Genomic DNA, 288,358 nt, shown 5'->3' on the forward strand with positions numbered 1-288,358 from the left:
CCCAGGCCCAAGGCCTGAGAACCAGGCACTCCCATGTTCAAGGGCGGGAGAAAATGGTTGTCCCAGTGGAGGGACAGAGGATGAAAATTTGCCCTTTTCTCACTTCTTTGTTCTATAAGGTCCTCAACAGACAGGAAGATGTTCATTCACATTGGTGAAAGTAGATCTTCACTCAGTCCACCACTTCAAATGCTAATCTCTTCTAGAAGAACTCACAGACACACCCAGAAATGATGTGTTACCAGACATCAGGGCAACCTTTAGGCCAGTCAAGTTGACACATAAAATTAGCCATCATTGTGTACTTTTCCTGCCCTGGTCTTTGATTTGGCCTAGTGGTGATATGGAATTTAGAACCTCAGATCCAGTCTCTAGCTGTGCACATTGCTCCTGGAGCACCATGCTTCTGGCCATTTCAGAACGGAGGTAGGAAATATATGAGTTTTTCATTTGTTTGCTTTTTAAATCTCTTTATCCTGTTCCCTCAAATTCTAATCAACACCACAGGACTCTTCTGATCTTAGAGCTTCAAATTTATATTTGTTTTATCTGAGTTCCTTCCTCGGGAAAGGACCCTTAGGCCTGTCAACAAAAGTATCAAAGAACTGAAACTCACAAAATCACCACATCCTCATAATGAGATGCCAGAGCCCTCATTCATCATGATTGCTTCCTTAACCTCTCTAGTTCCTGTTTTCTTATACATTGTTACATTTCTTCCCTGCCATATAAACCTTTAATTTTAGTGGGCTGGGCAGAAGAATTTGAGACTGAACTCCCATTTCCTTGGCTGCCTCAGTGATTGGCTGTGCAGCAAACAGCAGGACCTAACTGAACCCCTGGTGTTTCAGTAACATAATCACATCATATTTCTCTTTCAATTTATTGGGTTAAATTACATTAATAGATTTTATGATGTAGAACCATCCTTACATTCTTGCAATAAACTGTATTAGTTTTGGATTGGTGTTATTTGACTAATATTTCATTCAGGTTTATAAATAAAATGTCTGTAATTATCACTTCTGATATTCTTAACTGGTTTTGGAATCAAAATTATGTCCGCCTCATAGAATGAACTTTTGATATATTTTGGAACAACTTGCTTTACTTGAACATTTTTATATAATTTGAAAATTTTGTAAAATTTACCTTCAAAACCATTTTGGCCTGGGATTGTTTGTTTGAGGGGTTGATGGAAAGCAGACTTCAGACTATTACAATTTTATTGTTTCCTGGTTTACCTGTTCCAATTCTTTTTCTTCTTTTGCAGTTTTTGTTTTCTATATTTTTATAAGATTTTATTCATCTAATTGAGGGCTTTAATTTTTTCATGTATAGTAAAATATTCCTTTATGATTTTTAAAAATCTCCACTGTATTTGCAGTTATTACCTCTTTTTGTTCTGTATTTCCTTTCATAGTTTACTTTTATGCTCATCTTTTTTCCTTGGTGAGTCTTGTGAGACATGTCTATCTTATTAATTTTTTCAATGACTTTATTTCTGCCTTTGTTAATCTTCTCCATTGTTTTATTTGATTGATTTCTGCCCTGATGGTTATTATCTCCTTTTGTGTTTGTTTTTTTTTTTTTTTTTTGGTTTTACTTTGTTGCTCTTATTCCAACTCTTGAGTTGAATGCTAGTTTGTTTTTAAAAATTTTATTTTCTGAAAAATGCTCTGAAAGCTATGATTTTCCTATTAACAATTGCTTTATTGGCAGTCTGTATTTTTATTATCATTTAGTTTTAAATATTCCTCAACTTCCTTTTAAATCCAAGAGTGATTTTGTAAAATGCTATTTATTTAAAAGAAAATTGGATTAAAAAATCTTTTTTGGGCCAGGCACAGTGGCGTATGCCTGTAATCCCAGCACTTTCAGAGGCCAAGGTGGGCGGATCACGAGGTCAAGAGATCAAGACCATCCTAGCCAACATGGTGAAACCCTGTCTCTACTAAAAATATAAAAATTAGCTGAATGTGGTGGAGTGCACCTGTAGTCCCAGCTACTCAGGAGGCTGAGGCAGGAGAATTGCTTGAACCCAGGAGGCAGAGGTTGCAGTGAGCTGAGATAGTGGCACTGCACTCCAGCCTGGAAACAGAGTGAGACCCCATCTCAAAAAAAAAAAAGTATCTTTTGTTGCTTTAGTTGTATTATATTTAGGAAATGTGCTTTGTGTGAAATTCATCCTTTGGAATTTAGGAGAGCTTTGCCTATATTCTAATGCATGGTGAATTTTTGTACATGTTCCTTGATTGCCCTAATTTAACATGTATTACCTATTTTGGGAGGTTTAGAGTTCTTTATATATCTATTAATTATAGTGATCAGACCTTAATATGCATGCTAATTTTTTGGTCTGTTTTATCCATAAGTTTCTAAAGTAGTATGTTAAAATAGCCTACTACAATTATTGATTCTCTATTTATATCTACAATATTTTCAGCTGTCATCTTATATATTTTGATGCTGTAATAGTGGGGACACAATTTCATGATGTTGATATATGTGTTTTGTATTTCTTTTAAGTAGTTTAAATATCATTATTCTGGAAATTTTATCCTAAATTATTTTAGAAACATATTTCATTGTTTCTAAGTCAAGATTTTTAAACATTTTGGCATCTCAGTTTAAAACTGAGTTGCTAAGTTGCTAATTAATGAGCATAAAGTTCTAGTTAAACAAAATGAATGTCTGCCATACAACATTGTAACCTATCCTTAACTATACCCTATTGAGCCATAATCCAGCCACTGTACTCCAGCCTGGCCCACAGAGCAAGACCCTGTCTCTAAAAACCAACAATAGCTACAACAACAACATTGTATTGTACAATTGTACAAACATGTACAGTTTACATGTATTAAGATGGTGATTTCATGTTAAGTGTTCTTATCACAGTAAAATAAAATTTTAAAATAAAATTGAGTTGCTTCTTTTACCTGCTGTCTGGGAGGCAGTAGATGTGACCTAGTTGTTATTGCCTGTGTTTGTGTGAACATAATGAACTATTCTTTTTGGCATTACTTCAATTGAGTTATGTGCATTTTTTGGTACTGGATGTGTTGAATTTAATTACTGTTTATAACTTCTTTAAAAGCTTATGATTTGGCATTGAAGTGAAAAGTTATGTTGTAGGCAGAAAATTAACTACAAGAGGCTAGTGTGACCTGTTTATATGTCATGCAGGACTACAGTCAAGGTATCAAATATTAATTTGTCAGAAACTTGCTGCTGACTTTAATCTGAAGCTATTTAACTTCTAATAACATATGATTCCATTGAGAAAGGAAATGAAGCTATGAATGAAATAAAAAATGAAATACTAATAAAACCCTGAGTTTTTACAGAACCATTGCTAACGGTGCTTATTATGAACACAGGTTAGAAAAGTATTACATCACTCTGATGCTATGCGTAATCACCAAAAGTCAAATGTTGCCACCATATTTAATTTTAAGCCACAAACAGTAACAGCGTAAGCTATTTCCCCAAATAATGTGCTTGTACTAAAAAGGAAAATAAGGCATCAGATAAACTGATGACAGAATAACTAAAAGAGGCTGGGCATGGTGGCTCATGCCTGTAATTGCAGCACTTTGAGAGGCCAAGCTGGTGGATTACCTGAGGTCAGGAGTTCGAGACCAGCCTGGCCAACATGGTGAAACTCTGTCTCTACTAATAACACAAAAATTAACTGGGCGTGGTGGCGGGTGCCTGTAATCCCAACTACTTGGGAGGCTGAGGCAGCAGAATCACTTGAACCCAGGAGGCAGAGGTTGCAGTGAGCCAAGTTCGCACCATTGCATTCCAGCAGGGGCAACAGAGTGAGACTCTGTCTCAAAAAAAAAAAAGAATAACTCAAAGAATCTGGAATGGATGTCTAGGAGACTAACTAAGCATATTTGTTTTGATGCATCTGATCAGCTAAAGAATAAGTTCACTAAGAAGTGAATTAAGTTGGTTGTTGTTCCATAACATATGACCCCTTGAAGATTCCATCAGCAAGCCATTTAACAGTTATTTGAAGATGGAACATGATTTCTGTTTGTTGTCTGAAAACCTTGCACTGATTGCAAGTTCTGGTAAGATCACTAAAGCACTGGCATCAACTTACAAATGGCATCCATGTCTTGAAAGAGAAAAATTCCCAGACAACACTGAAGCACTCTTAAACTGTGCTTCATCACAAATTCTATCTTTATCACAGAGGACATTTGAGTATGCCCAAAAGCTTGGATAACTGACTGTGAGTGAAAAAGTAATTCGGGAGAATTATATTCTGATTTGGAAAAGTTTTTGTTTTGCTTTATTAGGGCTATTTCCAGAATTTTAAATTTTATTTTATTTTAATTTTTTGAGACAGAGTCTCACTCTGTCACCCAGGCTAGAGTGCAGTGGCACAATCTCGGCTCACTGCAACCTCTGTCTTCCAGGTTCAAACGATTCTTGTGCCTCAGCCTCCTGAGTAGATGGGAGTACAGGCACCCACAATCATGCCTGGCTAATTTTTGTATTTTTAATAGAGACAGGGTTTCACCATGTTTGCCAGGCTGGTCTTGAACTCCTGGCCTCAAGCAATTCACCTGCCTTCACCTCCCAAAGTGCTGAGATTACAGGCTAGAATTTTATTTTTAATTCTATTGTCTCTTTAAATTTCTCCTGGAGACCACATATTGTTAGATACTGTTTTTGTTTCAAACTCTGAGAGTCCCAGCCTTTTAATTGTTGGATTTAACCCATTTATATTTTGTAATTACTGTTATATTAGTGATTATTTCTGCCAACTTCATATTTACATTTACTTTTTTCCCTTTAAATATATTATCTTTCATTGATTTAAAAGTTATAACTATATGTTCTATGACAATTGCCTTAATTTAATATCCAAATATATGTTTATTTGCCTCTTTTCTTTTTTTTTTTTTTTTTTTGAGACGGAGTCTCACTCTTTCACCCAGGCTAGAGTGCAGTGGCGCGATCTTGGCTCACTGCAGGCTCCGCCCCCCGGGGTTCACGCCATTCTTCTGCCTCAGCCTCCCGAGTAGCTGGGACTACAGGCGCCCACCACCTCGCCTGGCTAATTTTTTGTATTTTTTAGTAGAGACGGAGTTTCACCGTGTTAGCCAGGATGGTCTCAATCTCCTGACCTCGTGATCCACCCGCCTTGGCCTCCCAAAGTGTTGGGATTACAGGCGTGAGCCACCGCGCCCGGCTGCCTCTTTTATTTTCTTAAGCATATCAACATATACATCTTTCCCTTAACAATAAAAGTAATTTTGATGTTCATGTTACCATTGGTCTCTATTTCCTGCTCTCCTAATCCTTGTCATGTTGATATTATTTAAAATTTTAGTTCTTGGTTGCCATATATGTGTTTTTCTTTTCTTTTCTTTGGTGTTAGAGTGAGTGTATTTGTACTTTTCTTCCTTCCTAAGGCAAGGATAACACTTGCTGATTCATTTGAGGATGCTTTCTGCCTATTTCTCCTGTATCATCCTTCTGAATCTGTAGCTCTTCTTTTTTACATACTTTCTCTGAAAGTATTTTCAATGGGAGTCTTTGTTGATCTTTGTGTGGCAAGCCTGATACTCTAAATGCCTGAACACATTTTAAATATATACTTAGGTTTAATGAAAAATTGGAGATAAAAATTTGTTTCAAAATTTTTTATTTTCAATACTTTAAAATATTTCTCAGTTTTTCTATTGCTTCCAACGTTGTGTTTGAGAAGTTTGATGCCAATTTGATTCTTATTCCTTTGTAAGTGCTCTCTGCAAGCATTTAGAATTTTCTCTGTCTCCTAAATGTTTTAAGTTCACTGTAACGTATCTGGGTGTGTCTTTTTCTTTTGTTGTCTGTTTGGCACTTTATGAGCCCTTTCCATTTGTCTTTATGTCTGGGAAATTCATCTTTGCTTTCATTCAAATATTTCTTTTTCTCCCTCTTTCTCTCTTTCTTTTGGGACTCGATTTACCCCTACACTTTGGATATTGGCACTTCTATATCTATCTTCCATATCTTTTATCATGTTTCACAGTTTTAATCTCTTTATTTTTTCCTGCCTTCTGAAGTGTTATCAGCCTTCACTCTCAATTCCCTAACCTGCTCCTCAGCTCTGGCTGCCACTCTAGAAGGCCCATGCCAATAGACCTGTCGGTGGTTTTCTAACTTTTACCATCACACATAACACTGTAGTGAATAACCTGCACATGTGAAAGGATCTCTATAGGATAAATGCCCAAAATTTGAATTGTGAGTCAAATGAATTTCTAATTTCTGATAGTTAAATTTTTCTCCATAGTAGTGGACCGATTTACACTCCACCCGGTGATGTGTAAGAGTACCTGTTAAAAATCTCAAATTTTAAAGAGATTTTGTCAATCTGATAGTTAAAAATAATTCTTAAGCTACTTTTAATTTTTATTTCTCTCAATATGAGCAAGGTTGAACATCTTTTCAGATTTCTTTATATTTTTAATGAACTTTCAATTCAACATCTTTTTTGTAGTTTATGTAAAAATTTATTTGACCAAAATGTAGAAAATATGATATACGATATCATATTACATATAATACACTTGCAAGAATCTAAAGAGAAGTGTGGATTTTATTCAACTGCACAGTTTGCTAGTGTATTTCCTGGGTAGTGTGATGCTGAATAAATAGGAGTGGAGTGGTGGGGTGGGGTGGGTAGGGGACTCAGATAAGTCAGAAGCAGGGTGATGTAGTCGGATCAATTCAACATCTTTAGATATTTTTTAAAAATTGAATTCTGGCCTTATTTATGACAATTTCTAGGAGCCCTTTGTTAGGGAGTTTACTCTTTGTCTAATATGAGACACAGTGTTTCCTGCAGATTGTCTTTCATTTTCTAATATTGCTTATAGTTTTTTTTTTATTTTTTGCAATGCAGATTTTCTAAACTTTCATTATAGTCATGTTCATCAATCTTTTCTTTCATGGATTTTATATTTTGAGCATGTTTTTTTAAAAAAAGGCTTTCCCTACTTCAAAGTCTGAAAAATAATCTTATACTTTCTTTTAGAACTTTTAGAACTTTTTATATTCAATTTTTAATATTGTAACCTTTGATGTATTTGGAATTTCTCCTGATTTAAAGGGTCGGGTATAGATGTACTATTTTTTTAAGATGGCTATCAAGTTGTTGCCAGATCATTTATCAAAAAAACCATCTTTCTCTGGGCGTGGTGTCTCATGCCTGTAATCCCAGCACTTTGGGAGGCCGAGGCGGGTGGATCACGAGGTCAGGAGATCAAGACCATCCTGGCTAAAACAGTGAAACCCCGTCTCTACTAAAAATACAAAAAAATTAGCAGGGCGCGGTGGCGGCACATGTAGTCCCACCTACTTGGGAGGCTGAGGCAGGAGAATGGCATGAACCCAGGAGGCAGAGTTTGCAGTGAGCCCAGATTGCTGCCACCACGCTCCAGCCTGGGGAACAGAGTGAGACTCTGTCTCCAAAACAAAACAAAACAAAACAAAAACAAAAACAAAAATCTTTCCTCTACTGTTTGAAATGCCACCTTTATTGCACACTAATTTACTCTATATGTTTGAATATGTTACTTGGTTTTTAAATCTCTCCTATTGGTCTGACTGTCTATAAAATCAATGCCACACCATTCTATTTATCAAAGCTTTATAAAGCACTTTAATAACCAGCAGTGTTGCTCTATCACCATTACTTTTCTTCTTCTGAGTTTTACCGGACATTCTTGGCTCTTTAACTTTCCAATGTATACTTAAGAATGTTTGTCCAATTTAAAAAAGGTCTAATGATATTTTCACTGGATTCATATTAAATTATGAAGCAAGTTAGAGAAAATTCCCATTTTTGTTATTTACTTTTCATGTCTAATATCATGGTATGTCTTCCCGTTTGTTCAAGACTTCTTTTTTGTTTCTTCACTGCTATTTGACTACTTTGAAGTTTTCTTCATTTAAGTTTAACATACTGATCTTGCATATTTCTTGAGTTTATCCCTAAGTATTTTAACTTAATAATGCTGTACTGAATTTGAGTCTTTTATTTTTAGTTTTTCTTAAGACAGAGTCTTGTTCTGTCTCCCAGGTTGGAGTGCAGTGCTGCGATCATAGCTCACTCCAGCTTCTAACTCCTGAGCTCAAGTGATCCTCCTGTCTCAGCCTCCCAAGTAGCTAGGACTTCAGGTGCATGACACGACATCTGGCTGATCTGTTTCTTTTTAATTTTTTTTAAAGATCAAGATCTTGCTATATTGCCCAGGCTGGTCTCAAACTGGTGGCCTCAAGTGATCCTCCCACCTCAGCCTCCCAAAGTTGTGAGATTACAGGTATAAACTACCATGCCTGGAAGGGTATTTTCTTAATTCATACATTCTTTTTCTTTTCAGAGCTTTATTGATATATACTTCACATACTGTAATATTTACAGAGTTTTGCAAATCTAATTTTAAAATATCTTCAAAACTCCAGAAAGAAATCACACACACATTAACAGTCATTCCAATTCCCACTCCTCCCCCTGCCCCACCTTGCCCTGGTTCCAGCCAACCATGAACCTACTTTTTGTCTCTGTGGATTTGCCTATTCTGGACATTTTACATAAATGAATCCTAGAATATGTGGTCTTTTTGACTGGCTTCTTCCATGTAGTACAGTGTTTTCAAGGTTCATTCATGTTTTTGCATGCATCAGCATTTCACATTTTTATTGACAAATAACATTTCATTATATGGACATACCACACTTTATCCATTTATCAGTTGATAAACATTTCGGTCATTTCCACTTTTGGACTATTATGAATAATGATACTACAAACATTTGTGTACAAGTTTTTGTGTGAACATACGTTTTTAATTTTCTTGCATATATACCAAAAGTGAAGCTGCTGGATCATAAGGTAACTATGTTTAACTTTTATAGAAACTTCCAAACTGTTTTCTTAGTGGCTGCAACATTTTGCATTGCCATCAGTAGTTCATGAGAGTTTCAATTTCTCCATAACCTCACCAATACTTGCTACTGTCTGTCTTTTTTATTATAGCCATCCTACAGAGTATGAAGTGGTATCTATTGTGTTTTTTTTACATTTACCTAATGACAAATTGTGTTGAACATTGTTTCATGTGTTTATTGACCATCTGCATATCTTCTTTGGTGATATCTATTCCAGTCCTTTGCCCATTAAAAAAATTAAGTTGTCATTTTATTATTGGGTTGTTAATTCGTATTTTCTACTTGATTTTTGCTTTTTTATACGTGAAAAGCTGTGGGTCTCAATATTAATTTTGTTCACTGATACTTTAGTAAATTTTCTTATTATTTGTTGTACTTTTTCATTATGTTGGATTTTTCAGGCACGCAATCATGTGATCTGAAAATAGGCTAGTTCCTCTTTCCTGCTGTTTCTCTTGTCTATAATACTCTCATTGGCTGATACCTCTAATGCAATGTCAAATAATAATGGTTACAGGAGACATTCTCGTTTTGTTTCTGACACTCTCAGGAATCCTTCTAATGACGTGAATTTGGGGGCTGGAATAGATTTATATTGATAATGTTATGAAGTATTAACCTATTATTGGTTTATTTAAAATATTAAAATCAGACTAGATTTAAATTTTCCATGGTCTATGGAACTGATTATATGATTTATCTCTTTAGAGCCAAAGATTTTGTGAATTATATTAATTTCCTGATATTCAGTCATCCTCTTATTACTAGAATAAATTCTGCATATTCATAAGGAATATATTCTTATTCTAAGGCATTGTTATATTCTGTTTCCTAATATTTTATTTAAGATTTTTAAATTGGAATTAATAAGTAAAATTGGTGTGTAGCTTCCTTTTTTGTGGCTATAATCCCTGCCAAATTTCAATGTTACATTTACGTCATAGAAAACATTTAGAAGTTTTTTCATTTTTCAATGTTTTGTAGCAGTTTAAAAAACACTGAAAATGCCTGTTATTTATTAAGGACTATGTAAATTCCCTTATAACATTATCAAAGGCTATCCTGGAGAATAGCTTATTGACAACTATATTAGTCTGCTGGGATTGCCATAACAAAGTATCACAAACTAAGTGGCTTAAACAACAGAAATTTATTGTCTCACAGTTCTGTAGGCCGGAAGTTGAGATCAAGGTGTCAGCAGGGCTGTGCCCTGTGGAGAATGCTGGGGAAGGATCCGTCCAGGCCTCTCTCCACTTCTGGTGCTTCCTTGGTATGTGGCAGCATCACTCCAATCAGCACGTGGCATCCTTCCTGTGTGACTGGGTCTGTGTCCAGACTTCGCCTTTTTAGAAGGACACCAGCTGTGTTGAATGACAGCCCACCCAGCTCCAATGTGACCTCATTCTAACTTAACTAACATCTGCAATGACCCTGTTTCCAAATGAGGTCACAATTCGAGGGACTGGGGCTTAGGACTTCAACGCAGGAATTCGGGGGCATACAATTCAACCCTGAACAACAACCTTATCCATTTCTTCTCACAAATCACTCTATTTAAACTTCCTAACTTTTTTGGAGTTCGTTGTGATGTTATATTTTTCTAGGAAATTATCCATTTCTTAAATGTTTTCAAATATATCTGAATAATATGGACCAAGTTAATCTTTATGATTTTGTTAATTTTCTGTTTCTTTTTTCTCGACAAAAATAAATAATTTTGGTTTCTGGTTATTTCTCCTTTATTGTTTGTTCTTTGTGGTGTTTAAAAAGCTATTTTACTTATGTTATTTAGTGGTTTACACATTCCACTCCACCCCATCCCCCAACCATGAACATTTGTATTTATTTCTCAATTGTGCTGTTTTTTCCCAAAATCACTAATTTATATTTTCTTTGTTAATGCTTTCTTTATGCTTTTTCAGTTTATTTTTCTTTAAATGACTAAATGTACTCATTTTAAAATAATTATACAGTAAAATTGACATTTTTTACTATGGTAAAGTCCATGAATTATAACATATATACGTTCATGTGACTACTGCCATCACCACAGTACACAGCTGTTCTATGATCTAAAAAGAAATCCCCCAAACAGGAAAATCTCGTGTGCTGTTGACACCCTCCCCCTGTCCCAGCCCCATCCCCACTGATCTCCCTTGCATTCTGTTATCCCCCACTGTAGTTTTGTGTTTTAGGCAATTCCATGCTAAATTATCCAGTATATAAACTTTGGAGACCACTATTCTCACAAGAACAGTGCATTTTTCATTCAGATTGTTCTGGGTGTCCATACAGGCCAGTCTCTGTGGGGCTGCTACACACCACACCCCTCCCCACCGGCCCACCTCTGACTGGGCTGAGTGCCCAGGGTCTGTTTCCTGATAGAAACCTCAAGCAACAACAAGAGTAATTCCTGACAAGTGCCCATTCCCTTCCCTCATGACAAGATGCACAATTTATCTTCCGGGAAGGAACACCCAGCCTTTGGCATTACTTTCTTAAGACTCCCAATTTGCTAACTGATTTCAAGAGTAAGGAAAAATCCTTTGTTTCCAGGTGAGTGCTGGGAGTGTGGTATGATGGGGATTCTTCAGACCCAGGAAGTGACCTGGCCAAGGGTCCCCTAGTCCTCTCCATCCTCCCTTCCCTGGGTTGCCCCCCTACTCTCTGACCCCCTTCACCTGACTCCAGCTGTGTTTCTAGTGCTTCCTGATGTTTCTGCATCCTGAGACCCTCAGCCACCCTGCGGTCCAACAGCTCCTGACAAACCCTGCAGGGCTTTTCCATTTTAGGTGGCTCAACCCTGCTGCAGCTTTTAACTCTACTGGCCAGCCTATCTAGTTTTGTTTTTTTTTTTTTTTTTTACTACAAATGTCATACAGACTGCTTGCAAGAAAATGCAATTAGCACATAAATATATTAAGTAAAATACAAAATGTGCTTTCATTGCCTGCCTCCAACACCAAGGTCTTTTTCAGAGGTGACCACTCTTTATGGACAGCTTGGGATATGTGCTTCCAGACTGTTTTCTGTGCATCTGCAAAGACACACACACACACACACAAAACACACACACACATCCTTACACACATGCTCACACACACCCCTGTACTTCTGCAGTAGATTCTGTTGGTGCTGTGCAGATTTTCTTCATCTGGCTGGTGCATCCTTCCCAGCTGCACCCTACTCTGGAGACTCACCCGGGGCAGAAGCAATCTGTCTCATCCAGAAATGTCTGGAAGTGGTGCCCAACCCACAGGGCAGCCCCCAGTCAGTCACTAAGTAATACAGGTACAAAATCCCAGCCCTTTTGCTTGGAGGTGGGGACCCTCTGTGGTACCTTTCACACTCCAGAGCTCCCTGGGACCAGGCGAGGCTTCCACTGGATCCCTTGCCTGGCTTCTCCCCTGCCATTCCAGGCTTCCCCTGAGAGCACTCTCTCAGCAAATCTCTTGCACATAGGCCTGTGTAATAGGTATGCATAGGCACACATAGCTGTTCTCAGAGAGGAGCTCCTGCTCACTGAAGCAGAGGGTGGTGTCTTTCTTCACATGACAGCACCCCATGGCCACCTCTGAATGTGAGTCTACTTCACTTTCTTATGGCAGCAGAGCTCCCCCTGGAATTGATTAATAGCCCTGTTAGTGAGATTGAGCACATTCGTTCATTAGACACGTGATTTATGAAGTGCTACTCTATGCCAAGTGCTGCTTTAAGCACTGGGGCTGTCTCCAACTTTTCTCTTTTACAGAAAATCAGAACATTTTTAAAGCATATTTGAGCATTTGTGTAAGTGGTTCTGAAGCACAGAATCCTGGAAATGGAATTGTGGTTCAGAGGAAAACTGCGTTTGCAACTGGGATGCGTGTCTCTTGGGGAAGTGTTCCTCCTTCAGCTCCAGCGACAGATCCTTGCTTCGTGTCTACTTTTCTCCCACATCTTCCTCTTTGCAACTGCTCCTCCACAGCCCATCCCACCTGCCCAGGGAACACCTGAAACACTGTCGGGACTGCTGCTGAGCCCTCCCCCACACTGCTGTTCTGGGCATCTGCCCTTCCTGCTGCCTCAGGCCCTCGGACACTAAGGCCTCCCAACCTGTCTTCTCCCTGGTCTCTGTTTTACGGAGGAGGATGTTGGGACTCAGAGAAGTTAACTTTCTTAAGACTCCCAATTTGCTAATTCATTTCCACTTTTCTAGACCCATTTGTCCAAGTTCCTCCCAAACATCTCCACCAGCCTGTCCCAGACACTTCAAATTCAGCATCCTGGATTATTCTCTTCGTGTCTGCCCTAAAACTTGCCTTTTCTGTTTCCTATAATAAATGCCCAAGGGAAAATGTCCTGTGACTTCTGCCTCTCCCATCCCTCCTTGTCAGGCACAGGTCTCCTGAGCTCTCCTGAGCCTGCCTCCTGGGTCTACCATTGTGACTGTCCCCTGCAGCCCTGGTCTGGATTTGTGGCCGCCAGCTGCTTTACTGCCTTCTCCAGCAGGACATCCCTGGTCCTCACAGGCCCTGGAGAGTACAACTTCCAGGGTGACTGTCAGCACCCCCCTTGGCTCAAGCAGCCTGCTGGGGACTCAGGAGGGCTGGTGGCACCAGAAGCCAGTGCAGTCGGACTCAGGTCATTCCATGCAGGCACCTTTCAGATCCTCAGGACCTGGGAACCAGCAACACACATAGCTGTGGGTCCTCTTGAGCCGATGCCATGGCTCAGCTACTGCAGCCCACCCCGTGCTGCCCCCCTCTTACCTCGCAGGGCCTCCTCTCTTGGCCCCCTGGACAGCTGCCTCTCCCCTCCCAGGACAGCCTGGGACTCTGGGATTTGCCAATATATGCGTGGAGCATCAGAGGACCCAAGTGCTGCCTTTGAAGGGCACTGACCACGTGTCAGGGAAAGGGGAGAGGACAGGAGGGTAGACATCTGGGCTGGTGTCTTAGAGATCCAAGACCCACAGCTCACCATGCTGCTTGCCTTCAGGTGCCTCACTGGCAAGTCAAAGGCTCCCAGAAGGCCTTTCCCGGAGAGCAACCCTTTAGAGATCCAAGCATCTTCAGAGAAAATTTGGGAGCATGGATGGTTTGTATCAGGCCTCTGTTCTTTCCTGGACTCTTTTGGGTATCTTCATGCCCCTCGAGCACATATCAGGATACCACACGGCACAGCAGGTTGTGGATAAATGTGTCATAAGTGAGCGAGAAGCAAGGCTTTTCAACAGGGAAGGTATGACTTCTCTGATGGAGCAATGTCACTCCATTTTACTTACCTGCAGGAATGTTTAACACGAGCATGACTGGGACACTGCAGGTGGCTGTGTTAGTTGGTAAACCTTTTCAGAGGACAGTTTAGTAATCGATACAGAAAGTTTTAAAATTATACAATGGCTTCAGTTTTACTTATTGAAATTCTAAAGAAATAATTAAGGATGTATGTAAGATTTAGCTGGAAGGTTGATTTTGCAAGGGCTATTTATAATAGAAAAACAGTTGAAAACAACCTATGTCCAATAACAGGAGATTGGTTAACTAAGTTCTGGAACTTAGCTACAATGGAATGCTGAGGAGCCACTAAAAATTGTATTATTGAAGTATATTTTGGGTGTGGGAAAGGAATCAAAATAAGTTACCAAATTGAGTCATGTTATAAAATAGTATATACTTAATAGAAACATTTTAGAACAAAAATGTATATGCTATACATTTTTAAACATCGGTTAGGGTCTTGCTACTCAAGGTGTGGTCCCCGGACCAGCCGCATCTGCATCACTGGGAGCTTGTCGGAAACACAGAAATGCAGCCCAGCACAGCCATAGGTGATTCCTATGCAGTGAGGTCCCAACACTGGGTTGGGGCACCCACACAAACACCACATGTGTGTGTGGGGCTACTAGGAGTCTATTATTTCTCCTTTTTGCTTATTTATTTGTGGCAACTGTATATTACTGACATAATAAAAAAAAAGAAAGATGGGCATTCTCTGAAAAACACAGTGGGCTTCATTGTCATGGAAGATTTCCTGGCTCTTTCCTGTCTGGGACCCCCTCACTGAGCTCACTTTAAATCTCGCTCCTTCTTGGGTGCATTTGACTCTGGCAGGAGGGGCTCTTGGCTTGAAGAGTGGCACTTTCAGAACCACTGCTCCTTTCAAAAGGGGCTCTGCTCCTGCCAGACGGGGTGTGAGGCTGAAGGTGCAAGGGCCTTCTGTCCCCTGGACCCTACCAGGGCATGTGCCAGGCCCCTGGCTGGCCCTCCCACTCTGCAGCATGGTCTGCCCATTAAGATGCAGGCCGCTTGGCAGATTAGGTAATTTCTTTTCCAGTAAGTGAATTGGCTACTTATGCATTCTCCTGCAGCACCAATGCCAGACACATTTCTCAATCCTCCTCCCCTGGTAGGACAAGGCCAGAAACCGACTGTTTCCACCTTCCTTATATCAATCTGTTGGGCTGCGGCAGGTGGCTCTCCTGGATGGCCACTGCCCTCATCCCTGGCTGTCGAGGAGAGGGTCTTTCCCCAGCTCCAGTGATGTCAGGCGGATGCTGCTCCTGCAGACAAGAGCAGCTGTCTCTGAAGCTGGCCCTCGGGTCACATCCCCACAGGCAATGGTGAGAGCGAATGACACTTGTGGCTCTCAGAGTGCGGATTACATGTGGCAGGCCATGGTCTCTGAAGCCTCTGAAACAAGCAAGATGTTTCCCTGCCAGGCAAAGTATAGAGTAAGCCCTGCTGTTTCTTCCAGTTGAGCAAGGAGGATCCAGAAGCTGGGGATGGGTGCCCATCTGACTTGGTTCTGAAGCCCATACCCTGGCAGTAGAGTTGCCAACATGGTGCCTGAATATGGCGTATGCTTTCCCATGATAGAGGGTGACCAAAGTTTTAAAGGCCCAAGAAAGTGCTGAGTCCAGTGCCTGATTTCACTTGCTTTATTTTTTGCTGAGTACTGACCTTTCTTCAGGATGTAGGGCCAACTTGTGTGGGTAGGGTATGGGGCAGTCTGCACCTCAAGGAGCCTGGCATGGGCAGGAGGGGCTCATGCCGGCTCATTGCATCTGTGCCTGAGCTTGGCCTTCTCACACCTTTGCCCATGAATACCATCCCCCACCCCTGCACCCTCATTTTCAGAAGGTTCCACCCAGGAAAGGGGAGGCACCAACAGCTATGGTTTGGGACAAGCTGCACCCTGCAACCAGTGCTTATAGTGGGGAGCATAGGGGAAGGCATGGGTGACAGCATACATCCCACCTACCTTGCCCTCTCCTCCTTCACCTTTGTCACCCCACCCTGTAGTTGGCACCTGTTTCCACAGTGTCTCCCACGTGGCCCCTGTCAGCCTAGGGATCAGCCTGCTATGAGTACCTGCCACCTTGTCCTAGCTGCCCACTCCAGGGGCCTCCCACTGCACTTACCCTTCTCAGAGCAGCCATTACCCTGCAGACCTGGCCAGGGCAGTGCATGTGGAGCCTGAACCATGTGAAGACCTGGTGAGGCTCAAGCTGAATTATTCTACATGCTTTCCTATACGTTCCAAAAATGTCTGAAGAACACATCGAGAGTCTTCAGTCACTCCTGTCTCCTCCTTGTATGCATTTATTTCAGTCTTTTCTTTCCTTCCTGTCTCTGTTTCTCACGGAGGACACTGTGCCGGCTCTCAATGCTGGGGGCTCTGCTGACCTTCTTCCTCCAGCCTCATTCATTCCTCAGATGAGCGGTCCTATCTCAGGGCTGTACTCCCCACTCCATTAAATTCCTGCTTCTAAGGTGCCCCCAGACTGGATCAGGGGCTACCACATTCAGCCACCTCTGGCAGAGTTTACACATGGTTGCAATAATCCCAGGAGTTCCCAAGAAGGAACCCCCTACTGCGTGTTCTCCCAGGCCTCCTGGGGTGCTTCCCAGAGCAGGTGGGAGGAGCAGGAAAAGTGGCTTCACCAGTATCTCTTCATGGCTATTGACAGAAATGCTATGTGGAGGGGTGGGAGTGGGGAGGGATACACAGCCAAGGAGGCCCAGCTCTCTCCCAAGGGCTAATCTTTGAAGTCCCTGGCAAGAGGTAGGGAGTGGGTAATGAAGGAGCAATGCCGAGCAGGAGTGAGTCATCGGACTGGGGACCAAGAAAGGTCCAAGGAGGCACTGAAGTGCTGAAGGAATAAATGGTGGGCTCTGGACTTTAGTTAGTGTTACTCACAATGTGTTAGTGAGAAAAGGTCTGGGTTCAAATAGGCTAGGAAGTGCTGCTCACCCGCAGTTAAATATGTTCATCCGCTGGACAGCCTCTCAGAGCCTCTCTGTTCATCTTCGTCAGAACTGAGAGGAAAAGTTGGCAGTGAGTAAAGGGAGCTGGGAAGCGACACGAGGAAACGACTTGTGGGTCATTGATCCATTGACCCCTCTCTTGTAAACTCTGCCCTCAGGGACATCACTCAAGGACAGCTGAAGCGTGGCCTGGAAGGGCCTGGAGGAGAGATAGTCATTGGGGTGGGACCCAGGCCAGTGGCCGTGGGGATGTGGGAGGCAGGAGGCCAGTGGTCAAGACAGAGTTCTCCCTGGGGTGAAGCATGGGCCCTGCGTGGTCACCATGATCAGGGCGGGCCATGGCACATTGAAGTAAGGCAGGACAAGGAGGCCTGGAGGCCATAAGCTGTGGGTGGGACCTGCGCTCATCCAGAGCTTGCACAGCACTGTCCCGGCGAACGTGGCTGAGGCCTCACTGTGGCCCTGTCCTTTCTTTCTGGGCATCTCTGTCTTTTCCCAGGAGGGAGAAGCAGCAGCAGATTGTCCTACCTTGGCCATAGCAGGATCCTTACTTCCAGGGGCCTGACTGACCCCGTGGCACTCAGGGCAGCCTGCTGGGCGTTGGCTCTTTTTGACCCCTAGCCCTGGTCTCCTGGGGCAAACCCCTGCACCTAAAGAAGAAAGGCCCCCGCCAGCTCCATCCTAATCTCAACCCACTTCTCTCCAAGAAGCTAAAGGAGCCTGCTCGGCTCTCCTTCTCTGGTTCTTTATCCTCCCCCTAAGACCTCAGGCTCATCCCTGGCCCCAAGCCCTTCGTCTTCTGCCCTTATTGCCTCCCAGCAGCCCAGGATTTGCGGCTGTCTAACGCCCTCCGCAGCCTGCCAATTCTCTATCAGCGAAGGCTGAAGAACTGCGTTTGCGAAGAGGGAGTGCCTGGGGCCGCGGCGGGGCTTTGGCGGAGAGGGCAGGGCCTCCCACGAAGGGCGTGGCCTGAGTGTGGGGGCGGGACCTGTGGGCGGGGCGAGATCTGAGGGCCCTGCTAAGGAAAGCCAGTTCCTCCTGCTCCCCAGTTCTGTGCTCTTGTGCCCCCGTCTCAGCGGGTCCCTGCTTAGTCCAGCACCCTGGGGAATGCTGCCCCTGGCTGGCAGCACACCCTGCCCGCGTTCCTCCTGTCTTTGCTCCTGGTCACCGTGCGTCCTGCACAGTTGCCATCCGTGCCCACACGCTGTCCCCGGGGCCCTGGTCTCCCGGTGTGGTTCGGTCTTGGTGTCGCCACTGCGGTCGTCCTGTTTGCCACCGCCGTTTCCATGTGGGCCTTTCCACCAAGAAGCACGCGCCCAGGGCAGGGCCAGCGCGCTGCGGGCACCCTAAGGCCCAAAGCACGTGAGCCTCTCTGCCTCTCTGTCCAGTCTGGCCTGGGACAGACACCTGTGGACACCTGAGGCAAAGGGAAGTCGGGGGCCAGGGACATCTCAGCGTAATAGGGTCTCAGGAAAGCAGGGGAGGCCGGGGCTTGCGAGGCGGAGCTGGGGCAGGCAGGGGAGCCTAGCCCTGCAGGAGGGCAGAATGAGCCGAGGGCAGGCCCCCCGGGGCGGTGCGCGGGGCTACGGAGACCACGCTCCTCGGTCCCCTCCTGTCTGTCTCAAGGGACGCGGCAGGGCACAGGCGCCTGCCTGCTCCTGGCTCCTCCGGCTTTCCCAGGCCCCAGAAGCCAGGACTGTCTGAGTGGGGTGATACGCCTGGACATTTGTTCGGAGATCCCTGCGTGGAGGGCGACCTAGAGGGGAGAGGCTGGAAACAGGCGAGGAGGAGCAGGGCCGCTAGGGGACTGGACGACTGGAACCGGGTCCTCCCTCCCTAAGAAAGGGAAGGGCCTCACCCTTACTGAGAGGAGCGCCTGCGGAGGACGCGGCCCTGCACCTGCGGCTTTCCCGCACCCCGCACGCCCGGCGTAGGTATCTCCTCCCCAACACAAGCAGGGGCAGCCCAGCTGCAGCCGGATCCTGCTTGAGCGCAGCGCTGGGGTCACAGCTTCCGACAGCTACCCAAGGCTTGTCCTCCCTGGGCCCCCTCAGCGGCCTTCCAGAGTTCAGCATCAGCACTCCTGGCACAGACCCCACTGCTGACTCCTTTTGTGTACGGAATTGGTGGGTTCTTGGTCTCACTGACTTCAAGAATGAAGCCGCAGACCCTCGCGGTGAGTGTTACAGCTCTTAAAGTGGCGCATCTGGAGTTTGTTCCTTCTGATATTCTGATGTGTTCAGAGTTTCTTCCTTCTGGTGGGTTCGTGGTCTCGCTGGCTTTAGGAGTGAAGCTGCAGACCTTCGCGGTGAGTGTTACAGCTCATAAAAGCAGTGTGGACCCAAAGAGTGAGCAGTAGCAAGATTTATTGCAAAGAGTAAAAGAACAAAGCTTCCACAGTGTGGAAGGGGACCCGAGTGGGTTGCCGAAGCTGGCTCCCGCAGCCTGCTTTTATTCTCTTATCTGGCCCCACCCACGTCCTCCTGATTGGTAGAGCTGAGTGGTCTGTTCTGACAGGGCGCTGATTGGTGCGTTTACCATCCCTGAGCTAGACATAAAAGTTCTCCACGTCCCCATCAGATCAGTTAGATACAGAGTATCGACAAAAATGGTTCTCCAAGGCCCCACCAGAGCACCTAGATACGGAGTGTCGATTGGTGCACTCACCAACCCTGAGCTAGACACAGGGTGCTGATTGGTGTGTATGCAAACCTTGAGCTAGATACAGAGTGCCAATTGGTGCATTTACAATCCTTGAGCTAGACATAAAGGTTCTCCAAGGCCCCACCAGAGCAGCTAGATACAGAGTGTCAATTGGTGCATTCACAAACCCTGAGCTAGACACAGGGTGCTGATTGGTGTATTTACAATCCCTGAGCTAGACATAAAGGTTCTCCACATCTCCACCAGACTCAGGAGCCCAGCTGGCTTCACCCAGTGGATCCTGCACCAGGGCTGCAGGTGGAGCTGCCTGCCAGTCCTGTGCCGTGCACTCGCACTCCTCAGCCCTTGGGTGGTCGATGGGACTGGGCGCCATGGAGCAGGGGGTGGCGCTTGTCGGGGAGGCTCGGGCCGCACAGGAGCCCGTGGAGGGGGTGGGAGGCTCAGGCATGGCAGGCTACAGGTCCCGAACCCTGCCCCGAAGGAAGGCAGCTAAGGCCTGGTGAGAAATCGAGTGCAGTGCAGGTGGGGCGGCACTGCTGGGGGACGCAGTACACCCTCCACAGCCACTGGCCTGGGTGCTAAGCCCCTCATTGCCCAGGCCGGCAGGGCCAGCCGGCTGCTCCGAGTGGGGGGCCCGCCAAGCCCACGCCCACCTGGAACGCCAGCTGGCCCACAAGCACCGCTCGCAGCCTCGGTTCCCGCTTGCACCCCTCCCTCCACACCTCCCTGCAAGCCGAGGGAGCTGGCTCCTGCCTTGGCCAGCCCAGAAAGGGGCTCCCACAGTGCAGCGGTGGGCTGAAGGGCTCCTCAAGTGCCACCAAAGTGGGAGCCCAGGCAGAGGAGGTGCTGAGAGCAAGCGAGGGCTGTGAGGACTGCCAGCACATTGTCACCTCTCACTTTCACTCCCCCGCCACTCCTTGAGCTATTTGAAATTCTCAAGCCCTCCACCTACAGGGCCCAGTGATGTCACTGGCTGACGTCACCAGCTGTAGAGAAACAGGAGCAGGTTTCTGTTTCCCCTCCTGGCACCTGGCCAAATACCCAGGTATGCACCCAGCCAAATACCCAGGTATGCACCCACCCCCTGCTGCTGTCTCCGTGGGGCTGCCCACCAGACCCCAAGGAGATCGAATGGGGAGTCTGTAGATCCTGATGTTACCAAGCCTCAGAGGGCCAGGAGAAGCTCTGAGCCAGGCCCTCAAACCCGGTAGGGTCCACGGCTGGGAGAAGATCGGGGTCCAACCTGCTCTCCCGCTGTGTGCTGTGGCTGGCTCCAAGGAGGTTGGTGGTCACACTCCACACACCTCTGTCCCCCAGCAGGCTTTCTGGCCTCAGCTCCCACTAGGTTCGGATAAGGGCACAGAGCCACCTGGGAGCAGCTCTTTTCCCACGTCCTGCCCTGGCTGCCGTGGGGGTGGCCTGCTCTACCAAACCCTGCTCTTGGCTCCTGCCAGGGCCGTCTCCAGGGCGACAGCCACACCTGCTGTTATCAGGTCAGGGCTCAAAGAGGTCACAGTTCCCTGTCCTTTCCAGTCTCCTCAGCCCCACCCATGCCTCTAAAACAGACTCTACCAGTGCCCCTAGGGCAGTGCTGGGGTCCTGGCTGGTGGGTGTTTGTTCTTCTTGAACTCATTCCAGTCTTTGATAAGCATTCATTGAACACCTGTTGTGTACACTAGGCCTGTTTAGGTGGTAGGACTGGAAGAACATGACTTGGGTCCTGGCCTCTGACAAGCAAGATCAAAAGCAGGGGGGAAGAGGAAGTGGTGGGGAGATTTAGGACCCCATGTGATCCCCAGCTTCCCAATTCATGTCCCAGAAAGAAAAAAATGGTAACTCTTGGCCATGTTGTTCAATAGTCCCTAATCAGCTATGTCAGCTGAGAACACATCCAGTCCACATAATATTTTAATGATGGTCTAGCACTGTCATTACCTATTTTTTAACAAGATGTCCAAGAAAGCCACCCGTGAGGATGTGAGATTGTCCTCTTGATGTTTTTGTCATGCTCTGCTTCTGCACACAGGAGACACACTCACAGGCAACATGCAAACACACATACATGTGAGAGACACACACACATGTGAGAGACACACACACACAGAGGAGAGTAGCAGGAACTAGAGGCTGGCCAGCTTTTCCTCTTTTTCACTCCACCAACATGTTTTGAGTTCCCTCAGACAGATCAGTCCCCACCAGGTGTGGGGTTGCCCTTCCCTGGCGGAGGTCACCCAGGTAGTTCAGTCAGAGCTCCCAGTGGTGGCCAGGCCGAGAGCAGAGAGGCTTCTCTTGGTCCCTGTCACTCCTCCCTCCTACACCTCCTTTCCCTCTTGGCCCCAATGGCCAAACCATCTCTTGGACTCAGAGGCCTGTGAGGTCTTCTCAGGGTCTCGGGGCCTGGACACACCCCGCCGCTTTTCCTGGCCAAGAAGCTTGATGAGTTGGACATGCAGTGGTAGGTTGGAAGCTGAGGCAAGAGTGGGGCTAGAAAGAGTGGACCTGCTCTGTAATGAAGTATGGGAACATCAGGCATCTCTTGGAACACTGCAGGAAGGTGGGGGAAGGAATGGCACAGAGCGGCAGCCTGAGCAGGGACAGGAGGCCACTCTCCACTGAGCACCTTCAGGTGTTTGCCAAAGTGCAACATGAACCCCTCCCTGAGGGCTGCCTCGCACTAGGCCTTGGTGCTCCCCAGTGGGATCTGAGGATCACAGAGATGCCCATGGTGAAGGAGCTCTACGAACTCAGCTGGCATCAATAGGAGCTTCAGATCACAAGTGACCAGGAGAATATGTGCCCCTCAAGTACTATAGAAACCTGGAGGAGGTGCTGGGTTTTCCACAATTCCACCCGACCTGCACCCTGGGACAACATAGGGAAGCAGGTGCTGGTAAGGCTGCCGTTGCTGCCCCCCAGGCCTGTGGTGGGGGCAGGGTGCACCATAACAGCCATTGGCCCCATTGGCAGAGCACACTCATATCACCCCCTGCTGCTCACACTAGCCCTGTGTGTACTCAGGGATAGGGACAGAAATCATTCCCATTTCATAGATGGAAAAACTGCGTCACACAGAAAGGACATAATTGACCATACCTAGTAAGTGGTGCTATTAGGGCTGTTACTCGAGCCCCTGCCTGGAACCTGGACTTCCTCCTGCTGAGTTTGGAGAGCCCCATCAGCCCACCCCTGCAGGAACCACCAGCTCCACACTGGCTTCCTAACCCACAAGCATCGCCAACTGTCCATCCCCCTGGAAAACATTCAGTTGCATCTCTATCTTATACCCTTCACAAAATACATTTTGGGTGGACTATTTCCCACATGCAAAATCCACAGTTGCCTTTATTTAAGTCTTAGAGTCAAAAACAGGAGAATAAGTTTATAAACTTAGGTTAAAAATCTTCTCAATTAGCACACAAAAAGCAATAAATGAAAATAGTGATAAACTTGACTTCACCAAAATGAAAATTTTCCATGTGATAAAAGATTCCACAGACAAGCTTGAAAGTCTTTCTACCAAATGGAGAAAGAATTTGCTATGTGTATAAGTGGCCAGAAAATATAAACAAGTCCTGCAAACCAACAGGAAAAGACTAACAATGCAGCGTGAGGCACAGGCCAAGGAGACGAACAAGGGCAAGTGCAAATGCAAGGTGGGAGGTGGGCAAGCCCACCACAGCCATGGCCATGGCCACTGAGGGAGCCTGAGCCACACCTAGGTCAGCATTGAGTTTCCATCAGCTGGCAAATGTTTTGAGCTCATAACACACAGGAAGGGTGCAGGAGTGGGGAGCAGGTGTCTTCTGCATTGCCAGGGATTGTAAAGGGGCGGAGCTGCCCTGGGGCCTCCAGGCAGTGCTACTGATGTGCCACCTGTGCACCCGGGAGCTGGAATTTCCATCCTCAGACTCTCCCAAGACTCCCCCAATATATATGCGGGCAGGTACACAGAAGCCCCAGCAGCACTGCCTGTGACTGAAAACTGAAAGGTCTGGAAAGAATTGAAAATACCATTTGTAAGAAACTGGTAAAAGGAAACTGTGTGTCTGTGTGTGCATGTGTGCATTTGTGTGTGTGCATCCATGTGTGTACACCCATGCCATGGAATGCAATGCTGCAATGAGGTGGACAACGTCTCCAGTGAGGTAGACACCGTCTCCAGTGAGGTAGACACCATCTCCAGTGAGGTAGACACAGGGTGATCTCCAAGGTCAGTGAAAATATTACGTGCACACCAGACCCATTGCTCTTGGAATCAAGACAAACCCACTCCCTGCCTTCCAGGCCCTCCCTGGCCCCTACTTCACTGCCTGCCCTTGCTCGCAGCCCAGCTCCCAGGCCCTCTGCTCCCTTGTGGCCTTTCTCTGACCTCTCATCAACGTCAAGGCTGGCACGCATCCTTCACTCTGTTCTCCCCACTGGAGCCGGCCCTGAGGCTGCTTCCTAAGGCAGCCTTTGCTTAGCCCCTCAAGGTGCACCGTGTTCCTCACTGAGGTAAGACAGGTGCCCAGGGGCCCTGTCTGACTGCACGCTGCACAGAGGCTGGCGGCAGCATTGGCGGCTCAAGGCCAGGCCAAGGTGGCAAGAGAGCAGCCTGTCGAAGGGCAGCCCTTATGAACGGGCTCTCACCTGACTGTAATTGGAATTTGTATGAAGGCTCTACTTCCAGGAACGTCCCTAGCAGATGAATCTGGGCTGGAATCTGTTAGGAAAAAGGCTTATGGGGTGCCTGTATAAACTGGCTATAAAAATATGGGACAATAAGCTGTGGAAATCCACAAGAGGCCTCTGAGGAGGAAAGCCTTCTTATCGCCATTATGTTCCCATGCTCTGAGTGTGACTTGCTGTCTTATCCATAAACATTGTGTTCAAGGAAAAAGACAATCCTTTGAAGCACTGGAATGTGGCTGGACGTGCAGGCTCCTAGTTAAGCCCGCTCCCACTAGCTGCCCTCCAATAAGTTAAAGATACACTGTTTGAGGCCAAAGGACATCCATTTAAGCTGCCACTGCTATAGATTACATGTATGATGCACTGCCTCCCTTTCACCATTTCGCCCTGAACATCTGTTTCTTAGATCTAAGTGACTGTACTCAATAAATAGTGTGGAGATCAGAGCTCTGAGTCGTTTGCAACTTCCATTTTGCTATTGACCCCCTAGCCCCTACTCTGTATGCACTCTTAACCTGTCTCTTCTCATTCCTTCATTGCCACTGGACTTTGGGTACCCTACACGTGGTGTTGAGGCTGGTCCCCAGCAGAATCCCCTGGGAGCCAGCCATAAATCTTCCCAAAATGAGGGTGTGCCGTCTCATTGCTCTGGAGGCACGCTGCTTGCCCCTGGAGCCGACCTGTCATTCTGCGTCCTCCAGGCTCTGCCTGGAGCCAGGAGCCAGGCCAGGGACAGGTGGACAGGAGTTGGCAGTCACTTTGAAGGAAAACAATTTTATCATTTAATTAAGAGCCTCTCAGAAAAGTGAGCTTTGTTTCTTCTTGGGCTGGTCAAAGGAAATGAGAAGTGACATTTTCCCACCCTACCTTTCCCTTGGCCCAGGACGCTCAGGCTGGAGGCACAGGATGTAGGCAGCCTCAGGCTGTGTGCATCCAGGGCTGGGCCTAGGGGCAGTGGCAGAGCGTGCAGCCTTTGCTGGGCTCCGGCTGTGCCCAGTGCTCTCACTCCCTCATTTGCTCTCATAAATGCCATCTGCATTATCGATCACCTTCTGGGACCCTCCACAATGCAGGGGCTTCAGGCTGCACCCACTCTTTGAGAGTGCTGCACTCTTATACTCTCTGCCTCTCCTAAGCATGTGTGTGACAGCAAGATGGCTGCAGATACGCGACTACCAATGATCAATCAACTCTTAAATGATCCTCAATAAACACTGAGGTAATCACCAGGAGCCCCTCACCAGTGTGTCTGTACCCATCTGTTGCTCTATCCACCCTGATGCATGACTGACAAGTGTTCACGCATGCACCACTGGCAGGCTCCACTCCTGCTTTGGAGAATGTAGACAGGGCGTCACTCTCCGGGCTCCCGTCTCCGGGGGAGATGGAGTGTGGGAGGGGAACTCACGAAGCACCTCCCAAGCCAGTTTCTGACCCTGCAATTGCCCAGACTCTAAGGGGACTGACCCACAAACTCACTGAGCTCCACAGAGCTGAACCTGGGGGCCCAGAAGGGGCTGGCCTGGCCTGGTGCAAAGACCCCCGGCAGAAGAGCTCAAATATCCTCAATTCTCTCCCAGTACGGGGCACCCAAAACATGCAGCTCCATTTTAATGAGCAGCTGCTGTCTTTTTTTGGCTGCTATGGGTTGGCTTTGTCCAGGATACAACCTCTGGGCAGCCTGAATCCAGCCAGCACGTGAGGCATGTGCCTGGAGAACTGTAAGAACATTGGGGCTTCATACCTCACTTTACAAGGCAGCAAATGGAGGCCACAGAGGGCAAGACACACGGCCAAGGATGCACAGGGGCAGGATGAGGAATGGGGCCTTGCTCCCACCCTGCACTAGGAGACCCAGGCCCACCTATTCCAGACAAGGAGTCCGTGGGCCAGGGGTGGGACTCATCTGTGCGTGGAGGGCCCAGGCTGGTTCTTCCCAGAAGGGGCAGGTGGTCAACACTGCGTCAGGGAGGGACAAATGGCATCTACTCAGCAGAGGGTTTTGGCACGTCCTTAGTTCTTGGGCTTCACTGGGCCTTCCTGCCAACAAGCATGGCCCCTGGCCCCATGTGGACACTCTCCCAGGGTACAGTCCATGGCTGGCCAGCCTGAGCTGCTCCAGACAGGCCAGCAGAAGTATCCAAGTGACTAGAGCCACCTAGACCTGAGCACACGTCCATTTGTTCTTGCAGCAACTACTTACTGAGCCTGGGCAGAGACAAGATGACCCATCCTGGATGCAGGCTATGAAGAATATAAAGCAGGGCTGGTGGGGTAGGGACATCACGCAAATGTAGTGGGTTGGTGGAGAAGCCTCTCTGCCAAGGTAGCCAACAAGGAGAAGCCAGATGTGCTGACAGCTGTCTAGGGCGGAGAGCCCCAGAGCAAAGGCCTTGTGGCAGGAATGGGCTTGGAGTGTTCCAGGCAGGAGAAAGACCAGCGTGATGGAGCCAAGTGAACCAGGAAAGTGCAAAGGCCAGAGAAGCACGCAGCCTGGGGCATGGGTTCCATTCCCAGTGCAGGAAACTGGGATTTGAAGCAAGGGTTGGCATGGTTGATATTTTCAGAAGACTCAGTCTGAGAGAGGCCCCGGATGCCGGGCTGAGGAGGTGGAACTTCCTTCTGGAGGAGAAAGGAAGCCCAAAGAGGCTCTTCAGCAGGGAGCTGGCAGGTCACTCGCCAGCTGTGGGAGCCAGCCTATTCTCCAGGAGCTGTGCAGGTGCTGGGTGCCATCAAGACAGCACCACTCCTCCTAGCTGTGAGACTTGGGACAGGGTCACCTTCTCAAATTCTGTTTTCTTCTCTGTAAAATAGAGATGAAATTTTAGACAATAACCAGCTATTCCCGCCAAACACCATGCAAAAAGTAGTGGCTTGTTCCCACTCACACCATCAAAGACTGAGCGGGGAGCCTGGACTTCCACCCTGGCCAGGCTATAATGAAGTGCCCAATCTCCCTGTCTTCCTGTTGAGCAGTATCAGAGAGGGCTCAGTGAGGGTCCAGGACCTTCATCCCCACCAGGCAGTAACCAGCCCCGTCCACCTCATGGTGTCAGTAGAGGCTGCACAGGGAGCCAGAGCCCTCAGGGGAACCTGGACCCCTATGCCCACCTTCCACACTGTGCCTGCCAGAATGGTGTCAGAAGCCGTCAGCTAAACCAGAAGATTTAAACTCAGATTCAGAATGTCATTATATACTGCACAAATAACAGAATACAGGAGCTCAGCAGCAGCATGGGAGGACAAAGGAACACATCCGTGAACTCCAAGAGAAACTACATAAATTATTTAATCTGAACCACAAAGCTACAATAGATTGAAAATGAAAACAAAAAGAACAATCCCTCAGGAACCTGTGAGACTGTAACAAAAGATCTATTTCATATTACTGAGTCTCAGAAGGAGAGGAGAAAGAGGTGGGCCTTAAAAAGGACTCAAAGATACAATGGTTGAAACCCTAAATCTGGCAAAAGACATACACTTACGAATTCAAGAAGCTGAGTTACTCAAATAGGATAAACCAAAAAAAATCCACACCACAACACTTCACGGTTAAGCTCCTGAAAAATAAAAACAAAGAAAAAATCTTAAAAGCAATTGGGAGAGAAAGGACCCCTTCCTACCTATAAGGGAAAAAAAAAAAGAATGACAACATATTTCTCATTAGAAAGCACAGAGGTCAAAAGTGGCACATTTTTCAAGTGCTGAAAGAAAATAACTATCAACTGAGAATTCTATTTCCAGTAAAATATTCTTTGGGAACAAAGGAAATTAAGATATTCTCAGATGAAGGAAAAATAACAGAATTTGACAATAGCTGACCTACCCTAGAATGATTAAAAGAAGTTCTCTAAAAGAAAGAAAATATTAAAATAAGGACTCTCGAAGCATCAGAAAGGAAGAGAAAAACAGTAAGAGTAAAAAATACTGGTAAACATTTCCTTCTCATTTTCAGTTTTTCTAAATTATGTTTGCAGTTGTCACAAAAATTATACTGTCTGATGTATTTCTGTATGCATATTGAGAAAATATTTAAGACAATTGTATTATAAATATAGGAGGATAAAGTAGCTTGAAAGGGCATGAGTTTTCTATACTTAAACTTGTAAAATATTAACATCAGTACACTAAATTATGTATATATAATGTAATACATCAAATAGCCATTTAAAAAGCTATACAAAAAGATACACTCAAAACACACTATAGACAAATCAAGATAGAATTCTAAAAAACTTTAAATAACCCACTGGAAGGAGAAAAAAGCTCAGATAAACTAAAAATAGTGAGAACAAACAAAATCAAAATAAAAAATAAAATGGACAACTTAAGCCCTAACATGTCAATAATTACATAAAAATGCAAATGGTCTAAATATACCAATTAAAAGACAGAGACTGGCAGAATAAATTAAAAATATGACCCACCTATATGCTGTCTTATTATAAGAAACTCACTTCAAATATAATGATATGGGTAGGCTGGAAGTAAAATGATGGAAAAAGATATCTCAGGCAAACATCAATAAAAAGAAAGAAAGCAGGAAAAAGTATATTAAGTATGAGATAAAGTACATTTTAGAGCAAATAAAATTACTGGAGACAGAAAGAGACATTATATAAGGATGAATGGGTCACCCACCAAGAAGACATAGCAATTCTAAACATGTATGCACCAAACAACAGAGCTGAAAAATATGTGAAGCAAAATCTGATAAAACTAAAAATGAGAAATATATAAATCCACACCTCTTTCAAAAATTCATAGAACTACTATCTCAACACAGAATTATTTTCAACAATTCATAGAACTACTAACAGAAAATTAGCAAAGATCTGGAAGAACTCAACAACACCATCAAAGAACAGTGTCTATTCAACAGATGGAGAAAGCCACATGTGGTAACAGTAGAATACACATTCTTTTCAAATGCCCATGGAACACATTCCAAAAGAGACTATATGTAGGCCTTAAAATAAACCTCAAAAATTTAAAAATAATTGAAGTTATGTAGAGCGTGTTCTCTGACTGCAATGGAATTCAACTAGAAATCAATGATGGAAAGATAATAGGAAAATCTCTAAAGAGTTGAAAACAAAACAACACATGTCTAAATAATCCATTACTCAAAGAGGAAACCTCAAGGGATATATAAACGTATATTGGACTAAATGAAAATGAAAATGCAATATACCAAAATTGTAGGACACAGCTAATATAGTGCTGAAAAGATGGTGGATAGCACTAAATGCCTATATCACAGAAGAGGAAACATCTTAAGTCATTAATCTATGTTTACATCTCAAGAATCTAGAAGAGAAGAGCAAAATAAATCCAAAGCAAGTAAGAGGGAACAATAAAAATAAAAGCAGACATCAGTGAAATTTAAAACAGAAAAACTATAGATAAAATAAATGAAACAAAAAGATTCTTTTAAAAGATCGATAAAATTGACAAACCTTTAGCAAGACTGATGAAGAAGAAAGAGAAAACACAAATCATCAGTATCGTGAATGAAACAGGATATCACTGCAGACCCTGAAGACTGAAGGAAATCAAGGAAATATTATGAACAACTTTACACATGTAAATTTGACAACTTACAGAAAATGGATGAGTCCCTCCAAAACCAACTACACCTCACTGAATGTAAAATAGATACGTCAAATAGCCTATATCCATTAGTAAAATTGAATTCATAATTTAAAACCTCCCCAGAAAGAAATCTTCAGGTCCAGATGGCATCACTGCAAAATTGTACCAAATGTTTAAAGAAGAATTAACACCAATTCAGCACAGCCTTTTCCAGAAAATAGAACAGAAGCAAATGCTTCCCAATACTATTACTAGTATTACCCTGATATAAAACTAAGTCTGTCTTAGTCTGTACCCAAATAAGAAATAAAAGGCATTCAGACTGGGAAGGAAGTAATAAAACTGCCCCTGTTGCTAATGACATGATTCATCTGTAACAGACTAAGAGAGTATTAAAATAGAAAACCATAGACCAATATTCCTCATAAATATAGATCTAAATATTTCTAACAAAATATTGGCAAATAAAACTTAGCAATCTATAAAAATAATAATATGCCATGACCAAGTGGGGTTTACTCCAAGGATGCAAAAGTAGTTTCAATATGTGAAAATCAATCAGTGTAATCCGCTTGATAAACAGGCTAAAGAAGAAAAATCACATAATCATATTAATTGAGGAAGAAAATGTATTTGACAAAATTCAGCACCCTTGAGGGATAGGGGTATGGGGAATGACTGGCTGTTTAACAGGCTGGGCTTTCCTCCGGGATGGTGAAAATATTCTGGAGCTAGATAGTGGTGATAATTGCACAATATTGTAACTGTCCTAAAGTCACTGAATGTACAGTTTATACTGCTTAGAATGGTAAATTTTAAGTTATGTGTATTTTATGAAAATAAAAATTTAAATTCAACACCTATTCGTAAAGAAACACATAAAAATAAGAACAGAGGGGAATGTTCTCAACTTAATAAAGAATATTGACAAAAACCTAACATTTAACATTATACCTACTGGTGAAAGTCTGGATAATTTCCCCAAAGATCAGGAGAAAGGCAAGGGTACTTCTTTTGCCACTTCGGTTCAGCAGCATCCTAGAGTTTCTAGATAATGCAATAAAGCAAGAAAAAGAAATAAAAGTCATTCAAGCTAGGGAGGAAGAAATAAAACTTCCCATGTTTGCTAATGACATGATTGTCTATATAGGAAATTTTAAGAAATTTACCCAAAAAAGCAAAAAATAAAGCAAAAAACCAAAACCAAAACAAAACTGTCACAAATAAATGAGTTAAGCAAAGTCTCAGGTTATGAGGTAAACATACAAAGAAACTGATGAGCTTCTATACACTAGCATGAACACAGGGACACTGGAATTAAAAATTACAGTAACTAAAAATAATGAAATACTTAGGTATAAATCTAACAAAACATGTTCAGGACTTCTATGCCAAAAACCACAAAATGCTGATGAAAGAAATTTTTTAAAAATCTAAATAAATGGAGAGACATACTGTGTTCATGGATTGGAAGTCTCCACATGGGAAGACATCAATTCTCTTTAAGTTGATTTTCAGGTTTAACACAATTTCTATCAAAATTTCAGCAAGACTTTTTGAAGATACAGATGTTGTTCTAAAATTTACATGGAAATGCAAAGGAACTGGGATAGCTAAAACAATTTTGAAAAAGAATAGAGTAGGAGGAATCAATCTATGTGATTTTAAGATATTATTTAGCTACAGTTATCAAGACTGTGAAGCATTGGTAGAGAGTTAGTTACATAGATTAATGGAACAGAGTAGAGAACCCAGAAATAAACCCACAGCAATATGTCCAGCTGATTTTTGACAAAGGTGCAAAAATAATTCAATGGAGCAAAGATGGTGCCAGAGAAATCAGACATTCGTAGGCAAAAACCAACCAAACAGAAACCTGAACCTCGACCCAAATCTCACATCTGATTTTTAAAAATTAACTTAAAAAGGATAATAGATTTAAATGTAAAATTTAAAACTATAAAACTTTTAGCAAAAAGTAATAGAAAGTTTTCAGGATTTAGGACTAGGCAAAGTGTTCTTAAATTTGATGCAAGACACAAAATTCATAAAAAGAAAAATTGATACATTGGATTCAGCAGGATGAACAATTTTTGCTCTGCAAAATATCACTCTGGAAGGCCAAGGTAGGTAGATCATGAGGTCAGGAGTTCGAGACCAGCCTGGCCAACATAGTGAAACCCCGTCTTTACTAAAAATACAAAAAATTAGCCAGGGGTGGTGGCAGGCACCTGTAATCCTAGCTACTCAGGAGGCTGAAGCAGGAGGATCACTTGAACTCAGTAGGTGGAGGTTGCAGTGAGCTGAGATCATGCTATTGCACTCCCGCCCTAGTGACAGTGTGAGACTCTGCTTCAAAGAAAAAAAAAAGAGGATAAAAAGACAATCTACAGACTGGGAGAAAGTATTTGCAAACCACATATCTGACAAAAAATAGTCTAAAATATTCAAAGAATTCTCAGAACACAACAAAAATCCAATTAGCAAACAGGCAGAAGTAAAGAGATCTTTCACCAAAGAGATGGCAAATAAGCACATAAAACTGACTGTCAGTGATGTGTAAATTAAAACCACTACACACTTATCAGAATGACTAAAATAAAAATAAAAAAATAGCCACACTAGCAAATGCTGGCAAGGATACAGATAAAGTGGATCACTCATTCATTGCTGTTGAGAATGTAAAATGATAAAGACACTCTGGAAAACAGTCTATCAGTTTCTTTAAAAACTAAATATGATGAAACATCCCTGTCTGACAGTTTTGAAGAGAGTAGTGGCTCTCCCAGCACAGAGTTTGAGATCTGAGAATGGACAGACGGCCTCCTCAAGTGGGTCCTTGATCCCCGAGTAGCCTAACTGGGAGACACCTCCCAGTATGGGCTAACACCTCATATAGCTGGGTGCCCCTCTGAGACGAAGCTTCCAGAGGAAGGATCAGGCAATAACATTTGCCATTCTGCAATATTTGCTGTTCTGCAGCCTCCACTGGTGATACCCAGACAAACAGAGTTTGGAGTGGACCTCTAGCAAACTCCACAGACCTGCAGCTGAGGGTCCTGACTGTTAGAAGGAAAACTAACAAACAGAAAGGTAATCCACACCAAAATCCCATCTGTACATCACCATCATCAAAGACCAAAAGTAGATAAAACCACAAAGATGGGGAAAAAACAGAGCAGAAAAACTGGAAACTCTAAAAATCAGAGCGCCTCTCCTCCTCCAAAGGAATGCAGCTCCTCGCCAGCAATGGAACAAAGCTGGATGGAGAATGACTTTGATGAGTTGAGAGAAGAAGGCTTCAGACAATTGGTAATAACAAACTTCTCTGAGCTAAAGGAAGATATTCGAATCCATCGTGAAGAAGCTAAAAACCTTGAAAAAAGATTAGACGAATGGCTAACTAGAATAAACAGTGTAGAGAAGACATTTAAGAAGTGCTCCTTAAATGATCTGATGGAGCTGAAAGCCATGGCACAAGAACTACGTGATGCATGCACAAGCTTCAGAAGCCAACTTGATCAAGTGGAAGAAAGGATATCAGTGACTGAAGATCAAATAAATGAAATGAAGCAAGAAGAGAAGTTTAGAGAAAAAAGAGTAGAAAGAAATGAACAAAGCCTCCAAGAAATATGGGACTATGTGAAAAGACCAAATCTACGTCTGGTTGGTGTACTTGAAACTGACGGGGAGAATGGAACCAAGTTGGAAAACACTCTGCAGGATATTATCCAGGAGAACTTCCCCAACCTAGCAAGGCAGGCTAGCATTCAAGTTCAGGAAATACAGAGAATGCCACAAAGATACTCCTCGAGAAGAGCAACTCCAAGACGCATAATTGTCAGATTCACCAAAGTTGAAATGAAGGAAAAAATGTTAAGAGCAGCTAGAAAGAAAGGCTGGGTTACCCACAAAGAGAAGCCCTTCAGACTAACAGCTGATCTCTCGGCAGAAACTCTACAAGCCAGAAGAGTTGGGGCCAATATTCAACATTCTTAAAGAAAAGAATTTTCAACCCAGAATTTCATATCCAGCCAAACTAAACTTCATAAGTGAAGGAGAAATAAAATCCTTTACAGACAAGCAAATGCTGAGAGATTTTGTCACCACCTGGCCTGCCTTACAAGAGATCCTGAAGGAAGCACTAAACATGGAAAGCAACAACTGGTACTAGCCACTGCAAAAACATGCCAAATTGTAAAGACCATCAAGGCTAGGAAGAAACTGCATCAACTAATGAGCAAAACAACCAGCTAACATCATAATGACAGGATCAAATTCACACATAACAATATTAACCTTAAACATAAATGGGCTAAATACTCCAATTAAAAGACACAGACTGGCAAATTGGATAAAGAGTCAAGACCCATCATTGTGCTGTATTCAAGAGACCCATCTCGTGCAGACACACACATAGGCTCAAAATAAAGGGATAGAGGAAGATCTACCAAGCAAATGGAAAAAAAAAAAAAAGCAGGGGTTGCAATCCTAGTCTCTGATAAAACAGACTTTAAACCAACAAGATCAAAAGAGACAAAGAAAGCCATTACATAATGGTAAAGGGAGCAATTCAACAAGAAGAGCTAACTAACCTAACTATATATGCACCAGTACAGGAGCACCCAGATTCATAAAGCAAGCCCTTAGAGACGTACAAAGAGACTTAGACACCCACACAATAATAATGGGAGACTTTAACACCCCACTGTCAATATTAGACAGATGAATGAGACAGAATGTTAACAAGGATATCCAGGAATTTGAACTCAGCTCTGCACCAAGTGGACCTAGCAGACATCTACAGAACTCTCCACCCTAAATCAACAGAATATACATTCTTCTCAGCACCACATTGCACTTATTCCAAAATTGACCACATATTTGGAAGTAAAGCACTCCTCAGCAAATGTAAAAGAACAGAAATTATAACAAACTGTCTCTCAGACCACAGTGCAATCAAACTAGAACTCAGGGTTAAGAAACTCACTCAAAACCACTCAACTACATGGAAACTGAACAACCTGCTCCTGAACGACTACTGGGTACATAACGAAATGAAGGCAGAAATAAAGATGTTCTTTGAAACCAACGAGAACAAAGACACAACATACCAGAATCTCTGGGACACATTCAAAGCAGTTTGTAGAGGGAAATTTATAGCACTAAATGCCCACAAGAGAAAGCAAGAAAGATCCAAAATTGACACCCTAACATCACAATTAAAAGAACTAGAAAAGCAAGAACAAACACATTCAAAAGCTAGCAGAAGGCAAGAAATAACTAAAATCAGAGCAGAACTGAAGGAAATAGAGACACAAAAAACTCTTCAAAAAATTAATGAATGCAGGAGCTGGTTTTTTGAAAAGATCAACAAAATCAATAGACTGCTAACAAGACTAATAAAGAAGAAAAGAGAGAAGAATCAAATAGACGCAAGAAAAAATGATAAAGGGGACATCATCACTGATCCCACAGAAATACAAACTACCATCAGAGAACACTACAAACACCTCTACACAAATAAACTAGAAAATCTAGAAGAAATGGATAAATTCCTTGACACATACACCCTCCCAAGACTAAACCAGGAAGAAGTTGAATCTCTGAATAGACCAATAACGGGCTGCAAAATTATGGCAATAATCAATAGCTTACCCACCAAAAAAAATCCAGGACCAGATGGATTCACAGCTGAATTCTACCAGAGGTACAAGGAGGAGCTATACCATTCCTTCTGAAACTATTCCAATCAATAGAAAAAGAGGGAATCCTCCCTAACTCATTTTATGAGGCCAGCATCATCCTGATACCAAGGCCTGGCAGAGGCACAACCAAAAAAGAGAATTGTAGACCGATATCCTTGATGAACATTGATGCAAAAATCCTCAATAAAATACTGGCAAACCGAATCCAGCAGCATATCAAAAAGCTTATCCACCATGATCAAGTGGGCTTCATCCCTGGGAAGCAAGGCTGAAATGAAAATCAATAAATGTAATCCAGCATATAAACAGAACCAAAGACAAAAACCACATGATTATCTCAATAGATGCAGAAAACGCCTTTGACAAAATTCAACAAAGCTTCATGCTAAAAACTCTCAATAAATTAGGTATTGATAGGACGTATCTCAAAATAATAAGAGCTATCTATGACAAACCCACAGCCAATATCATACTGAATGGGCAAAAATTGCCCTTTGAAAACTGGCACAAGACAGGGATGCCCTCTCTCACCACTCCTATTCAACATAGTGTTGGAAGTTCTGGCCAGGGCAATTAGGCAGGAGAAGGAAATAAAAGGTATTCAATTAGGAAAAGAGGATGTCAAAGTGTCCCTGTTTGCAGATGACATGATTGTATATCTAGAAAACCCCATTGTCTCAGCCCAAAGTCTTCTTAAGCTGATAAGCAACTTCAGCAAAGTCTCAGGATACAAAATCAATGTATGAAAATCACAAGCATTCTTATACACCAATCACAGACAAACAGAGAGCCAAATCATGAGTGAACTCCCATTCACAATTGCTTCAAAGAGAATAAAATATCTAGGAATCCAACTTACAAGGGATATGAAGGACCTCTTCAAGGAGAGCTACAAACCACTGCTCAATGAAATAAAGGAGGATACAAACAAATGGAAGAACATTCCATGCTCATAGGTAGGAAGAATCAATATTGTGAAAATGGCCATACTGCCCAAGGTAATTTATAGATTCAACGCCATCCCCATCAAGCTACCAATGACTTTCTTCACAGAATTAGAAAAAACTACTTTAAAGTTCATATGGAACCAAAAAAGAGTCCGCATCACCAAGTCAATCCTAAGCCAAAAGAACAAAGCCAGAGGCATCACGCTATCTGACTTCAAACTATACTACAAGCCTACAGTAACCAAAACAGCATGGTACTGGTACCAAAACAGAGATATAGATCAATGGAACAGAACAGAGCCCTCAGAAATAATGCCGCATATCTACACCCATCTGATCTTTGACAAACCTGACAAAAACAAGCAATGGGGAAAGGATTCCCTATTTAATAAATGGTGCTGGGAAAACTGGCTAGCCATAGGTAGAAAGCTGAAACTGGATCCCTTCCTTACACCTTATACAAAAATTAATTCAAGATGGATTAAAGACTTACATGTTAGACCTAAAACCATTAAAATCCTACAAGAAAACCTAGGCAATACCATTCAGGACATAGGCGTGGGCAAGGACTTCATGTCTAAAACACGAAAAGCAATGGCAACAAAAGCCAAAATTGACAAATGGGATCTAATTAAACTAAAGAGCTTCTGCACAGCAAAAGAAACTACCATCAGAGTGAACAGGCAACCTACAAAATGGGATAAAATTTTCGCAACCTACTCATCTGACAAAGGGCTAATATTCAGAATCTACAATGAACTCAAACAAATTTACAAGAAAAAAACAAACAACCCCATCAAAAAGTGGGCAAAGGATATGAACAGACACTTCTCAAAAGAAGACAGTTAAGCAGCCAAAAAACACATTAAAAAAATGCTCATCATCACTGGCCATCAGAGAAATGCAAATCAAAACCACAATGAGATACCATCTCACACCAATTAGAATGGTGATCATTAAAAAGTCAGGAAACAACAGGTGCTGGAGAGGATGTGGAGAAATAGGAACACTTTTACACTGTTGGTGGGACTGTAAACGAGTTCAACCATTGTGAAAGTCAGTGTGGCGATTCCTCAGGGATCTAGAGCTAGAAATACCATTTGACACAACCATCCCATATACCCAAAGGATTATAAATACCCAAAGGATTATATATCATGCTGCTATAAAGACACATGCACACGTATGTTTATTGCAGCACTATTCAGAATAGCAAAGACTTGGAACCAACCCAAATGTCCAAAAACGATAGACTGGATTAAGAAAATGTGGCACATATACACCATGGAATACTATGCAGCCATAAAAAATGACGAGTTCATGTCCTTTGTAGGGACATGGATGAAACTGGAAACCATCATTCTCAGCAAACTATCGCAAGGACAAAAAAACAAACACTGCATGTTCTCACTCATAGGTGGGAATTGAACAATGAGAACACATGGACACAGGAAGGGGAACATCACATTCTGGGGACTGTTGTGGGGTGGGGGGAGCAGGGAGGGACAGCATTAGGAGATATACCTAATGCTAAATGAGGGGTTAATGGGTGCAGCACACCAACATGGCACATGTATACATACGTAACAAACCTGCACATTGCGCACATGTACCCTAAAACTTAAAGTATAACAATAATAATAATAAATAAATAAACTACCTGTGTGCTGTATTTTTTAAATAATTGGCCCATTACTATGTTTTTAGAGATGAGAAAAAATAGTTCCATAGTTATTTAGTTATCTGAATAGCTATGGTTTCATGATCCTGTAATGTGTTTTAAGTAGTTATTCAAGGAAACAAGGAACCATCAAATCAAATATTGGTAGCAAACAGCCATTTCATTTCTCTCACATAGTAGTCTGGAGATATCCAAGTGTCATGGAAGTATTAAGTTCCAATTTTTGAGATCATTAAGTGAACCATAATCCCTTCATTTTATTTTTCTGCCACCATTTTCAAGAGTATTGTCATCTGCATGGTGAACCTGGTTCGTCACCACATCTTTGCAACAGGAAAAGGAAGGGGAAGATCATGTGTATAATGTTTTCAGGCCAACATTCGCAACCAAAAACAAGGCTTTATTAACTTTTGCCTTTAAGAGCCTGCAGTGTTGAGCCCTCTTTTATTCCTAGTATTACTACCTTTGGTATGAACTTTTTTTAGTGATTACTCTAGAAGTTTATGCATGTTATTGACTAAAGAAACAAATAATCTGTATTGTATCACTTTTCAAGCCCACAGAAATGCATAAGGCTTATAATTTAGACACTTTTTAATTATTTTTAAGGCTGTGAGCCTGTAAAATACTGTCGATATATATAAAAATGTGTATAAATACCACTAGATAGCTTATATTGAAGAGATACTGTCTAGATTTTTGTCCAGAGTAGATTGGTTGCTGTTTCTTAGGTGTGTTTCTCAATACATTGTCTCAATATTTTAAAGCACATAGAAATTTGAATATTGTTTAACCTCATATAGTCCTTTGTTTATAGGTTGTTTAATATTTCTAAAGACTAATAACATCACAGCCCCCTTTAAGATTCAGTAATATTAATAAAATTTGAGGTATATAGAGTTATAATCCAACAAAGCCAGAGGAAAATTGTTAAATTATATAGCTGTAGAGCAGGAAATGAAACCCAGGTTCCAAGCTCTAAGGGGTCCATGAGCTACCACAGAAGTGTATCAGTGATGGGCATAAAGTTGGCAGAATTACAAGATTTTTAAGAGAGGGAGCTGTGGAGCCTAACTCTATGTGAACATAAATTTTTAAACTGCATTGGTGCCTCAGTTTATCCATCTTTCCAATGGAGATAGTACTAAGTTTTTCTTTTTCTTCTCAGTTGACTGAATTATTTCCCTAGTCTGTCTTGTTGCCACTCTTGATGCCCACATGAGAGGACCTGAGGTAATTTCTGACAGCCTGGGACAGGTTAGGAGAAATCAAAGGTGTCACAAACCCCATTTTAGGAGAAACCTATTTTCCTCATGGAACCCCAAGAACTATAAGCAGACAGGTCCCTCTCAATATCTAAGGCTCTTGTGTTAGCTGACCTTTTTGATTTGGGTGAGCATCAGAAATTAGTAGGGAAGAGAGATACAAAGAAAATTATGGATTTAAACATGTATTTATGGCAAGAAAGGTTATGAAGAAAATAAATTTTATATGAGAGAGGATCTTGTGTGGCAAATTATTTTCCTGAAGTAGAATGACTAGCAAAGAGGGGAATATAGGACAAGTCAGAAAGTGCAAATTTGTCATAGTCGGTCTTTGAAAGGTGTGATGGGAGAGAAAAACTTACAACTGCTAGATGTTCTCCTGTCTAGAAGTGCTATGTGTGTGATGTTTGTATAAATGAGCTCTAATTAATTGGCTTGAAAGAACATGAAAGCTCTTAAATATTATGTAAAAACAATAGAAACTCTAATGCCTTTTATTTCACGACTTCAGTAATTTTTGGGAAATGAAGACAGTTTCAAAATCATTGGTAAAATAAAAAAGTCTTCAAAATTTAGACATTTGGTCTAAATTAAGTCAGGTTAAATTTGCTTAGTGCTTTAATGTCATAAACTGCTTTGACTTTGGACAATTGTTCAGTGTACCTGGTTTAGAGCCATTTGATTTCTAGGTAAGGCTTGGGGACAGGTGGAGTTAGCCATGTGTCCTAGCTATGCCAGAAAGAGTCAGACTTTATCTGCAGTTCTGTCTTGTATCCTAGACTCTTCACCTTGTGATTAAACCTGCTTACACTGAAAAGAAAAATTTGTGTTTTTTTATTTTTAAAAGGCATGGGAATATGTTTTTTTATAAAACCAAGTTTTGTGTGACTTAGAAAGTTTAAGAATTATTTTAGTTGAAAGAAAACAAAGTTTAAGCAGGCTAGAGAAGGTTTATGAAAGTTAACTTTGTAAAGAATTCTGTGTGAGCAAGTTGACTAAAATTAAAAGGACAGTGATGTTAGATATAATAAATGCAGGTACCCTTCCACTTTATCATCTATTTCTTCAGTTATAAATATTTACATCTAAAATTTCCAAAAACCCCTTCACTATCATATTAAAACACAACTGTGTTCTCCTTGCACTGCATTCCTTTTTCAGAGTATCCTGAAATTTCATCAGTAGACTCAGATTCAGAAGATGGTGGAGAAGAACCTTATGAAAGTGTTCATAAGTGCATTTACTTTAAAGTAAGGCAAGGGTTTTCTGTACATGGTGGTCATCACAGCATCATTTGTTGCAGCAAAACACTGGTAAAAACATCAATGTTTATCAATGAGGAATTGTTCAGATAAATGATGATTTGTGTCTTTCTTTTTTTATTTCTTTTTTTATTAATTTTTTTTGCACACAAAACAATAAACATTTTCTAAAAATACATACAAACAAAAAGATGCATATCAAACATATTAGGAAGGTTGCACATGGGAAGACGAATTGTGTCTTTCAAGTCTCAGCTATTAAAAAGCACCCTCTTTTCATCACATTTGGTTCTGGGCCTGAAGTCTTTCAGAGGTTACTCAGAACAGTGGAATCCTGTCTCCTGTGACTAATCCAGACAGCAGCTTCCTATTTCATCCTTCATCATTTTCCAAAAGTTTGTGAAGATAATTTCTTGATGACCCATCCTCTTGGTTTACTTTGCAGTTAACAATTTCATTCCTTCATTAGATTATCTGTTTGAAGCTGAGGGTTGTATGTGTTATACTCTGGAGGGAGCAGAGGCAAACAGCTACACCCAAATGAGTTATCTTGCACTAAATGTTCATTATAAGAATGTGAATACATTCATAGATCATAAATCTGTCAGTAATGTTTACTTGCATGATTCTTAGTTAGAACTTCACTCACTGGTGATACTGTGCTGGTTGGATCATGCGTGCAATTCTTATGCATTGGAATTGCATTCAAACCACCATTGCCTACCTACTCAATTTTTATTGCCTTTTGATTAAAAACACTTGTGAATGTTTCCCCTGCATGCAAATATGGGAACTGCAGTTTCATTCTAAGTAGAAACTCTTTGGCATTGAAATGCCATAATAAGATACACAGCTATCAGTGGGCAACAATTCACTGTTAGTTAGGAATTTACATTGGTAATTTTCATATCCTTCATTATCCAGACTTTGTGGCAAGAAAATGAAATTCTTTAATTTTTTTTCTAGAGGAATTACACAATATTGCTATTATCAAACCCAACACTGTGATTAGTAGAAAAGGTCTAGAAATTAAAAACAAAAGTAGGTAATATTTTCCAACTATGATTAAATTAATTGCAAAATAACAACCTCTTAATTGTCAATTTGGAGACAAGGTTATCATTTAGAGTGAAATAGAACATAATGCATTGCTGGCGCTAGTTACCACTAAAGCCTTTGAGCACTTTATATGTTTACAAAGGCTCAGTCTACTCATGTGTCCTTCTGTAAATAATCCTACTCTACCAGCATCCCATGTAAATTTTAAAAATTATAATTCTTACCTTAGATTGTAACAAGTGTTCTTATTTAATTATATGTAAAGCAATCTTGCTATAAACTCACATTAGCTTGCCTCATTCCCTGTATGTTTGTTATAAAATGTATGGTCCTTTTCAATATATGATAGTTTAAAGATGCATTTAATAGTTTGTTTTAGAACCAAAATAAATCTTTTATTTTATATACAGGAAAATTACAGTCAAATTCAGAGGTCAGAAAACTTCTCCTGTAAAGGGCGAAATAGTAACTATTTTCAGGTTTGCTCAGCATGTGGTCTCTGTCAACTGAACTCTGAAGTCATACCAAGACAGCAGCAATAAACAATGTGTCAATGAATGAGTGGAGCTATGCTCCAATAAACTTCATTTACAAAAAACAAGTGGTGGGCCAAATTTTGACTGGAGGCTGTAGTTTGCTGACCCCTGAACAATTACTTTTTCATGAAACAACAAAGTTGGATTGAAATTTGAAAGAATGTTGAAGCGGCATCATTCTTCTGGGGTAATAACCAACAGAGGTTCGTCCTCTCACACCAGGGAAATCAGGGGCGGGGACGCACAAGAAGTGAGTTTGAGTGGAGGATTAATAGACAAAAGAAAGAAAAGAGAATAGCTCTCTCTCCTCCAGAGAGAGAGGGGCACCTGAGTGTGTCTTCCGGTTTCATGGTGAAATGCACAGGGTTTTATAGAAGAGCTCAAGGAGGTGGTATCTAATTTACACAGGGCTGGAGAGATTGATTGGACCAGGTGTGATGTTTGCATAGCATGCAAAGAAGCTGGCCATCCCACCCCAATCCTGTATTATGCAGATGAGGTCTTTGCCTGACTGGCACCATATTGTTCGTTCCTTACTGTATGTGTGGCTGACAAAGAAAAGGGAAGATGGAGCCACTGCGTTGAACATTCATTGGCCGTGTTGAACATGACTGGCTCCCAGGTAGCATTTCCCTGTTGGCACAGCTGCTGGCATTCACCTGAGTAAGCTTATCTATGTCTATAGCTTGATTTCACAGGATGCTGTTTGTTAGAAAAGAAATTATTTCGGGGCTGCTTTTTATTAAAAGGAAAACCTTACCAAGGACTTCCTTACCTTCACTATCTGCCTAAATTTCTTTTGTTTTTTCTTTTTGTGAGATGGAGTCTCACTCTGTCAACCATACTGGAGTGCAGTGGCACAATCTTGGCTCACTGCAACCTCCGCCTCCCGGGTTGAAGCGATTCTGCTGCCTCAGCCTCCTGAGTAGCTGGGACTACAGGCGCATACCACCACGCCTGGCTAATTGTGTTTTTTTTTTTTTGTATTTTATTAGAGATGGAGTTTCACCATGTTGCCCAGGTTGGTTGCAAACTCCTGAGCTGAGGCAATCCACCCACCTAGGCCTCCCAAAGTGCTGGGCTTACAGGCATGAGCCACTGCACCCAGGCAAGAGATATTCTTCTGTTTGTGGATTTCTTAGGGTTGAGTCACTGTGACTAACAAGGCTTGTCAGGGACAGGGATCAGTGCTTCGGTGGCACTGGTAAAACGAAGCTCATAAAATGGCTTTCAAGATTAGCTAGTTCTCAGCTGGGCACGGTGGCTACACCTGTAATCCCAGCACTTCAGGAGGCCAAGGCAGGTGGATCACTTGAGGTCAGGAGTTCAAGACCAGCCTGGCCAACATGGCAAAGCTCTGTGTCTATGGAAAATACAAAAATTAGGGTAGGTGAGGCCGAGGTGGGTGGATCATGAGGTCAGGAGTTCAAGGCCAGCCTGGCCAGCATGGTGAAACCCCATCTCTGCTAAAAATACAAAAATTAGCCAGGCATGGTGGCTCGCGCCTGTAGTCCCAGCTGCTCAGGAGGGTGAAGCAGGAGAATTGCTTGAATCCAGAAGGCAGAGGTTGCAGTGAGCCAATATCATGCCACTGCACTCCAGCCTGGGAAACAGAGTGAGACTCCATCTCAAAAAAAAAAAAAAAATTAGCCAGGCATGGTGGAATGCGCCTATAATCCCAGATACTTGGAGGCAGAGGCAGGAGAATCACTTGAACTTGGGACATGGAGGTTGCGGTGAGCTGAAATCACACCACTGCATTCTGGCCTGGGAAACAGAGCGAGACTCAGTCTCAAAAACACTAAGAATTAAAAAATAAGGATGAGCTTGTTCTCATGTCATTGTGACTGTGGCAAACCACACTGCCGCCAGTACAGTGATATTGTTTAATTATGTGACACATTCTCTAAAACAAGGTGTTGTTAAAAAGATCTTGTAAAATTGTCTTATATACAACTCCCCAAATATTAGGAATATAGTTCCATTGGGTGCATATGCAGTAAACATTTATTTGAAAATGTAAAAATCTAGCTAATTGGATATACGTGAGTTATTAAAATCAAACTTTAATTTCTTTTTGAATATTGTATTTTCTTGTTTGTTCTTTGGCAATTAAACACAATCTGAAGCTCAGTTGATTCTCATTATTTGGGATTGGAATCACCAATGTTTCAGGTGAATCATGTTAGGGTTAATTGGGGCTCTGAGAAGGGCTCATTTTCTCTGTGGCAATCGTTACTTAAGAGGTACTCAGCTGGTTTGGTCAGCTTGGGCTACCATGACAAAATATCAACAACAACGTGGATTTCTCACAGTTCTGGAGGCTGAGGTCCAAGGTCAAGGCACTGGCAGATTCGGTTCCTGATGAGGGCCCCTTCCCGGTTTAGAGAGGGCACTTTCTCAGTGTGTCCTCTCATGGCAGAGGGAGAGGAAGAGAGAGGGGGGTGGGGGGAGAGACAGTGTCAGGGAGAGAGAGAGTGTCAGAGGGAGAGAGAGAGTGTTAGGGGGAGAGAGAGAGAGTGTCAGGGGGAGAGAGAGAGTGTTAGGGGGAGAGAGAGAGTGTCAGGGGGAGAGAGAGAGAGGAGGGAGAGAGAGGGGGGTGTGAGGGGAGAGAGAGAGTGTTGAGGGGAGAGTGAGGGGAGGGGGGAGAGAGTTCAGGGGAGAGAGGGACAGAGAAAGAGGGAGAGTGGCAAGGGGAGAGAGTAAGAGAGAGAGTGAGGGAGGTGGGAGAGAGAGGGACAGAGAGGATGAGTGAGGGCTCTACCCCCTTCCTCTTCCTTTTAGAGCACTGATCCCACCATGAGGCCCCACCTTATGAGGTTAGCCTCATCTAACTCTCATTTTCTCCCCAAGGCCCCTCCTCTAAATACCATCACATTAGGGGTTTAGGCTTTGACATGAATTTTGGGGGGATGCAAACATTTAATCCATGTCAAAGGCAACACTGAAGGGTCATTTGACAGCTGAATTGTGTCTCCCAGGAAATCCTACTTTGAAGCCCTAACCCCTGGGACCTCAGATGATGACTGTTATTTGGAGATATGGTCTTTACAAAGGTAATTAGTGTAAAATGAGGCCATCTGGCTGGTCCCTAATCCATAAGACTGATGTACTGATAAGAAGAGGAGATTCAGACCCAGACACACACAGGGACGATCCTGTGAGGATGCAGGGAGAAGATGCCATCTGCAAGCCATGGGGATAGGCCTCAGGAGGAACTGAGAGGTGACAGTGTGCCGGCAGCCCTCGCTCACTCTTGGTGACTCCTTGGCCTTGGCGCCCACTCTGGCCACGCTTGAGGAGCTCTTCAGCCTGCCACTGCACTGTGGGAGCCCCTTTCTGGGCTGGCCAAGGCCGCAGCTGGCTCCCTCAGCTTATGGGGAGGTGTGGAGGGAAAGGCAGTGCAGGCAGGAACCAGGGATGCACGCGTGCTTGCAGGCCAGCATGAGTTTCAAGTGGGCATGGGCTCAGCAGACCCTGCACTCAGAGCAGCCAGCCGGCCCTGCTGGCCCCAGGCAGTGAGGGGCTTAGCACCTGGGCCAGCAGCTGCTGTGCTCAACTTCTCGTGGGCCTTAGCTGCCTCCCCCCAGGGCAGGGCTCGGGACCTGCAGCCCACCATGCCTGAGCCTCCCCCTGCGCCCTGGGCTCCTGCACAGCCTGAGCCTCCCCAATGAGCACCTCCCCCTGTTCCACAGTGCCCAGTCCCATCAACCACCCAAGGGCTGAGGACTGCAGGTGCACAGCGTGGGACTGGCAGGCAGCTCCACCTGCGGCCCCTGTGCAGGATCCACTGGGTGAAGCCAGCTGGGCTTCTGAGTGTGGTGGGGACTTGGAGAACTTTTATGTCTAACTAAGGGATTGTAAATACACCAACTGGCACTCTGTATCTAGCTCAAGGTTTGTAAACACACCAATCAGCACCCTGTGTCTAGCTCAGGGTTTGTGAATGCACCAATAGACACTGTATCTAGCTACTCTGGTGGGGACTTGGAGAACCTTTGTGTCGACACTTTGTATATAGCTAATCTAGTGGGGAGGTGGAGAACTTTTGTGTCTAGCTCAGGGATTGTAAACGCACCAATCAGCATGCTGTCAAAATGGACCAATCAGCTCTCTGTAAAATGGACCAATTGGTTCTCTGTAAAATAGACCAATCGGCTCTCTGTAAAATGGACCAATCAGCAGGACGTGGGTGGGAGCAGATAAGAGAATAAAAGCAGACTGCCTGAGCCAGCAGTAGCAACCCGTTCGGGTCCCCTTCCACACTGTGGAGTTTTGTTCTTTTGCTCTTTGCAATAAATCTTGCTGCTGCTCACTCTTTGGGTCCACACTGCCTTTATGAGCTGTAACACTCACCGCGAAGGTCTGCAGCTTCACTCCTGAAGCCAGTGAGACCATGAACCCACCAGAAGGAAGAAACTGAACACATCCGAGCATCAGAGGGAACAAACTCTGGATATGCCACCTTTAAGAACTGTGACACTCACTGCGAGGGTCCATGGCTTCATTCTGGAAGTCAGGGAGACCAAGAACCACCAATTCCAGACACAGAACCAGCCCTTCCCACACCATGATCTCAGACTTGCAGCCTCTAGGACTGTGAGAAAGACATTTCTGCAGTTTCAACCTCCTGTCTGTGGTGCTTTGTGATGGCAGCCCTCACGTACAGCTATACCAGGCTGGGGAAGCATGGCTCGGCCTTGAAGCAGCAGCAGAGAGACCACAGAGGTGAAGGCAGATGTGGGGTGGGCATGAAGCCAGTTCCCTCAGCTTTTCTGTGCCCCCTTAGCTTCTGCCAAACCTGGAGGCCTCTCCCAGCCTGATGGGAAATTGGCTGGGTTTAGCTCTAGTAGAAACTGGGGCAACTTTCTCACAGACATGCAGGCAGCAAACACACAGAATAGACAGTCGCCTGCATCAATGTCAAGGGGCAAAATGAAGCACGAACACACATGCGGGCCTAGCCTGCCCAGTGCGGCTGCAGGATCCCCACTGCAGCCAGGGAAGGTCAGGCCTGTGTGTGTGTTTGGGCTGGGACTGGAGTGGGGATTAAGGTTGCAGTGGTCAGCAGGTGGGCAGGGAGGTGAGGGCAGTTTGCAGGGACCAGCAGGTAAGGCAGACAGAGAACTGCAGACACAGAGAAGTAAATGGGGCTGCAAATCGCAGTGCACAGAGGCATCTGTGGGGCTTGTTTTTGGAAGGCTGAGGATGACTGAGTCATGCCCTGTGGTCTCAACTATGCTTCAGGACACCCACTGAGTCAGAGATGCTCACTCTGGCCCAGGTGGCTAGCTGCTTCTGGCTGCCTTATAACCTTCTAAGATCCCACTGGAAACTCTCTGGGCCTAGTGGCAAGTGGTCCCCAGTTGTCAGGACTCATGGCTGCAGGCTCATTCCCTAGGCTCAAGGCTACCATCCTGCTAATGAGGCACTGATTAATTGGAGTCTTGTCCCATCTGATCATAAACTGATGCTTGCAAGTCTTAAAAAACAAAATAAAGACCAGGCACAGTGGCTCATGCCTGTAATCCCAGCACTTTGGGAGACCGAGATGGGTGAATCACATGAGGTCAAGAGTTCAAGACCACCCTGGCCAACATGGTGAAAGCCCATCTCTACTAAAAGTAGAAAAATTAGCCAGGCGTGGTGGCAGGAACCTGTAATCCCAGCTACTCAGGAGGCTGAGGCAGGAGAATCGCTTGAACCTGGGAGGCGGAAGTGGCGGTGAATTGAGATCGCACCACTGCACTCCAGCCTGGGCAACAAGAGCGAGAATCCATCTCAAATAAATAAATAAATAATAACAAGCACTTACTGTGTGCCGGGTGGCTTGTTTGGGGTTGAAAGCATAGACGTGAATAAGACATCTTAATCAACCAGAAGAGTTGATTCTTTTGGAGGGAAGGGGCCCCAGGTAGCTGGTTGTGCAGGGGATCCTTGCAGCTTGCCAAGGCATAAAGCCCACTTTCCAGGAAGCCAGATGCACTGGGTAGTGCCTGGCCCCAGCTGTCCATTGGCCCTGTGCATTACAGGGGGTCTGACTGAGGGAGGGCTTTTATTTAGCACTTAGCACTGCCTGTGAACTTGCCAGCTTCCCTGCCTGTTTACCCTCACTGGATTGAATGTTCCTTAAAGTTTAACATAGAAGAGTTTATGTTAAATAAGACAGAGGTCTTGTTCACTTCTAGTGCCTTGCGTGGAATAGCATATTTATTAAAAAATGAAAGAGAAATTTCAAGAACTTCATTAACTAAAAATCACACAACCTACACATTTAAAAAGGAAATTTTCCTCAAAGATTTATGGGCTGCAAGGTGGCCATCCCCACAGGCTGGGAAGCATAGCCCACCCCAGAGCCTTCGAGGCAGAACTGTGAGGGAGGGGAGTGTGGGACAGGGATCCATGCTGAATGGATTCAAGCATACATATTCAACAGGTTACAGGAGGAGCTATGAATACTCAGGAAGGGGGTCCTGGCACATGCATGATGGTCAAACATGCATGTTACATATAAACCAAGTTCACCTTGGGGTGGAAACCTAACATTTAAATGTGTTACAGTTGGGCTATATACATCAAAAGGTCTCAGGACACCAAAGCACTCAAGGGCACAGCCTCTGCAAAGCAGCTGGAGCCAGTCCATGGTTGGGGGTCTTTTTATCGGGAGAAAGTCACTCAGTGTCTTGGCTAATCAAAGCTGTAGTCATGGCTGGTGGAATGGGGTTCAGTTAGGCCATGTCTGATGGTTGGTGAGCTGTAACTGCTGCAACACTGTTTATCTCAAGGCCAGGGCTTGTTTAGCTGCCAGAGAAATAGAAAAATCTTGCACAGTGTAGGGTGCATGTCTTAACCCTTGCCTGGCGCAGCCTTAGGTCCTGTGTATAATTTTGGTATCTTATTGCCACAGAGTCTCCTCCATCAATCTTGTCTTTGTTCTGACATTACTGCTGGTCAGTTGTGTCTAAACCCCAAAAGGGTGAGGTATAATGAGGCGTGTCCCACCTTCCATCCCATCATGGCTGGAAAGTCAGTTTTAAGGTTTCCCTGCGGTACCCTTGGCCAAGAGGGGATCTGCCCGGTCAGTTGAGGAGCTTAGAATTTTATTTTTTTTAGTTTACACCTCTTGGTGGAGAAATCTGCAGAGGGAGCACCTGTTAGGCCCTGGGGCCAGGGGTCCTGGGTTGGGCCTGCGGGAAGTTCACAGTGATTCTGAGTGACCACGCACCATGCTGGGATGGAATCCTGGCATGGTGAGCCATGCCGCATGGAACGTGTTTGCATCAAGAAGCATCATTTGCCTGGCGCGGTGGCTCACGCTTGTAATCCCAGCACTTTGGGAGGCCGAGGCGGGCGGATCACGAGGTCAGGAGATCGAGACCACGGTGAAACCCCGTCTCTACTAAAAATACAAAAAAAAAAAAAATTAGCCGGGCGTGGTGGCGGGCGTCTGTAGTCCCAGCTACTCGGAGAGGCTGAGGCAGGAGAATGGCGTGAACCCGGGAGGCGGAGCTTGCAGTGAGCTGAGATCGTGCCACTGCACTCCAGCCTGGGTGACAGAGCGAGGCTCCGTCTCCAAAAAAAAAAAAAAAAAAAAAGAAGCATCATTTAGGGATTTTCTTTCTGCCACGAGCCACAGTCCCTTCACTTCATCAGCGGAACTTTCTTTCCGAGAGCCTGGGGAGAGCAAATGCGACCTCGGAGCAAGGTCGGGGGGTGGGGGACAGCAGCTGCAGACTCAGGGTCAAAAGGCAGGTGGCCCCCGTCATGATTTGTGTGGCAGGCAAATACCTGGAGCCCCCACGGCCACGTAGACAACACTGGAATCACTCGGGGTGAAGATCAGGTCTGCAGGACACAGCTCAGTCTGAGTTCTCTACTCGATTTCCCCAGCACAACTTGGAAGACAGTGCTGTGCCGGGACCCCGGGGACTGGGGAGGGAAAGCCAGTGGGGGCGGGGAGGGCAGGGACCATGAGGGAGACACAGCATCCCAGAAACATTCAAATGAACAACCAGAAAATCAGAGCAACACCAGGTGAGAAGAGGATCCAAGGGCAGGCAGGCTGCTGTGGATGCCAGCCTGATCTGTGGCACAGTTTGCAAGAGGAGGCTCACACCAGTGAGTGGCCCTAGAGGATGTGCGGACCTCCCATGCTTAACTAACAGACATGGGGCAGGTGTGGTTTTGAACCACAGGAAGACAGCTTACATTTCATTTATTTGTTCATTCTTCCAATAATTGTTTTCATGATAACCTTTTGTTCCTGGGAACTTTCTCTGCTTCTGTCAAGAATGATATGTTTGAGGATTTTTATGCTTCAGAATATTTGTTTATTTATTTTTGAGACAGGGTCTCACTCTGTTGCCCAGGCTGGCATGCAGTGGCACAATCTCAGTTCACTGCAGCCTCCACCTCCTGTGCGCAGTGCCTCAGCCTCCCGAGTAGCTGGGATTACAGGCGTGCACCACCATGTCAGGCTAATTTTTGTATTTTTAGAGACTGGGTTCCACCATGTTGGCCAGGCTGGTCTCAAACTAGACTCGTGATCCTCCCACCTCGGCCTCTCAAAGTGCTGGGATTACAGGCGTGAGCCACTGTGCTCATCCTAGAATATGTTTTTTTTTTTAATAATTTTTTTTTTTTGAGATGGAGTCTAATTCTGTTGCCCAGGCTGGAGTGCAGTGGTGCAATCTTGGCTCACTGCAACTTCCACCCCCAGGGTTCCAGTGATTCTCCTGCCTCAGCCTCCAGAGTAGCTGGGATTACAGGCACCCGTCACCACACCCAGCTAATTTTTGTATTTTTAGTAGAGACGGGATTTTACCATGTTGGCCAGGCTGGTCTCAAACTCCTGACCTCAGGTGATCCGCCCGTCTCGGCCTCCCAAAGTGCTGGGATTACAGGCTTGAGCCACCACGCCCGGCCATATAAATTTTTAAAATGTATTAATTTAATTAAAAAATATTTTTATTTTAGATTCAGGAGATCCATGTGCAGGTTTGTTTCAAGCATGTATTTTGTGATGCTGGGGTTTGGGTTTCTATTGATCCCATCCTCATACACTGAGCACAGTACCTGATAGGAAGTCTTTCAAGCCTCACCCCTCCATCCCTCCTCTCTTTTGGAGTCCCCAATGTCTACTGTTGCCCTATTTATGTCCTGTGTACTCAGTGCTTAGCTCCCACATATAAATGAGAACATGTGATATTTGGTTTTCCGTTTCTGTGTTAATTCATTACGTAAACATTTACTGAGGACATGGAATGGGGGGGCCATGCCATGTGTTGAGCTCTGAAAATGCAGACATAAATAAGTTAGTTTCTGCCCTGCAGTAGCTTTCATTCCAGCAGGAGAGCGAGAGAGTCGCTGTGTAAAAAATGATAACCACTAAGAAACTGTTAACCGTTGCAGTATTAGTATGTGTGTCAAGTGCTGTGAAAGCCCAGAGAAGGTTGTGATTAATGCAGAGAAAAGAGCTCAAAGCTGAATCTCCTACAGAAAGCGCATGTGCTTATGAACTTCCTGGTTGTAGCAATGGCTGATATTCACACAGGCATGGTAATACCTACATGCTGTTTCATAGAAAGCCACATCTACACTGTCCTGCATAAAAAGTCAGGAGTGGCCTTTTATTAGACAGCAGCAGAGCAAGCTTCTCAAGTACCCTGAATATATCCCTCATGTAATTCATATTTAACGTAGTACACAAGCTCTCAACCCATATGTGAATAAAGTGTCAGATACATAAGCACAGATGAACCTACACATTTGCTTTCAAAAATATTTGCCATGAAGTCTACAATGCAATAATGCTCTGTTCTTCAAAAGATTCCAAGTGAATAGCCCATGTGTGACAACCTTGATCCTTGCAAATAATTACGTGACATCCAAATGGATCCAGAAGGATGCAAGAGTCCTGTTGTGACACATTGCAAAGCATGACTGAAGACACACAGTGGCTAACCTTTCAGTGCCCCAAAGACTCTGTGTCTGTTTTTCGGGGTTTTTTTTTTTTTTCCTTTGCATTCCTGTCACCTAGGTAGATGCCTTTTCTCAGGATGCAAAGTAAAAAGATACAAGAGCTGAATATCTGCTAGATTCCTTCCTTTCTAAAAATTATTCATTGTTCTGTGTCCCAAGTTAGGTCCAATAATGACAATGGTTTCTTTTTCATAATAATATTGGAGTATCTGGAAACCTCTGACCACAGTAAAAACCCTGAAAAATACAACTGCAGGATTGATAACAGGAGTCAGGTGTGATTAGCAGAGCAGTCATTAAAGAAGATAAACAGAGGAAAGAATGCTGTCCTCACAGGGCAGGCCAGTCTGACTTACAGAACCTCCAGGAAGGCAGGGATTATCTGTCTTATTTTCTCTCTGCTAATAAAAGAGTTTTTTTGTTGTTGTTCTTCTGGACAATAAGAAGAATATTTAGAATCCAAATGCGGCAAACTATAAAATAATATCCTCCGGAGATGCTAATATATTTATTGAGTTTTATTAAAAACAAATATATCATTAAGTGAGACTGTAGTCTTAAAAACACACCAAGGCCTAATCTCTATCAGGATGCAAGCATGTAAACTGTTCTAGAATAGTATTTATAATCATGCTTTCTTAGGTTGGGAGAACTGTTTTCAAAACTCCTGCTAGTTAATGACCTAACTATCCCCCACAAGCTTTTTGGCTCTCAGCCTGAGACTCTCTTAAGGATATAAGCAGAGGCCTGAAAACCCTATGGCCATGGAGGTTTGGCTGCAGAAAGCCAAAGCCAAAGGAGGCATAGACCAGTTCCCTGAGACACAAACATGTTCCAAAGTCAAATCAATGTTGTGAGCAATGTAACACGTATGACGGCAACCACAGTCAATATTTCAATAGTTGTGCATTGCTCACAGATGTAATCCTTAACCGAAGGTGGTTCTAACACCCCCAAGACAATGTTGGGCATGAAGATGGACACATAAGTAGCAACCAGCTTATTGAAATCTGTTAGTACAAATCAAACACCTTAGCAAAAAATTTCCAAAAGTTTTTGTAGGAGGTTAAATTTTATTTACCCAAATTTTTCCAGTGCAGAAATCTTTAGAATCATTCAAGCTTCAGTGGCTTTTAAACCTCCTAACATTAGCTGCAAATTTTTATTGCACATGTATATATCCACATGGATTTTTTCTGAGAAGACAGTCAAATAGAGTTAATCACATTATTATATTGTCAGAAACCAGTGCTCTAAGGACCCACCAGGGTGTGTAGCTAACAATAGACAAGGGATTCTGGTGAGAATTTCAGACAGTGAGAGAAAAACAAACTTCGTAAATAGATTGCTGCTCACCCCAGGTGAAGCACAGCAAAGACAATGGGGACAGCAGCAGCAGCAGCAAGTGATGTTTCACCTGCTGGTTTCTGGTCCTGAGAAGGTGTTAGTGGTGTTTGCTAGAAGCACTTCACTGCCCTGGAAACCTTGCTGCTTGTTGGAGAGGCAGTGAAGAGTGGCCCATAAACACAGGGCACTGCCACAGAATCAAAGGCTCCATGGGAGAGGGTGAGCATGTTCTCCAGGTGGACCCCTTCTATAGAAATTCTAGCACAGGGAAATCCAGTCATTCCTCCCTAGGACAGATGTTGACCGACTCTTTACTGCTTTCAACTCTGGGATCATGTTCTGCTGAAAGTATTATGAAAACAACCAAGAAAATATTAGAACTTCTTTAAGAGAAAAAGGAATGTACAACCCAAGGATGAATGAAGAGAGTGAGAGAAGATCACTGTAGAAGAAAAAAGATTATGGAAGAAGTATTTTGTAAATCCCCAATCGATCATAAATCTACATCTGTGTGACCACCATATGTGTCAGTGATGAATTAGAAGCTGGTTCTTTGAATCCTGTCTTGCACATGGGATTATGCAATTTACATACCGTTTTGTTTCTAACACTTTGGCCACATCTTACTGTAGAATTGGATATAATGCCCAGTTAAAGTAGTTTGTTTTCTGCTGTGATGCTAAGGGGGCCTGGGGATGTCATGGCAACCAAAGGGTAGTCTAGTCCAGAACAGAAAGCTCTGAGCTATGATGGGGTTATGTCCTGATAAACCCATTGCAGATTGAAAATATGGTACATTGAAGGCTGGGCTTACTCACTTATGCCTGTAATCCCAGCACCTTGGGAGGCCGAGGCAGGCTGATCACCTGAGGTCAGGAGTTCAAGACCAGCCCAGCCAACGTGGTGAAACCCTATCTCTACTAAAATACAAAAATTAGCTGGGCATGAAGGCCTGTAATCCCAGTTACTCAGGAGGCTGATGGGGGAGAATCATTTGAACCCAGAAGGTGGGGGTTGCAGAGAGTCAGATTGCGCCATTGCACTCCAACCTGAGCAACAGAGCAAGACTCTGTTTCAAAAAAATGAAAGACAAAGAAAAATAAAATATGGTAAGTTGAAAATGCACTTAATACACCTAATCTATAGAACTTCATGGGTTAGCCTAACTTGCCTTAGACGTGCTCAAGACACTTAAATTAGCATACAGTTGGGCACAGTCATGTAACACAGAGTCTATTTTATAATAAGGTGTTAAACATCTCAAGTCATTTATTGATGTAGTTGCTAGTTGAACCAGCATAAATCAAGAACTGTCTGTATTGATTACATTTTTTCTCCTAAATTTCCGAAATCCTAAACACTGTCATGAGAATCTGTTGTGGAGTAACCTTGCATTATTTTATACAAACACACTTTAAGAACATCTGTACTTTTAGCTTATAGCTGTAATAATGAACTTTACCATTTTTCTATGGCATAGAAAGTTATTTCCCCACCTCGCTTTTAAATCTAAAATTCCCACCTTCACCAAATTTACACTCTGAACAATTCAGAGACTTCTTTTGAATGCTTTTCCATCATTTATCTTTCCAATGGATGGGTCCTAACCATGTCCCTGTCCCTGGGAAGTCCATACCTCCCCTTGGTCAGTTCACCCGGGCCTTGGCCCCTGCTGATGCGCTCTGCCTGCCATGAGACAGATCCTGCAGGGGCACTTGGGATTCCCTGACATTTCACTGGGTCTTGTGCCAGAGTGGGAGCCTGTTTGGTGTTGTTATCACTTGCTGCCTCTTAAGGCCTGACGCCCATCACTTTGTTGACTTGTTTTGCCATTCAACTTCAGTTTGCCATAAAACACTACTCTAAGTCAGCCTGTTAGAGAAAACACTGTCAAGGTCTGCAGTCAAGGATAGGCATAGCTTCTGAAGCCTGTTTTTCTGCCTATTATGATTTTGCCCAAGCCTTGCTCTTTCCCTGAGTCCCTTACCTTTGTGAGCAGCATCAGTGTCGTGAAGTCTGTAACAAACGTGTTGCCGTGGCTCATAAACTGACCTCAGGTCCCCTCCAAGTGCGTCTGTGCATGCCCAGCATTTTCACTGTAAAGTAGATCCTTGCTGAATCAATTTCCATCTGTCATTGTTCTTATTGCCCCACTTAACAGGATTGAATTACCAGGCTGAGATGGGGTTTCTGTATTCCAACAAAACTGCTCACATAATCCTATGTGACCAGGGAGGTCAGTAACACATATGGTAAAACCGTGTGTGACGCCACTGCAATGTGCCCATCTGGTTGCTGAATATAAGACCAAATCTGAAAGCTTTCTGAAGGTCCTGAAGTTACTCTTTTTTTTCTTTGCTTTTCTATTTCTTTTGAGACAGTGCCTCACTCTGTCAACCAGGCTGAAGTGTAATGGCACAATCATCCTCACTGCAGCCTTCAATTCCCAACCTCAAGTGATCCTCCTGCTTCAGCCTCCTGAGTAGCTGGGACCACAGACACACACCACCACGTCCAGTTAATTTTTAAACTTTTTTTTTTTTTGTAGAGATGAGGTCTTGCTATGTGGTTGAGGCAGGTCTCTAACTCCTGGCCTCAAGGGATCCTCCCATCTCAGCCTCCCAAAATGCTGGGATTACAGGTGTGAGCCACCATGCCTGGCCTGAATTTATTCGTTTAGAAATAACATTGCTGCTCTACACTGCCCTGTTATGGGTCTTCTTTTTGCCTTGTGAGAGGGGCCTGACTAGTGAGTCCAAGCCTTGGCGCTTTGGCCCTGTTCCCGTGGGTACGCTGCTTCCTCTCTCAGGGCATCAGCCTCCGACAGGTGCCCTGGATCCCGTCAAAGTCTCATGACTCAGTATCATCTGAGGGCGTAACTTTCCTAGTCGTGCCTCACCCTCAGCACCCCCACATCCTCTGTGTATGGTGAGCATGTGGACAATGCCCTTTTGCGTGGTTCTGCTGGGGCCAAGCAACAGCTGACAGGCTTGGCCCTGAGGACTCTGGGGCCAGCACAGAGGTGGGGACAGTCGCTTCTCATTTTTCTGAAGCTACGGCCCCAATTCTGATGAGCTGGCCAGAGCCAGAGCGGCAGCCTTGGACACCCATACACAGGAAGCTGACACCAGCCTGTTCTCTCCATGCCCCTCTTGTATTTAGGCTCTGCCCCTCATGTATTTAGGGTGTTCCCACAGAGAGAGTGAATCATTCCTTTCAAAAGGAGCTACCACTTAGTAAATACAATGCAGCATAAAGAGTCTCTCTGTGACATTCAAGGTGTTTTTTTTGTGTGTGGGATGGTTCTCAATTTATCAAGATTGGGAGCAGGAACAGTGCTGAAGAACAAGGAATTCAGTGTGGATGGCTGTGTCCCCTTGCCCCTGATTACAGACTGAACTGTGTCCCCCTGATTCATAAGTTAAAGACCTAACACCAATGGGACTGTATTTGGAGATAGGATCTTTAAAGAGGTCATTAAGGGTAAATAGGTCCTAAGAGTGGGGCCCTAATTCTCACAGGACTGGAGTATTTAGAAGAGGAAGAGATTGCTCTGTCTCCTCTCTTCATCTCTGTCTCTCTCCATCTTTGTGTCTCTCTTTCTGTCTCTCTGTCTCTCTCTGTTTCTCTCCCTATCTCTATCTTCATCTCCATCTAGCTGTCTTTGTCTATTTTTGTCCCTGTCTCTCTCTTTCTCTATCTGTCTCCATCTCTGTTTCTGTCTCTTGGTCTCTGTCTCCATCTTTGTCTCTGTCTCTCTCCATCTCTATCTCTGTTTCCATCTCTCTCTCTCTCTGCCATGTGAGCACACACTGAGGTTGTCATCTGCAAGCCAGGAAGAAACCATCACCAGAGGACACTTTGATTTGGACTTCCAGCCTCTAGTGCTGTGAGAAAATAAACCTCTGTTGTTCAAGCCACCTAGCCTGCAGCGTTTCATCGTGGCAGCCTCCTGTTCCTACAGCTCAAAATCAAGCAAATCATTGCAGCGTGTGGCAAGCTTGGCAAGCTTATTAATTATTTAGTCTGTCTCCCAGGCAGCCATCTTTGTGGTCATCCTCCAGACCTCACTGCCCTTGGCCCCAAAGCCATGCTCACAAATGCTTCTCAATTCCTGTGTCTTATTTTTATTCAGGTTGTGCTCTGTGTAGATGACAGCAGCCATCCTGAGACATCCATCTATGGAAGTGCATGACTTTGTTCAGGTGCAATATTGACAGTAATACTGTTCCCTACCAGGTGCACCACAGGCTGGGCCCATACCAAGCCCTTTATGTAAATATCAGGTATTTTCACAGGGGATTTCTTCGTATCACCTAGAGAAAAGCCTCATTCAACAGACCTTCCACATTTGTATGCGAAGTCCTACCTCTCCTGCGCTTTTGCTGTTCTTCAAAGCACACATACACCAGGATCATACGCTTGGGTGCCTAGGACTTGTCATTTTATCTTCTCATAAATGGGACTGAGAAGTCACCAGAAACTTGGGGACCAGCCAGCGGCATGCTGTGTTCTCAGTGAAGCTATTGAAAAACCTTAGTTACAGTTCTAGAAATAAATGAATTCATGAAAAATTAAGAAAATATAGTTTTCCCCTTTTAGATTACCATCATTATAAACAGACAACACCAATTGTCTTATGACATAAAAGTCAGAATTAGAAGTATATAAAGTAAAAAATCCAATTGCTGCATTCTAGAAACTCTTATGCATATTTTTAAAAGATAATCAAACACAATCACCAGGAAAAACCTTTGATCTAAGATATGCCACTTTTTTTTTGGTCTCCAAAGTATACTATTTTCCTCTGATTATGTTAAAGAAGGTTATCTTTAAAAACATTAGATGGAGATAATTTTGAGTCCTATTAACTTGTATTTCAAGCTTGCCTCAAGCACAAATGAGAAAAAAATTCCTGCTTTTCTCGCAAAGAGGAATACACAACTCCAGCCTCAAAAATACACTCAGTGTTTGCATTTTATTAAAGCACACTTTGGACATCTGTGCCACTTACCTACAGGTATACTGATCTAAAAATGTATTAGTATGGTGTATGAGATCAAGTTTGAGAATATTGCTTTGTCAATGAAATGAAAGCATCTCTAACATTTAAATGCTTACCTGTGGCATGATGCCACCAATGACTACTGCCTCTTCACTCCAAGTATTTGCAGAACTGCTTACACAAGCCCCCCAGATTGCCTGCTGTTGTGTATTTCAAGATATTCTTATTTATGGTCTTGTTATGCAGGTGTAACTGTGGGCTCAAACCAGTGACATTGTTTGGGACAGGAGGTGACAGAGCTAAGAGCCGGACATGGGACACATCTGTGCTCAGATGAACTGATTATTCATGGGAATTTAAGCAATTATTTTCCAATTTTAAATCTGTTTCCCTATTTGTAAAAAATTATCCCATATAAGTATTGTGAGCATTAAACAAAGGAATGTATGTTAAACATTTAGCTCAGAGCAAGGCACATAGCAAATGCTTAATAAATAATAGTCATTATTATCATTTGAGATTTTTCTGAAGTCATGTGGAAAATATCTTACCAACTTAGAAACACAATTTAAATGCCTTAGCAGGCATTAAACACAATTTAAATGCCCTGAGAAGGAAGGTTGACTCCAGGGAGTGATCTCTTGTCCGTCAGGATAAAGCATTCTTAGTCAGGTGTCCAGCATACCTAGTCAGGTATGCAGTATACCTAGTCAGGTATCTACCATACCAAGTTAGGTGTCTACTGCGCCTGGTCAGGTGTCCAGCATACATAGTCAGGTGTGCGGTATACCTGGTCAGGTGTCTGGCATACAGAGTTAGGTGTTTACCACACCTGGTCAGATGTCCAGCATACCTGGTCCTGTTTCCTTTAGGAGACATTTCCATTTTTGAAGGAAATTTTCAGGCTGATATGCATAGTTTCGTTTTAGGAGTGGTATACAATCTATTAATTCAATAGCAGTTATTTTCCTTTAATCTGTTTTCTTGTTCTTCAATTCATTTTACATTTCTAATAGTTGCACTTACATATTTTTGCTCATTTAAAAACAGAAATGCACACTTAACACATTTATTAATAGGCATATTATCCACAGGAAAATTTATTCTCACTAAATAATGCTTTCCAATTTGTTGCTGGTATAGAGTCTCCTGAGGGTTTTGCCTGACACCTGAGTTTTCACTTTTTTCACCAAAATATCTAATGATAATTATATCAATATCTTGAATTCTATTAACTTACAGGTGCAGTAAACTTATTGGAACTATCCTTAATAATTTATTGAGCACCTACTATATGCCAGGCACTGCACCAAATCTAGTTACACTAAAATAAAAACTTAAAACTTAAAAAACCTCAAATTCCTGTCTGAAAGAAATATTCAATTAATGCTGACTTAAATAAAATACTTGAATTATCTGTGTTTTCACATATTGCATTACCCTGGGAAGGGCAACTACTTTGGGGGTACTCTTCAATGGTATTTCCTTCTCCATTTGTTTTTAAACATGAACCAAGAGGCTGTTTGAAGCCAGAACCTTGATCACATGCACAGGGAAGCCAACTGGTAAGTAGTTCCTGGATGAGTTCTCAGAGGTACCCGGAGTCCCGGGCCATGCTCACTGCTGGGGATCCAAGATCAGGGTTGACTTCTGTTGCAGGGAGACCCAGCTACAGCAGAGGTGCTGTCATTTAGAAGGGAACCAGCAGGGTCACCACCCCACCAACTTCATGAAAGCTTATCTGAGCCTTGCAAAGGGCAGGATCAGGAGGGCAAACTCAGCCCACAGTCCTGCAGTGAACCATGAAAATGCTGGAGACCATGGGTATGCAAGCTGGCTCTTCAATTTGACTTCTATTGAAATCAAAACTTTAGAAAAATTAAACAGTTTAACTGAGCAAAGAACGATTTGCAAATCAGGCAGCCCCTAGAACCTGAAGGGGTTCTAAGAGACTCTGGGGCTGCCCCATGGTTGGATAATATTTAGGGACAGAAAAAGGAAAGTGAGGGACAGAAAACAGAAGTGAGGCACAGAAACAGCTGGACTGGTCACAGCTCCACCTCTGCCTTTTTTGAACACAGATTGAGCAGTCAGCCACCTGTGATTGGCCAAAGCTCTGATTGGTACAATCACAATTGTAGGTAACAGCCTGTTACACATCCTGTTAGGTTACAGTTCACTGTGCATGGAGAAATCTTTTGGTGAACTTAAACTACATAAGGAGGCAGCTTTAGGCTGAACTTAATGCTTGACAGCAGAGAGCAACTCACAGTGGTCCAGGAAGGCCACCAGAGGACACTTCTGAACACTCCACCAGCCAGGGCCTTTCCATCCACACAGCTAAGAGCCTTCTGCTCAAGCTGAAGACCAAGGAAGCAGCTCTGAGTGAGCCCACTGCCTTGGCATGACTTCCTGAATGTGCAAAGCTGACTGTGCATTGTTTTCCGTAGCACATCTGGTCCCTGGGTGTGCAGGCCACCGTAGCATGAACACTCATCAATCAGAGCAGATGCATACTGGGGCAGAGCACAGGGGTCCCCAGATGGCCTGGGAGTTAGTCTTTTAATTTCTGAGTTTGGGGGTGGTGGGGGTCCGGCGGAGAAGTGTGCTTATTTGGGCAAGTGGGGTTAGTATAGGGACCCTGGAGCAGCTGCTATTTACTAACCAGTAAGAAAGTCTTTTTTTGTTTTTCTGAGAAAGAGTCTCGCTCTGTCGCCCAGGCTGGAGTGCAGTGGCACAATCTTGGCTCACTGCAACCTCCGCCTTCCGGGTTCAAGTGATTCTCATGCCTCAGCCCCTGCCCCCCCACAACCCCAGTAACTGGGACTACAGGTGTGTGCCACCACGCCCGGCTAATTTTTGTATTTTTAGTACAGACAGGGTTTCACCACGTTGGCCAGGCTGGTCTCGAACTCCTGACCTCAAATGATCTGCCCACCTCAGCCTCCCAAAGTCTTGGGATTACAGGCATGAACCACTGCGCCTGGCTATGTCTTTCCACATTCTAGAAAGCAAGCAATGGGCTCCGTTGGAATGGCTGATGTTGCCCGGTCTGTCCAACTCCAGGCCCTGGCCTGCCAATTTTCCCAGCCTCCACTTCCCACGTAGCCACTTGAAGCAGCTTGTAGTTTCAGGCACACATCACACCATTCCACTCCTGCTCCTCTCTTTGGGCCTCCTGCCTTCTCTCCAGTTCACCCCCTTCCTCCTCATGTGCCCTTGGGGCCTCTGCTAAGACATACCCTTCTTCATGGGGTCTTTGTTCACTGGTCTGGGCTGGGCCATGCTGATGCTGCCTTCTTCACCCAAGTGCACATGCACACCTCTGTTGCTGTTCCCAGAGTGTGACACAGCGGCTGGCCGAGCTCCACCTTCCTCCTAGATGGTCTCTATCCGCTGAGATTCTATATATATGCAGGGGTCTTATTCTCTAGACCCCAAATGAGGACATTTGTCTGAAATATTGGCATTATTCCAAAACATGGAGGCCAGTCTAGAGTCAGGAGTTACTGTTGTGTAGCCGACCTCTAAATATTCTTTATGCTCCTCACGACTTTGAAGTCATGGTAGTTACCAGACCCGGCACTAAATCTTTTTATTTTAATGCTCAGAGAAGCACGTAGACTATTCCTAAATAAGTTTTTTAAAATATTCTATATACTTTGTATATTTTTAAAATATTTGGCAACTGGTTTTTAATAATAGTAATAGTTTATTAGATATTTTCCTTATTTATTTTCATATTTATTTTATCTAATTTAGGTGTTTTATTTTCTTAGGTATTTTAATAGTTTAAAAATATTCTGAGAAAGATTCTTTAGGCTTCACGTGGCAATCAAAGAGATCCAACGCTTAAAAAGATTAATAAGAATGTTTTTAGAGGATTTGAGGAAAGATAAAAGATAACTGTGAAGGCTGTCATCAAAAGTGTAAGGTGAAGCCTCCAATTTGAGTAGAACCAGGGCTCTATGCCTGGTACACAGTGGTGCTCAAGCAAAGTTTATTGAATGATGAGTGCCTGCATGGATGCTGGTGGGCTCCTTTCGGGCTCCTAATGCCTGAGCCCTTTAGCTGCTCCTATAAAGTGCACTAGTGGGTCACTATCCCTAAGGCCTTTGCTTCCAAGCACAGCCACTGTCTGAAGACAGTGCTGCCTGCATCTCTTGTGTTTTGCTCATCTCCTGGGCAGAGATATCTCTTGTCTCGTGCAAGTCTTTGTTGAGGACTTGTCTGAACAAAGTCTTTTTTATTTTCCAGGATATTTGTGCAGCGAACAGCCTTAGAAGGTGGAGATAGTGTGTCCCTAGGAGCAAAGGGCAGCCGTGCCACCTGCGAGTGTAAAAGATCCAGGTTCTCTAAGCTCAGGGTCGCTGCTTCTCTCCTGTAGCACAACCCACTGCACATCCACATCATCTGGTCTTTTCCATCACCATGTGGGGCTTGACAAACTGGCATCACAAAATTCAGATACTCTGACTATGGCAGCTTCTGTGTGAAATAACATTGTTGTCCCTCTGACACAGGTGTCTCATGTCTTCTGCCAGCTTTTGTGAAACTGGCAGGCTCAGGAGTTAGCTTGCAGGAGAGTAAAATCTCAGACCCTCTGCAGGTCTTGACAGCTCACAGGGGAAACCTGGATCTGGGTCCATGTTGGGTGCCCCTTCCTCCAGAGCTGCAGTTGCCATTCTACAAAGTCCAGAAGGCACCAGAACAGTGACACTGCTGTGCCCTCTAGTGCCCACTGCAGGTTATGTATCAAGGGGAGAACTTGTAGGAACTCAGCTCTCAAGCTGTCTAAGAAGAAAGCTAACCTTGCAGTCTCCTTTTAGCTTTGTCCCATAACAGAGTGTTGTAGGTACTCTGTGTTACCTACCATTAGCCATTATTTTCCCCTAAGCTTTGGGTGAAATTTATAGCTGCTCTCCTGAGAAGCTGTGTTATAGCGGTCACTAGATGTGTGCTTTTTTTCTTCCTTTTTCCCTGGCAGGATCCATCTGTGCTAGGTGCCAGGAATAATTCCAAGCACTGAGATGTACCCACAGACCCAGTTCCTGCACTGTAGGGCTGGGTCTGAGTCTGCACTTAGCCAGAGACTCTGTGAAGGCCAAGATCAAAGAAAGATGATTTCTGTGGAGTTCTCATCCAGTGCTGTGTCTCAGCACTGATAGAAACGAGTCAGTTTTGCATGCCACATGTTTCCATCCTTATTTAGATGTGGGGCTGCGATCTCCACAGATAGGATTTGGGAGGAGAGGGTCTAGGCAAACCAAATACAAAGGTGGCCCAGAGCAGCACAAGAAGAGCCCAAGTGCTGTCACCATGCAGATCTTTGTGGTATTCACAGCCTCATGTGTTTTGGGTAAATCTGAGTCTGATGGGTGGGAGAGAGTCAGGCTCCCCTCTATGCGGCTGCACACTCCTCTACTGTTGGCGCCCTACCTATTCTATTTTTAGAGACAGGGTCTCACTCTGTCACCCAGACTGGAGTGCAGTAGCATGATCATAGCTCATTGTAGCCTCCAATTATTGGGCTCAAATAATCCTCCTGCTTTAGCCTCCTGAGTAGCTGGAACTACAAGTATACACCACTATGCCTGGCTTTTTTTTTTTTTAAGAGACAAAGTCTCACTATGTTGTTTAGATTGGCCCTGAATTTCTGGTCTCAAGCAATCCTCCTACCTCAGCCTCTCAAAGGTTTAGGATTGCAGGCATGACCCACTGCACTTGGCCGCATCTAGTGAATTTTTTATTTTAGGTAATTTATGTTTTAGTTCTATAATTTCCATGTGGTTTTTTTTGTAATTTATATTTCTATGCTGGGACTTCCCATTCATTTTCTCTTTCATTATGAGCATATGTCATATATGACATTATGAGTATATGTTCTTGAACACAGGTTTTTTTTTTTTTTTTTTTTTTGAGACAGAGTCTCACTCTGTTGCCCAGGCTGGAGCGCCGTGGTACAATCTCGGCTCACTGCAACCTCTGCCTCCCAGATTCAAGCAATTCTCCTGCCTCAGCCTCCTGAGTAGCTGGGATTACAGGTGTGTGCCACCACTGCCCGGCTAATTTTTGTATTTTTAGTAGAGACGGGGTTTCACCATGTTGGTCAGGCTGGTCTCAAACTCCTGACCTTGTGATCCACCTGCCTCAGCCTCCCAAAGTGCTGGGATTACAGGAATGAGCCACTGCGCCCAGCCAAGCACAGTTTTAAAAGCCACATTAGGCCGGGCGCAGTGGCTCTCACCTATAATCCCAGCACTTTGGGAGGCCAAAAGGCAGGCAGATCACCTGAAGTTGGGAGTTTGAGACCAGGCTGACCAACACAGAGAAACCCCATCTCTACTAAAAATATAAAATTAGCCTGGTGTTGTGGCGCATGCCTGTAATCCCAGCTACTTGGAAGGCTGAGGCAGGAGAATCTCTTGAACCCAGCAGGCAGAGGTTGCGGTGAGCTGAGATTGTGTCATTGCACTCCAGCCTAGGGAAAAAGAGTGAAACTCCATCCAAAAAAAAAAGCCACTTTAAAAAAAAAAAACAAAAAAAAACACTTTTCTGACCAGGTGCAGTCGCTCACACCTGTAATCCCAGCACTTTGGGAGGCCAAGGCGGGTGGATCACCTGAGGTCAGGAGTTCGAGACCAGCCTGGCCAACATGGCGAAACCCTGTCTCTATTAAAAACAAAAAATAAAAAATTTGCCAGGCGTGGTGGCACACACCTGTAATCTCAGCTCGGGAGGCCGAGACAGGAGAATCACTTGAACTCGGGAGGCGGAAGTTGCAGTGAGGCGAGATCATGCCATTGCACTCCAGCCCGGGGAAACAAGAGTGAAACTCTGACTCAGAAAACAAACGAACAAAAAAATAACTTTTCCATGAAAATCTTGGTCATCTCAGAACTTGTCTCCATTGATTGTCTTTTCTTCTGATGTGGTTCATGTGTTTCTGTTTCTTCATATGCAAAATGATTCTGGACTTTGTGTATGATAGATGGTAGAGACTCTGGGTTCTATTTTGTTCCTCTAAATGTTACTGATATTTCCTCTTCCAGTAGTTAGTTTATTGTCTAGATTCAAACTCCAAACTCTTTCCACTAGGTCATGGAAAGCAGCTGAAATCTCTTCAGCCTAAGATGGCTTGGTTGGAATTTGCAGTTCAGGTGTCAGCTAGATACACTAGCTGATTTTATGTACAGAATTTAGAACTCCACCTTCTGTGAATCTTTTTCTTGGATTTCCTCCTTCACTTTCTAGTTGCTGTGGTATCCTTGAAACAATTTTGAACTTTCAGGAAAGTAGTAAGTACAGCACAAAAAAACTCAAGAATATACTTCACCAAATTTAAGTTTCACCAATTGTTCTAATAAAGCCCTTTATAGGAAAAGAATCCATCCAGGGTTGTGTGGCTTACCCAGTTGCCTGATTTGGAGCAGTTCCTCAGTTTCCTGCACTTTGATTACCTTGATGTTTTTGAGAATAACTCAGTCACTTTGTGGAATATACTTCAGTTTTCCTCTGCCTGATGTTTTCTCAGAAGTAGACCCAGAGTATCCTGTGGCTGAATCGTCACTGAAATGATGCTAAGTTGCCACTGCGTCCTCTCAGGAGGCACCATGATGCTGATTTAACCAATTACTGATGGTATTAACTTTGATCACTTGATCAAAACGGTGTTTGCTATGTTTTCCACTCCGTTTTTTCACCCTTGAATTACTAAGAATGTTGTAGAGTGATACTCTGAGACTATATGAAATACCATTCCTCATTCCACATTCTTCCACTGATTTTGGTATCCACTCATGTTTCTTGCCCGAAGTAATCATTACTGTGATGACAACCAAATGGTAATTTATTAGTACCATTATTCCTTCTGCATTTATCAGATAGGAAGAGCATTCTCTTCTCTTCATTCATTTGTATTAGTGTAGAGTTATGGATTTCTATTTTACTCAATGTTCTGCAGTCCAGTACTATCATTATTCTTACACTGTCCCAGATTCTGCCAATAGGGGTCCCTTTAGGTTTCTTTAAACTGTGTACTTTCAACAATCTCATCATACTGTGGGCACTTCTTTACTTTCTCACACAAAAAATATTTCAGGCTAATCTTGTAATTTCCTTGTCCCAGTCCTGCAATCAGCTATTTCTTCAAGGACACCAGGTTCTTTTAGTGAAGAATGGCATTTGGGGACCAAAATGTAGAAACCAGCTATGCTTATTACTACTAGTTTATTAGTGCTACCATGCCCTCTCAGTGGACAGAGCTGGGATGTGTGCATACAAGCACCCACATTCGTACTTTTTACATATTTCTTATTTTAATGAAAATCATATACTCAAAATAACACCTATTCCAATCCAATGCCACTGTACTTATTCTATTTTCTCCCCTATATCTTTAAACTAAATTCTCATTCTGCTCAAAGAAGCAGGAGTTGCCTGTATTGCCTCATGCAAGAAAAATATTTCACAAATAATTAACACAAAGTACAAATACATAATCATATTATTATTATCTTTTGAGATATTTCTACTAGATTCATTCTTACTTGATATTTTTGTTTCCCTGTTTTTAATGTTTTTGATGTAGCTTAACTGTAAAATCTCAGACAGTTCTGGGTGTAAAAGCTATCCTTCCCACAGAATATGCGTTGTCCTTACTTATCCCAATGCAGAAACACATCTGGCATCTTATTCTTTATCTCTCAGTTCAGAGCGAAAGGGCTCTGAATGAGCTACAGAGAGAATGCTCCGCTGTGCTGTGCTAAAGGAGACCACTAGGCAAGGAAGGGTCAGATGGACTCCCTTGGGCCTCTCTTGGAAGCCACTTACGCAGGTTTCTCTCAGCCAACAATGTTAACATGCAGCCCTGATTCTCAACTCCAACTCTAAAACTTGGCTCTCAGACCAGATTTGAAAAGCAGTAAAACATTCTTTTGGTTGCTAGACCCATGTAAAAAAGTATAATAAATTTAAAAAGAAAAGCAGTCAAGTGGCGTTTGGGGCAGTCTAAACCATCTGAGAGTTTTCTGAGGGTCTTGTTTTTGCTGTGGTTCTTGGTTTATTGACTCTTCTGAGAGTATGATGGAAGCTATCAACACACTCCCCAGAAATATGCAGTTCATATATGAACAAGTTCATGAAACTGTATATTGGGTGCCAGGTCAGGAAGTATGCTAAGTTACATCTGCTTATGAAACCCCTTAACGTGTTCCAGACGGGAGAAGGTGCGGAGGCAGGAGCAGGGGATGTGTTCCAGAGCTGTGAAGAATGAGGAGAGAAATTATCACCCAGCCACTCACCCTGGCAAAAGCCCTTAATCCATTCATCTCTGTTTGTCACACAGATAACTATGGTCAGAGAGATGGCTTAGTGAAAGCTGTCAGCTAACCAATAAGACAGAGCCTTTGTAGTAAAGATTAGTAGGCAGGTAAGCAGTCGTTAGAATGTTGCTCAGTCAGACAAGCAAATAGCAAGTTGAGGTTAGAGCCCAAAGGTCCAATATTGTCTCCACATTCAGAGTGGGAAAATCTGCTCTGAATAGAATCACACATAACTCCAAATTGTGGCATCCTGAAGACAGAAAGAAAACCTGGAGATGCATCGGTGTCCAGATGAGGCTTCCATTTGCTGGAAATGAAGACAGACCTGCTGTGGAAGAACCACTAGGCAGGGAGGAGGAAAAATCAGGGCTCAGGGAGCTGACCCCAAGGCAGTTGGTAATGTTGAGGTGGTTCTGAGGAGCGGAGCTGTCCAGAACAGAGAAAAGCAGGTGCAATCTGAGTCCCAATCCCTGGATTCTGGCCTGATCTTGGAAAGCAAGGAAAAGTTTTTACACCTCAGGGTAATGCAAATCCAATGAGAACGCAAAACTTTTGTATGGGGTGAGGGAAACTAACAAATGGAGTAGATAAAACCTTTAACAAAAATATATGGGGGGAATAACTTCAAGAAATAGAAAATGCTAGGTTTTTTGTTTTGTTTTGTTTTTGAAAGAGGATCTTGCTCTGTTGCCCAGGCTGGAGGGCAGTGGTGCAATGCACAGCTCACTGTAGTCTCAACTTCCCTGAGCTCAGGCAATCCTCCCACCTCAGCCTACTGAGTAGCCAGGTCTACAGGCACACGCCACCAGGCCCAGATAATTTTTTGTAGAGACAGGCTTTCACTATGCTGCCCAGGCTGGTCTCAAACTCCTGGGTTCAATCTATCCACCCAACTTGGCCTCCCAAAATGCTGGGATTATAGGCATGAGCCACTGTGCCTGACCTAAAGTGCTATTCTTTATTAAAAGTATTATAGGCTGGGTGCAGTGGCTCATGCTTGTAATCCCTGCACTTTGGGGGACTGAGGCAGGTGGATCATGAGGTCAGCAGCTCGAGACCAACCTGGTCAACATGGTGAAACCCCGTCTCTACTAAAAGTACAAAAATTAGCCTGGCATGGTGGTGCATGCCTGTAATCCCAGCTACTGAGGGGGCTGAGGCAGGAGAATTGCTTGAACCCAAGAGGCAGAGGTTGCAGTGAGCCAAGATCATGCCATTGCAGTCCAGCTCTGGATGACACAGCAAGGCTCTGCCTTGGGGAAAAAAAAAAGTATTATAAAGACATACTAAAACATTACCTTTTGTATGAGCACAAACAAAGAAATCAGTGAAACAAATATCAGCAACATAAAGGATATTAGTATTTGTTGGCTTAATAATGAAACCACAAGATGGCATGATGGTGCAGGCCTTTAGGGTATCTAGAAGAAAGGAGTCAGTGCTTCCTGGATTGTGCAACATTCCAACTCCATCTGCCTTTCAAATGTTCACATGGTAACTTTTTCATGTAGACACATTTTCTCAACAGGGTTACTGGCAGTTCTAAGGTCACCAACAGACAGCATGTGCTGATCTCCTACTACAAAAACTCACGGACTCTTATTAGCCATCTTGGATTAAATGCTCTTCCCTGGAATAAATGTTGAGCCAGAAGGATGTGAAATCTCTGGAATATCTGCCACCCCTTAGGTCATGAAGGCAGGTTGGTAACTATAAGAACAGAGGGATGGAGTGCTGAGAAATACTTCTCATAAATGACCATTTAGCATGAAGATGGTATTTCAAATTAGTGGGAAAGGTGTGAACTGATCACATGGTGTAGAGAAAACTGGCTATTCATTTGGGAAAACAAAGTTAAATCCTTACCTCATAGCAACAACATAGGGACAGATCAATGAACAATTAAACTTAGTAAACATATTTTAAATATAAGATATACATGAGATAATGGTAATTTCCAAGTGACTTTCTTGTGCTGATGCAATGAAAGTGCAATGAAGCAGAGCTTCGTTGTTTCTTACAATGGAATAGTGAATAACTTTACTTCAAAGAATCAGGCTTGCCACATGAAGATTTCTAGGGCTGAAACACAGCTACCCATGAATCAATTTTTCCTAAGAGCATATTCTCCCCAGAGACTGCTGTTAATATTTCTGAATTAATAATTCTTCAAAAAGATTGCCTGAGTTGGTTAAACCACCTTCAGCTCTAAGAAATAGAAAATCCCAACTAAACCAGTATAATGAGACCAAAAAAAACCACTATTATCTCATATAAAGCTTCAGGGTTGGTTAACTTACCTGCTAGAGACCATCAATCCAACTGCTTCCCAGTTTTGTGTTCTGCTATTGTCAGATCTTACCTCAAGACCAAAAGATAGAATCACACGTCCAGACATAAGAACATCTACCAAAATCAAAGGGCTGTCTTATGAAATCTGTTAATCATTATGAAATCGTATTGTCTCAAATCTCATTCAGCATTCTCAGTATTTCACCGGCCAGGAAACATTTTTCAAAATTAGGGTGAACTAATAATTCTAGGTAGACAATGAAACAAAATCAAGGTTCTGCTGGCATGGAATAAGTGGGGGATAACTGTTAAGTAGCAAATCAAAAACCTGCAAAAGCTCCTACAAATCTGTTGCAAGGAATAATGCTCCTCATAATAGAGCTAACACTTGGAATGTTCTACACATTGGCCAAGTACTTTACTAACTTAACTAATCCTTACTAGAACCCCATGAGGGAGGTAACGTTAGTATCATCATCTAGCAGAAGAGGAAACTAAAGAACCTATGTTCAAGGATTTGCCCCAGATCACACACCTAATATGTAACAGACCTGGGATTTGAGCCCAGGAAGTCTAGTTCCAAGGTCTATGTTCTTAACCACTGTATCAGGGGTAAGCAAACTTTGGCCCAGAGGCCAAATCTGGCTGAGAATCTGTTTTTCAATGAACCATGAGCTAAGATTGGGGGATGGGGGGTTAAAAAAAGTGACAGAAATAAGTATGTGGCCTGGAAGGTTAAAGTATTTATAGCATTTTATAAAAATTTTTGGCCAACTCCTGTACTATACCAGGTTGCCAGTACTAGGAAGTAATGGCAAATAACAACACAGGTATGCTACATACAAATATTTCCTGGGTTACATACAAGTGAAGCTTGGCACACTCGAGGCTTCCCATGTAGACATTTCAAGATATTGAAATATGGGCAGTTTTCTTACTAAGCATTTTATGGGACAGTACAATGAGCATTACCATTCTCAGCTGTTTCCTTAAACTAATTTAGACTGTGCTAAATGTAAAAATTATGTACTTGATCACTGCATTTTTCATGTAAATAATTGTTTTTTTAAAAACATGTGTGGCTAACAAAAACACTGTTTGGCTTCTTTATTGAAAAGGCAGCTCAATAACAATAGTCATTTCCATTAATATATGCCAGGAAATGGTAGAGGAAAATGCTTATAGTAGGATACTTGCCACGGACCTATTGGACTGAACAAAGGGGAGTGAACGCAGGAATAAAAGACAAGAGACAAAAGAAGAGTATATTTGGAAGAAGGGGTCAGGGGCACCATGCCTCTAGTGGACAAGAGCCCTGAGCTTTACACAGCTGTCCATATTTATTAGGCAAAAGAGATAGCAAGAAAGAGCGGATGATTGTCAGGTAATTTTCAGTAGGCCATTTGGTTCACAGCAGGCTTGTGAGACTGCATCCTTTGAACAATAGGTGGTAATTTTCTCAGTAAATAACTTCAAGGAGCCTGGCGCCAGGGAGTGATGTCCCTAAGCAAACCTTTTGGTGGCAGGGTAGTGTGAGTTTGCCCACATCCTGCATTCATGAGCAACAGTTTGCTGTTTGATCATATAGCCTCCATCAGAATGCTGAGTTGGTCACATCCCACAGGACTTTGGCTACCTGTAATACTTAAAATGTATCAAATATTATTTCACATAAAAGACTGTATTAATATAAAAAAGAACACAGTGATTTACAAGAATTAAGTCGTAATGGTTATTGAAGTAAGGATTTTAATGTTTGAGTTCGATTCTGTTGGGTTCCAATGAAAAAAAGTAGAAGACAGAAAAGATATGTTGTTGCAGGAAGTCAGGGACCCTGAACGGAGGGACCAGCTGAAGCCATGGCAGAAGAACATAAATTGTGAAGATATCATGGGCATTTATTAGTTCCCCAAATTAATACTTTTATCATTTCTTACACCTGTCTTTACTGCAATCTCTGAACATAAATTGTGAAGATTTCATGGACATTTATCACTTCCCCAATCAATATTCTTGTGATTTCCTATGCCTGTCTTTAATCTCTTAATCCCGTCATCTTCATAAGCTGAGGATGTATGTTGCCTCAGGGCCCTGTGATGATTGTGTTAACTGCACAAATTGTTTAAACAATATGAAATCTGGGCACCTTGAAAACAGAACAGGATAACAGTGATGTTCAGGGAACAAGGGAGATAACCATTAGGTCTCGCTGTCTGAGAGCTGGGCGGAACAGAGCCATATTTCTCTTCTTTCAAAAGCAAATAGGAGAAATATCGCTGAATTCTTTTTCTCAGCAAGGAACAGCCCTGAGAAAGAGAATGCATTCCTAAGGGGCGGTCTCTAAAATGGCTGCTCTGGGAATGTCTGTCTTTCATGGTTGAAGATAAGGGATGAAATAAGCCCTGGTCTCCCGTAGCACTCCCAGGCCTATTAGGACAAGGAAATTCCTGCCTAATAAATTGTGGTCAGACCAGATGTCTGCTCTCAATCCCTGTCTCCTGATAAGATGTTATCAACAACAATGCGTGCCCGAAACTTCATTAGCAATTTTAATTTCACCCCAGTCCTGTGATCTCGCCCTGCCTCCATTTGCCTTGTAATATTTTATTACCTTGTGAAGCATGTGATCTCTGTGACCCAGACCCTATTTGTACACTCCCTCCCCTTTTGAAAATCACTAATAAAAACTTGCTGGTTTTGTGGCTTGGGAGGCATCACAGAACCTGTCAACATGTGATCTCCCCTGGACACCCAGCTTTAAAATTTCTCTCTTTTGTACTCTTCCCCTTTGTTTCTCAGACAGGCCGACACCAGGAAAATAGAAAAGGACTCATGATGAAATATTGGGGGCAGGTTCCCCTGATAATATGTAGGAACTAATTCTTTGCCATGTTGACTGTTGAGATCATCAGAAAAAGTTAATATAGGATGTTTACTATATTCTCTATTTTATGTCATATTTTATGGGAGAAAGAAAAACAGTAAAAATACCCAGTTAATTTCCTAATTCATGCATAAGACATGCAGATAAAATATATTATATGCATGAATCTGCACTAGTTTATGTGGATATTAAAACACCTAAGACACATTTTGAGCTTTTTTTTCCTTTTTTTTTTGAGAGAATCCTGCTCTGTCGCCCAGGCTGGAATTCAGTGACGCAATCTTGGCTCACCGCAACCTCTGCCTCCCGGTTTCAAGAGATTCTCCTGCCTCGGCCTCCCAAGTAGCTGGGACTACAGGCCACCATGCCCAGCTAATTTTTGTATTTTAAGTAGAGATGGGGTTTCTCCATGTCAGCCAGGCTGGTCTTGAACTCTTGACCTCAGGTGATCTGCCCACCTTGGCCTCCAAAAGTGCTGGGATTATAGGTGTGAGCCACTGCGCCTGGACAAGTTTGAGCTCTAATGATATAAATTCCTTGAGCTATTTAGTGAATGGAATTTTGTGGCAATTTGGGGATTATTCCTTTAAACAAATGGTCTCCAAAGTATTTGATGACTCACCCTGCCAGGAAAGAAGTTTCAGCATCCACATATTTGTAGCAATAGATAGGTATGCATGAATATAGATGTATTTCCAGGTGGTCCACACTTTGCATGATTCTGATATGCAGGAATTTCAGTTATGACAATTCAGTTAAGTAACACCAGTGTCCCAACAACAAAGGTCAGATTCCATTTAGCCTGGTATATTATCTGTAACTGCATAAAATACAAACTTCACTCTAGCTCTTAAGTCCACAAATCACATTAATAATAGATGCACACCACGATCAATGACTAATCTTGTCATTCTTTCAAAGTCAGCCAGTGGCTGACCACTCACATCTGTCACTCAGTTCATTCACAAATCACAAAGCATGTAATTGTGTAGGGCCTCCTTATCTCCCAGCGACAAACCCCCAAGACATTTTGCAAAAATGATTAAAAGGTAAAGGAGGCCAGCTGCCATGGCTCATACCTGTAATCCCAGTACTTTGGGAGGCCAAGGCAGGCGGATCACGATGTCAGGAGTTCGAGACCAGCCTGACCAACATGGTGAAACCCCATCTCTACCAAAAATACAAAAATCAGTCAGGCGTGGTGGCATGCACCTGTAATCTCAGCTACTCAGGAGGCTGAGGCAGGATAATCACTTGAACCTGGGAGGTGGAGGTTGTAGTGAGCCAAGTTCATGCCACTGCACTACAGCCTGGGCAACAGACCAAGACTGTGTCTCAAAAAAAAAAAAAAAAAAAAAGGAAAAGGAAATTGGCCAAAACAAAGATGAGAGAGCAGTAAAGAAAGGAAAAGTGATTACAGCAGAAGTGAAATTCAAACTGGACATATCAATGCAGGTGTAGAAGAAACAATTGACCATGGGAATGCTGACCCCACTGCCATTTAAGACATTCTAGGCAGCTGGATTGAGTGACAGAGAACTTGGTACTAAATAAATACTAGTTTGTACTATTTTTTCCGTTCCATGTACATTTATAACCAATAATAAAAGTGTTTTTTAATGTTTTGACAAACTTTTTTTCTTGGTATTTTTAGTAGAGACAGGGTTTCACCATGTTGGCCAGGCTGGTCTCAAACTCCTGGCCTCAAAGTGATCCACATGCCTCAGCCTCCCAAAGTGCTAGGATTACAGGCATGAGCCACCCTGCCTGGCCTTGACAAACATTTCTAAAGGTAATGGAACAACTGAAATTCTTCCCATCAATTAAGATTTCTAGGCTGGGTGTGGTAGCTCACAACCTGTAATGCCAGCACTTTGGGAGGCCAAGGCAGGCAGATGGCTTGAGCCCAGGAGTTCAAGACCAACCTAGGCAATATGGGGAGACCCCATCTCTCCAAAAACAAAAAACAAAAAACAAAAAAACCCCACAAAAATTAGCCAGGCATGGTGGCATGCACCTGTAGTCTCAGCTACTTGGGTGGCTGAGATGCAAGGATCTCGAGCCTGGGAGGTCAAGGCTGCTGCAGTGAGTTGTGATCATGCCACTGCACTCCAGCCTGGGCAACAGAGTGAGACTGTCTCAAGAAAAAAAAAAAAAAGGATTTCTAGTCTGATTTCTGCTTTTACAGCCATTTTTAGAGCTCCACACTATCGTGCAACGTGAGAACCAACTGTATGCACTGTGTGTCTGTGTGTGTTACGTATATAATATATATTGCCACCAGACACCACTGAACTCCAAGTGGGCAGTGTGCTGATGGACTAGCTGAGGAAAGAACTGAAGGACTATCAGACCCCTTTGGGAAGTTGCCACTGTATAATAAGCACAGTGGAGGCTGAAAGATAAAGCAGATAAAAAGAATGTATTATGTAAATATGGGTAAATACTTGGGGCGAGGGGTTATCTTATCCTTTGATACAGTTAAAAATCTAGAGAGCATGTAATCAGTCAAGAAAAATAGGGTAAGAGTTATAAAACACCTGGGGATATGCTAGGCTATAAAACTCCAGGAAGACAAGCACATGAAGCAGACAGAAGAAATCCACCAACTGGATCAATTGAGCTGTCCTTTGACTTTCTGCCTTCTGTGCCACTAAAGAACAAACAGCATGGCAATCACAGGCAGCATGCATTTCAGGCTTGTTAACTGAGGGTGTCAACTCCATCACTTTCATGAAGAGAGTTAAAGACATTTTCTTAGACTTCAGGCCAGGAAGTCTTTGTGTTCCATGAAGAATTACTTTTGTTTATTCTTTTTTTTTTTTTTTTTTTTTTGAGACAGAGTCTCATTCTGTCACGCAGACTCTGGAGTGCAGTGGCAAAATCTCAGCTCACTGCAACCTCTGCCTCCAGGGTTCAAGCGATTCTCCTACCTCAGCCTCCTGAGTAGCTGGGATTACAGGCACACGCCACCACACCTGACTAATTTTTGTATATTTAGTAGATACTGGGTCTCACCATATGGCCAAGCTGGTCTCAAACTCTTGATCTCAAATGATCCACCCACCTCGGCCTCCCAAAGTGCTGGGATTACAGGCATGAGCCACCACACCCGGCCTCTTTTGTTTATTCTTATAGTCAAAACAAAGCACTTTCCTTTTGCACAGAATATCAGAGATAAGTCTGCATGTTACTAATAATTACAGTTATACGACACAATGTATAATATATACACACTAAAATAAAACTATTGTAATTATCTTGATGTCTTTATAATTAATATGTTGACTTTTCCCTATTTTAGATCTGTTAACTATAAATTCCTTGATAATTTTTATCATGTTAATCTTATTTTATGCAATGGAAACATGAGAAAAGAATAAACAACTCACCTGGTATTTGCTTTTTTTCTATTGCTCTTGGGAAAGTGCAGGGGAAGCTGAATGTACAGTTATGGGAGAACACAGGGGTGGTCATGCGAGATCTGGCCTGCTATGGACCTTTGAGATTCAGCTTCCTAAAAACTGCTGCTCACCAACTGGTTAAACACTCATCTATGGGAAAAAGTTTCTTTGGCCCTTGAGGAGACAGCAAGAGCCATGCTGAGTGAGAATTCACACAAGTAAATCTGACAAGATCTCACAGAAGTTGGCTATGCAACTTTTCACTGGGTTCACTTCCTAATGGTCAATTTCATTTTTCTTTCAGAACTAATCTGGGACTAATTCAACAAATAATATTATATCAGAAGACAAATTGTTATCTGCCATGTTCACTCCTGTAGGTGAAATACTCAGGATATTTGTTTACTTACATTCCTACTGAGTTGCTAACTCTTACGAAATCATGCTGCAGCAAATGGTGGGAGTGCTTTGAGGAAAGGTCTGTTTTAAGATTGTTTGCTTCTAACTCAGTTGCAACAGAACTTGGCAGGTGACTTACCTGTTATAAGATGGATGGGTGTTTTCTATTCCTGCTCTGCCATTTACAAACTGGATGAGTCTGGACAGGTTACTTACACATCCAAGAGTCAAGGTTTCTCAGCTTTGCAATGATGCAGACACAGACACCCCTACTCTCTGCCTCTATAGGATCAGGGTACGTAAGGTGGCACCACATCTCTAGAGGGCCCATATCACAATGGACATGGTATGAGAGCAGCTCAGAATCTGGACAAAGACCATGGAGACTGAATGTGGGGCATGTTGGTTAAAGACTGGAGATAGAACTCCTCCAGCTACGCCCAGTGATCTCTCCCTGCAGACCGTGCCCACACCAATGCTCCAAGATTAATATTTCCACCAGCATACCCTTTGCTACCACTCAGTCCAGTTACCTATCTTTTCTGAGATGTGGTCCAAACCTTTCATCATAGTGGGGAGACCTTCTGGATGTGATGACATTTACAGAGCACCACTCATTCTGAGCAGGAGGAAGAATTACTTCAGGCTGTGCAAACCATCAGGCTCTGCCCTTTCTGGCAGTTTCCTGACTTTGCTCTGAAGTTGGGCTAACAACGTTCAGGTTAGACAAGCAATCTTCAAGGTGGGATTCCTGTTCCTAGGGCCCCTTCTTCTTACTTCACAAGAACTGCTTTCTTCCAAGGAGCTGAAACCTGAGCTTAAAGGACAAAATCATTTTACTCAGAAGCTTCACTCAGGGTTCCAAATCTCAAAGAACCTCCTTGTCTAAACTCTGAAGGCACTGACTATGCTGAAGGTTGGACAGTGCAGGAGTCCAAGCAACAGTCATGCAGCCTGACCCAAGGGCTTCAAGATGCTGAGAAACCCCAGAATACATGACTACAAGGTGACACTCAGCCACCCCCCACCCACTTCAGTATGATTTCAGGAATACAAGATGGTTTTAGGTAGGGTGGTCTACCCTGGCCGTGTGACCTTCACCATTTCACTTGAACCCTCAGATCCTCAGTTTTCTTGCTTGTCAAGATGGAAAACAGTCACATAAAGATTGTTGTAAGGACTAAATAAAAGAGCTAATGAGAAAAACAAAGTATCTTCCAAATACCTTATCAGCTGAGGTTAACTACTAAGCTCTGTGCCAAATTTTTTACATATGCCAAAAATGTGAAACTCAGAACCACTCCGCTTGGCACATATTATTGGTGGGATGTGCTATACAAAATGGGCTTACTCTGATGGAGAGCTCTAAACTGGAGGTAGGAAGTCATTCTAAGGGCTGCCTGCACATCCTACAAATCTGCAGAGAAAAAAACAAAATAAAACAAAACAAAAAAATGGAACTTGCCTTGAACCTTTCAAGTGGGCCAAACTGCAACGACCACAAAATTCTGGAAAACAGCTGAATTTCACCAGCGTTGCAACTCCTGAACAGTAACAACCAATGAACTATGGACTCAAGTACTAAGCCACCCACTTCCACCAACGGATAATTCTTTCAGAACTTGCGTAAACATCCGTAGCTTCCTTTCTGATTTCCTCCCGGTTCCCCTCCCTCTCTTTGGAATACAATTTGGCTTCCAGCCCAATGCGTCTCCCGAATCGCAATTCCTAAAACCTCAATAAACGCCGTGGTTTACTGCATTGCAGCCTGGTCTTCGACTCTTCTTGATAGACATATTAACAGCATCCCTCTACAGGTGAGGACTCCTCGTCCCACGCAGGTCCATCCTCTGGCGTAGGGACTAATTCACACCCAGCTCAGCCTGGAAGCAAAGCTCGCGCCCTTCCAGGGCCAAGGCGCGCACCCCGCGCGGGGCCTGGACGAGCGCGCACGTGCCCAAACTTGGGATCCCCGGCCACGCTCAGACTCACAGGGACACCCCGCCCCCGCTCCCACTGCCCCACAGCCGCGCGGGACCCTGGCCCTAGCCCAAACCTCCTTAGCTCGCCTGCCTGTCACACTCGGGCTGAACCCGCTCCCGGAGTGGTGTATAGACCTGAAGGTTCCGGGGCGTCTCTGCAAGGAAGAGAAGCGCAGGGAAGCACTGCAGGAGATTGCAAAAGGAGATTGCAAAGAAAAGCAAAAAGACAGAGCGCAGTTGTTGGGGACCATGAGGGACACGTTTTTGTTGGGGACCATTCGGCACACGTGAACTACGGGGATATGATGGTTAATTTGACCCTTGTAATGTACCGGGTTTAATAGTGTGCTTTCAAAATTCTTGTCTACCCAGAACCCTAGAATGTGGTTTTATTTCAAAAAGGGTCCTGGAATATAGGACTACCATGTCCTGTGTGATGGTATATCCAGATGTCTATGGTCTTTACCTGGGTGGCTCAAGTACGATCAGCCGGACCCAACATCTGTTGATGCCACCGATATTCATTGTGAAGGGTCCTTTTCCATGGGAGCCCACGTGAGTGACAGAGATAAGCGTACTGGACTATCTGCTGTCATAATGTACCACCTGACAGGGTTTAGGACTTGTTCCTGCGTCCAGGTCTTGGACCACTTGCCATCTTGTTGGCTGTTGCCCATAAGTCAGTGAAAATGTAGCAAGATGCATTTGAAGGTGTGCCATCCAGGACAAGCCCCATGACCCACAACTCTGCCCATTGGTTGGAGTTTTCTTTTTCATGTAAAGTTGGTAACAGTTTTTTCTGTTGTTGCACGGCCATAATGCCTCAGTACACCCCTCAGCCGTTAATTCAGCTAACCTGTTAACCCAGTCTGGGCCTCCTCAGGGACTTCAGTGTACCAGCACCCAACAGACTCCAACCTCTGGGCTACCCGCACTTGGGAAAGTAACTGGCTACCTTTTTATGTATGAGAAAGGTGTGATTGATGCTTAGGTGACTATAGTTTGTACATTGACCAGGCACTGACACTTGTAGCTCTAAAGGCTTATTAGGACTAATTGGCCTGAGTGGGAGAGCAGTCTGTACAGCTTGTTGAACAGTGAAGCACTCCTGTCTCTACCAACTCTTTAATAAGGTTATTAATCTTCTCCTGCATTTATTGACTGACAGTACATGGCTGGGCTAGGGAAGACTGCCTGTGCACTTGTCCCAGAATCCACTGTAATTGTGTAATTTCTACTCTGGGAACATCCCTTACAATTCGGAGAAGTATTACACATAATGAAAACATCAATTTTTATAATAGATTTAGCATTATCAGTTACAGACACTTGAGTATATGGATGTCCATTAAATAAAATATTACCCGGTTCAGTTTCAAAGGCTGGAACAGCAAAACTCACCTGAAGAATTCAATGAAATCAACCTACCAGGAGTATGTGCAGCCAACCACCACTCCACCAACTGTGGTCTTGCCTCTAGTACTATGTTGCACACCATTGTATTTTGGAAACAGATTTTTTTTTTTTTGAGTTTCACGGGTTTGTAGACAGAGAGGAATTTTACCCCAGGATGGACCATGACTGATTAAGATGATTTACAAGATTGGATTTAGGAGTTTTTGAATTTATTATATTTAGATAAGATGCTGGAGTTAGAGTTAATGCTGTAATGGGTTAAGATTTGGGGGCATATTGGGAAGAGGTGAATATATTTTGCACATAGGAAGGATATGAATTTTGGCGGGGGTTGGGGGGCAGAGGGCAGGTTATTGTGGGTCGAATTGTGTCCTCCCAAAAAGACATGTTTAAGTCCTAACACACAGTACCTGTGAATGTAACTTTATTTGGAAATAGGGTATTTTCAAATGTAATCAAGTTAAAATGAGGTCACAGTGGATTAAGTAGGCCCTTTTCTAATGACTGGTATCCTTATAAGGTGAGGGAAATGTAGACATAGAGATACATTGGGAAGACACCCTTTGATATGGAGGCAGAGATTGATGTGTCTACAAGTCAAGGAATGCTAAGGATTGCCAGCAACAACCAGAAGCTAGGAAGAGGCAAGAGAGGATTCTCCCCAGCAAGCTTCAGAAAGAACATGGGCCTGCCACATTCTGGAGGCTTACACCCTAGCCTCCAGAACTGTGAAAGAATATCTATTGTTTAAGCCACCCAGTTTTAGGTATTTTGTCATGGCAGCCCCAGGAAACTAATACAAATGGCAAAGGGACTCCAAGGCACATGGCTTGGGCACCAAACCTGGAAGGCCCTAGCAAATAGACCATACAGATGCTCTACCCTCTTCTTGAGGATACTACCAGCATTGACTGTGCTAGAAACCTTTTTTGGGTATGGCACAATTCCTATCTACATGGCAGATGCAGGCCATACCACTCAAGAACTCCTGAGTGGACCATGTCACATGCTTAAATTTCCAAACATATCTAGTCAAAGAATGATGCCAAGTTTACAGCCAAGAATACCTAGCAATAGACAATTCTCTGGAGTATTAACTGGTCATATCATGCCCCATCTCATTCCCAGGAAGCAGTTACCATTAAGAGATAAAACGTACCGTTAAAGGAGAGCATAAAAAGCTGAACCCCTCTCATACCATATACACAAATTACCTCAAAATGGATATATAATCTAAATATAGGATTCCATAATACTTTAAGAAGAAAATATAGGGGTGAATCTTCATGATTCAGATATGGCAATATCGTCTTATATAGGACACCAAAAGTGCAACCAGCCAAAGCAAAAAATAAATAAGATTTTGTCAAAGTTAAAAACTTTTGTGCATCAAATGATGTTATCAAGAAAGTGAAAAGAGAAGTGACAATTCACTTCCTGAAACATTTAGCTTACACAATAAAAAACAGGTCAAGAATGGATGGGTTGACATTAGGTGGTGTAATGGAAAAATATTAACAATCTCTCACCCAGTTTTCATCCTTGAACCAGTTCTGAGATCCAGAGTTTATGGATGGAAGGGAAGGAAGAATCTTTTTGAGGGCCTCCCAAAGCCATAGCAACTATATACAATAGCTAGTCCCTTAATATTTCTCCCAAAGAGACTTTTTTTTTTAAGACAGAGTTTTCCTCTTGTTGCCCAGGCTGGAGTGCAATGGCGTGATCTCGGCTCACCGCAATCTCTGCCTCCTGGGTTCAAGCAATTCTCCCACCTCAGCCTCCTGAGTAACTGGGATTACAGGCATGCACCACCACGCCCAGCTAATTTTGTATTTTTAGTAGAGATGGGGTTTCTCCATGTTGGTCAGGCTGGTCTCGAACTCCCTACCTCAGGTGATCTGCCTGCCTCGGCCTCCCAAAGTGCTGGGATTACAGGCGTGAGCCACTGTGCCCAGCCTCCCAAAGAGGTGTCTATGCATTTACCAGAGCAACAGTACACTGGCAAAAAAGGAATATTAGATCTTTGGAATGTTTATATTCAGAGTATAATCTGACTGAAACCAGGGAACCCAAAATGCCACCATTATGCATGCTATGAATGTACAAAGGCCAGATGTTAGAGTCCTCATCCAATCCATCTTAAAGTCCAGAGTATACAGATATGTCCTGCGGTCTTTTACTCAGCCCTTGAGTGAATAATTGGAATGGATAAACTTATTAGGCGCCAGAGACTTCACACTGCCTCCTGGACTTGTGGAGTAAGAGCCATTAATTGTAGTTAAGGCCAGTGGTGCCAATTAAGATTTCCCTCTCCCTGGCTAAATTGGTAAATCAGAAGCAATATCAATCGCAGAATGGTAATAATCATAGTTGTTGTGCTACTTGTGCTTTTACTATAAAAAATAATAATCTCTGGAGCTTAAAATGCAGCTATTAAACTGCAAAAGTATCCTTTTCAACTTCCCTGAAGACTCAAATGCAGTTCACTTTGTCCTAGACAAGACAGCAGTATATATTGTCTTGTCCTAGTCTTGTTAATTTTCCTGCCCTCTGTCACAGTGTAGTACACAGTGAGTTCCACAAAACATCATCCTGGCCACTACATGGATGGCACATCAATGGAACCTGGTGAGGAGAAAGTGGCAAGTACTCTGCTTACCTTGGTAAGATAAGTGTTTAGTAGAGGTTGAGGGAAAAAAACAAAAAACAACAAAAAACAAAAAAAAAAAACACCTGTATCAGCATTTTGGTGTTTGGTACAAGGTTGGACACTCCCCGCAGTGTTAAGATCAAGTTATTACACAGCTTGCGTCTCCTGCCGCTGAAAAAAAGGAAAGGTATTTGGAAGGTCTGTTTACACATGGGGAAAACGGGAAAACACCTACTACATTTGGGAATATTGTTTTGTCCCACTTACTGGGTGCCTTGGAGGAAGGCCAGTTTTGAGTGGGGCGCACAGCAGGAAAGGGTTTCATAGCAGGTTCCATCTGTTGTCCTTCATCCAATGGCACTAAAGTTCTCAGTGGTGTAACATAACACCGTGTGGGGTTCTGACAAGCCAAAATAGACCAGGAACAGCACAGTCCTCTAGGATTCTGGAGCAAAACCATGCTATCTGCAGCAAAGAACCTCTCATTGTTTCAAAAGCAGCTCCTGTGTACTACTTGATCCTAGTACAAACTGAGCAGCTGACTTAGTGTAATCTATTGACTATGTGACTACAGCTGCCCATGATGTGGGGTTACTGTCAGACTCACACCAAATCACAAAACAGGCAGGGAAACAACAGTTTATTGTGCAACAAAAATGGTGCATTGGGAATTGGGCCTGAACAGGTCTCAGCAACTTAAGTAATTTATATAAATAGGTGACCCATGGCACTTACCTCTGTCATATGACTACCTCTACTTCAATTCATGTAGAGAGTTCAATAGAGATCTTTCAGCCAAGAACGAACACTCCATGGAGTATTCCCTGCGACAGAGTATCAGAGGAAAATCCTGGGCCTGGTTCTCTCACATTGCTGTCTTCCATGGCCACTAAAATTCCACTCAGGAATGTCCCTGAAAGATGGTGATGATGGGGAAATCCTCCCAATAAACAGGACTTCAAATCACACACTTGTTTATTATTATTTGTGGCAAGAAAAGTGAGCTAAGGTAATACCCAGATTCTTGAAGATTGGTAAATAGATTGATTGGTTGGAACAGGATTGGAAGACTGGAGCCAAGGAGGTCTTGTAAAGAAGAAGGGAGTTGGATATCTGATAGTGCACACAAATTGTGCAGATCTTTGAGCCTTTTGTTAATGTCCATCAAAGAGCAGCTACCACAGAAGCAGCAGTGGACAGAATCATTTATCCAGTGGCTGTCAGCCTAGGTCCCATGAGTGTTCACACAAGCCCAAGAATGGAGTAGCCATGACAGCAGGAAATGGGCACTATACCTGGGCCTGAAAACATGGGTTTTATCTCACTAAGGCTGATCAAGCTCCTTCTAAATATCTGACTTTTCAGAAGTAGAGACCAATGCAGAGCACTCAGTATATTACCATTTTTTGCAGAGATCAATCAGATTCTTTTGGCAGGATGATTTCACGGGAATCCTTCTACTCTGGAAAAACAGTGAATTGTTCTATTTGGGATTCAAATATATTCTGATTATAGGTTGTTTTATGCCCACAGTGCCTCTGTGTTTCATGTCATTCCCAAATCATGTGGGAGAGGGTTAACATCCAGGCTGACAGCAGGGAAGTAATGTGGAATAACTTGTAGAGTAGGCAACCAACAACATCAGCTCCAATAGCCTACTATTTAGTTCCAAGACAACCCAGTAAAAATTAGAAAAACAAGAAAAAAGTGCTATATGCATTATATGACTATATAATGCAAATAATTTAAAATGTAGACATAATCTTGAGGTTGCATAGTTTTAATGTTATGTATGTTTATACATGAATCATTCCATTGAAAAAAGAGTATGAAAGATCAGTTTAGTTTTTTAAACAGTACTACTTTTTGTTTTATGAATTTCAAAGTATAATATAGTTTACAGCTGCTTTCTTTCTCAAAATTCATTTTGTAGGGTTAATAATTGTATTCTACCTTCGTGTATTTTATGAAAATTTTTATTTACATGAACTGAATAAAGAGGCATTCCATGTTTATGGATTAAATAAGGCTGAATATTGTGATAATGCACAAAAGTTTTAATCTTGCTGATGTCCAAATTATTCATTTTTTTCCTTTGGTAGCTCATGCTTTAGGTGTCATGTCTAAGAAACCAAAACAATCTTGAAAGAGAACAAATTTGTAAAACTTATACTACTTGATTTTAAAGTATACTATAGGCCGGGCGCTTTGGCTCACGCCTTTAATCCCAGCACTTTGGGAGCCCGAGCCAGGTGGATCACAAGGTCAGGAGATCCAGACCTTCCTGGCTAACATGGTGAAACCTTGTCTCTACTAAAAATACAAAAAATTAGCTGGGCATGGTGGCACACGCCTGTAGTCCCAGCTATTCAGAAGGCTGAGGGAGGAGAATCGCCTGAACCTGGGAGGCAGAGGTTGCAGTGAGCTGAGATCACACCACTGCACTCCAGCCTGGGCAACAGAGCAAGACTCCATCTCAAAACAACAAAAAAAATAATAAGTAAAATACATAAATAAATAAATAAAGTATACTATAAAGTTACCAAAATCAAGACAGTGTGGCACTGGCATAAGTATGAACACATAGATGACGGAAATTAATTGAGTCCAGGAATAAACTTTTACTGCCCAGGATGCTATGTGTCAGTGGCCAACTGATCTTTTTTCCTGTTCCGCTTTTGCATGTATGTTTTTTGGTTTTTGGTTTATTTATTTATTTATTTTTGGTCAACTGATTTTTTACAAAAGTGCCAAGATACTTCAAGAGGAAATTAAATTTGGCATTAAAACAAATTGTATGTCCACAAATCATGCTGGGACAATAGTATATCCCCATGCCAAAAAAAAATAATAACTTAGACCTTTACCTCACACAATATATGAAAATTAAAGCAGAATGAATCAAAGACCCAGATATAAGAGCTAAAAGTATAAAATTTATAGAAGAAAATATAGAAGAAAAATCTTTGTGACCACTGGTTAGGCAAAGAGTTCTTAGACAACAAAGCAGAATTCATATAAAAAAATGTAAACCAGATTTCATTAAAAGTGATAGTTATTGTGATTCAAAAGATAACATGGAGACAATGAAAAGATAAGCCATATATTAGTAGAAAATATTTGCAAGTAATATTTCTGATAAGTCTCATAACTTGTTGGCCAGGCACGGTGGCTCAAGTCTGTAATCCCAGCACTTTGGGAGGCTGAGGTGGGCAGATCACCTGAGGTCAGGAGTTCAAGACCAGCCTGGCCAACATGGTGAAACCCCATCTCTACTAATAAAAAATTAGCCAAGTGTAGTGGTGGGCGCCTATAGTTCCAGCTACTCAGGAGGCTGAGGCAGAAGAATCGCTTGAACCCGGGAGGTGGAGGTTGTAGTGAGCCAAGATCATGCCACTGCACCCTATCCTGGGCGACAGAGTGAGACTCTGTCTCAAAAAACAAACAAACAAAAAAAACAATGACATGCAAAAGACTTGAATGAGACATTTATCAAAGAAAATATATAATGCAAATAATATTTGTGTGTATTGGGTATATTGTCTGGCAAGGGCCAGACACGGTGGCTCACACCTGTAATCCCAGCACTTTGGGAGGCGGAGGCAGGTGGATCACCTGAGGTCAGGAGTTCAAGACTAACCTGTCAACATGGTGAAACCCCATCTCTACCAAAAATACAAAAATTACCCAGGTTTGGTGGCATGTGCCTGTAATCCTAGCTACTCAGGAGACTGAGGCAGGAGAACCACTTAAGCCTGAGAGGTGGAGGTTGCAGTGAGCCATGAAGCCACCACTGCACTCCAGCCTGGGTGATGGAATGAGACTCCATCTCAAAAAATAAAGAAAATACACAAATGCAAACAAAGCAAACATCATTAGTCACTAGAGAAGTACAAATTAAACATACAATGAGATACCACTACATAATTACTAGAATGGTTATTACAAAAACAGACAATAACAAATGATGTTGAGGATAAGGAGAAATTGGAACCCCTGCAACATGGATGAACCTAAAACAATCATTTTGTTAAATAAAAGGAGTTAGACACAAAAGACTAAATATTTATATGAATGTCTAGAAAGACTTTTTTTTGTTTGTTTTTTGTTTTTTGAGACAGGGTCTCACTTTGTCTCCCAGGCTGGAGTGCAGTGGCACAATCTTGGCTCACTGCAACCTCTGCTTCCTGGGTTCAAGCGATTCTCCCACCTCAGCCTCCAAAGTAGCTGGGACTAAAGGCACATGCCTCCATCCCCGGCTAAAGTTTACATTTTTTGTTAGAGATGAGGTTTCATCATGTTGGCCAGTCTGAAAGACAATTTTATAGAGACAGGGCAGATCAGTGATTGGCTGGGGGTTAGAGTGGGGACTGACAGCATATTGGTGTGAAGGAATGTTTTTGGGTGATATAAATGTAAAATTGGATTGTGGTGATGTTTGTACAACTCTTAAAATTTAATAAATATCACTGAATTGTACACACGGTGGATGAATGTTAAGTTACATAAATTATATCTCAAAAAACACTGCTAAAAAGCCAGTGGAGACTGCTTTGAGGAAAAATGCCCTCTACAGATTAATTTTTCGGACTCCATAAACTTATTGTTAGGTGGAGAGGGCAAACATTTCAGGAAGAGCTCAAAAGGTGTCTGCTAAATATCAGTATCAACTAAAATGGTGTTTTATGGTAATCTAGAAAGATAAGCCATTTTCAGAAGTGTCTTTTTTGATAACCCCTTCTCAGTGCTTTCAAGGGACAGGGCAATGAAGATCTTTTTCTCTCAGGCAAGGTGCAAACATAATTATAGAACAACAGATAATTTATTAGCTTACTCATCCAAAAATGTACCCAAGTACACGGAGCTGATGGCATTCAGCCTCTCTCTGGTACCTTTATTGTAAAAAAGTTTCTTCTCAGAAAATATGAACTCTATAACATCAGCTGTGTTGAGTGAGGAGCCTAGAGGAACAGGATACCACCAGCCTGTATTCATCTCTTTACAGGTGACTAACACAGATAGGGGAAGGAGTTATATATTTCTCAATAAACAAATATTTGCTCTGGACTAGAACAAGGGAAAAATTCCTCCAGGTAAGTTTACTAAGAACACCTGAAGTTTTAGGACACTACTTCCACTGCAGTAGGAAGTGGATGAATGAACCACAAGCTTTATCTTTTCTTTCAATTGTACTTAAAACCTGCCTGGGGCTGGGCGCGGTGGCTCACGCCTGTAATCTCAACACTTTGGGAGGCTGAGGCCGGCGGATCACAAAGTCTGGAGATTGAGATCATCCTGGCTAACACGGTGAAATCCCGTCTCTACTAAAAATACAAAAAAAAAAAAAAAAAAAAACAACTAGATGGGCCTGGTGGCAGGCGCCTGTAGTCCCAGCTATCCAGGAGGCTGAGGCAGGAGAATGGCGTGAACCCGGGAGGCAGAGCTTGCAGTGAGCCAAGATTGCGCCACTGCACTCCAGCCTGGGCGACAGAGCAAGACTCTGTCAAAAAAAAAAAAAAAGTATACTAGGGCTGGGAATGGTGGCTCATGCCCATAATCCAGCATTTTGGGAGGCTGAGGCTGGAAAATCGCTTGAGCCTGGGAGTTCAAGACCAGCCTGTGCAACATAGGGAGACCCTGTCTCTACAAAATAAAAAGGTAGGCCGGGCACAGTGGCTCACGCCTGTAATCACACAGCACTTTGGGAGGCCGAGGTGGACAGATCACGAGGTCAAGAGATCGAGACCATCCTGACCAACATGGTGAAACCCCATCTCTACTAAAAATACCAAAATTAGCTGGGCGTAGTGGCACATGCCTGTAGTCCCAGCTACTCGGGAGGCTGAGGCAGGAGAATCGCTGGAACCTGGGAGGCAGTGTTTGTAGTGAGCCGAGATGGCATCACTGCACTCCAGCCTGGCGACAGAGCAAGCCTCCGTCTCAAAATAAATAAATAAGTAAATAAATAAATAATTAAAAAAATAAAAATAAAAAATAAAAAAAAGTTAGCCAAGTGTGAGTGTGCACTCCTGTAGTCCCAGCTACATGGGAGGCTGAGATAGGAACATTGCTTGAGCCCAGAAGGTCAAGCCTGCAGTGAGCCATGATTGAACAACTGCACTCTGGCCTGGGCAAGAGAGTGAGACCCCACTATCTAAAAAAAAAAAAAAAAAAAGTGTACTAGAAGTGTACTTTAGCTCTAACATGACAACAGTCAAGTTCCCACCTTGGGGTTGAAAAATGGTCTATGTTTTTGCCTCTCTTGTACTTTGTTATTTTTTTCTTTTTTTTTGAGATGGAGTCTCACTCTGTCTCCCAGGCTGTAGTGCAGTGGCGCGATCTTAGCTCACTGCAACGTCTGCTTCCCGGGTTCACGCCATTCTCCTGCCTCAGCCTCCCGAGTAGCTGAGACTGCAGGCACCCGCCACCATGACCGGCTAATTTTTTTGTATTTTTAGTAGAGACGGGGTTTCACCGTGTTAGCCAGGATGGTGTCAATCTCCTGACCTCGTGATCTGCCTACCTCGGCCTCCCAAAGTGCTGGGATTACAGGCGTGAGCCACCGGTGCCCGGCCTTTGTTATTTATTTCTACAGTATGTTAATGGTCATTTATTATGCTAGATGTGAATACACTGATACAAAAATGTGAGTAAAGCCTTGGCAGTTTTAGCACACTATTACTTTCAGGTATATTCGTTTTCAGGTATACTCTTTTGTATGGGACTTTTTCTGTTTTTCATATACCAATTGAAGAGGTGGAGATTAGCTTCTGGCTTATCTGATGAACTTGAAATAGCCACCCCACAATAGGGAAGTGGGAGACAGATGGATTTCAGTGGGATGTCATCATTATGAAAAGCATATAACCTTCTCCAAATAATTAAAAGCAACAACAAAAGACAAAAAGAAGAAAGCCATTTGAATAAAAATTAACCTTATAAATGTAATAAACATTTTAATTCCTCTAACAACAAAAGGTTGGGAGCATGTTGAAAGAACCCAGAAGCCAACCTGAAAGAGCTCTCTTGAGCAGTCTCTAAGCAGCAGTGACTACTGCAGCTATTGGCTGGTAAGGACATAGCAAGCATAAATGGATTGAAACAGTTTATTCCTTACATAGATCACATATGCAAGATCACCATAGTGTCAGCTGCCTGTATCTCCTCTCCCACAGGATGATACCAAGAAAAAAAGGGCCATAGGATGGGCAGCATGAGTAGCTGGGGTACTCTCTTGCAGAAGAGCCAATTCTAGACCACAGTTAAGTGGTTTTATAGCTTGCATATCTACCCATGGAGGAGGGTGACAAGGTACAAAGTCTCATTCCTGGGACCAGAGAGGCAGATGAGAAACTGCCTCCCACAAGATAGGGAGGTGAATGAGATGTAATTTCATGATAGCTCCTCACTGCCTGCCAAGACACAGGTCAGCCTGCTGTTGAGCCTGTCCTATGTGGCCATGTATGGAGACATGTAAGGCTGCCAGGGTGCCATCATGGAACTGTTTCCCTATAAACTTCCAGTGGCCAAAGCTGGAACAAACTGAGCAACAAAAGGAGTAATGTCAAGAATAAAATAAATATCCATGAGGCCACATTGACATAAATGGCTGAAAAAACAAATAAACAAATGAGAAAGAACAAACCTTCCTTTTGGAAGACTAGAAATAATATATGTATTTACTCCCCACTCCAAGGGGTGAAGCTTAACTCTTCATGCCTAGAGTATGAGCTGGACTTAGCAACTCACTTCCAAAAAACAAGAGTATGGAAAGGAAAACACTGTTAACTTTATAGGTGAGAAACCAGACAGACACCACCTTAACCAAGTGATCAAAGTTAACACCATCAGCCAACAGTCATGTTGGTATCATGCACACCCTCATATGATGCAATTAGGGTACCTAATCTCTGTGGTATTATTCCCCAAATTCCATAACCCCAGTATGATTGTAAGAAAACATTAGGCATACACAGACTGAAAGACATTCTACAAAACATTTGACCAGTATTCTTCATAAGTGCCAGGGTCTTGAAAAAGACAGAAAAACTGATATAACAACTAAACACAATGTGGCATCCTAGACTGGATGCCAGTCTACAGAAAAACACCATTAATGGAAACTAGTGAAATCCAAACAAAGTTTTTCATTAATAGTGTCGTACCAATGTTAATTTCTTATTTTGATATATATGCCAAGGTTGCATATAATGATAACATCATGGGAACTGGGTAAAAGGTGTATGGGAAATCTATTATCATTGAAATTTTCTCTGAATTTAAAAATATTGGCCGGGCATGGTGGCTCACACCTGTAATCCCAGCACTTTGGGAGGCTGAGGCAGGTGGATCACAAGGTCAGGAGATCAAGACCAGCTTGGCCAACATGGTGAAACCCCATCTCTACTAAAAATAAAAAAAAAAAATTACCCAGGCATGGTGGCGCATGCCTGTAGTCCCAGCTCCTCAGGAGGCTGAGGCAGCAGAATTGCTTGAACCTGGGAAGTGGAGGTTGCAGTGAGCCAAGATCATGCCACTGCACTCCAGCCTGGGTGACAGAGACTCTGTCTAAAAAAAATTATTCAAAAATAAAACTTATTTAAATAACGCAGATGGAAACATAAACAAACACAAATAACAATAAACACGGATTCTTTATTAAAGATGTGGTTCGATACCAATGGCCAATACCATCTAATTAGGCCAACAAAATGTTGAAGAAAGGGTATCAAATATAACATTTTACATTTCTCAGATATAATAAAGTGTTGAAAGATATTAAGGCAAAGTGGTGTGGAGAATTCAGTGGGTCTAGTTCTAATGATTATATTAAGGGCAAATGTATTCATTCTATACCCACTTATTCTGGAATCACATATGCAAATCCAATATGTGTATAATTCCTGTGATGCAACATATGCATATAGATCTCAGAGACCTTATATGTTTATTTCTATTTTCTTGATCATTAAACTTATCCAAATTTTAAAGGATTTCCTACTTTTCCATGTACATATGTGTGTACACATATACATATAAGAATGTTGGCTTTATGCTATAAAATATTTCACATCACATCTGATGCAAAAACTGTGATTACATTTCTTTTTAATAAGTTTTTCCGGCTGGGCGCGGTGGCTCACGCTTGTAATCCCAGCACTTTGGGAGGCCGAGGCGGGCGGATCACGAGGTCAGGAGATTGAGACCACAGTGAAACCCTGTCTATACTAAAAATACAAGAAATTAGCCGGGCGTGGTGGCGGGCGCCTGTAGTCCCAGTTACTCGGAGAGGCTGAGGCAGGAGAATGGCGTGAACCTGGGAGGCGGAGCTTGCAGTGAGCCGAGATTGCGCCACTGCACTCCAGCCTGGGCAACAGAGCGAGATTCCGTCTCAAAAAAAAAAAAAAAAACAAGTTTTTCCATGTTAAGATCCCTAAAAATGGATTCTCAGATGTATAATTTTTAAAATCTTGTCAAATGTTAATACCAACTGTCCATAAGGTTTAAATCCTAGACTAATAATTTGATGTATAAGTAGTTATGCTTACATATACAAGGTTTTTTTACATTTATTGCATTATTATGATTATTTGATGTTCACTGCTGCATTCCATCAGTTCTCTCATATATAATGAGTTTGGTTTATGGATTTAATTTTGGAGTTTCAATGTTTAAGACATTTTCAACATTTAAAAGACATTTTCCACTATGTGTGCTATCTGATGTACCAGAGTTTGTCTTCTAGCAAAAGGATTTCTTACATTCATTATACTTATGGTGCTTCTTTCCTCTTTAAATTCTCTGACATTTAGTAAGGACTGAACTGTGGCACAATGATGTGTCACATTTATTACATTCACAGAACTTTTTCCCTATATTCTACAACGTTCATTGAGACTTGATTTGTGAGTGTAGGTTTTCCCACATTCAGTACATTCATAGGGTTTCTCTTCCTGTATCTGTTCTCTGATGTAGTATGAGATTTAAATTGCTACTGGTTTTCTCATAGTCAGTACATTCACAGGGTTTCTGCCCCGTGTGTTTTCTCTGATGTACTGTGAGGCATGAATTACCACTGAAAGTTTTCCCACATCTGATACATTCATAAGGTTTTTCCCCAGTGTGTATTCTTTGTTGTCCAATGAGTTTTAACTTTGCAAAAAGGTTTTCCTACATTTAGTACATTCATAGTTTCTCCTGTGTGTGTTCTCTGATGTTCAGTCAGTGTTGATTTGTGGTTAAAGATTGTCCCACATTCAGTACATTCATAAGGTTTCTCCCCTGTGTGTGTTCTCTGATGCACACTCAGTGTTGATGTCACACAGGAAGTTTTCTCACACTCAGCACATTCATAGGGCTTCTCCCCTATGTGTATTCTCTGATGTCTAGTGAGATGTACCTTACTATAAAAGGCTTTGCCACATTCATTACATTCATAGGGATTCTCCCCTGTGTGTAGCCTGTGATGTTTTGTGAGATACGACTTTTTGTTGAAGGTTCTGCCACACTGACTACTTTCACAAGATTTCTATGTGAGTTCTCTGATAATGGGTAAAGTAGGACTTTTTGTGTAAGGCATTTCTACACTCAGTAAACTCATAAAGTTTCTCTACTTTGTCAATTCTCTTAAAGTTTGAAATCTTAATTGCTTGTTTACATTCATTATATTCATTGGGTTCTTGTCCTGTAGGAGCTCTCTAATGTACAGTAGAATGTGATGGTTCAATTGTAGTTTTCACACATTGAAGATAATCAGGAGATGTCTACTTTGATTGACTTCTTTGATGTATAATAATTGTTGATGAGTAACCAAAGGTCTTCCCAAATGAACCATATTCAAAGAGGCTCTCCCCTGTATGAGCTGTTTGATATAAATTTTTTGCCACTGTGCAGGATTGGCCATGTTCATTGCTTTCATGGGTTTACTTTCTATTTCAGTTCTCTCATATATCCTGACAACTGACTTTTGGAAGAAAGCGCTTTCACAGTCATTAAATTCAAAAAGCGTTTTGTTTTTTCCCCTCTCCCAACATGAGATCTATTTTGGCTGCCAGAGTCTGCCTTATAAAAGTCTTTTCCATATTCATTAAATCCTTAGTGTGGCCCCAAAATTTGAAGCTGAACACAGTATTCATTATGACTGATATCCTTTCCATTTTGATTATATTCATGAGGTTTAATTTCAGTAGATGTTTCCTCAAGTTTAAATGCAATGTCACTTCCCACATATATCACATTCATGAGGCACCTTTCTCATGCAGTTTCTATTACTAATCATTAATTCTGAAATATATTTCAAATTATCATATGAATCATATTACTGATAGAGTACTTTTCTTGAATCAACAAGATTAATACCAATGTTAAATGCCTTCCACGTGAAGTACTTTTATTATTAATCATTATTTTGTTTTTTATTAATATAACCTGTCTGGGTTGCTGGTGTTGAATATTCTGGAGTCCCCAGACTTTTTCTAGAATAGAAGAAAATTAATCACATCTGGTGAATTTTACATTCGTTGTGAATTGGTTATACAATTGCACTTAAATGTGGCTAAGCTTTGGCTTCAAATACATTTCTCTCAGGAAGAAAATGCAAATTCCTCTTAACTGGTTATAGTCTATCTATTTGATTAAATGATATATCTAACTATGGGAAATAATATTTTGTAAGAATAAAAGGGGAGCAGAGAAGCAAGCAATAAATAGAAATACCTGTGGTGTTCTCCAAACACAAATCTTTAATACTTTTTTTTTTTTTTTTTTTTGAGACAGTCTTGCTCTGTCACCCAGGCTGGAGTGCAGTGGCACAATCTCGACTCGTTGCAACCTCTGCCTTCTGGGTTCAAGCAATTCTTGTGCCTCAGCCTCCCGGGTAGCTGGGATTACAGGCATGCACCCCCATAGCTGGCTTTTTTTTGTATTTTTATTAAAGACAGGGTTTCACCACATTGGCCATGCTGGTCTCCAACTCCTGTCCTCAAGTGATCCACCCACCTCAGCCTCCCAAAGTGCTGGGATTACAAGCATCAGCCACCATACCTGGCAAATCTTCAATACTTGTAAGGAATAAATACACCAAATGATGATCTATCCTTGTATCAAGACTACGTTCACAGCTTTTTATGAGTGCTGATATAGTCATCTTAGTCTATCAGAGTTGTTTAGTAATAAGCTGATCCTAATCACCAAATCCCATTTTACCCCTCTCAATATTCTAGGTTACCTTTTTTTGCAAAAAAAGTATTTGTACAATAATATTGTTTAATTCAATTTTACATCTTGGTTCACACATCTGTAGTTTCTACCATTTTGGGGGAGAACAGAAAAATATCTCTCCCTCAACTGGCTCCTCCATCAGTCAATTAGAATATCAGTTACACATAAACATTAGGAAGACAAAAATAGAGGCAGTTATATAGCAGAATTATAAGCAAGGTGAGAAAAAGAAACCTCATGCATCAACAAATATAGTTTTTTTTTTCTAGAGCCCCTAACTGCAAATGGAAGATAAGAAAGGAGATAATTATAACATCTAATAGTAATTTAACTATTAAGCAGTTAAATAGTAATTTAACTAAGTCTAACTGATTTAATCCTCACAACCCTTTGAGAGAGGTTATATTATTATCCCTGTTTTACAGATGAGGAAGCTAAGGCATATAAAAATTAAGAAACTTGTCTAAAGACATACAACTAGAGTAGTAAATAATAGTTTCTTGAAAGCAATTAAAGTTAAACATTCAAAGTATCTGGGGATGTAAATTACACTTTAAACAAAGATCTAGATATGCTTCAGGAGGCTTCAGGAATGAAGTTGGACCCCTTACCTCACGATATATATATATATATAAATCAACTCAAAATGGATCAAAGACCTAAATGAAAGAGCTAATACTTTAAAACCCCTTGAGGAAAACATAGGGCAAAATCTTAGATTAATTTTAGATTAGGCAGTGGTTTCTTAGATATGACACCCAAAGCATGAGCTACCAAAGAAAAAATGAATAAATTGAACATCAACAAAATTAAAACTTCTGTGCTTCCTAAGATACCATCAAAAAGGTGAAAAGACATCCCACAGAATGGGAAAAAGGATTCATAAATTACATATCTGACAAGGGTCTGGTATCCAAATATATTTTTTAAAAAAACTCTTATATCCCAACAACAAAAAGACAGCCCAATTAAAAAGCAGGCAAAGGATATGAATAGAAATTTCTCAAAAGAAGATACACTAATGGCCAACAAGCACATGTAAAGATGTAAAGATGTTCAACAGCTTTAGTCATTAGAGAAAATCAACTCAAAACCACAATGAGATCTCCTTTCACACCCACTAGAAAGGCTGTAATAAAAAAGATGGACCAAAAACAAGTATTGGTGAGATGTAGAGAAGTTAAATCCCTCATGCACATTGTTGGTTAGAATGCAAAATGGTGCTTCCTCTTTGATAAATAGTTTGGTAGTTCCTCAAAAAGTTAAATTTGAGAGTTAGTATATGACTCAGCAACTCTACTCCTAGGTATATATCCAGAGAATTAAAACCATACTTTCATGCAAAAGTGTATACACAAACGCACAGTGGCATTGCTTCCATCTCATAATAGCCAAAAGGTGGAAACAATCCAAATGTCTACGAACTGATAATAGATAAACCAAATTTGGTATATCTGTACAATGTAATACAACACAGCTTTAACAATGAATAAAGTACTGAGACATGCTACAATAAATGAATCTTGAAAATATTATGCTAAGTGAAAGAAGTCAGACACCAAAGGCCACAGATTATATAATTCCATTTATGTGAAATATACAGAATAGGCAAATTTACACAAACAAAAAGCCAATTAGTGGTTGCCTAGGGGAGTGACTGCTGATGGCTATGGGGTTTCTTTTGAGAATGATGAAAATGTTCTGGAATTCAGATAGGAGTGAAGTTTGTACAACTATGTGAATATACTAAAAACTAGTGGATGTTGTGGTATGTGACTTTCATCTCAATAAAAAAAGTTAATAAAACAATGAGGAATTTCCATGTGTACTAATTTGGAAAGATCTGCAGTATATACTGTTATATGTAAAAATTAAAGGACAAGGTATATAGTGTTCTATCCTTTGTGTAAGAAGAGTGTAGAAATATATACACAGATACACATGTACATGTATATTCACATGAATACAAACATAACAAGAAAGGGGTAAAAATATGTATTATGTGTGGACACAAACATATATGTATACACATATATGCATGCAGGTAGGTAGATTGATAAAAAACCTAATTTACTTGTCTGCATTAAAAAAATGAAAAAAAATGCACATGTAAAAACTTTGTTCCCTATAATTCCCTAGAAGGGGAGGGTGGTGATGGAACAGGTATAGAAGTCAGAATTCACATTGTGTATCATTTATATTGTTTATATTGTATTAATTTTTCAAAATGTAGGTACATTACCCAACCTATATGCACACACGGAAATATAAAAATAAAAATAAATCATCACAGTTTGCTATATAGTATCTAGTAATAGCTGGCACTGTTAGGTCAAGTGTACATGTCTTCTCCTTGCAGAGTATTTAAAGAATGACATCTCCATCTGAAAATGCCAACCCTGTATGTACATGCTAACATTTTAGGTCTTCAGATGTTTGACCAGCCAGAAGACAGTTTTTCATTTTCTAATCAACAGCTTCCTTATTAAAGTGCAATATAATAACTGATAAAAACTGGAATGAAAAATTAACATTAATGACAGATTAAAGATTTTAAGAATCATGGCTTTTAAAGATTAATAAAAATAAAAAACTTAAAAAATGTACAATTTTAAAATAAGTATGTGAAAAAATAAAATAAATGTGTATCCAAAATTGGACCAGAGGTATTAGAAAACCAGAAAAACTATAAACCAAAAGGTCAAGAGATTGAGACCATCCTGGCCAACACGGTGATACTCCATCTCTACTAAAAATACAAAAATTAGCCGAGCATGATTGCGCATGCCTGTAGTCCCAGCTACTCGGGAGGCTGAAGCAGGAGAATTGCTTGAACATGGGAGGCGGAGGTTGCAGTGAGCTGAGATCGTGCCACTGCACTCCAGTCTGGTGACAGAGAGAGACTTTGTCTCAAAAAAAAAAAAAAAAAAAAAAAAGCATTCCAGTGTTTGCTAACTCTTCCTGAGTTATCTCTGAAAATCAGGTGCAAGGTTAGGATGCCAGCTTACACTCAGTAAGACTGGTAAGAAGGGTGAGACAGGACAAGACGAACCTAATGGAGAATTAATTAAGGACGAATGGAAGAAAAAATACACACAGACATAGTAATACATGTAATGATAACTGTGGCATTATAATTCACTGGAGAAAAACACTAATAACTAGGGTTGGTTGCAACTGCAATGTGGAAAAAAGTAAAATTAGATTTGTCCTCATATTATCTACAATAATGAGTTCCAGATTGACTCAAGACTTAAGTATTTTTCTAGTATTAAAAAATACTAGAAGTAGGCCAGGTGTGGTGGCTCATGCTTGTTTTCCCAGCACTTTGGGAGGCTGAGGTAGGAGGATTGCTTGAGCCCAAGAGTTCAAGACACAACTGGGCAAAATAATGAGACTCTGTCTCTATCAAAAATAAAAATAAAAAAAGAAAAGAAAGAAAAAAGAAAATACTAGACATAGTATACTAATTTAAAAATTTTAAAAACTTTTAGGTTCAGGGGTACATGTATGGGTTTATTATATAGGTTAGTTGCATGTCATGAAGATTTGGTTTACAGATTATTTTGTCACCTAGGTAATAAGCATAGTACTCCATAGGTAGTTTTATTATGACACTCACCCTCCTCCTATACTCTACCCTCAAATAGTCCCCAGTGTCTATTGTTCCTTTCTTTGTGTTCATGTGTACTCAATGTCTAGCTCCCACTTACAAGTGAGAATATATAGTATTTGGTTTTCTGTTCCTGTGTTAGTTCACTCAGGATAATAGTCTCTAGCTCCACCTTTTGTTGCTGCAAAAGACATGATCTCATTCTTTTTTATGGCTGCATAGTATTCCATGGTGTATATGTACAATATATTCTTTATCCAGTCTACTGTTGATTGATATTTAGGTTGATTCCACGTCTTTGCTACTGTGAATAGTGCTGCAATGAACATATGTGTGCATGTGTCTTTATGGCAGAATGACTTATATTCCTTTGGGTATATACCCACTAATGGGGTTGCTAGGTAGAATGGTAGTTCTGTTTTAAGTTCTTTGAGAAATCGCTAAACTGCTTTCCACAGTGGCTGAACTAATTTAGATTCCCACCAGCAGTGTATAAACATTAAACAACATTTTTCTTCCGTTCTTCCTTTCTTCCTTTCTTTCTTTTCTTTCTCTTTCTTTCTTTTCTTTCTTTCTCTTTCTTTCTTTCTTCTTTCTTTCTTTTTTTTTTTTTTGAGATGGAGTCTCACTCTGTCACCCAAGCTGGAGGGCAGTGTCACGATCTCGGCTCACTGCAACCTCCACCTCCCGGGTTCAAGTGATTCTCCTGCCTCAGCCTCCCAAGTAGCTGGGATTACAGGCATTTGCCACTACACCCAGCTAATTTTTGTATTTTTAGTAGAGATGGGGTTTCACCATATTGACCAGACTGATCTCGAACTCCCAACCTCAGGTGATCCACCTGCCTTGGCCTCCCAAAGTGCTGGGATTACAGACATAAGCCACTGCGCCCAGCCTAAACAACATTTTTTAAAAAGTATCATTATATTTGCTGGGCACAGGGGCTCATGCCTGTAATCCCAGCACCTTGGGAGGCTGAGGCAGGCAGATAATGAGGTCAGGAGATCGAGACTATCCTGGCTAACATGGTGAAACCCCATCTCTACGAAAAATATAAAAAATTAGCCAGACGTGGTGGCATGCACCTGTAGACCCAGCTACTCAGGAGGCTGAGGCACGAGAATCCCTTGAACCCAGGAGTGGGAGGTTGCAGTGAGCTGAGATTGTGCCACTGCACGCTAGCCTAGGTGACAGAGCAAGACTCCATCTCAAAAAAAAAAAAAAAAAAAAAAAAAATTATATTGAATTAAATAAGAACTTTAAGATTTTAAAAAATCAAATACAAAAAAATCAACAGATCAGCCTAGATAAAAATATTCTCATAAAGCCAAAGGCACTGTATAAATAAAATGCAAGAGAAAAACTTGGAGAGTTGGTAACAAATATAATACACAAAGAATTATTCTCCAAAATATATACAAGAGCCTTAAAATAATATAGAAAGATAGAGCAGGGGGTGGAGCCAAGATGGCCGAATAGGAACAGCTCCAGTCTCCAGCTCCCAGCCTGAGCGACACAGAAGACTGGTGATTCCTGCATTTCTGCTTGAGGTACCGGTTTCATCTCACCAGGGAGTGCCAAACAGTGGGGGCAGGACAGTCGGTGAAGAGCACTGTGCGCGAGCCAAAGCAGGACGAGGCATTGCCTCACTCGGGCAGCGCAAGGGGTCAGGGAGTCCCCTTTCCTAGTCAAAGAAAGGGGTAACAGACAGCACCTGGAATATCAGGTCAGTCCCACCCTAATACTGTGCTTTTCCAACGGGCCTGGAAAACAGCACACTAGGAGATTGTGTCCTGCGCCTGGCTGGGAGGGTCCTATGCCCACGGAGTCTCGCTGATTGCTAGCACAGCAGTCTGAGATCAAGCTGCAAGGCGGCAGCAAGGCTGGGGGAGGGGAGCCCGCCATTGCCCAGGCTTGCTTACATGAACAAAGCAGCCAGGAAGCTCGAACTGGGTGGAGCCCACCACAGCTCAAGGAGGCCTGCCTGCCTCTGTAGGCTCCACCTCTGGGAGCAGGGCACAGACAAAACAAAAACTCAGCAGGAACCTCCACAGACTTAAATGTCCCTGTCTGACTGACAGCTTTGAAGAGAGTAGTGGTTCTCCCAGCACGCAGCTGGAGATCTGAGAACTCTGAGAACGGACAGACTGCCTCCTAAAGTGAGTCCCTCACCCCTGAGCAGCCTAACTGGGGGGCACCCCCCCAGTAGGGACAGACTGACACCTCACTCGGCCGGCTACTCCTCTGAGATAAAACTTCCAGAGGAACTATCAGACAGCTGAATTTGTGGTCTCACAAAAATCTGCTGTTCTGCAGCCACCACTGCTGACACCCAGCCAAACAGGGTCTGGAGTGGACCTCTAGTAAACTCCAACAGACGTGCAGCTGAGGGTCCTGTCTGGTAGAAGGAAAACTAACAAACAGAAAGGACATCCACACCAAAAACCCATCTGTACACCACCATCATCAAAGACCAAAAGTAGATAAAACCACAAAGATGGGGAAAAAACAGAGCAGAAAAACTGGAAACTCTAAAAAGCAGAGCACCTCTCCTCCGCCAAAGGAACGCAGTTCCTCACCAGCAACGGAACAAAGCTGGATGGAGGATGACTTTGACGAGTTGAGAGAAGAAGGCTTCAGATGATCAAACTACTCTGAGCTACGGGAGGAAATTCAAAACAATAGCAAAGAAGTTAAAAACTTTGAAAAAAAATTAGAAGAATGGATAACTAGAATAACCAATGGAGAGAAGGGCTTAAAGGAGCTGATGGAGCTGAAAGCCAAGTTTCGAGAACTACGCGAAGATTGCAGAAGCCTCAGTAGCAGATGCAATCAACTGGAAGAAAGGGTATCGCTGATGGAAGATGAAATGAATGAAATGAAGAGAGAAGGGAAGTTTAGAGAAAAAAGAATAAAAAGAAATGAACAAAGCCTCCAAGAAATTTGGGACTATGTGAAAAGACCAAACTTACGTCTGATTGGTGTACCTGAAAATGATGGGGAGAATGGAACCAAGTTGGAAAACACTCTGCAAGATATTATCTAGGAGAACTTCCCCAATCTAGCAAGGCAGGCCAACATTCAGATTCAGGAAATACAGAGAACGACACAAAGATACTCCTTGAGAAGAGCAACTCCAAGACACATAATTGTCAGATTCACCAAAGTTGAAATGAAGGAAAAAATGTTAAGGGCAGCCAGAGAGAAAGGTCGGGTTACCCACAAAGGGAAGCCCATCAGACTAACAGCTGATCTCTCAGCAGAAACTCTACAAGCCAGAAGAGAGTGGGGGCCGATATTCAAAATTCTTAAAGAAAAGAATTTTCAACCCAGAATTTCATATCCAGCCAAACTAAGCTTCATAAGTGAAGGACAAATAAAATACTTTACAGACAAGCAAACACTGAGTGATTCTGTCACCACCAGGCCTGCCCTAAAAGAGCTCCTGAAGGAAGCACTAAACATGGAAAGGAACAACCGGTACCAGCCACTGCAAAAACATGCCAAATTGTAAAGACCATCGAGGCTAGGAAGAAACTGCATCAACTAATGAGCAAAATAACCAACTAACATCATAATGACAGGATCAGATTCACACATAACAATATTAACGTTAAATGTAAATGGGTTAAATGCTCCAATTAAAAGACACAGACTGGCAAACTGGATAAGGAGTCAGGACCCATCAGTGTGCTGTATTCAGGAAACCCATCTCACATGCAGAGACACACATAGACTCAAAATAAAGGGATGGAGGAAGATCTATCAAGCAAATGGAAAACAAAAAAAGGCAGGGGTTGCAATCCTAGTCTCTGATAAAATAGACTTTAAACCAACAAAGATCAAAAGAGACAAAGAAGGCCATTACATAATGGTAAAGGGATCAATTCAACAAGAAGAGCTAACTATCCTAAATATATATGCACCCAACACAGGAGCACCCAGATTCATAAAGCAAGTCCTGAGTGACCTACAAAGGGACTTAAACTCCCACACAATAACAATGGGAGATTTTAACACCCCACTGTCAACATTAGACAGATCAATGAGACAGAAAGTTAACAAGGATATCCAGGAATTGAACTCAGCTCTACACAAAGTGGACCTAATAGACATCTACAGAACTCTCCACCCCAAATCAACAGAATATACATTTTTTTCAGCACTACACCACACCTATTCCAAAATTGACCACATAGTTGGAAGTAAAGCTCTCCTCAGCAAATGTAAAAGAACAGAAATTATAACAAGCTGTCTTTCAGACCACAGTGCAATCAAACTAGAACTCAGGATTAAGAAACTCACTCAAAACCGCTCAACTACATGGAAACTGAACAACCTGCTCCTGAATGACTATTGGGTACATAATGAAATGAAGGCAGAAATAAAGATGTTCTTTGAAACCAATGAGAATGAAGACACAACATACCAGAATCTCTGGGACACGTTCAAAGCAGTGTGTAGAGGGAAATGTATAGCACTAAATGCCCACAAGAGAAAGCAGGAAAGATCCAAAATTGACACCCTAACATCACAATTAAAAGAACTAGAAAAACAAGAGCAAACACATTCAAAAGCTAGCAGAAGGCTAGAAATAACTAAAATCAGAGCAGAACTGAAGGAAATAGTGACACAAAAAACCCTTCAAAAAATTAGTGAATCCAGGAGCTGGTTTTTTGAAAACATCAACAAAATTGATAGACCGCTAGCAAGACTAATAAAGAAGGAAAGAGAGAAGAATCAAATAGATGCAATAAAAAATGAAAAAGGGGATATCACCACTGATCCCACAGAAATACAATCTACCATCAGAGAATACTACAAACAACTCTATGCAAATAAACTAGAAAATCTAGAAGAAATGGATAAATTCCTCGACAAATACACTCTCCCAAGACTAAATCAGGAAGAAGTTGAATCTCTGAATAGACCAATAACAGGTTCTGAAATTGTGGCAATAATCAGTAGCTTACCAACCAAAAAGAGTCCAGGACCTGATGGATTCACAGCTGAATTCTACCAGAGGTACAAGGAGGAACTGGTACCATTCCTTCTGAAACTATTCCAATCGATAGAAAAAGAGGGAATCCTCCCTAACACATTTTATGAAGCCAGCATCATCCTGATACCAAAGCCTGGCAGAGACATAACCAAAAAAGAGAATTTCAGGCCAATATCCTTGATGAACATTGATGCAAAAATCCTCAATAAAATACTGGCAAACCGAATCCAGCAGCACATCAAAAAGCTTCTCCACCATAATCAAGTGGGCTTCATCCCTGGGATGCAAGGCTGGTTCAACATACACAAATCAATAAATGTAATCCAGCATATAAACAGAACCAAAGACAAAAACCACATGATTATCTCAATAGATGCAGAAAAGGCCTTTGACAAAATTCAACAACGCTTCATGCTAAAAACTCTCAAAAAATTAGGTATTGAGGGGACGTATCTCAAAATAATAAGAGCTATCTACGACAAACCCACAGCCAATATCATACTGAATGGGCAAAAACTGGAAGCATTCCCTCTGAAAACTGGCACAAGACAGTGATGCCCTCCCTCACTGCTCTTATTCAACACAGTGCTGGAAGTTCTGGCCAGAGCAATCAGGCAGGAGAAGGAAATAAAGGGTATTCAATTAGGAAAAGAGGAAGTCAAATTGTCCCTGTTTGCAGATAACATGATTGTATATCTAGACAACCCCATTGTCTCAGCCCAAAATCTCCTTAAGCTGATTAGCAACTTCAGCAAAGTCTAAGGATACAAAATCAACGTACAAAAATCACAAGCATTCTTGTACACCAATCACAGACAAACAGAGAGCCAAATCATGAGTGAACTCCCATTCTCAATTGCTTCAAAGAGAATTAAATACCTAGGAATCCAACTTACAAGGGATGTGAAGGACCTCTTCAAGGAGAACTACAAACCACTGCTCAATGAAATAAAAGAGGATACAAACAAATGGAAGAACATTCCATGCTCATGGGTTGGAAGAATCAATATCGTGAAAATGGCCATACTGCCCAAGGTAATTTATAGATTCAATGCCATCCTCATCAAGCTACCAATGACTTTCTTCACAGAATTGGGAAAAGCTACTTTAAAGTTCATATGGAACCAAAAAAGAGCCCCCATCGCCAAGTCAATCCTAAGCCAAAAGAACAAAGCTGGAGGCATCACACTACCTGACTTCAAACTGTACTACAAGGCTACAGTAACCAAAACAGCATGGTACTGGTACCAAAACAGAGACATAGATCAATGGAACAGAACAGAGCCCTCAGAAATGATGCCGCCTATCTACAACTATCTGATCTTGACAAATCTGACAAAAACAAGAAATGGGGAAAGGATTCCCTATTTAATAAATGGTGCTGGGAAAACTGGCTAGCCATATGTAGAAAGCTGAAACTGGATCCCTTCCTTACACCTTATACAAAAATTAATTCAAGATGGATTAAAGACTTAAATGTTAGACCTAAAACCATTAAGATGCTACAAGAAAACCTAGGCAATACCATTCAGGACATAGGCATGGGCAAGGACTTCATGTCTAAAACACCAAAAGCAATGGCAACAAAAGCCAAAATTGACAAATGGGATCTAATTAAACTAAAGAGCTTCTGCACAGCAAAAGAAACTACCATCAGAGTGAACAGGCAACCTACAGAATGGGAGAAAATTTTTGCAACCTACTCATCTGACAAAGGGCTAATATCCAGAATCTACAATGAACTCAAACACATTTACAAGAAAAAAACAAACAACCCCATCAAAAAGTGGGCAAAGGACATGAACAGACACTTCTCAAAAGAAGACATTTATGCAGCCAAAAAACACATGAAGAAATGCTCATCATCACTGGCCATCAGAGAAATGCAAATCAAAACCACAGTGAGATACCATCTCACACCAGTTAGAATGGCCATCATTAAAAAATCAGGAAACAACAGGTGCTGGAGAGGATGTGGAGAAATAGGAATACTTTTACACTGTTGGTGGGACTGTAAACTAGTTCAACCATTGTGGAAGTCAGTGTGGCGATTCCTCAGGGATCTAGAACTAGAAATACCATTTGACCCAGCCATCCCATTACTGGGTATATACCCAAAGGACTATAAATCATGCTGCTATAAAGACACATGCACACGTATGTTTATTGCGGCACTATTCACAATAGCAAAGAGTTGGAACCAACCCAAATGTCCAACAACGATAGACTGGATTAAGAAAATGTGGCACATATACACCATGGAATACTATGCAGCCATAAAAAATGATGAGTTCATGTCCTTTGTAGGGACATGGATGAAACTGGAAAACATCATTCTCAGTAAACTATCACAAGGACAAAAAACCAAACACCACATGTTCTCACTCATAGGTGGGAATTGAACAATGAGAACTCATGGACACAGCAAGGGGAACATCACACTTCGGGGACTGTTGTGGGGTTGGGGGAGCAGGGAGGGACAGCATTAGGAGATATACCTAATGCTAAATGACGAGTTAATGGGTGCAGGAAATCAACATGGCACATGGATATATATATGTAACAAACCTGCACGTTGTGCACATGTACTCTAAAACCTAAAGTATAATAAAAAAAATAATAATAATAATAATATAGAAAAATGATTCAAAAATAGTAATTTGTTTACAAAAACCCATAAATATAGGATATATAAGCTCATTAGTAATCTGAAAAATGCATATTAAAATGACAGGGTTTTCACAGAAGTTAGATTGGCAAGAAGTCTAAAGTCCGACAACACCCAAGTGTCAGCAAGGAAGCAGAGTGAGTGGCAGTCTCATGTGCAGTACCACAGATGAAAGGAGGGAATTGTTCAAGCAGAGCTATGTTAAGGGCATGCAGACCATTCAGCCTTCTTCTGGATACTCTGAATCTTATCTCTGGATGAAGCAAGACCACTGAAAAACTGTCCACTTGAACCCCAATGTTTTAATCTCCTGAAAGACTTCTCTTTGAATCCTCTTTTGCTGTCAGAAAGATCAGAGGCAAATCTGCAGCTCAACTTGAATAATCTGGGACATTACAGGACCTGCATGTATTGAAAACTGACTTTGCTCAGTTACTGACCTCCTACTTTATAGTTTCCCTGATGTTGAGTTTTATCTATTTCTGTTTTTTCTATTTTAATTTCTGTTCCCTATAAGGGAACACAAAGTCCACTGTAAAACAAAGTGGGAATAAACAACTCGCCTGGGATCTGTTTGTTTCTTGTTACTCATGGAGAATGGAAGACAATTATAAAGGTAAAGCTGCGGAAGAAGGAAAGAGAATGAGATCCTGTGTAACCTGGCTGCCATGCAGCTTGCATACTCACCCGCCTAGAAAACTTGCATGCAAGGCCCCTGGGGGCAATGTCCCTTTAACCCTAAGAACAGGAGAGACGCTGTGGAGGAACACCCACATGTCCATGCTGTCTCTGACAGGTCACCAAAAGTTTAGACATCTAATTTTTCATTAGCTCAGTGTAAAAATTTTCATTAGATCAGTGTAAATATTTCATTAGATCAGTGTACTAATTCATAAAAAATGCATGTTCCCCTCCCATTGGCTAAAAGAAAAATTTAAAACAACAGAGAATCAATCAAGCAAATTACAACACAGAAAAGAAAAACTGCACCGTCATTAAAACACTGGAAAAAAATGCCCTGGCTGTACTGTTTCTCAGCCTTCCTAATGATAGTACTTTTCCCTTCAGTTAGAAAATCCTCCTCAACACTTCCAGAAAACAGATGTGGGTGCTTTAGTTGTTTATTTTAACTCAGTTGCAGTTTCTCAAAAGGATCTTTTTAATTTTAAAAACTTGATGTGGCTTAATTGTTTAAGACTGGATGGCACTTAGACTTTTTTGTTTTTTGTTTTGAGACAGGGTCTGGCTCTGTTGCCCAGGCTGGACCACAGTGGCATGATTCACAGCTCACTGCAGCCTTAAACTCCTGGGCTGAAGCTCAAGTGATCCTCCAGTCTTGGCCTCTTAAGTAGGAGGACTACAGGTGTGCACCACCACAGCCAGATAATTTTTTTTTTTGTAAAGACCGGGTCTCACTATGTTGCCCAGGCTGGTCTTGAATTCCTGGACTCAAGCAGACCTCCCACGTCGGCCTCCCAGAGTGCTGGGATTACAGGCATGAGCCACCAAGCCCAGCCCTAATGAGTTATTTTCTGAGTATGCCACTAACAAATGAAATGATTAAATAAGTCACACCCTCTAGGCCCATTTTTTGACCTTTATACAACACTGTCACCTGACTTTCATAACATCAGAATAGGAACAATGATGCATCTCCACAGGCTGCAAAGACAGTGAGTAGACAGGAAGGGAGCAGGCTGATGGAGGAGCACAGGGATGAGTTCCCTATCTGGGCGATGCCTTTCCCAGACTGTGTCCTCACAGTCCTCACAGTGGGCAGTGACGTGTCCTCTCCTGTGCTGCCTGCCCCTTGCTCACGCTGGCAGCCTAATTCCTCCTGAAAGCCCATCCACTGGGCAGTCTGCACATGGTTTCTGCATGTGCTGACATCACCAAGTGTTACTTAACTGTACAGGATCGCCAAGAATGTCTTCAGTGAACAGGCAGTTCCGAGCCTTTTCCACTCTGCTCTGAGGCTCTGCTGAAAGGTCTCAGATCAGAAGTGTGACCTTCCACGTGGGTTCTTAGGGACTACACCTTATTACCTCAAAAGCTACTTTATTCCAAGGATGCTGGGATAATGGGACAAAGTAAATTTAGTTGGAACCTTCAATCTGACCTTCAGATAACACACTTTCCCTGAGAATCAAGGCCTGGGCCATCCATGAATTCAAACAAAGTCCCCCAAGGACAAATGCTGGACAAGGCTTACCTGGCTTAGAAACTTCAATCATACTTCCTGACCCTGGAGATCAGAAGAAACATCAAGAATCCTGGAAACACATGGGCCAAGTTTCCTGTGAAGGCACATCAGTGCTCAATGCTGTGAACAACAATGTTGGGTTTTAGACACGGTGGATAATTAAAAAGAACAAGGAGACATGAAGAACAGAGTTCAAAAACTAGGTTCCTGCAGCTGCTGGTTATATGATCTTGGGTAAGTCACTTCACCTCCCCTAAACTTGTTTCCTTTTTCTTTTTCTTTCTTTCTTTCCTTTTTTTTTGAGACAGGGTCTCTCTCTCTGTCACCTGGGCTGGAGTGCAATGGCACGATCTCGGCTCACGATTACCTTCGCCTCCCCAGCTCAAGCGATATTTCAGAGTGCAGTCTACTACATTAACTGTACCTGAGGGTGGTGGTTTGAATATCTATCTTGTTATAACATCAAACTTCAGTTCATAAATTGAGGATTTTCAGGAATACTTTTTCAGCCTTGTAACTAGCATTACTACTTAATTACTGAGTAGAAAACATAGTTATATATTACTAAAATGAGTATTTGAATTATAATAGTGAATCTTATTTATTTTATTTATGTATTTACTTATTTATTTGAGACAAGGTCTCACTCTGTCACCCAGACTGGAGTGCAGTCTTGCGATCTCGGCTCACTGCAACCTCCACCTCCCAGGCTCAAGTGATCCTCCCACCTCAGCCTCCCGAGTAGTTAGGACTACAGGCACCTGCCACCATACCTGGCTAATTATTTTTTAATTATTTGTACAGACAAGGTCTTGCCATGTTGGCCAGGCTGGTCTTGAACTCCTGGGCTAGAGTGATCCATTTACCCTGCCTGGGTTGCCCAAAGTGCTGGGATTACAGGCATCAGCCACCACACCCAGCCTGATATTAATAACATGAATCTTAATATCAAGGATGGGTTATCAAATCATTGACAAAGTTTCCAAGTCCATAAAATAAGAGTATGGTTCATTCACAAGCACTAAAGCAATGGAGTTCATTCTTCTTTAATAGCTAAATAATTGTATAATGATAATAAACATTATTTATACTTTATTTTGTATATCAGCTTATAAATTCTGATTCATTACAATTTTATTTTAATTTAGAAGGAATCATATTATGTCATTCTGTGTTCCACTCCTAAAAAAGGATATAGTTACTAAGTTGTATTAGGCCAATGCTCCCACTTCAACACCTAGAAAAAAACTAGACAAATAATAACAGTTGTATTTTTTGTATTTTCAAAGACGTCGGAGAGTGGTAGAAGTAATGAGGATAACAGAAATTCAATTCTAGAGAGGAGGAGCCCTGCCTGGGATTTCTAGCTTTTTCTTCACTAGGTCATTTACCATTTCTCCACATGGGCTGAACGTAGGCAGAGAGTACACTATTGAGTTGGCAGTGTAATTCAATAGGAAAAGATGATCTGTACAATAAATGATGCTGGTACAATTGAATATCTGAATGCTAGTACTAATGAAAAGAAACTGGGGATAGCCATATTAATTTCAGACACAGCAGACTTTAAAGCAGGTTACCAGAGATATATGATATATGCTCAACCAATCAGAAGCAGCCAACTAACTTACATAACTAGGGACTTTCCAATGGAATAGACCAAATAAGGCAACTGTACAACTGTAACCCATCAAATATTTTATTTCCACATTCACTCTGTAAAAACCTGTCCCTTATGCTTCTTTTGGTTTGGTGTTTCTTGATTTACAAATTGCTGTTTGCTCAAATAAACTCTCCAAAATTTTTCATCATGTCTCAATTTTTCTTGTAAGAGGAGTATATAAGGGATCATTGGGTCAATGTGCATGATGGAGCCATTCTCTGGGATAGGGAAATTGTATAAAATATTCTAACTTAATAATACTCTTTTTGCATCATTCTAAAAAAAGTGTTGGGTGGTTACCTACACAATGTTAAGAATATTCACCAATAGTATATTTTATATATATAGATACACACACATATGCATATGTGTGTATACATACATATGGTACAGTATTCAGATTCTTGCATTTGCAGGACAAATATGAATACATGCAGTACAAACATTTACATGTGAACATTTGTGTACAAGCATTTGAGTATCTGTTTTCATTTCTCTTGGGTATATTTCTAGGAGTAGAATTGTTGAGCAAGATGGTAAAGTTGTTTAACACTTTCAATCTGAACAATATTGCATTGTGTGAACATACTGCAATTTGTTTATCCATTCATCGATCAATGGACACATGGGTTGCTTTCACTTTTCGGCTTTTGTGAATAATGCTGCCATAAACATAGGTGTGAAAATATCTTTCAGAATCTGCTTTCAATTATTTTGGGTATACACTCAGAAGTGGAATTGCTGGGTCATATAGTAATTCTATTTCTAATTTTTTGAGCAACTGCCATAATAGATGCACCATTTTCCATAGCAGCTGTACCATTTTACATTCCTATCAACAATGCACAAGAGTTTCAACTTCTCCACATCCTCAACTACACTTGATATTTTTTATTCCTATCTCCTTTCTTTCTCTCACCCTTCCTTCTTTTGATAGTAGGTGGTATCTCATTGTGGTTTTAATATGCATTTCCTTAATAACTAGTGATGTTGAATATCTTTTCATATGCTTATGGGCCATCTGAATATCTTTTTTTAATGTCTACTCAAGTCCTTGGCCCATTTTTTAATCAATTTGTTCATTTTGTTGTTGTTTTTAGGAGTTATCTATATATTCTGAATATTAATCTCTTAACAAATATGTGTTTTGCAAACATTTTTTCCCATTCTGTGTGTTGCCTTTTCATTCTGTTGATAGTGTCCTTTAAAAAACATAAAAGCATTATAAATTTTGATAAAGTAAAATTTGTCTATTTTTTCTTTTGTGGCTTGTGCTTTTGGTGTCATATGCAAGAAATCATTACCAAATCCAGTGTCATCAAGCTTTCCCCCTATGTTTTCCTCTGGGAGCTTTACAATCTTAACTCTTACATGTAGGCCTTTAATCCATGTTGAGTTACTTTGAGAACATGGTGTTAGGTAAAAATCCAACTTCATTCTTTTGCATGTCAATACCCAGTTTTCCCAGCATTTTTTTTTTCTTTTTTTGAGACAGAGTCTCACTCTGTCACCCAGGCTGGAGTGCAGTGGCCTAGTCTCTGCTCACTGCAAACTCTGCCTCCAAGGTTCAAGTGGTTCTCCTGTCTCAGCCTCCCGAGTAGCTGGGATTACAGGTATGTGCCGCCACATCCGCCAGCATCATTGTTTTAAGACTGCCCTTGCCATTAAATGGTCTTGGTACGCTTGTCTAAAACCATTTACCCATATTTTTGAGGGTCTCTTGGCTTTCTATTCTTTTCATTGTTCTACATATCTGTCTTTATAGCAGCACCACACTATTACACTATTATGATTTATAGCTTTGTAATAACTCTTGAAATCAGGAGGTGTGACAACAGGAGGTGCGAGACCTCCAATGTTGTTCTTTATTAAAATTATTTTGACTATCGGGGCTCCCTTTGGATTCCATATAAGTTTTTGGATATATTTTTCTACTACTGCAAAAACATCTTTGGTATTTTGATAGAGATCGCATTGAAGCTGTAGATTGCTTTGGGTAGTACTATATAATATCTTAACAATATTAGGTCTTCCTATCAATGTACATGAACGGATTTACACATCTCCATTTATTCTTTAATGCATTTCAGCAACATTTTGTAGTTTTCAGTGTACAAGTCTTTTGCCTCCTTGATTTATCTTTTTTGATGCTATAGTACCTTAAATTGTTTTCTGAATTTCCTTTTAGGATTTTTTATTGTTAGTATATACAAACACAATTGATTTTTGTGTGTTGATTTTGTATTCTGCTCCTTTGCTGAGTCCATTTATTCTAACCATTTTTAGTGGATGGACTCTTTAGGGTTTTCTACAAATAAAATCATATAAGAACACAAAAAAATTACTTCTCTCCAATCTGTATGCCTTTTATTTTTTATTGCTGAATTGCTCTGGCTAGAACTTCCATATTACGCTGAATATAAACTTTCAGTCTTTTACCCCTGAGTATGACATTAGCTGTCTATTTTTAATATATGGTTTTTATTACATTGACGTAGCTTCCTTCTATTTCCTTCTATGTTGATTTATCACATGTGCATTGCTCATCATGAAAGAGTGTGGAAATATGTCAAATGGTTTCTCTTTATCAATTGACATTATGTTTTTCCCTCCATTCTATTAATGTGACATATTACATTAGTTGGCTTTCATATGTTGAGCCATCCTTGTATTACAGAAATAAATAGAAAAAATTCCTGCTTGGTCATGGTATATAACCTTTTTTTCTTATTCATGCTTGGTCATGGTATATAACCGTTTTTTCTTTTCTTTTCTTTTTTTCTGAGACAGAGTCTCGCTCTGTCGCCCAGGCTGGAGTGGAGTGCAGTGATGTGATCTCAGCTCACTGCAACCTTCACTGCCTGGGTTCAAGTGATTCGCCTGCCTCAGCCTCCTGAGTAGCTGGGATTACAAGCATACCCCACCACACCTGGCTAATTTTTTGTATTTTTAGTAGAGATAGAGTTTCGCCATGTTGGCCAGGCTGGTCTTAAACTCCTGGCCTCAAGTGATCCACCTGCCTTGGCCTCCCAAAATGCTGAGATTACAGGCAGGAGCCACCATGCCCAGCTGGTACAAAATCTTTTTTATATGCTGCTGAACTCAGTTTGGTAGTATTTGTTGAAGATTGTTGCATTAGGGTTCATAAGGGATATTACTGTGCAGTTTTATTCTCATGTAGTATCTTCGTATGGCTGTGATATGAAAGTAATACTAACCTCACAGAACAAATTTGGAAGTGTTCCCTTCATTTTAATTTTTTGGAAGAGCCTAAAAAAGACTAATGTTAGTTTGTCTTTAAATGTTTGGTAGAATTCACCAAGGAAGGCATCAGGTCTGGGGCATTTCTTTGTCAAGAGTTTTTTTCGATTACTGATTCAGTCTGCTTATTAATTATGTACCTACATAATTTTCTATTTCTTCATGAGTCAGTATTGACTTATGCCAATGATATTGTGCTCCTAGATATTGAGCCATTCCCATGTTACCCAATTTGTTGTAGTAAGTTGTTCCTAGTACTTTCTTATATTTTATTTCTGTAGAATCAGTATTTATATCCCTGTCTTCATTTCTGACTTTAGTAGTTTGAGTCATTTTCTTAGTCTAGTTAGCTAAGGGTTTGTCAATTTTGTTGTTGATCTTTTCAAACAACCAATTCTTGGTTTAGTTGATTTTCTCTATTGTTTTTCTATTCTTTAATTTGTTGTCTCTGCCCTAATCTTTATTTCCTTCCTTCTGATACCTTTGAGCTTAGTTCTATTTATTTATTTACTTGTTTGTTTTTATTTTTTGAGACGGAGTTTAGTTCTGTCACTGAGACTGGAGTGCAGTGGCATGATCTCGGCTCACTGGAGCCTCCACCTCCCAGGTTCAAGTGATTCTCCCACCTCAGGCTCCTAAGTAGCTGAGATTACAGGCGCCCGCCACCATGCCTGGCTAATTTTTGTATTTTTGGTAGAGACAGGGTTTCACCATGTTGGCCAGGCTGGTCTTGAACTCCTGACTTGAAGTGATTCACCTGCCTTGGCCTCCCAAAGTGCTGGGATTACAGGCATAAGCCACTGCTCCCAGCCTTTAGTTAGTTCTTTTCCTGGGTCCTTAAGATCTAATGTTAGATAACTGATTTGAGATTTTTCTTCTTTTTAAATGTAAGCACCTACAGCTATAAATATCCCCTTTAGCACAACTTTTGCTGCATCCCATAAGTTTCTGTATATTTTGTTTCTGTTTTCAGTCATCTCTAAGTATTTTTCAATTTCCCTTGTGATTTTTTTCTTTTACTCATGGATTGTTTAAAGGTATATTATTTATTTCCACAAATTTATAAATTTTCCAGTTTTCCTTTTATTATTATTTTCTAACTTCATACTGTTGTGGTCATAGAATATACTTTGTATAATATCTATCTTTTAAAACCTATTGAGACTTAATTTGTGACTGAACATATGGTTTACCCTGGAGAATAACTCATGTGCATTTGAGAAGAATAGGTATTCTGTAGTAGTTGTTGTTCGATATAGTGTTGTGTACTACTTGATCCTAAAAGGGAGTATTGAAGCAAATTTTAAAATGCAGACCAGGTCTGGATAATCCCAGAGCAGGCAAAGCCAGTTAGGCCCTAAAAATAACCTTAACCTTGATTGAACTGCAAACATAATTTAACTTAGATGTCTGTTCAATCAAGTTGGCTTATTGTGTTTTTAAGTCCTTTGTTTCCTTACCTTCTGTCTGGTTGTTCTATCCATTACTGGAATGACATATTGAAGTTTCCAACTATTATAGTAGAACTGTCTATTTTTCCCTTTAGTTCTGTAATTTTCACTTCATTTATTTTGATGTTATCTTATTAGGTGCATAAATGTTCATTACTGTTATATCTTCTTGCTGTGTTGAACTTTTATTAACATACAATATCCTTATCTCTTGTGACCTTTTTGATTTAAGGCCTATTTTGTCTCATGTCAACATACAGTTGATCCATGAACAACATGGGTTTAAACTGCATGGGTCTATTATATATGGAGTTTTTCCAACATATTGGAAAAGTTTTTGGAGATTTGTGACAATTTGAAAAAAAACTTGCAGATAAACCATGTGGCCTAGAAATACTGAAAAAAATTAAGCAAAAGCGGTATGAAATAAATGTATAACATATCTGAAGATACTAGTCTATTTTATCATTTACTATCCAGAAATACACAAATTTTCTATAAAAAGTTAAAATTTATTAAAACATACACAAATAAAGACTCTACATGGTACCATTAGCTGTCAAGAGAAATAGTAACAGACGTGAAGAGGTAGTATTAAATCATAACTGCATAAAATTACCTGTAGTATATACTATACTACTATAATAATTTCATAGCCAAGTCCTGTTGCTATTGTGGTGAGCTGAAGTATCCGCTTATATCATGTAAAGCTAATCATCTCTGTGTGAGCGGTTCATTTCTCCAGTAAACTGCATATGACAGTAAAAGAAATCTCTTACAGTTTTCACGTTTTTCACCATTTTTAGTGCTTTTCCATAAACACTGAATAACACTATTGAACCCATATGAAGTACCACTAGTGATGCTGGAAGTGCTCCCAAGAAGCAGAGATTGCTTAATATGTACTTTAGATTGAGGTCTGCAGCTGTGGATACCCACTATTTCAAGATAATTGAATCCAGTGTAAGAACCACTGTAGAAAAAGAAAATTTATGAAGCTGTCACTGCAGCTGTGCCACAGGTGCAAAAACTTTGCACTTTTAGCAAAATACCTTGTAATCTCATATTGAAAATGCAGTTTTTATATGGCTGCAGGATTGCCATAAGGCATACCTATAGACTCTAATGCAATTTGAGAAATAGTGAAGTTATATGACAACTTAGAGCAAAAAATAAATAAATAAAATAAAAAATAAAAAAAAATCATGAAGGATTTAAAGCTAGAGAATTTAAAGCCAGCAAAGAATGGCTTGATAGTTTTAGGAAGATGTTTGGCTTTAGAAATTTCTAGGCTGGGCGCAGTGGCTCATGCCTGTAACCCCAACACTTTGGGAGGCAGAAGTGGACAGACTGCTTGAGTTCAAGACCAGTCCGGGCAACATGGCAAAACCCTGTCTCTACATTAAAGCCCTGTTCAAGCAGATATCCTTCCTCCTCAATGATTTTCTTTCATCCTTTTTTTGAGACAGGGTCTTGTTCTGTCACCCAGGCTGGAGTGCAGTGGAGCAGTCATGGCTCACTGCAGACTTGACCTCCTGAGATCAATCGACCCTCTCACCCCAGCCTCCCAAGTAGCTGGGACTAGAGGCATGTGCCACCATGCATTGCTAATTTTTGTATTTTTTGTAGAGAAAGAGTTTCACCATGTTGGCCAGGCTAGTCTCAAACTCCTAACCTCAGGTGACCTGCCTGCCTTAGCCTCCCAAAGGGCTGGGATTATAGTCATAAGCCACCGTTCCCAGCTTCGGTCTTTTTTATTTCTGTTCCTTAAATTTGATTTCAATGACCCTATCTTCAAATTCACTCATTCTTCTGCTTGCTCAAATATGCTTTTAAATCCCTCTAGCAAATTTATTGTACTTTTCAGCTCCCCGGAATTTGTTTCCTCTATCTTTATTGACGTTTCCATTTTGTTTACAGTTTTCTTGACTTTGTCCACATTATCTTTTAGCTCTTTAAACATCTTTAAGACAGTGTTTTTAATTTGTGTGGTAAGCCCACAATCTGGTCTTTTTCAGGGACAGTTTCTTTTCTTTTTTGCTTTCAATTAGTCATACTTTCTTGTTTCTTTGTTCATCTTGTGATTTTTTTGTTGTTGTTGAAAACTGGACATTTGAAATTTATGGTGTGGTATCTCTGAAGATCAGATTCTCCCCATTACCCAAGGTTTGCTAGGCTTTTTGTTCTCATTCATTTACTTAAAACAAATAGTTACAGGGTATCTGCATATTAAAGATTAGCCTGAGTTGTAAACTTAATCTCTTCTGAGGTCATTTCTGAGCCTGGACCTTTTCCTGGGCATGCATGGCAACTTTCTAAATTCCTCTGTATATGTGGTTGCTAAAGGTCCCAGTCCTTACATTTCTGGTTCCGATAACGGGAAAAAAAAAAAAAAAAAAAAGAGAGAGACAGAGAGAAATGAGGCGGAAAAGCACCAAGTCTTTAAATCCCCAGGAATTCACTTCATCTAAAACATGGGTGCTAGAAAGAACCACTTCACTTTCTCCAACCTAGGCTCTGGGCATGGTTCAGAAATTTTGCCAAGGAGTGGGGGATGAGGGGCAGGGGGAAAGCAATTCATTAAATCAAAACAGCATCTCTCCAGTGAATAAGGGGAAGGGCTTGCAACAATGGCAATGAGTTACAATAGCCGCTCATCTCTGTGTTTACACCTCCATGTCTGCACCTCCATGATCAGAAGGAGCAATCAGTGACTAGAGCACAGTTCCCCAATATTTGCAGGACAGGGCCCTTAATGCCTATCCTGGCTTCAGCAAGCTGCTTCAGGAACACATACGAAGCTGCTGGGGGTGGGTGATGGGTAGCCACTACCATGCTCAGAGCTAAAATTAACCACATGTAACCACAATTTGCCGCACAAGCCTTCCTACAGGAACAGCTTCTGAGGTCAGTATTGGAGGTTTGTTCTGACACCAGGGGGGCCTATTATTAGTTGTCTTTCATTGGTTCACCTCTGGTAAACATGTGGCCTATGTTTAGCTTGGAACTCTCACTGAAGCTGTCAGCTTCTTGTTTTTCATCAAAATCTCGTTTTTGAGTGCCCTTAGATTTGACCTTTCCTGTACACTCATTCAAATAAGGTCAGTTCATTATCAGAGCTTTTGACCTCTTGATTTTATGAATTGTTTTCCCCACTTGGTGAAATCTCTGAGCCATGCCCCAGAGGCTAGGGTGGAAAGAGTGGAATGATTATTTCTAGCACCCATGTTTTAGGAGAAGGGTGCTGGGTAGGGAGGGTAGGAGGGTGCTGGTCTTCTTGGCTTTCCTCTTCTGGCTTGGAACCTCCACCCTACTGAGTCAAAGTAAGGGTAACTGGGCCCCTATATTCTCAGGACACCATGTGTGAGATAGAGACTGTGTCATGTGAATAGGGTCTGTGTGGAAGGGAGTCCGGGATTTCTCCTCAGCTGTACTGACTTGCAATTTAGCCTCTTAAACAACTTGCAGGAGATGAAATACTAGCAGCCTGCCCCTCCTGTGTAGATTCCACTGCCCTCAAATGGGAGCTGGGAGGCAAGGGAGCTGTTTTCTTGGCTGCACACACTTAGAGTTTGTCATATTGACCTGGGAGGAAGACGGGAGGGCACTGGTTGTGGTTCAAATACCACAGACTCTCACTGTTCCTAATGACTTTTAGTAGATTTTCTTGAATAAGTAGTGCTTAGTTGCTGTATGCCCTAAGAACCACTTCCAAAGACCTATATAATTTTCTTTTTTTTGCATGGATGAACCTTTATTTTTTTAAAAAAATAGCACTTCAAATAAATTAAAAGGGACAACCGTCAAGTGTTCAAATTGTGAAGAAATAGTTGAAAACCTAGTGAGACTCCAAGCTGCAGTCTTCTAACCTCATTCTTTGTCCAATGGCAAAAACCCACACATCTCAGTACTCCCACTGAATTTTTTCCCTACTGAGACGAGGGAAGCAATTGCAAATAGGAGACCAGACAGCAGAGAAAGCTGCATCTGATTGGAATGAACATTGCCACGTACTTCCTAATACGGGTTTCACTTTACGAACAAATGTATTCTTTCAAAAATAAAAAAGGGGAGACGAAAGCTGCATGTTTTTAAAAATTAAATTTAGGGATAAAACACTAACTCTAGTGCCTTTAATAGGCAACAGCATTTTTTTTCCTCTGAAGTCAAACACCATCCCCAGCTGAGCCTTTGGGCTACAAACTTTTTAGAATATGTTACCTAAACTTTATTAAAAGAACAAGTTTAAATATAGACACTGGACTAGCCTAGTCTGTATTTTTTTTTTTTGAGACAGAGTGTCACTCTGTCGCCCAGGCTGGAGTGCAGTGGCGTGATCTCGGCTCACTGCAAGCTCCACTTCTCAGGTTCACGCCATTCTCCTGCCTCAGCCTCCCGAGTAGCTGGGACTATAGGTGCCCGCCACCACACCTGGCTAATTTTTTGTATTTTTAGTAGAGACAGGGTTTCACCATGTTAGCCAGGATGGTCTTGATCTCCTGATCTTGTGATCGCCTGCCTCGGCCTCCCAAAGTGCTGGGATTAGAGGCGTGAGCCACCGTGCCCGGCCATCTTGTCTGTATTTTCAAGTCCACATTCTTCATCCGAAGCATTGCATCAGAGACCCCCCTGAGTCTGCATGTTTTCAAGTTCACAGTACATGGAACCAGTTTTTCTTTTTAATTTTTTCCTCACTCAGAGCAGCCACACACAGTGGCCATTAATGCCAGAACCTCGTGCAGGGCCTTTTCCTATGAGGCCTGGCCGGAGCTGCCCATGGTTTCTCCTTAAAGAGAATCCATGCTGTCATGCTCAATGGATGGGAAAAAAGCAAGAAAATAAGCACCTGGTTCAGGTTTCATCAGATCCATTCAGATTATCTACGTTCCAAACCTGCTGCTAAATGCCATTTGTCCACTTTGTGTGTGTTGAACAGTTCGTGGCCTTGGAGTCAGTCTCAATTTGAAGAACAGCTATTGGACACCCCAGAAGTTGATGCAATAGCAGCTCCAGCAGGGCTACTCACAGAGACCAATTTTTGGATATGATGCAGCAAGTAGGGGGTCACAGGCCAGTTGCTGGGCATCAATGCAGTCCTCCTGTCGGTAGGCCAAACATCATCGAATAAACGCCTTGGCTTCAGGTGTTACTACTCGTTTTGGTGGGAAATGCACTTCCGCAGCTTTAAGAATAGTATTCTCTTGTAGGATGTCTTGCTGAGACCGGTTATGGCCAAAAGGCTTCCCTCCAGAAAGACAATGATAGAAGATCACACCCACTGACTACACATCAACTTTGAGATCTTTGGTGGTTCTTTCTCAACCACAAAACTCTGGTGGTAAATTGCAATAAGTACCAGCACCTTGTGATGTCAGCTCCATGCCACCCACTGAATTGTAGCTATCACCATCCACGATCTTTGAAAGACCAAGCTCTATAATTTTTCTCTCTCCACACGCTGTACTATTTACTAAAAGAATATTCCCTGGTTTGAGGTCATAGTGTTATGATGGGAGGTTTTATTTTATTTAAGTACTTTAAAGCATTCACAATCTGCATGATAATGGACCAGGCCTCTTTCTCTGACATTAATTTGTGCTGTTTCAGATAGAAGTTTAGATCATTTCCCTCACAGTATTCTAACACTGTACAAAACGAGTTCAGTATCCAGTGAAAAGTAATCATACAGCTTAATTATTCCAGGATGATCCAGTTCTTTATGAATCCAGTATTCCCTACATGCATGCTTGTGGTAATTCTCCTTTTTCTCATCTCTCCAGTTTTTATTTAACTGGTGAATTTTCACAGCTATGTATCTTTGCTCTGTTAGTTCAAATGCCTTGTAAACTTCACTGAAACCTCCTCTACCCAAAAGATGTAACAACAAATATCTGTCATTTAGCATTGGATGATCTTTAAATTGTGAGTTATCTTCATTATGTATCCTTTTTAGTTCCTTGATACGTAGATTTCTAACCCTTTCTAGCCTTTCCAGCTCTGCCTGGATCTCTGCTTCCTCCTTTTTAAGATGAGCTAACCAGAGTTTGAAGATGTCTTCTTGTTCATGGTATTCTGCTAATGTTAACGTTTCATTTTCAGCTCTATTGGTCTTGCTTTTCCACTGTTTCTGCTCACTGGTTGCAGGAGGGTCCTGACCCATGGCAGGAGGTTTCTGCTTTGCTAACATTTTCCGTTGTCTTTCTATCTCTTCCCTCTCTGAATTTATCCTTTCCTGATGCTTGATAAGATTCTGAAAAGCATAACCATCTGCCCATTGTTCAGTAAACGAGGCCCCATGTCAGACAGTAGTAAAGTGGCCCAATCTCAAGTGGTCTTGCATGCTCTTATCTCTACATGCCATCTTCTCTTTTTGTTTTTTCTATAAGGACTTTCTTGCTCATTGTCACACATCTATTTAATCATTCTTGTATCTCTGTAGCATCTTTTGCTGTTCATCAATCTGCTGTGTCAAATCACAGTTGGCTCTTAATAAATCATCTATTCTTCCCCCTTCTTAAGTCAGAATTCTTACTGTTTTCTAGTGCAGATATTTTTTCTATTGTGAGGTCAGACTGGGTCTCTGTGCCAGATGGAGATCTGTTTTTGGGAGCTGCAGGAATGCTCTGTGTTGCCAGATCCCATAGATGAGGGACTGTTTTGCTGAGCTGAAACAGAAGTGAAGCAGAGGCCAGATCCCCTTTGTGCCAGCTGCTCTGGGTCAAGCCAAGGTTTTGTTAGCGTTGCTGACATGAGGCTGTTGGCAGAGCAGACTGCTCCTCCATCACCTCCTTTGCAGCACTGCCATCTAAACCACAGAGGGGCTGTTCTACTTGTCACAGTAAGGGACTGGATAAGGAATGTTGCAGTGAGGATCGTGCAACTGGTGGAACACTTCTGCCAGGGCTGGTTCCTGGCCCGCTTCCCCCAGCAAACTCAAAGTAATCACTGATTTTATGTCCCCTAGCAGTGCCTTTCCCTTGGCTAGTTTCATGTGGTTCAGCTTTTCTTTTCTGCTTTCGCTGGTCATTCTTTTTCTCGGGAGTCTCTACTTCTTTATCACTCAAGGATCCCACGTTGCACAAGCTCTGGTTGGAAGACTCACTATTAAGTGGTCCCTTTTGTTAAATCTGATGTACTCGCCTTCATTTTGCCTTTTGTTTCCTGATTTTCCAACTCTTGAATATTTCCCATTCTTCTGTTTTGCAATGTATTTATTTCTTCTTGCATATTTATTGTTTTTTCCTCTTTTCTAGTTTTCCTTACTAACACCTACTCTAATAAACCTGGCCTCCAATAACTCCTGCCGTTGTGGGTCCAGGCTATGCAATTCTTCCATCATTTCTGGCTGGCAGAGCGTCTCCTGGGACTAAAGGTGCTCTGGGATCCCAAAGACCTATATAATTTTAATCAGTTATGCTCACTTCACTGAGAAGTAGGTCTACAGAGGTCCTCATGCTGCCATTGTGGAAGTCATGGTAACTTTTTATATTTATTGCCCCACTAGAAAATAAGTTCTTTAAAAGCACAGAGTTTTGTCTGTTTCATTTAGAAATAACTCCTAAGCAACTATAAAAATGACTTATACCTATTGGTTGGATGGATATATTTAGGATTTCCTTGGTTATCTTACTTAACTCTCAGAATAACCCCATAAAGTAGGTAATACTGCCATTTGCATTTAGAGAGGAAGAAACTGAGGTTTTCAGTAGTTAAATTACCTGTCCAGTCACATATTTGTTAAGTGTGGTGGATGTAAATGCAGGCCTCACTGACTTCAAACTCCATGCTCTTCAACAACATGCTTTACTATGGACCGCTCACTCCCCTCAGTTCAGCTCTTACGCGACAGCCTTTAAAAACTCTTCAATCATATTCAAGAGCCTCACTCCGCAGTACAGAAAGCTGCAGAGGGGCAGTTCTTCTGGAATTAAGGCCTGCACATTTTACTGAACATACCTGGCCACTTACACAGAGAGCTTTCCTCAAAGAAAGCAACAAAGGCAACCACAGCCAACCCACTGCTCAGTCCCAGTCCCTACCCTTACTCCCTCTTCAACCCTGACCCTGGAGCACAGCCTATCCTCAAAGGCCTTTACCTACATCCAGGACAGGCTTGAAAACACAAGACGCTAATGGATTCCAATGACAGTCATTTGGAGTTTTGGATCCCACCTACTATAAGCTAATCTCACCTTCTTTTCTCTCTAACTACCAAATACCACTGAACTCCCCTCAAACCAATTCCAATTCCAAAGTGCACAAACTTCCTTTCCAGTTCTCTGCCCAGAACCAGTTCTATGCCCAGAACCAGTTCTCCAAAGGATAAAGGCTAAAGACTGGAGCCTCAGTAATAAGCTCCCTCAGAGGCTAGAGACAATATAAGCCCCACATAAGGGGCTATGCCTTCCCCTCCCGGTGTCGTCAGAGGCCCCACTCATCACATTGATGAATTTAGCGTCCCATGAGCCACTGTAGACACTCGGTAGCAATCATTCCAAAAGTTGTAATAAGTTGGTGCTGCTCAAATTAATCTCCTCTCCCTGGAGGCCTTGCCTCTTCACAATCACAAAGGACATCGTCTGGAGTGGTCTTAAATAACAGCCTGTGTCTACATAGAAAGCTACCACAAACTGTGTATCAATTTCACTTGTGAACACAGAAAAAAAACATTTAAATAAAGCTGAAAATGAGACCAACAATTAAAGTGTCATCTCCATGACTGTTTTTTTCCAAGGTTGCAAAATATATCAACTTGGAAAAATTACATATAAACAAAAATGAAAAAAAATTCAGAAAACATAATCTAAAAGAAATGATTCATCCTCTCAGTTCACTTTAAGTGCAAAGTCTGACATTTTTACAAAGGGCATGATGCTTTGTGATAATCTCTTCACTGAACTGTGTACCATGAGAATCTTCAGTGGTAAATATATATTTATTAAATACATATTAATAAAATGTCTCCGTTATATTCATTATAATAATACAGTCAAGATCAGGGGTGTCCAATCTTGATCAGGGGTGTCCAATCTTTTGTCTTCTGTGGGCCACAATGGAAGAAAGAAATGTCTTTGGCCACATATAAGATACATTAATACTAACAATAGGTGATGAGCTAAAAAAAAAAATAAAAATAACACACAAAAAAGCTCATAATGTTTTAAGAAAATTTACAAATTTGTGTTGGGCTGCATTCAAAGTCATCCTGGGCAACATGCAGCCCATGGGCCATAGGTTAGAAAAGCCTGATCAAGATGTTTACATGTTCTAAAAAAATATCTAGAATTAAATAAATGTGTGGTCTATGTGAAGGAAACTATAAAACTTGGTCAAGATGTTTACATGTTCTAAAAAACATACAGAATTAAATGTGCAGGCTATGTTAAGGAAACTATAAAACTTTACTGAATGACAGCTTACAAAATGCAAATAGTTGCCGGGCGTGGTGGCTCACACCTGTAATCCCAGCACTTTGGGAGGCCGAGGTGGGCCAATCATGAGGTCAAGGGATCAAGACCATCCTGCCCAACATGGTAAAGCCCCGTCTCTACTAAAAATACAAAAATTAGCTTGGCATGGTGGCACATGCCTGTAGTCCCAGCTACTCAGGAGGCTGAGGCAGAAGAATTGCTTGAACTTGGGAGGCAGAGGTTGCAGTGATCCGAGATTGCACCACTGCACTCCAGCCTAGTGACAAAGAGAGACTCTGTCTCAAAAAAAAAAAAAAAAAAACAAATAACAGGAACTAATCTTTTTTTTAACAAAAAAAGAAGCGCATTATGTCACAACATTCCAAACAAATTCTCAACAATGTTTTGTATTTTCAAATCTTTTGTACTGCTGCTAAAACAAATGTAAATTTTATGTGAAATAATGACGGGGGTCAAGAATTTTGTGAAGATACAGACTAAAGCTTAACTAGAGATGAGACTTTATTGATTGATTTTTGTTGTTGTTGTTGTTGTTGTTTTTTGAGACAGTCTCGCTCTATCGCCCAGGCTGGAGTGCAGTGGCACGATCTTGGCTCACTGCAACCTCCATCTCCTGGGTTCAAGCAATTCTTGTGTCTTAGCCTCCTGAGTACCCAGGACTACAGGCACGTGCCACCACGCCTGGCTAATTTTTGTATTTTTAATAGAGAGAAAGTTTCACCATGTTGGCCAGGCTGGTCTCGAACTCCCGACCTAAGGTGATCCACCCACCTCGGCCTCCCAAATTGCTAGGATTACAGGCGTGAGCCACCATACCAGGGCAAAGATGCATCTTTAATGGCTAGAATAAACAAAGTATTTTAGAGTCTGAAAAAAAAATATGTAAAGGCCTAAGATCATGTAAGAATTCAGTATATGACAATGGTGGCCATGTCAGTTTTCCAGAAAAATGGAACCAATAAGAAGATGTATATATAGAAAGAGCTTTATGATTAGGAATTGGCTCACCTGATTATGGAGGCTAGCAAGTCCCAAGATCTGCAGGTTGAGTTAGCAAACTCAAGGCCCAGGAGGACTGAGAGTGTTATTCTAGTCTGAAGGCTCAAGACCCAGGAAAAGCTAATGTTTCAATTGAGTCTAAAGGCAGGAAAAAGCTGATGTTCAGTTTGAAGGTCACTGGTAGGAATTCTTACTCATGAGTGTTGGCATTTTTGTTCTATTTAGGCCTTCAATCAATTGGATGAGTCCCACCCACCCTCATCTGCTTTACTTAGTCTACTGATTTAAATGTTAATCTCATGACGAGTTAATGGGTGCAGGAAATCAACATGGCACATGGATACATATGTAACAAACCTGCACATTGTGCACATGTACCCTAAAAACCTAAAGTATAATAAAAAAAATAAAAAAAATAAAAAAAAAATGTTAATCTCAACCAATACCCCCTCACAGATATACCCAGAAAAATGTTAAACCAAGCATCTGGGCACCCCATGACCCAGTTAAGTTGACATATAAAATTAACTATCACAATGACATTTCAAAGTAGAGAGAAACAGGCCTATTTAATAAATGGTGTTGGGGTAAGTGGTTCTCTCTGTAGATCACATGGTACATGTAAATGTTTACCTCACATAATAAATATACTTCACATGGAAATATAAAATTTAAACTACCAAAGCATTTAAAAATTATAATGAGCATTTATAATCTTAATGTTAAGACTGCATACCAATTGCAGAGGCAAAAAATTATTTAAAAGCTTTTTTTTTTTTTTTATTTGAGACGGAGTCTCCCTCTGTCGCCCAGGCTGGAGTGCAGTGGCGCAATCTCGGCTCACCGTGAGCTCCACCTCCCGGATTCACACCATTCTCCTGCCTCAGTCTCCTGAGTAGCTGGGACTATAGGTGCCCACCACCATGCCCCGCTAATTTTTTTTTTTTTTTTTTAGTAGAGATGGGGTTTCACCGTGTTAGCCACGATGGTCTCGATCTCCTGACCTTGTGATCTGCCCACCTTAGCCTCCCAAAGTGCTGGGATTACAGGCATGAGCCACCGCACCCAGCCAAAATTACTTAAAAGCTTGAAGTAATTTGAAAACTTAAAAAAAAATATATCCCCATAGACAAATTTTAAAGTACACCTCCCAAAATGAGAAAGACTATCCTGTTGATATGTTGTTCATAAAGTGAAAAAAGCAATAGTTTCCATTGTTCCTGTAAAAAGGTACACTATGTACTTAGATTTGTAAGAGCACATAAACCAAGAAAATAATAATCTTCCATGACTAGCTATTATAAAATGATGAGCACCTCAATTAAAGTGAGCCTAGTGACATAAGCCAACATTAAGAAAGTGAGGGGTAATCAATATTTTTAAATTGTTAAATGTCTGTAGAAAATTTAGAAACTAAAATGTTTAAGAAATATTTTATCATGTTATATTAGTAAGGTTGGAATTTTTTTAACTAAAAAAAAGAACGGCACCCACTGTGACAATGGTGGGCCCACATTTCCAAATTTTTTTTGTTTTTGAGACAGGGACTTACTCTGCCACCTAGGCTAGAGTGCAGTGACACAATCACAGCTCACTGCAGCCTAAACTTCCCAGGCTTAGGTGATTCTCCCACCTCAGCCTCCGAAGTAACTGAGATTATAGAGTGTGCACCACCACACCCGGCTAATTTTTTATATTTTCTGTAGAGACAGGGTTTCACCATATTGCCCAGGCTGGTCTTGAACTCCTAGGCTCAAGCATTCTTCCCACCTTGGCCTCCCAAAGTGCTGGGATTACAGGCATGAGCCACCCCACCCAGCCGTCACATTTCCAAACTTTGAATGGGAATGAAATCCATACAGACTTCCTGGGGTCAGTTTCATTAGAACTGAAAATAAACTCACCCCTATTAACCACAGAGTAGACTCTGATAAATTAATTTGAAGATGACAACTTGGTTGCCGTGTGTCTGTGCAGGTGAAAAAAAAAAGGGGGAGGAGAGAGAGAGAAAACTTGGAGAAGTGTAGAAAGGTATATGCTCAAAGGTGTTCCTCCATAATGTTCATTTGTAAGAGTAAAAATATGAGAAGCTACCTAAAAGTGAGCCATTGACAGGGTGTAGATAAAATATTGTTGATCCATCAGAGAAATTTTAAGTAGTCATAAAAATGATCCGGTAAGGGTAGAAAAACTAACATGGAAAACTGTTAATCGTGTATTGTAAATGAGTTCACCATATATATTATACTTCCATTGTGTAAGTGTGTGTGTGTGTATCCTGAAATGACACTGAAATATAAGAAGTAAAATAAACCAAAAGCCCGTGACAAAACTATCACAACACACAGAAAACAGAAAGTACTACTTTCCCCACTAATTTTCTCATATAAATAAGTGGAAAAACACATTTTCAGAGAGTGTAACCCTATGACTTCTGTGGTAGTCATGTCAGTGATTTTAATGTCTATTTTCTGAGTATTATTTCCTCATCATTACCTACTAAACTAACTCCATGTTGTTTCATGGTTAAAGTTTTTCACAGCCTTTGATAGCATCTGACTGTTCTTCTAAAGTTATTGATGTTCAGGTACGTTTTTCATCACTACCACTAACATTACCAGCTTGAAAACTTAGGTAACATTTCTATAGGAACTTTAAAATATTTTTAACTGTAATAACATAACAATAATATCTGTACAAATCACCAAATCATCTGAGAAAACTAAAAACCATACATAATAGTAGTATCAATTCATCTACAGTTAATTTCCTGTGGATGAGCTAATACTACTATTTATTTCTCTTTAGAAGCAATTAAAAATACAACTTAAAACTCTCCGGCCATGCCTGGATCTAATTCCAGGCAACAAATCTCTTATAATTTTTTATGTATTCTAGCATTTGATTAATATTCTGACCATATTTCTTGATTTGTAATACTCAAATGCCCATAAAACTCCAGTATAAATTCTCTACAGGCACATATATATTGGTTACACTGCATGGAAAAAGGCCCAGACAGAACTAAAAACCAAGTTACTTTAGGGAAGTGAACCAATATGTGGGTGAGGTGGGTTGAAGAAAACTCATCTGTCAAATGCCAAAGAGTATTTATTCTCCCAGTAATGGCAGCTGGTGCAGACATCAGCATAGGGGAATCTAGACCTGAGAAAGCTAAGGAAGTCCCACTATGTCATGGGCACCAGTCATGGCTGCCAAGCTTCTCCAAGTTCGTTTCCTGTTTTAAGGGATGTTATCAGAGATCCACGACAATAGGGCAAGCCTTTACTAGGGGTCTGAGTTGAAGAAATTCTGAACTCTTCTGAGGTCTTGAGCTTCCTTTAGGGGATCAGTAAAGGGAGAATTTTTGGCTGTTACTGAAAGCAAGCTTATGGGTAAGGCCCACTTTTGTAGAGAGGATAACTACCCCATTCTGTAGATAAAGAAACCAATAACACAGAGTATTGGCCATACCAAAGTGTGGACTCCAAACATGGGATAGCTTCATATCAGTCATCAGTTCTCACCTCCCGAAGTATCTGAGACCTTGCTCTTCGTAAGTGCTGTCTAGGAGAAGACATTTGTTCTTTGTTGTCTGAAAGAGAAGCCTGGGAATGCAGGATCTGAGAAAAGTGGTAGGTTGGGAAAAGGGAGTTGGAGTTCCTCAGATAAAGAGAGGAGGTTGAGTGTGCAGTGTCCAGTCACTGGGTGACAGATGAAGACTCAGTGGAAAAACAGGAATGGGAATATGTAAGTCTTCCTCAGAAAAGGAGAGATATGATGAAAGGATCCAGAGCAGTCACAGCCACAGTCTCTGGTTGCCAGAAGCAAACAGGGGTAGGGGTTGAAGGCATCAAGGATACCCACGGGCTGAACCCTCCCAGAAACAATAGTTCCACGTTTCCCTGCTAAATACAGATAGGGTGTGAAGTGACAGGGCCCACTAGACCAGAGGAGGGCAATTTCAAGACAGAAAGTAGGCCCAATTCCAAAAACAGGCTCTTAGGAGTTTATCAGAAAACTATTTCCAGGCACTGGGAGTGATTAGTCATTTCAGAAACCACAAATCTATGACCGAGCAATTCTCATCCTGGTTTAAACATGAATGCACTGGGGGATAAACTGTTGATTGTGAGATCAGTTTAGTGTATGGGAAAAAGTATTTCTTTTAATAGAATGTAGTATAAGAGAAAATATCAAAGTACATTACAGGTAATTAGGGTAAGGGGCTCACGAAACAGAATCTTAAGTTGTTGGTTTACATGCATGTGTTAGATACACACATGTGAACACACACTCCTTTGAGATATTATCCACATCACTCCTCCCTCAATGTAGCCTGCTCTGTGAGGTCTTTCCCTCTCCATCCTATCTAAAATCAAACCTTGTATCTGACAACTTTTCCTATTTTGATTTTTCTTTATGGCGCTTATCATAGCCATCTTCTTTTCTTTTTTCATTTTTGTGTTACGGACTGACTTTCAATAGATTACAGAGCAAATGTACTTTCTCAATGTGACTGCTGGAAGAAATAACGACACAAACTCTCTGGTCTACAGTGACCTCCCAATAAAAATATTCTAGGATGGCTTGTCACTGGCCTATTTTATAACAAACTATCATTTCTGGATCAATACAAATGTGGAGGACATGAAGACACAGTACTCTGTGGAGCCAGGATTGGGGTAAATGCCACCCCCAATCACAATGACAGGTTCTATTACTAGAAGAATACAGAAAAGTTGCACTGAGCAGTCAAAAGCAATAGGGTCGTAACACATATTTAAGTACATAATAAAAATGTATCAAATTAACACAAGAAAGGGTGAATTAATCAAACAGTGCAGGGACAACTGGCTATTTATTTGGAAGAATACAGAGCTGCTTACCTTACACCACATACAATAAGAAACACCACAGGGACATATGAATAATGTAATTTAATGTAATGTCTGCTTCAGACATGTTGAAGGTGAGAGATATCTGCTGGTTCCAAAGGGAGTTTACTTATGCCAATAAGAAAGCAGAACAAATGGAAACACTTAACTTGCAACTAGTAGAGTAACTTTATTTCTAACACTGAGCCTTCTACATAGGAATTTACAGAAATGAAAAATATTGTGCTGCTTATTCTCCATTTCTCTTCCCAGATTCTCTCTCCATCCTTCTCTGTGCCCACCCGGGCTCTCCAGCAGATGTATCTGGTTGGTTTCTCCAAAGAGAGGCACCAGCAATTTGGCACCACAGTTCTGGTAGTAATGATGTCTCTTATAAGGTGGCCCCTTCTCCATGACAGCAGTTCTTACTGGGCTGTGGTAACACTGTTTCCATCCTTGCCCTTCAAGGCTCAGAATGGCAATGGCTTCCTGCTGATACAAGTCTCTGGGTGTTTCAGTGTCCCTTGTTTCTGGCCCACACCACTGTAATCAGTCTGCCATTAAAATGTTTTTAGTTGGAGAACTCTGTTTTCCACCAGAAAGAACCATGGCTGATACAAACAGCCATCCCTATATTAACTTGTCAAAAGAAACAATTCTTCCCCCTAATTACCATATACAACATTAACACTTAGAAAAATATTCCTGTGTCAGCTGGAATGCCTTCAGCTCTAAGTATCAGACAGCCCTAAGACCAAATAAAAAACAGTTATTGAGGGTTATACGAAGTCCCAGTAGAGAGCAGGTACAGAGAGCAGAGTAGCTCGGCAACGTCACCTCTGAGCTGGCTTTTCCCACCTTGTACACTGTTATCTTCAGGCTACTGCCCTTCAGATACAAACAGAAGCCAATACCATATTACAGACGTGAAAAAGCCCAGCAGAAAGAGTCTCTTCTCATGTCATGACAATGTTGTATCAAGGAGATCTTTCCCAGAAGTACTACACAATACTTCCCAAACATCTCATTGCTCCCAAGTTCACCCCAACAAAATCATTAAAATAGAACTTCTATGATTAGCTTTGACTAATCTGGACTTACGACCTAAGTCATCTGGGAGAAGGATGCACAAAAATATAAAATTTAGCTCAGCAAGGATGAAGTAGGGAATGGCCATCACGTGGGCAGTGTCTCTTAGAACTGCTGGCCAATGTGTTCCAAGGGGGCAAAAGAAACAACAGGACAAGGGAGGCAGAGACACTCTAAAATACTAATATGCAGAACTAGTGTTACATAGACCATGCCTAAACAGATACACAATGAAATATCAAGGGCATGAAAAGGGCATTTCATTACATACCACCACTTTTTGAGGAGTGCAGTATTACTGCTTGTTAACCTTTGCATAATTTATGTAAAAACCATTCTTATTAACAGCATTTACATTACAGAATGACCCAGAGGTAGCTGAAAAACCTCAGAAAAGTACTGTTTAACTTCTTTACTGAAGTGATAGTTCAATAATGGCCATATTCATGCACATATGCCAGGAAACAGTCAGAGGAAAGGTACGTGATATAGTTCTTTGTGAAATAATATTTCACTAAAAACATATACTGGCCAACCTACAAAGAGACTCCGGTAGTATTTAGAGTAGGACGGATTCAGAGGTAGTTAAAAACCTCACAGAAATAGTTTTGGTTTCTTTCTTGAAGATGCAGTTCAGCTGTAAATGGCCATAGCCATTTATTTATGTCAGGAAATAGAAGGGGTATGCAGTTTGTATTGCCAAATATGTTTTCATATATACACAGTGATGTGCTGTAAATATTTGACAGCAGGTTCTCTGAGAAAATTAAAACCCTGATTTGTAGTTTGTCAATTTCCATGGTGTAAACACTTCCACTAAGTCCAAGCTACCAAGACAGCACTGAATGTGGAGCTGGGAAGAGACAGATGTGCAGTGCACACTATTATACCGTATTTTCATCATACAGATTAAATAAGTGAAACAACAAAGGTAATAGTGAAATGTAACAATGTAATTAAGAAGTGATGAGTGCTGAGTATTTATTACCTTTGTTTTTAATTTAACTGTAAGTTTACATATTTTAAATAATGACTGTTTTTAATAACTGGCTCACAAAATTCCTTAAAATTTAACAATCAGAACTTTTAAGTCAGTATGAGGTTATACTAGCAAATCACTATATTTATGTGTGTAGAAATATATTTACATATACACACAAACATATGTACATACACATATATAATTATATCAACCTATAAAGACACCAATGGTATTTAGTGTGGAAAATATTAACACATACCATAGTAGTTACTCAATTAAGGGTACGTATTTTCCCTCACAATCATGTTGAGTTCCAATATACAAATCAAACATACTCAAATTTATTATATTAGCATACTCACATAAGGTCTACAAACATCGGGGACTCTTCACATATATGTTTAACGCTGCTGTCATTCAACTTTTATAAGCTTCAGATTCCACTGTGAATATGGGTATAAATGAATATTGTCCATTATATTTGCAATAAAATTTTGGTATCACGTCTGGAATATAACACTAAACAACATAAATTCTAGATAAATATTTTCACCATATTACTTAGATGAATAGAATTCCCCTCAGTACAAATTTTCTAATGAAAAGTTTAATTTTTCTTGAAAGCTTTTACATATTCAAACAAGAAGTCATTTTCTACAAATTTCTGACATTCTTTGGCTTTCTCTGATCTCCTTTTTTGAAACTGTATAACCAATTTCACAAGTGTACGAAGGCTTCTATCATTCAGGATGTTGAAAGAGCTTTCACCCTCGTGTGAATTCTCTGATGTTTGGTGAGCACTGACCTCTGACTAAAGGTCTTCCCACATGCATTACACTCATATGGCTTCTCCCCTGTGTGAGTCCTCTGATGTTTAGTGAGAGCTGATTTTTCACAGAAGGTTTTCCCACATTCATTACACTTATATGGTTTCTCCCCAGTGTGAGTTCTTTGATGTACAATGAGGTTTGACTTCACACAGAAGGATTTTCCACATTCATTACATATAAAGGGTTTCTCCCCTGTGTGTGTTCTCTGATGGACGGTGAGGGCTGATCTGTGGCAGAAGGATTTCCCACATGCATTACATTCATAGGGCTTCTCCCCCGTGTGTGTTCTCTGATGTTCAGTGAGGTTTGACTTCACGCAGAATGTTTTTCCACATTGCTTACATTCATAGGGTTTTTCTCCTGTATGTGTTCGCTGATGGTTGGTCAGGTGTGGTTTCTGGCAAAAGGCTTTCCCACATTCAGTACATTCATAGGGCTTCTCTCCTGTGTGTGTTCTCTGATGTTGAGTGAGGTTTGACTTCTCCCAGAAGGTTTTCCCACATTCACCACATTCAAAGGTTTTTTCTCCTGTGTGAGCTCTCCGAAGCTGGGTAAGATGTGACTTCTTGCTGAAGTTACTCCCATTTTCATTGTAATCATAAGACTTTCCCCCCATGTGTACTATCTGATGTTTTAAGAGAGTTGACTTTTCCCAGGTTTTGTCACTCACTTTATATTCACGGAAAATCTTTCTTGTGTAAGCTCCCTGATGGATAATGAAAGCTGAATTGTCACAGAAGATTTCCCCATATTCATTATATTCGTAAGGGTTGTCCTTTGTAAGAGCTCTCTGATGTCCAAACCTTAAATTCATACAGAAGGACTTCCCACAAATACTGCATCCATACGGCTCCATTTCCAAATGAGTTCTTTGAGATATATTGAGCTTTAAACTTTCAATGAAGGTTCTTCCACATTCGTTATATTTACAGACTGTCTCTCCTATCTGAGATCTCTTATTTGTAAAAAATGCTGCCTCATCACGGAAGCCTTGTCCATTTTTATTATACTCAAAAGATTGGCCAAAACTTGGCTGACTGAGATCCTGCTGATAATTAATGGCATTCCTTTTTTGATCAAATTTATAAGACTTCTCTCCAATAGGGATTTTCTCATGCCTAATATCAAGGAGCAATTTCTCACATACATTAAACTCATCAGGCTTCTTTCTGGAACAGTTCTTTTTACTAATAATTAAGCCCGAAATATTTTTCAAACTCATTTCACATGAGTCACATATTTTATAGTGATAATTTCTTAAAGAAACAGGGTCTGTGCCCAAATTGAAAGTTTTCCTTCCTCTATCTCCATTTTCTACACTTACTGTTTTGTTGTTGTGGAACAGAAGCTCCCAAAAATGGTCATCTTCATTTTCCTGGCTGCTCTCTAACATGTCATCAACTTTCCATTTCCTTTCTAGAAATGAGAAAAATAACCACATCTTATGAACCTTAATACATTTCTGATGGAATCGGACTTTTACACAAATGCCCTATCATACAGTCAATTCTTTTGTTTTAAATTCAGTTTTCTGGTGTGAAATGAGTTCAAGTGTGCATTTTCTTTACCCTCCAAGGTTTAGGTGGAAAACATAAACATGCTTCAGTGGAAACAGGGAGAGGAAATTGTCAATGATATTTAACACTTTATAAATATAACCTTCAAAACTGAAAAGAAAAGGTGAAATAAAATTCACAGCACAGGGAACCAGAGTGGCTGATTCAGGAATAGAAAAACTCTGAGAAAATGGGGTGAACCCAACAGAGACAATGAATAAAGTGATGGTGAAGATTAGCAGACAAGGGATTTCAGAGGATGCATTAGGTTGGGTGGAGACAAAACAGAGCTTGGTCCTAATCCCCTAACACACAGTTTACTGGGGTGGAATTCCCACCAGAGTACACGCTTCTTTCTATCTTTGAATCAGCAAGAAAATTAACATTCTGAAAACATCAACTTCCTTGGGTTCAAAAGAATAGTCCTATATAGCCCAAGATCCAGCATTTTCTTTAAGTTTTATTGAGAAGAAATAATTTTTTTTAATGCTGTAGGAAAAGCATACTAGGGAAGGTGAAATAAACTCAAGACATGATAAACAGGAGATGGAGATATTCTGAGAGCTGTTCTTTCAAAGAGCAGGAAATGCACAGAGAATGACTTCAAGGGAGTTGTTTTTTTAAAAAGGAAATTGAGTGAGTGGTAGTGAGAAACATAAGAATTAGGTCTGGCAGAGGTAAAGCATGGTTTACACCCTCATCTTCTCAACATCATGCAAATCTATTAAAAATATTTCTGTGCAGTTTGGCTAGAGATTAGACTTTCAGAAATTGCTCATCCCCAACAACATACCTTCCACTCAACTAGAAACAATTTATCCTTATCTCTCCTTAGATCTTGGATATCCTTCAGTGAACTGCTATTTTAACTTAAAAACAAAAACTAATAATAATAATAATAATAAAATAATGATAGCAAAAATCTGTATAACATCTCTACCATTTTAAGGCTTCACTTGCTCCATCCTTTAGAAGTTACTGTCTATATAATTCATTGTAACATAAAATAAATCCCTTGCTCAATGCTATCTCCTCTATTGTGACCAGAGTCCAGATCTTGGCAGGTGTTACTATAATGTATTTATTCTTATAAAGCAACATGCACTGAATTATTTCCAACCTATACCTGATGAGCTATAATACACGAGGACAAAATATGAGAATATGTATTTAGGAAGAGTACCATAGAATACTTTCAGAATGTATGAAAATGAATGATCTCTCCTAAATCTGGCTGCACAGATAATCAGCAAAGTAATTATCAAAATATCCAAATTAGTAACAGAGGCCCTTCTCTTTTGGAGAACAAAAATCTCAATACAGAAAGAAACCCTACACAACCCTAAGCCATATGAACAGGTCTGAGTTTTTGGTATACAGCCACTGGTGAGTTAATGTCATAAAATCTGGGCTATTTAAGTTTCATCAAAAAATTAAGTTCTAACTTAAAACAAGTGAAATAATAACAAGCCATTACTATTCAATGTCTAAACACTTTACAAACACAGTATGAATTACCTGAAAAAAGGCAAGGCAAACAAGAACAGAAGTTTTTCAATAAATGAGAAAACATTTGCAAATAAAATTTAAGATACAGAATAGGATGGGATTTGACATAAATTTTAGGGAGCAGAAACAAAGAAATTTAAGACAGGTAGCAAAGGACTACACTATTATAGTCATTGAAAGGGAAATTTACTGAGCAGCTCCCTTGCTGCAATCTATTGAAAGTCAGCCCTTGACACAAAGGTTTAAAATTTTAAAAAGAAAAGAAAAGAAAGGGAAATTTAATTTATTAATAAGCAGCAACTTTAGGTTAGTTTGTTAAGCTAAAGGAAGATAAATTGAATAATTTAGGCTAAAAAAAAAAGAGAAAAGAACCAACTAGGAATTAGAAGTTAGACAACTAACAATTAGACTGAGTCAGGAATGAGGGAACACAGACATAGCTTTGCTTTTCAGTTACATCAATGAAAAGTGAGAATATAAAGGTATATAGAAGATAGTTTTAAATGAAAAATAACATTAGGAACAAAGAGACCGGTAGGAGATATTAACAGGTTTATTAGTACAGCAATGCCATGGTTGCCATTCAAGATAGCAGTAACATGGAAGAATGTACCTCATTTGACTACAGGAAACCAGGCTCTCTGGTTTTGTGTAGCTCAGATTGTTATTCCTCAATATCCTATAAGGGATGAATTTAATACTTACTAAAAGCATTATTGTCCCAGGACTACTCTCACCTACATACAATCACACTCTAGAAAAGGGGTTGGCATATAACTGCAAGGCAATGGCCCTTGAGCTAAGAATGTTTTTTAAGTTTTTAAAGGGAAAAAGCTGGATGAGGCAGTACAGAAGAGGGAAGAGGAAAAGAGAGGAGAGAGAAAGAGGAAGAGGAGAAAGAGAAGGAATAAGGAAAAGAAAGATGAGGGGCAGCTGCAACCACGACCATATGAGGCCTGCCAAGCCTCAAACATTTACTATCTGGTCATTTACAAAAAAGTCTGTTGACTTCTGCTCTTGAAGATCTCATTCTGCCTCATTCCTTTAACATCATCTAAAGTTGATGCCTTTCAAATGGATACTTCTAGTTCTGACCTCAACCATATACTTACACATATTCAATCTCCTAGTCAAAAACAGACTCAATTCTAAGAGTTATCTCCAACTTCTGGTGTTCAAAATTAAATCTGTGATAACTCCCTTAAATGTCTCCTCTCTAATTTTTCTCTGTCTCAGTAAATGATAACCTAATTTATCCAGCTGCTTGAGACAAATTATTGGGGTCACACTTGATTCTCCTTTCTCTCATATCCAATCTGACAGCAAATGCTCTTGGCTCCATTTTCAAAATATTTGTACAAACCTACCACTTCTCAGTACCTCTGGCACCTCCAACACAGTCTCAGCCACTATCCTCTCTCCTCTGAAGCACATAATGGTACCCTATCCCTACTCATGCCACTCACAACCACCCACCACAGTATACACACTGCATAGATGTCAGAGAGCTCCTTTTAAACTGTAAATCAAATCTGATGACTTAAGCTGATTTACATTTACTCAAAACAGTTTCTCATAGCACCAGAAGTAAAATTAATGTATCTACCACAGCTCGTATTACTTCTCATGACATTGTCTCCTACCAGTCTCCACCATGCCCGCTAGCTTCCAACCACAGTGATTTCCCTGACACTGTTCAAACATTCTAAGAACACACCTGTCTAAGAGGTTTGGTATCTGATGTTCTCTCTGCCTGGACTACACTGAATCCACACAACTCACACTTCCATATTATTAAAGCCTCATCTCTAATGTGGGAACTCCTAAAAAAGGTTTTCTCTAACCTACTCGCCAAACAGACTATACCGTCATTCTTTGTCCTCCTTTCCTGTGTGAATTCTCTTCACAGCACTTACCATGACCCAACAGTGTGTACCTATATACACACACATATGCACATGGGTGTGTACATATATACACACACACAGACATGTACACACACACATGCATTTTTTGTCCTTTATTATAATACACACCCTAGGATACCAGGGACATTATTCTGTTAATTACCTAAAACATAACAGACATAGTGAGTGCTCATCATATGTTGTTAAATGAATATATGGAAGGATTGCATGAATACCTGTCAGCTAACAAAAGGTGTCCAAGACAACAGAAGGCAGGCAAACAATTTTCAAAGATAAAGACAAACTAACCAAGAAAACATATCTAAAATGAAGCCAATTGGTTTGGATTATAGGTATAAGTAAAATACTTTAAAATGTAAAAAAAAAACAAAAAACAAAAAGTTTTTTTTTTTGTTTGGTTTTTTTTTTTTTTTTTTTTTGAGACTGAGTCTCACTCTGTCGCCAGGCTGGAGTACAGTGGCGCAATCTCAGCTCACTGCAACCTCTGCCTCCCAGGTTCACATGGTTCTCCTGTCTCAGCCTCCCGAGTAGCTGGGACTACAGGCATGTACCACCACACCCAGCTAATTTTTCATATTTTTAGTAGAGACGGGGTTTCGCCATGTTGGCCAGAATGCTCTCCATCTCTTGACCTCAAGATCCGCCTGCCTTCCTCAGCCTCCCAAGGTGCTGGGATTACAGGCGTGAGCCACCGCACCCAGCCAAGAAAAGCATTTATGAGTGAGAATAACATATGGAGGAGTGATTAAGGTAACAGGGATGTAGGCCAATTGTTTTTGATCATTTCCAAAGGTCTGGGGCTAAAAATAGATATTTGTGAAAAATATTCCAAAGGTGACAAATCCTAAACCAATTACCTAAGTTCTAATTTCCTCTGGCTTTCATCTGCCTTGAAATCACTAACTCACCTGGGTGGCACTGGCTTGGGAATCCTTTCTCTAATATCCAGGGCTCTTCTCCTTGCTCGATCTTAAAGATCACTTCTGGTTTAGTAATGCAATACCCTGTTAAGAGAAAATACCACAGGACTGGAGCTAACTAGCTTGGTTTCAGGGGCTTTGAATACATGATGGGGAAGAAAGGCAGAGCTTCACCAGCTACTCAAAGAAGGTGCACAAATGAACCAATCCCTGAGGAGGGAAGAACACCTTTATGGTGGCCAAATGGGATCAGTCATCTCAGAGCCTTCAATCTCAAGCTTTACATCAGAAAACTACAGGGCATCAACTAGTAAATGCATGCAATTGATAGCCATGCGGGGAAAAAAACTCCTTACCTACTGAGACAAGATTGCTATAATTTTCCAGGATCACATCTCTGTATAGTATCTTCTGAGCAGGGTCCAGCAGATACCACTCTTCCTGAGTGAAGTCCACACATACATCCTTGAATGACACTTGTTCCTGTAATAGTATACTCTTTTTTACATGAAATGGTCAGAACTAGATGATATAGAAAAAATTTAAGAGAACTAATCTCTTTAGAGTTTACTAAAAAATGACAAGTTACCTCCCTCTGTGCTATACTATATAGAATACAAAATACCTTGTATAAATTGAGTTTCTACTAAGGGTCTGGAATTGTGCTAGCTGCTGCAAATCCTACTGGTGAAAACAGACAAACATGGTCCCTGTTCCCAGAGTGCTTATGACCTGATAAGAAGATACACAGAATAACGTTTATTAAGTTGCACACTGCAGGAACTAGCAGTGTGTACTAGGGAGATTGAAGTTACAGAGGAAATATTAGTGGTTTCATATTATCTTTTACATTACCAAGTTAACTGTCATCAAGGAAGTAAAACTTTGTTATTAAAATAATGGGATTGAAATGAATATGAAAGGAATATGACCAAGCTCAGCACATATTGATTCAAGTGACTGCCCTGCAGTCTACATGCCCATCAGAGAAAAGGATGAATCCTCTCCGTTCAATGAGATCATCTTCTGGAGCTTCCACCAATGTTTCCAATGTTTCTGTTTTTAAACACAATATTTGGTATCTAGTAAAAAAATTTCATGGTATGTGAAGAGATAGGGACAATGAAAAAAAAAAAAGCAAATTCACAGGTGACCGAGATAGTAGAATTAACAAACAAGAACTTCAAAATGAATTATAATTAATATGTTCAACAAAACAGAAGAAAATATAAACAAAATAAATGAGAAAATGAGAGAAGTTCAACACATACATGGTATGTGTGTTATATAGAAAAAGGTTAATACAGCAAGCCTGAGACTACTAACCTCTGAAAGGTCTGCTACAAAAGATCACCACTGATGGGCATTTGGGAACTTGGATTTCAGAAAGGTTCTGACCTTAACCTTCTCTGATAAGAATGGCTCACTGAGCCTAAGCTGTTTGTATAAGTAATATGGTTTATACTCAGTATGTGCATTGCTTCTGGGAGTCTAGAATTTTGGTACATAATAGGCAGAAAGTGCCTATGTGACCAGCCTCTAATAAAAATTCTGGGCACCAAATGTCTAGTGAGTTTCCTTGGTACACATTTTATGTGCGTTGTCACATGTCATTGCTAGAGGAGTTAAGTGTGTTCTGTGAGACTCCATTGAGGGAAAACTCTAGGAATTTTGCTGATTTTGCTTTGTATCCTTTTACTATAATAAATCATGGCCATAAGTATGACTATGGGTCTACAAGAAACAATACATCAGTAACAACTGGCACATCTAGCACCCCAATTTTGGTTTCTAATGCCATGCTCCAATATATGCTGAGTCATCCTAGGGAATCATTAATAATCTGGGGGTGGTCTCAGACACCTCTAATACATGTATACACACACACACACGTGCACACACACACATACATAAAATGGACATTCTAGAGCTGAAAAGTACAATATCTGAAATTAAGAGCTTACTGGATGGGTTCAAAATCATATTAAAGAAGACATAATCTGAAACATTTATGCATTTAACAAAAGACTATCAAAATACATAAGGCAAAAACTGATAGAAGTAAAAGGAGAACTTGGAAATATACACCATAATTGGAGACTTAACACCGCTCTAAGTACTGATGGATCAAGCAGGCAGAAAATCAGTAAGTACATATATGACCCAAAATAGTACTATCAACCAACTTGATCTAAGTGACATTTATACAATACTTCATCCCAAACAATAAAATATACAATCTATCATTCTGTTCGTGTTCACATGTAACATTCGCCAACATAGAACATATTTTGGGCCATAAAATACACCTTAACAAACAATGCAATAGCTATCATAAAAAAAGCATGTTCTCAGACTACAATGGAATTAAATAGAAACCAATAAGCAAGACATGGCTGAAAAATCCTCCAAATACCTGAAAGCTAAACAACATATAAATACCTATAGATCAAAGAGGAAGTCTCAAAAGAAATTTCTAAATGTTTTAAATGAAAATACTACTTATCAAAATTTATGGGATGCAGAGACAGTAGTTCACAGAGAAATTTATAGCATCAAATTCATGTTTTGCTCTGCAAAAGATGCTTTTACAAAAACGAAAAAACAAACCACAGACTGAGAAAAAATATTTGCAAACACCTAAAAAGGTGTTAGAACCAAAATATGCAAAAGAACCCTCAAAACTCAATAATAAGAACACAAATTATGCAACTTGAAAAATAGGCAAAAGATCTGAATAGACACGTCACCAAAGACAGACCAATAGCAAATACACATATGAACAGTGCTCACCATCATGTGTCATTACAGAAACAAAAATGAGATACCATAACATTTATTAAAATGGTTAAATCCAAAACAATGACAATATCAACTTTAGGTTCAGATACAGAATAACAGGAATTTTGATTCACAATTGGTGGGAATGCAAAATGATACAGCACCTGTGGAAGACAGCTTGGCAATTTCTTACAAAGCTAAACAATTTAAATTAGCTGGGTGTAGTGGTACACACCTGTAATCCCAGCTACTTGGGAGGCTGAGGAAGGAGAATCACCCAAACCGGAAGGCAGAGGTTGCAGTGATCTGAGACTCCGTCTCAAAAAAAAAAAAAAAAAAGAAAACCAGTGCTCCTTTGAAAACCAGCTGCTTCTAGGGCTGGGGCAAAGCACATATATAATGAGCCTGAAATCACTTCTGGTACCAGAAAATGAGAAAGTACTCAAACGAAAACACAATAATGGGCTATGTCAAAGGGACACAGGAATCAATTGAAAGCACAGCCTCATGGTCAAGCTGAAGGAGTTGGAGCAACAAAATGAACAAGGTAGTGTTGGATTATAACCAAAGTATAAAATAACTAGCAATGAGTTCATACTAATATAAATAAATGATTAAATAAATAAACACAAAAGAACAAATAAATCTCCTGCACAGAATTCCTAATAATTTATATGGATACTCTGCCATCAAGGAGGTGTAGCATAACTCTCCACTTCATTCCAAAGAATACAGTTAAAAACAAAGGACAAAGGAGCAACTTTACAGTGGAGAAACATGGCCACACTACCTCCACCAGGTTATCAACAGTGATAAATCATGCTCATAGCATTTTCCCTTGATATGATGTGAATGAATGACACTACCTCTGTGGTCTTCCTCTAAGAAACCCTAACCTCAGTCTAATCATGAGGAAGACAGCAGACAAATATCAACTGAGGGACATTCTACAAAACACCTGACTTGAACCCCTCAAAATTGTCAAGGTTATCAAAAACAAGGAAAGTCTGAGAAACTGTCACAGCCAAGAAGAGCCTAAGGAGACATGATGACTAAGTAGAATGTGGGCATCCTGGAACAGAAAAATTACATTAGGGAAAAATTAAGAAAATCCCAATAAAGTGGTCATTACTTAATAACATATCAGTATTGTTTCATTAATTGTGACTAATGTACTACATTAATATAAAATGTTAATGAAACTGTGTCTATGGGATGTATATGGAAACTCTTTGTACTGTCTTCACAACTTTTCCATAAGTCTAAAACTCTTCTAAAGCAAAAAGTTTATATAATAAGAAAGAAACATGTAAGAGGACAAGATTAATGAAGTGGAATGATGTCAGCAAAATGGAGAAGTAGGCGGCACCAAGCTCAGGTCCCCTCGGAGACATCAAAAAACAAGCAGAAACTGTCAGAATAAACTTTGTCAGAATTGTGAAAAGGTCAAAGGCTGACTGCAACCAAGTACACGCCAAATCAGAAAGAAGAAAAAAAAAAGGCAACTTCAAAATGGTAGGAAAGCTTTGTGGCACTTCTACTTGCCTTTACCCCAACCCTCCTTGCTTTGGTAACAGCTACTTGAGACGGTAGCCCGCGTTCCAAGTGTCGGTCCCTGGTCCTTGATTCTAGAGGGACCAGAGCAGACCTTACTTACAAGGAATTGTTTATCTGTTCCAACTATGTGGGAAATACCTGAAGGAGTGATGCAATATGCTTGTCTCTGTTTCACCTAACTCAGAACTCATTTAGGATAGAAAAAAATAGTCCTTGCTCAAAAACACTGTATGGGGAACAAAATATCTGCAGTCGTCTGCAGCAGAGGATAATGGTTGAGACATATAGTACACCACTTAAGGCCTGAGAAGAAAACCTGGAGAGGGTTTCTTTGAGAAATTTGGGCTTTCAAAAAACCCCATATATACTGAGAAAATTAGAAATCCAGACACATACCCAAGGCAGAATGTATACTCACAAGCCTTAAGAAGACTACAAGCTTTCACCTCCAGCTATTCTCGAGGTTCAGTGCAATCAGGACACGAAGGCTAAAGCAAGGTTGTAAACAGCCTGGCTAAATGTTAGAGTACCCCAGCGCAGAGTCAATGTGCAAAGACTGAGAGAAATGTTTATTTGTTGTCTTTAGCACCAGGGATTCAAAGAAATCTCTGTAAAAACATTAGCTGAAAGCAAGCTAAGGAACAGAGACTTCAGTGACACACATAGAACAAGGAAACCAGACTATAAAAATAGCATGCGGCCGAGCGTGGTGGCTCATGCCTTTAATCCCAGCACTTTGGGAGGTCAAGAGGTCAAGACCATCCTGGCCAACATGGTGAAACCCCATCTCTACTAAAAAAAGAAATACAAAAATTAGCTGGGCGTGGTGGTGCATGCCTGTAGTCCCAGCTACAAGGGAGGCTGATGTAGGAGAATTGCTTGAACCCGGGAGGCTGAGGTTGCAGTGAGCTGAGATTGCACCGCTGCACTCCAGCCTGGCGACACAGCAAGACTGTCTCAAAAAAAAAAAGAAAAAAGAAAAACAGCAAACCTTGGGGAAGGGTAAAAATCTGATTTCCAGACTTACCATATTAAAATATTCAAATGTCCAATTTCCAACAAAAAAGTAGAAGGTATTCAAAGACACAAGAATACAGAGCCTACTCAAGGAAAACAAATTCCTTCCTTAAGGAAGCCCAGATATTGGACTTACTAAACAAAGATTTTAAATAAATTACCTTAAATGTCATCAAAAATGACAAATAACTAAAAGAAATGAGGCCAACGATGTCTGAACTGAGTTGGAAACTGTAAAAAGAAACCAAGTAGAAAATCTAAAGCTGAAAAGTAAAACGACCGAAATTTAAAAATCCACTAGAGGTTTTAACAACCCATTTGAGCAGACAGCTGAAAGAATCATGAATTGGAGGATATAAAAATTGAAGTAATCTGGTATAAGGAGCAGAACAGAAAAAAAAAAAAATAATGTGAATAGAGCCTAAGGGACCTGTGGGACACCTTTGAGTGGACTATCATACAATTACAGGAGTCCCAGAAGGAAAAAAGAGAGAGAAATGGGGAGAAAGATTACTCAAAGAAATAAGGGCTAAAAACTGCCCAAATTCTATCAATAACACAAATCTTACATCCACAAAGCTCAACAAACTCCAAGTAAGAAAAATTCAAAGAGATCCACTGAGGTACATTATTATCAAACTATCAAAAGCCAAGTAACAACCACAGAGGTCAGACACCACAGAGACCAGAAGGCAGTGGGACGGCATCTTTAAAGTGTTAAGAGGGGAAAAAACAAAAATAAAAATCCTGCCAGCCAGGAATTGTAAACCTGGCAAATTGATTCTTCAAAAATGAAAGAAAAAGTAAAACATTCCAGATAAAAGCCAAGAGAACTCATTATCATAAACCCTGCCCTACAGAAAATACTAAATGGAAGGTTGAAATGAAAAGATCTTCATAACTCAAAGCTGTATGAATAAAGAGCTCTAGTAAAAAAAAAAATGTAAGTACAAAAGCCAGCATTTTGTAGTTTGTAACTCCAATCTTTATTTCCTAAAGGAGTTTAGAAAAATGCATACACAATAATTATAAATCTATGTTATTCAGCGCACAATGTATAAAGATATAATCTGTAGCAACAACAACATAGGGAGAAGGCAGCTGTATAGGAGCAGAGTTTTTGTATGATACTGAGACAAAACTGGTATTTAAACTAGATTGTTATAAATGTGGAATGTTCATTGTTAATCTCCGTGGTAAACACCAACAAAATATCTTAAAATATACAGGAAAGGAAATGAGAAGTACATCAAAATATGCTACAAAAAATCAGCTAAATAGAGCAGTGAAAGAAATGAACAAAAAATTAGCAAGAAAAAAATAGCAACTGGCAGAAGTCAGTCCTTCCTTGCTAGAAACTTTAACTCTTTTATTCCTTTCCTTTACCCTTCCCTTCCCTCTCCCCTTCCCTTTCCCTCCCCTTCTCCTTCCCTCCTCCCTTCCTTCTTCCCTTCCCCTTCCTTCTTTCTTCCCCTCCCCTTTTCCTTCCCCCTTTCCCCTTTCCTTCCTTCTCCTTCCCTCCTTCTCTCTCTTTCTTGTTTTTTTTGGAGATGGGGTCTCACTCTGTGGCTCAGGCTGGAGTTCAATGGCTCCAACTAGGCTCACTGCAACCTCTGCCTCCCGGGGGGGCTGGCTCAAGCGATCCTTCCACCTGAACTTCCTGAGGAGCTGGGACTCCAGGCGCGTGCCACCACACTGGGCTAATTTTTGTATTTTTTGTAGAGACAGGGATTTGCCATGTCAGGCTGGTCTCGAACTCCTGGACTCAAGCGATTCACCTGCCTTAGCCTTCCAAAGTGCTGGGATTATGGGCAAAAGCCACCATGCCCGGCCAACTTTAATTTGAAATACGTTAAATTCTTCCAACAAAAAGGCAGAGATTGGCAGAATGGATCAAAAAAAAAAAAGCTCATGCAAAAAATTAAGTCACATTCACAGAGTTCAGTGGATCTTAAGAATAAACCAAAGCTGAGGCCGCTGGGAATCAAGGCGGCGGCGGAGGCGGGGATCTCGCAACTGCGGCGAAGGTGGCCGCAGTGGAGCCACGGGGCGGGCTCGGCTTGGTGTGACGGCGGCTGCGGCGGCGGTGGCGGCCGCGACCAGGTCGGCGTCCTCGGCTGGCCGAGCATGGTGGCAGCCTGCACCCTTGGCTCCCTCGTCTGGTGCAGCCAGCAGAGCTGCCAGCCTTGGGCGCCCATGGCCCTCCGTGTGAGGGCGTGAGCGGCCTGCCCCAGCCTCATCTGCTGATGGAGGACTCAATGGCCCAGTGACCGGACACCACGCCACCAACTCCCTCCCACCAGTTGATGAGTGGTGGACCCAGCGACGAGTGGCCCTTGTAACGGTCATGGAATAATTTGAAGCGAGGAATAAGCGGCCCCCGTGGTCGCCTGTGACTGCTGGAGATACAGGTCCCAGCACCCCAAGCCAACCCAGCGGACCCTCCCAGCCCTGCTCCAGCCAATGGGGCCAGTGGGGCTCCAAGCAGCCACCTAACCATCCAGACCCCACCCCACCCATGCGGCCATGGCGGGCCCTGAGGGCTTCCAGTACCACGCTCTGTACCCGTTCTGCTGGGAGCGGCCGGAGGACCTGGAGCTGCTGCCCCGCGACGTGCTGGTAGTGAGCCGGGCGGCCTTGCAGGCACTGGGCGTGGCCGAGGGTGGTGAGCGCTGTCCACAGAGCGTGGGCTGGATGCCCGGCCTCAACAAGCGCACACGGCAGTGAGGTGACTTCCCTGACACCTACGTGGAGTTCCTGGGGCCCATGGCCCTGGCCCGGCCCTCGCCCACGGGGCCCCCGCCCACTGCCCGCCAGGCCCCGTGATGGGGCCCCTGAGCCAGGCCTCACACTCCCCGACTTGCCCGAGCAGTTCTCCCCACCTGATGTGGCTCCCCCTCTTCTGGTGAAGCTTGTGGAGGCCATTGAAAAGACAGTGCTGGACAGCGAATCTCACTACCGGCCGGAGCTGCCCACATCGCGTACAGACTGGTCCCTGAGCGACGTAGATCAGTGGGACGTGGCAGCCCTGGCTGACGGCATTAAGAGCTTCCTGCTGGCACTGCCCGCGCCACTCGTGACCCCCGAGGCCTCAGCCGAGGCGCGCCGGGCCCTGCACTGGAGCCACCGATGCTGCCGCTGCACCGCGCGCTCACACTGCGCTTCCTGCTCCAGCACCTGGGCCGAGCGGCCCGCCGCGACCCGGCCCTGGGCGCCACCTTCTGGCCGCTGCTGCTGCTGCGTGCGCCGCCGCGGTCCTCGCCGCCGCCAGGGGGCGCTCCCGACGGAAGCGAGCCCAGCCCTGACTTCCCGGCGCTGCTGGTGGAGAAGCTGCTTCAGGAACACTTGGAAGAGCAGGAGGTTGCGCCCCCAGCGCTGCCGCCTAAACCCGCCAAGGCAAAGCCGGCCCCCACAGGCCTGGCCAATGGAGGAAGCCCACCCTCCCTGAAGGATGCTGAGTGGTACTGGGGGGATATTTCAAGGGAGGAGGTGAACGAGAAACTCCGGGACACTCCCAATGGCACCTTCCTAGTCCGAGATGCTTCTAGCAAGATCCAGGGCGAGTACACGCTGACCCTCAGGAAAGGCGGGAACAATTAGCTGATCCAGGTCTTCCAGCGAGAGGGGCACTATGGCTTCTCAGAGCCACTCATCTTCTGCTCCATCGTGGACCTCATCAATCACTACCGCCACGAGTCGCTGGCCCAGTACAAGCCAAGCTGGACACATGGCTCCTCTACCCTGTGTCCAAATACCAGCAGGACCAGATTGTCAAGGAGGATAGCGTGGAGGCGGTGGGTGCCCAGCTCAAGGTCTATCACCAGCAGTACCAGGACAAGAGCCGCGAGTATGACCAGCTCTATGAAGAGTACACACGGACTTCGCAGGGCCTTTTGGGGAGTCCCAGGAGGAGCTGAGCTGCGCCCCCTCCTCCAGGAGCTGCAGATGACGCCTACCGCAATTGAGGCCTTCAATGAGACTATTAAGATCTTTGAAGAGCAGGGCCAGACTCAAGAGAAATGCAGCAAGGAATACCTGGAGCGCTTCCGTGTGAGGGCAACGAGAAAGAGATGCAGAGGATCCTGCTGAACTCTGAGTGTCTCAAGTCCCGCATTGCCGAGATCCATGAGAGCCGCACGACGCTGGAGCAGCAGCTGCGGACTCAGGCCTCGGACAACCAGGAGATCGACAAGCGCATGAACAGCCTCAAGCCGGACCTCATGCAGCTGCCCAAGATCCGAAACCAGTACCTCGTGTGGCTCACCCAGAAAGGCAACCGGCAGAAGAAAATCAAGGAGTGGCTGGGGATTAAAAATGAGACTGAGGACCAGTACGCACTGATGGAGGACGAGGACGACCTCCCGCACCACGAGGAACGCACTTGGTACGTCGGCAAGATCAACTGCACACAGGCAGAGGAGATGCTGAGCGGCAAGCGGGTGGCACCTTCCTCATCCGCGAGAGCAGCCGGCAGGGCTGCTACCCCTGTTCCGTGGTAGTGGACGGCGACACCAAGCACTGCGTCATCTACCGCACGGCCACCGGCTTCGGCTTCGTGGAGCCCTACAACCTGTACGGGTCGCTGAAGGAGCTGGTGCTGCACTACCAGCACGCCTCCCTAGTGCAGCACAATGACGCGCTCACCGTCACCCTGGCGCACCCAGTGTGCGCCCCGGGCCCGGCCCGCCGCCTGCCGCCCGCTGAGCGCCGAGGACCCGCCCCAAGCAGAGCCACCCCTGGGCCCATCTGCACCGGAGGCTGTGGCGGCGGGAGCCACGGACCAGACCAGCCACATCCAGGAGTCCTCATTTCTCCGGCTCTGGCTCTTGTCTGGGGTTCTCTCACCCTCTTTCTCTTTCCTTCTCTCCTTCCCTCCCACATTCTCCAGATCTCCCTCTGTCTCCTTTTCTCTCTCTTTCTTGGCCCCTGTCTCTCTCCATGTTGGGGGTCCTGCCTCCCCCACCCCGTATCTCCGTGTCCCCCGGGCATTGCCCTCTCCATGGCTCTGGTCACCCTGACCCTCTGCCCTGCCCACCGCAGGTCCAAGGGGGTCCCGGAAGCCCCTTCTGGCTGCACCTGCCATGTTTACAGAGGGCCCCTGGGCTGCGCAGCCCCAGCCGGGGCACCCTGATTTTTAAGCCATAGACCTGGGGTCAGGGCAGGAAGGAACTTCACTCCGCTGCTTCTGAGAACCTTGGCCGTGACATTCGGGGCCGGGCAGGACCCGCCCCACAGACTCCAACTTCCCCTCCAAACCCCGAAGTGAAACCCGCCACCGGGTTACTCCCACAATGGGGCCGCTGCGAGAAGTTCACCCACCCCTGAAAAAATAAACTCGCAGGCCAGGCACGGTGGCTCACGCCTGTAATCCCGGCACTTTGGGAGGCCAAGACGGGCGGATCTTTTGAGGTCAGGAGTTGGAGGCCAGCCTGGCCAAAATGGCGAAACCCCGTATCTACTAAAATACAAAAATTAGCCAGGCGTGGTGGCGGCAGCCTGTAATCCCAGCTACTTGGGAGGCTGAGGTGCGAGAATCTCTTGAACCTGGGAGATGGAAGTTGCAGTGAGCAGAGATCGTGCCACTGCACTCCAGCCTGGGCAACAGAGGGAGACTCCTCCGTCTCAAAAAAAAAAAATAAATAAACTCGTGAGCTGGCCCCAACCCCTCCTAGGAATCACAGCTCCCCATACTGGTGCCACCGCCGTGGCCAAGTTGCGACACTGCCCATGGCCCCTCTCTCTGATGCAGATTCAGGGCTTCTCTTGGATCATGTTGGGTTTTGATTCTGTTTTTCCTTGACTGCAAAACCCTCTTTCCTCTCCTCTTTTGGGACAAGAGCCCTGGTTTTCTACGCTGCCCTTGGCCACCACACTGCCTGCCCCACAAGCTGGGAGGCAGGTTTTGTACGGTACATTGTTATTGATATGATATAAAACATCAAATGTCAAAAAAAAAGAATAAACCAAAGCTAAAACAAAATCAAAACAGAACTTTAAAAGCAGCCATGTAAAAACCCAAAACATCATGAAAAGACAACTTTAAAGTGAAAGGAAAAACAAAAACTCAAAGGTAGAATTCTATATATAGCAAAAATAAAAGTTTAAGATTACTGTTTATGATTTCCAAAATCATAAAGAGTGGTAACAACCAACAGATATGCATTATAAGAAACATCAAAGGGAGTTTTCATGAAAAGAAAAAAATGACCCAAAATAGAACTATGAAGAGGCAGGAAGGACTGAAAAGCTTAGAAATGAAGGGGGATAAATGGAGTCAACATGTTTCAAAGTTACAGGTTTAGGTGGTACAATGAATAGTTTGTATTTCATTATAATATGTCAAAAATGCTGACTTTAACTTATAGGATAACCACAAAAGAGTACCACAACACACCCAACAGAAGAGCAAAAATAAAAAATAAAATACCAAGTCTCAGGATGAATGTGTGAAGTAAGAACATGCATGCACTGCTGCTGGCAAAGTAAACTGGTACAAACCTTAGGAAGCTGGCGAAATCAATGTATAACCTTCACGTATTGATGTATGATTTTTGCCTGTAACCTCTGCTTTTCTGAAATGTACCATCACTTTTAAAAACCTTTGCTTATAAGCCATCAGGGATCACAGGTCTTAGGCGTTAACCACCTAATTCTCCTTGCCCGATGCCCTTCAACAAATGCCTCCATTTCTCTTGCTGCAAATCCCAAGGTCAGTTTTAGCTTTTTCTGTGTGCATGGTGAGAGGACCTAAGTTTGGTTTGGTAACAGAAGAGGAATTATAGAATTCGAATATCACCATTTTGCAATCTTTAATGAATTACTAAATTTAGACAATAATCAATGACTTTCAAACATTACAAAAAGACAATGAAGCCAGGTGCGGTGGCTCATTCCTGCAATCCCAGCACTTTGGGAGGCCAAAATGGGAGTATTGCCTGGGCCAAGGAGTTCGAGACCAGCCTGGTCAACAGTAGCAGGACCCCGTCTCTACAAAAAAATTTTTTTAATTGGACAGGTATAGTGGCATGCACCTGTAGTTCCAACTACTCAGTAGGCTAAGGCAGGAGGATCACTTGAGCCCAGGAATTCAAGGCTGGAGTGAGCCATGACTGAGCCAATGCACTCCAGCCTAGGGGACACAGCAAGATCCTGACTCAGAAAAACAAACAACAAACCGAGAGGACAATGAGATGTTATGTGGCCCTGATGGAAGTACACAACACAATCTATGGTAAATTCTTACCAAAACCTAAGCATCAATCGGGATTAAGTTGAACTACTTAGAGAAAATACAGGGATCATAGCAACACGTTAAACATAACCACAGTGACACAACAAGGAAAATCTTCAACAAATACACTGCAGTAAATAAAGATATGGAGAAGAAACATACAACTCACAAAGTCTTAAAGATAAAAGACATTTCAACCATATTTGAATCCTGATTTAACGAATGTAAAAAACTGCAAAAACTGGAAAACACCAATTATACATTAAGAAATTTTCAAATTTTGTTGTGGTAACTGTATTGTGGTGTTTTGTTGTTGTTGCTGCTGTTGTTTGAGACAGGGACTCACTCTGTGGCCCAAGCTGGAGTGCAATGGCACAATCTCATCTCACTGCAACCTCCACTTCCTGGGATCAACTCATCCTCCCACCTCAGCCTCCTGAGTAGCTGGGTGTGAGCCACCACGCCCAGCTAACTTTTTATTTTTATTTTATTTATTTATTTATTTTTTGAGACAGAGTCTCCCTCTGTCACCCAGGCTGGAGTACAGTGGCTCCATCTCGGCCACAAGATTACTATATACACGTACATATTTTGTGGATATGGTTCCTCACTACAACCTCCTCCACTAATATCCTAGTTATTTCTTATTTTAAAACACTGTCTCATTTTGGGAAACTTTAAAGTACAATGGATTTAGGTAACAGTGTGGATTACTGCTCATTTTCTTAGCGTGATAATTGTATTGTGGTTAGGTAAGTAAATGTCCTTATGCTAAAGAAATTCATACCAAGTTATTTAGGGGTAAAGTGTTATAAATGTGGGTAACTTATTTTCAAATATATTTCAGAATAAAATGTAAATACAGAGGAGAGATAAAGCAAATACGGCAAAAACATTAACTGCTGAATCTAGGTAAAAATTATACAAGTGTTTATTTTGTTTGAAAATTTTCATATTAAAAGTTAAGAAAAAGGCCTCAACTTTCAGAGATACTTACTGATATGTTTACAAAAAAATTTATCTTGAATTTGATTCAAAATAATCTCAGCAGGAATGGGTGAAAGTAAAAGTGAGACAGCTCTGAGCTGATAACTGGGGAAGCTGAGAATGGGTAGGTACATGGGGGTTAATATACTATTTTCTCACTTTTGTGTAAGTTTGCAATTTTCCAAAATAGAAAGCTAAAAGAAGAATGGGTATTTCTAGTCTGAAATATTTATCTATCCTAACTCCAAAAATATCAGTGAAGAAACATAAAAGAGGCAGGGCACAGTGGCTCACACCTGCAATCCCAGCACTTTGGGAGGCCAAGGCAGGTGAATCACCTGAGGTCAGGAGTTTGAGACCAGCCTAGCCAACATGGTAAAACCCATCTCTACTAAAATACAAAAAAAAATTAGCTGCGCATAGTGGCACACACCTGCAGTCCCAGCTACTTGGGAGGCTGAGGCAGGAGAATTGCTTGAACCCAGGAGGAGGAAGTTGCAGTGAGTCAACATCACGCCACTGCACTACATCCAGCCTGGGCAACAGAACGAGACTCCCTCTCGAAAGAAAAAAAAAAAGAATACAGCCAGGCACAGTGGCTCATGCCTATAATCTGAGCACTTCGAAAGGCTGAGATGGACAGATTACCTGAGCTCAGGAGTTCGAGACCAGCCTGGCAACATGGGGAAACCCCATCTCTATTAAAAACACAAAAATTAGCCATTCATGGTGGCCAGTGCTTGTAATCCCAGCTACTCGGGAGGCTGAGGCAGGAGAATCGCTTGAACCCGGGAAGCAGAGGTTGCAGTGAGCCGAGATCACACCACTGCACTCCAGCCTGGGTGACAAAGCCAGACAGACTCCATCTCAAAAAAAAAAAAAAAGAATACTCCTGGAAGGAGCCCGTCAGCAGAAGAAACATTTTGAGTAATTTCTGAAAGATACAGAATGGTAAGATCAAACAGAAGTCAAGAGGCATGAAGTCCATTTCAAGCACAGCCACCAGCTTGGAGATGTTCTGGGTTCTGGCAGGAAACCTGCTAGATTTCTTACCTATTATGTTTCCTTACCAATTCATTTACAATCCTTGAATTGGCCTTTCCATTGTGGGAGACAGTAATAGAGGACACATTTCTCAACAGCTGAGTGAATTCACATTAGCTACCTGTGTTGATCCAACTAGTTCTTCACTTTTAAATATGAATGGAAAATAAAGATTTACTAGATATTTGAGGAAAAGCAACGACATAAAGCATACTCACCAAGATGGCTAGAAATGAATGCTAAGAAACCAAATCAATGTAAGAAATAGAAATGAAAAATTAATTATAATATCTTCAAACAGATTTTTAAAACTATTCCTTCCATAAACCTAGAACACACTGCCATAAGCCTTCAGGGAGAAAGAAAGAGCAGTAAGAAATTAACAACAGGCCAGACATGGTGGCTCACACCTGTAATCCCAGCACTTTGAAAGACTAAGGCAGATCACCTGAGCACAGGATTTGAGGCTGCAGTGGGCTATGACTACTGACCACTACACCACTGTATTCCAGCCTGGGTAACAGAGTGAGATCCTGTCTCTAAAGAAAAAAAAAAAAAAAAAAAAAGGAAAGAAATAAAACATGGTTAAATTGTAAAATTTTCACAAATGGTGAAAAATTTTTTTTTAATATTTCAAAGAAACGGCCAGGCACAGTGGCTCACGCCTTGTAATCCCACCACTTTGGGAGGCCAAGGCGGGTGGATCACCTGAAGTCAGGAGTTCAAGGCCAGCCTGGCTAACAAGGTGAAACCCCGTTTCTACTAAAAATACAAAAAAAATTAGACGAGCGTGGTGGAGGGTGCCTGTAGTCCCAGCTACTCGGGAGTCTGAGGCAGAAGAATGGCATGAACCCGGGAGGCAGAGCTTGCAGCGAACTGAGATCACACCACTGCACTCCAGCCCGGGCAACAGAATGAGACTCTGTCTCAAAAAAAAAATTTTTTTCAAAGAACCCTTAAAGATGTTTTAGAAATAGAATGAACATGGAAGATAGTACAAAAGAGAAATAAAAATAAATATAAAGAAGCTCAGGGGGGCGGACGCAGTGGTTCACGCCTGTAATCCCAATACTTTGGAAGGCCAAGGCATGTGGATCACAAGGTCAGGAGTTCAAGACCAGCCTGGCCAAGATGGTGAAACCCCATCTCTACTAAAAATACAAAAATTAGTCAGGCGCAGTGGCAGATGCCTGTAATCCCAGCTACTTGGGAGGCTGAGGCAAGAGAATTGCTTGAACTCGGGGGGGCAGAGGTTGCAATGAGCTGAGATCACACCACTGCACTCTAGCCTGGGCCACAGAGTGAGAGACTCTGTCTTAAAAAAAAAAAAAAAAATGGCTAACAAAGCACTTCAGGCTTGTTTTCCTCTACCCTAAATGCCCAGCTAAGGGAGCCTAAAGCTCCTTGTATACTAAACAGCCGTCACATTACAAGTGAGCAATTTAAACTATACCAACTCTCTTTGAACAGCGTTTGCAATTCAACAAGATTTAGTAATACAGAACAGTCATAAATAGTTGCTAAATGAATGAATGACTAGATTAAGAAAGATAAAAAAATGATAACTTCAGGGAAAGGAAAGATATTTGCTGAAAAAAACAGCAGTCAGTCAAAAAAAAATCTTACCCTTAAAATCGGTATCTTAATGAAATTCCTATCAAAACCCAATGAGGATTTTTATAAGCACAGAGAAGCTTATTCTAAAACTTATATAAAAGGCACAGGTGCTAAGAATAGCTAAAGCAACTATGAAGAAGAATAAAGTAAAACGAATCACATTGTGTTCAATATTAAACCTTACTATATGGTCACAGTCATCAAGATAGCGTGGTATTAGCAGAGGCACAGACACATACACCAACGGAACACAGAAGATAACCCAGAAATAGGCCCACACAAATATACTTAAGTGATTTCTGACAAAGGTACAAAAGCAGTTCAGTAAAATTTTCACAAATTTCTTGAAAAAAATTTTTAACAAATGGTGCTGCACGCAATTGTACACCCACAGGCAAAAACTGAGCCTCAATCTAAACATTATACCTTATACAAAAATTAACTCTAAATAGATGAAGTACTTAAACATAACATATAAAACTATATAATTTTTAGACAAAAAAAAAAAAGAGAAAATCTTTGCCTAGGGCTAGGCAAGAGTTCTTAAGACTTTAGATAGATGGTCCTAGAGATGGTACCAGGGGAATCTACATTAACTAGCTTCACAAACTAGCCTGTATCAGTCATTTATTTGCTTTCCCCCAAGTTGCCAGCCCTACAGATTCCAAGCCCCTTTCCCTTGTCTTAACACTTCTCTAAAAAGTTCCTGTTCTTGGATGAAGATGCTATATAAGCTGGAATTCAAAGCCACCTCTTTGTGAAACACTCATTCTCTGGGTGTCCCCCACGTATACATGAAATATACTTGTTAATAAACTTGCTTTTCTCTTCTTAATCTATCTCTTGCTACAGGGGTTCACTCCAACTAAGAACCTATGGGGGTTCAAGAAAAAAAAATTACCATTCTTCCACTACAATTCTAAGACATGAAGGACTATTTCAATGAAGAGAATATACAGGCAGAAAATACACCCATGAAAAGATTTTCATGCAAATAAATAACACACACAAAAAATCACTATATACCCATCAGAATGACCAAAAAAAAAAAAAAACCAGTGCTAACACCAAGTGATGGCAAGGATAGAGAGAAACTGGATCATGCGTACAGTGGCTAGTGGAAATATAAAATGGCATGTTCACAGCAGTTTTATTTTTCATAGCCCAAAATTGGAAATTAACCCAGATATCCTTCAACAGGTGAATGGTTAAACTGTGATATATACAGCCGGGCGCGGTGGCTCACGTCTGTAATCCCAGCACTCTGGGAGGCTGAGGCGGGTGGATCACTGGAGGTCCGGAGTTTGAGACCAGCCTAACCAACATAGAGAAACCCCGTCTCTACTAAAAATACAAAATTAGCCAGGCGCGGTGGCGCATGCCTGTAATCCCAGCTACTCAGGAGTCTGAGGCAGGAGAATCACTTGAACACGGGAGGCGGAGATTGCAGTGAGCCGAGATCATGCCATTGCACTCCAGCCTGGGTAACAAGAGTGAAACTCCATCTCAAAAAAAAAAAAAAAAAAAAAAATGTGGTATATCTATACCATGGACTACTACTTAATAACAAAAAGGAATGAACTGTTGATACATATACAACCTGTATGAATCACCAGGGAATTGTACTGAGTGAAAAAAGCTAACCCTAAGAGGTTAATGTTATATGATTCCTGTTCTGTAGTATTCTTGAAAGGACAGAAACAGATTAGTAGGTTGCTGGTTAATTTAGGGAGGAGTAGGGGTTGGCTGGGATTGGGGAATGACAGGGCCAGGATGGAGGTAGCTGTGGCTATAAAAAAGGCAACAGGAGGGATCTTCAGGGTAATTCAGCTATTCTGTAGTTTGACTTTGGTGGTGGATAAACGAATCTAATTTGTCACTGCACTCCAGCCTGGGTGACAGAATAAGACCCTATCTCTCTCTCTCTCTCTACATGTGTGTGTGTGTGTGTGTGTGTGTATATATATATATATGTAATATATATAACATATATATGTAATATATATAACATATATATTTGTATATGTAATATATATAACATATATATTTGTATATGTAATATATATAACATATATATTTGTATATGTAATATATATAACATATATATTTGTATATGTTATATATATTACATATATATTTGTATATGTAATATATATTACATATATTTGTATATGTAATATATATTACATATATATTTGTATATGTAATATATATTACATATATATTTGTATATGTAATATATATAACATATATATTTGTATATGTAATATATATAACATATATATTTATATATGTAATATATATAACATATATATTTATATATGTAATGTATATATATTTCATATAGAAACAGTACACATTTTGTGTTCTTTTATTTAGAGAACTGAGAGCTCTAATAGGTGTAACTGCAGTACCAAAAGGAAAGTAGAGAATATTTGATGAAAAAAAAAGGCAGAGAATTTTTTTTTTTTTTTTTAGATGGAGTCTCGCTCTGTTGCTGGGCTGGAGTGCAGTGGCGTGATCTCGGCTCACTGCAACCTCTGCCTCCTGGGTTCAAGCAACTCTCCTGCCTCAGCCTCCTGAGTAGCTGGGACTACAGGTGTGCGCCACCACACCCAGCTAACTTTTGTACTTTATAGTAGAAACAGGGTTTCACCCTCAATCTCTTGACCTGGTGATCTGCCCACCTCGGCCTCCCAAAGTGCTGGGATTACAGGCGTGAGCCACCACACCAGGCCAAGGCTGAGAATTTTTAAACTGACAAGGATATCATACCTCAGAATCAACCCCCACCAAAATACTACAGGATAAATATAGAGAAAACCAAAGCAAGTAATATTAAGTAACAACTGCTAAAAACCAAAAGGAGGAAATCTCATAACCAACCAGAGGAAAAAAGATCAATTGCCTTCAAGGGGGAGGATAATTTAAGACAAAAACAACAATCCAGAAGTCATCAGAATGGTTTTTTTTGTTTGTTTGTTTGTTTGCTTGTTTGTTTGTTTTTTGAGACAGAGTCTCGCTCTGTCGCCCAGGCTGGAGTGCGGTGGCGCGATCTCCGCTTACTGCAAGCTGTTCCTCCCAGGTTCACGCCATTCTCCTCCCTCAGCCTCCCGAGTAGCTGGGACTACAGGTGCCCACCACCATGCCCGGCTAATTTTTTTGTATTTTTAGTAGAGACAGGGTTTCTCTATGTTGGTCAGGCTGGTCTCGAACTGCCGACCTCAGGTGATCCACCTGCCTCGGCCTCCCAAAGTGCTGGGATTACAGGCAGGAGCCACCGTGCCTGGCCACTGGAATGGTATTTTTAAAGTGCTAAAAACAAAAGAAAAAAAAAAGCTCTCACTCCAGAATTCTGACTTTAGTGAAAATATCCTTCAAACTGAAGAAATACAGACATCTTTAAACAACAACAAAAAAAAATGATGAAATTTGTCATGAAAAGATCTGCACAAGAAACAATAAAACTTCTTTGGGGTAAAGGCAAATAACTGTAGATGAAGCATGATACTGCAAAAGGGAAGAAAGAGCACAGAAAAGGGCAATTACTTCGCTAAATACGAAAGCCTACCCACTCTCTAAAGTTGTAATACTAAAGATACCTTGCTTGTGGGGTTCAGAACACAAGAAGAAAGCATCAAAACAGCACACATGGGGGGGTGGAGTAAATGGAATGATACTGTGGTAATTTAATTAAGTTTTTACATACAAGTAAACTCCAAATGGATTAAAGATTTAAACATAAAATGCATAAAAGTATTAGACTACATGGGCAGATTCTTTATAATCATTAAGTGGGAAGGACTTTCTAATTATGTCTCCAAATGCTATCAGTCCAAAACCATAAGGAAAAGATTAACAAACTAGACAACAAAAATAACAAAAATAACCAAATATTTCTGCATAGGGAAAAACACCATGAACAATTAGCAAAAGATAAATGATATACCAAAAAATAATGGCTTGCAACTCATAATACATAGGGGTGAAAGACACTGGGGGGAAAAAAGACCAGAAAACCCAAGAGAAAAATAGGCAAAAGATATTAACTGTTAAGTTCACAGAAAAATAAATATAAGACAGCCTTAGACACATGAAAAGGTATTCAATCTCACTCAGTGAAGAAAATCGCAGATGCAAACTATATGAAATATCACTTTTTACCTATCAGTTGCCCCAAATCCAAAAGTTGAACCACATATTCTGTGGGAGGAGCTGTGAAGAAATAAGCATTCCCATGCATTGCCAATGGGAAAACAAAATAATACTATCCCTAGGACAGGCATTCCCACTAAGCTGATCAAGTTCTGGGAATTCATTTAATATAAAAACATATACACACAAAATTATAAATGTACAAGGTTATTCATTACCACATGGTTTGTCACAACAAACGGCTGGAAGTAGTTTAATAAACTATAGACTTGAATTACTATGCAATTGTGAAAAAGAGAGAAAATGCCATTCATGTTCTGTCACAGAAACATCTTCATGCTGTTAAGTGAAAAAGGAATAATGGAAAATAGTGTATAAGTCAAGCATCAGAATTAGCTTAAGCTGGAGGTTTATCAGAACTTCAGAATCAAAGACCCCATCCACAGCTACTAAATCAGAACCTGCATTTTAAAAAGATGCCAGGGATGCACAATCACATCTAGGTTTGATAAGCCCTAGAGATAACAGATTCCTTTTTAAGTAAACTGAGGAAGCAAATAAGAATATACATACATATTTTCTTTAAACTAGATAAAGAAACACTGGCAAAGTAAACCAAAAACTAGAAAAAAAATAGACATCTTTGGTAGGGTGACCATACATTCCAGTATGTCTGGGACTGTCCCAATATATGCCAGTTGTCTCGGCATAATTATTTATAGAACCTCTTTCACTCTCAGTGAAAATGTCTCGGTTTGAATGATAAATAAATGTCACCCTACCTAGAGAAACTGCATGAACAGAGGAAGGGAGTGTGAATATGTATGTACATCTTTTGTTATCACTTACTTTTAAAAAAGTAAAAGCAATGTATTATTACGTTAATGTATTATTAATTCAAAAGCACTTTATTAAGGAAAAAAAAAATGAAACCAGTCAGGAAAAACAGACCGAGAAGAACCTAAGTAGGCTAAGGATGGAAACGCACGCATAAGCAATGCCTGGAGCAAAAAGAAAAGATGTCTTCTTGAGGACTACAGAGGGAATCAAAGTTAGGAAAGGACAGCTCAGAGGGTGGCATTATAGACACCAACACAGGAGACTCTCCAAACAAAGACCATGGTTAACAATACATGCAGCAGACCAGGCAAGTAATGCAAAAGCAAAAACATCCACTAGTCTTTACTATGATTTGGTGGCCTTTGCCAGAACTGATTCAGGTGAGTTTAGGTGAGGGAACAAGGTTGCATTCATCAGATTGAAACATAAATGAGAAACACGGAAACAAGTCAGAACTGTCAGTGATTCAACCTAGAAATAAGAACGAGCTGACACAAACAGGGAAAACTGTTTTGAGGACATGCAGTCCCTCCATTCCTCCACATCGTCAAGGTTTTATTCCTGGATCAAGCAGGACCATCAAACCTCAGCGTTTGGTCTCCTGAAAAGCATATGCACTGAGTTCTGCTCTGTAACTGTGTTCTTTGTTTTTACCAAGAAATACGTATAGACAATTTACTGCATTTATTTCAGAATTGTTATTAGCACAATCAGAGATAACATTACAATAACCTGGATAATTCTGCAAAATTAAAAATCCTGCATCTAATTTGCCAACTGCACTATTTTGGATTTGCTACTTCAGTTTTATTTCCCTTAATGTCAATTTTTGCCTATTTCTGTTTTTCCATTTTCAAAACATAAATCCTTATAAACTTCAGAAATCCATTTTTAAACAAACTGGGAATAAAGAAACAAGAATCTCACCTGGGATTTGTTCATTTTCTGCTCTTAGTGGAGGAGGGAGAGCTGAAGGATTAGAAGGGAAGAATGTCAGGAGAGCCTTCGCCGGCCTTGCAGTTCGGAGATTCACCTGCCTATACAGCTCCACATACAAGATACTTACGTGTCCATGTGTGGCTCCGATATATGCTGAGCTCAGACATGACACTTTTCACTGAGTGAATGTAAATATTTCTTATTGATTTATTACCAATTAAGGTTCTGTGACACAGAAAAATTAAAAACATGAAAAGATGAGTTTAACAAGTAACAGTAATCTAAAGGAAGAAATACTATGGGTTTGTCAAAATCCCTTGTAGGGGAAAAAAAAAACTCAGGCCATATTGTTTATCTATTTACCTGTTAACACCATTAATGCCCTGAGGTCAGATAATGCAAAAAAACTCTAAAAAAAAAGGGGATAGGGTATTTAACGCAATTTTAAAAATGTTTGTTCTAACTTGCTAACAATTCCTCAAAAGGATCTTTTAATGAGAAACTGTGATAAAGAGTAACAAAATGGGCAGCAGTAGCTCGGGAAACTGCAGACTTGACTTCTAATCTCAGTTCTGCCTCTAACGAATGACAAGATCTGAACTAATCACCTCCTCAAACTCAATTTTGTTTTTCCATCTTTCAAAGAAGGTCAAAATAGATAACCCAAGTATTACCTGCCTGCACTACCATCCGGCGGGGATATCAGGCCAGGAGAAGAGGAAGCTCAGCAGCTCATCTGGATGTGCCAGGTGTTCGCGGAGGGGTGATGACAGCATTTCCTTCGCTGTGGCCGTGAGCCTTTCACCCGTCCTTGCCCTCTGACTCTCCAGAGGTGACCTCCTGTTAGCCTGCGCGCCCACCCCTCAGCTCCAGCTCACCTCTCTCTTCTTAAACTTGTCCCAGACCTTGCACCAGCACACAGACTCCGACGGCTTCAGGATACTGTGCCATGATTACACATAATACATAAATGAACGCGCAACGTGTAAATAATTACTTGGGATACGAGGGCGGTCAGAGCCAGAAGGGGCCCCGGTGGTCAGCTAGGCCAGCCCCTTCGCTCCCGCACTCCACGGGCAGAGAGGCCCTACCCCGGGCTCTCCCAGGGAACGCACACCCAATAAATACAGCACCTAAACAATGAAAGTGCTCAAAACAACCCAAGGCGGCAAGTATTCCTAATATCCGTAATTTACAGAGTGGAAAACCGAGTCTCCCGTGGATAATTGTGTCTAATTCATTTGTCGCGGACCTGGCGCAGTAGTTCTCCCCCGCAGCCCCGCCCCCTCCCCACCGGCCCAGCGCACAAAAAGCGCACACGCACACATCAAACGCCATGCGCACGCGCACGGCAAACGTCACACGTTACGCACGCGCGCGCTGTGCCCTCCCCTGCAGCCGGTTCCCTCCCCTTCGGGCCAGCGCGTATTGCCCACCCCCTGCTACAAGACTGCTGAGCGCCAGGCGCTGGGACTGGACGTATACGGACCCTCGCGAGCCCCGGAACTCGCGTTCCCACGCCAGACCTCATCCCTTCTGACTGAGACGCCTTCGCCCTACCGTCCTTTCAACGCCGCAGGCGCCAGGGGTCCCTCCCCACCGCCGAGCTCCAGCCGCCGCCCGCCCGCCTTCGGGGCAGCGCGGGGACCCCCTGGCCCTCGCCCAGTACTCCGGGGCTCACCCGCCACTCCTCGCTGCGTAGACCCGGGGGCGAGGGATTGTTTCCCACTAGAGACTGGAGGCCGGGGAAGGACTCGCCGGTAGGGGAAGGCGGAGATGCACATGCGCAGAGGGAGCCGCCGACCGCCCGAGTTAGGCTGGTGGCTGCAGGGCTTGGAAGCGGCGCTAGACAGTGCCGGTCTGCTCTGGCCGCACCCCTCAGTTGTAAAATGAGGCTAATGATAGTGCCTAGCTAGCAGGGGTTTTATGAGAATTGGAGGCGCTTACGTTGTAAAAGCACTTAAACCGGTGTCTGGCACGTAAATCGTTCAGTATATTTCTCACCATTATGTATCATGCTGGTCATCATAAACAATGCTCTCCTGCAAAATAGCCTTGTATAGTGGGTTGAGAGATTACTGTCTCAGTTACCCACTCCTGCTTGGAACCAGGATTCTGTCAGTGTCCCCAGAGGTTGTGGATCAAATCAATGTGCCTTTTAGACACAAGCCAAGAGGAGGAAAGGTGTGCTTGAATTCATTCATGAACATGCATGGTAACGTTTAACTGAAAGACTGGAAGAGAAAACTAACATCCATGACCAGTATGGTTATTCTCTGGAATAAGGAAAAACAGAAGCTAGCAATTCAAGACCCAAACATAAAATTGTTTATATGTTAAAAAAAAAAAAAAAAAAAAAGCTGTTTGAGTAACAAATTTGAAGAAGAAAGCACGCACTCATTTCCCAAAACCAACCATACTTTACCCAGAACTACACTTACATTCTTTTATGTGCACATCTGGCATTTTCAGCACACTATGAGCATACGGGTGTGTTACAACTTTTCATTTAAAAAATCAATTCCTTGGTCATTGTCCATTTTTTTAAACTTTTCGTTTGCTCATCATTTCAGATTTACGGAAGAGTTGCAAAGATAGTTCCTATATGCCTTTCACCCAAATTCCACTAGTGTTAGTATTTTACATGACCATGGTATATTTATCAAAACTAAGAAAATAACATGGGTACAAGTACTATTAACTAAACTGCAGAGTTTATTCAGACTTAAGTAGTTCTTCCACTAATGCCCTTTTTCTGTTCCAGCATCCAATCAAGGATATTGTTACCGGGGATCATTGCTCCCAGAGCTCCCAAGATGGTGGCGGGCTGCTTCCAAGATCGTGGCAAGCCTCACGTTCTCTGACCTGGGGTTCTTGGCCTCATGGATTCCAAGAAATGGAATTTTGGGCTATGCAGTGAGTGTTAGAGCTCTATTAGAAGCCGTGGGTCACGGAAGAGAACCGTGGAACCCAGTGACTAGTGTTCAGCTCGATTAGGACAAACCCGGGACTTAGCTGTGCGGAAACAATGGCAAGCCTTTAGCCCAACTTGGGAGCGGCAATGGGCACCTCGCTGGATCAGGAGCACAGCGGACACCCTGCTGGATCCAGAGGGATGGAAGTCAGCGGCGGGTCTGCAAAGGTGGCAAACAGCAGTGGTGGATGGCGAGCGAAAACTCAGCTCAAGCCATAACAAACAGGGACCAGAAGAGAGTGCAGTTGCAAGATTTAATAGAGTGAAAACACAGCTCCCGTACAAAGGGAGGGGACCCAAAGAGGGTAGCTGTTGCGGGCTCCAATGCCTGGGTTTATATCCCGATCATTGTCCCTCCCGCTGTGCTCTCGGGCAAAAGCTGATTGGCTATTTCTTTACCTCCTGTTTTTGCCTAATTAGCATTTTAGTGAGCTCTCTTTACTACCTGATTGGTTGGGTGTGAGCTAAGTTGCAAGCCCCGTGTTTAAAGGTGGATGTGGTCACCTTCCCAGCTAGGTTTAGGGATTCTTAGTCGGCTTAGGAAATCCAGCGAGTCCTGTCTCTCATTATCACAGTACATTTATTTGTTATGTCTTAGCCTTGGCCAGTTTGTAATAGTTTCTTGCTCCTACCTTGTCTTTCATGACCTTGATATGAAGATAAAAGCATGCTGTCTTGACTTCAGTCCTCCCACCTTGGCTTCCCAAAGTGCTGGGATTACAGGCATGAGCCACCATGCCCAGCCTATAGTTTAACTTTAAAACAAGAATGATAATGATCCCTTCCTGAAACTAACCCCCTCATTTGGGGACAAAAATCACCTTTGTAAAACTAGTGGAAGTCCACAAGTTTAGAATTATGGTAGGGACCTGAATTCTGTAAGATGTAGGCATAAACTCTAACCAGTTTTTGCTTTATAACCTGCCTTTTTGTAACTGCTTACTACTCCAGAGTCACATACCCAGTGGTCACAAGATTTATAACATCTCCAATTGTCCCGATAGATAATGTCACGATTGTAAAACCTAAAACTAGTGTTTGAGATATTTTTCAGACTTTACATTCTGATGGACCAACTGGTGCCACTGGGACCAGTAACCCATAGCAAAAAATGGACTCAGTTGATCCTGTGATCCCCTTCAGGAAATGATTTAACACAAGAAGACAATTTCAACACCCCTATGATTTCATCCCTGACCCAGCCAATCAGCATTCCCCATTCTCTAGCCTCCTGATGGGCAGGAGGCTAGAGAGGTTCGAATTTCATCCTTGAAAAACTGTAGCCTCCAAATTCTTAGAAGGCAGATTTGAGAATTATCTCTCATCCTACCTGCTTGGCCACCCTGCAATTATTAAACTCTTTTTCTGCTGCAATCCTATCGTTCTCAGGAGAAGAACCCGCATGGTAACATTCTCCTGATTAGACTGAGGTTGTGAGTTTTTAGGAAGCACCCCACAAACAGGATGTGATATCAGATGGCATGATATCAACGTGACTTTTTACTGGCTAATTGACCATGATTACATGTATTAAATTAAATTTGTCCTGAGGCTGCCTCCCTACCTTTAGGGCAGATGTAAGGAACTGCAACCTATCTTGGTTTGTAAACAAACAAAGTCTAGCTTGTTATACTTTTATAACTGGCTGAGTCAGCCAGTTACAGAAGCTGAGCTAAAGCCACTTACAGGCTGCCAACTAATCAGACCATTTCCAAATAAGGCCAAAGTTGAGCTGTAACCAGTCAAACTGTTTCTGTAGAGCACTTCTGTTTTCTATCTATAAATACTCCCTGCCCACTTTATAGAATTATCTGAACCTCTTCTAGTTCTGAGTATTGTCTGATTCAAGAACCTGTCTTTGCTGAAATGAACTCGGCTAAACTTAATTTTCTAAAATTTGTCTTTTAACACTTGGTTAAGGTGGTGTCTGATAGGTTTCTCCCTATTTTTCCCTTTCCAGTCTATATGTAGAAGTGGGTCTGTATGTCCAGCCCACACTCAAGGGGAAAGGAAATAAGCTCCATTTTAAATTTGTGGTTATATTTTTAAATTACCACACTAATTAGTAAATTCAGGGAGAGATTCTTTGAGACTATGCAAATACCCTATTTCTACTTTTCCACTGATTTTAGTTATCACTGGTGGATCTTGGCTGCAACCATTACTACTGTGGTGTTCCAAATGGTGATGTCCTGTGTGAACTCTGAAAACTTGAGACAGGTCTCAGTTAATTTAGAAAGTTTGTTTTGCGGCGGGGAGCTGTGGCTCACGCCTGTAACCGCAGCACTTTGGAAAGCCGAGGCGGGTGGATCACGAGGTCAGGAGTTCAAGACCAGCCTGACACTCTGTCTTAAAAAAAAAATAAACTTTGTTTTGCCAAGGTTGAGGATGCAGGCCTGTGACACAGCCTCAGAAGGTCCTGACATGTGCCCAAGACGGTCAGAGCACAGCTTGGTTTTATACATTTTAGGGAAACATGAGACATCAATCAACATATGTAAAATGAACATTGGTTCCATCCAAAAAGGCGTCAAAGGCGGGACAACTGGAAGCAGGGAGGGTGCTTCCAGGTCAAAGGTAGGTGAAAGACAAATGGTTGCATTCTTTTTTGTTGTTGTTGTTGTTGTTGTTGTTGAGATGGAGTCTCACTCTCATCACCCAGGCTAGAGTGCAGTGGCATGATCTCGGCCCACTGCGAACCTCCGCCTCCTGGGTTCAAGCTGTTCTCCTGCCTCAGCCTCCTGAGTAGCTGGGATTACAGGCACCTGTGACCATGCCTGGCTAATTGTTGTACTTTTAGTAGACACGGGGTTTCACCATATTGGCCAGGCTGGTCTCAAACTCCTGACCTGAGGTGATGCACCTGCCTCAGCCTCCCAAAGTGCTGAGATTACAGGCATGAGCCACTGCACCCAACCTTCATTCTCTTTTTTTCTCTACACAGTATCTTCTCACAGAGCAAGAAGTTTCAATTTTTAAAAAGTCCAATTTATTAATTTTTTCTTTTATAAATTGTGATGTTTGTGTAAAATGTAAAAACTCTTTGCCTAATCAAGGCCACGAAGACTTTCTCCTACATATTAATCTGTAAATTGTAGAATTTTAAGTGTATTTAAGCCTATAATCCATTTTGAGACAATGTTTTAATGACATTGAAATGTAAGTCAATATTCTTGTTTGCTTGTTTCTTTGCATGTGTATTTTTCTTTTCTTTCTTTCTTTTTTTTTTTTTTTTTCCTGAGACAGAGTTTCACTCTTGTCACCCAGGAGTGCAGTGGCACAATCTCGGCTCACTGCAACCTCCGCCTCCCGGGTTTAAGTGATTCTCCTGTCTCAGCCTCCAGAGTAGCTGGGATTACAGGCACACGCCACTACACCCAGCTAAGTTTTGTATTTTTAGTAGAGACGGGGTTTCACCATTTTGGCCAGGCTTGTCTTGAACCCCTGACCTCATGATCCGCCTGCCTTGGCTTCCCAAAGTGCTGGGATTACAGGCATGAGCCACTGCACCCAGCCTGCATATGTATGTTTAAATGTTCCAGTACCATTTGTTAAAAAGACTATCCTTTCTCTACTGAATTGTCTTTGCACCTGTGTCAAAAATCAAATGACTACATTTGTGCAGGTTTATTCCTGTGCTTTCTATTCATTCCATTGATCTATATGCTATGGTTTGGATGTGTTCTCCAAAGTTCATGTGTTGGAAACTTTATCTCCAATGCAATAGTATTGAGAGATGGGACCTATTATAGATAATTAGAGGCAGAGCCCTCATGACTGGATTAAGACCCTTAACTTGGTAGTAGGTTCCTTTCAAAACGATGAGTTCAGCCTCCTTTCCTGTCTCACCATGTGCTTATTCTGCCATGTTATGTTGCAGCAAGAAGGCCCTCACAAGATGCGGCCCTTGATCTTGGACTTCCCAGTATCCAGAACCATGAGCCACATAAACTTCTGTTCATTATAAATTACCCAGTGATGTAGTTTGGATATTTGTCCCCACCCAAATCTCACATTGAAATCTAATCCCCATTGTTGGAGGTGGGTCCTGGTGGGATATGTTGGGGTCATGGGGGCAGACCTCTCATGGCTTGGTGCTGTTCTTGCAATAATGAGTGAGCTCTCATGACATCTGGCTATGTAAGAGTGTGTGGTAACTCTCCCTCAACTCTCCCTTTTGCCCCTGCTTTCAGCATGTGACATGCCTATTCCCACTTCACCTTCTGCCATGATTATAAGTTTCCTGAGGTTTCCTTAGAAGCAGATGCAGGTACTATGCTTCCTGTAAAGCCTGGAGAACTGTGGGCCAATGAAATCTCTTTTCTTATAAATTATCCAGTTTCAGGTATTTATTTATTGCAATGCAAGAACAGTGCAATACACCAAGTCTGTGGTATTGTGTTATAGAAGTATGAATTGGACTAAGACAGATTATTGGTGCTAGAGAGTGGGGTGTTGCTATAACAAATACCAAAACATGTGGAAGCAGCTTTGGAAGTGGGTAGTGGGTAGACAGAAGAATTGGGAGAGAGGTTAGAAAAGTCTATATTGCTATGAAACGAACATTAAGGGTAATTCTGGTGAGGGCGCAGAATACAAGAATAGATACAGGGAAAGTCTGAGTCTTCTTAGAGATTGCTTAAATGGTCATGACCAGAATGCTGTTAGAAATATGGATATACAACATGGCACATGGATACATATGTAACAAACCTGCACATTGTGCACATGTACCCTAAAACCCTAAAGTATAATAAAAATAAATAAATAAATAAATAAAAAGAAATATGGATATAAAGACCTTTATGATGAGGTATCAGACAGTAATGAAGAATATCTTATTAGAAACTGGAGCAAAGGCTGTCCTGTTACAAAGTGGCAAAGAATTTGACTGAATTGTGTTTGTGCCTAAGGCCTTTATGAAAGGCAGAATTTTAGAGTAACGAACTAGGATATCTGGTGGAAGAAATTTCTCTTTTTTTTCTGGAGATGGAGTTTTGCTTTTGTTGCCCAGGCTGGAGTACAGTGGCACGATATTGGCTCACTGCAACCTCCGCCTCCCATGCTCAAGTGATTCTCCTCCCTCAGCTTCCCGAGTAGCTGGGATTGCAGGCAGCCACCACCACACCTGGCTAATTTTTTATATTTTTAGTAGAAATGGGGTTTCACCATTTTGGCCAGGCTGGCAAGGCTGGTCTCAAACTCATGAACTTAAAATTTCTAAGCAAAGTCTCAAAGGAGCTTCATGGCTACTTTTTCTTTTTTGACATGGAGTCTGGCCCTGTCCCCCAGGCTGGAATGCAGTGGCGCAATATCAGCTCACTGCAACCTCCACCTCCTGGGTTCAAGCGATTCTCCTGCCTCAGCCTACCAAGTAGCTGGGATTACAGGTGTGCACCACCATGTCTGGCTAATTTTTGTATTTTTAGTAGAGACGGGGTTTCACCATGTTGGTCAGGCTGGCCTTGAACTCCTGACTTCAGGTGATCCGCCTGCCTTGGCCTCCCAAAGTGCTGGGATTACAGGCATGAGCCACCACACCCAGCCTAAGCTGCATGGCTACTTTCTTTTTTTTTTGAGACGAAGTCTCGCTCTGTTGCCCAGGCTGGATTGCAGTGGCACGATCTCTGCTCACTGCAAGCTCCACCTCCTGGGTTCATGCCATTCTCCTGCCTCAGCCTCCCAAGTAGCTGGGACTACAGGTGACCACCACCAAACCTGGCTAATTTTTTTGTATTTTTAGTAGAGACTGGTTTTCACCATGTTAGCCAGGTAGTCTCGATCTCCTGACCTGGTGATCCACCTGCCTCGGCCTCCCTAACAGCACATAGTAAGATGCAAGGAGATAGAAATGATTTAGAGACAAGATTTATAATTAAAAAAAAATAAAGCAGAGTAGAAAGATTTGGAAAATTTGCAGCCTGGCCATGTAAAGAATCTAAAGGCATCTTTAGGAGGGCCAACCAAGGGTATGGCCAAATGACCATTTGCTACGAAGATTGGTACTGATGGAAAGGAGCCAGGTGCTAGTCACGAAGACAGTGGGAGAAAGACTGGGAAGGCATTTGAGAAATCTTTGAGACTGTCTCTCCAATCTAGGACCTTTAGGACCAGGCATCAAGAGGGCACCCACAGCACCTCAGCATTTGCTGCCCTGCACCACATTCCAGTGCACCGGTCCTCAGTCACTCCAGCCACTGTTCAGATGGGCCCAGCAGTAAGCCTTGATGGTGTCCACATTCTGCAGATGGCAAGGTGGTTACATAGTTTCTAATTCTTCAGATGGCAAGGTGACTACATAGGTTCACCTCAAGCAGTAAGTACTGTACCAGATGGCAAAAGCAGTAAGCCTTGATGATGTCCACATTCTACAGATGACAAGGTGGCTATGTAGATTCTAATTCTTCAGATGGCAAGGTGGCTACATAGATTTAGCTCCCCCCTGGGCCCTACTGACATGAGGGGTAGAAAGAAAGTGGAGCACTGACTTGTACTATATTGTTTGGTCTCATTGATGCCAGGTGGGGATGGAGGCTTAGCTTGTCACTGTAGCCCTTTGTCATTATCTTGGCAAGGGAATCAAAACACTGCCTGCTTCCACCAGGTGAGATACAGAAGATTAGTTCCAGGATCAACCCATTAACACTATTCCAGGAGGTCGGCTGGAACACCTTCTGCTTCTTGATAAGTAGGGATAGAAGATCAGCTCCGTGCTTGGGTTGCCAATATCACTCAGCAAGGGAACTTGGAGCATTGTCTTCTTCTACCAGGAAGGGAATGGAGGATTAGCGGGGGAATCAGAGCACCGCCACCTGCTTCCACAGGGCAGGGGAGTAGGTGGGTTCTATTAGGCTACTCTTTTTCTGGTCCTTTGGCTAGAGGAAAAGGCTATTTAGGGCCTTTGTTTTCTGTCTTTTGGAGGCTTCTGTAGTGCTCTATGATATTTAGGAGGCAGTAAGAAAACCCATGGAACTCATCATATTGCTGAAGACGCAAGGTCCCTGGGCAGACTGCCATCTTTCTACCTGTGAGTCTGTTTTGTTTTGTTTTGTTTTGTTTTTTGAGACAAGGTCTGGCTCTGTCACCCAGACTTGAGTGCAGCGATGTGATCTTGGCTCACTGCAACCTCAGCCTCCTGGGCACAAGCCATCCTCCCACCTCAGCCTCCTGAGTAGCTGAGACTACAGGCAGGCATCACCATGCCAGTCTTAATTTTTGTATTTTTTGGTAGAGACTGGGTTCCACCATGTTTCCCAGGCTGGCCTTGTCCTCCCAAAGTGCTGCGATTACAGGTCTGAGCCACTGCGCCCAACCTCTGCCTTTTGGAGTCTTTCTATGCGTGTCTGCTGTGTTATATCTGGGGTATTTTTTTTTTTTTTTTTGAGACGGAGTCTCGCTCTGTCGCCCAGGCTGGAGTGCAGTGGCATGATCTTGGCTCACTGCAACCTCTGCCTTCCGGGTTCCAGCGATTCTCCTGCCTCAGCCTCCCAAGCAGCTGGGATTACAGACGTGTGCCACCATGCCCAGCTACTTTTTGTATTTTTAGTAGAGACAGGGTTTCATCATCTTGGACAGACTGGTCTTGAACTCCTGACCTCACAATCCACCCACCTGGGCCTCCCAAAGTGCTGGGATTACAGGCATGAGCCACCGTGCCTGATCTTTTTTGTATTTTTAGTAGAGATTGGGTTTCACCATATTGGCCAGGGTGGTCTTGAACTCCTGACCTCACGTGATCCTCCTGCCTCAGCCTCCCAAAGTGGTGGGATTACAGGCGTGAGCCACCACACCTAGTCTTTTTTTTTTTTTGAGACAGAGTCTCGCTCTGTCGCCCAGGCTGGTGGCGCGATCTTGGCTCACTGCAACCTCCACCTCCCAGGTTCAAGCAATTTTCCTGCCTCAGCCTCCCAAGTAGCTGGGATTACAGGCGCACACCACAACGCCTGGCTAATTTTTTGTATTTTTAGTAGAGACGGGGTTTCACCATGTTGGCCAGGCTAGTCTTGAACTCGTGACTTCGTGATCTGCCCACCTCGGCCTCCCAAAGTGCAGGGATTACAGGCATGAGCCACCGCGCCCGGCCTGCCTTACATATTTTTGTTTGAACTTACAATTTTGATTTTAAAACATGCTGTGGAAAACCACCCCCAACTGTGAGTTAGTACATCCACATCCATACTTTCAATGGTGATCTACTGCTCTATCATAATTTATCTTTGCATTTCTTTCGATTGTTTGTTGTTATGAACTCATTTGCAAGGTATATGTGATGGTTAATTTTATGTGTTAATTTGGTTAGACCACAGGGTTCAGATAGTTGGTCAGCATTACTCTGGATGTTTATGTGAAGGTGTTTTTGGATAAAATTAACATTTAAATTGGTGAACGTTGAATAGAAAAGATTAACAAAGACTGACCTCTCCTGAGCAAGAGAGCATTCTGCCAGTGGACTGCATTGTGACTCAGACTGCAACTCTTCCCTGCTGGTCTACTCTGCAGATTTTTGGACCAAGGAAGCCTTCACATTTATGTAAGCCTTTTCTCTGACAACTGACTAATGTATAGAATCACTTGACAATTATTTTATTGGGATTATTTTAACTGTAAGATTGCTAAAGAATATTCTCATTTTGAAGTATGATACAAAGAGGCTTCTAGAAAGTTTATAAAACTTAATACAATTTGATAGAAGTAAACATTTTTTCCTACATCTACATCAAGCTTGAATATTTCCTAGTATTTAAATTAAGCTTTTCATGTAACTTTTAAAATGATTTCCAGTCTTAGATGTCATAATGGTATATTATGTGATATTTTAAATATCTTCATTTATTTTATTTTTTGCAATATACTTTTGACTGGAAATATGGTTTGGATCTGTGTCCCCACCAAATCTCCTGTTGAATTGTAACCCTAAATGTTGGAAGTGGGGCCTATTGGGAGGTGATTGGATCATGGTGAGGGAAGAAAGAGAGACCCTCTCATATTGTTTTATACTCAGTACCTGTTTTAAGAAAAAAACAAGGAAGTGAAACCAAAGGCAGGCAGCCCGGCGCCAGGCACCAGACCCAAAACCAGACCTGAAATCAGGCCCAAAACCAGACCTGAAACTCATGACTTAGCAACCGATGTTATCCATAGATTCCAGACATTGTATGGAAGAACATTTTGAAACTCCCTGCTCTGTTCTGTTTCACTCTGACTACTAGTGCATGAAGCCCCTGTCACATACCCCCTAAATTGCTCAATCAATCACGACCCTTTCATGTGAAATCTTTAGTGTTGTGGACCCTTAAAAGAGACAGAAATTGTGCACTCGGGGAGCTCCGATTTTAAGACGGTAGCTTGCTGATGCTCCCAGCTGAATAAAGCCCTTCCTTCTACAACTCGGTGTCTGAGGGGTTTTGTCTTCGGCTCGTCCTGCTACAATGGGTTGGGTTTTTCATGAATGGTTTAGCAACTGACCCCCATACTGTTCTTGTGATAGCGAGTTCTCATGAGATCTGATCATTTAAAAGTGTGTGGCACCTGCCCTTCTCTCTCTCTTTCTCCTGTTCCAGCCATGTGAAGTGCTGCTTGCTCCCTGTTTGCCTTCTGCCATGATTGGAAGGTTCCTGACGTCTCCCCAGAGGCTGAGCAGATGCCAGCATCATGCTTCCTGTATAGCCTGTGGAACCATGAGCTAATTAAACCTTTCTTTAAAATTATCCAGTCTCAGGGATTTCTTTATAACAATGTGAGAACAGACTAATACAATTGGGTTGTTTCCTAATTGTTGAGTTTTAAAAATTTTTTTCTGTGGTAAGGACATTTAACATGAAATCTACTCTTAGCAATTTGTGTACAATACATTGTTGAACGTAGGTATTATGTTATATAGCAAATCTTTAGGGCTTATTCATCTTGCTTCACTGACACTTTATGCTTGTTGATTAGTAACTCCCCCGTGTTCCCCACCCGGTTGACCCTGGCAACCACCATTCAGCTCTTTGTTTCTATGAACTTGACTATTTTAGATACATCATATAAAAGAAATCATGCAATATTTGCCTTTCTGTGATTAGCTTATTTCACGTACAATGCATCATAATGGCCTCATAATTCATCCGTTTGTCTCATATTGCAGAATTTCCTTTTTTTTGTTTTTTTTTAAACAGGGTCTCACTCTTTCCCAGGCTGACGTGCAGTGACGTGATCATAACTCACTGCAGTCTCGAGCTCCTGAGCTTAAGCGATTCTCCCGCCTCTGCCTTCCAAAGTGCTGGGGTTACAAGCATGAGCCACCGCAACAAGGGGCAATAGACTTTTCGAACAGTTTCTTTTACCTACTTCTGGATTTATTTTTGACATTTGAAGAGCCAACTTGCTTACATTTTTCACTGCTGAGAGACACGCTAAGATTTTTCCTTTTTTGTTGTTTTTGTTTTTTAAAATTTATCTTTCTATCCACATCTACATGTGCAAGTTTGTTACATAAATATGTTGCGAACTGGTGGGGTTTGGGCTTCTGGTGTACCCATCACCCAAATAATTTCTCTTTTATTGTTTACTTTTAAACACTTTTTATTTTATTATTAGTATTTTAATTTTCTAGTCTTCGAATTAACTTTCTCATTCTGATTCGTAATTCACACTGACCTACATCTTCGCTTCCTTCCTCACACTGGCTGGGAACGTTCCGACTTTCCCTAAGGCCGTGGATGAGCAGGCTTCTGGGAAATGGAGTCGCACGTTCTTGGGCTCAGCGCGCATGCTCATGGGACAGCTCCCTGAGGCTCCTTCGGCGCAGGTGCAAATGGCGTAGGCGTTCTTTCTGGGAGATTCTTCGGCTTCAAGTGGAAGACATACTCCGAACCCCCAAGTCTATCCGCCGCTCAGGTCCGACTCGGATTGGGAGCGGCGGCGAGCCGAAGGGGAATGGGAAGTGCTGCGCGGCTTGGGCAGCGGGAGGCAAGGCGGGCAGGAGGCGGTGGGCGCCCGACAGTGGGAACACCAGCGCCTGCGCGTAAACCCGGGAGGGACGGCGGGGTGGGGGCGGCACGGTCGAGGGAGGGGTCGGAGCTCGGGTCTGGGGAACGCGGGGGCGAGGGAACCCGGGGAGGCGGGTGCGGGAGGCCGCGGAGTCCGAGTGTCCGACTCCTGGCAGAGCGGGCGGTGTGGACCAGGCGGCCGCGGGAGGGGTCGAGGAGAGCCTTCGTGCCGGGCGGCACCGAGTGTGAAAGATGAGTGAAATCATCTCTGTCAAGTGAGAGAGATGAGTGAAATCATCTCTGTCAAGTGAGAGAGATGAGTGAAATCATCTCTGTCAAGTGAGAGAGATGAGTGAAATCAAGGTGAGACTTGATTTCCTCACGTGTGAAACCGGGGAATTAATACCTCCTCAGGGGGTTGTGCGGAGGATTCGGGAACGTGGTGGCAGTGCCCGCAGTCAGTCACAGCGGCTGCTGTTAATGAAAACATGTTTCTTAGTAGTTTATGCTCATAACCTCGTTCTCAGGTCAGTATAACTCCCGCTCCAACAAATAAGGAAAGGAGACCGAGAGGAAAGTGTTATGCCCAGAGTCGCACAGCTAGCTAGCAGGTAAACACGCTAGAGGATGAACTCTGACGTTTCTTCCTCCAAATGCCGTGGTCTGATGTACTATCCTGCTTATAAAAGCCAGCGTTGCATCCTTTACAGCAGTTAGCAGAAATAATTTGAAGTGTGGAGAAATAATGTGAAGGATTGACTCTTACCATGTAGCAGTTCTGTTTTTCGGATTTCCAGATGTGTCTTCGGAGCTCTTGGGACAGGCAGCGTATTGTTCCCGAGTTAGGTGTCTGCGCAGTCCAGATTGATCTATGTTCTCAGTAGCCTTGGTTTGTGTTTATTGAAGGTCTGATCTGAGAGTCTATGGAACAGGAAAATTCAGAGTTAAACTGTGGCCTTGAGTAAGGATTTAAGTTAAAATGAATTTGTCCTTTAGGTGCATTTTTTATCTTCCTTGGAGCAAAGCACCTCTTGTGAAATAAGACATCTTGAGGAACAAGATCCACGTGGAAAAGAACCACTCCAAATCGGAGTTTCTGAGCAGAGGCAATAGCTCCCAGAAAGGAGCAGATACTAGATTTGCACACAATGCTCAGAATAAGTAAGATTTGGATGATGTTACCACATCCAGAAGACACACCACAGAGAAGATCTGCACTAGATTTCGAAAGAGAGTAGGAAAGTGGGCTGAGAGGAATGAAGGAGGGGTTAGGCCATGCAGGAAATATAGCTTCACTGGAGAAGTTTGGGAGACATGCTGTGGGTAAAGTGGTTTTAGAGTTACAGCTGAGTACATTCCGTCTTCACCAATCCCAGTATAGCCCCCACTCTTTTTTCACTCCCTCTTCCCAGATCCCAAGATCTTTTCACTCCATGAATCTGGCATCAAAAGATATGCTGATGAATTCCTTTCTTCTGAGATTGTACGACAGTAGTACAAGAAAGGTTTTCTGTTTGTCTTGTTTGAGGTTGGGAAAAATTGGCCCTGAGAGTGTAAGTGAATTTCCCTGGTTGTGTGTTAATGGCAGAGCTGAGAGTAGACGAGTCTCCTCACACCCGGCCCGGTGCTAATCACATTATCACTGTTAAAACAGACATCTTTAAAAGGCAGTCTTTTGAGAAACTACATATACTGTAGAAAAAACAGCTTAAGTTACCTTACCTTAAAGTGCCTCCAATCCTTCTTTCATAGCTTTGGTTGAGTTCTTTTAACTTAAGGAGTAAAACGAGGAAAAAGAAATCCATGTTCGATGAAACTTCTGATGAAAGCTTACATAGCTTTACTGCCTTTAGTGTGTTGTGATTTGTTTAATCTTTTTTGATAATTGTTTTATTTCTTTGAGAACACAAAGTGGTACACATGTTTTAAAAAATCAGCTGAAAACAGTTATATCCACTCAGTAAAAAAAAAAAAAAGGACACATCTAAGCTCCACATGATCATGTAACTGTCACCAATAGACACGTGGGTGCATCTTCATGGGTTTCTTCCTGCCTCTTCTCCAGGTTGAAAGGGATGTTCTCCCACAGAGAGACGTTTTACCGCCCCCCCCCCACCCCCCGCCTGGTAATGTTTGCAGTTTTTTAAGTAGGCAAATCCAAAGCATTTCATATTTCTAGTGACTTGCTTCATTTTTTTTTAATCCCAGATAAACCTTCAGAGATTTCTACATTTTTCCGGGATCAGCAGAAAATGAAGAAATCCTATGTGAGCTGATGAAGTAATTCTGTACTTTGTTTTACAGTGGATCTTAGCGGGTTGACCCTTACACTTAAATTGGAAAAGTCGAAATAGATACAATGAACTTCAAAGAAACAGGGTTGACACAATGATTCTCAAACTTCAGTGTGCATAAAAGTAACCTGGAAAGTTTGTTAAAACAGAACAGGGCCTGAGAATTTTTATTTTTAACAAGATTACAGGCGATGATGCTAGGGTTCAGGTGTATAGGCCAATAGCATTGGAATAGCAGATCAGAAGGGCAAAGTTGGCATATATATGTCACATATATATGTGTATGTATATGTGTATATATGTAATGTACATACACATACACAGGTATTGATATCTGTATATATGTGTATATGTGTATATATTGATATATACACACACACACATCATGTGGAGTTAGTTATCAGATTTGAGTTGCAAAGATTTCTGACCTTTCTGGTAACTATGGCAAAGAGAGATGATCTGTTAATGGCTTTCATTGCTGATGAGAATGATGCTACCTGGTTCCTTTTGGTACATATGTGAAGACTGATACTGAAAGCTGAAAAAAAAATATTTTTTTTTCCTTTTTTTTGAGGCAGAGTCTCGCTTTGTCGCCCAGGCTGGAGTGCAGTGGTGTGATCACGGCTCACTGCAACCTCCATCTCCAGGGTTCAAGCGATTCTCCTGCCTCAGCCTCCTGAGTAGCTGGGACTACAGGTGAGTGCCACAATGCCTGGCTAATTTTTTGTATTTTTAGTAGAGACAAGGTTTCACCATGTTGGCCAGGCTGGTCTTGAGTTCCTGACCTCGTGATCTGCCCACCTCGGCCTCCCAAAGTGCTGGGATTACAGTTGTGATCCACTGTGCCTGGCCTTTTTTTTTTTGCTTTTTATACAATTATGGACAGCCTTCTGGTGGCAACCATGAAATAAATACCTGTAATTATTCTTTAGTGAAAGCAAAAAGCAAGGTACTCAGCAACACTGAATTAATGAAGTTTTTTAGGGACCATGCTACTAGAGCCCATGTAAATGGCTTTCAGTTAGTCTTGTTTTTTGTTTTTTTCTGCATAAAACTTTAAACATATAGAGAATAAATTGACTGTATGTCTTTAAAATCACTTTCCAAAATTCTTAGTCTTGCTTAATCTGTAGAATATTTAGTTAAGAGATTATTTTCTGGCAAATGTTTCTGCACTTAATCAAATTTTCAACCCATGCTTCATGCAGAATGGATTATTTCTTACCATTTGTTGGACTTTGGTCTGTAAACATCACCAATGATATATTTGTTTATTGTGGTAGAATATACATAACATAAAATTAACGATTTAAAGTGCACAATTCAGTGGCATTTAGCATAGTCACAATGTTTTGCAACCATCATCACTATTTAGTTCCAGAGCATTTCATCATTCCAAAAGGAAACCTATATGCTTTACAGTCACTTTCCATTCGCCTCTGAGTGCACTGCCTCGCAACCACTAATATACTTTTTGTCTCTATGGACTTCCCTATTCTGGATATTTTATATAAATGTAATCATACACTATGGGTTTTGTTTTTTTTTTTTAATAGAGACAGGGCAGACTGGAGTGCAGTGGCTCAATCATAGCTCGCTGTAGCCTTGAACTCCTGGGCTCAAGCAGTCCTCCCACCTTCACCTCCCAAAGTGGTGGGATTACAGGAGTGAGCCACTGTGCCTAGCCAATATGTGTTCTGTATATCCGTCTTTCACCTAGTATAATGTTTTCAAAGTTCATCTGAGTCGTGGCATGTATCTGACCTCATTCCTTTTTATTGCTGAATAATCTCTTACGTGGATGCACCTCATTTTGTTTATTCATCAGTTGATGGATGTTTGGGTTGTTTATACCTAATGGCTATTGCAAATAGTACATCTATGAATGTGTGTATATAAATTTTTGTTTGAACACCTGTTTTCAGTTTTCTGGATATATACCTAGAAGTAGAATTGCTGGATCATATATTTTGTCTTTTACTGAGGAATCACCAAACTTTTTCACAGCACTGCATAATTTTACATTTCCACCAATAATGTTTGAGGATTATAGTTTCTCCACATCCTTGATAACATCTGTTATTGTTTATTTTTTAAATTTTAGCCATTCTACTGTTTGTAAAGTGGTATCTCATTGTGGCTTTGATTTGCTTTTTCCTAGTGACTAATGCATTTGAGCACCTTTTCAGGTGCTTCTTGGCCATTTGCATATCTCTTTTGCAGAAGTGTCTATTCAAGTCCTTTGTCCATTTTTAAATTGGGTTTATTGTAAGAGTACTTTTGTGTACTAGACCCTTATTAGATATGTGATTTTCAAATATTCTATGAGTTTTCATTTTCTTGATAGTATCCTTTAATTCATAAAAGGTTTTAATTTTGATGAAGTCTGGTTAATCTATATTTTCTTTTGTTGCACATACTTTTGATGTCATATCTAAGAATCCATTGCCAAACGTAAGGTCATGAAGGTTTACTTCTATATTTTCTCCTAAGAGTGTTATGGTTTTAGCGCTTACATTTAGGACTTTGACCTATTTTGAATTAATTTTTGTTTATAGTGTGAGGAAGTGGTCCAACTTCACATTTATTTGCCTGTGGATATCCAGTTGTCCCAACACTAATTTTGAAAAAACTGTTATTTCTCCCATTGTATTGTCTTGGCACCCCTGTTGATAATCAGTTGACCATAGATGTATGAGTTTCTTTTTGGACTCTTAATTCCATTCAGTTGATCTATATGTCTGTCTTTGTGCCAGTTCCATACTGTTTTGTTTACTGTAGCTTTGTAGTAGTCTTGAAGCCAGAAAGTGTAAGTCCTGATTTGTTTATCTTTGTCAAGATTGTTTTGGCTCTTCAGGGTCTCTTGCAGTTCCATGAGTTTGACAGTCATGTCCGTTTTTGCAAAAAATGTTATTCGATTTTGTATTGAGTCTGTAGAACACTTTGGGAAGTATTGCCTTCTTAACCATATTAAGTATTCTATTCATGGACAAGAAATATCTTTCCCTTTATTTAGGTCTTTAATTTCTTTCAGCAAAAGTTTTATGGTTTTCAGTGTATAAGTCTTAGACCTCCTTGGTTAAATCTATTCCTAAGTATTCTTTTGATGCTATTGTAGTTAGAATTTTTTTTTAATTATAAATTGTTTTTAAAATTTACTTCTTGGATTGTTAATTGCTATAGAACAACGGCTAATTTTTCTGTGTTAATCTTGGTCTTACAACTTATTGAATTTCTTTTTTTTCTTTTTTTTTTTGAGATGAACTCTTGCTCTTTCGCCAGGCTGGAGTGCAGTGGCGCAATCTCAGCTCACTGCAACCTCCGCCTCCTGGGTTCAAGTGATTCTCCTGCCTCAGCCTCTGGAGTAGCTGGGACTATAGGCATGCACCACCACGCCCAGCTAATTTTTGTATTTTTAGTAGAGACAGGGTTTCACCATGTTGGTCGGGATGGTCTCGATCTCTTGACCTCGTGATCTGCCCGCCTTGGCCTCCCAACGTGCTGGGATTATAGGCATGAGCCACCACGCCCGGCCTTGAATTTCTTTATTATCTCTAATGGTTTCTTTGTGTATTCTCAAGGATTTTCTGTTCATAAGACTGTGTCATCTACAAGTAGAGATAGTTTTACCACTTGAGAGAGGTGAAAGATTAGGGCCTTCTCAGATCTCTTCTGAACATGGGCCTTGTCCTAGATTTCTGTGTCATCATCTGGATTCCCAGGAGTATATGGAAGCTTTTCCAAAGCCCAAAAGCATCTCACTCTTCCTCCCAGGCTTATTTTTAGGTATCTGTTGTTCACCCCATCTGATAACCTTTGCCCCGAAGGCCACAGCTGGTTCATTACCTTTAAATGATTTCAATAGGTGCCTGCCACATTGTCATTTCTCTGTCTGAGAGTTCTTAGCACTGTGTGTTACTCTTTCGGCCACCACCAGACAGAGCAAAACAGACAACCCCAATTGTTTGAGAACCAGCTCTATTCTGCTCCTTCAAGCACTGGGAACTCACACCAGGAATATGGGATTTCATCTTAAGGACTGCTACTGAGTCAGTGTTATGGGTTGAATTGTGCCTCCTGCAAATTTCACTCATTGTAGTCTCCACCCACAGTACCTCAGAACGTTGCCTTATTTGGAGATAGATTATTTACAGAGATAATAAAGTTAAAGTGAAGACATGAGGGTGGGCCCTCATCTAATATGACTGGTGTATTAATTAGTCCATTCTTGCACTGCTATAAAGAAACACCTGAAACTGGGTAATTTATAAAGAAAAGAGGTTTAATTGGCTCACGGTTCCGTAGGTTGTACGGGTAGCATGACTGGGGAGACTGCAGGAAACTTACAACCATGGAAGAAGGCAACAGGAAAGAGGCACATTTTGCATGGCCAGCGCAGGAGGAAGAGAGTGAAGGGGGAGGTGCTACACACTTTTAAAAACAGCTAGATCTTGTGAGAACTCACTATCATGAGAACAGCAAGCGGGAAATCTGTCTTCATGATCCAGTCATCTCCCTCCAGCCCCTTCTTTCGACATTGGAGATTACAGTTTGACATGAGATTTGGGCGGGGACACAAATTCAAACCATATCAACTGGTGTCCATTTAAAAGGGAAATTTGGACACAGAGAGATGTACAGAAAGAAGACCATGTGAAGACACGGGGAAGGTGGCTGTTTACCAGCCAAGGAGAGAATCCTAGTGTTATGAACCTTCCTTCAGAGCTTTCAGAAGGAAGCAGCCCTCCTGACACCGTGACTTTGGACTTCTAGCCTCCAGACTGTGAGAAAATACATTTCTGTCATTCAAGCTGCCCAGTCTCTGGTACTTTATTATGACAGCACTAGCAAACTCATACAGCTTGTGAGGGGGATGGGGCGAAGGTGAGTTAAAACAACATAGATCTTTCCTACCAGGTTTCAGCTGCCATTCTCCTGATTAAGATTTGCTTAGTTGCTATAAACCTTTATCTATATTCCAGAATTCTAATAAAGCTGCTCTGACTTTTTTTTCCCATATTTCTGTGGAGGGATGGTCCCTAGGAGTTCCCCTCTCTGCTATTTTCCCAGACTGCAGTCTGTCACCAGTATTTTGCAGGTTTTGAGTTAGTTGACCTTTCTGCAGCACCTGACCCTACTGCCTGTTTTCTGCACAGCCTGTGCTGCTGGTTCCTGTGGCACCACACCACCCTCTTCTCTTACCTTCCTTCTAATGACATCTCATTCAAGGAATCTTTTCAGCCTCATGGTAAATAACATATCCTCCATGTATTGGTTTCCTGTTTCTGAATGAAACAAATTATCACGAGTGTAGTAGTGTAAACCACACATTTATTATCTTAGAGTTCTGGAAATCAGGAGTCTGAAATTAGTCTTATATGGCTAAAATCAAGGTGGTGGCGGGACTGGTAACTTCTAGAGGCTGGGAAGGGAGAATCTGTTTTCTTGCCTATTTCAGGTTATCATGGCCCCTTCCATTTTCAAAGCACGTGATGACTTCAGTCAGCCTTTGTCTGTAAAATGCCTTCTTATCTATAGTCAGATGTCCCTCTGACTCCCTATAAAGACACGCGATTACATTTATGGCCCACCTGGATAATCCAGGACAATCTCCCCTTTTCAAGTTTCGTAATCACATCTGCAAAGTCCTTTTTGCCATTTATGGTCATAGCCACAGGTTCCAGGGATTAGGACGTGGATATCTGTGGGGCCATTGTTCAGCCCACCACATCTGCGTTTTGATCCTTGACTCCCTGTTCCATCCTATTTACATACATGCATTGGCTTCTTACTCTCTTTGTATAAGTACATGGAGATGTATGTTTGTATCATGGAAGAGTATATATTTTTGTTTCTATGTTTTTTAGAATTATATAGCCCATCTCATTTCGTATATATGTTACTGCAGCTTGTAAAAAAAATTAATATTGCACTGAAGATCTATCCAAGTTGATTAGTTTATTCCTTTTTATTCCATATATTCTGAGACCATACTGCACCTATCCATTTTTTTCATTGAAAGGCATTTAGGTCATTTCCATTTTTCCTTATTGTGTGTAATACTTCAGTAAACATCCTTTACTTTGTCTGCATAAAGAGAAAGGATTTCCAGGCTGGGCACAGTGGCTCACACCTGTAATCCCAGCACTTTGAGAGGCCAAAGTGGGAGGACTGCTTGAGCCCAGGAGTTTTTGACCAGCCTGGGTAACATAGGGAGACCCTGTCTCTACAAAAACATCTTTTTAATTACCTGGGCATGGTGGTGCATGCTTCTAGTTCCAGCTTATCAGGAGTCTGAGGCAAGAGGACGGCTTGAGCCCAGGAGTTCAAGGCTGTGGTGAGTTATGATTGAGCCACTGCAGTCCAGCCTGGGCAACAGAGCGAGAAAGGATTTCCAGAGTTACTTGGTGCTCCCAGTTTGTCTGCCAAGTTACCATACCACAGCCGTTTATGAGAGTACCATTTTCTCTATTTTTTTTTGAGACGGAGTCTCACTCTGTCACCCAGGCTGGAGTGCAGTGGCGCAATCTCCGCTCACTGCAAGCTCTTCCTCCCAGGTTCATGCCATTCTCCTACCTCAGCCTCCCGGGTAGCTGGGACTACAGGCGCCCGCCACCATGCCCAGCTAATTTTTTGTATTTTTAATAGAGACGGGGTTTCACCATGTTTGCAGGATGGTCTCTATCTCCTGACCTTGTGATCCGCCCGCCTCAGCCTCCCAAAGTGCTGGGATTACAGGCGTGAGCCACTGCGCCTGGCAAAGAGTACCATTTTCTTTATCTTCTTCCTAGCAATTAATATAGTCATATTTTAAAATTATGGCCAATCTGATGGATAAAGAAAACCTCATTGTTTTGATTTGAATTTCTCTGATTGTAGGGTTGAGCCTTTCAGTTTTCTTTTGTTGATATACGTTACGTACTTTTCTATTGATTTTGTTCTATATTTCTTACTAATTTATAAATTTGAAATACTTTATAGTAATCTTTGTGTTATTTTTCTTTTTTTATGAGACAGAGTTTCGCTCTTATTGCCCAAGCTGGAGTGCAATAGCACAATCTCTGCTCACTGCAACCTCCGCCTCCCTGGTTCAAGCAATTCTCCTGCCTCAGCCTCCCGAGTAGCTGGGATTACAGGCATGTGCCACCATGCCCGGCTAATTTTGTATTTTTAGTAGAGATGGGGTTTCTCCATGTTGGTCAGGCTGATCTCGAATTCCCGATCTCAGGTGATCTGCCTGCCTCGGCCTCCGAAAGTGCTGGGATTACAGGCGTGAGCCACTGTGCCCAGCTTATTATTATTTTTTGAGGTGGAGTCTCACTCTGTCACCCAGCCTGGAGTGCAGTGGCGCCATCTTGGCTCACAGCAACCTCTGCCTCCTGGGTTCAAGCAATTCTGCTGCCTCAGCCTCCTGAGTAGCTGGGATTACAGGCGCCTGCTACCATGCCCTGCTAATTTTTTTTTCCCCCAAGACGGAGTTTCACTCTTGTTGCCCAGGCTTGAGTACAATGGTGCTATCTCAACTCACTGCAACCTCTGCCTCCTGGGTTCAGGCGATTGTCCTGCCTCAGCCTCCCAAGTAGCTGGGATTACAGGTGCCCACCACCACACCTGGCTAATTTTAATTTTTTTTTTTTTTTTTTTTTTAGTAGAGATGGGGTTTCACCATTTTGGCCAGGCTGATTTCAAACTCCTGATCTCAAGTGATCCACCTGTCTTGGCCTCACAAAGTGCTAGGATTACAGCCAATTTTTGTATTTTTAGAAGAGAGGGGGTTTCACCATGTTGGCCAGGCTGGTCTCCAATTCCTGACCTCAAGTGATCCACTCGCATTGGCCTCCCAAAGTGCTGGGGTTATAGTTGTGAGCCACCATACCTGGCCTTTTTTCTTAATTTGAAAATCTATATTCCAAAGGGCATTAACATGATTATTTGCTTTATCCTGTAAAGCATAATATACCAAAATAACAATACCAATATTATTGTTAACAAAATATTTTTGAAACCAGTTTAAAATTTATTTTGCAGTTCTTTTGTCCTTAGGGCACAGCCCCATTGTGACATACAGTTAGATTCCTTTGTTTTAAATTTAGCAGAAATAATTCTCTGAGTGGTACGGCATCAACTTTAGATATAATTAGATTTATTTGTTTCATTGCTGTTTGTTTTTAGAGTTTTTATTTTGAGAATCATTTTTTATAATTATGAAAAATATTTAAATGTTTCCAAAGACAAATCTGTAAAGCAAAGTATATTCAGAGATCAGTCTGAGATTCATCCCTTTCCCTCCATCTGATTCCTTGTTCCTTTCCTCACCTTATGAAGAATGATTCATTTTGTTTTATGACTTATCTTTTTATTGTTACTTTTAATATAAGCAGATCTGTATGTGGATACACATATTTTCCTTTTGTATATAGAATCTGCCACATTATACTTGATTTTCTCAGACTTCGTTTGGTCATATAATAGAACCTGGAGTTCACTCTGCAGTGGGATATGCAGGTCTTCCTCAGGTCTTGTTTCAGTCGCTTAGCACTCTGTAGTATGAGTGTACGACATACATTCAACCAGTTGTTTGCTAATCAACATTTGGGTTGTTTCCAGTCTTTTGCAAATTTAAATGCTGCTTTAGCTTTGTGCCTACATCTTTTCAATTTTTTTTTTTTTTTTTGTGGAGACGGATTCTTGCTCTGTTGCCCAGGCTGGAGTGCAATGGCATGATCTTGGCTCACTGTAACCTCCACCTCCTGGGTTCAAGAGGTTCTCCCTGTCTCAGCCCCCTGAGTAGCTGGCATTACAGGTGCCCACCACCACATCTGGCTAACTTTTTTTTGTATTTTTAGTAGAGACGGGGTTTTACCATATTAGTTAGACTGGTCTTGATCTCCTGACCTCAGGTGATCCACCTGCCTCGGCCTCCCAAAGTGCTAGGATTACAGGTGTGAGCAGCCACGCCTGGCCCCATCTTTTCAATTTTTGGCTAATGTGTCTTTGTGGTAGATTCTTAGAAGTGGGATTTCTAGGTCCAGTGGTAAATTCATACATATATAATGTAACTGAATACTGCCATATTTCACTTCATAGTGGCTGCTTATTTTGTATTCTCACGAGCAGGATATGAGTATGCTTTTATACCTGTAGCAAACCAAACTAAGTGTATGTGTTATTCTTTTGGTTTTCTGCCAGTCTGATAGGAGTGAATGGTTCAATGCAATTTTTACTTACATTTTATTTTATTTTTTACTTTAAAGGGTAATCTTTTTTTTTTTTTGAGATGGAGTCTTCTTGTATCGCCCAGGCTGGAGTGCGGTGGTGCGATCTTGGCTCACTGCAACCTCTGCCTCCCGGGTTCGAGTGATTCTCCTGCCCCAGCCTCCCAAGTAGCTGGGATTACAGGCACCTGCTATCACCCCCCCGGCTAATTTTTGTATATTTATTTATTTATTTATTTATTTATTTTTAAGACAGAGTCTCGCTGTGTCACCCAGGCTGGAGTGCAGTGGCACGATTTCAGCTCACTGCAGCCTCTGCCTCCCAGGTTCAAGTGATTCTCCTGCCTCAGCCTCGTGAGTAGCTGGGACTACAGGCTCCTGTCACCATGCCCGGCTAATTTTTTTTGCATTTTTAGTAGAGATGGGGATTCACTATGTTGGCCAGGATGATCATGAACTCCTGACCTCATGATCCACCCGCCTTAGCCTCTCAAAGTGCTGGGATTACAGGCGTGAGCCACTGTGCCTGGCCAATTTTTGTATGTTTAGTAGAGACAGGGTTTCGCCATGTTGACCAGGCTGGTCTCGAACTCTTGACATCAGGTGATCTGCCTGTCTCAGCCTCCCAAAGCACTGGTATTACAGGTGTGAGCCACCGCACCCGGCCTTTCCTTCTGTATTTTTAGGAACGCTTTGCCTTTTCTTTGTCATGTAAGTTACAGATACCTATGGTCTCAAAAAAAAAGGACAATAAACACCAGTTTACCTAGATTCAACAGTTTTAAGTATTCTTCCCACATGTTCTCTCTCTGTCTTTATCTATATGTAATTTTTCCAGGCCAGACACAGTGACTCATGCCTATAATCCCAACACTTTGTGGAGCAAAGGTGGGAGGATTGCTTGAGCCCAGGAGTACAAGACCGCCTTGAGTAACATAATGGGACTCCATGTTACAAAAAATTTTTAAAAATTAGCTGGACATGGCGGTGTGCACCTTTAGTCCCAGCTACCCAAGAAGCTTAGGCAGAAGGATCACTTGAACCCGGGAGGTCAAGGCTGCAGTGAGCTATGATCGTGCCACTGCACTCCAGTGTGAGTGACAGAATGAGCTACCGTCTCAGAAAACAAAACAAATTTCCGTTTTCCCCAAAAATGTCCTCTGTAGCTTTGCTGGGCCCAAGAGCCAATCAAAGATGTTTTTTTAATTCCTTCATAGTAATGGACATTTAAAATAAGTCCTGGTCAGGAGTCTTGGTGAACAGTTATTCTTGAATTTAACTGCTCTTTAGAATCATTTGAAGCTCTTTAAATATTCCTATACCCAGGTGATATGCAACCATGCTTAGAAGCACTGTTGTAGAATGCCTGCACATCTGTATTTGACTGATTTGTTTTTCCTCACAATTAGATTCAGATTATACATTTTTCTTTTTTTTTTTTTTTCCTTGAGAATGAGTCTAGCTCTGTCGCCCAGGCTGGAGTGCAGTGGCACGATCTCAGCTCACTGCAAACTCCACCTCCCAGGTTCAAGTGATTCTTGTGCCTCAGCCTCCCGAATAGCTGGGGTTACAGGCTCCTGCCACCATGCCCAGCTAATTTTTGTATTTTTAGTAGAGACAGGGTTTCACTGTGTTGGCCAGGCTGGCCTCGAATTCCTTACCTCGTGATCTGCCCACCTCGGCCTCCCAAAATGCTAGGATTACAACCATGAGGCACCACGCCCGGCCTATACATTTATCTTATGCCAGTTTATTATGTACTTTTTATATGATCTCTTTGTACCACTATTTGTAATGGTACCAAATAGCTCCATTTGAAAAGCAGACTTTCTTTTCCTTTTTTTAAACTAATAATCTTTGGGTGGAATATGGAGACTATGTGAACATCCTCTTCCCAATAATCTTTCCCAATGGTTGACTATTTAGGGTGAGCACTTTTAGCATGTTTATTGGCCATGTTAGTGTTATCTTTTGTGAAATGACTGTTCAGAGCTTTCCCCCATTTTTCTATTAGGTTGTCTTGCTTGTATTGATTTTAGAAGTGTTTTATATATTCTGGTATAGTCCCTTTAAAAGTTCGATATGTTGTTAATATTTTCTTCTGATTTGCATTTTTTTGCATTAATTGTGTCTTTTGATTAATTGACATTCTTAATGTGGTCCAGTTTATTTCAGTCTTCTCCTTTATGGTTAGTACTTTTGTATCTTGCTTTAAAAAAACTTTGCTTGTGAATATAGTTTCATGTTATGTTTTTGAAGTTCTGTTGTTTTTACTCATCACATTTTAACCTACAATTCATCTGGAATTGATTGTCACATATTGTGTGAGATTGAAGTCAAGTTTTCCCTATATTTAAACCCATTTAATCAGCATAGTTTATTGAGACTATCCTTTTCCTCACTGCTCAGCTGTGAAACTTTTAAAAATAAATCAGGTATCCATGTTTGAAGGTCTGTTTCTAGACCATATTTTTTTTCTATTGGTGTTTCAATGTATTCTTTCACCAATACTGTCTTAAATTACTCTATAATAAATTCTTATATCCACTAGTGTGTTAGTTTTCTAATGCTTCTTTATAAGTTACCACAAAGTTTGCCACAAAACAACACAAATTTATTACCTCAGGTTCCATGGATCAGGAGTCTAGGAATGGGCTAGTTAGGTCCTGTGCTCAGGCATAAGGCCGCAACCAAGATATTGCCTGAGACACCTAATCTTAATGGAGGCTCAGAGTCCCCCATATACATGTGGCAGAATTCATTTCCCATAAATGAGAACCCATAATGGTTTGCTTCTTCTTAGAGGCCAGTAGGAACTCTTCTCTGATACTTTACCTTCTTTTTTTGAGACAGAGTCTCACTTGGTCACCCAGGCTGGAGTGCAGTGGCGCGATCTCTGCTCACTGCAACCTCCGCCTCCCAGGTTCAAGCGATTCCTGTGCCTCAGCCTCCTGAGTAGCTGGAATTACAGGCATGCGCCACCATGCCCAGCTAATTTTTGTATTTTTAGTAGAGACGTGGTTTGGCCATGTTGGCCAGGCTGGTCTTGAACCCCTGACCTCGTGATCCACCCGTCTTGGTCCCCCAAAGTGCTGGGATTACAGGTGTGAGCCACCACGTGCGGCCACTTTACCTTCTTTTTAAGGACTCACCTGATTGGGTAAGGCCCACCAAGACAATCTTTCTTTTGATCAACTCAAAATAAACTGATTAAGGTATCTTAATTATAACTGCAAAATCCATTTGCCATATAATGTAATATAATCTTTGCTGGAGCCACAAATTCTCACACTAATGGGAGGAGATTATATAATGATGTAAGTCATTGAGACTTATCTTAGAATTCTGACAACCACAATTAGTGTGAGTTCACACATTTTTTTGTTCTTCTCTAAGACTGCCTTGGCCATTCTTGGTGGTTTAAAAAAATTTTTTTTTTAGTTTTAAAAATGTTGCCTCCATTTTTATTTATTTATTTATTTGAGACACAGTCTAGCTCTGTTGGCCAGGCTGGAGTGCAGTGGCGCAGCCTTAGCTCACTGCAACCTCCACCTCCCGGGTTCAAGTGATTCTCCTGCTCTGGCCTCCCAGATTTGCTGGGATTAACAGGCGTAAGCCACCACTCCCGGCCTTTTGCCTTAATTTTATGATGTTGGGAACATTCTTGGTTCTTTGAATTTTTTTTTTTCTTTTTGAGACCTGTTGCCAGGTTGGAGTGCAGTGGCATGATCTCAGCTCACTGCAGCCTCTGCCTCCAACATTCAAGCGATTCTGCCTCAGTCTCCCGAGTAGCTGGGACTACAGGTGCATACCACCATGCCCAGCTAATTTTTGTATTTTTGGTAGAGATGGGGTTTCACCATGTTGGCCAGGCTGGTCTCGAACTCCCGACCTTGTGATCTGCCTGGCTTGGCCTCCCAAAGTGCTGGGATTGCAGGCGTGAGCCACCGCACTGAGCTGATTCTTTGAATTTCTATATATAAGCTTGAGAATCAATTTGTCAGTTTCCACAAAAATATTTGCTAAGCTTTTGATTGGGATTACCTAGAATTTATGGGCCAGTTTAGGGAGAATTGAGAACTTTGTAATATTGAGTTGTCCAATCCATGAATATAATTAGTTCCTTTATTTTTAAAGATATTCTGTTTTTTTAAAGATATTCTTTTGTTTTTCTCGAGAATGCTTTATCATTTTCTGTGTAATTGTCTTAGAAATGATTTGTTAGATTTATTCTCAGGTATTTCTTTTTTTTTTTTTTTTTTTGAGATGGAGTCTTGCTCTGTCACCCAGGCTGGAGTGCAGTGGTGCGATCTTGGCTCACTGCAAACTCTGCCTCCTGGGTTCACGCCATTCTCCCGCCTCAGCCTCCCGAGTAGCTGGGACTACAGGCGCCCGCCACCACACCCGGCTAATTTTTGGCATTTTTAGTAGAGACGGGGTTTCACCCTGTTAGCCAGGATGGTTTCGATCTGCTGACCTCATGATCCGCCCATCTCGGCCTCCCAGAGTGCTGGGATTACAAGTGTGAGCCCCCATGCCTGGCTGCTATTTCATGTTTTTGATGGCACTGTAGGTGGTACTTTGAAACAATTAGTTGTTGGTATATAGAAATCCACTTGATTTTTTTTTTTTTTTTTGAGCTGGAGTTTTGCTCTTATTGCCCAGGCTGGAATGCAATGGCACGATATTGGCTCACCACAACTTCCGCCTCCCACGTTCAAGCGATTCTCCTGCCTCAGCCTCTCGAGTAGCTGGGATTACAGGCATGTGCCACCACATTCAGCTAATTTTGTATTTTTAGTAGAGATGGGGTTTCTCCATGTTGGTCAGGCTGGTCTCAAACTCCTGACCTCAGGTGATCTGCCCACTCAGCCTCCCAGTGTGCTGGGATTACAGGTGTGAACTACCATGCCCAGCCGAAATCCACTTGATTTTATTTATTTATTTTTTGAGATGGAGTCTCGCTCTGTCATCTGGACTGGAGTGCAGTGGTGCGATCTCGGCTCTTGCAACCTCTGCCTCCTAGGTTCAAGCAATTCTCCTCCCTCAGCCTCCCAAGTAGCTGGGACCACAGGCCCATGCCACCAAGTCCGGCTAATTTTTTGTATTTTTAGTAGAGACGGGGTTTCACCGTGTTAGCCAGGGTGGTCTCCATCTCCTGACCTCACGATCCGCCCTCCTGGGCCTCCCAAAGTGCTGGGATTACAGGCGTGAGCCACTGTGCCCGGCCTCCACTTGATTTTTATACATTGATCTTGTATCCAAAAACTTACTGAATTCACTTCTTACTTAAAATAATTTGTAGATTCTTTTGCACGTTCTTCATGCAGAATTATGACATCTGCAGATAGAGATAGCTTTATTCTATTCTAATTCTTATAACTTTTTATATCTTTTCTTGCCTTATTCCACTCACTTTTCCACTCTGACCTATTTTTTTCCCCTATTTTCCAGTTCTCAGTGTATGCCATGAACATTTACCAGCTGTTTGTGTTGCTAACCTGGGAATGGTACTTCTTTCTCTCTCTGCTGGTTTGTGTCTACTTATTGGCTTCCCACTACCCACAGCAGTCAGTCATCTCTGAGCTAGATAAGACAGTCCATTGGATTAAAGAAGAAAATATTCAAATGCCTACCTACATATATTATAATCTAAGAAAAAGAGTGAAATTTAATACGTAGATTGGCAATATACGTTTATAATTTATAAATTAATAAAAAGGTTACCCAGGATAGGGCCAGGAGCGGTGGCTCATGCCTGTAATCCCAGCACTTTGGGAGGCCAAGGTGGGTGGATCACCTGAGGTCGGGAGTTCGAGACCAGCCTGACCAACATGGAGCAACCCCATCTCTACTATAAATACAAACTTAGCTGGGCGTGGTGGCACATTCCTGTAATCCCAGCTACTAGGGAGGCTGAGGCAGGATAATTGCTTGAACCCAGGAGGCAGAGGTTGCGGTGAGCCGAGATTACACCATTGCACTCCAGCCTGGGCAACAAAAACGAAACTCCATCTTAAAAAAAAAAAAAAAAAAAAGAAGAAGGTTACCCAGGATTGAAAATGTCCAAATATTTAGGATACCCCTAATTCTATAGGAACAAGTCCAAAATTACTCAATAACATTCCCTGAATACCTCTATAGTTCTTTATCTTATCAGAGTCTCAAGCAATACTATTCTGTGTGCTTATTGTTACTCCTTTAACTACATGTGATAGCTGTATCCATTCTTATGCTATTGCCTGGGTTCATGAATAACACTCTAGTTGTTTAAGAATTCAAATCTTTACCTCCTCAGTGAAACCCAACCGAATAGCCGGAATAGAACTTTTCTCCCCCTTTGTAAGCTTAGATAACTTTTTACATCTTTTCGCTATAGTACCTGCAACATCTTATTGTAGTATGTGATTATATGTTTGCCTGTGTTTATCAGATCGTATTTGCCTTGAGAACAGTAACATTGTTCTAGTTGTCTTCATATTCCCCCAAAGTAGAATTCTTTGTGACACATAGGCACATGGTGGGACACCAATTACTTATCATGGTGGTGGGGTATATCTATTATGATTTCTTTTTTCCAACCAAGTACAGTGCAAAAGTAGACATCCTATGACACATTTTCTGATTAACTGTGAATAGTGAACATTATAATAATTCTCTTATAGCGTTTATGTCTTTAAATTTTGATTGCTTAAATTTGAATGGAATGTACTGTTTCAGGGATCCTTGTCATTTGAGGATGTGACTGTGGGCTTCACCCAGGAGGAGTGGCAGCATCTGGACCCTGCTCAGAGGACACTGTACAGGGATGTGATGCTAGAGAACTATAGCCACCTCGTCTCAGTGGGTAGGTAGGAACTGTTTTTCATGTAGACTCCTAGTGTGTACATATTTTCTTGGTTGCTGAAACTTGTGGAAGTTTTGTTGAGGTTAATTATAATAAACTTGATCTTCAGGGTATTAAGCAGAAGAACTGTTCAGGGTGCTATAAAGAATGTTGTTGTTTTCTTTTTCCACACGTGGTTGAAATTGGCTTTTGAAGTTTCATTTTCTCCCTCTTTCAGAGGTCCTAAAGTCCATTATCCTCACCCAGTTTCCATGTCATTTCCCATTCACAGGATATTGCGTCCCTAAAACAGAAGTGATCTTCAAATTGGAACAAGGAGAGCAGCCATGGATATTAAAGGAAGAGCCCCCAGGCCAGAGATACCCAGGTGAGGTGGCATGTATCAAGCAGAAGGATGCCAGTGACATGGTATAAATTCTTTTAATTCTCAAGAGTTTGCATGGCCAGGCACAGTGGCTCAATGCCTGTAATCCCAGCACTTTGGGAGGCCAAGATGGGCGGATCACCTGAGGTCAGAGTTCGATACCAGCCTGGCCAACATGGTGAAACCCCATGTCTACAAAAATGCAAAAATTAACCGGGCATGATGGCAGGTGCCTGTAATCCCAGCTACTCAAGAGGCGGAGGCAAGAGAATCACTTGAACCAGGAAGGTGGAGGTTGCAGTGACCTGAGATTGCACCACTGTATTCCAGCCTGGGCGACAGGGCGAGACTCTGTCTCAAAAAAACAAAAAAAAGAACAGTGTACTCATATGTTCATTCCCACTATGTGTCACTCAAGTTTTAGGTGCTGGAAATAGAGTAGTGAACTGAATTTTATCCATGACCTCATGGAGCTTACCTTCTGATTGGGAGAAAAAGATAAGGAACAAAAATGACAACACTACCACACATGCACAGATATGCCAAGTGGTCATGTAAAATAGTAAGGAAATTAAAGAAGGTTAAGAATGATGGAGTGTTAAACTTTAGAAATGTGGGCTTTTGGATGCTGTGAACTTGAATGATATGAGGGTGGGAGTTGGCGGTAGTCTTGATAGCAGGGAAAGCATCAAGTGCAGGGCACTGAGGCAGGAGTGCACGTGTGGTCTTTGAGGAGCACAAATATCAGTGTGGATTGAAAAGAATGAGTGAGGCAAGAGTGGTATGAGTTGATGTTGGAGAGGTAATGGGAGCCCAAATTATGTAGGGCCATATGGCCATGATAAGGACTATGATTTTATTTTGAGTAAAATGAGAAGCTATTGGTATGATTTGATCCAATAAGGAACATTTGCTAATTTGTCTTTGAAATGAATATCTCTGGCTGGTAAGCAAAGAAAATACTACTGGGGACAGAGGGATGAAAGCAGGAACATGAGTCAAGAGAGTATTTCAGTCTGCAAAAAGGCAATAGTAGCTTACACTTTGGAGTGGTGGTGATTATTAAAAGTGATTGGCTTTTGGCCGGGCACAGTGGCTCACGCCTGTAATCCCAGCACTTTGGGAGGCCGAGATAGGCAGATCACCTGAGGTCAGGAGTTCAAGACCAGCCTGGCTGACATGGTGAAACCCTGTCTCTACTAAAAATACAAAAATTAGCCAGGCATGGTAGCATGAGCCTATAATCCCAGCCACCCAGGAGGCTGTGGTGGGAGAATTGCTGGAACCCGGGGGGCAGAGGCTGAGGTGAGCCGAGATTGCGCCACTGCACTCCAGCCTAGGTGACAGAGCAAGACTCTGTCTCAAAAAAAAAATTAAAAAGTGGTTGGCTTTTCAATATGTTTTGAATGTGGGACCAGTAACATTTGCTATTGAGTGGGATATGGAACATGAAAGAAAGAAAGGAGTCAAGAGTGACTCCAAAGATTTCACCCAGAACAGTTGCATAAGTGGGTACCAGTTGGGGGATATTGAGGAGAAACAGTTTTGGAGGGATTGTTTAGTTTGCACACATAAAGTTTCAGGTGATTATAAAGTATCCAGGTTTACGTGGCGAATAAGCATTTGGGCATATAAGCAGGTAGTTTGGGGCAAGTCCAAGAGGAAGATATTTATTTGGAAATTATCAGCTTATGGCAGTAGTTAACAGTTTTTAAGTTTAGTATTTAAAGCTGATGGATTAGATAACCTCTCTTTTGGGGTAGGACTGGAGGCTGTCCCCTGGGTCATTAGCTTTCAGAAGTCATGAAAGTGAGGAGACTGAGCAAAGAAGAAAGAAAAAGCAGTTTGGGGATGAGTGGAAAACAAAGAATGTAGTATCCTGCAGCCAAGTGAAGACAGTGTTTCAAGGACAAAGTGAGCTTCTCTGAAGCAGGATGTGTAAAGTCAGCATTTTCTCTGTCTCTGTCTACAGATCCTCCAGAAGCAATAAGGAAAAAGAGCAACACAAACTTTATCTCATGACAATAGAGGATATCTGAAACCCCAAATCAATACAAGTGGAAATGCTGCCAGAATCACTGAAAAATTAAGGAGGGCTATATGTACCAGCAGATGAAAAGAAACAAAAACATTTCTGGTGCTTGAAGGAACTGGTAAAATACTTGAGAGAGACAAAGTACATACTCTGAGGTGCAAAGCTTAAATCTCTCTTGCAATAACATCAGTGCTGTGCACAGGACAGCTGGAGCTCTTTTGAATGCAGTCTGGTTCTGTGAAGCTGATGTAGGGTTAAGTATGGAAACAGACACACAAGTCATATTTTCCTGTGACAATGCAAGAAATGAGAGTTTCCATTTCAGAAAAAAATGTTACAGACACCTGTATGTGGGGAAATAAACTTACATGCTATCTTAGCTTGTATTCCTACAAACAATTTGAAATAAAAATTTACTCGATAACTATTGGTCAGGATGGGCAGACCTACTACAGAAGTGAGGAAATGGGGAGTAAGGCTGGTTAGGACGAAGAGAAAGTACAAGAGGGTGATAACAGAGTAAGCCATTACTAAGGCTACTCTGGCAAGAAAGGAGCGACAGTCTGGGTTGATGCATAAACTGAGTTTGGTATATGTGCAAAACACTTGTTCATAAGAAGCTCTCTTGTTAGGTTAATACATGGCTCTGTTCCTTTTACCTAGTAAAACTGATGCGGTGTAAAAGCTCATGTCCTTTGAAGCTGAGTAATCCAAAAGGAACCAGCATAAAATGCCCCACAAAACTACTGCAAGAATAAAGAGGTGAAAAAGATTAGGAAAAAAAAGTAGGTGATGAAATGTCACCTGATCAAAGTGGACATAAAGTAGATAAATAATTGGGCCAAATAATAAACCATGAATTTCAAAAAGGACTAATTGAATTGATTGCCTGCATGATATGAGAGTTCAAGAAGGATGTTAAGGCAACAGTATAATGTTTTAATTCATTTAATAAAATGCATTCTGGGATGTCAGGCTGAGCAAATAATTGGAAGAGAAAATAAGAATCACAGTAAAGAAAGCAAATTGGGGCCAGGCACGGTGGCTCACACCTGTAATCCCTGCGCTTTGGGAGGCCAAGGCCGGTGGATCACTAGAAGTCAGGAGTTTGAGACCAGCCTGGCCAACATAGTGAAACCCCATCTCTACTAAAAATAGAAAAAATTAGCCGGGAATGGTGGCACACCTGTAATCCCAGTTACTTAGGAGGCTGAGGCAGGAGAATAGCTTGAACCCAGCAGGCAGAGGCTGCAGTGAGTCAAGATCACCACTGCACTCTAGCCTGGGCAACAGAATGAAACTCCATCTCAAAAAAAATAAAAGCAAATTGGAGGAGTCTCAAAGAATAGGCGTTGCTGAAATGTAGATTAGAAATAAATGTGGAAAGCCTTTCAAGCAAGAAGAAACTGAAGTAAATAAAAGGTGAATATTGCATAGTTAGTATAAAAGATACTTCACATATATACCATACATACGGTTCATTCCCCAAAGTAGAAAATGAAATAAATAGAACCAATATTGAAAATATTCCAATAACACTTTTTGGGGAAAAGAAGATACAATTGAATCTACATAAAAAGACAAACCATCCCTCAGGAAGGCAGAACAACAATGATCAACATTGTGATATATTCCTAATAATATTACTAGATTTCAAAGATAATCATTTTGACAGCCAATCAATATAAGAAAAAAGTCCAGCTGATCTCAGCCTTTTCCATAACAAAATTTGCTAAACAAAACTGATAAAAGTCTGTAGAGCAATTGCTACAAAATCATTAGGGTGGGTCAAATTAAGAACTTTATACCAGGTTAAAGAGCAATTCTTTAGCAAAAAAGAGGAAACCTTTTTTTGAATAGGCAAGGATTCTGGGCCCTTTGTCCCTAAGACCTTTTATTAGAGGATGAATATCAGATAACCAAGAAGTGAAACAAAAAGCATGGTAAAAATATTGGTGGTAGCCTCTGAATTTAATTGAGGAACTAATTCTAAAGCAAATGTGAGAATGTGTTATTGAAAACCTGGGCATTATAGACTGTATTTAATTTGATTAAGTGGAGGCTAAAAACAAGTGGGAAGAATGACAGTATTCTAATAAAGTGAATTATGTTAAAATGCAGTGTATACATTCCTAAGAATCACTGCTCTGTGCAAATGAGTACAATAAAAATCATAGGACTAATGGGAAAATGAGGTCAAGGACTAACACTCAAAAACTTTCTGTGTCAGTGATACACAACAGTGAAGTCTTCAGTTGCAATTTTAGATTTAATTTCTCCTTTTGATTATTTTGGCTTTTGCTTTATGAATTTTGGAGCATTATTAATTTGTACATATTAGGATCCTTATGTCCACTTCATGAATTAACCACTTAATAATTATGTAATGTCTCTGTTTATACCTTGTAATACTCTTTGTTCTAAATGCTACTTTGATATTAATTTAGCTCTTCCAGTTGTCTTTTAATTTTATTTAGCTTTTTCCATACTTTTAATCTGTTTATATTTAAAGTGAATTTCTTTTTCTTTTTTTTCTTGAGATGGAGTCTTGCTCTGTCACCCAGGCTGGAGTGCAATGGCACAGTTTCAGCTCACTGCAACCTCTGCCTCCTGGGTTCAAGCAATTCTCCTGCCTCAGCCTCCCGAGTAGCTGGGATTACAGGCATGTGCCACCACACCTGGCTAATTTTTTGTCTTTTTGGTAGAGACGAAGTTTCACCATGTTGACCAGGCTGGTCTTGAACTCCTGACCTTGTGATCCGCCCACTTCAGCCTCCCAGAGTGCTGGGATTACAGGCATGAGCCACTGCACCCAGCCATGAATTTCTTAAAATAGCATGCGGTTGGATGTTGCTTTTATACCTTATGTGAAAACTTCTACTTTTTTTTTTTTTTTGTGGGGGGGATGGTGTCTCACTCTGTTGCCTGGGCTGGAATGCAGTGGCACAGTCTCAGCTCACTGCAGCTTCTGCCTCCCGGGTTCAAGCTATTTCCAGCTAAATTTTGTACTTTTAGTAGAGACAGGATTTCACCATGTTGACCAGGCTGGTCTCGAGCTCCTCATCTCAAGTGATCTGCCTGCCTCGGTCTTCCAAAGTGCTAGGACTACAGGCGTCAGCCACCACGCCTGGCCTTCTACTTCTTAATTGTGATATTTCAACCACATATATTTAATATAATTTTTTAATGTTTGGATTCATATTATTTTGCTGAGTGTTTCCTCCTTGCTCATTTGTTCTTTTTCCTTTTTTTCCTCGTTTTCTCTCATTTGGATTGATAATTTTTATTTTGTTTTATCTCCTGTTGAAAAACAATAAAATTGAATCTTCAAAAAATAATAATAAGCTCTTGCTATATCCATGATACAAAGTTTTGATCTGATGACCTTCCCCTTTCTATTTCCAGTGCCTTTGGCCACTCACACAGTGTTTTACCTGTGGTCAGGAGTCTGGGAGGATGTTCTGATACCCTGCAAATTGGCAAGAACTGAAACTAAAATCATTACTGACAAATCATAAATCTTCCTCACTTATCTTATTTGTTACATTCTATAAGCCTGCTGCTCTCACAAATGACCCTCATAATGTTACTTCGTTTTTGTCTTTCTGTCATCCTTTCTTAATGATGTTACGTAACTGTCTGTTATTGGGATGGGTGCGGTGGCTCACGCCTGTAGTCCCAGCACTTTGGGAGGCTGAGGTGGGTGGATCATTTGAGGTCAGGAGTTCGAGACCAGCCTGGCCAACATGGTGAAACCCCATCTCTACCAAAAATATAAAAAATTAGCCGGGTGTGGTAGCACATGCTTGTAATCCCAGCTAATCAGGAGGCTGATGCAGGAGAATCACTTGAACTTGGGAGATGGAGGTTGCAGTGAGCTGAGATCATGCCACTGCACTCCAGCCTAGGTGACAGAGCAAAACTGCGTCTCAAAAAAAAGCCAGGCACAGTGGCTCACACCCGTAATCCCAGCACTTAGGCTGAAGGGGGATGGATCATCTGAAATCAGGAGTTCAAGACCCACCTGGCCAACATGGTGAAACCCTGTCTCTACTAAAATACAAAAATTAGCTGGGCATGGTGGCAGGTGCCTGTAATCCCAGCTACTCAGGAGGCTGAGGCAGGATAATTGCTTGAACCCAGGAAGCAGAGGTTGCAGTGAGCTAAGATCACACCACTGCACTCCAGCATGGGTGACAGAGCCAGACTCCATCTCAAAACAAAACGTATCTATTACTGTTTTACTTTTGTAGACTGTCTTCTAAATATTTTTATATTTTATATTTTCACTTTTCACCTGAAACACTAACCACTACAACCCCTGCCTTGTGGGTTCAAGTGGTAGAAGAACACCATTTAAAACTTGATATGTTTCATACAAACAAAACCATTCCTCTGACATTTTTCTTCTCTTTTTTTCTTTTTCTTTTTTTTCTTTTTGAGACAGAGTTGTGCTCTTGTTGCCCAGGCTGGAGTGCAATGGCGCGATCTCAGCTCACCGCAGCCTCCGCCTCCCGGGTTCGAGCGATTCTCCTGTCCAGCCTCCCTAGTAGCTGGGATTACAGGCATGTGCCACCACACCCAGCTAATTTTGCATTTTTAGTAGAGACGGGGTTTCTTCATGTTGGTCAAGCTGGTCTTGAACTCCCAACCTCAGGTGATCCTCCCTCCTGGGCTTCCCAAAGTGCTGAGATTACAGGTGTGAGCCACCACGCCTGGCCTCCTCTGATATTTTTCTAGAACACTGTTAACTACTAGTTTTCCTTGCCTCTCTCATTCTCTGCATGTCCCATTTCTAGATTAGCCATTTTTATATTTATATTATTTATTTTATATCTTTTTAGTATCATTTTTATATCTAATGTTTTATGTCATTACTTGTGTCTATTCTATATTCACCGTGCTCTATGGTTATTTGTAACCTCTGTGTTGTTTTGAAGTACGTATTTGTAAATTGCCCATTGTGTGTTCTAAATTTCCACCCTACTTTCCACATTATAGGGTTTCGTGTTTATTTTCTTTTAGCCAAAGGGCTGGAGGAGATTAACACTTTTTGGATTACTTTATTCCAAGAAACTAAGTCAACTATATATAAAAGCACATTTGTATGTAAGTGTAATTTCATCACAAATATCACAGGACTCATAAGTTGTGGTTATTTTTTATTTCTAGAAGTCTGCAAAGTGGATGATCAACTAGAACACTGTCAGGAAATCCAGGACAGACATATCTGGCAAACTGCATATATCAACAACAAAACACTGACTATAGAGAGAGGTAACATATTAAGAAAAGTGTTTGATTTCAGTATAGACCCACTTCCTTCCATAAAAATACCTTGTAAATGTGACTTATGTGGTATGAGTTTGCAATACATTTCAGATTTATTTAATAGTAAGAAAAACTATTTTAAGAAAGATGCCTCATGACCTCAGTGGATATGGAAAACTATTCCTCAGTAGTAACCATGAAAAAACTCATGGAAGAGAAACCTTATGAGTTTATTCAAAATGGAAAATGCCTCAGTCATAAGGAGGACTTCATTTCATATCTGAAAATTCAAAATTTAGAGCAATCTTTTGAATATAAGGAACGTGAGAAGGATTTCTATGGAAAGGCAGTTTTCATTACATATAAGCAAGCTTACACAAGAGAGAGTCCTTGTGTACATAATGAATGTAATGAAGTGTTCTGTAATAATTCAACTCTCATGGTCCATAAAATGTCAGAAAAAAGAGAAAACTTTTATGAGTTTAATGAATATGAAAAATCCTTTGAGAAGTCCACTTTCTTGAAACATAGAGTTCATTTGGAGGTGAAATACTATAAATATATTGAAAGTGTAGGTAATTTTAACAGATTAAGCTTTCCTAACAGAAGAGAGAAAACATTTGAAAGTAACAAATCAGGGGAACCTTTGTACGAGAAGTCAGTACTTAATGTAACTCAGAGAACACACGGAGGAACAGAAGTCTGTGGATGCGAGCAATGTGGAAAACCATTCTATGAAAAGTCAAAGCTAACCAAACATCAAAGAATCCATACAGGGGAGAAACCCTATGTATGTAATAAATGAGAAAAATGCTTTTCTAGGAAATCTCTCCTCACTTTACATCAGACAGTCCACACAGGAGAGAAACCCTATAAATGTAAGGAATGTGGGAAATGCTTTTCTAGGAATTCATACCTCATAATACATCAGAGAACTCACACAGGAGAGAAACCCTATGAATGTAAGGAATGTAGAAAAAGCTTCTATCATAAGTCATATCTTACAGTACATCAGAGAATTCACACAGGGGAGAAATCCTATGAATGTAATCAATGTGGAAAAACCTTCATAAGCAACTCTGTTCTCACAATACATCATAAAACACATACAGGTGAGAAACCCTATGAATGTAATGAATGTGGGAAATCTTTCTCTAGGAGTTCATATCTTACAATACATCAGAGAACTCACACAGGCGACAAACCCTATGTATGTAGGGTATGTAGCAAAACCTTTTGCCACAAGTCTGATGTCACTAAACATCAGAAGACTCACCTAGGGGGAAAACCCTATGAATGTATTCAGTGTGGGAAAACTTTTAGTCATAACTCAGACCTAAAAGTACATCAGAGAACACATACAAAGGAGAAACCCTATGAATGTACTGAGTGTGGGAAATCCTTCTCTGAGAAATCAGTCCTCACAATACATCAGAAAATACACATGGGAAAAACCTTATAAATGTAATGCATGTGGAAAAACCTACAATAAATCAGAACTAACCAAACATCAGAGAACACACACAGATGAGAAGCCCTATGAATGTAAGGAAGTGGGAAATTCTTCTCTAGGAATTCATACCTTACAATACACCAGAGAATGCATACAGGAGGCAAACCCTATGTGTGTAAAAAATGTGGGAAAACCTTCTACCATAAGGCAGACTATACAGTACATAAGAGAACACACAGAGGGGAGAAATCTTATTACTGTAATGAATGTGGGAAAACCTTTATTTGCAACTCAGTCCTCAAATCACATCAGAGAACACACACGGGAGAAGCCCTATGGATGTAATGAGTGTGGGAAGTCCTCTGAGAAATCAGTCCTTACTGTACGTCAGAGAATACACACAGGGGAAAAACCTTACAAATGTAATGAATGCGGGAAGTCCTTCTATCATAAGTCAGATCTCACTAAACATCAGAGAACACACACAGGAGAGAAACCCTATGAATGTAATCAGTGTGGGAAAAACTTCAGTTGCAGCTCAGGCCTCAAAGTACATCAGAGAAAACACACAAGGGAGAAACCCTATGAATGTAACCAGTGTGGGAAACCCTCTGAGAAATCAACTCTCATAGCACATCCAAGGATACACATGGGAAAAAGCTTATAAATGTGGAAATGAGAGAAATCTTTCTCAAGCAATTCATACCTGAAAATACTTAGGAGAAATCAAATAGGACATGACCCCTGTGAATGTAACGAATTTGGCAAACCTTTTACCATAAGTCATCTTCCAAAGTAAATAAGAGAATAGACATAGGGGAAATTCCTAATAATGTAATGAATGTTTGAAAATCTGTAAGAGACAACTACAAAGTAACTGAATACATGTAGAAGAAATGCTACTAATACATGTAGGGAATATGGGGAAATATTTTGCTATAATTTGGAATTTATTAAAGAACTTACACAGGAAATAATCTAATGACTCACATGGATATACGAAAATGTTCTTCCAGAGAATGACCATTAATAACAATAAGATAAACCACATTTAGAAAAAACTGTCAACATTCTGTGGGGTTTTTTTTCTTTTGACAACTTTATGCACAAGTTTTACTCATTGTATATTAAAGAAATAATAGGGAAGATACTCAGAGAATGCAGCAAATGTAGTTGAGCCTATATCAAGAAATGCCATTTTACTGAGCAAGATAATTCATATTGAGTTAAAGTCATAACAGATATTTTGAATGTGAAGACATTAACAAAAATTCAGACCTTGTATCTGAAGATTATGTTAAAGGAAATGTGTTAATTTAGGAAATAATGAATAGAAATTTTCTTCTAGATACGGTATTATACTGAAAGTCATGTTTAAAAAAAATCAGTCATGTTTTGTTCTGCCCCTAAATTTTTTAATGGAAATATAACTGTAGATAGAATTCTATACAAATAATAACTGTACAGTATGAAGATTTTTATAAAGCACAAATAAATTCAATAACCTTTTCAGTCTCTGAGTCCACTTTTGGGGAAAGAGTGTTACCCCATGGCCCTTCCTATCATGAGCCTCTCCTGTCCTTGATTAGTCTGCCCTCCAACTATACTGTTGCCTCTGCATTTTCTGCCTAATGGACCTACCCTTAGGGGAGCTCAGGATGGACCACCCTCTTACCAGAACGTACACTGGGACCAGCCAGAGGCAGTGGGCTATACATTGTTGTTGAGGCTGCATCTGCCCCTCTTCCTAGGTGCAGAAACTGGAAACCACATTAAGTGTGTGTACAAAGCTAGAGGACCACTCTAGCTCATGTGACCTTGGTCTCCAATTCAGAGCCACAGGAAGCTCAGTATAGCTTACTTTTTTGAATCCATGCCTATTGACTCAATTTTAATGAACCCTTTTAGGTGGGCTGGTGTAGTTTTAGTGAAATATTTCATAACATAACCATCAGTGTACTTATTGCAGCTTGGAAGTCAAGTATTACAAAAGTAGTTGAAGCATCTGCATATCATTCCCAAATTCCTTTAACTTCCTATAACTTTTACCACCTTTAAGCCTTATTTTAAACTTGGTTTTTATTGATACCACGTCTGATTACTTTTATTCTTTCTTTCCATATATACACATACACTGTTGTGTATGTACAATAACATTTTGTTGTTTTGCAAGTATTTGCAAAAGTTGAAGTTATTCAGCTTTTGTCTTCAAATGCATGGTTTTGACCTTTTTACCTGCTGATATGTTTAGCTTTACTTATTTTAATAAAGTATAGTAAATGACTGTGTAACTATAAAACATTGTCCATTTTCCTGTTTATGAAATTTCAAAATTTTGTTTCACTATTAAAACAATGTATGATAATTTTTATAAATCAACTTAGGTATAATTTAAACATGGTAAAAGATACCCTGTTTAGCCAATTTTATGAGTGATATGGTTTGGGGCTCTGAGTCCCCACCCAAATCTCATCTTGAATTGTAATCCCCATGTGTTGAAGGAAGGACCTGACAAGAGGTGATTGGATCATGGGAGTGGTTTCTCCCGTGCTGTTCTCATGTTAGTGAGGGAGTTCTCACGAGATCTGATATTTTCAAAAATGTCAGTTTCCCTTGCACTCACTTGCTGTCACCTGCCACCCTGTTAATAAGTTGCCTGCTTTCCCTTCACTTTTCACCATGATTGTAAGTCTCCTGAGGCCTCCCCAGCCATTCTGAACCATGAGTAATTAAACTTCTTTTGTTTATAAATTACCCAGTCTCAGGTAGTATCTTTATAGCAGTGAGAACGGACTAATACAATGAGTTTTTACAACAGTATACCCTCATGTAGTAACTACCACACTTAAGATACAGAGCAGAATCTACAAAGAACTTAAATTTACAAGAAAAAAACAACCCCATCAAAAAGTGGGCAAAGGATATGAACAGACACTTCTCAAAAGAAGACATTTATGCAGCCAACAGGCACATGAAAAAATGCTCATCATCACTGGTCATCAGAGAAATGCAAATCAAAACCACAATGAGATACTATCTCACACCAGTTAGAATGGCCATCATTAAAAAGTCAGGAAACAACAGTTGCTGGAGAGGATGTGGAGAAATAGGAATGCTTTTACACTGTTGGTGGGAATTACAGCTCAATTACTGTAGAAGACAATGCGGCAATTCCTTAAGGATCTAGAACTAGAAATACCATTTGACCCAGTGATCCCATTACTGGTTATATACCCAAAGGATTGTAAATCATGCTACTGTAAAGACACATGCACACGTATGTTTATTGTGGCACTGTTCACAATAGCAAAGACTTGGAACCAACCCAAATGCTCACCAATGATAGACTAGATTAAGAAAATGTGGCACATATACATCATGGAATACTATGCAGCCATAAAAAAGGATGAGTTCATGTCCTTTGCAGGGACATGGATGAAGCTGGAAACCATCATTCTCAGCAAACTATCACAAGGACAGAAAACCAAACACCATATGTTCTCACTCATAGGTGGGAATTGAACAATGAGAACACTTGGACACAGAGCGGGGAACATCAGACACCAGGGCCTGTCAGGGGTTGGGGGGCTGGGGGAGGGATAACATTAGGAGAAATACCTAATGTAAATGACGAGTTGATGGGTGCAGCAAACCAACATGGCACATATATACCTATGTAACAAACCTGCATGTTGTGCACATGTATCCTAGAACTTAAAGTATAATTTTAAAAAAAGTATAACAAAAAAAGATACAGAGCATACCCATTACCCAGAAAGGTTTCCCATTCCTCTTCCCAGTAACTTCCCCTTTTCCCCTCTTGGCCCGGCAACCAATTAATCCACTTTCTTTTTCTTTCTTTTTTTTTTTTTTGAGATGGAGTCTTGCTCTGTCGCCAGGCAGACCTCATGATCCACCTGCCTCAGCCTCCCAAAGTGCTGGGATTACAGGTGTGAGCCACTGTGCCTGGCCCTAATTATCCGCTTTCTGTCACCAGGCTAGATTTATCTTTTGTAGCATTTCACATAAATGGAGTTATACAGGATTTACTCATTTGTGTCTGTCTGCTTTGATTCAGCATGATTTTGAGATTCACCTATGTTTTAACGTGTTAGTAACACCATCTTATTGATAACTAGTATTCTATTGTATGTGTATATTTTGACTTATATATTCTGTTGTTTCTGGTTTTTGATTGCAAGGAATATACTTGCTGCTATCATTTGGATGTGTGTCCTTTCTGAACTTCATATTGAAATTTGATCCCAATGTTAGAGGTGGCACCTAATAGGTGGTGTTTGGATCCTAGAGGCAGATCCTTCATGAATAGATGATGCCGTCTCTCAAGGCTGAGAGAGTCCTTGCTCCAGTAGTTTCCATGAGAGCTGGTTGTTAAGAATAGCCTCCATGCACAGTGATCACTGGGTCTCCTCTGCCAAATGGAAGCAGTCTGAGGCCCTAACAAGATGTCCAATCTTAAGCTTTGTCAGACATCAGAATCATGAGCCACATAAACCTCTTTTCTTTATAAATTAAATTTATTTATAAATTATATCATGTATTCCTTTATAGCAAAACAAAATGTACTAAAACAGCTGCCAGGGGACATTCTTACGTATTTTTGCGTAGACATGTGTTTTTATTTATCTTGGGTGAATCCTAGGTTTGTAGGATAAGTACATGTAAAGCTTTCATTTGGCTTTGTATATACTTACTTTGCAAACCTAGGGTTGTGCCATTTTACATTTTTGTCATTAATGTTTGAGAGTTTTAATTCTACATTTTTGCCAATACTTGGTATTGTCACTGTTTTTAATTTAGTTACTCTAATCAGTGTATAGTGGCATTTCACTGTGTTTTTCCCTTGCATTCACCTGATGAATAATGATGTTATGCATTTTTCACTTATTAGCCATTTGTATGTCATATTTTATGAAATGTCTGCTTACATTGTTTGCCCACTTTTTAGTTGGGTTTTTTGTCTTCCTATTATTGAATGTCAGGAATTCTCTATTCGTTGTGAATATTATTCCCCAGTCTGTGGAATTTTTTTTTTTTTTTTTTTTGTGAGACAGAGTTTTGCTCTTTTTGCCCAGACTGGAGTACAAGGGCACAATCTTGGCTCACTTCAACCTCCACCTCCTGGGGTTCAAGCGATTCTCCTGCCTCAGCCTGCCAAGTAGCTGAGATGACAGGCATGTGCCACCATGCCTGGCTACTTTTGTATTTGTAGTAGAGATGGGGTTTCACCATGTTGGCCAGGCTGGTCTCAAACTCCTGACCTCAGGTGACCTGCCCACCTCAGCCTCCCAAAGTACTGGGACTACAAGTACGAGCCCGGCCCAGACTGTGGATTTCGAAGACAGGTTTTTCATTTTTATAAAGCCCAGTTTATCAGTTTTTTTCTTTTTTTGAGACAGAGTCTTGCTCTATCACCCAGGCTAGAGGGTGTAGTGGAGTGATCTTGTCTCACTGCAACTTCTGCCTCCTGGGTTCAATTCTCGTGCCTCAGCCTCCTGAGTAGCTGGGATTACAGGTGCCTGCCACCACACCTGGCTAATTTTTGTATTTTTAGTAGAGATGGGGTATTGCCATGTTGGCCAGGATGGTCTTGAACTCTTGTCCTCAAGTGATCCACCCACTTCAGCCTCCCAAAGTGTTGGGATTACAGGTGTGAGCCATCGCACCCAGCCAGTTTTCTTCTTTAATGGTCTTGTCTAAGAAATATTTAATGTTAGCAAAGTTTTTTTCCCCATGTTTTCTCAGTGGATTAACTCTGTTTTTAGATTATTTTGAGTAAATTTATTCAAAATGTCTGATATATTTTGAGTAAATGTGATCTATTTTGAGTAAATTTTTGTGTATGGGATAAATTAAGGATTGAGATGTATTTTCTCCCACTTGACTGTTCAGTTGTTTCATCACCATTTGTTGAAAAGTTTAACTTTTTCTATTGAATTACCTCGGTACCTTTGTTGAAATCCAGTTAATTGTTTGTGTGTGTTTGCCTGTATGTGGGAGGGGGATGCTATGTACCTGTGGACTCTTTATTTTACACCAGGGGTCCCCAACTCCCAGGTAGTGGACCAGTACCAGTCCATGGCTTGTTAGGAACCCTGCTTTACAGCAGGAGGTGAGCAGAGGGTGAGCAAGCAAGCATTACTGCCTGAGTTCTGCCTCCTGTCAGATCAGCGGCGGCATTAGATTTTCACAGGAGGGCAAACCCTATTGTAAACTGAGCATACAAGGGATTTGGTTGTGCGTGCTGTATAAGAGTCTAACTAGGGCCTAATGACCTGAGGTGGAACAGTTTCATCCCGAAACCATCCCCTCCCCCACCCACCCTGGTCTGGAAAAATTGTCTTCCACAAAACCAGTCCCTGGTGCCAAATGTTGGAGACCACTGTATTACATCGACCTTTGTATCTTCTTTACAGAGCATTGTCTTAGATTTAAAGTACATATTTAAATGAAGTCCTATAAGTTATTCAAGTTTGTTTTCTGTTTTAAAATCATTTTGACTTTTTTTTTTTTTTTTTTTTTGAGATGGAGTCTTGCTCTGTCGCCCAGGCTGGAGTGCAATTGTGCGATCTCGGCTCACTGCAACCTCTGCCTCCTGGATTCAAGGGATTCTCCTGCCTCAGCCTCCTGAGTAGGTGGGATTACAGATGCCTGCCACCACACCCAGCTAATTTTTGTATTTTTAGTAGGGATGTGGTTTCACCATGTTGGTCAGGCTGGTCTCGAACTCCTAACCTCAGGTGATCCACCCTCCTCAGCCTCCCAATGTGCTAAGATTACAGGCATGAGCCACTGCGCCGGGCATCATTTAGACTTTTCTAAGTCCTTTGCATTTCCACTTAAATTTTAGAATGAGCTTGTTAATTTCTTAAAAAAAAAAAAAAAAAAAAAAAAAGCACTGCTTTGATTAGGATTTCGTTTACTCTAAGTTACTTTGGGGAAAATTGACATCTTAATATTGACTCATCCATGAATATGATATCTCTCTCCATTTAATTGTGCCTTTAATTTAATTGGGTCTTTAATTCTTTCTCAACAGCATTTTTAATTGCCAGTGTACAGATGTTGCACATGTTAAATTTTTCCCTAGGTATATCTTGGTTTTGGGTGCATTGTAAATATTATTATTTAATTTCAATTACCAGTTGTCCCTTGTTAGTATACAGAAATACACTTGATATTTGTACACTGACCCTATTTCCATTGATCTTGATAAATTTAATTTTGATATCTTTTGTGAATCCCTGAGATTTTCTGTATATAGTCATGCATCACTTAATCACAGGGGATACCTTCTGTGGAATGTATCGTTAGGTGATTTTGTCATTGTTTGAACATCATAGAGTGTGTTTACACAGACTTAGATGGTATAGCCTACTACACACCCAGGCTATCCAATATAGCCTATTGCTCCTAGGCTACAAACCATACAGCAAGTTACTGTACTGAATACTGAAGGCAGTTGTAACACAGTGGTATATGTGTAACTAAACATAGAAAAGGTACAATAAAAATACATTGTAAAAGATTTTTTTTTAATTTTTTATTTTATTTTATTTTGCACACAAAACAATAAACATTTTCTAAAAGTACATACTAACAAAAAGATGCATATCAAACATATTAGGAAGGTTGCACATGGGAAGACGGGGAATAGAAATGGGGGGTGGGAATTAAAGAAAATAAATGAGAGAAGGACTTTGGATGGATCAATGATAATAACTCAATCCTCTATTTGACAAAGAAGAAGGAGAAGGAAGAGGAAGAAAAAGAAAGTGGGATAAAGGATCAGAAAGGGAGGAAAATAGAAAAAATTAGAGTATGACTCCAGGGTAGACCTGTTTTGTTGTCGCTTGGTTCGTTGGTTGGTTTGACAGTTGTATTTTTCATATGTTTTGCCATGTTGGCCAGGCTGGTCTCGAGCTCCTAGCCTCAAGTGATCAACCCACCTCAGCCTCCCAGAGTACTGGGACTACAGGCGTGAGCCACCACATCCAGCCCCCACATTGCTTCTGGCCTCTGTGGTAGACCTCCCAGACGGGGCGGCCGGACAGAGGCTCTCCCCACATCCCAGACCGGGCGGCCAGGCAGAGGCCCTCCTCACTTCCCAGAAGGGGTGGCTGGGCAGAGGCGCTCCTCACATCCCAGAAGGGGCGGCCGGGCAGAGGCGCTCCTCACCTCCCAGACGGGGCAGCGGCCGGGCAGAGGCTGCAATCCCAGCACCCTGGGAGGGCAAGGCAGGCGGCTGGGAGGCGGAGGCTGCAGCGAGCCAAGACCACGCCACCGCACTCCAGCCCGGGCAACACCGAGCACCGAATGAGCGAGCCTCCGTCTGCAGTCCCGGCACCTCGGGAGGCCGAGGTGGGCAGAGCACTGGAGGTTAGGAGCTGGAGACCAGCCTGGCCGACATGGCGAAACCGCGCTTCCAGCCAAAGGAGAAAAACCAGGGAGGGGTGGTGGTGGCACGCGGCGGCAATCCCAGGCAGCCGGCAGGCCAGGGCAGGAAAATCACGGGAGCCGGACGCAGGGAGTCCGCAGCCAGCCGAGTTTACTCCAGCCTGGGCCACAGAGGGAGGGAGGGAGGGAGGGAGGGAGGGAGGGAAGGAAGGAAGGAAGGGAGGAAGGGAGGGAGGGAGGGAGGGAGGGAAGGAAGGAAGGAAGGGAGGAAGGGAGGGAGGGAGGGAGGGAGGGTGGAAAAGATTTTAAAAATGGTACACCTGTATAGGGGACTTGCCTTGAATGGAGCTCCTGGGAGTGGAAGTTGTTCTGTGTGGCAGTAAGTGATGAGTGAATGTGAAGGCCTAGGAAATTACTGTACACTACTGTGGGCTTTATAAACACTGGACACTTAGGCGACAGTAAGTTTATAGAAAAAACTTTTATTTTTCCAATAATAAATTAACCTTAGCTTTCTGGGACTTTTTTACTTTATAAACTTTTAAATGTATTTATTTATTTATTTTTGAGATGGAGTCTTGCTCTTGTTGCCCATGCTGGAGTGCAATGGCACAGTTTCAGCTCACTGCAACCTCCGCCTCCTGTGTTCAAGCGATTCTCCTGCCTCAACTTCCCGAGTAGCTGGGATTACAGGCACCTACCACCACACCCGGCTAATTTTTGTATTTTTAGTAGAGACGGGGTTTCGCCATGTTGGCCAGGCTGGTCTCAAACTCCTGATCTCATGATCCACCTTCCTCGGCCTCCAAAAGTGCTAGGATTACAGGTGTGAGCCACCGCGCCTGGCCCAACTTTTTTTTTTTTTTTTTTAACTTATTGCCTGTTTTGTAGTAACTCACTTAGGTTAAAACACAAGCACATTGTGCAGCCAGCAGTACACATTTCCCCCCTTAATATTCTTGTTTTCTAAGCTCTTTTCTATTTTCAATTTTTTTTTTTGGAACAGGGTCTCATCTATTGCCCAGGCTGGAGTGCGATGGTGCAATCACGGCCCAATGCAGTCTCAACTGGGCTCAAGTGATCCTTTCACCTCAGCTTCCCAGGAAGCTGGGACTACAGCTGCGAGCCACCATGCCTGGCTGATTTTATTTTTCTTTTTTGGTAAAGACACGGTTTCGCCATATTGCCCAGGCTGGTCTCAAACTCCTGGGCTCAAGCAATCCGCCTGCCTTAGCCTCCCAAAGTGCTGGGATTACAGTTGTGAGCCACTGTGCCCGATCTATAATTTAATTTTTTAAACATTTAAAACTCTTTTGTTAAAAACCGAGACTTACACACATATTATCCAGGGTGTACACAGAGTCAGGGTCATCAATATCACTGTCTTCCATCTCCATATCTTGTTCCTGTGGAAGATCTTCAGGGGCAGTAATTTGGGTGGAGCTGATATCTTCTATGATGACAATGCCTTCTTGTGGAATACCTCCTGAAGGACCTGCTCAAGGCTGTTTTACAGCTATTTTTTTTCTTTTATAAGTGGAGTTGACCCTTGATCAATGTGAGGTTTAAGAATATAGACCCCTGCATAATCGAAAATCCATGTATAATTTTTTACTCTCCCAAAACTTCTAATAGCCTGCTGTTCACCAGAAGCTTTACCAGTATTAATTGATTAACACATATTATGAAGGTTATATGTATGATATGCTGTATTCTTACAATAAAGCTACAGAAAAGAAAATGTTACCGAGATAATTATAAGGAAGAGAAAATATGTTTACTATTCATTAAGTGGAAGTGGATCATCATAAAGGTCTTCATCCTTATCTTCACATGGAGTAGCCTGAGGAGGAGGAAGAAGAAGAGAGGTTGCTCTTGCTGTCTTAGGGGTGGCAGAGGTGGAAGAAAATTCACATTTACATGAACTGCCGTTTAAACCTGTGTTATTCAAGGGCCAGCTGTATATTTAAGTTATGCAACATGATGTTATGAGATACATATAGGTAGTAAAATGTTTACAATAGTAAATTAACATATCCATCATATGTAGTTACCCATTTTTTTGTGGCAAGAGCAGCTACAGTCTTTCCAAATACAGCACTGTGTAATTAACTATGGTCCTCACATTGTACATTAGATCTCTAGCCTTGTTCATCCTACATGTCTGCTACTTTGTATGCTTTGATCTGCCTCTCCTGATTTGTTTGCCCCTGCCGCTACACCTGTTAACCATTGTTTTATTCTCTGTCTCAATATTTGACTTTTTAAAAAAGTTATGCATGTGAGATTATGCAATATTTTAATTTCTGTATCTGGACTATTTCACTTAGCATAATGTCTTCCAGTTTCATTCATGTTGTGGCAAATGGCAGAGCCGCCTTCTTAAGGCTGAATGATATTCTATCGTATAAATATTTCACAATTTCATTATCTGTTTGCTCACTGACAGACACTTAGGTTGTTTCTATATCTTGGCTACTTACAGTAATGCTGCAATGAACATCGGAGTGCAGAGATCTTTATGAGGTGGTGATTTCATCTTCTTTTGATGTAGGCAGAAGTGGGATTGCTGGGTCATGTGGAAGTTCTATTTTTTTCTTTTTTTTTTTTTTTTTGAGACAGAGTTTCGCTCTTGTTGTCCAGGCTGGAGTGCAATGGCGTGATATCGGCTCACTGCAACCTCTGCCTCCTGGGTTCAAGTGATTCTCCTGCCTCAGCCTCCCAAGTAGCTGGGTCTATAGGCATGCACCACCACGCCTGGCTAGTTTTGTATTTTTAATAGAGATGGGGTTTCTCCAAGTTGGTCAGGCTGGTCTTGAACTCCCGACCTCAGGTGATCTGCCCATCTTGGCCTCCCAAAGTGCTGGGATTACAGGCGTGAGTCACCGTGCCCTGCCAGAAGTTCTATTTTTAATGTCTGTAGAACTCCATACTGCTTTCCATAATGACTACACCAATCTATATTCCCACCAGCAGTGTACAAGGGCTCCCTTTTCTTCGTACCCTTGCCGATACTTAGTATCTTCTTTTTTTGTTGTTAATAGCCATCCTATGGGTATGAGATGATATCTCATATGGTTTTGATTTGCATTTCCCTGATGATTACTGATATTGAGCACCTTTTCATATGCGTGTTGGCTATTTTTATGTCTTTGGAGAAATGTCTATTAGGTCCTTTGTCCATTTTTTTAACCAGGTTATTTGTTTCTGCTATTGACTGTATGAGTTTTTAAATAAATTGTTTATATTAAACTCTTATCAGCTATATGGTTTACAAACATTTTTTCCCAATCCATATGTTACCTTTTCATTTTGTTGATTGTTTTCTTGGCTATGCAGAAGCATTTTAGTTTTAGTTCCATTTATTTTAGCTTTTGTAGCCTGACCTTTGGGTGTGATATCCAAAAAATCATTGCCAAGGCCACTGTTAAGGAACTTTTCCCCTGTGTTTTCTTCAAGTAGTCTTATGGTTTCAGGTCTTATTTTTAGTTCTGTTACGTATTTTTGAGTTGATTTTTGTGTGATATAAGAAAAAGGTCCCATTTCATTCTTTTGTATTTGAAAAACCAGCTTTCCTAGAACCATTTATTGAAGAGATTGCCTTTTCCTCATTGTGTCCTCATAGTGCCCTTGCTGAAAATTAGTTCACCATATATGTTTGGTTTTTTTCTGGACTGTCTATGCTGTTTCACTGGTCTAGCTGTGCAGCATAGCTCCAAGCAGCTCCCTCAGGTGGGCTCACCACCTGTATGGCCTGTAGGAGTCCCCAGTGGCAAAGACTGCAGGTGTCCATGTGGTAATGGGGGTTGCTGGCATCCTCCTGCATGCCTTTTCCCTGCAGGGAGAAGTCCTTCCTGGTTCCAAGTTGATCCCAGTTGGGGTATGGTGTGGCAGAGGTGAGGTATTTCCTTTCCTTCTCTGTGCAGCCCACCTGAGTTTCTCTGTGTCTCTGTGCTTTGCAGGATTCTTTGACTCCTGTGCTTTGTTCTGATCTCCTTTAGTTGTTTTCATTGAAAGAAGTTGTTTTAGTTGTTTTTGTGGGAGGCACTAGCTCTAGGAACTTCTGCTTAGCCACCTTGGTGATGTCACTCCTGTATTATTGATTTTGAAGCATTATTATTATTATTATTATTATTGTTAGACGGAGTCTCACTCTGTCACCCAGGCTGGACTGCAGTGGTGCAATCTCTGCTCACTGCAACCTCCCCTTCCCGGGTTCAAGTGATTCTCCTGCCTCAGCCTCCCAAGTAGCTGGGATTACAGGTGTGTACCACCACCCCTGGCTAATTTTTATATTTTTAGTAGAGATGGGGTTTCACCACGTTGGCCATGCTGGTCTTGAACTCTTGGCCTCAAGTGGTCCACCCGCCCCCAGCCTCCCAAAGTGCTGGGATTACAGGCGTGAGCCGCGGCGCCTGGCCTGAAGCATTATTTCTAATGGCTGCTTTAAAGTCTGTCAGATGATTCCAGTATCTGATCCATCTCAGTGTTAGTGTCATTTGATTCTTCTCACTTTCAAGTTGTTGTTGTTGGTTTTTGTTAGGATATGTGATTTTTAAAGGTATCCTGTACATTTTTCCTACTTAGGTTTAGGAACTGTGAGTCCTATTTCAATCTTTTATTTTTGCAGGCAGATACCTTCTTTAGGTTTCAGCATGCAGTTCCTGGCTTACCTTTACGGGCTGTGGTTCCAGTGACAGTTTTCAGAGTCTTTCTGGTGTTATTTAGTCTACTCCTTTTATCTAGTACAGATGGGCCTGCCTCTGGTTCCTGTTGGTGCTGCCTGAAGGAGCCAAAGAAGTTTCTCCAGGCCATCCCCACGGTGGGGATGGAGGATTCTTAGGCCTGTGGATACAAAGAGGCTTCCTGGATGAGACCTTTTCTTGGCTGGGCCTCACCTACTTCAGTCTCTTGGTGGGGGAGGGGAGCACTTCTCCGCCCGCTTATTGTTGGAGGATTCTCCAGGTCACTCGCCTTTGCCAGGGGTTTCAGGCTTGCCTGAGACTGTAAGAGAGGACTACCTTTAGTTCAGGGAGAGGAATGAGCTTACTAGGGCTGTTTTGTTGCTAGTTTGGAGGTCGGGAAATGTTGGGTCTGGGATGCCTTATTCTGTGTAGATAAGGTGCCATGCTGTTGCGTTGTTCCTCCAGTTCTGGGCTCATATGCCAGTTTATCTTTTTCTTACCACTTTTCAGAATTTCCTTTTCTTGTCTCTTGTTATTTCCAGAGGAAAGGAGGAACACGGAGAAACGTGTGTATGCCATACTATTTAGATTAATTGTTTTTTATTTATTTCATCATTCTTTTCTTTATCTGACTTTTTAAATGTATTTTTGTATTCCATTTTTTCACAATTTGGATCAACTTTAAAAACATTATTATATAGGTGTTTCTTTGAAATTTACATCAGTTTCTTTAATTTATCACAATCTACCTTCAAATAATAATAGATCCTTTAACTTAGAGTGTACTTAGTTTCCCCTCTCCCATTTTGCACTATTGTTGTCATACTTTCCATTTCTTTTTTTTTTCTTTGAGAGAGACAGGGTCTTGCTCTGTCGCCCAGGCTGGAGTGCAGTGGCATGATCTTGGCTCACTGCAACCTCCGCCTCCCGGGTTCAAGCGATTCTCCTGCCTCAGCCTCCAGAGTAGCTGAGATTACAGGTGTGCACAATCATGTCCAGCTCATTTTTGTATTTTTAGTAGACATGGGGTTTCTCCATGTTGGCCAGGCTGGTCTTGAACTCCTGACCTCAGGTGATCTGCCTGCCTTGGCCTCCCAAAGTGCTGGGATTACAGGTGTGAGCCATCACGCCCGGCCCCATTGCTGTGTTTCCAATAAATCCTGCATTATACTATTTTGCTTGCTTTAAACAGTTACCTTTTAAAGAAATTTTTTTTTTTTTCGAGATGGAGTCTCGCTCTGTCACCAAGCTGTAGTGCAGTGGCGTGATCTCGGCTCACTGCAACCTCTGATTCCCGGGTTCAACTGATTCTTCTGTCTCAGCCTCCCGAGTAGCAGGGATTACAGGCACCATGCCCAGCTAATTTTTGTATTTTGAGTAGAGACCGGGTTTCATCATGTTGGCCAGGATAGTCTCGATCTCCTGACCTTGTGATTTGCCCGCCTTGGCCTCCAAAAGTGCTGGGATTACAGGCGTGAGCCACCACGCCCAGCCCTTTTAGAGTAATTTTTGAATGGGAAATATTTTATATTTGTCTCATTATTTACCATGTTTGGTAAATTCTTCATTTGTTTGTAGGTATTCAGATTTTCATCTGGTATTCTTTTCCTTTTGCTTAACAGAATTCCATTTAACATTTCTGGTAATGCAATTTTTCTGGTGATAAATGTTCCCAGCTTTTGTTTTTTGGGGGCATGAAAAGGTATTTCTTGCCTTTTTATGGGAGATTTTTTAGATGGCTATACGATTATGTTGGCAGGGGTGTTTTTCTTCTAATACTGCAAAGGTTTCATTCCTTTGTTTTTTGGCTTGGATACTTTGTGATGCAAGTCTAAGATAATTTTTAAATCTTTGTTCCTCAGGATATGTTGCATGCTTTTTCTCTGTCTCCTTTTAACATTTTTTGTTGTTGTTTATAGGGTTTTTAGAAATTGCGTTTTTTTTTTTTTTTTTTTTTTTTTGAGATGGAGTCTCACTCTGTTGCCCAGGCTGGAGTGCAGTGGTGCAATCTTGGCTTACTGCTTACTGCAACCTCTACCTACCAGGTTCAAGTGATTTTCCTGCATCAGCCTCCCAGGTAGTTGGGATTACAGGCATGTGCCACCACACCCAGCTAGTTTTTGTATTTTTAGTAGAGACAATGTTTCACCATGTTGGCCAGGATGGTCTTAAACTGCTTGCTTCAAGTGATCCACTCACCACAGCCTCCCAAATCGCTGGGATTATAGGCGTGAGCTACTGTGCCCAGCCACATTCAGTGATTTTTAAGAAAATCTCTGGAATTTCCATTTGCTTCATATGTTATATATTTCTTTTCTGTCATCATTATTTTCTTTTTAATTGGTAAACACGTAGCATATTTATAATTGGTGATTTAAGGTTTTTTCTTTAACTCAATCACTTTTTCTCATTGTTGTTTTGCTGCTTTTTATGGGTCACTTTTTATACTTTTCACCATTTGTTGAGTAATTTTAAATTTTCAAGAATTTAAAACTTTTAATTTAGATTTGCAAAAATTGTGAAGATAGTACAAAGAGTTCTCACATATTACTCCACACTGTTTCCCCTGTTGTTGATGTCATACCTTAGTATGTTACAATTAGCACACCAATATTGGCACATTTTTGTTAACTGAAGTCCATAGTTTTGAGAGTTCTTTCAGACTTTATATAGGGCTGGGCATGATGGCTCATGCCTGTAGTCCCAGCACTTTTGGAGGCCAAGGCAGGTGGATTGCTTGAGCCCAGGAGTTCAAGACCAGCCTGGGCAACATGGCGGAACCCCGTGTCTACAAAAAAATTTGCCACATGTTGTGGCTTGTGCCTGTAGTCCCAGCTACTTGAGAGGATGATGTGGGAGGATCATGCTCTCCTGGGGAGGTCCAGGCTACAGTGAATCATGATTGTGCCACTGTATTCCAGCCAGGGTGACAGAGTAAGACCCCCGTCTCAAAAACAAAACAAAACTTTCCTTATATGTCCTATTTCTGTTTCAGTGTCCCATCTCTATTAGCAGTTAGTCCCAATTATTTCCTCAACCTTATTCTTGGCAACTGCTACATGTACTTTGTGTTTCTATGGAGTTTCCTAATGTGGAAATTTTATATAAATGGAATCATACACTATGTGGCTATTTGTTTCTGGCTTCTTTCACTTAGCATGATGTTTCTAAGAAACATTCTTTAGCATTTGAGAGAAATGCTAGTTAGTTCCTTTTATGGCTGAATCACATTTTATTTTATGGATATGTCAGTTTGTTTTTCAGTTCATGGACACTTGAGCTTTTCTGCTTTTTGGCTATTATGAATAATGTTGCTATGAACATTTATATTGCAAGTTGTTATGCGAACATTTATTTTTAACCAAGAGTAGAATTGCCGCCTCATAATGTTGCTGTCTCGCCAATACACCACAATGTAGCAGTCTCTCATTATGAGGTATCACCCAGGGGCCAAGAAAATTAAGGAGCGTGGACGCAAAGGGGGAGGAGAGAAAGTTTAATAAGTGAAAAAAGAAAGCTCTCTGCAGCAAAGAGGGGGGCCCGAGTGGGTTGCCCACTGTGAGGCTGGGTGGGGGCTGGGGTTTTTATGGACTGGGAAGGGAAAGGACATACTAAGTAGTCTTGAAGAAAGCCCTACTCAGCTTGGCCTGGGACCAATTGGGAGCTGAAGGGAAAGCTTGGCCTGGGACAAATCAGAGGTTGAAGTGATGGTTCATAGTGGCTTGGCTCACAATTCAAAGCATGTCCAGAAAAGGAAAGGAAAGTGCCCACCGGAACCCACTGTGTACATGCCCAAAAATGAAGAGACTATTTCCTGGAAGCCCACTGGTTATACAAAGGACAAAGGCATTTCTATGTTTTAGGTCTTGTTCTCTTACCACTATAGCTGTGGGCATGTCTTTAGGCACAAAGAACAAAGGCGTTTCTGTGTTGGGAACAAGTTCCTTTATCTGAGTAGGCTGGAGATTTGTGCAAGTTTCCTTACCTGTGCCTGCAGCCTGATTTCTCAGGCTGTTTCTCTCTTTAAAAAGTTTTAGCAGCTGGGCACGGTGGTTCACGCCTGTCATCCCAGCACTTTGGGAGGCTGAGTTGGACGGATCACTTGAGGTCAAGAGTTCGAGATCAGCCTGGCCAACATGGTGAAACCCTGTCTCTACTAAAAATACAAAAATTAGCGGGGTGTGGTGGTGGGCACCTGTAATCCCAGCTGCTCAGTAGGCCGAGACAGGAGCATCGCTTTAACCTGGGAGGCAGAGGTTGTAGTTGTAGTAAGCCAAGATTGTGCCACTACACTCCAGCCAGCCTGGGCAATAGAGCAAGACTCAATCTAAAAACAAAACAAAAAAAAAATGAGTTTAACCAAGGACCCACCCAAACCACGTAACTTTTACCTTTCAATAAGGTAATTCTATGTTTAACTTTTTGAGAAACTACCAAACTATTTTCCACATCAGCTACAGGGACAGAGGCTCAGTAAAAGACTGAGACCCAATGATACCAGTATAGAACGTTTCCCCTCACCTCACACCTTGACACACATCAATCGGCTGCCTGTATAATAATGGAGTTACGAGTAAAAGAACTGCAAGCCTCAGGCCTTACTTAAGAAGGAATAGGGAAACATAGGGATGACAGGGAAGATAAAAATAAGAACACTAGAGGAAATGTTAGCCTCTGACACCTACAGCTACAGCAAACAGTAAACGTGGCCAACTCCTAGCCAGATGAAATGAAACTTTGATGTTTCAGGAATAATTTTAAAAACAAAGATTAAAAAAATTTGTTTAAATGAAACTTTTACACTAAAGGCCCATATCCTTCTATCCCTTTTACCCAATACATCATTTCTGGCTTTCAGTAACAACAACAACAACAACAAAATCAAAGGCATGCTAAGAGACAAAGAAAAAAAAAACTAAGCAATGCCCTCTAAGTAGAAAGCGTCAGATCTCAATTTAGATATGGAAGAGGTTGTGGAATTATTGGAGCAAGAATTTAAAGTTTATGTGATTAGTATACTTAGAACTCTGATGGAGAAATTGGATAACATGCAGGAATAGATGGGTAATATAAACAAAGTGTTGGAAACTAAAAGAACAAAAAGGAAATGGTAGAAATAAAAAACACTCTAACAGAAATGAAGACAGTAGATAAAACATAGCTGAGGAAATAATCAGTGAACATGGAGATGTCACTAGGAACTTTCAAAGCTGATGATCAAAGAGAAAGAATGAAAATTTAAAAAATGTAAGAGTTAGCTGGGCGCGGTGGCTCATGCCTGTAATCCCAGCACTTCGGGAGGCCGAGGTGGGCAGATTATGAGGTCAGGAGATCGAGACCATACTGGCTAACACGGTGAAACCCCGTCTCTACTGAAAACACTAAAAAATTAGCTGGATGTGGTGGCGGGTGCCTGTAGTCCCAGCTACTCGGGAGGCTGAGGCAGGAGAATGGTGTGAACCCAGGAGATGGAGCTTGCAGTGAGCAGCGATTGCGCCCCTGCACTCCAGCCTGGGCAACAGAGTAAGACTCCATCTCAAAAATAAAATAAAATAAAAATAAAAAAACGTAAGAGCTATGGGACAATTACAAAAGGTGTAACACATGTAAATTGGAAATAACAGAGGAAGAAAAAAGAAACTGAAGGAATAATAATGAGTGAGAATTTTCCAACATTAGTGACAAACATAAACCACACATCCAGGAAGCTCAGAGAACACCTAGCAGGACACACCAAAAAACTCACACCTAGGCCTATCATATTCAAACTGCAGAAAATTCTAAGATAAAGAGAAAATACTGACAGAAGCCAGTGGGGGTGGGGGGGTAACAACTTACCCATAGAAAAGTAAGGATAATAATTACATTGTAATTTTCTTCAAAAACTATTCAAGTAGAAGAGAGTGGAGTGAAATATTTAAAAGGTTGAAAGAAAACCAGTCTAGAATTCTGTATCCAGTGAAATTATCTTTTATTGGTGAAGGTGAAATAAAGACTCTCAAATAAACAAAATTGAAGGAGTTTGTCATTAGTAGACCTATCTTGTAAAAGAAGCTCTTCAGGGAGAAGAAATGTGGTATGGGGTTGAAACGCAGATATACTTAAAGGAAGGGCATTAAAGAAGGAATAAATAATGGTCTAATAATATGTTTTATTTTTCTTATTCTAACTGATCTAACAGCAGTTCAAGTGTATTTTGTGATTATAGCTAATGGATAAATGAAATTAATGACCGCAGTGTTATAGGGGATGAAAGAGAATAGGCGGGGATACTCTGTGTATTAGTTCGTTCTCACACTGCTAATAAAGACATACCCAAGACTGGGTAATTTATAAAGGAAAGAGGTTTAATTGGCTCACAGTTCAGCGTGGCTGGGGAGGCCTCAGGAAACTTACAATTATGGTGGAAGGGGAAGCAAACTACATCCTTCTTCACATAGTGGCAGCAATGAGACGTGCCAAGCAAAAGGGGGAAGAGACCCTTATAAAACCATCAGATCTCATGAGAAGTCACTATCATGAGAATAGCATAAGGGTAACTGCCCCCATAATTAAATTACCTCCCACTGGGTCCCTCCCATGACACATGGGGATTATGGGAACTACAATTCAAGATGAGATTTGGGTGGGAACACAGCCAAACCATATCACTCTGTTACAAAGTACCTACATGCACTGCCTGTGAAGCAGTATATAGTGTTGCTTGAAAGTGGTCTTGAATTACTTTACACTGTATATTGCAAACTCTAGGACAACATTTGAATTTATTTCAAAAAATTTTTGAAAGTATATGAAGAGATAGAAAAGCCATAGATTTGGAAAAAATATTGGCAAAAGACATGTTTGATTAAGGATGGTTATCCAGAATATACACAGAACTCAAAACTCAACAGTAAAAAACCAAGCAAAATTGTTAAAAACTGGGCAAAAGAGCTGATCAGACACTTCACCGCAGAAGATATATAGAATGCAAATGAGCATATGAAAAGATGCTCAACATAATGTGTCCCTAGGGAATTGCAAATGAAAACAATAACATACCACTACACACATAATGGCCAATGTCCAAAACCCTGATAAAACCGAATGCTTCTGAGGATGTAGAACAATAAGAACGCTCACTCATTGCTGACGAGAATGCAAAATAATACAGCCACTTTCAGGCTGGGCATGGTGGCTCACACCTGTAATCTCAGCATTTTGGGAGGCCTGAGGTCAGGAGTTTGAGACCAGCCTGGCCAAGGTGGTGAAACCCCATCTCTACTAAAAATACAAAAATTAGCTGGGCTTAATGTTGGGCTCTTGTAATCCCAGTTACTCGAGAGGCTGAGGCAGGAAAATCGCTTGAACCTGGGAGGCAGAGGTTGCAGTGAGCCGAGGTCATGCCACTGCACTCCATCCTGGGCTACAGAGGGAGACTCTGTCTCAAAAAAAAAAAAAAAAAAGAAAAGAAAACAGAAACATGGTAGATATTCAACACAACATTCAAGCACCCAACCTGGGGGCCAAATCAATAATGTAATTCTATTCAAAATAGCCACAAAAAGAATACCTAGGGGTTGGGTGCAGTGGCTCATGCCAGTAATCCCAGCACTTTTTGGGAGGCCAAGTGGGTGGGTCACAAGGTCAGGAGTTCAAGACCACCTGGCCACCATCGTGAAACCCCTTCTCTAATAAAAATACAAAAATTAGCCAGGTGTGGTGGCATGCGCCTGTAGTCCCAGCTACTCGGGAGGCTGGGGCAGGAGAATCGCTTGAACCTGGGAGGTAGAGGTTGCAGTGAGCCGAGACCACACCATTGCTCTCCAGCCTGGGTGACAGTGTGAGACTCCATCTGAAAAAAATAAATAAATAAACACCTAGAAATAGAGCTAACCAAGGAAGTCAAAGATCTCTAAAATGAGAATTACAACACACTGCTCAAAGACATCAGAGATGACACAAACAAATGGAAAAAACATTCTGTGCTCATGGATATTCATATCAAACTGCCAATGACATTCTTCAAATAACTTAAAAAACTGTTTTGAAATTCATATGGAACAACAACAACAAAACACTCCAAATAGCCAAGGCAATTGTAAGCAAAATGAACAAAGCCGGAGGTATTACATTACCTGACTGCAAATTATATTACAAGGCTACAGTAACTAAAACAGCATGGTACTCGTAGAAAAACAGACACATAGACCAATGGAACAGAATAGAGAGCCCATATATAATGCTATACACCTACAACCATCTGATCTACAACAAAGTCAACAAAAACGAGTCATGGCGAAAGGACTCCCTATTCAATAAATGGTGCTGGGATAACTGGCTAGCCATATGCAGAAGATTGAAACTGGAGCTCTTCCTTACACCATATACAAAAATCAACTCAAGATAGATTAGAAACACAAACCTAAAACTATGAAATCCCTGGAAGATAACCTAGAAAATATCGTTCTGGACACAGGATAGGGCAAAGATTTCAAGACAGATGCCAAAAGCAATTGGAACAAAACCAAAAATTGACAAACGAGACCTAATTAAACTAAAGAGCTTCTGCACAGTTGAAGAAAGTCTGTTATTAACAGAGCAAATAGCAACCTACAGAAAGGGAGAAAATATTTGCCAAATATGCATCTGACAAAGGTCTAATATGCAGATTCTGTAAGGAACTTAAAGAGATTTACAAGCAAAAACCAAACAACCCCATTATAAATTGGTCAAGGGACATGAAAAGACACTTTCCAAAAGAAGACATACTTGTGGCCATAAAGCATATGAAAAAATGCTCAATATCTCTAATCATTAGAGAAAACAAATCAGAAACACAATGAAATACCATCTCACAGTAGTCTAAATGGCTGTTATTAAAAGTCAAAAACTAACATGCTGGCAAGGTTGTGGAGAAAAGGGAACACCTATATACTGCTGATGGGAAAGTAAATTAGTTCAGCCATTGTGGAAAACAGTGTGGCAATTTCTAAAAGAAATTAAAACAGAATTACCATTTGATCCAGCAATCCCATTATTGGATGTCTACCCAAAGGAATAGAAATCATTCTACCATAAGGATACATGCTGTCACCCCTGTTATTAAATATAGTATTGGAAGTTCTAGTGAGGGCAATCAGAAAAGAGAAAGATATAAAGGGCTTCTAACTTGGAAAGGAAGAAATCAAATTATCCTTGTTTGCAGGTGATATGACCTTGTATGTGGAAAAACCTAAGGACTCCACCAAAAAACTGACAGGACTAAAAAATTCAGTAAAGTTGCAGGATAGAAAATCAACATACAGAAATCAGTAGCATTTCTATATGCCAACCATGAACAATCTGCAAAAGAAATTTAGAAGGTAATCCCATTTACAATGGCCACAGATAAAATAAAGTACCTAGGAATTATCCAAGGAAGTGAAGGATCTCTATAATGAAAACTATAGAACACTGATGAAGTTGAAGAGGACACCAAAAAATGGAAAAATATCCCATGTTCATGGATTAGAAGAATCAATATTGTTAAAATGTCCATACTACTCAAAGCAATCCACAGATTCAATGCAATTCCTATCAAAATACCAATTACCTTCTTCATAGAAATAGAAAAAACAGCCAAGTGCAGTGGCTCAGGCCTTTAATCCCAGCACTTTGGGAGGCCAAGGCGGGTGGATTGCCTGAGGTCAGGAGTTCAAGACCAGCCTGGCCGATATGGTGAAACCCCATCTCTACTAAAAATAGAAAAATTAGCTGGGTGTGATGGTGGGCCCCTGTAATCCCAGCTACTGGGGAGGCTGAGGCAGGAGAATCACTTGAACCTGGCAGGCAGAGGTTGCAGTGAGCTGAGATCGCGCCACGGCACTCCAGCCTGGGCGACAGAGTAAGACTGTCTCAAAAAAAAAAAGAAAGAGAGAAAAACAAAAAAGAAAAAACAATCTTTAAATTTATATGGAACCACAAAAGACCTGGAATAGCCAAAGCTATTCTAAGCAAAAGGAACAAAACTAGAGGAATCACATTACTTGACTTCAAATTATATTACAGAGGTATGGCAACCAAAACAACATGGTACTGGCATTAAAGCAGACACTTAAACCAATGAAACAGAACAGAGAACCCAGAAACAAATCCACACATCTACAGTGACCTCATTTTTGACAAAGATGCCAAGAACGTATACTGGGGGAAAGATAGTCTCTTCAACAAATAGTGCTGGGTAAACTGGATATTCATATGCAAATAATGAAACTAGACCCTTATCTCTCATTGTATACAAAAACAGATCAAAGTGGATAAAGACTTAAATCTAACACCTCAAACTGTGAAACTACTACGAGAAAACAGTGGGGAAAATCTCCATGATGTTAATCTGGGCAAAGACTTCTTAAGCAATACCCCACAAGCACAGGCAACCAAACCAAACATGGACAAATGGGACCACATTAAGTTTAAAAGCTTCTGCATAGCAAAAAATACAATCAACAAAGTGAAAAGACAACCCACAGAATTGTAGACAATATTTGCAAACTACCCCTCTGACAAAGGATTAACAACCAGAAAACAGGCCCAGAGCGGTGGCTCATGCCTGTAATCCTAGCACTTTGGGAGGCCAAGGCAGGTGGATCACAAGGTCAGGAGTTCGAGACAAGCCTGGCTGATATGGTGAAACCCCGCCTCTACTAAAAATACAAAAACTAGCCTGGCATGGTGGTGTGTGCCTGTAGTCCCAGCTACTCAGGAGGCTGAGGCAGGAGAATTGCTTGAACCTAGGAGGTGGAGGTTGCAGGGAGCTGAGATCAAGCACTGCACTCTAGCTTGGGCCACAGAGCAAGACTTTGTCTAAAAAAAATAATTAATAACCAGAAAATATATGGAGCTCAACTCTATAAGAAAAAAAATTCTAATAATCCAATTAAAAATGGGCAAACGAGTTGAATAGACATTTATCAAAAGAAGATATACAAATGGCAAACAGGCTTATGAAAAGGTGCTCAACGTCATTGATCATGAAATAAATGAAAATCAAAGCTACAATGAGATATCTCGCCCCAGTTAAAATGGCTTATATCTAAAAGTCAGGCAATAACAGATGCCGGTAACGATGTGGAGAAGAGAACTCTCATACACTCTTGGTGGGAATGTAAATTAGTACCACTATGGAGAACAGTCTGGATGTTCCTCAAAAAACTAAAAATGGACGTACCACATGATCCAGCAATTGCACTTTTGGATATATACTCAAAAGAAAGGAAATTAGTATGTCAAAGAGATATCTGCACCCCTGTGTTTGTTGCAGCACTGTTCACAGTAGGTAAGATTTGGAAACATCCTAAGTGTCCCTCAACAGATGAATGGATAAAGAAAGTGTGGTGCATATATACCCAGTGAAGTACTATTTAGACATTAAAAAAATGAGGCCCAGTCGTTTGCAACAACATGGATGGAACTGGAGATCATTATGTTAAGTGAAATGAGCCATGCACAGAAAGACAAATATCACATGTTTTAACCTATTTGTGGGCTCTAAAAGTCAAAACAATTGATCTCATGGAGATAGAGAGTAGAAGGATGCTTGCCGGAGGCTTGGAAGGGTAGTGGGAGGGACTTGGGGGTGAGGGAGGTGGGGATAGTCAATGGGCTCAAAAATAGAATGAGGCCGGGCCCGGTGGCACATGCCTGTAATCCCAGCACTTTGGGAGGCTGAGGTGGGCGGATCACGAGGTCAGGAGTTTGAGACCAGCCTGGCCAATATAGCGAAACCCTGTCTCTACTAAAAATACAAAAATTCGCGGGGGCGTGGTGGCACAGGCCTATAGTCCCAGCTACTCAGGAGGCTGAGGCAGAAGAATCGCTTGAACCTGGGAGGCAGGGGTTGCAGTGAGCTGAGATCAGGCCACTGCACTCCAGCCTGGGCAACAGAGTAAGACTCTGTCTCAAAAAAATAAATAAATAAAAAGAATGAATAAGCCCTACTATTTGATACTACAATTGGGTGACTGTAGTCAATAAGAAATTTTACATTTTAAAATAACTTAGAGTGTAACTGGATTGTTTCCAACTCAACAGATAAACGCTTGAGGGGATGGATACCTCATTTCCCCTGATGTTCTTATTTCACATTGCATGTGTGTATCAAAACATCTCATGTACACCATAAATATATACACCTACTATGTACCCACAAAAATTAAAGAAATTTTTTAAAACTTAAAAAAAATGTGCATGCATATGTTCATTGCAGCACTATTCACAATAGCAAAGATGTGGAATCAAACTCCCATTTATGGTAGACTTGATAAAGAAAATGTGGCAGTATACACTGTGGAATACTACACAACCACAAAGAAGAATAAGATCATATCCTTTGTAGCAACATGGATGGAACTGGAGGCCATTATCCTAAGCAAACTAATGCAGAAACAGAAAAGCAAATACCACATGCTCTTATATGTGGGAGCTAAACATTGAGTACATATGGACACGAAAGGGAAGTATAGGCACCAGGGCCTACTAGAGGGTGGAGGATGCGATGAGGGTGAGGGTATAAAAACTACCCATTGCTGGGCGCGATGGCTCACACCTGTAATCCCAGCACTTTGGGAGGCTGAGGCAGGCAAATCACTTAAAGTCAGCAGTTGGAGGCCAGCCTGGCCAACATGGTGAAACCCCATCTGTACTAAAAATACAAAACTTAGCCTGGCATGGTGGCATGTGCCTGTAATCCCATCTACTCGGGAGGCTGAGGCCCAAGAATCACTTGAACCTGGGAGGCGGAAGTTGCAGTGAGTGGAGATTGTGCCACTGCACTCCAGCCTGGAGTGACAGAGTGAGACTCCATCTCAAAAAAAAAAAGAAAGAAAAACTACCTGTAAAGTACTGTGCTTATTACCTGGGTGAGAAAATAATCTGTACAGCAAACCCCTGCGACATGAAATTTACCTATGTAACAAACCTGTACATGTACCTCTGAACCTAAAATAACAGGTTAAGAAAGAAACATAGTATATATTAATCCAATTATATCAATAATCACTTTAAATGTAAATGGTCTAAATACAGCAATTTAAGGAACTATCAGAGTGGATCATAAAACAACTATAAGAAGCCCACATTTTATATGAAGAGAGATAAATTAAAAGTAAAGAGATGGAGCAAGATATATCATGCTAATATTAATCATAAGAATGCTGGAGTAGGTATATTAATTTCAGTCAGAATAGACTTTAGAACAAGGAAAATTATCAGGGATAAAGAAGGGGCATTACACAATGATAAAGGGTTCAACTGTCCAAGAAGACATAACAATTTTGAATGTGTATGCACCTAACAAGAGAGTGTCAAAATACATGAGGCAAAAACTGTTAAGAGCTGCAAAGAGAAAGACAAATTCAGTATTATAATTGGAGACTTCAGTGCTCTTTCATCAGTAATTGAGCCAGCGGACAGAAAAACTTGTAAGAGTATTGTTGAACTAATTTACATTTACAAGATATTTCATGTAACAACAGCAAAATACACATTCTTCTCAAGCTCACATGGCATATTCACCAGGATAGATCACATTCTGGGCCATAAAATATACAACAAACTTAAAAGGATAAACATCCAAATATGGTTTCACAACATAATGGAATTAAACTAAAAATCAATAGCAGAAAGATAGGAAATCCTAAAGTATTTGGTGATTAAGTAAGACACTTCTGGTCAGTATCACTAATCATCAGAGAAATACAAATTGAAACCATGATTAGATATTGTCTCACACCTGTTAGGATTACTAAGATTAAAAAAAGTGATAGCATGTTTTGGCAAGGATGTGGAGAAACTGGAACCATTTTTCACTGTTGATGGGACTGTAAAATGGTGCAGCTACTATGGCAAACAGTATGGAGGTTACTAAAACAATTTAAAATAGAACTACTATATGATTCAGCAGTTCCACTTCTGGGTATGTATCCAAAAAATTGAAATTAAGATCTCAAAGAGATACTTGCACTCCCATGTTCATTGCAGCATTATTCACAATAGCCAACATGTAGAATCAGCCTAAATGTCCATTGACAGATAAATTTTTTAAATATGGTATATACATAAAATGGAATGCTGTTGAGCCTTAAAGAAAGGTATTCTGCCATATGCAACAACATGGATGAATTGTAAGGACATTACACTAAGTGAAATAAGCCAGTTACAGTAGGACAAATATGGCATGATTTCAGTTATCTTGAGGTACAGGAAGTCTTCCCTTAGCATCATTGATAGGCACTTGGAAAATGTAACATTAAGTTAAAGGACATAAAGCCAGTTTTGGGGGGGTTTTTTTCCCATCAACATTGTAGGGGAACAACTATTCAAGAACCTTCTGTACCTCAGTTCACTTAAAGTCACAGTTCCAAGAACCTATCAATGACATTGAGGACTTACTATATCTAAAACAGTCAAATTCATGGAATCAAAGAGAAGAATTTTTTTTTTTTTTTTTTTTGTCAGGGTTTGGGGATATGGAGAAATGAGGAGATTCTATGAGGCAGGTTCCATGTATGCAAGACGATTAAATCCTAGAGCTTTCCTATGCAACATTGTGTCTACAGTTAACAATACTGTATTGTACACTTAAAAATTTGTTGGCTGGGCGCGGTGGCTCACACCTGTAATTCTAGCACTTTAATCACACCTGTAATCCGAGGTGGGTGGATCATGAGGTCAGGAATTTGAAACCAGCCTGACGAACATGGTGAAACCCCGTCTCTACTAAAAATACAAAAATTAGCCAGGCATGGTGGTGCTTGACTGTAATCCCAGCTACTCAGGAGGCTGAAGAAGGAGAATCACTTGAACCCGGGAGGCGGAGGTTGCAGTGAGCTGAGATTGCACCACTGCACTCCAGCCTAGGCGACTGAGCAAGACTTCATCTCAAAACAAGAAAAAAATGTTAACAGGGTATAGTTCATGTTAAATGTTCTTACCACAATAAAAAGGTGTATAAAAGAAATATACTTTACATTCTCTTACATCTATCTTACCATAACTAAGTTCATATATGAAACTGAAATTAAAATTTCTGCCAGGCACAGTGGCTCATGCCTGTAATCCCAGCACTTTGGGAGGCTGAGGCAGGTGGGTCACCTGAGGTCTGGAGTTCAAGACCAGCCTGGCCAACATGGTGAATCCCCGCCTCTACTAAAAATACAAAAAATTAGCCAGGCATGGTGGCAGGCACCTGTAATTCCAGCTACTCAGGAGGCTGAGGCAGGAGAATCACTTGAACCCAGGAGGCAGAGGTTGCAGTGAGCTGAGAGCCTGCCATTGCACTCCAGCCTGGGCAAGAAGAGCAAAACTCCATTTCAAGAAAAGAAAAAAAATTCATGAAGTAAAAAATAATAAAAATAAAAAAAGCAGACTTCTAAATAATATATGGATTAAATGTCTTATGAGAAATTCAAAACTATATTGAATTAAGTGAAAATGCAACCTATCAAAATGTGTGGAGTAACCAAAGATAATATTATATTCTTTGCTTTAAAGTCATATATGTCTTAAAGAAATCAAGAAGACAAAAACCTTTTATATTTACCCAAACATGTACTGTTTTTGATGCTCTTTATTAGTTCTTTAAAATCTGAGTCTCTTTCTAATATCATTTCTTTTCATCTCTAAGAACTTTCTTTAGAGTTTCATATGGTGAAGGTCTGCTGGCTACAAATTTTGTTTTCCTTTATCTGAAATGTCTGTTTTTAGCCTTCATTCTTTAGAGATAATTTTATTGGCTATATGATTCTAGATCGACCTTTCATTCTTTTAGAATTAAAAATATGCTTTTCCACTGTCTTCTACCTACGATTTAAATATTTTCCCTTTTTTTTTCAGTATAATTCTCATATTTTTAGTCTTGGGTTTCTTCATATTCATTCATCTTGTTTGGGATTAAACATTATTTTTGTACAATTCTTTCTTTCCTTTCCTAGAACTCTAATTCCATATAAATCAGACCTTTTGGTTGGTTCCAGAGTTAAATGTTCTTTTTTTTAATTGTTTATTTCTATCTCTTCTTTACATTGGGCATTTTCTGTTGATTGTGCTTCAAATTTACTCACTCTTTGCTTTGCCATTTTTATTATACTATTAAATTTGTCCAGTGAATTTTATATTTTATATTTTTCTGTTCTAAAATTTCCAACTGGGGCCACAAAACTCATCCCAAGAAGTAGATTTTCTAGAATTGTCTTCTAAGTCCCAGCCTAGGGTGACTGTCCCATTTTTACTGGGACTAAAAGTTTTCCCAAGACTCAGGACTTTCAGTGCTAAAACTGGGGAAATTTTGGCAAACTGGGCAGAGTTGAGGACCCTAAGTATGACATACATGTGGCTATCTTGCCCACCTATTTAAAGTGTGATATTCAGTGGCTTTTAAGGTATTTACAGAGTTGTGCAACCAGACCATTATCTAATTCCAGAACATTTTCACCACCCAAAAAAGAAACCCCTACCTATTAACTGTCACTCTTCATTTCCTCTGCCTCCAGACCCTGGCAACCACTAATCTATTATACTTTCTGTCTCTATGGATTTGCCTACTCTGGATATTTCATATAAATGAATCATACAATATGTGAGCTTTTATGTCTGGCTTCCTCACTAGCTTAATGTCCTCAGCGTTTATCCATATTGTAGCATGTGTCAGTACTTCATTACATATACATATTCTATTGTATAAACATGCCACATTTTCTTTATCCACTCAACAACTGATGAATGTTTGGATTGGTCTCAGTTTTTTACTATAATCAATAATGCTGCTAGTAATATTGGATTCATTTACTTTTTTTTTTTTTTGAGACAGAGTCTCGCTCTGTCACCCAGACTGGAGTGCAGTGGTGTGATCTTGGCTCACTGCAAGCTCCACCTCCCAGGTTCACGCCATTCTCCTGCCTCAGCCTCTGAAGTAGCTGGAACTACAGGCACCCCCCACCAAGCCCAGCTAATTTTTTGTATTTTTAGTAGAGACGGGGTTTCCCCATGTTAGCCAGGATGGTCTCGATCTCCTGACCTTGTGATCTGCCCACCTTGGCCTCCCAAAGTGATGGGATTACAGGCATGAGCCACCGTGCCTGGCTAGATCCATTTACTTTTAATTCATCAGACAATCTTTTTGCCCTAAAGAGGTTGCTGTGAGCTCCCATATGTCTGTAACAAATTTCCAGAAACAAAGAAAGCTACTGCCACTGCCAAATGCTCAGCCTGACAGCAAAATATACAGTCACTGACACTCAATATGATACCAGCCCTCTGCCTCTCAGGAATGAAGTTCTAGGTTATCATACCAAGCAAGCAACCTAGACCAGTTGATATGCCAGAAAATGGTGAGCAAAATCTAGAAAGGTTAGCCTGGGCCTTTCCAGCAAGACCCCATCTCTACAAAAAAAATTTTTAAAAATTAGCCAGGTGCTGTGGTGTGTCCCTGTAGTCCCACATACTTGGGAGGCTGAGGTGGGAAGATCTCTCGAGCTCAAGGAGTTCAAGGTTGCAGAGGTTAAATGTATATACTGCATTCTGAAGGAGCACACACAGACCCTGCAGAGTATCATCTCCAGCTGATGAGCATCTTAGTCATCTCAGGCTGCTGTAGCAAATTACCACAGACTGGGTGGCTTAAACAACAATTTATTTCCCACAGTTCTGGAGGCTGGGAAGTCCAAGAGCAAGGTGTTGGTAGATCAGGTGTCTGCTGAGAGCCCACTGCCTTCACAGGTGGCCTTCTTGCTGTGACTTCACATGATAGAAGGGGCAAGGGAGCTCTCTGGAGCTTCTGTTATAAAAGCACTAATCCCATTTGTGAGGGCTCCACCTTGCCTCCCAGAGACTCCGTCTCTAAATACCATCACATTGGGGATTAGTAACTTAGCCAGGGTTTGAAGAAGTCATTCCAATCTTCAATTATGAAAGCATCTTTTGGATGATGGAGCCATGGGCTCAATGTTGTCCCTCCTTTGCTTTGCAATGGGCCCAATGGTTAAGAAAATATACATGGGATCCCAGGTCAGTCTATGAAGTACTTTGTGAGCCCTTCAATAGGTGTACTGGTAAATGAGGTGCAAGTAGAAAAGGAAGCTGATACCTCAAATATTTATCAGTCCCAAGGACAATGAATTACTGTAGGATGGAAGGGATCTGATGTAATCAGCTTGCTACCCACTGTCTAGCTAGTGACTCTTTGGGGCATGGTACTATACTGAGAGCTTGGTTTCTGCTACTAGCTAGGTCAGATATATGGAAGCAGCCATGGCTAGATCAGCCTTGGTGAGAGAGAGTGCAAGTTGTCAGGCCCATGCCCAGCCTCCATTTCTCCCGCCATTACTATTCCTGTAACAGGCTCATTGTGCAAATGCTGGGGTGGCTGATGACACAGCTGGCTGATGCCTACTGGGTGAGCCATTCTGTTGACCTAGTTGTTCAGTGTCTCCTCTCTGGTGAGTGCCTTCTCGTGGCAATAGACATAAGATACAAAGAACCATATACCTGTGTCCACTCCTATGAGTCACCCAGGCTACCCTGTTTCCAATTTTCCAATCTTACTTTTCCTTCGCTCCGAGTCAGCAAATAATTCATGTGTATTCATACTTCCAGCAATTTTTCCTACACCTAGTGTTGATGACAAGGTTTACTGTTGAAAGATATGCACACTAGAGGACATCTCCTCACCACTGTCAGGTGCAGCCCTCAGAGGATTGTAGGACAGCAACAGTTCATTATCTAACCCTCACTATTCCATTGAACTCATCCATCCATAAATTAGGCCTGAGTCTTTCCCTTCTCCATCAGCTGTCACAGGAAACCCCTACAGGCCACATGTGTGAGTGTGAGATAGGGGTGAGGCAGCAGTAGTAGGTAACGTGGACTGGGCCACCTCTGCATAATGCACTCTGTGGACATGGATCAGTTCTGTATCAGTCCATTTTCACACTGCTGATAAAGACATACCTGAGACTGGGCAATTTACAAAAAAAAAAAGTTTAATGGACTCACAGTTTCTTGTGGCTAGGGAGGCCTCACAATCATGGCAGAAGGTGAAAGACATGTCTCACATGGCAGCAGACAAGAGAAGAGAGCTTGTGCAGGGAAACTCCCTTATAACCATTCAGATCTCTTGAGACTTATTCACTCTCATGAGAATAGCATGGAAAAGACCCACCCCCATGATTCAATTACCTCCCACTGGGTCCCTCCCTCAACACGTGGGAATTGTGGGAGTTACAATTCAGATGAGATTTGGTTGGGGACACAGCCAAACCATATCAAATTCTTTTCTGCTTTTGTTTTTAACACAGTTTTTTTTTTTCAAATTATTTATTTATTTTTGAGACAGTCTCATTCTGTGACCCAGAGTGGAGTGCAATGGTGCCAACTCAGTTCACTGCAAACTCTGCCTCCTGAGTTCAAGCAATTCTTATGCCTCAGCTTCCCAAGTAGCTGAGATTACAGGCACATGCTACTTCGCCTGGCTGTTTTGTATTTTTTGTGGAGATGGGGTTTCGTTATGTTTCCCAGGCTTGTCTCTAACTCCTGGCCTCAAGCAGTCCTCCTACCTCAGCCTCCCAAAGTGCTGGGATCACAAGCATGAGCCACAGCACCACCCCACCCTTTTTTTTTTTGAGATGGAGTTTCACTCTTGTTGCCCAGGCCGGAGTGCAATGGCATGATCTCGCTCACTGCAACATCTGCCTCCTGGGTTCAAGCAATTCTTCTGCCTCAGGCTCCCAAGTAATTGGTATTGCAGGTGTCTGCCACTATGCCCAGCTAATTTGTGTACTTTTAGTAGAGATAGGATTTCACCATGTTGGCCAGAGTGGCCTCTAACTCCTGATCTCAGGTGATCCACCCGCCTCGGCCTCCCAAAGTGTTGGGATTACAGGCATGAGCCACTGTGCCTGGCCCCTACCCACCTTTTTTTTTTTGAGATGGAGTTTCGCTCTTGTTGCCCAGGCTGGAGTGCAATGCTGCAATCTCGGCTCACTGCAAACTCTGCCTCCCTTGTTCAAGTGATTCTCCTGCCTCAGCCTCCAGAATAGCTGGGATTATAGGCATGCGCCACCATGCCCAGCTAATTTTTTTTTTTGTATTTTTAGTAGAGACAGGGTTTCTCCATGTTGGTCAGGCTGGTCTTAAACTCACAACCTCAAGTGATCTGCCCACCTCAGGCTCCCAAAGTGCTGGGATTACAGGGATGAGGCAACGCACCCAGCCTGCCCCCTTTTTTAATATAGGGTCTCATTCTGTTGCCCATGCTGGAGTTTAGTGGTGTGATCATGGCTTGCTGCACAATTGCCCTCCCGGACTCCAGTGATCCTCCCATCTCAGCCTCCCAATTAGCTGGAACTACAGGCACGTGCCACCACGCCCAGCTAGTTTTATTTGTTGTAGAGACAGGGTTTCACCATGTTGGTCAGGCTGGTCTCAGACTCCTGACTTCAAGTGATCCACCCACATCAGTCTCCTAAAGTGCTGAGATTACAGGTATGAGCCACCATGCCTGGCCAAAATTGTATATATTTATAGTGTACAAAATGATGTTTTGAAACATAGATGGGTGTGTGTGTGTGTGTATGTGTATATATATGTATACATATACATTTACATATATGTGTGTATATATGTTTATATATGTGCGTTTACACCCACACACATTATAGAATGGCAAAATCAAACTAACATGCATTGCTTCACATAGATATTATTTTCTGGTGAGAACATTTAAAATCTACTCTCTTAGCATTTGTCGAGAAGACAATATATTATTAATTGTAGTTATTATGTTTTACAATCAATCTCTCTCTTTTTTATTTTTTTTTGAGATGAAGTCTTACTTTGTTGCCCAGGCTGGAGTGCAGTGGCGCAATCTTGGCTCACTACAACCTCTGCCTTCCAGGTTCAAGCAATTCTCCTGCCTCAGCCTCCCCAGCTAATTTTTGTATTTTTAGTAGAGACAGGGTTTCACCATGTTGGTCAGGGTGGTCTCGAACTCCTGACCTCAAGCAATCCACCCGCCTCGGCCTCCCAAAGTGCTGGGAGTACAGGCATGAGCCACCGCACCCAGCCACAGTCAATCTCTTGAACTTATTCTTCCAAACTAACTGAAATTTTGTATCCTTTGACCAACATCTCCCTAACCACCTCCAACCCCTACTGCAGCCCCTGGTGACTACTGTTCTATTCTCTACTTTATGAGTTCAACCTTTTAGATTCTGCATGTGAGTAATTATCATGTGGTATTTGTCTTTTACTTAATGTAATGTCCTTCAGAATGTACCGTTTCCATCATACAATAAATTACTCCTTCATCTACAAGCTCTATAGTAAGGCTGGGTGCCTCTGACAATACCCAGTGCATGATGGCAGTGTCATTGCAGAGTCACTTCTTGTCTTGGTCAGACACTAAGAGTGCCAGTAGTACTCCCAGAGCTGCCCTTCAAGTGGAGGAGATTTTTCCATTCGAGGAAAGAACTAGCCATAGAAACCTAAGAGTTTGCACTGTGACTGTCCCTATTGTGGTTTCCAGAGATTCCAGACATCGTTCTTACCTAACAAAACAACTGGATTTATGGCCCAAGTGGTAGGAAGGCTTGCAGCACAACCTGTTCCTTTCTGAAAGAGTCCTCTTTGCCTCATAGCAGGCAGTAAATGGGCTGAGACAGTATTGCCAAGAGTGGCACACACTGTTTCCAAAGTCCAAAGCGGCCTGTCGATCGCCCTGCCTCTTTCTTAGTAGTAGACAGTGCAGGTGCAGTGACTTGTCCTTTGCCTTGGATGGATGTCTCGGCAGGTCCCAGAACCCTGTATCTCTGAAAGCTTCACTGATTCACTGATGTGCTAAGCCCCAGACTATATTTGGCATCTATTCCCCAACCTCTGCTGCTCCTGTTTCTGTCTGCAGCATCTAGAGTACTTGCCGCTTGCTGTATCTCAGGTCAGATTGATGTAATGTCATTAGTAGTTGGATCCTGATGCTCTGCAAAATTGCATGATAAGGTCCTTGAGGGATAATTTGTGATGGAGAAAAGGAGAGTTAACATAGTCAACTATATGTATATATTGCTCTTCACCCAAGTGAAGCATTGTTGATCTTTTTCAGTCACATAAATAATGTCCTCACTGGCTACTGCCTGTCCCCATAGTTACCACTCTGGCCTTGCTGTCCTTTATAGTATTTCTACCCACTTTGCTTTTGACTGTTAGTGCTGCCTAATAGAATTTTGTCATCCCCACTGGCATTTGGGAGTCCGTTCCACAACGCATCTCATGTCACTATGAATTGTGACCAATAGAAGACAGTCACCACACTTGTGCACTCCTTATCACTTTGGTGTCCCCTGGGCCCTGTGGGTAACATGTCAGTCAGGAGTCCTCTACTCTTACATAGTAAAACCATTCTAAAATGTCCATGACTAGAGTCATCTGACTCTCACCTCAGTACAGTCCTCAATTTCATTTTTTTAGGATTATTTTAGCCAGCAAATTTATTTTCATCTGAAGGGCCTTTACAATTTAGCTTGTTTTATTATTTGTTCCAAAGTAAGAAATAAATAATGGACCACACAGTCTGGTAATTTTTAGCCATGGTTTTATTCTTGTAACATATTTATTCATGATTAAGGATGTAAATATAGGAAATGGTCATCTTGTGATACCCTACATTGTTTTAACCTGATTGTTTTTCTTAGCTGAGAGAGCCAGACAGACTCCATTTTAGTTCCTTCACTTACAGCTCCCGTCCCTTAAAGGCGTAATGAATGCAAGCTGACTCCAAGCACATCCAGGAATGCACTTGCTGATAAGATATTGAGGCAAGCTGTACCAGCAGCTCCTGGGGACGTGCTTGTTGGATGGTACCCAAAGCCCCTGCATTATCTCTTTGTGATAGTTTAAGCCCCTGCATCTGGAACTGTTTATGTTTCTGCAACTATCTCTGTAACCATTAATTTTTTAACTTTTTGCCTATTCTGCTTCTGTAAAAATTGCTTCAGCTAAACTCCCCCTCCCCTATTTAGACCAAGGTATAAAAAGAAATCTAGACCCTTCTTCGGGGCCGAGAGAGTTTTGAGTGCTAGCTGTCTCTCGGTCGCTGGCAATAAAGGACTCCTGAGTTAGTCTCAGAGTGTGGTGTTTCTCTACAACTCGCTCGGTTACAACAATCTTCCATGTGATTTGAAGGCTGACATTCATTTATGTCTCTGTATGTACTTAGTCCTCTGATTATGTAATATGTACAGATGTTTCTGGTGACTTTCTCTTTGGAAACACAGTGTTTACCTGTTGGGCATATGACTGTGTATCTGACATGAAATATCTGGTAATCTCGATTTAGAATCTGTGAGGGGAAAATTCAAGCCAAGTTCCAGGTTGTTCAGTAACATTTTTTTTTTTTTGAGATGGAGTCTCACTCTGTTGCCCAGGCTGAACTGCCGTGGTGCGATCTCTGCTCACTGCAACCTCCACCTCCTGGGTTCAAGCAATTCTCTTCCCTCAGCCTCCCAAGTAGCTGGGATTACATGTGTGTGCCACCACAGCTGGCTAATTTTTGTATTTTTAGTAGAGATGGGGTTTCACTATGTTGGCCAGGCTGGTCTGCAACTCCTGGCCTCAGGTGATCTGCCCGCCTCAGCCTCCGAAAGTGCTGGGATTACAGATGTGAGCCATAGTACCCAGCCTATTCAGTAACAATTTCATATGATGAGTTTACAGGTATTTTAAGGTTTAGATCACATTGTCGTCATCCTTAGGGATAGCTGTAGAACTATAGGCTAAGAAATATGAAGGTTTTTTAAAAAGCATTGTGTATTAATTATGTTTTAAAAGTTTTTCTGTCTGCGATGTTTTGACATCTTGCTGGCTTGGGAGAGACTGCCCCTCCCAGGATTAGCCAGTTCCTACAGACAGCAAAGGGCTCAGCCTGGAGCAGGTCTTTGATTTGCAAACCGACAATTGCAGGCTCAATCATCTCTTTAATTCTCCAAGCCAGTTTTCTCCTACCCTAGATCATCCCAGGGTCAGGAGCCAGATGACTAGAGACCACACCTAGAGCCCGCTGGCGTTATTCAGACTAGCCCATCCTAAACTGTTCACCCTGCCCTGCCTTGCTCTTCCCTCAGAAACCCAATAAAGGCTGTAGCCTAGGCTTTCCCCTGGATCTTGCTTCTGCCTCCTGACAGACACTGGTGCTCCACAGCCCTGTGTGGCACACAGTGACCCCTGTCTGGGACCTGTGAGTGTAAGAAACTCTTACTTCCAAGTCTTGTTCTCATTTCCTCCTGTAGCTGCACAAGCCTTCCCACACTATGTCCAACATTTACATTCTTAGAACACAGAGAAAGTTTTTTTTTTTTTTTTTTTTTAGACAGTCTTGCTCTGTCACCCCAGGCAGAAGTGCAGTGGCATGACCTTGGCTTATTGCAACCTCTGCCTCCCAGGTTCAACGTGATTCTCCTGCCTCAGCCTCTCAAGTAGCTGGGATTATAGGTGTCCACCATCATGCCCGACTAATTTTTGTATTTTTAGTAAAGATGGGGTTTCACCATATTGGCCAAGCTGGTCTTGAAAGCCTGACCTTAAATGATCTACCCACCTCGACCTCCCAAAGTGCTGGGGTTACAGGCGTGGGCCATCGCGCCTGGCCTGAGCTACCGCGCCTGTCCAAAAGTTTTGAATCTGAAGCAATTCACTTGTTTTATCGTATCAGAGCTTTTAGGACAATGTAGGTGATGGAACTTGTTTTTAATGAGAATACCATATAGTTTAAGTGTTTCACTGGGAAATGGATTCTCAAGCTTGGAAACAAAATTTAAAAAACTCTTGGGCCAGGCTTGTGGCTCACTCCTGTAATCCCAGCACTTTGGGAGGCTGAGGTGGGCAGATCACAAGGTCAGGAGTTCGAGACCAGCCTGACAAACATGGCAAAACCCCGTCTCTACTAAAAAAATACGAAAATTAGCTGGGCATAGTTGTGCATGCTTGTAATCCCAGCTACTCAGGAGGCTGAGGCAGGAGAATTGCTTGAACCTGGGAGGCAGAGGTTGCAGAGAGCCAAGATCGCACCACTGCACTCCAGCCTGGGCAACAGAGCAAGACTCCATCTCAAAAAAAAAAAAAAAATGCCAGGCATGGTGGCTCACATTTGTAATCCCAGCTCTCTGAGAGGCTGAGGTGGGTGGATCATGAGGTCAGGAGATCGAGACTATCCTGGCCAACATGGTGATATCCGGTCTCTACTAAAAATACAAAAATTAGCTGGGTGTGGTGGTGCATGCCTGTAATCCCAGCTACTTGGGAGGCTGAGGCAGGAGAATCGCTTGAACCGGGGAGGCAGAGGTTGCAGTGAGCCGAGATCGCGCCACTGTACTCCAGCCTGGTGACAGAGTGAGACTCCATCTCAAAAAACAAAACAAAAAAACAAAAAAGCTTTTGAATCAAAATATTAGTTATTTCACAAGGGAAAGTATAATCAAAATTCAATTTATATGAACTATTTAAAAAGGATTAATGCTTTCAAGTAGCTGAATGAACTCACTTGTAAATATCTAAATGTTCTATGAGTGTCTGAAGCCATCTGTAAACTTTATGGATGAGGCAAGATTTGGTGGCCTGTTAAATATCTTGTATAAAGTCTTCATTTAAAAAAATGGACAAGTTTTTCCTGTTATTAGGGTTTCTTCTTTGTTATATAAGTTTCAAGATCTGGATATAGTTTTGGGTGACAACTTGCCGTATAAGACAGTCCAATTTAGCCAACACTACCTCTCTTTCATGGGGACAGATTGTTATATTTGGGTAAGTCCTTTCTATTCTTTATTTATTTTTTGAGATGGAGTTTTGCTCTTGTCCCCCAGGCTGGAGTGCAATGGTGCAGTCTCGGCTCACTTCAACCTCCACCTCCTGGGTTCAAGCAATTCTCCTGACTCGGCCACCTGAGTAGCTGGGATTACAGGCATCCGCCACCATGCCAATTTTTTTTTTTTTTTTTTTTTTTTTTTTTTTTTTTTTGAGACGGAGTCTCGCACTGTCACCTGGGCTGGAGTTCAATGGCGTGACCTCGGCTCACTGCAACCTCTGCCTCCCAGGTTCAAGTGATTCTCCTGCCTCAGCCTCCAGAGTAGCTGGGATTACAGGCACCTGCCACCACACCCAGCTAATTTTTTGTATTTTTTTAATAGAGACAGGGTTTCACTATGTTGGCCAGGTAGGTCTTGAAATCCTGACCTCATGATCCACCCGCCTCGGGCTCCCAAAGTGCTGGGATTACAGATGTGAGCCACCGTGCCCGGCCAGCTAATTTTTGTACTTTTAGTAGAGACGGGGTTTCACCATGTTGGCCAGGCTGGTCTCGAACTCCTGACCTCAAGTGATCCACCTGCCTCAGCCTCCCAAAGTGCTGAGATTACAGGCGTGAGCCACCATGCTCAGCCTGGGTAAGTCCTTTTTAGAAATCAGATTAAACAACTGTCATTGCAAATACTGGCAAACTTCTAAGAGCCACTTAGGTGGCATAACTCTTGTTGTGCAAGAGACTAACCATTCAATTTCTGAAACAAAAAGCTTTGATTTGTTGCTTACTCTCTGTTTCACTCTGAAATACCTAAAATGATGACTTAAAACAATGACTGATGTATTACTTTTCTGTGTGTACTGGGAATTCTGCTTTAGATGGCTGTGGCTGGTGTCTCACTCAGGTCACTGGTACATTCAGCAGTGGAGGGGCTGGGCTGGAGGAGCTAAGGGAGCTCCACAGGCATGCTTGATACCAGGGGCTTCGCCATGGGCTGCTTGGGTTTCTTCATGACATAGCCTCAAACTAGTCCAACTTTTTGCATGATGGTTAGCTTCAAGCTGCCACACTTCCTAAAGGGTAGGCCTGGAACTTCTCCATGTTGTACTAGGCTAAAGCAAGTCCTAGGCCAGCCCAGATTAAAAAATGGGGAAAAGAATCTCCCTCTTGTACTAGGCTAAAGCAAGTCCCAGGCCAGTCCAGATTCAAAGATGGGGAAAAGAATCTCCCTCTTGTGACCAGAGTGGCAGGCAGGAAGGAATTGATAGTGTATCTGTGGCCCTCACTAACCAAAGGAACTCTGTACTTGTAAATCACAGCCATAGTATAAGACGATACAGAGCTTTAGGAAACATGGGATTCAGGAATTGGCCAGCTTTTGAAAGCAAGAGCTTTCTTTTGGTGGTAAAAGCATGGTCACCGGCCTGAGCCAAAAGCTAACTTTCCAAAGCATGGTCAGAGTGATGGCCGGTGCTGACTGGCTTTCAGAAATGCATAGCTGTCAGATTGGGTGACTTTTATAAGCATGGGTAATGAGGAGAGATTGTCTGACTAATTGCTTTCAATGTCTGATTACTTGTCTCCTATCAATTTTTGTGGTTACCCATTCATGGCTTGAGACTATGGCCAAGAAACTGTCTCAGGCTTGAATATGGAGAACATGAGTATTCTCATCATTAAGAGTATTAAAGAAGTGTTCTTGTTAGTACAGGCTCTATTTATGTATGTATTTATTTATTTTTTCTGGCACCTAGACTGGAGTGCAGTGGCATGATCTTGGCTCACTGTAACCTCTGTCTCCCAGGCTCAAGTAATTCTCCTGCCACGGCCTCCTGTGTAGCTGGTTCTACCACGCCCAGCTAATTCTATATTTTTAGTAGAGATGGGGTTTTGCCATGTTGGCCAGGCTGGTCTCAAACTCCTGACCTCAAGTGAACCGCCTGCCTCAGCCTCCCAAAATACTGGGATTACCAGCGTGAGCCATGGCACCCAACTGGCTTTATTCTTGATAACAGATTTGTCACAGTTATTGGACTCTCCCCAGAAAGTATTCATTTTTATTTAATTTTTTATTGAGACGCCTGAGGAATTTAGAAAGTGTATTTTCTTTCACAGTAAGTTAAAATAAAGAACCACCCTAAAGGGTTATCTATAGATAGATGTTACCTCAAACCTCCGTCAAGATGACATGCTCACGGCAATGCTGAGTAGAATGAAATATTGGTAAAAATATTTTCCCATAAAATATTCAGAAGTTATAACATGTAAGTACAAAGTATACCTTCTTGAGATACAAGTAATCAGTAAATATCATATTAGGGGTTCATAAATGCTAAACATCAGACAGGTCAGAACGTCGCAACGAGGCATGATTAAGAAGCTTAATATTAGATGAGTGTGGTGGCTCATGCTTATAATCCCAGTACTTTGGGAGGCCAAAGCAGGCAGATTGCTTGAGCCCAGGAGTTCAAGACCAGCTTGGGCAACATGGGGAGACCCCATCTCTACAAAAAAAAAAAAAAAAAAAAAAAAGGCAAAAATTAGCCGGGGTGTGGTGGTGAGTGCCTGTAGTCCCAGTTACTTGGCAGGCTGAGGTGGGAGAATTGCTTGGGCCTGGGAAGCGGAAGTTGTAGTGAGCTGAGATCACATCACTGTGTTCCAGCCTGGGTGACAGAGCAAGACCCTGCCACACACACAAAAAGAAGCTGAACATCAATGAAAGTCTCTGTTAGGAAGGGGAAGTAAGACACTGGCAGGTTTAGATTGTAGCAGCATATGACAATTACATGCAGTGCAGGCAATAATTTTATAGATTACTACTAATGTAGCTGATGGAATTGGGTATTGTAAGTTTTTTGTTACTGGGTTAACATTAGCTAAGTATAACTTACCAATGGTATCTTATGGGGTAGAGAGAAAATTATAAAATGATACCGGGAAAACTGGCCATTGATTTGGGAGAAAATAAAGGAATACCGTGGGGAGGGATCAATGAATAATTCGATTTAATTTAAACAATGTTTATTTCATATGTTTACTGCTGCATTCCATCAAGAAATTTCTTGTTTTGATGTTATGACAAGTTAGCAAGTAAAAAACACATTTCTTTGAAAAAATACTTCTAAGCTCAGGCTCTTAACATATAAATATAATGCACAAAATAAATATACTGCAAAAAACCACCCACCTACAAATTGCTGTATGCATCATTTCTGAAACATGAAATATTTATAAAAGCGTAACTCTACATTGCTTTTATTTTCAGCTCTAAGTAACAGAAAAACTTACTTTGTAAAGTGCTAGATCTTAGGCTCAAGGGCATATGGTGTCTGCTACAACTACTCAACCCTGCTGGGGTAGTGCAAAGACAGCCACAGGTCAAACATAAACGGATGTTTTTTGTTTGTATTCATGTTTTCAAAACTTTATTTATAGACACTGAAATTTGAATATCATACAATTTTCATGTGTCACAATATTCTTAGATTTTTTTTCAACCATTTAGAAATATAAAACCATTCTTAGCTTGCAGGAAACAAAAATGTGTAGTGGGCCATATCTGTCTGATGGACTGTCATTTGTCAAACCCTGACTTAGTGTAGTCAGGATCTGCCCCTAAATCACTTGCAGGAAAACAAACAAACAACAAACAACCAAATCAAGGCACTGGCAGCAAGAACGTGGGGGATGAATGTTGGGTAGTCAACATTTTTTTTTTTTGCAGTATAATTCACAAAATACAAATAATGATGATAACCTCTAACATACAGCTCGTGTGTCTCAGACACTATTCTAAGTGCTTTGAAAATGTTAACTTATTTAGACTTCAAAGCAATCCTAAGATGTTGTCACTATCACTACTCTTTTATGGGATGGGAACTGAGGCACAGAGATATTAAGTAGCATGCCCCATGTTGGAATCAGGGCCCAGGCAGCAGGAGCCCAGAGTCCACACCCTTAACTATGTCATGTTGCTTCTGTGAGGAAGAAAAAGTTGGTGAAGAACATTTAGGACTCTCACACAAAATATAAATGCAGATAGCTCTGCTCCCTGCTCACACATCAACAGTAAGATACATAATATTTCTTACATTGCACTGTTTTCATTGTGTAGATTGTAATAAATATTACTGTTTTTAGCTGTTTAAAAACAGCTCAGGCTTTTGCTATATATAAATGTGTCCCTAATGCAAAACTTGGCTGACATTTGAAAATTTTACAAAAACATTTTAACTTATTTTTGAAGGATGAGTTTAGTACCACTGTCTATATCTCTTTACAAACACAAAAAAAGGATAAAAAGATGCCTTATAATTTAAAAGGAATATTACACTTACAATACAAATATTAACGAGTCACTACTGAGGCTTAATGTGCAACATCTTCATACACATAATAGTTACTGAACTAAGATTACATTATTTCGCTATGTACAATTATGGATGGATTCCACATGCACATTGAACATCCACAAGTTACATGTCATAGCACACTCACATACACACAAAATCCTATATACTAACAGACATTTAATGTATGTTTAATGATGTTGCCTGATAATTTGTGCTTTTTAAAAGCTTCATATATGTAGACATTTGCAGGTTTCCTTTTAAAATAGAACAATCTTGGCATCAGATCTGCAACATGATTTCTAGTATAACTGTTTCCCTCAGTACAAATTATTTGAATTTTTGTTGAACACCTTCCAAATATTTAAAATATCTACCCAAGTACCAGTGATCTGACATTGAATGAAACATCAATTCTTAATAAAGGCTTCTATATCTACCACTGTCTTTGCAGTTATCCTTTTGAATTCTCTAGTATATGAGCTCCAATTGTGTAAAGAGATTTCTGGATACTCAAGGAGCTTCTCACTCATGAGCTTTTGGATGTCTACAGCTGGCTGCCCTGACAGAAAATGTCTTGACATTCATTTTACTTACAGGATTTTTCTCCTGTGTGATTGCTATGTTGCAAAACAAAAGTATGACTTCTGAAAGGTTTCTTTCCTGTTTTACAATTTGCATGACTTCTGCCATCTATAGTATCTAATATTTAGAAAAGCCTACAATATGATAAAATTTTCTCCCAAATAAATGTACAGAATCTCTCTATGTATTTGCTGATACACAGAGAGAGCAAAGATTGTAGCTGAAAATTTCCCTCTATTGATGCGATTCATAAGGTGTACCTCTTGTGTGAATTATCTGATTGTTTTGAAGGATGAATTCAGTCAAGAGAATTTCCCAACTCATCTTACTTCTCAGCCTTCCTCTTCTTCGTGTGTGTCTTCTGATGTGCAGTGAGTTGTGACTTCTGGATAAAGGTTTCCCCACACTCCTGACACTCATAGGGCTTCTCCCCTGTGTGTTTTCTCTGATGTATAATAAAATGTGACTTCTGAGAAAAGGACTTCCCACATTCCTTGCACGCATAGGGCTTCTCTCCTGTGTGAGTCCTTTGATGTAATCTGAGGACTGAATTCACAGCGAAAGATTTGCCACATTCTGTGCATTCATAGGGCTTCTCCCCTGTGTGTTTTCTCTGATGTTTAGTGAGGTCTGATTTATAGTAAAAGGTTTTCCCACATTTATTACATTCAAAGGGTTTCTCCCCTGTGTGAGTTCGCTGATGTACTGTGAGGGCTGACTTCTGGTAGAAGCATTTCCTACATTCCTTACATTCGTAGGGTTTCTCTCCCGTGTGAGTTCTCTGATGAGTTTTGAGGTGTGAATTCCTAGAGAAGAATTTCCCACATTCCTTACATTTATAGGGTTTCTCCCCTGTGTGTGTTCTCTGATGTACTGTGAGGTGTGACTTCTGGGAAAAGGCTTTCCCACACTCCTTACACTCATAGGGTTTCTCCCCTGTGTGTATTTTCTGGTGTACCATGAGGTATGCCTTCACATAGAAGAACTTCCCACATTCAGTACATTCGAAAGGTTTCTCCCCTGTGTGTGTTTTCTGATGTTCTATGAGATGTGGTTTCTGGTAGAAGGATTTCTCACACTGATTACATTCGTAGGGTTTCTCTCCTGCATGGGTTCTCAGATGTCTACTGAGAGATGATAGGTGGTAAAATATTTTCTTACATTCTTTACACTCATAGGTTTTATCTCTCGTGTGAATTTTCTGATGTCTTATGAGGTCTTCATTTTTAGAGAAAGATTTCCCACATTTATCACAGTCATAGGATTTGCCCTTTGAGTGAGTATGCTGATGTACTATGAGGGCAGACTTCTGGCAGAAGTACTTCCCACATTCCTTACATCCATAGGCTTTCTCTGTGGTACAAGTTTTCTGATGTTTCGTGAGTTCTCCATTCCTAGACAGAAAGTTCCACATTCATTAATGTGTAAGAATTTTAAGGCTTTTTGTCCCCCACCTCCTCCACTGGGCGTATTTTCCAAGTACCTCTGAGGACCGATTTCTAGAGATGTTCCCCTATTTACTGGATCCATAGGGTTTCTCCACTGTGAGCACTCTCTGACCTGCACTGTAGTTTAACATTTGGTAAGGTGAATCTGCATTTGCATTCTATTCACAGGGTCTCTCAATTGCCTGCATTCTATTTTGTGTAATAAAGACTCCCTTTATTATTTAATTCAGAAGAGTAAAAAGACCACTTCAAAGTTTCAATCTCCTGATCCTGCACAAGGTCTCTATGAAAAGGGCATTCCAATTTGGATTATATTCCTCAGGATTTGCTCTGCAGTGGTTTTCTCATGTTTAGTATTAACTAGTGCCCTCCCATTTCTAGTAACTCCTTCAAGACTCTTGCTTACGAATCTTCTATCTTAAACATTAATTCTTGAACTTGCCTTGAATTTCCAGGTTGGCTTTCCTGGTATCTTGCTTCTAGATCATGAATGCTCCATAGGGCTTCTACAAGGGAATCAAAAATGTAATACTTTATAAATATTACACATTAATATTGTCATAGCATTGATTCTTAGGCTTCAGGCCAATTTCTCATAATGAAGGAACCTCAAATGCAAATTTCCTCTAGCCCATTGTTTTGGGAAAAAAACCTAAAACAAACACTGAAAACTGCTGTCACACACAGAAGAAAGAACCTACTTGTAGACCCACGTACTCTGACATTTTTACAAATATGACCTTAAGAGCTTGTAGGCGAAAGTTAAAAAGAAAAAAAAAAGAACTAGGAGAGGAGAACACAGGACATTTGAAGTGTTGCTGAATGGGAGTGTGGGAAGTATAGAGAATGCTGTGAGCCCCTTAAGGACCATGAACAGTAAGCAGGTTAAGAAAAACTACTGGACAACAGTGTTCACTGGAATTACATGGAAAAGATTAAACTGAAAGAAGGAGCTGAAGTATAGGTCTTTATTCCCTCAAACCTAGATTACTGTGCTAGGATTCCTAGTATTTAGCAGACAAACTTCTACTTTATTTCCCCTTCATCCATCCACAGCAATCTAGGTGTCAATACTAAAGTGACTTTCTCAGAACATCAGTTTCCTCATGCTTAGAGAAGAGTCCTGTAGCTTGGGCTTTCACTCTCCATCTAGTTGGCTTTATTTTCAGGACAGGAAGATGGAGGACCACATATATCCAAAAGGATGGATTTTCTTAAAAGCATCGGGATAAGCCATCTATACAAGGATGAATTCCTAGTTGTACCACCAGAGATTTTCAATCCTGAACTCATCCTGACCAAATCCTGCACTTCTAAAGCACTTGTTACTCATGACTCAATACTAGTCTTGAATTTCGTTTTCATATCTTGCTTCCTCCATCTCTGCTTCCAATTTACTACAGGATCTTTAAAGGTTCGATTATTGAACATCATTCTAGAATCTTTAGTGACCTTCATATTTATGCATCTTTAAATGCATGAAAGCAAGTGAAAGATTATCAGCAGATGCTTGGGGTTGGAATTTCATAGCAATGGTGGGGAATACATAAGAAAAGCCACTTGATAGGGACTTATGCAGCATTAACTCAGGTACATATGAAATAAGATCATATGTATGGGCCAGGAATGGTGGCTCATGCCTGTAATCCCAGCACTTTGAGAGGCTGAGGTGGGTGGATCACCTCAGGTCAGGAGTTCGAGACCGGCCTGACTAACATGGTGAAACCCCACCTCTACTAAAAATACAAAAATTAGCTGGGTCTGGTTGCGGCACATGTAATCCCAGCTACTCAAGAGGCTGAGGCAGCAGAATCACTTGAACCAGGGAGGTGGAGGTTGCAGTGAGCCGAGATCGCACTACTGCATGCCAGCCTCGGCAATAGAGTGAGACTCCATATATAAAAAAAAAAATCTTATGTTTGGAAAACATTTAAGAGCATAGTAAAATGGAGATTAACAGGTGTTTGGGGGCCACAGGGAGAAATAAGTTGCATAGGCAAGAGACGGCCAGACTAGTTCTTGACAGAAAATTCATTTAAATGAATATTACTAATACCTCCTTACCCTTGTAAGATTTTTATTTTGTCTAAATGACTTAATACTGAGTCAGTATTAAGTATACCATGCAGGCTTCTGGCAATGTACATCTGCTGCATTACACAACTACTGTGGGAATTTAAATCAACAATTTTTGTTTTGACCCTAACAAGGAAGGAAGTAGAAAAAGCAGAACTATCTTACAAGAAGGTAAAAATATGGGATCAGAATATAAATAGGGCAAAGATGCTGCAGAGGTCAATTTTAGGAATCCTTATCATAAAAACCAATGCATTGGCTTTAAGAATGGATGAGCTCCTATAGGAGTTAATAAAAAGAGCACAGAACAGAAAGCAGAAAGTGACTGTTGTTAATTATTTTATATATTTTTCATTTCTTTTTTTCATGGACATGAGTCTCACTGTTGCCCAGGCTGGAGTGCAGTGGGGCGATCTTGGCTCACTGTAACCACCACTTCCTGGGTTTAAGTGATTCTCATGCCTAAGCCTCAGCCTCCCGAATAGCTGGGACTACAGGTGTGCACTACCAAGCCCGGCAAATTTTTGTATTTTTAGTAGAGACAGGGTTTCACTATGTTGGCCAGGCTGGTCTCGAACTTGTGGCCTCAAGTGATCCACCCACTTTGGCTTCCCAAAGTGCTGGGATTACAGGCGTGAGCCGCCACGCCCAGCCAGTCTCTTGTTAATTAATATTCATTCTCTCAACAAATATCTAGTATGCAACTAATATGTACTAGGCTTTGTTCCTGATACTGGCAACACATCTGTGCACAAGTTAGAAAATATGTGACAAACATTTAAGAAGGCAGGATGAGATTGTCTTAGTGTTATCCAAATAAGTTTAGGGAGGATAGGCAGTGCTTTGTGGGAAGGATAAACACTGTATAGCAGGAAGTAGCAACTCTGAAATGAAAGAATTGATGAGCGGCATAGCGATTTTTAATCTGAGCTCAGAGTTTAAAGAAAAAATGGGAAGTTAAAATTGGTGCCAAAATAACTGAGGTATTTTGTTGTTAATAAAAGGAGGGAGATGCCATTTAAAAAAGTTATGTCAGATTTACAAACACTTTATAGTTGCATACTCTAATGGCAGGGAGTAACTGGAGATTCTAGAGAAAAAGACAAAGTCTTACAAGGGTAAGAAAGGGTAAGAGTTTGTATCCAGGAAAGAGAAGTAAATCTATTTAAAAGATGTCTAGCAAAAGAGAGAATTTAAGTGGACAGAGCAAAAATTGGAGGTGTGTATTAGGTTTTTTTAAACATGCAAATAAAGTGTCCTTAATCGCTTCCAAAACTACAGGGCATTTATAAAGAGACTGCCGAGGCCAGGCGCGGTGACTCACACCTGTAATCCCAGCACTTTGGGAGGCCGAGGTGGGCAGATCACCTGAGGTCGGGAGTTCAAGACCAGCCTGACCAACATGGAGAAACCCCATCTCTACTAAAAGTACCAAATTAGCCAGGCATGGTACATGCCTGTAATTCCAGCTACTCAGGAGGCTGAGGCTGGAGAATTGCTTGAACCTGGGAGGTGGAGGTTGCGGTGAGCTGAGATGGCAACATTGGACTCCAGCCTGGACAACAAGAGTGAAACTCTGTTTCAAAAAAAAAAAAAAAAACAGTGAGAGATTACCGAAAAATATTTCAGAAGGCAAGAGGCACCAACTACTCACCAGTAACATGGGATATAATTTCTTCTAACTCACCAGGGAAGCCCCGATGTGGAAATTCTACTTCTAATATCCACGGCTCTTTTCCTTGCTTCAACTTGAATACCGCATTTGGCTTATTCACATGGTAACCTATGAATGGAAAATATCAAGGAAATGATACAAATTGCTTGGAATTTAGGGACTGGGAAAGATGAGGAAGTGGAGTTTCAGGATAATGATGAAGGTTCCAGTTAGGCTTGGCAAATTTAGATTCTTTCAGTGGGGAGAGAGGGACATGAATATTTTTTCTAGTACCCAAAATGGATTTATTAACTTCGACCTCTGAATCATAGATAATGTCAATCATTCAACCCTATAGGGACATTTTATACTCCAGTAATCAAGAAGGTAGATGCAAACTACTGGGATTTACACCTGGGGAAGTTTTCCTCACCCACTGAGACCAGGTGACTATAGTTTTCCAGCATCACATCCTTATACAGAGTCCTCTGAGCAGGGGTCAGTAACTTCCATTCCTCCTTGGTGAATTCCACAGTAACATCCTTTAATGTCACAGGTCCCTGGAATAACATACTTCAGTTCAATCTGAAGTAACCAGAATAGATAGCATATCATTGAAAAGACATGTGAGCTAACTCTTAGTGTACTAACAGCAAAGTTCACTCTGGAGAGTTAGGATATGTGCCATGCTGTACCCTGCTTTATTCATAGAAGGAATATTTGTTCATTACATATTTACTGAGCTCCCACTCCATGCCTGGAACTCTGCTGAAGATACAAAGATGAAGAAAAAAAAATGAGTGTCATGTGCTGCATAATGACATTTCAGTTAATGACAGATTCCATATATGATGACGATCCTATAAGAAAATAGAGTATTTTTATTGTCTGTTTTCTATGTTTAGATACACAAATTCTTACCATTGTGTTACAAGTTGGCTACAGTGTTCAGTACAGTAACATACTGTACAGGTTTGTAGCCTAGGAGCAATGGGCTACACCATATAGCCTAGGTGTGCTGTCAGCTGTACCATCTAGGCTTGTGTAAGGACACTCTACGATGTTTGCACGATGAAGTCACCTAATGATACGTTTCTCAGAACATATCCCCATCACTAAGTGACACATGACTCTATTCCTGTTATCGAGGAGCTTATATTTTGCCAGGGAGACAAAGGTGAAAATGCTAAAATACAGTATGTGAAGCAGGTGCCATGACAGAAACATGTAGACAATACGAGATGGTCACAAATGGGGGTAATTATTTGCATTTCATATTATCATGTTAGATTTTATTAAGTGGTCAAACTAACTTTAGGAATAAAGAAAACACAATTGGCAAAGGCATGGATGCATGAGAAATGGCAAGTTTAGGAAACCACATATAACTTGGTAGGTATGACACCTATTGTGGTATGATACCAATGGTAGGTATATACCATAGGTTGGTAGGTATATACTTATGGTAGGGCATAGGACCAAGATTAGTTAGAAGGTTACAGTGAAAAGTCAAGGGACACTATATGAAGAAATTCTGAATCTGTCTTTTGGACCAGTAAAATATATTTTGCATACACACTTAACAAATAAATCTCTGCTTATTAATATAATACATACATTTGCATGTATTAATGTTTATTAAGAATTAAGGAGGTGGGTGTGGTGGCTCAGGCCTGTAACACCAGCTACTTGAGAGGGTGATATGAGAGAATCGCATGAACCTGGGAAGTCAAGGCTGCAGTGAGTCACAGCGAGACTCTATCTAAAAAAAAAAAAGATTAGGCTGGGCACAGTGGCCCATGCCTGTAATCCCACCACTTTCGGAGGCCGAAGCAGGTGGATAACCTGAAGGCAGGAGTTTGAGACCAGCCTGGCCAACATGGCAAAACCCCATCTCTACAAAAAAATACAAAAATTAGCCGGGTGTGGTGGCACACACCCATAGTCCCAGATACTCAGGAGGCTGAGCCAAGAGAATGGCTTGAACCTGGGAGGCAGAGGTTGCAGTGAGCCAAGATCGTGCCACTGAACTCCAGCTTGGGTGACAGAGTGAAACTCCATCTCAAAAATAATAATAAATTTAACAAGTTTGTTTTTCTTTACATAAGACAAAACATAAATAGATATTCTGTCATTTCATACTATGTGAAATGTCTTATATATCTCTGGGATGCTCACCATTCACTGTGTAGATGAAAATACAGACACCAGGAGCCACTGAAGAGATGTGTCAAGTAAGCACTGGAGTTATGGGGGTAAATGAGTGGTTTGGGAGAAAACTTAAAGGTAGAAGTGGCAAATGGCACATTAGAAAAATCAGAAAAACATTTACATGAAAGCAACAGCAGTGGGGGAAAGAAGTATAACACAACTTTGTAATTAATTGGAAATTAGTTAATAACCACTGGGATAAAGGGGGAGGGCAGCTCTCATAGTGTCTGTATGTCTCGCTCATGGGTACAGTCATAGTGCCAATTATTTTCATTCCTTCACTTTTATTGGTAGAACTGTTTAAGGCTATGAAATGTCCTCTAATCATTGCTTTATTTATATTCCATGAAATCTGAAAGGCAGTATTTTTACTTGTAGAACATCTTGGCTGGATATAAATTCTTGGTTCATTTTTTTTTTTTTCTTTTGAGATGAAGTCTGGCTCTGTCTCCCAGGCTGGAGTGCAATGGTGCAATCTTGGCTCACTAAAACCTCCGCCTCCCAGGTACATGCCATTCTCCTGCCTCACCCTCCCAAGTAGCTGGGACTATAGGCATATGCCACCATGCCCAGCTAATTTTTGTATTTTTAGTAGAGACGGGGTTTCGGCATGTTGGCCAGGCTGGTCTCGAACTCCTGACCTCAGGTAATCTGCCCGCCTTGGCCTCCCAAAGTGCTGGGATTACTGGCCGGAGCCACCATGCCCAGCCGGTTCGTTTTTTTTTTTTTTTTTTTTTGACACAGTCTCACTCTGTCGCCCAGGCTGGAGTGCAGGGGCGCGACCTTGGCTCACTGCAAGCTCCGCCTCCCAGGTTCACACCATTCTCCTGCCTCAGCCTCCCGAGTAGCTGGGAGTATAGGCACTCGCCACCATGCCCAGCTAATTTTTACAAACTAACATTATTGTGTGGCAACCAGGAAGTCTGTAAATGAAAACAGGAATACAAGGAAAAGGATAAGTTGAGCAGGAGTTAAAGAGTTGAATTTTGTTCATTCTGGACTTAAAGTGACTGTGGAACATAAAGCTGGAATTGTCCATTTTGGCAGATACATACATGAGTAAGTTTCCACAAACAGAATTTTCAAATATATAAAAAATAGAGTTCTAGAAGATCCCAAAAAGGAAGCTGTGGGGGCCGGGCACGGTGACTCACGCCTGTAATCCCAGCACTTTGGGAGGCTGAGGCGGGCAGATCACGAGGTCAGGAGATCGAGACCATCCTGGCTAACACGGTGAAACCCCGTCTCTACTAAAAATACAAAAAAAATAATAATAATAATTAGCCAGGCGTGGTGGCCGGTGCCTGTAGTCCCAGCTACTCGGGAGGCTGAGGCAAGAGAATGGCGTGAACCCGGGAGGCAGAGGTTGGAGTGAGCCGAGATCGCACCACTGCACTCCTGCCTGGGCAACCAAGCGGGACTCCATCTCAAAAAAAAAAAAAAAAAGACAGAGCTGTGGGAACACCAGTATCTGAGATAATGGCAGGAGACTAGGCCCAGACCATGGAGCCTGAGAGAACGTCTCTAAACATAAGAGTAAGCCAGGAGGAGTATCTAGGAAACCAAAGAAAGGGAGGCTTACAAATAAAGGACAGTTGTAGTTCAAAATCCAAATAAGAGTCACCAAATTAGCATAACCACACACCAGCATAGCAAAGGAGTGAAAACTGTAATAAGTAAGCAGGCCTTTTGAGAAATTTTGGAAATATCTAGAATGCCTAAGATCAGATAAGAGAATCCAGCTCTTGGACACACATCCTAACAAAGAGCTCAAGTAAACTTCTATGCTCAGAGTCAAAGGGCTGGGGTTTGGCAAGGACAGAAGGATGACTGATATGAAAATTAATTAAAGACTCCCCACTTAAAAAACAACAACAAAAAAAACCAAAGAGCATCCAGTATAAAGCAAGGGCTGATGAAAACACCCCACCACATAATGATACCAGGGTCAACTGGGCAACATGATTACTTCACCAGGGTCCCTAAATATGAGCACAATACAGACAAAAAGAGAAACACAAAATTGTGTTATATACACACATGGACATTTTATTCTATTGAAATACATCTGTATTTTTTTTAAAGCAACACTTCTATTTCTGTGAAAACACACAAGTACTAGTTTCTTAAATGACAGCAATTCTATTTCAGCAATTAAGAGATTACCTAAGAGGATAAGGACAAAACTGACATATGACTTCTCATATGTAGAACCACATGCTAAAAGACAAAGAAAAAATGCCCACAAAGGATAAAGGTTTTGAATCTAGAATTCCATGCCCTGCCAAATTTTTCATTGAAGGATAATAAAAAAAGATGTTTTCATAAATACAAAGATGTTAAAAGCATACAAACGATGCACCATACTTGCAAGGCATTCTAGAATATACTTAAAAGAAACTACAAAAAAAAATCACATGGCAAATCAGATATAAAAGCTAATAGGGCCGGGCGCGGTGGCTTATGCCTGTAATCCCAGCACTTTGGGGGGCCGAGGCGGGATCACCTGAGGTCGGGAGTTTGAGACCAGCCTGACCAACATGGAAAAACCCTGTCTCTATTAAAAATACAAAATTAGCCAGGCGTGGTGGCTCATGCCTGTAATCCCAGCTACTTGGGAGGCTGAGGCAGGAGAATTGCTTGAACCTGGGATGCAGACATTGCGGTGAGCTGAGATCATGGCACTGCACTCCAGCTTGGGCAACAAAGATTGAAATGTCATCACAAAAAAAAAAAAAAAAAAATGCTAACAGATGGTCAGGTGCAATGGCTCATGCCTGTAATCCCAGAACTTTGGGAGGCTGAGGCAGGTGGATCATGAGGTCAGGAGTTCAAGACCAGCCTGGCCAAGATGGTGAAACCCCATCTCTACTAAAAATACAAAAAATTGGCCGGGCGTGGTGGCAGGTGCTTTTTATCCCAGCTACTCGGGAGGCTGAGGCAGAGAACTGCTTGAACCCAGGAGGCAGAGGTTGCAGTGAGCCAAGATTGTGCCACTGCACTCCAGCCTGGGCGAGAGAGCGAGACTTCTATCTAAAAAAAAAAAAAGCTAATGGTTATATAAGAATAAGAACTTAATTCTCATACAGCCTTAACAGGAAACTATAAAGTTTAAAATGGACTGCTTACAGAAGTGAGAAGGAAAAGACTATTTTGTACACTAAACTGTCCTTCAAAGATACTTCTAAATATGTTAACAAAGTGCTCACATCTTTTCATTAAATATTCACTGAAAGACCATTTTCTGGGCCAGAAAAATATCTTAAAGAATTGAAAGTTACCAAATACATTCTCTGAACACAGTAGACTTAAACTAGAATCAGTAACAGAAACTTATCCGGAATGTCATCAAATACTTGAAAATAATAGGTGAGCACTTTGTTTAATGTTATTGGAAAATAATATTTGAATTTGGTTCTCTGAAAAAACTAAGAAAGCTGATAAATCTATATCCAGAATGACCAAGATAAAAAATATATGTTAACAATATCAAAAATGAAAAGGGGAATAGTTACTATAGGCCCTACAAACAGTAAAAGGATAATAAGAGAATACTAAGAACCAGTCTATGTGCATAAATTTTACAACTTAGATGAAATGGATTAATTCTTTGAAAGAGGATAATTACCAAAACTCACTCAGGAAGAAATAACTAAGATAAATAATATTATCTAGTATCAATTATATTAGATAAACTGAATCTGTAGTTAAAAACCTTTCAACATGAGTGACTTCATGAGAAATGGTGACTTAGGGAGCTCTAAGAATTGGTCCCTCCACTGAGGCAACCATTATAGCTGACAAAAACTGACAGAATCAAACTTTTTGGAACTCTAGAATCTTTTTTTTTTTTAAACCATCATCCAGTGGAGTGCTTTTTTTTCTTTTCTTTTCTTTCTTTTTATTTATTTATTTATTTTTTGAGACAGAGTCTCGCTCTGTCACCCAGGCTGGAGTGCAACTGCGTGATCTCAGCTCACTGGAACTGCAATCTCTGCCTCCTGGGTTCAAGCACTTCTCCCGCCCCAGCCTCCCAAGTAGCTGGGATTACAGGTGCCCACCACCACGCCCAGCTAATTTTTGTATTTTTAGTAGAGATGGGATTTCACATGTTGGCCAGGCTAGTCTAGAACTCCTGACCTTAGGTGATCCACCCGCCTCAACCTCCCAAAGTGCTGGAATTATAGGCATGAGCCACTGTGCCCAGCCTCAGTGGAGTACTTAATAAAGAAAGAGGCTGCTAAATTTTGGGGAGAAAATGTGTGGCACTTTTTTCTTACTGGCCTACTGATATAGTTAGGATGTGTGTCCCCTCCAAATTTCATGTTGAAATACAATCCCCAATGTGGGAGCTGGGGACTGGTGGAAGGTATTTGGGTCATGGGGGTGTATCTCTAATGGATTTAGCACCATTCCCTTGATAATGAGTTCTCATTTGGTTCACATGAGATCTGGTTGTTTAAAAGAGTCTGGCACCAGGCATGGTGGCTCACACTTGTAATCCCAGCACTTTGGGAGGCCAAAGCAGGTGGATAACCTGAGGTCAGGAGTTTGAGACCAGCCTGGCCAACACAACGAAACCCTGTCTCTACTAAAAATACAAAAATTAGGTGGGTGTGGTGGTCCACACCTGTAGTCTCAACTACTCGGGAAGCTGAGGGAGGAGAATCGCTTGAACCTGGGAGGCAGAGGTTGCCATGAGCCAAGATCACTGCACTCCAGCCTGGGTAACAGAGTGAGACTGTACCTCAAAAAATAAACAAATAAATAAAGAGTCTAGGACCTACCCCTTATCCCTCTCTCTTGCTTGCACTGCCACTATGTGATGTACTGGCTCCTGCTTCACTTTCTGCCATGAGTAAAAGCTCCCTGAGGCCTCACCAGAAGCTGAGCAGATGCCAGTGCCATGCTTCCTGTACAGCCTGCATAATCATGAGCCAATTAAACCTCTTTTCTTTATAAATGACCCAGCCTCAGGTATTTCTATGTAGCAATGCAAAAAACAACTAACACAAAATAGGTACTGAGGAGTACAGCATTGCCATAAAGATACCTGAAGATATAGAAGCAGCTTTGGAACTGAGTAACAAGCAGAGGTTGGAAGAATTTGCAGGGCTCAGAAGAAGACATTAAGATGAGGGAAAGTTTGAAACTTCTAAGAGACAGGTTAAATGCTTGTGACCAAAATGCTGATAGTGATATGGACAGTGAAGGACAAGCTGATGAGGTCTCAGAGGAAAATGAGGAATTTATTGGAAACTGGAGTATAGGTCACCCATGTTTTGTCCTGGCACAGAGCTTGGCTGCATGTCCTAGGGATCTGTGGAAGACTGAACTTAAGAATGATGACCTAGGGTATCTGGCAGAAGAAATTTCTAAGCAGCAAAGCATTCAAGATGTGGCCTGACTGCTCCTAACAGCCTATGATCAAATATAGGAGCAAAGAAATGACTTAAAGTTGGAACTGATATTTAAAAGGGAATCAAAGCATAAAGTCTGGAAAGTTTGCAGCCTGGTCCTGTGGTGCAGAAAGAATCCAAGACCAAGCAGGCTGTGGAGCAACCACTTGCTAGAGAGATTAGCATGACTCAAATGGAGCCAAGTAACAATCCAAGACAATGGGGAAAAGGCCTTAAAGGCATTTCAGAGACCTTCGGGACTGTGCCTTCCATCACAGGCCCAGAGGCCTAGGAGGAATGAATGGTTTCAGGGGCCAGGCCTAGGGCAATGCAGCTCTGTGCAGCCTTATGACACTGTTCCCCACATCTCAGCTGCTCTGGTTCCAGCTTCAGCTCAAGGGCGTGCAGGTACAGTTTGAGCCACAGCTCAGGAGGGCACAATCTGTAATCCTTCATGGTTTCCATCTAGCATTAAGTCTGCAGATGCTCAGAATGCAAGCATGAAGGAGGTTTGGCAGCTTCCCCCTAGATTTCAGAGGATGTAACGGAAAGCCTGGGTGTCCAGGCAGAAGTCTGCCACAGAGATGGAGCCCCCACAGAGAAACTACTAGGGCAATGTTGAGGGGAAATGTGGGGTTGGAGCCTCCACACAGAGCCCCCACCAGGGTACTGCCTAATGGAGCTGTGGGAAGGGGGCCACTGTGCTCCATACTTTGGAATGCTAGAGCCACTAGCCACTTGCAACCTCAGCATGGAAAAGCTGAAAGCAGTCAACTCCAGCCATTAAGATTAATCCATTAATCCATTAAAATTAAAGCAGATTTCTTAACAGAAACTATGAAAGCCAAAAGGCAGTGTGATGACATATTAAAGTGCTGAGCTGAAAGAAAAGAATTCTATTTCAAGAACTCTTTTCCATCAAGACTATCCATCAATAATGCAGAAGAAATTAAGGCATTACAAGATAAACAAAAGCTAAAGGACTCTGTTTCTAGTAGACCTGTCTTATAAGAAATGCTACAAGGAGTCCTTCAGTCTGAAATGAAAGGACACTGGACAGCAATTCAGGGCCATTTGAAGCTATAAAGAACACAGGTAAAGGTAACTGTATAGGTACATAGAAAAGCTGGTATTGTGGTATTTTTTAAATTATGTCTCCTCTGTTTGCTTCCTACAGGATTTAAAAGACAAATGCATAAAATAGTAACTATAAATATACGTTAATGGTCATACAACATACAAAAATATAATTTGTGACAGTAACAACATAAAGGGGGGAGAAACAGAGCTATATATCAGCAATTTGTATATACTACTGAAGCTAAGTTGGTATCAATTCAAACTAGATTGTTAAAAATTAGAAAAGTTAACTGTAATACTAAGAGTAACCATTAAAAACACCTTAAAACATTCACAAAAGGAAATAAAGAGGAAAGCAAAATGGTACATTAGAAAAAAATTAAAAAGAAGGCAGTATTGGAGGGTATTAGTGTGTTATGACATTGCTATAAAGAACTACCTAAGGCTTGGTGTGGTGGCTCACTCCTGTAATCCCAGAACTTTAGGAGGCTGAGGTGAGCACATCACTTGAGGTCAGGAGTTCAACATGGCCAACATGGCAAAACCCCGTCTCTACTAAAAATAAAAAAATTAGCCAGGCGTGGTGGCATGCACCTGTAATCCCAGCTACTTGGGAGGCTGAACCAGGAGAATCTCTTTAACCTGGGAGGCGGAGGTTGCAGTGAGCCGAGATTGCACCGCTGCACTCCAGCCTGGGTGACAGAGCAGGACTCCATCTCAATTAAAAAAAAAAAAAAGAACTATCTGAGACTGGGTAATTTACAAAGAAAAGAGGTTTAATTGGCTTATGGTTCCACAGGCTGTGCAGGAAGCATGGCTGTGGAGGCCTCAGGAAGCTTACAGTCATAGCAGAAGGTGAAGGAGAAGTTGGCACATCTTCACATGGCAGAGCAGGAGATAGAGGGCAAAGGGGGAAGTGCTACTCACTTTTAACCAGATCTTTTCAGAACTCACTCTCAAGAACAGCAAGGGGGAAGTCTGCCCCCATGATCCAATCACCTCCCACCAGGCTTCTCCTCCAACATTGAGGGTTACAATTTTACATGAGATTTGGGTGAGGACACAGAGCCAAACCATATCACAGAGGAATTAAAGGAAAAGATATAAAGTATGTCGAAGAAAAATGCCAAGTTGCAGAAGTAAGTCTTTATCAAACATCACTTTAAATAGATTAGACTCACCAGTTAAAGGCAGAGATTGACTGAATGGATATTAAAAACATGATTCAAATATATGCCTTCTAAAATTAAATTTAGATCCAAAGACACAAGTAGGCTGAAAAGAAAGGATGGAAAAAGGCATTTCACGAAAATAGTAGTAATCAAAAGAGAGCTGCCTGGCTATACTAAGATGAGACCTAAATAAATGAGATGGCATCCTACATTCATGGCCTGGGAGACTTAATATGGTTCAAATGACAATACTACCCAAAGAAATCTACAGATTCAAACCAGTCCCTATCAAACTCCCAATGGCTTTTGCACAGAAGTGGAAAAGATTATCCTCCAATTCATACGGAATTGCAATGGGTCCCCAATAGCCAAGACAACATTGGGAAAGAAGAATAAAGTCAGAGGACTCACACTTCACAATTTCAAAACTTACTGCAAAGCTACAGTTATCAAAACAGTGAGGTACTGGCATAAGGACAGACATACAATCTAATGGGATAGAACTGAGTTCAGAAATAAACCCATATATCCACGACCACATGATTTTTTCTTTTTCTTTTTTTTTTTTTTCTGAGACAGGGTCTCACTGGCTGGAGTGCAATGGTGCAATCATGGCTTCCTGCAGCCTGGACCTCCCCAGGCTCAGGTGATTTCCCCACCTCAGCCTCCCAAGTATCTGGGACTAAAAGTGCACACCACCCACCTGGCTAATTTTTGTATTTTGTAGAGACGGGGTCTTGTCATGTTGCCCAGGATGGTTTCAAATTCCTGGGCTCAAGAGAACTGCTCACTTTGGCCACCTAAAGTGTTAGGATTACAGGCATGAGCCACCACGTCTAGCCCCAGCTGATTTTCAACAAGGCTGTCAAGACCATTCAGTGGGAAAAGAACAGTCTCTTCACCAAATAATACTGGGAAAACTCAATACCCACATGCATGAGTTAAATGGGACCTCTACCTCAATCATATGCAAAAATCAATTCAAAACGGATCAATGACCTAAATATATGAGTTAAATATGTAGAACTCTTAGAAGAAAACATAGCCTACCTTGAATTTGGCAATGGATTCTTCTATATGACACCAAAAGCACAAACAAAAGAAAAATAAATCTTACTTCATCATAATTTGAAATGTTTGTGCATTACAGAACACTGTCACAATGGAGAAGACAACACACAGTCTGGAAAATATTTGCAAATCATCTGAGACAGAGTCTCCCTCTGTTGCCCAGGCTGGAGTGCAGTGGCGCCATCTCAGCTCACCACAACCTCTGCCTCCCAGGTTCAAGCAATTCTCCTGCTTCAGCCTCCCAAGTAGCTGGGACTACAGGCACATGCCATCATGCCTAACTAATTTTTGTATTTTTAATAGACATGGGGTTTCACCATATTGGCCAGGCCTGTCTCAAACTCCTGACCTTGTGATCCGCCTGCCTCGGCCTCCCAAAGTGTTGGGATTACAGGCGTGAGCCACTGCACCCGGCCAATTTTTTTTTTTTTAAGACAGAGTCTTGCTCTGTCACCCAGGCTGGAATGCAGTGGCGCCATCTGGACTCACTGCAACCTCCACCTCCTGGGTTCAAGTGATTCTCCTGCCTCAGCCTCCCAAGTAGCTGGGACTACAGGCATGCACCACCAAGCCCAGCTAATTTTTGTATTTTTAGTAGAGACAGGGTTTCACCATGTTGACCAGGCTGGTCTGAACTCCTGACCTCGAGTGATTCACCCAGCCTGGCCTCCCAAAATGCTGGGATTACAGGCAAGAGCCACTATGTCTGGCCATAAAATGTTCTTATAATTCAACAACAAAAAGATAAACAGCTCAGGTAGGAAATGGGCAAAGAATTTGAGTATACATTTCTCCAAATAACACAACTCACCCTTGAACAACACAGGCTTGGATGCAGATTATTTTCAACCTAAGATAGATTGAAAATGTATTTGCAAGATTGGAAACCCACATATATGGAGGGCCAATTTTTTGCACACATGGTTTCTGAAGGGCTGACTGCAGGACTTGAGTATGTATGGATTTAAGTACATGCAGGGGTCCTGGAACCAATCACCTGCATATACCAAATGATGACAGTATATACAAATGGCTAAAAAGCACACTAGAAAAAAATAGAAGAAAAAAGCACACTAGAAGATGTTCAACATCATTCATCTCTAAAGAAATGCAATGCAAAACCACAGCAACACCACTTCACCCCCCCCACCCCAATTATAATGGGCATAATTTTTAAAATGGCAGGTGTTGGGGGTATATGGAGAAACTGCAACCCTTGTACATTGCTAATGGGAATGTAAAATGGTGCAGCTGCTGTGGAAGTTTGGCAGTTCCTCAAAAACTTAAACATAGAATTGCCATACATCCCGGCAATTCCATTTTTAGGTATATACCCAAAAGAATTGAAAATAGGTACCAAATACTTACAGATGAATTTGCATAACAGCACTATTCATAATAACCAAAAAGTGGAAACCACCCAAATGTCTGTCAGTGGATGAATGGATAAACAAATTATGGTGTATATACACAATGGCATTTTAGCCATAAAAAGGAATGATGTACTGATACATGCTTCAAGGTGGATGAACCTGGAAAACATGCTAAGTGAAAGGCAGACACAAAAGGTCACCTAATGTATAATCTCACTTACATGAAATATCTAGAATAGGTAGCTCCATACAGACAGAAAACATTAGTGGTTGCCAGGGGAAAGAGGGAGAAAGAACAAGGAACGACTGCTTAATGGGTATGGAGTTTTCTTTTGGGATGGTGAAAATGTTTTGAAACTATGTAGAGGTGGTGTTACATAACACTGTGAATGTACTAAATATTAATACCTCACAATTGTATACTTTTAAATGATGAATAGTATGTGAATTTCACTTCAATTAAAACAAGTAAACAAAACCTTTGAACAAAGACAACTTCAGGCCTAAATGGTTTCATTGGTGAATTCAATCAAACAATAAGGCAGAAACAATACCAATTATATGTAATTTCTTCCATAAAACCAAGAAAAAATAGCCATTCTCAACTCGCTTTATAAGGCTCACATGACCCTGAAACCCAAATCTAACAAAAACATTACCAGAAATGACAACTACAGTGGTTGCTGGCACCAGTTTGTATCAGCTCAGAAGAGCTGATGGTTAAGTTTTCAGAAACTGGCTGGCATGTTGTAGCTTGAAATTTACCATGGTGGGAGTATTTATACCACAGAAATTGGTAAACAGTATAAACCAGATTTCTTTCCCAACCCCTAAAATCTGATTATTAAGCATTTACTAGTATATTGATCACTGAGCAATATTCCTCATGGTGATAGATGCAAAAATCATCAACAAAATGTTAGCAAATCTAATTCAGCAATATATAAAAATATACACATTGTGACCAATTTATCCTGGCAATGCAAGGTTGATTCCACATTTGAACATCAATCAGTGTAGTTCACTATGCTGACAAACTAAAAAAGAAAAACATGATTATCCCAAAAAAAGCAGAAGAACATTTGACAAAATTCAAGATCCATTCATGATAAAAACTCTGAACAAACTAGGAAAAGAAGGGAACTTCCTTCATCTGATAAAAGGCATTTATATAAAATCCATAGTTTATACCATCCTTATTATTGAATGGCTAAATTCTTACCCCCGTAAGGTCAGGTTTCATTGTGTACATTCCTTTGATTATGTAAAGGATGATTTTTTAAATGAGCAAAAACAAAACAAAACAAAACAAAACAAAATTCAATGTTTTCTACAGCCTACAAGGGCCGTACACATTCTAGCTTCCTCTACCTTTTTTTTTTTTTTGAGACGGAGTCTCGCTCTGTCACCCAGGCTGGAGTGCAGTGGCGCAATCTCGGCTCACTGCAAGCTCCGCCTCCCGGGTTCATGCCATTCTCCTGCCTCAGCCTCTCCGAGTAGCTGGGACTACAGGCGCCCGCCACCACGCCTGGCTAATTTTTTGTATTTTTAGTAGAGACGGGGTTTCACCATGGTCTCGATCTCCTGACCTCGTGATCTGCCCGCCTCAGCCTCCCAAAGTGCTGGGATTACAAGTGTGAGCCACCGCGCCCGGCCCTCCTCTACCTTTTTGATGTTACCTCTTACCATTCTTTCCCTAAGTCATATCTCTCTAGCTTCAATATCCTACATACTGTTTCTGGAACATGCTTTGGGGTGTCTGTATTGCTGTTTTTCCTACCCACAATGCTGCTCCCTCAGATTTCTACTTGGCTCTGTCTCTCATTTAATTCAGGACTTTCCTCAAACATTATCTTTTAGGGTAGCATTGTCCTAATCAACCTATAACTCGTTCCTCACTTCTCTGTATCACTTTGTCCTCCTAAATGTCCTCCTAAATGAGACAAACTCATTGTCTCCAAACATACACCTCAGAAATATTACTCGAATGTTGACATATTGCTATAAAATATATTTTTAAAATCACATTTGTGGCCTGGCACGGTAGCTCATGCCTGTAATCCCAGCATTTGGGAGGCTAAGGCGGGAGGATCATTTGAGGTCAGGAATTTGAAACCAGCCTGGCCAACATGGGGAAACCCCTTCTCTACTAAAAATGCAAAAAATTAGCTGGGCGTGGTGGCAGGTGCCTGTAATCCCAGCTACTCGTGAGGCTGAGGCAGGAGAATCACTTGAACCTGGGAGACAGAGGCTGCAGTGAGCCAAGATTATGCCATTGCACTCCAGCTTGGGCAACAGAGCAAGACTCCATCTCAAAAAAAAAGAATCACATTTGTTAGTATCAATGTCATTGTCTACTTTATGCCAAACAGGCAGTAACCTATTTAGCATGGTTTTCATGCCATCAGTGCAAGTATCAACAGTGTAAAAGGCAATCTACATCTTAGCACTCTGAGTCTCAACCTCATAGACCCGTTGAGAGGGTCTTGGAGCTCCCAGGGATCTGCAGACCACATTTTGAGAATTGCTGTTTTATTCAAATGGTATTTTGCCTGTAGGTGATTTTTAACTATTTCTACGTTTCTAATTTAGTATATGGGCTCTCGTTCATAAAACTCATTAAACACACACACACACACACACACACACATAGTGAAACAAACTAAGGGTTAAATAAATGACTCACCTGGAACTTGTTCATTTTCTGCTGCTCTTGGGAAAGGCTGAAAACTGCAAAGCCAGAGCAGAAATCATAAGGGACCTTAGCTGGCAGCCCCAGGAATCACCTGTGAGAAATTTCCATACAACATTTTAGTAAAATATATACCTTTGAGAAAATGTCCTTTTGACCCATTAGAAAGCATAGTAAGGACCATGATGAAGTAGCACCCACCTGTCCACTTCTGACTCTGATATTCATCTTGATGAGCCTGGGACATTTTTGATTGAATCTACACATTTCTTTCCTATTGGCTGTTTTGAAAATTATGTTTCTGTTTTCTGAATAACACAAAAGAATCGAAAACTTAAATATCCAATAATGACTGATTAAATAACATGTATAATATATCCAAAGTATGGAGCCCTTTGCTGACACTAGAAATGATGTTGAAGAGATATATTTATTGGCACATAAAAGGTAATTAAGTTACATATCATAACCATTTTTTTTCTATTATAAACCCAAGGTTAGAAAGTCTGAATTTTCAAAGTTCTCAAAAATAAGACATTTCTTCTCCCTAAATTGCAGTTTCTCAGAAACCATTTCTCCAAGAACCTTCTTTTGATGTAAAGATGATATAATGAACTTAAAGACTCAGTTCTACCCTAGGCTCTGTTATTAATAAACTTAGTGATTGTCTTAGTTTCAATGCTTTTGTCCTTAAAATGAGTAGGAATTAGATAATCTTGAACAATCCTTCATGTACCATTCTGCTTCTGTAAGTCTTCACCCAGGATCACCAATACAGACAGTACCTGCAATGCACTGTCCCCTCAAAACTTGGGCTGGGCCTAAGGTAAAATTTAAGTAGGCCCTGATGAACTCTGACTTGAGAATCTAATCTGCTGACAGTGACACAAATCTACCTTCTAAAATAACAGTTAATCATCATAATTCTCAAACAAGCACTTCATATATGTAGCAAAAGGCAACCACATGTCATAATACTAAGGTCCTTTTCATAAGCAGCAGAAACCATGCAGGGCATCCAAATTGGAAAGGAAAAATCAAATTATCTTTGTTCACAGATGACATGATCCTATATTTAGAAAAACATAAAGACTCCACCGAAAAAACTGGTAGAACTGATACATGAACTCAGTAAAGCTGCAGGATACAAAATCGACATTAAAAAACCAGTAGCAGGCCAGGCATGGTGGCTCACGCCTGTAATCCCAGCATTTTGGGAAGCCAAGGTGGGTGAATCACCTGAGGTCGGGAGTTCAAGACCAGCCTGACCAACAAGGAGAAAACCAGTCACTACTAAAAGTACAAAATTAGGCAGGCATGGTGGCGCATGCCTGTAATCCCAGCTACTCGGGAGGCTGAGGCAGGAGAATTGCTTGAACCCATGAGGCAGAGGTTGCAGTGAGCCAAGATCATGCCATTGCACTCCAGCCTAGGCAACAAGAGCAAAACTCCATCTCAAAAAAAAAAAATCAGTAGCATTTCCATATACCAACAGTGAACAATCTGAAAAAGTAATCAAGAAAGCAATCCCATTTACAACAGCTACCAAAAAAACCCCAACACCTAGGAATAAATGTAACCAAAAATGTAAAAGATCCTACGATTAAAAGTATAAAACAGGCTGGGCACTGTGGCTCACACCTGCAATCCCATCACTTTGGGAGGTGGAGGCAGGTGGATCACCTGAGGTCAGGAGTTCAAAATCAGACTGGCCAACATGGCAAAACCCTGTCTCCACTAAAAATACAAAAAAAATTAGACAGGTGTGGTGGTGCACTCCTGTAATCCCAGCTACTTAGGAGGTTGAGGCAGGAGAATCACTTGACCCTGGGAGGCAGAGGTTGCAGTGAGCCAAGATTGCACCATAACTGAGCCCTTGTCTCAAAAAAAAAAAAAAAAAAGAGTATAAAACACTGATGAATGATATTAAAATGGAAAGATATCCCATGTTCATGGACTGGCAGAATTAATATTGTTAAAATGTCCATAGTACTAAAAGCAGTCTACAGATTCAATGCAATCCATATCCAAATACCAATGACATTCTTCACAGAAATAGGAAAAAAAAACCCTAAAATTTATATGGAGCCACCAAAGACCCCGAGTAGCCAAAGCAATTTTGTGCAAAAAGAACAAAGGTGGAGGCATTGCACTACCAGACTTCAAAATATACTATAAAGCTATAGTAAACAAAACAGTAGGTTACTGGCATAAAAAGAGACACATAGACCAATGGAAAAGAGAATTGGGAAATAAATACATGCATTTATAGCCAATTTCATTTTTGACAAAGGCACTAAGAACACACATTGGAGAAATGACAGTTTGTTCAACAAATGGTGCTGAGAAAACTGGATATCCATATGCAGAAGAATGAAACCAGACCCCTGTCTCTCATCATATGCAAAAATCAAATGATAGTGGATTAAAGACTTAAATGTATGACCTGAAACTATGAAACTACTTGAAGAAAACATCTGAATGCTTCAGAACATTGTTCTCAGCAAAATTTTTTTGGTAAGACCTCAAAAGCACAAGCAACAAAGGCAAAAATAGATGAATGGGATTACATCAAACTGAAAAGCTTTGGCACAGCAAAGTAAGCAATAACAGTGAAAAGACACCTAAAGAATAGGAGAAAATATTTGCAAACTACCCATCTGACAAGGAATTAATAACCAGAATATACAAGGAACTCAACAGCCAGAAAACAAAAAATTTGATTTAAAAAAATTGAGCAAATGATCTTAACAGACATTTCACGATAGAAGACAAACAAATGGCCAATAGGTATATGATAAAATGTTCAACATCATTAATCATCAGACAAATGCAAATCAAAATCATAATAGGATATCATTTTAGCCCTTAAAACAGCTATTTTAAAAAGGCAAAAAAAAAAAAAATGCTGGGATATGGAGAAAGGAGAACCCTCATACACTCTTGGTGGCAATGTAAACTAGTATAGCCACTGTGGAAAACAGTATGGAGGTTCCTCAAAAAATTGAAAACAGAATTACCATATGATCTAGCAATCTCACTGCTATGTATATATCCAAAAGAAAGGAAATCCGTATACTGAAGAGATCTCTGCACTCCCATTTTTATCGCAGCACTATTCACGATAGTCTAGATACAGAATCAAACTAAGTACCCATCAATGCATGAATAGATAATGAAAACTGTGGTATATATACACAATGGAATATTATTCAGACATAAAAAGAATGAAATTTTGTCACTGCAGCAACAAAGGTGGAACTGGAGGACATTATGTTACATGAAATAAGCCAGGCACAGAAAGACAAATATCATGTTCTTACTCATACACAAGAGCTAAAATAGTTGATCTCATGAAGGTAGGAAGTAGAATGATGGTTACCAGAGGCTGCGAAGGGAAGCAGGGAGTGAGGAATGAAGAGAGGTTGGTTAATGGGTACAAAAATACAGTTAGGTAGAAGGAATAAATCCTAGTGTTCAATAGCCCAGTATGGTTACAAGTGTTAGCAATAATTTATTAGCTATCAGAATAGCTAGAAGATTTGGAATATTCACAACACAAAGAAATGATAAATGAGGTGGTGGATATTGTAATTACCCTGATTTGATCATGACACATTGTATGCATATATCAAAATATCACATGTACCCCACAAATATGTACATTATGAACCAAGAAAAAACTAAAATAAGCAGCAAAAACCACTTCCAGCTAGCATGGTGCTTAACAAAATGCCTAAGCTCAGTTAACAGCCAATGAGAGGCATTATAATATCACCACCATAAAATGGTGGAACTGATGAACTGCAGTTTTCATCTTTAAAAAATTTTTTTGTCCCATTTCCTGTCTTTAGAAACTAGCCTCTGGGCTGGATGGGATTCCCAGCTTCTCCTGTAAAATGCAAAATTGAGGGCTCAAATTGCGGTTTCAATTTACACGTTTTACAGTCCTCTGAGAAGAGACTAAGGTTGGAGGATGCAGGAAGGCCTTAAATAATTCACCTTTTGACTCAAGCGCTCTGAAGCTTCCCCAAGCATTTTTGGAAACAGAACACTACGTGGTTGAGACTGGGTTCAAGTACACTACACAGCTACGTTCTGGTGGTGCTCAAGGGACAAACGCTGTGCTAAACACAAGCCAAGACTGGATTTTAGTGTGGGAAGGCGCATTAACTTAGAGGAAAAAGAGGATTTACATCCCACCTGCTAATACTGTGAGTAAACGGATTTATCTCTCTGAATCTTTAGTAGTCACATTTATTTAAATGGAGATGGTTAAGTCGAAAGGATGGTTACGATGATTAAATGAGCCAATAATGAAAACAGCATGTTTTGTAATAATAGAAGCAGCTCACCTTTAATGAGTCCTGTATCATACTTTACATCTACTACCCTATTTAGTACCCAAAGGCCCCCATCATTTGCCAGATGGGCGTCAAGCCGCACTGGGACCACCTACAGACGCTGGACCGGAGCCCACGTCCCTGCGGCTTTCGAGCGCCGCGTCTGCAGCGGCCAGAGCGCCTGACGTGGCGGATCCAGTCACGTCACACAATGCGGCTGCTCCCGGCGCCCGCAGCCCAGCCACCGCAGGCCTCCTCTGGCCGCCCCTCAAGCAGGTCGCGCAAACGCCTTTCCGGGCAGGAGCGCCAGCGCAAATAGCCAACCTCCCCGCCAGGCTGCTCCCACCCCCGGCCCTCCGCGGAGGCCGCTCCGGGGCCAGGAGGCGGCTTCCAGGCTCGAGACCCCGCCTCCCAGGCGCTGCCCGCCCGCAAAAGCCTTCGACACACCTGCAGGGTCTCGGCCTTTGCTCCCGGCCCGCGCCGGGCCCAGGCCCCGCCCTTTGCGGCCCAGCCGAGACCCGGAGGCACCGGCGTCCTCTCCCCACCCTAGGGCGTAAGACAAAAACGCCAACGCCAGAAAGGAGAAGACACTGCACATGCGCAGAACGTTTCCCGAGCCCTACTCCAGAACTACGCTTCCCAGAAGGCCCGGCTGCGACTCCATCTTGGATAACGTCGTGAGGCGCGGCCACCTCCAGCGGCCTGAGTGGTTGCTGTCGTTTCCTGGAGCGGGCGCTGACCCGGCTCAGTGATGCCCGGAGAGCTGCACCCCGCACATCTGGGCTTGAAGACAGAAGGCCACCGTGAGGTGCTCCAAGGAACACTGATGGACAGTTTTGTTAAAGTGATTGAACTCGGTGGGTACATGAGTACGTGGAGTAATGAAGGATAACGCCCTGTAACTGCCTCGTCTTAGGAATGCTAGCTTTCACAATTGTGCAAACGGTACGCGAAACGTAATAAACTACAAAATATGTATAAGCTAAAACAGAAAACGAGTATACCACTTCCCAAAGCAAAAGCGCTTAATGTTAGGTATACATCCTTCTCATGAATTTACACAAATTTTAACCTAATGGTATAGAATATTATGACTATCTTTTCACTAAGGAGTATATATAGTCATCCCTCCTTATCCTGGAGGTGCATATCTATGGATTCAACAAAGCTCGGAATGAAAATACTTAAAAATTTTATCTTACTGAGCATGTACAAACTTTCCCCCTTGTCATTATACCCTAAACAATACAATAAAATTATTTACATAGTATTTACATTGTGTTAGGTTTACAATTAATCTAGACATAATTTAAAGTATATGGGGGGAGGTGTGTAGGTTATGCAAATACCAGGTTATTTTCTACCAGAGACTTGAACATCCCTGGATTTGAGTAATCCAGGGAGGTCCTGGAACTAATCCCCCGCAGATACAGAGAGAGGACTTGGCTGTATATGTAAAACAAATTATATATTTCCTGGTCAATAACTTTATTACATTAAAACATGTAGAATAATCTAGAAAAAAATGTATATACTGTCATGTGTATAAACACACATATATATACATATAAAAATATGCACACATAATACACAACACACACCACCTTTCTGGATGGGAAGTATTGAGGAAATAATTTGAAATAAAGCCTCTTGCCAACCCAGAAAATTCTCACCAGATGGAGAAAAGAACAAAACAGTCACATTATTGAATAAACATTAAACCAGACTGCGATGTGCGTCACAGGCAACCCACTAATGAGTTTATGAAGACAGGAAGAACTATCATTTTTGGTATTAGCCGGTCTGGTACAACGCATTCCATTTTCTCAAGGTAAAAGATAACTTGTCCTCAAGTAAGACGACTGTACAACAACATTTGCTATGCATAATTCATCTGAAATTCACCTGATAATTAGGGTAGCCATCAGTGTTAGTTAATTGCCATTATGCAAATGAAAAGTAAAGTTTCCGGTATCTCTATGACACGCAGGTAGTTAACAGCAGGTACGCAGGAGCCTGGGAGTTTACCACAGAGGCAGGGAGATGGGGTGCAATCTTCCTTGATGCTTACATTTCAAAGACATGACCCAAGGCCATTAAGAAAGACTTTCCTGGGTTGTTAAACTAGCAAGAAGCTTATTTACTTTTTAAAAAGTTTTGCTAAATCTCACAGGGACAGAGAAGGGATTTACAATTACAAGTTTTCTTAAGGAAATGCTGTAAGAAAAGAGAGGAGGAAAGGTCTTTTTCCCTTTTTGCAAGAAGGAAAATTCAGTTGTTTTTTTTTTTTCTTTGAGACACAGTCTGGCTTTGTCGCCCAGACTGGCTTTGTCGCCCAGACTGAGATGCAGTGGCATGATCTTGGCTCACTGCAACTTCTGCCTCCCAGGTTCAAGCAATTCTCTGCCTCAGCCTCTTGAGTAGCTGGGATTGCAGTCGCTCACTACCACGCCTGGCTATTTTTTTTTTGTATTTTTAGTAGAGTCGGGATTTCACCGTCTTGGCCAAGGTGGTCTTGAACTCCTGACTTCGTGATCCACCTGCCTCGGCCTCCCAAAGTGCTGGATTACAGGCGTGAGCCACCGCGCCCAGCCCAAATTTTTATATTTATATTTACCCTTACAGAAAACTATAAAATTTAACACAATTTAAATCAAAATTTAAATAAAAAAATCTTAATGGGGAGCTTAGTTTTGTTTTACTTGATAAAATAATTTTTAACTTCCTCAGGAAACAACCTCAGGGAATAGCAAGGAACTGAAGACTAAACTTTGATTTTTTTACCTTACCCAAATTTCTATCAAGGGCCATGATCACTCACATTTGGCTCAGAATAAATCTCTTTAAATATTTTACAGAGTTGACTTTTTTCATTGACAGAACTTTTTTTGAAAATGCAAATTGAAAAAGTAATTTAAGGCTGGGCGTGGTAGCTCACACCTGTAATCCCAGCACTTTGGGAGGCCAAGGTGGGAGGATCACGAGGTCAAGAGATCGAGAATATCCTGGCCAACATGGTGAAACCCCGTCTCTACTAAAAATACAAAAATTAGCTGGGCATGGTGGTGCGTGCCTGCAGACCCAGCTACTCGGGAGGCTGAGGCAGAAGAATCACTTGAACCTGGGAGGCAGAGGTTACAGTGGGCCAAGATCATGCCACTGCACTCCAGCCTGGTAACACAGTAAGTCTGTCTCAAAAAATAAATAAATGAAATAAAAAGTAATTTAAGTTTGATGCTAGTTTCGAAAAAGCACAGAAAGATCCAAATATACATGAGAATTTAGTATATGTTAAAATTTTCATTGAAAACAAAATAGTGTGGAGATATATATATGTGTGTATATATATATATTCCTTTTTTTCTTTTCTTTCTAATTTGGTCTTGAGGTCTCTCTCTCCTGAGGGTGGCTATAAACTATCCCTGTGGGGCTCCTGGGATTTGGTGTCATGGATATTTGGTGTGCCATGTGTTAAAAGTTTCATTTCAAATTTACTGAAAGTCCACTCTTAATATTTAGAAGTCAGTAAGTTCCAAGATAAGTAGCAATTTGAAGTCACTGGTGAAGGCTTCACACAAGGTGAATTTTTACATTTGGTTTCTTCACAGCATAAGGAATAAAACCGTTCTTTTGAAATGAAGAAGAGAACCACCTAGGAGACTATCACCCTGACCTGAGGACTTCACTAGGGATTCAGGAAAGAAGACACAGAAAGAAAGCAATCCTCAAGGTGTTATATCTGAATAATTTAATTTTACTTAAAAATTTTTTTATTGAAGTATAAAAAAATTCAAAAGTATGCAATGGCATGTGTATCACTGTATAATTGATAAGTGAATGATGAGAGGTGAACACAACCACATAAACACCAAAGAGTTCAAAGACAATATTACCAGTGCCTGAAGTCTCCCTGAATGACCCATTCTCTATTATTACTGTCCTTCTCAAAAGTAGCCCCATCTTGATTTCTGTTTTTTTTTTTTGAGACGGAGTTTTTCTCTTGTTGCCCAGACTGGAGTGCAATGGCATGATCTCAGCTCACCACAACCTCTGCCTCCTTGGTTCAAGCGATTCTTCTTCAGCCTCCTGAGTAGCTGGGATTACAGGCATGTGCCACCATGCCTGGCTAATTTTTTGTATTTTTAGTAGAGACAGGGTTTCACCATGTTGGCCAGGCTGGTCTGGAACTCCTGACCTCAGATGATCCACCCACCTCGGCCTCTGAAAATGCTGAGATTACAGGTGTGAGCCACTGTGCCCAGCCCCCATCCTCACTTCTAACAATAAAGACCAGTTTTGCAATTTATTATTGCAATTTCTTTTACTCATTTATTTTGAGGTAATCTTATTTTTAATTTTTTTTTAGATAAGAGTCTCACTCTGTCGCCCAGGCTGGAGTGCAGTGGTGCAATCTCAGCTCACTGCAACCTCCATCTCCCAGGTTCAAGCTATTCTTGTGCCTCAGCCTCCCAAGTAGCTGGGATTACAGTGTTTGCCACCATACCCGGCTAATTGTTTCTATTTTTAGTAGAGTTGGGGTTTCACCATGTTGGCCAGGCTGGTCTTGAAATCCTGACTTCCAGTGATCCGTCCACCTCCACCTCCCAAAGTGCTGGGATTACAGACATGAGCCACTGTGCCTGGCCTGAAGTAATCTTTAACTTATGAATAAATTGCAAAAGTAGGATAAAGAATTCTCATATAGGCCGGGCATGGTTGCTCACGCCTGTAATCCCAGCATTTTGAGAGGCCGAGGTGGATGGATCACGAGGTCAGGAGTTTGAGAACATAGTGAAACCCTGTCTCTGCTAAAAATACAAAAATTAGCTGGGTGTGATGGTGCACACCTGTAATCTCAGCTACTCAGGAGGCTGAGGCAGGAGAATTGCTTGAACCTGGATGGCAGAGGTTGCAGTGAGCCAAGATCATGCCATTGTACTCCAGCCTGGGTGACAGACTGAAACTCCACCTCAGAAAAAAAAAAATTGAATTATCATATATCCTTTACTAAGATATTTCCATCATTAATATTTTGGCACATTTGCTTCATAATTTTTGCTATTTGTGTATATTAAGTATTTATTTTTCTTAATCATTTGAGAGTCAGTTGTAGGAGTCATTCCACTTTACTCCTAAGTTCTTAGCTGTATATTTCCTATCAGCAAGGATAAAATTCTTAGATAACCATGGTATAGTGCTCAAAATCAGAAAAATTTAACAAAGATATAATATCTAATCTATAATGTACAGTCCATGTTCAAATTTCACTGATTGTCTCAATTAAGTCTTTTTTTTTTTTTTCTTAAGACGTAGTCTTACTCTGTCACCCAGGCTGCAGTGCTGTGGCACAATCTTGGCTCACTACAATCTCCCCTTCTCGGGTTCAAGTGATTGTCCTGCATCAGCCTCCTGAGTAGCTGGGACTACCGGCATGCACCACCATGCCCGGGTATTTTTGTATTTTTTTTTAAGTAGAGACAGGATTTCACCATGTTATCCAGGATGGTCTCAATCTCTTGACTTCGTGATCTGCCCATCTCATCCTCCTAAAGTGCTGAGATTACAGGCATGAGCCACTATGCCCAGCCTTCAATTAAGACTTTTATAGGTAATTGTTTTTCTGATTCAAGATCCAATTCAAAAACTGTTTCTAGGCTGGATGTGGTGACTCATGCCTGTAATCCCAGTACTTTGGAAGGCTGAGGCGGGTGGATCACTTGAGGTCAGGAGTTTGAGACCAGCCTGGCCAACATGGTGAAACCCCATCTCTATAAAAGATAGAAAAACTATCTGGGCATATCAGGGGAACCCACCCCCAATATTTCAACGTAGGTTCTTTCTATTTTCCATAAGTGTCAGCCGGCTGAGAAATAAAGAGAAAGAGTACAAAGAGAGGAATTTTACAGCTGGGCCTCTAGGGGTAACATCACATATCAGTAGGACCGTGATGCCCACCTGAGCCTTAAAGTCAGCAAGTTTTATTAAGGATTTCAAAAGGGGAGGGGGTGCAAGAACAGGGAGTAGATCACAAAGATCACATGCTTCTAAGGGAAAAATAAAAAACTCCTGATAAGGGTCCAACAAAGATCACAAGGCAAAGGACAAAGGCAAAGATCACAAAGCAAGGGGCAAAAACAAGATCACAAGGCAAAGGGCAAAAGCAGAATTACTGATAAGGGTCTATGTTCAGTGGTGCACGTATTGTCTTTATAAACATCTTAAACAACAGAAAACAGGGTTAGAGAGCAGAGAACCAGGCTGACCTCAAATTTAGCGGGGCAGGGTTTTTCCCCACCCTAGTAAGCCTGAGGGTACTGCAGGAGACCAGGGCATATTTCAGTCCTTATCTCAACCACGTAAGACAGACACTCCCAGAGAGGCCGTTTATAGACCTCCCCCCAGAAATGCATTCATTTCCCAGAGTATTAATCCTTGCTAGGTAAAGAATTTAGCGATACCTTCCCTACTTGCACATCCATTTATAGGCTCTCTGCAAGAAGAAAAATATGGCTCTATTTTGCCCAACCCCACAGGCAGTCAGACCTTATGGTTGTCTTCCCTTGTTCCCTGAAAATTTCTGTTATTCTATTCTTTTTCAAGGTGTACTGATTTCATATTGTTCAAACACACATTTTACATTCAATTTGTGCAGTTTACACAATAGTGGTCCTGAGGTGACATACATCCTCAGCTTATGAAGATAATAGGATTAAGAAATTAAAGTAAGACAGGAGAAAGAAATTATGAAAGTATTATTTGGGAACTGGTAAATGTCCATGAAATCTTCACAATTTATGTTCTTCTGCCACGGCTCCAGCCGGTCCCTCCATTCAGGGTCCCTGACTTCCCACAACACAGGTGTGGTGGCCTGTGTCTATAGTCCCAGCTACTCAGAAGGCTGAGGTGGAAGAATCACTTGAACCCAGGAGGCAGAGGTTGCAATGAGCTGAGATCATGCCACTTCACGCCACCCTGGGCAATAGAGGGAGACTCTGTCTAAACAAACAAACCAAAACAAAAACTGTTTCTGGCCAAAGTGGAGTAACAGGGACTGGATTTACCCTCCTGCCTAAAACAACTGAAGAAACCAGATAAAATATATGAAACAATGTTTTCAAGTCACTGGATATCAGGCAATGAGCACAGTGACCCATGAAACATGAAATAAGTAAGCTCTACATTTGCCACAACTTACTGCCTTAAAAGAGTTTCCAGGCTGTGGCACAAGGAGGGGGATCCCAGGCTGACTGTCGTAGACTCCTTGAATTGAAGAGATGCAGCTGAGAGTCCAGAGACACCAAGGCAGCTAGAGTTTGTAGGACAAATTACCAAGGAAGAGAGCTGCACAGAGAGAGACAGCTCTGGTGATCTTCAGAAGGTCCCGTAGATAACTCAGCAGAGTGCTGTCTGGAACATGCGTATGAGGAAATCACCTGAGGCTGGGGAATCATCCAAAAAGATTGAAAAGAATAGAGCCCAGTGATGCTTTAAAAAGTGCCTGCTGTCACCAGCCAGGATGAGAAAATCATGATTCATGAGCATTGGGTAAAGTACTCAGAATGGTTTCATCTCAGCAACAAAGAATAATCAGCCCTATAATAAACACTACAAATGTTAAAAGCAAGACCCAACACTATCAATTAACTGCACCCCAGAAGAAGCCTCAAGAATATTTAGAGAAATACAAAAACATTTTATGGGGCTAAAAGCATCATAAAATTTGTAATGTCTGCTAATCTCATTCAAAGATTAGCAGGCTTGGCCAGGAGTGGTTCATGCCTGTAATCCCAGCACTTTGGGAGGCTGAGGTGGGTGGATCACCTGAGGTCAGGAGGTGGAGATCAGCCTGGCCAGCATGGTGAAACCCTCTCTCTACTAAAAATAGAAAAATTAGCTGGGCATGGTGGTGGGCAGCTGTAGTCTCAGCTACTCGGGAGGCTGAGGCAGGAGAACTGCTTGAACCAGGGAGTTGGAGGTTGCAGTGAGTTGAGATCATGCCATCGCACTCCAGCCTAGGCAACAGAGTGAGACTCCGTCTCAAAAAAAAAAAAAAAAAAAAAAAAAAGATCAGCAGGTTTGCAAAGAAACAGAAAAATAATAACTCACTATGACGAGAAAAATCAACTATGCAAAACTGACCTAGAACTGATGCACATGTCAGATTTAGCAGACAAGGACATTAAACAAGTTCCCATAACTGTGTTCTAGATGTTCAGAGACAAACAGAGACATGGAAGATATTTACGGAAGATATTTTTTCTTTTTTTTGAGACAGAGTCTTGCTGTGTCACACAGGCTGTAGTGCAGTGGCACAATCTCAGCTCACTGCAGTCTCCGCCTCCTGGGTTCAAGCGATTCTCCTGCCTCAGCCTCCCGAATAGCTGGGATTACAGGCACATGCCACCACGCGCAGCTAATTTTTGTATTTTTAGTAGAGACGCGGTTTCACCATGTTTGCCAGGCTGGTGTTGAACTCCTGACCTAGTGATCTGCCCACCTCGGCCTCCAAAAGTGCTGGGATTACAAGTGCGAGCCATCGTGCACAACCAACATGGAAGCTATTAAAAGATCAAACAAAACATGTAGAGATGGAACCTACAATGTCTGTGATGAAAATACACTGAATGGGATTAATAGCAGATTAGAAACTGAAGGGAAGATTGGTACATTTTAAGATAGCAGTAGAAACTTCGAAGTGAAACAATAAGAAAATATAAAAAATAAGAAAGAAGCATCAGTGAGCTGTGGGACAACTTTAAGCTGTCTGACGTATATGTAATTGAAATCCACAAGAAGAAGAGGGTGGAGAAGGGGATGGTAAAATTTTTATTTGAAACATTAATGTCCAGACATTTTATACATTTTATGAAAACCGTAGTTGGGAGAACCAAGAAGCTTGATAAACTACAATCTGCAATTATAGTTTGAGATCTCATACTCCTTCTCAATATTGGGTGGAATAGAAAATCAACAAGGATATCAATAACCTAAACAATGCTATCAACCATGTTAGGTTATTGACCTAACATTTATAAAAAATTCCATTTTCCTAGCTGAGCATGGTGGCTCACGCCTGTAATCCCAGCACTTTGGGAGGCTGAGGTTGGTGGATCACCTGAGGTTGGGACTTTGAGACAAGCCTGTCCAACATGACGAAACCCCATCTCTACTAAAAATACAAAATTAGCTGCACGTGGTGGTGCATGCCCATAATCCCAGCTACTCAGGAGGCTGAGGCAAGAGAACTGCTTGCACCCAGGAGGCAGAGGTTGCAGTGAGCCAAGATCGTGCCACTGCACTCCAGCCTGGGCAACAAGAGTGAAACTCGGTCTCAAAAAAAAAAAAAAGAAAAAAATTCTATTTTCCAACAATAAAATATACATTCTTTTCAAGTACACATGGAATATTTACCAAAAATGACTATAATTTGGGCCATAAAAGATGTCTCATAAATTTAAAAGAATTCAAGTCATTGAAAATATATTCTTTGGCCATAATGGAGTTAAACTGTAAATTAATACCTAATTATATTTGGATAATAATCAAATATTTGGAAACTAAATACCAAACTCATTTCTTCTTCTTTCTCCTCCTCTTCTTCTTTTACCTCTTCTCTCCTCCTCCTCCTCCCCCTCCCCCTTTGCCTCCTTCTCCTCTTCTTCTTCTTTCCCCTTCTCCTTCTTCCTCGTTTTCCTTCTCCTCATTCTTCTTTGTTTTCTTGTTTGTTACCTAGGTAGGAGTGCAGTGGTGTGATCATAGCTCACTACAGCCTCCTCCATAGGATGAGGTGATCTTCTGGCCTCAGCCGCCCTAGTAGCTAGGACTATAGACATGTGCCACCATGCCTCCAGCTGTTTTGCTTATTTTTTGTAGAGACCAGGTCTCACTGTGTTGCCCAGGCTGGTCTCAAAGTCCTGGACTCAAGCAGTTCTCCTGCTTTGGCCTCTAAAATGCTGGGATTAGAGGCATGACCCACTGCACCCAACTTAAATAATATACTTCTAAATAACCTATGGGTCAGGCCGAGCGTGGTGGCTCACACCTGTAATCCCAGCACTTTAGGAGGCTGAGGCGGGTGGATCAGGAGGTCAGGAGTTTGAGACCAGCCTGGCCAACATGGTGAAACCCTGTCTCTACTAAAATACAAAAAATTAGCCAGGCGTGGTGGCGTGTGCTGGTATTCCCAGCTATCAGGAGGCTGAGACAGGAGAATTGCTTGAACCCAGGGGGCGGAGGTTGCAGTGAGCTGAGATTGTGCCATGGCACTCCAGCCTAGGTGACAGAGCAAGACTCTGTCTCGAAAAATAAAAAATAACACATGGGTCAAATTGAAAATTAAAGGGGGGAAATTAGAAGGTAATTTGAACTGCATGAAAATAAAAACATCAAAATTTGTGGGATACAATTAAAACTGCACTTGGGAGAAAATTTATAGCACTAAACATTCAAAAAAAGAAGTCTCTAATGAATGACCTCAGCTTCCCACCTTAAGAAGCCAGAAACATTTAAGAGCAAAAATAGCTAAAAGTAAGCAGGAGAAAGGAAATAATAAGCATCAGAGTGGAAATCAATGAAATAGAAAAAAATAGAGAAAATAAATGAACTGAAAAGCTAGTCCTTTGAGAAGAGAAATAAAATTGACAAGCCTCCAGCCAGAGCGATTAGGAAAAGAGGGAACAAACAAATGATTAATATCAGGAATAAGAGGGGCACAATGGCTCATGCCTGTAATCCCAACACTTTGGAAGGCCGAGGCGGGCAGATCATGAGGTCAGGAGTTCAAGACCAGCCTGACAAACATGGTGAAACCCCATCTCTACTAAAAATACACAAATTAGCTGGGGGTGGTGGCTCGCAGCTGTAATCCCAGCTACTCAGGAGGCTGAGGCAGGAGAATTGCTTGAACCCAGGAGGTGGAGGTTGCAGTGAACCAAGATCATGCCATTGCACTCCAGCCTGAGTGATACAGCCAGACTCTGTCTCAAAAAAAAAAAGAGTACAGATTCTACAGACCTTAAAATTAAGCAAGGAGCTGGGTGCCGTGGCTCATGCCTATAATCCCAGCACTTTGGGAGGCTGAGGTGGGTGGATGACCTGAGGTCAGGAGTTTGAGACTAGTCTGGCCAACATGATGAAACCCCGTCTCTACTAAAAATACAAAAATCTCTCCAAGATTGGGAACAAGGCAAGGATTTCCACTCACACCACATCTGTACTACATTGTTCATTGTTCTGGAGGATCTGCTAGTATATTCAGGCAAGATAAATAAAGTAGGCCAAGTGCAGTGACTCATGCCTGTAATCCCAGCACTTTGGGTGGCTGAGGCAGGCAGATCACAAGGTCAGGAGTTTGAGACCAGCCTGACCAACACAGTGAAACCCCATCTCTACTAAAAATACAAAAATTAGCTGGGCGTGGTTGCACACACCTGTAGTCCCAGCTACTCAGGAGGCTGAGGCAGGAGAATCACTTGAACCCGGGAGGCAGAGGTTGCAGTGAGCCAAGATCATACCATTGCACTCCGGCCTGGGCGACAGAGCAAGATTCTGTCTCAAAAAAAAAAAAAAAAAAAAAAGAAGAAGAAGAAAAGAAAAGAAATAAAGTAGTTGGCCGGCGCGATGGCTCACGCCTGTAATCCCAGCACTTTAGGAGGCCAAGGCGGGCAGATCACCTGATTTCCGGAATTTGAGACCAGCCTGGCCAACATGGCAAAACCCCATCTCCACTAATAGTCAGGTGTGGTGGTGCCTGCCTGTAATCCCAGTTACTTGGGAGGCTGAGGCAGGAGAATTGCTTGAACCTGGGAGGCAGAAGTTGCAGTGAGTGGAGGTCACCAAAATCATGCAACTGCACTCCAGCCTGGCCAACAGAGGGAGACTGTGTCAAAAATAAAAATAAAAATAAAGTAGTTGACTTCTGGAATGGCAAAATGATTTCTGGGAACCTTCTCTCTAGTGAAACAATTTTACTTGGTGAATTTTTTTTTTAAAGGACCACTTAATGTTTTTGGAAGTTGTTTGTTGTTGTTGTTCTTGTTTGTTTGAGACGGAGTTTTGCTCTTGTTGCCCGGGCTGGAATGCAGTGGCATGATCTCGGCTCACTGCAACGTCCACCTCCGGGATTCAAGTGATTCTCCTGTCTCAGCCTCCCGAGTAGCTGGGATTACAGGCACAAGCCACCACGCCTGGCTAGTTTTGTATTTTTAGTAGAAACGGGGTTTCTCCACGTGGGTCAGGCTGGTCTTGAGCTCCTGACCTCAGGTGATCTGCCCGCCTCGGCCTTCCAAAGTGCTGGGATTACAGGCGTGAGCCACTGTGTCCGGCCTCAAATATTTATTTTAAAGTACACATTTTTGGCCGGGCACGGTGGCTCCTGCCTATAATCCCAGCATTTCGGGAGGCCAAGGTGGGCGGATCACCTGAGGTCGGGAGTTTGAGACCAACCTGGCCAACATGGTGAAACCCTGTCTCTACTAAAAATACAAAAATTAGCTGGGCGTGATGACGCGTGCCTGTAATCCCAGCTACTTGGGAGGCTGAGAGAGAAGAATTGCTTGAACCCAGGAGGTGGATGTTGTAGTGAGCCGAGATCATGCCACTGCACTCCAGCCTAGGCAACAAGAGTGAAACTCCGTCTCAAAAAAAAAAAAAGAAAGAAAGAAAGAAACATTTGAACATACAAAGTACCATGTGTCATATGTGATATCTTCTCTTTCCTATTATATATTAATGTGTACAGACATTGTTACAGAACTCTCCTTTCGTCAGATAAGCCAATGTTTAATAAAACCAGAATTTACTTAAATGTGCAAATATCAGGCACCTAATTGTTTATAACATATCTGAGTTAATTTTCAAAAGTGGCCTTGAACACTAGTACTTATTACACTGTGCAGATTAAAAGCATGTTATTTGAAGAAATTTCTCCACTTTATACTTGTGATATGTTTAAATGATGTGCCTATTTCAATTTGTCTGAAGCCCAGATTGGATATAAACCAAGAACATTCCGCATTTGTATTGATTGTGATGGAATGCCATATTTTCCTTCCTAGGAGTATGCACCACAGTATAGTTTTCCCAGACAGGCTATTCTGTCTCTGCCAGTTATTATTTGTGTGACCTATGTGGTGGTTTAATCTTTCTATACCTCAGTTATCTTAGCTGCAGAGTAAAGATAATATTGCCTATCTCACAGATACTGAACAGTTTGACATGGAGTTTTTCTGTTAGTAGAAATAAAGGCATTTAAGTTCAGAAGCTAAAGATTAGAAATAAAATTGGTGGTCATTCCATTATATGAAAGAAGTTTCTTCTTCTTTGTTAATATGAGATTCTTTTTATTTATGTTTTTTATTTTGTTTATTTATTTGAGATGGAGTCTCACTTAGTTGCCCAGGTTGGAGTGCAGTAGTGTGATCTCAGCTCACTGCAACCTCCACCTCCCAGGTTCAAGTGATTCTCCTGCCTCAGCCTCCCAAATAGTTGGGACTATAGGCACACACCACCACACCCCACTAAGTTTTGTATTTTTACTAGAGAAGGGGTTTCACCATGTTGGCTAGGCTGGTCTTGAACTCCTGACTTCAAGTGATTCACCTGCCTCAGCCTCCCAAAGTGCTGGGATTACAGGCATAAGCCACTGTGCCTGGCCGAGATTCTTGTTAGAATTTGCATTTGTTTTCAGGTTTTCCTTCTGTTTAAAACATATGAAACAACTGTGTTTAATTTAAATAGAATACTCTCTCTTTTTTTAAAAATAGAATACTCTCTTGAGCCCTGTCTGTTATTACTTTGTTAAATATGGTGTGAACTAAGAGGCTGACTTTGTTTTCTTCTAAATGAATAGCCAATTGATCTTTCACTGTTAAATTCATTCACTATTATTTCATGGATTTGAAATTTCTTTTTTATTGTATACAAAATTATCCTTTGGGGCCGGGCGCGGTGGCTCACGCTTGTAATCCCAGCACTTTGGAAGGCCGAGGCGGGCGGATCACGAGGTCAGGAGGTCGAGACCATGGTGAAACCCCGTCTCTACTAAAAATACAAAAAATTAGCCAGGCTTGGTGGCGGGCACCTGTAGTCCCAGCTACTTGGAGAGGCTGAGGCAGGAGAATGGCGTGAACCTGGGAGGCAGAGCTTGCAGTGAGCCAAGATTGCGCCACTGCACTCCAGCCTGGGCGACAGAGCGAGACTCCATCTAAAAAAAAAAAACAACAGAAAAAAGCAAAATTATCCTTCGGAGTGGCTATTGCATTTGTAGGCTCTGCATTACTTTTCACAGTTTTCTACTGCTGGTGCTTAACCCAGATGGGCCAGTCACAGGACCTCACCCTCCTAGTATCACATTGAAGATTTCATTGATGAGTTTTTGATTAAGTTGAACCACTGAGAGCTTATCCTAAGATTTTCATAACTGGAGGTGTTTATGTTCCAATTACTTGGTGACTGGAATGCATTTTCAGTAAGAGAAAAAATGTGTGGAAGTGTAGGAAAGCAAAGAGAAGCATGATGGTGAACAGGCTCAAGCAGTGTTTGAGCTGCTGATACTACAACTCAAAGACCCACACCATACCTCTGCTGTGGCTTCATCATGAAGCCAATAAATACCAATATCTGGCTGTGCATGTGTGGCTCACACCTTCAAATCCCAGTGCTTTGGGAGGATTGCTTGAAGCCAGGTGTTGGAGACCAACCTGGGCAACATAATGAGACCCTATCACTGAAAAAAATAAAAGAAAATTAGCTGTGTGGGGTGATGTGCATCTGTCATTCCAGCTGTTTGTGAGATTAAGGTGGCAGGTTGCCTGAGTCCATATATTCAAGGTTACAGTGAGCTGTGATCGCACCACTGCAGTCCAGCCTGGGTCACAGAGCAGGACCCTGTCTCTAAATACTTAATACATACATACATATCATTATTGTCCATGTACCATCATCTGTTCTGAGTGCTGCTGCAATCAATTATTCATTGATACTGTGCTAAACATATTTTAATTACTATGACTTTATTTATTTATTTATTTATTTATTTATTTATTTATTTATATTTTTTGAGATGGAGTTTCAGTCTTGTTGTCCAACCTGGAGTGTAATGGTGCCATGTTGGCTCACTGCAACCTCTGCCTCCGGGGTTCAAGCGATTAACCTGCCTCAGCCTCCTGAGTAGCTGGGATTACAGGCATGCACCACCACGCCCAGCTAATTTTGTATTTTTAGTAGAGATGGGGTTTCACCATGTTGGTCAGGCTGGTCTCGAACTCCTGGCCTCATGTGATCCACCCACTCAGCCTTCCAATGTGCTGGGATTACAGGTGTGAGCCACTACACCTGGCTGACTTTAATATTTTTTAATATATTGTAGAAAGTATTAGAATTCTTAGAATCTATTTGACACCCACCTCTTCTTTCAGGGATGGAATTTTTAAGATTTGGATTCAATTTTCATTCAACTGGATAGAACCAGCTTGCTAGAGCCATTCCATGAAGGAGACAGAGCCAGTGGCTAGGGCCTTGAGCTGCAATTGCCCTTCCCCATTTCCTCTCTCCCACTGTTCACGCCCCACCCCACACCGTCTTCTGAAGAAGGCTCTCTGGGCCATGGTCATAAGTGCCATCTTTCCCTGCCTGGGTCTCCTTCCCTCCTTCCTCCTCCTTATCAAGTCGCTGCCTTTTTTTTTTTTTTTTTTTTTTTGAGACAAGTGTCTCGCTCTGTCACTCAGGCAGTGGCACAATCTTGGCTCACTGCAGCCTTTGCCTCTGGGCCTCAAGTGATCTGCCCACCTCAGCCTCCTGAGTAGCTGGGACTACAGGCATGCACCATCATGCGTAATTTTTTTTTTTTTTTTTTTTTTTTTGAGACACGGTCTCTCTCTCATCCAGGCTGGAGTGCAGTGACCTGATCTCAGCTCACTGCAAGCCCCCCCGCCCAGGTTCAAGTGATTCTCCCAGCTCAGCCTCCTGAGTAGTTACAGGCATGTGCCATTATGCCTGGCTAATTTTTGTATTATTTGGTAGAGACCAGGTTTTACCATGTTGGCCAGGCTGGTCTTGTGCACCTGACCTCAAGTGATCCTCCTGCCTCAGCCTCCCAAAGTGCTGGGATTACAGGTGTGAGCCACCGTGACTGGCCAATTTTTTTTTTTAATATTTAGTGGAGACTGGGTCTCACTGTGTTACCCAGGCTTGTCTTGAAGTCCTGGGCTCAAGTGATCCTCCTTCCTCAGCCTCCCAAAGTGCTGGGATTACAGGCATGAGCCACTGTACCTAGCCAAGTCTCTGTCTTTCATTCAATAAACAGAAGTCTCATTTGGACTTCCAGGAGGAGTCAGACTTTGTCTACTCTCCCAAACTTGTCTAACCCACCCTATTTGTTGTTGTTGTCCCGTTTTGTTGTGTTTCAGGATTTTAGCAGCCTGAAGCCATGGTTTTTAGTTTCTGTCTCTAGTGATAAGTGGAAAAGAAGAATGAGGAATGGGCTTTGCTGGCCCAACCAGAAACAGAAACTAAGAATCCATGACTGTATTCTCTCCCTTGGACACCCATGCTAAAGCATCTTCAGTGCGCTGTGGCAGGGTGGCAGGGTGGTAGCGTGGCTGTGGCTGCCATAACAAAGCACTGCAGCCTGGGCAGCAAAGACAATGGAAATCTATGGTCTTACTGTGTGGGGGCTGGAAGGCCAAGATCAAGGAGCAGGTTGGTTTCTCCTGAGGCCTCTCCTTGGTTTGTAGATAGCCATCTTTTCCCCGTGTCTGTCTCATGGTCATCCCAGTGTGTGTGTCTGTGTTCTAATCTCTTTTTTTATAAAGACACCAGTCATATTGGATTATGATCCCCTTTTAACTTAATTACGTCTTCCAAGGTCTTGTCTCAAAATGTCAGATTCTGAAGTACTTGGCGTTAGGACTTCAACATGGGAATTT

The 288,358-nt window shown here is 41.6% G+C and overlaps 4 protein-coding genes and 3 pseudogenes across 33 annotated transcripts; 4 read left to right on the forward strand and 3 right to left on the reverse strand.

Annotated features, from left to right (window-relative positions):
- Positions 1 to 67,236: 67,236 nt before the first annotated feature.
- On the reverse strand, positions 67,237 to 163,433 carry ZNF248 (zinc finger protein 248). 24 transcript variants are annotated; one of them, XR_010120335.1, is made up of 9 exons: positions 162,331 to 163,048; positions 161,784 to 161,881; positions 161,645 to 161,686; positions 139,845 to 139,971; positions 139,477 to 139,572; positions 134,900 to 134,991; positions 109,002 to 109,112; positions 74,516 to 78,056; positions 67,237 to 69,513 (listed from the first exon to the last, which is right to left on the reverse strand). XR_010120335.1 is itself a non-coding variant. In XM_055275167.2 (7 exons), the coding sequence occupies exons 4-7, from the start codon at positions 161,657 to 161,659 to the stop codon at positions 133,490 to 133,492; spliced, it is 1,740 nt and encodes a 579-aa protein (XP_055131142.1). In that variant the 5' UTR covers positions 161,660 to 161,686; positions 161,784 to 161,881; positions 162,331 to 162,598; positions 163,338 to 163,433; the 3' UTR covers positions 130,845 to 133,489. The 24 variants fall into 24 exon arrangements, 13 of the variants coding, with proteins under 13 accessions (XP_055131142.1, XP_055131146.1, XP_055131147.1 ...); XR_010120331.1 differs by lacking the exons at positions 67,237 to 69,513; positions 74,516 to 78,056; positions 109,002 to 109,112 and adding exons at positions 130,845 to 131,562; positions 133,108 to 133,188; XR_010120334.1 differs by lacking the exons at positions 67,237 to 69,513; positions 74,516 to 78,056; positions 109,002 to 109,112 and adding exons at positions 130,845 to 132,616; positions 133,108 to 133,188.
- On the reverse strand, positions 115,957 to 125,347 carry LOC129480811 (serine/threonine-protein kinase tousled-like 2; annotated as a pseudogene).
- LOC129480386 (phosphatidylinositol 3-kinase regulatory subunit beta-like) lies at positions 144,825 to 150,792 on the forward strand (annotated as a pseudogene).
- On the forward strand, positions 162,627 to 167,007 carry LOC129480108 (WAS/WASL-interacting protein family member 2-like). Its single transcript, XM_055273888.2, has 3 exons — positions 162,627 to 162,694; positions 162,934 to 163,416; positions 164,421 to 167,007. Exons 1-3 carry the CDS (start codon positions 162,627 to 162,629, stop codon positions 164,518 to 164,520), a joined length of 651 nt encoding a protein of 216 aa, XP_055129863.1. The 3' UTR covers positions 164,521 to 167,007.
- An 8,323-nt stretch (positions 167,008 to 175,330) lies between these two features.
- On the forward strand, positions 175,331 to 199,693 carry LOC129480825 (zinc finger protein 33B-like). Its single transcript, XM_063637105.1, has 5 exons — positions 175,331 to 175,508; positions 177,809 to 177,867; positions 193,830 to 193,956; positions 194,228 to 194,323; positions 196,293 to 199,693. Exons 1-5 carry the CDS (start codon positions 175,331 to 175,333, stop codon positions 196,340 to 196,342), a joined length of 510 nt encoding a protein of 169 aa, XP_063493175.1. The 3' UTR covers positions 196,343 to 199,693.
- Positions 199,694 to 202,891: 3,198 nt separating this feature from the next.
- LOC134736361 (zinc finger protein 25-like) lies at positions 202,892 to 204,594 on the forward strand (annotated as a pseudogene).
- Positions 204,595 to 244,984: 40,390 nt separating this feature from the next.
- ZNF25 (zinc finger protein 25) lies at positions 244,985 to 272,025 on the reverse strand. Of its 7 annotated transcripts, none has more exons than XM_055275187.2 (7): positions 271,881 to 272,025; positions 267,292 to 267,398; positions 267,085 to 267,184; positions 252,526 to 252,652; positions 252,126 to 252,221; positions 248,805 to 248,868; positions 244,985 to 248,308 (listed from the first exon to the last, which is right to left on the reverse strand). In XM_055275187.2, the coding sequence occupies exons 3-7, from the start codon at positions 267,097 to 267,099 to the stop codon at positions 247,240 to 247,242; spliced, it is 1,371 nt and encodes a 456-aa protein (XP_055131162.1). In that variant the 5' UTR covers positions 267,100 to 267,184; positions 267,292 to 267,398; positions 271,881 to 272,025; the 3' UTR covers positions 244,985 to 247,239. The 7 variants fall into 7 exon arrangements, with proteins under 7 accessions (XP_055131162.1, XP_055131161.1, XP_063493450.1 ...); XM_055275186.1 differs by having other exon boundaries at positions 271,446 to 272,018; XM_063637380.1 differs by having other exon boundaries at positions 252,093 to 252,221; positions 271,881 to 271,997.
- Between the last annotated feature and the right edge of the window lie 16,333 nt (positions 272,026 to 288,358).

The sequence above is a fragment of the Symphalangus syndactylus genome, chromosome 4 (assembly GCF_028878055.3).
Source record: "Symphalangus syndactylus isolate Jambi chromosome 4, NHGRI_mSymSyn1-v2.1_pri, whole genome shotgun sequence".
Lineage (NCBI taxonomy): Eukaryota > Metazoa > Chordata > Mammalia > Primates > Hylobatidae > Symphalangus > Symphalangus syndactylus.

What these genes read in the sequence shown, in the direction of transcription:
- ZNF248 (XM_055275167.2), bottom strand. An exon ending in TAGCAATCTTGTCTCAGTAG is followed by an intron (nt 139,573 to 139,844) that starts GTAAGGAGTTTT and finishes TTCTCTTAACAG; the next exon opens with GGTATTGCATTACTAAACCA. An exon ending in CCCAAGCCAGTGCCACCCAG is followed by an intron (nt 134,992 to 139,476) that starts GTGAGTTAGTGA and finishes TCTCATTTCTAG; the next exon opens with AAAGGAAATGGAAAGTTGAT.
- LOC129480108 (XM_055273888.2), top strand. Translation starts at nt 162,627, where the DNA reads ATGAACGCGCAACGTGTAAATAATTACTTGGGATACGAGGGCGGTCAG. An exon ending in AGCCAGAAGGGGCCCCGGTG is followed by an intron (nt 162,695 to 162,933) that starts GTCAGCTAGGCC and finishes TCTCCCCCGCAG; the next exon opens with CCCCGCCCCCTCCCCACCGG. An exon ending in GGCCGGGGAAGGACTCGCCG is followed by an intron (nt 163,417 to 164,420) that starts GTAGGGGAAGGC and finishes TTTCTGTTCCAG; the next exon opens with CATCCAATCAAGGATATTGT.
- LOC129480825 (XM_063637105.1), top strand. Translation starts at nt 175,331, where the DNA reads ATGAGCAGGCTTCTGGGAAATGGAGTCGCACGTTCTTGGGCTCAGCGC. An exon ending in CAAGTCTATCCGCCGCTCAG is followed by an intron (nt 175,509 to 177,808) that starts GTCCGACTCGGA and finishes TTTTAATCCCAG; the next exon opens with ATAAACCTTCAGAGATTTCT. An exon ending in AGAAAATGAAGAAATCCTAT is followed by an intron (nt 177,868 to 193,829) that starts GTGAGCTGATGA and finishes GTACTGTTTCAG; the next exon opens with GGATCCTTGTCATTTGAGGA.
- ZNF25 (XM_063637380.1), bottom strand. An exon ending in TAGTCACCTGGTCTCAGTGG is followed by an intron (nt 252,222 to 252,525) that starts GTGAGGAAAACT and finishes TTCCATTCATAG; the next exon opens with GTTACCATGTGAATAAGCCA. An exon ending in AATTATATCCCATGTTACTG is followed by an intron (nt 248,869 to 252,092) that starts GTGAGTAGTTGG and finishes ATTCCCTTGTAG; the next exon opens with AAGCCCTATGGAGCATTCAT.